Source organism: Mucor mucedo, assembly GCF_025094135.1.
Source record: "Mucor mucedo strain NRRL 3635 chromosome Unknown EV154scaffold_20, whole genome shotgun sequence".
Classification (NCBI taxonomy): Eukaryota; Fungi; Mucoromycota; class Mucoromycetes; order Mucorales; family Mucoraceae; genus Mucor; species Mucor mucedo.
The window spans coordinates 1-259,733 of record NW_026252304.1 but is presented as its reverse complement, the minus strand read 5'-3'; the positions used below and the strand labels follow the sequence as shown (position 1 = coordinate 259,733).

Below are 259,733 nucleotides of genomic sequence, written 5' to 3'. Positions count from 1 at the left end.
TTACATCCATGAGTTCGTCCACTTTTGAATCTTTATAAATGGTTATGCATACTGCCATGCTCGATAAAACGAATCCAGCTTTGGCGATATCGGTTTTGTTTGCCATTATATTTATGATGAATAAGAAAAGAGAAAGAGCCACTCCAGCTGTAATAACTAAAGTGGCGATATAAAGAGGTTGGTAAGGGCCTCTTCTACTATATAAATCTGATTCTATTTGAAGTATCTCTTCTCTGCTCCTTTCTTTGCAATTACGGAGCTCGTTTAAAGCTTCTAGAATATATGTTTTTTCTATATATCTTGTTCCCATAAAATTAGCAATATTTTTTTTAAGCTTTGTCTGGATATGTTTGCCAAATTTCTGCTCTTTCTTTGCATTTTGTAGCATGGCAATAACAGGATCAATAAAGGCGAGTTTTTTGTTACATTCGTCAGATATTGTTCTTCCACTGTACTTTTGAAAAGTATAAGAAGCATATAAAGCTTCTTGACGTAGCCTATGAAAGTTTTGTTGGTGTTTTATATTGACTTGATTCCACATACTATTTCTTTTTCTTTTATATTAATTCTGTACTAACAAGCAAAAAAAAGGGGGTAAATGTTAGTTTTTAGGTAAATGCTTAAAAAGAACAATGAACACATTATAAGCATGTTTTTTGATTGAATGTAAAAACTAATGATTAATGACACATAATCATTCTTTAATAAAGAGACACGTCTTTGTTGTTAATATGCAACTTATCTCTGACTAATTTATTAACTTTTTTTTTAAAATTATTCCTTCAGTCGACATCAATAAACTTCATTGATCAGCAATTAAAAGATCATGTGGGTTATGACGATAGATCAGTTCTCGTACTTCGGATTGCTTTTCCCTCGCAAGATCACGAACTTTTTTAAAACCATCCTTCAGCTCTTCTGTTTTTTCCATCATGTTTTCCGCCATTATTTCAACTCTTATTTCATCGACTGTATTTTCTTCTTCATTTTCGCAAGAGTACCTGATACATTTTTCTACCAATTTGATATAGCCTGCTATGTCACAGGACATTTTATCAAAACTTTTTTTACTTCAATGGAATTTACGCTTAGACTATCCATCTTATCCTTTAACTTTTCTACTACATTCTGAAGTTTGATCAAATCATTTTTTTGGTGATGCGTAATAGCAGCCGCTGCACCTCCCAGTATTAAACCACCGCAAAGCGCTCCAAGCATTATAGCCCCAAATATACCCATAGTAGCTCCAGTGGCTACAATACCAGCAATTGTCATACCTAATATGGCACCACTTGAGCCAGCGCCTTCGATAAGCATAGTATTATTACTTGCATGGTTTTTTATTTGATGGTCGATTTTTCTATCTAAGTCAGAAATTTCGCCAATGCAATCAATAAATTCTTTTGATAAATTTTCTCTAGCAATGTCTTTGGCTTGCATTTCTGTTAATATGTTGAAAATACTTTCTTTAAGCTCGTTTGTGAACGATGCGTCAAAAAATTTCTTTTCTTTTGCAATAATGAATTCTTGAAAAACATTATCCAAAAATGCAATATAATTTTCACAATCTCCAGACACATTTTTCATTAGGCGGTAGTATTTTACATGCTCCTCATGCGCTTTCTCAATCAATAACTGGGATTCTTGCTCAATTTCTTCAGTCTGAACTTTTTCCACATGAATTAAGGAATTGTTATTGCCCATGAAAAATTATATTTGTTTTTTAAAAAAAACCGATTGGAAGTAATGAGGGAACCCCATTGCATTTTATACACTTAATATCGATGTATCAATTACACTGCGTGGGAGAAAGATAGATTATGATTGCTTATCAAGATACATACTCAACTATGTATGATACGTAATTTTTCTATCAAAAATAAACTTTAGACGCGTCTACTCACCATAATTTAGTTAAAATGACAGCAATTTATTAATCGTGTATTGGTTTTTATGCAGGGTAAACATGGGTTTATTGTTCAATCAAACGTGTTAGTGGTTTATGGTTGTCAGAGAGCACTATAAATTGTAGCAATTCTTTCTCTTTACACCTTGCCATGTCTCTAATTTGTATAAATTTCTCGTTTAGTGCTTTTGTAGACCAGATCATATTTTCAGACATTTTTTTGACTCTTATGCGATATGCCATAGATTGAGGATCATTTGGGGTTGAGTATTTGATACATTTGGAAACTGATGCAATATAGTTATTGATTTCCAGAGGCATCTTGTTAATTTCACACTGGAAATATATAAAATCTTTCTGTAAATCAGCCATATGTTTGATTAAAGACTGTGTTGTTTTGCTGAGTTTCTCTAAACCCGTCTTGCCATAATAGTTATTTAAACCAGATACTATTGCAAGAATCAGGCTACACCCCAGGGTGCAGAAAATATGAAATTTTTTTGGACCTAAGTAAGCTGCAATAACTCCCCTTTGAGCAATAGATAAATCACCAATAATGGCACCTAGGGAAGCACCAATGCCTGTGCCATAGTTGACCACATTTTCGCTTACTTGTTTACTATCACTGGTTATCTTCAGTATTTCATTTTCAATTTCTTTATGACCAATTGTAAGCCGTTCAGCAGTGCTTTGACTGCATTCTCGTTTATTTTCTTGAAACTCCAGCATTCCAATCATGGTTTGTTTAAGTTCTATCAGAATTTCGACTTCAAAACTTTCGGTTTCTCTGGCTATTTCAAATTCGACATTGACTCCATCCAAGTAGGCGATAATTTCATCATACTTATCAGCTAATTCTTTAATTGAACTATAGAACAAAAAATAAGCTTCATCGATTTCTTTGCTTAAACGGCGTCCGTTCTGATTGTGCTCCTTATGGAATTGACCCCATAGGTTGATGTTTTCTCCAATCCAATTGAGTAAATTATAAGCTCGTTCTTGCAGGTCCATTTTTTAAGTGAGAAAAACAACTGAAGTAGTATCTCAAGAAAACCATCTATTTATTAACTTATTAACATGGTAACTAAATCAGGTTATGTACAGGTTTTCAAGTATTAATTTACAGTCGTTTCCTTTTATATATTAAAATGTGTTTGGTAAAAATAGAAATGGTGTCAAACTATTTATCGAAAAACTTGCATGCAAGTTTCTTGTTCTTTGACATCTCTGCATTGAAATCTTTAAACCCCTTCTGAATAGCTTGTGCAATTTTAATCATGCTCTCAGCTTGAAGTTGAACATATTGGCCAAAATCAGCAACTTGCCCATCCAAGGTAGTTCTAGGTCTTTGTTGTACTTCTATAAAAAACTCCAAACTTGTAATCAAATCAAAAGCGGCAATATCCAATAAATTACTGAAAGATTTGAACCCATCCTGCAGACAGCTCATTCCATGGGATAGTTCTTTGAGAAGCACATCGTTCGGTACAGGTTTGTCACTTAAATTGACACCTGTCTTTTTGGCTTCAGCGTATAATCGTTCTACCCAATCATCTGCAGTTCTCATGAAGAGAGATAGTCTATCCATTGGCAACTGCTCGCGTTCCTTGGCTTTTACTATCTTTAAATCCTTTTCACATGTATTTATACTATCAAGAAAAATATATCCTTCTGATTCAAAGTATGAATGGAATTGACCGAGCTTTTTGCTAGTCTCCCTTATCTCTAAACCGACAGCGTCGCTGATGTTTCCTCCAGCTTTTGCAATTTTTAGCTCTTCAATGATGTTAGTTATAACCATCGAACTATCTCCACATACTTCAGAAAACTTCATGACGTAGGCATAAAACCGTTCATGCATGTCAAACCCTTTTTCCAAGATATACTTGATGTAATCAGGATGAATATTATGAAGATCCTCCCATGATAGATTTACATTTTTGACTTTCTTCACCATATATTGGGCCGTCGTCTCGATATCACCTGCATAACTTCTTGTGGGCATCTTGTGTTCTCTCATCTCTAGTTTGTTTATAGATATAATATGAGCAGAAAAGAAAAAGAATAACGAATTATATATGTTACAAACGGCTGATTGTCTTGCCCTGACGCAGATTGTATCATTATCATGGATATTACAATGAGTTTGATACGTTTTCATTCAAATTGTTTTATGACAAACCGCCAAGCAGTGATGTCCTCTATTTTCCCTCGGTAATAGTTAATTGATGGGCAACTTGTGTTTGAAAGGTCATTGTTTCACGAACCTCATTTCATGCTCATGAGAAACGGCAGTCACTCTGTACAAAAAAGGGGTGGAGCTCATTTCCAGTAGGGGGAGGTCTTCTTTTTGGGTATCCCTTATTATGTTTCGACGTACTTTCTTTTTGGCAAAGTGTTCACCTACTAAAAGTAAAATCAAATAAGTGACCAAGTTTTTAAGTATAAGAAAAGAAGACCTAATTTTTTTAAGAGTAGACTGCTTACGATTCACGCCATGTCGAAACTATGCAACCAACCTGTTGGCAGAAATCAATATGAAGATGTTTCGAGTCCTTGACGATTCTGCAGCACGTAATCTTGGAAGTCGAACTACCGTAACACATATATTAAGACTTGCACAAGAGCTTCGACAAAGTGGCGAAGCGTTTGATTCAGAGACCTATGAGCATATCATTAGTGCGTATTCTAAAGCAGATCATGATATTTCACTCGAACTTGCGGACCAAATGGAATCACAGGGCATTAAACCAAGTCGAACATTTTATCACAAAGCCTTACAGGTAAACTGACACACGGAGAAGGGTTGGAATACCATGTTAACGAGTTATGTAGCTGGCAGCAAAATCGGGTAATTCAACCACGCAGGCTCATTTGTTACATCGCATGGAGATCCATGGCTACAAACCCACATCAAAGACCTACCACTTAATGTTAGCATGTATGCGAGAAAGCTTAGAACTCGAAAGAGCTTTGGATACCTTTGACCTGATGAAAACACAAAAGATTGTACCTGGATTATTGACCTATCTCAGTATTATTGATATGGCAGTCCAATTGCGACAACCCGAAATCGCTTCTGATTTATTACAAGAGGCAGAAAAACTATCAACCTTTAGAGTAAAAGACAATTTCTTGTATATGCATGTGCTAAGATCTGCTTCGTATGAGGGACAAGTAAGCTTTTTTTTTTTTTTTTTTTTTCAATCCTTTATTATATCGTACTAAACGTATTGGGTAGTATCAAACCACAAAACGAAATTGGGAAAAAGCAGTATCAGAACATGGCTTTAAACCAGACGAAGGTGTTTGCTTACACGTACTTACCCTTGCTGGCAAAAATGGAGATCCAGAACTGGCTGCCGATGTGATTCGACTTTTGGGAGAAGAAGGCTATACATTTCGAGAATGTCACTTTTCCCCTCTCATCGAAGCATTTGCTTCCACCGGTGATATCGCCAGTACCTTTAAGGTGTTTACAGCCATGCGAAAATTAGGTATCGTTCCTACCAAAAAAGCTGCTTTACCCATCGCACGCAAATTGGGGGCCGATGTCAACGCCATCCGAAGAGCCAGAGATGTCTTGGAAGAATTGGCCAAAGCAGAGGATCAAGAAGTCGATATCTCTGCGTTTAATTTAATCATTCATTCTTTTGCTTATAATCGACAGTATGATGAAGCATTCGCTACCTACGCCAGAGCAAAAGAATTTGGTGTAAAGCCGAATACAGAAACATTAGACGCAACATTGGATGCATGTATTCATTGTAGGGACGCTGACCTTGGTACTACAATTTATAGAGAGGAATTATCAAGGGGTGTAAAAGCGAGTTCTACCACACTAAGTAAAATGGTCACCTTGATGTGTACACAGAAGGACTTTGAGGATGCATTTAAATACTTGGAAAAGATGAAGAAATTAAAAATGACACCCATGCGTGGATGTTATTTTAAGCTGGTCAAGGTACTATCTGCTGCCAACGATCCTAGACTTGATTTGGCAATTAAAGATATGGAGGCATTCGGATACAATGTCTCAAATCACATGCAGGAATACATGGATACTAAAGAAGAGGAGCGAAATCAAGAGGAAGAACAATCGACCCCGCTTATCTCACTGTAAAAAAAATGTAAATGTATAGTTTGTGTTGAAAGGGATATCTAGCCATCAACTTTGAAATAATATAGCAATATGCCGTGCTAAACACAGAATAGTCATATTATTCTTTTTCCATCGAAATCACAATCTGTAAACTAGCTCTTGTTTCCCGGCCAAGTTAAATAATAAATCAATCATGTATTTTTTTGTCGGCTAATTTTATGCTATTTGTTGTAATTAGAAGAGGGCATTAAGACCATTCCCGACCCATTGTGATATAGGACGACGTTATTTGACGAGTACGATCATTTACTGAAAGGTGGGAAGTTGACACTTTATAACCAGGGGGTTGCCTCACCATAACTACCCAGAGCAGTTGTTCGATGCAGTCGTAGAAACGTATTAAGAGATGTCCTAAATCAAACCCATAACAAAATATCTAATTTTTGCATTAATAAAATGTAATTCCAATCATGTATACTATTTTATTGGATGTTTAATATGAATGAGAAGGAATAGGGAATGTGTGTTTGAGAGTGCGTGTTTGTGAGTTTGAGTGTGAGTGTGTATTTAATCGGTTTCTTCAGTATGGTAACCACTACGTCTACAAGCGAAAAAAAAAAGTTAATGAAAAGAACATGTACAAAAAAATTGCATAATTTTACCTCATTTCAGCCAAAACACGACGAGCATTTGTTAATTCAGAATCTAATTTTAAAATCTTGACCTGTTGTTCCATTTCTCTGCGCTTAAACTCATGAACGGATAATTTATTGAAATCGATATCAACAGCTTCGATCTTATTTTGTTGAGCAACCAAACCCTTGACTTGCTTAACAAGTTCAGCAGCAGCATCCTTGACACCCTTAGCGGCCATTTCTAAGCGATCTTGGGTACGAGACATGAAACTAGCCTTAACACGAGATGCAGATACCAATTGAACAGTGGCAGCAGACACCTCGTTGGAGGCCACGATCAATTGTTCAAGCGAATGTGTCTTACTGATCACACCATCAGCAGCTTCGACCAAAAGATTGGTGGCAATAGCCACTGCTTTGGCAGCAGAGATTAAACCCTCAGTCCAACGGTTATGTTTCTTATAGAAAGCAGCTTTAGAAGCAGAACCACGACCTTGAGAAACAATTTCTTGTTGAGAAGCCGTAGCACATTTAATCAAGTTAGCAATGGCATTGGTTAAAGCCAAAACAGAGTTCAAGATTAACTGATGGACTTGGATATCCGTAGCAGAGAATGAAGGGTTTGCAGGACGACGCATCAAGTCTTGAATCTTGGCTGAAGCTTCTTCAATGGCACGAGCAGCCTTAGTCATTTCTTGCTCAACAAGATCACCTACTTCACCTTCTGCCATTCTGTTAATATCAGTAGCACCTGTCAATATCAAATCTTCGGTCTTTTGCGATAATTTGGTAAGGGCCTCCTGGACTCTCATATCACCTTGGATGACAACCTCGGGTCTTTGAGATCGTGGTAACATTTTGAGATAGCTAGACATGACACTACTAAAGTATTGAATACATGCTTCAGCAGATCCTTTACCAAGCTTAATCAACTCCTCGCCATCCTCATCACGCATCACAAATTGAGTGATACCCTTAGAATGTTGAAGAACATCGATAATGGTGTCTGAGAATTCAAGTGCACGTGTGATGGTACCTGTATGATCTCCGCTTTGACTTCCATCCAAAAATTTACTGAAAGCAGACATGAATTCAACAGATGTAATACTGGCTCTTTCGATCATTGATAATGCTAATTCAGGTGTGGAATTCTCTTTACCATGAGAACCAGGCTGATCAAGTTCGTAAATGCTGTCATTGATTTTTTGGACGCAGGTGCTCAAAATGCAATCTAATAAAGGTTATTAGCAAAAAAAAAAAAAAAAAAAAAAAAAGTAAAGGGATGATGTAAAATCCAGCCAGTTTTTGACATACCCAAAATCTGGTTAAGTTTATCAGACTGTTCACTTTCCAATCGACTAAGTTCTTCCTCCAAATCTTGTTGTTTATCGTTCTAATCAATGTAGGTGAGCATTTTTGATATTTTTATAAAAAAAAAAAGGAATATTTACGTGTTGCAACTCTGCAAGTTGAGAAAGACATTCATCCATACCGGCTTGTAAAACAGCAATTTCTTCATCTTTTTCTTGACGAATATGGTCTGCTTCACCTTGTTGATCTTCAATTTGCTTGAGGAATTCATCGATCAATGCTTGCTTTTCAATCAAACTAGCTTCGAGATCCGACTTTTCCTTGTTAAATCTTGCTAATAAAGCACTAACTTCGTCACCCTTGGATCTACCCATATTCTGCACTTGGTTACGAGCATCTTCCAATTCACGACGCAAACGTTCCATATCATCACGTTGATTCTATACATAAAAAAGAGTTAAATTGATTTCTTTAACTCGATATATTATTAGACTAACTTACACCTTGAAGACGAGCTAATTCGTTGCGAGCTCTATCACGCTCACGGATTAAATCAGCAAGTTCAATATTCTTGGCACGCATATCAGCCTGAAGACGTTCCATTTTCTCGTTGGCTTCTTGAGCAGAATTGGCCTTGACTTGGAGGGCCTTGTACTTGTTTAATAAATCAATATGCTCCTTTCGCAATTGACTATAGAGTTTAGCTAAAGCCTCGTACTTATTCTTCCACATTTGAATTTCGTCTGTAGTAAAAAAAGAAGGGCGTGTTAAAACATCGTTCAGTTACAACCAATACGACCATTATTACTTTGGAGAGATCGGATCAATTCGTCCTTGGATTGGTCTCTTAATTGAGAGTTTGCGTTCACTGAAGCCAATTCTTGTTCGAGAGCCTTCACTCTTCTGTCATATTGTTCCAACATCATTTGATTACGCTCCAATTGATTACGGCCGTTTAAAACTTGCATTTCCAATTCATTGATTCTACCACTTTGTTGTTGATAAGATTGTTGTCTCATTAATTCTTCTTGTCTTTGACGTTCTAAGTTTGCCATCTGTCTTTGTTGCTCCTCATATTCACGTTGTTGTTGCATTTGCATCTGTCTCAATCTCTCTTGTTCTTCGGCACGTTGTTGAGCTAAACGTTGCTGTTGGTCATCATACTCACGTTGTTGTTGTGCTTGCTTTTCGGACCAGAAATCAATGACAGGTTCAGGAGACGCTTGGGCTGGTGGAGGTGCGGCTTCAATACGAGCAATCTCGGGTCGCTTGGGAGGTTGAGGTGTACTAGCGTCGATTAAAGAAGGTGGGTCGGGAGAAAGCTTGGGTACATTAATGAGACTTGTCAAGTATTTTAAATTGGAACACTCAAAGTAGAACTTTAAGAGTGCATAATGTTGAGTATTGAATTTTTGTCGAAGTGGTGCGAGTGCTTCAGATGCGTCGGTTCCTATCATTATAAATTTTAGCTTCTTATTAACTTTATGTGCGGTATGAGGAAAGGATTCACTTACTTTGATGCATGGCTCTCATCATACTAGTGATAAATTTATAGATACCATAACTTTCTTCTACCAAGGGCACAAGAGATGCAATACGACATTCGTTATTAGAGTGATGACGGAAACTAGCAAATACAGCCTTTTGGAATCGATCAATGTGGTCCTGCAAGGTCATTAAATCGTTGATAGTCTCGAAGCTGCATTCAATGAGTCAGTATAAAAATCGTATGGCCCCTACCATCCCCCTTCCTTTTCCCCTTTCCTTCTTATTTTTCTTACCCTTCATTAGGATCATCGATGTTCTTTAAACTGATATATTCCTCATAATCAAAAGTACCGTTAAACTCGGGATGAGTACGATGATATTGAAGTTTGTGTAAAAGAAAATCGACATAGGAGCGAATGAGGTTACCATAACCACGCATACCATCGCCGTTGACACTACGAGCACACGTCTCCAACCAACCTGTTTCTCGAAGAGCATCTTTAATGACCTACATGTATATATTTAGTCTTTTACCGCGTGGTGGGGAATATTATTTTTTGTCATACGTTGGGATGGCCATCTTTAACAATCTTGTGAACAAGAATAAGCGCTTTGAATGCTTGTATCTCATCTGAAAGTAAAGGTTGGACTTTCAGAATATTCCAGATAATGGCTGAAGTTCTGTGATCCCAAGTGTATACAATACATTCTGTTGTTTATGAGGTCATTAGTATTTCATCCCGGACAAAAAAGAATAATAATAAAAAAAAAACTTACTTCGGACGTGCTTTTGTTTGGGAGCAGTTTCTTCTACACTGCATGCTTTTTTAATACTCTGAGCGAGCTCAGTCTCTGCTTTTTCGGCAGAAAGATAGGACATTTATAAACTAGAAATAAAAAATAAAAAAGAAAAATGACGAAGTTAATCTAAATCAAATTATAATGTTAGCGGGATCATTGGAGCCAATCATCATGCAGCACTTTTATTTTTCAATGACATAAATGTTTCTGATATACTTTTTGGTTAAAAGCTCGTTGAATCTTGCTAGTTGGGTATTTTGAGGTAAAAGATAGTTTATGTGCATAATCTAGAAGGCTGGAGATACTTCACATTCAACAATTGAAGTTGATACGCATAGTTCTTAGAAAAATACAAACTATACTCTACTTCCTGGTCGTGTAGTAAAAGAGCAACATATGGCAGCTATATGTGTATTATAATAACCAGCATGTATAAATAAAACAATCTCAAGATATGTGATTCATATACACTATTTCCCGAAAAAATTTAGGCACATTGAGCACCTCACCCCTCCAATGCAAAATAAAAAATATCATTTTGACCTCCGAGCCCACCAAAATTTGACCCTCATATTTTTTTTTTTACATACGAGCACGGTTAGCAACTTGAACAATCAATCTTTCATCCTCCAGTCTGTAACCATTGAGCTCCAAAACCACAGAAACCACTTAATTGCGGGTGACTTTTGATTTTAGTTTCGCTGCTGTTTCTCTTTAATTAATAATATAAAAATTTAATCATGAATCACATATTACCCCGCTTGTTCTCATCCTACCGTTGAAGTCTGTACACAGGGCAAAAGCAATACAATCAAATAGGCCTGGACTATAGAATATTAATAGATCCCGAGCATAAATATTACTCTTGTCATTTAATGTTTTTATAATTGTTGATCCCTCTGACTAATATATATATACTCAATTTATGGAAGAGCTAAATTTACAGACATGTTCCTGTGAGAGCGAAATTTAATTCCTGATTGGCCGACATTTACTTCTAATTAAGCGATACTAGGTCTTTGTGCAAATATAATAATTGCTCAATAAAAACAAATCAACATCATGAACCCTTTACGCTCCTTTTTTTTTTTTTTTTTTTTTTTTTTTTTTTTTTTTTTTTTTTGCGTTACAATTTCAAGCATGTGTTGAAAAGTATATAAATATCATATTATGATGTAATGACGTTTTTCCGGTTCGCTTTGTATTACACACTCGCCTAATACGCCAAATAAGTGATACAAAAACAAAAACAAAAAAGGGTCCAACGATATATTTATATTATTCTCTATTGTAAAAAAAAAAGTTTATTCTGACGCATTTTCAAAAGTCCACATACGTCTAATTCTAGGTGTCACTTTATAACCGAAAGTCTCCATTTCTTCTAAAACCATATGGAAACGAGGATCCTTTTCATAACCCAACTTCTTGGCCAAGTTAGTATAACACATCTCTGGAGGCACGATATCATAGCTCTTCATTTCTTCGAGATAAGTAAAAGCGTCTTCATAATCACGTTGTGTACATGCAAGAGAGATCATTTTGGCATAGGTTTCGAGGTTAGGGTTGATGCCTGCCTTCTTCATCTCATCCACAACCACAGTACCCATACCCTTCATACGTGTTTGAATACAAGCCTCAAGCACAGCGTTATATGTATCGACATTGGGGGTGACACCCAAACTATCAGCTTCACGGTATGTGGCAATAGTACGCTCAATATCCTTGGCATCGGCACAAGCGCCCACAATCACGTTAAAAGCAGAAATATCTACCGTCTTGTCTTCCTTCTTCATCTCTTCCAACAAGTAATAAGCCTTATCGATGGCATCCACATTTCTATCCAATTGTTTACGGATAGGCAAAGTAGCACGCATGGAAGGGGGGATACCAGATACACGCATAATATCCAACACGTTAAAGGCGCTCTTTAAATCATTTTTGACGGTGAATGCTTCCATTAAGGGAGTGAAATAATGCTCTTTGTAAGGGTATCCGCTAGTACTTAATTGACGAATGACATCAGTAGCCAACTTGGTATCGCCAGTCTTAGCTGCTACACGCAATACGTTTAAACAGGTACCCTCATCAGGACGCAAAGTATGTACACCCACAGCCTTGTCCCAACAATAATTCACAATATCGGCAGCGTCGCCGTTAGCACCGGCACGCATCACATCCATATACACACGAGGTTGACTCTCGACAGCTAAACCTGAAGTTTCGGCATCTTTCAAAAGATCAAAGGCTGTGTTGGCATCGGATAAACGAAGACAGGATCCAATTAAAATAGCATAACAGTGCAAGTTGGGTGCAACACCTGTATCTTTCATCTCGTCTAATGTATCCAAAGCAAATTCAAGTTCGTCCGCTTTGCACATACCGTTTAATAATTGGTAATAAGTTTGGGTTGTCAGGGGGATATTCTTTTCCTTCATTTCGTTCTTGATCTTGGATTGTGATCTGACATCGCCAACAAAGGCGAGCGACTGCCAATTTATACACTGGTTAATATATTTTTAAAAATGACTCGATCTTATATTTTACCTCGAGGATAATGTTGTAACTGTCTAAGTTGGGTTCGACCTTGTTTTCCTCCATGTCTTCCAAAACACGCATCATGGATCGTTGTTCTCTGACACGACTATAAGCGGTGAGTAAAGCATTATAGGTGCCCAAGTCTAAACGCAAGTTTTGTTTTTTAATGTCATCAACAACCCTGAGAATGTTCTCAAGTACACGTCTGGGTGGTCCACGTGCATTTAAGTGATGAGAGAGTGAGTTGTTGAATTTGGCAAGTGGTGCGGTAGGATGCATATATGTCACCATTTTCTTGACAGGCTTTTCAGCTTGTTGTGTCGAACTGTAACGTACTTTTTTAAGAAACAGGGTTTAGTAAGGATTAGAATTCAGGGACAAAAGAGTAATAAGCTTACCAGAAGCCCATTGACTCTTGGTTTGTCTTAAAGGATTGAGGGCCTTTGAAAGTATGAGTCTGTTCATGTCAAAAAAAAAAAAAGATCAAACGAACAAGTAGTAGAAAAAAAAACTAGGGGAGAACAAAATGCTAGGGTGCGACAGAAGGACTTTTAAAAAAATTAGTACTTTAACAAACTCGATTTGACCATTGTATTGATTGCTTTAAACAATATGGTGTACTAAAGTATCTACCAAAGGCTCTCATATTTGACATACTAAAGACAGTAATTAAAGTGTTTTGATTCTAAAATTGTCATTACCTTCCAAGTTCTGATGTGTGCCTTTAGACTATTCAACATCGTCTTTTGCCTGTCAATCAGCATTTATATCTCTGTATGGGTTAAATAATGACAAATGAATAGCCTCAAATAAATCAAGATATGCCATGCCACACGGAAAAGCCCTCCCAAAGGCCGCGCAAAGAATACTGAATTCTTCCAGATCACAAAGACTTTTGTAGAAGACTACCACTAACCGGCCAAACGTTAACAATGATTGTCTCCGCTGGTTAAAAATGAAACTATACCATTCTTTCATTGTTTTAGCCAGAACCATTTGGTGCTCTTTATTGCATGTGAAACGATATCATTTCATTATGATATCAGGTATATTAAAACGTGGCCTTTATTACTTGGATACAGGTAAAATAAAAGTTATGTAGATGACAGGGATATCTACGTATGGGAACATCAAGTTATTAATAAAGCCATGAGTTTATTTCTATGGATACATAAAAAATTGCATTTGTTGATGCTGTTATAAACAATTTCTTTGTCACTATTTTGGTCTATTTTTTTGTTTACAAATAAAAAGAGAGAGAAGAATTTTTTGTATTAGATGGTATTGCCATTGTCTAAATAATATTTTTTTTTTTGGGGTATAAAGCACTAGGCTTGGGTATACTTTATTTTTTTTTTCTATGTCTATATCTAAATGTCTATGTCTATTTCTATGTCTAAAGCACCAGGCTTGAAGGTATTTACAGGGTTACAATTATATACAGTCTTTAGGGGTATTTACAGTCTTGAAGGTATTTACAGTCTTGAAGTTATTTACAGTCTTGAAGTTATTTACAGTCTTGGAGGTATTTACGGTATGAAGGTATTTACAGACACGACATGGTATATTATGTACATTTCGCACCAGGCTTTGAGTATTTGGGGGTATATTTGAAGGTAAAGGGTATGTTTTAAGGGTATACATAGTGTAAATGATATAATATTATGGGTATATAGTGTATTAATGGTACATAATGTAAAGGGTATATTATTATGGGTATATAGTGTAAAGGGCATATAATATAATAAGGGTATATAGAATTAAGGGTATATAGTATATAATAAAGTATTTTCAAATCATAAAAGGTATTATTTTTCTTGTCCACGGGCCACTATTCTTCTTGTTTTCTTCTATTACTATGTCTATAAGATTTAATTGTTCTTGTCTATTTCAAGGGCACTGATCTTGTATTTGCTTTAAGTTTGAAACAGACTTGATAATATTTACAGGGTATATGTACAGTAAACAAAGCTTCTTGATGGCTTCAGGGTATTTTTTAAAAGGGTATAAAGAGGGTATATTCTAGCACCAGGCAATGGGTATATAGGGTATATACTGAGTCTTCAGCACCAGGATGAAAGTAATGCCTTTAATGGGCATTGTCTATCAAAAAAAGTCTATGAGAAGAAAAGAGAAGCATGGTAACCTTGTTGTGTTTGATGATTTAATACATCAGTTGAATTATGTTATACCCAAACAACTGATTTGTACTACTTTGAATTTTGCCATAAAAAAATTAAACCATGAAAATCTCAAGAGGTTCTTTCAAGAACCCCCACATATAATCGATAAGCATTAATGAAGGCATGCTCACATACCAGAAAAAAGGATTTGAAAGCGTTTGTATGTTCTTTAAGTTATGCCGCATTTCCTGTTGACAATAACTTTATTACAAATGATTCTTTTTTTTTTTTTTTTTTTTTTTTTTTGTAAACAAAAAAGTAGACTAAAATAGGGAGTAAAAATAAATTTGATTACAACATCAATAAATGGGATTTTTTTTTTCCATGTCAAAAGAAACACAAGGAGTTATTATGTCACTACCCCTAAAATCCCTACACTTACAAACATATCAATACATTACTCTCATCTGCTGAACTCTTCTTTTACCTGTGTCCAGGTAATGAAATCTGCACTTTCTTTTGGTTAATCGACTTGATGTCCTGGTGAAATGATATTATTTCATATCTATCAAAGAGAACCAATCACCTTCTTGGTTTTTCTTGGATGAAACGATAAACAAATGAAAATGGCATAAGCACTTAAACTTTATTATTTTTAAGAAGTTAACACTTAGACAATTAGTTAGTGGTGTGATGGATAGTAATCCTATATTAAACCCTTTGTGACCTGGAGAAATTTAGTATCTGTGAGGAATTTTTTATAGGGCTTTCCATTGTAGCAAGGTGCATCTGAAAATGAATATGACAGAGCGTCTAAAACTGGAGGATGAATCTGTTATTTTCATAGGCTAAGGAAATTTCATTAAAATAATGAGACCCCAATCCTGACGCTCTAAATGGACAAGCATGCATTTGCAAAGAGAATCAACCAAACCCAAATGACCAGCATCTCTGATAATTTTAGTAACCAATGCGTTATAATCAAATAAATAAACCTCTGATATAACAGCCCGAGTGATTTAACTTTAAATTTAAACGCTGTTTTCACTCAAAACGACAGGATTTGGGCGTATATGAAAAGACTTTCTGTTTCCAATGTATGCTTATGAGCGACACTTGATTTATTACTTTCCGTCACCTCTCAATGTTAAAAAAACAACTAACAGACTATTTAAAATGTCTTTTTGCTTCCCTTGAACCTTTTACTAAATTTTCAGTTTTCTTATTCATGTTTCAAATTATGGCGGTTATCTGTTAAACTACATCAGTTGTTACACGTAATATTACATTTAGACGCATTAAAGAGATGTAGATTGAATCTCCGTGATTCGTATTTGTAATAAATTATCACACTATATTTTATTAAATTGGGCGTTCTTACAAGACAAACAAAAATAGCAAGAGGGGCTTTCATAAAGCTCAGATTTATTCATCTTTTTGATTCATCCTTAATGCTTTCATAATCAAATCAGGTGCATCTCACAACATATCGTAATGTTTAGAAGATACACGACTGATTCACGAGAGATAAAAATAAAATTAAAAGTTATCATGATGAGCTTACATTTAACCGGTGACGGAAAACCTCTGATTTTCCGACGTATTCATCATTTTCATCCTAGATGCAACTCTTCCTTTTATAACAATAAAAAATTAGCTATTGCTTCCTTGTTTTTACTAGTAACTCAATCGATAATCAGTTATCACTTTCAAAACACTCGATTGAAAGGTACTCACGAGAAAGATATTATCAGTGACCAGCTTCAAGATTTTGATGAACAAGCATAGAATTTTGACAGACGTCGCTTATTTGGCGGTCCTACCAAAAAGGGCGGCAAATAAATAAATAACAAATAAACAATAATTCTCGTTTTCATAAAAAACAAATCAATAATACTTGTTTCCGATATTGACACTCGTCATATACGGCACTGTGCCACATGCGAATTACACATTGCTCTATTTAATGACATAAACAATTCTCTCCAGTGTGTTATTCTCAGGAATAAGAATGCATGATTTGTTAAGTAGGCCCCGGATACTAGCATTGATCGCCACCTATTTTTTTTTTTTTTTTTTTTTTTTTTTTTTTTTTGGCGCAAAAGTCAAATAGTATAACTACAAAAGTTTAAGTTATGATATCGATGAAATAGTCATCTCTTTAATCAATTATGCAAGCTTTATGGCAGACATATATAACAAATGGTTTTTTGCAACAAACTACACTTCAGATATGGTTGTGAAATATACAGTAAAATACCGGTTTTTGCCCATTGTCACACTTACGTAGTTCTTAGATAGGCTTAGTAATAAGTCATTTTTCGTTCTTATTTCCATCTAATCTATAGTTCAAGTACCAAGATTGGGAACTTTTTGATTGTGTAAACTCACATGTTGTAATCAAAATCGGGGTAAACATGTTGACTTTTAAGGATAACGATTCCCAATTCCAATAGCAAACAATGATAAAAAATTAAAGATATGACAATGAGAAAAAGAATAAACTACTTTGAGTTGATCCAGATGAATTGTTTTCTTCATTGTTTTAAAGAATAAAAGAAATGAAGCCCCATTATCATGAGGGTTGAACAATAAATTTGGCATTTTCCTACTGATGACAATTTATTGTTCCCAGGCATACATGAGTTGCTGATGACGGCCTTAAAAAAAGAAAAAGAAAAAGAGAGGGAGTGGCCGATTCGACAATGCTTGACAATGGGGGTTGTCGTATATATCAAGTGGGAGGTAGTGCTAACGCGTTTTATACCAGTCAATAGAAGGAGCGGCTTAAGCACTTATAGCTGTAATGGCTGGCTGATACAAACTATTTAAAGGGTGACAAAGGATTTTTTTTTTCCTTCTCTTTCTTTCTCTTTGCAATTTTTTTTTTTTTTTTTCATTTGCAAATATTAAGCGACAATGAAGACAAATCCTCAAGCTAAGCGCAATGCTACCAAACTATATGAAAAGGTCACGAAGAATAACAATGTCGAGACCCATCTCCAAGCATTTCCGTGCACCTCACCGCCCTACAATCAGTTTGACATGATTTGTAATAGTTGCTTAGAAGAACAACCTTGTTCGTTCATAGGATTACGATTATTCGATATCTCAACCATCGATGGAGGTTTAGTCTACGGACCTTACTTTCCTGACACTAAAAAGGACGATATATTGCGCAGCTGCCGAAGCCGTCGCTTTAACCGCAAGCCATATTCACCAGGTGCCAAAAATTACGCCTCGAATCAAATTCGTTCAACACTTCGACGGGTATTGAAACTTTTAATGGATGCTCGCCCTTACTACAACGACGAAATTATTCAACAGTATTACGCTGAAGGTTACAAACATTTGTGTGATACTTGTTCTACCAGTATATTCGACAAACACTATATATGTGCTAGCTGTGGCATGGAGATATGCATCGCTTGCTATGATGATTTGCGAAACAAGATCGAGGGAGCCCATACCCACCCCAAGTCTGCCGATAACAAGCATGCTCGAGCTGAATTTATCTTGTTCTCCAAGTCCGCTAAAAAATCGAACTCTGCTTTAATCGACAGCACAATTTCCGAGGATGGTCGCTCTTTAATGCACAGTGACAAGATGGATAACTATCAAGATGCTTCTCCTATGGTAACTACATCCCTTGATACCAGCTCAATAGGTAAAATAATAATGCTGTCAATATCTTTGGATTTTATTCTAATAACCATTTTTAAATAAACAGGTGATCAATATGACAATAGTTATATAAACGCTGCTACAGGTTCTAATAATCAATTGCCAGGTGACGCCAATTCCCCCATTGGATGTGCCGATAACCTTAATTCGCCATATGTCTATGTTAATGAACCACGCGGTGTTGTTACGCCTACTTACATTAGCTCGCCACACTCGAGCCAAAGTACAGTCACTGATCAGTCACTATACTTTGATTGTGATAATCAATTACCACCTCTTACTGACATTGCACCCGGTGCACGTCAGTCAACTATCTCCAGCTCCAACAGTATTGGCTCGGATAGATCCAATGTCACTAGTTTTTCCCCCACATTCCGGGATATCGAGACATCAAGTTCAATTGACTTGGATTCTTATTCCATCCTTTCTGTCAACGATGGTGTCGGCTCTGCTCTATGGAACCAATTATACAGACCATGTACACGTGCAGATATCCTTGATAATGTACAAACTAACTTATCAACTTACGATAATAATTTGCTCCAACCCGTTATCTCACCAGACGAGGTCTATGAAGAACCCATGTACTATGCCAAGGATGAGCACTACTCATTGTTCGATTACGACTGGACCCCGCCCAGCCAGCAGGTGGACTACATATCTGAACGCATCCAATGGGATTACTCTGACTTCTATGGGGATTACTTCTCACATGGCTATTATAACGCCGATAATTTCGAATTCGGACAGAACCCTATTGGTTTCTACTATCCTAATCCGCAGGCCGAATACTTGGTGAGTCTTTGTAGTCAGCGATACACCTCGGCTGACTTACGTGACGGCTCTGTACTCTACCATGATGCCCTTGATGTTAAGGAGGAGTTATTATAACTTTTATAATAAAAAAAATTGTAAATTTTAGTCTTAAAAATTATATGTTCATAAGGGAGGATTACAACATGAGCAAAGAGTAAAATAGTGAGGAACTTAACAAGTTTTTCTGTTGTGTATGAGTGCACCTTTCTATGGAAAGCTCACAGATATAGGAATTTCGTACGATTCTTTCTTCGAAGAACTCAAAATATAAGCCATCCCAGTCTTTAGCGACACTCTACAATAAGGTCCTGTGAAGCTGAGAATGATTTTTTTTTTTTACTTTTGTTTAAACTATCTTTTCTTTTAATATCGGTCTCCCTTATTACGAATGCAGAAAGATACCTTCGACAAACATAATGATTAAAAGCACTTTTTATTATAAAGATGTTGGGCTAGATAATGTCTTTAATTGGAGCAGGGATAAAGTCGACAATCCAATGGAGGGGTGTGTTGACAGACATCACTACAATATTTAACCATGATCAAAGTGAAAGTAGCAAAATCGCTTTCGGAAGAGGTGGGGGCCTTCAGAAACAAAAAGGATCGACTTTTTTTTCCTCCTCAACATCAAGGGCATCATCACTACTTACAGTCAGCTGAGGTGTATCGCTGACTATAAGGACTCCCCAAGTATTCGGCCAGCGGATTAGGTGATCTACTGGGATAGTAGAAACCATAAGGCTTACAATGTTTTTTTCTATTATAAAAGATATAATAACTCCAGGTTTATCTGAGAGGCCTAGATCTTCAGGAGTTAATGTTGATTTTGGCCTGTCCTTTACTCACCTTTATCCACCGGGTAAAGGTAAGGCAAAGGTCACATTGATAAAGAGCCCTGTTGGTGTGGACTGCCTTGAGATGTACCTTAAAGTTCAGCGAAAACCTCAGGTGCCACTGCCTCTTCTTGAGCATCACGAGTATTGCAGTAAACAGCACAACTCTCATATAGTTTGATGGGTTGATACTGTCTATTTTGTCGAGGCAAACAACTTTTTTAAATTCTTCGCGGCATCTATTCTTCTGACTAATAAACGAAAGTTTGTCGTTATCACCACTTATCGCCAAAGAGTCATACTTTTATTTACCTTGATTTGATTCAAGATGTACTAGTTTTCAGCATTCAGCTTTTTTCAAAACAACAAGGCCATTCTACACTTTGCCTTGTACTTGCTTTTCGGAGATGCCAGGATGTTTCTTATAGAGTTCTAAAACGGTCCATAACTCATGTTTTGACTCTTGCAAGAATTCTTTTATGGTAATGTTAATAAACCAACTTCACAGGCTGAATAGTAGGAAACTTTACCTTTACCTTTAAAAGGTCAAGTAATGTCTGAAGGTCGGTTGGTAGCTTCATTCGGGGAAATGCGCCCTTTCGAACAATGGATAAAGCGTCGCGTATTTAAAAGACGCAAGCACCATTGTTACTTAAAGCATTGAAGTCAGCGAGTCCGGTCATTTACAGTCTGACCACAGCCATTTACAGTAAGGAAGAAATGGCGATAAAAAAACAGATTATATTTTATCAAAGTTTAGGTAAACTTAAGCTTCCGTCATTTTTAAAATCCGGCGTTGCATGAAAAGACTCTAGTATCTTAGCCTGAGTGAACGAACTCTGCTGCCCATCAATGAGTGATTATAACTCTAATGAGACTTGCTTCAAGTAGGTGTGTCTGTACCATGTGGAATAGGAGTACAACTCTTGATTTGGTATTTAGTTTACTATCTCTTAGAGCAGACGCTACTAAAGTACGACCCATAAATATATACGTCTTATATATTTTGCTATGCCATTGCCTGAACGCACCACCGTGATTTAATTATTCGATTCTATTTAGAGTGAGGGATAGAAATTTACTTTATGCTAGTAGATTCATAATATTCAAGAATTGTATCAGCACCTGTAACCTTCTGTTCATGCAAAGCTATAATGACGTTTTGTCGCGTGTACAGCATTACGCAGAGCATTCAGGATTGTGCCTGCGCATCACTAAAAACTGCTTAGCTGATTTAAGTAACGCCATGCTCGCACACACACACAAGCACGCACCTTGATTGTGTGTTGATGATATCATTTATAGACAAAAAAATCTATTGTTCCATGAGAACATACAAGGGCTCACACATGTAACAAATAAAGGTCGTTCATCCTAGTTTCTTATTTGTGTCCTGTTTTATTTGTAAATAAAGCGCCATCTTATCCGGAAACTTGAGTGTGTGGTTTCTATTATAATCCTGCAACAGGGAACTGTTGTTGATTGCGTATGTTATTATTTTGTTCTTCTTAAAGAAATCAATGATAACATCATTCTATAAGTGATCATATTGTGTAAGCTACTTTAGCATCAGCTGCAATACACTTTGAGCTCTTCTGCGCATCCCCAGCACCATGCTAATGTACTTGAAATGCACAAGAAATTCTCTCGTTAGTATTTGTCGACCTTGATGATCACTGGATTCAAGATTCTTGATCAAATTCCACATATTACAGCAATATTATCTCAATGGATGTTCGGATACATTCAAATTGTTTAGGTCTGTCTTTTTGTGAGCATTTAGCTAACCGAAAAATAATGTTATAATTTGACCTTTACAACGGGTGCGGTGGTCTATAAGCAAGCAGTAGTAGTAGTAGTAGTAGTAGTAGTAGTAGTAGTAGTAGTAGTAGTAGTAGCGAGTGGGTAAACCCATTGCCCTTATTTGGCTGAAGTCCGAGCTTGTAGCTGGGTCTCAAAAAGTCCTCATCACTTCCAAAAAAAAAAAAGGGGGGACCCCACTTCAACATGTTAATAAAGACCCTTTATTTGTGCCCCATTGACTTTAAAAGACTTTATTAAAAAAAAAATTAATCAGTGTTAAATATTCACAAGTATATTCTCACCATGCTTCTGCTACAAATGCTGAGGATAAAGGAAAGATTTTATTTTTGCTTGGCATTTGACAGTTACTGAAAAATGGTTATGTAATACAAAAACCCCGTTCTGATCTTTTTTTCTATTGTCGAAGTTTGTTTGTTTTTTTTTAAAGTTTACGTTTCAGAAAACGTTTTCTTTTTTTTTTTTTTATTTGTTTACTTTATTGATAATAATAGGGGATGCTTTTTTGTTTTAATAAACTATACAGATAATGCTTGTGAATATATGTCGATGAATAAAAAAGAAATGTAAAAGAAGGGAAATATAAATATGAAGAATAGTACAGACATATACAGATGAAAGGGTGAGTGGATAATAACATACGAAGGGGGAGAAAAAAAAAAGAAAAATTAAAAAAAAAAAAGATGATTTAGTGAAGTAAAGCATCGCTTGGTGTCATGGTTGGATTTTCAGAGTAAGGATACAGATCAAAAGCTCGAGTAACAGGACTATTGGCTGCGGTGGTCACGGTGCTATTACTGGCTGTGGTGTTACTGGTAGGACCAAACAAAGGCGAAGATGCAGGTGGATATGCATATGGATGATGTAAGTAGTAATAAGACTGAATATCTTGATATCCAATCATCAAGTCCTCTCCCGTATCATAATTGCCCGAAGGTCGAATCGTTGAATATTGATCCCAATCCACTCTTCTTTGCCAATCACTTGCTGATTCGTTATCTTGCCAATATTGGTTAGGCTGAGGAGGTAAGAGTTCTTCCATCATCATGGCTGTATCATTCATTTGTTGTTGCCCACTGGAAAGATCGTAAAATAGTTCGGTATCTTCGACCTTGATGGTAGGGAGTGTTCTTGTATATATAGGTGAAGATTCACAGGAAGAGGCAGTAGAGGCAGTGGATATGGATAACTCGGGCACAATCAATAACTGTGGAGGTTCAGCCTTCATGTATTCAATGTTGTCATTAGGGTCATGAGGTGACCACAAGTCATCTGAATGCTTGTAATTGTTGTTGTTGTTGTTATTGTTGTTATGAGTTAAGCGTTTCCCATTGGATCGATAATTGATAGAGGTCATGTCGACAGCTCTTCGGATGGATGTAACACCTTTACCTGTATTAGTGTTAACAAGTCGTCTCCCAATGCTGGAGGATGTTTTTGAGACTTTACCATTGTATACATAATGTCGCTCATCAGAAGAAGAAGAATCATCTTCATCGTCGTCTTCCTCATCCAGAGTCTTCATCCCACGCAAACGCTGATGTGTTTTTTTGTGTTGAGCCAGGTTATCGGATCTTGAAAAACGCTTACCGCAGAGGTCACACAAGTAAGGACGTTCCATGGTATGTGTTCGCAAGTGGCGCTTCATATGCTCCAAACGTTTAAAGTATTTACCACATGTATTCAAAGGGCAGTAAAAGTAACGTACGTGAGTACTATCATCATCGGTATTGGTGTTGCTAGTATCTGAACTCCAGGCAGTGGTGCTTGTATTTGAGTCAGGAATAATGGTGGTGTTGGTGGTGTTGGTAGTTGACTTTTTAGTACGAATGTATTTCGATTGAGCTTCTTGTTGTGACTTTTGAGTGGATCTGCGTCTACGTTGTTTGTAAGTGGGAGATCCTTCAAAGAGAGAGAATTGACCAAAGATGGCAGAAGAAGCTTTCTGGAGATCACCTTCACGTGATGATGAAACCCTGTGATGATGGAGGTGAGGGGATACTGAACTGTCAGAGACTGAGCAAGACTCTGATGTTACACTGGGTGATGCTGATGATGACGAAGGCTGATTGGAATAAAAGGGTTGCAAGTTCATTTCGGTCAGCATGGATTTGCGGAAATCATCAAACATGGCTTGGGTAGTGTCGAGCGAGATAGACTCTGCAGGGTTAGCAACCGAGACGGAGGTAGGATAAATGCCCAATTTTTCGCGTTTCAGGTCTCTTTCCAAAGCGTCTAAAAATAGTCTATCATGAGGAACCGAATACCAAAAGAAGACCTTTTGCTTCTTTTGGGTGCGAATACAATTGTTCTTGAACAATAAGTCTAAAAAAGCAGACTTGGGTTCTTCTAGAATAGCATCTGTCCCAGGCTTCAAATTACGAAGGTCGCTAAAGATGCCTTCTTCAAACTTCTTGAGATTTTGAACAGGTCTGCCGAATGCATAAAAACGAAATACGAGACATCGAACAATATCTGTACCTGTGATATAAAATGCATCTTTCCATCTGACACAAGTGATGCTTTCACCCGTTGTGCTCAACACATGCTGCTTGATGGCATCTTCTTGCCCATTGGGTGCTGTGGCCAGAAATGACTTTAACGTTTCAATCATGTCTAGTCTCTCGGCAGTATTCTCTTGACTGGGAGTAAGTAAAATCATATTCAAAAATTAATAAATAATACAAAAAGAGAGGGAAATAGGAAAAAAGAGAGAAAGAGAGGGGGTTTTATTTGTTGCATTTTTGAGTTGTTGTTGTGTGTGTCACGGGTCAGAAAATGGGTTTTCCGAGATATATACAACTCCGCACATAAAATATTCGACACTTCCGTTTTGAGCCAAAAAAATAAATAAACCTACTCTTTCTTCGTTCAACGATTCTTTCATATTTTATTACACAATTTATCATGCCACTTACTGACATTACTAACAAAGTCTCTAGAAAAAGCAAGGAACTTTCAGATTTCGATCGTGGAGTCATTTGCGGTTTGGCAGAGCATGCCAAATGGACAGGTACCCAAATCAGCAAAGAATTGGGCGTTCCTAGAACAACCGTTGTTACGATTATAAAAAAGTATCGAACTGAAGGGATCACGACTGTCCAACCTCGTCCAGGAAGACCAGCAAAGCTGACAGCAAGAGCTGAGCATCACCTGACGCTTTTAGTTCGAAGGGACTCCTTTGAACCTTTAAGTGTTCATATGCAAAATCTTGCGAAGGCTACCGATCCAATCAGCCTGACGACATTGAGGAATGCACTTCGCAAAAACGGTTTTTATTCTTGCAGACCTTCCAAAAAACCGTTTTTGAGTCTTAGACATAAAAAAACGCGAAGAGAATGGGTCGACGACAAGATGAATTGGACATTAGATGACTGGAAGAAGGTAATCTGGTCCGATGAGTCGCGATTCGCACTCAGGCACAACGACGGTGGTGTGAGAGTTATTAGAAAGAAGGGTGAAAGGTATATGGATAGATTTGTTTTACCAACATTTAAATTTGGTAAGGGATCAGTGATGGTATGGGGATGTTTTTGGGCAGGCGGTTTGGGCCCTTTGGTGACACTAAAAGGGTCTGTCGATCAAGAAAAATATGTCAATTGTTTAAGTCAAAACTTTCTCCCTTGGCTTGAACAATTGACAGAGAAATATGGTCATGACTTTATTTTCCAAGAAGACGGTGCCCCATGCCATACAGGAGGATATACGAGGTGGTGGAAAGAGAAGGCTGGGATTGCAGGCTTTGAGCGATGGCCCGCTCAAAGTCCCGATTTGAATCCGATTGAGAACCTTTGGCGCCTCCTGGGACAAAGGATTGCTAAAAGAAGAGCCCAGCTTCAAAATCTTAATGAATTGGAGGTTGCACTTCATCAGGAATGGAAGTTGTTGGGGGATGAAGTGTGTCATAAGCTTGTAGAAAGTATGCCCGATAGATGCCGGGCAGTAAAAAAAGCTCGTGGCTCAAATACCACTTATTAACGTAAATAAAAAAGTTTCTTTTTACAAAATATATATATATATTGCTATTTTGTCAAGTTTGGTAGAATTTGAGATACCTTTTATTAACAAGTTTTTGGTTTTAAAAAAATGCATGACTAAAGGAACTCAAATTTTTGTGAAAAGTGTCGAATATTTTCGGTGCGGAGTTGTATTTATCAAACACTTTAGGTTATTTGGTGGTGGTACAGTATCAGGTTCAGAGCCAATTAGAAAATAGCACTAGGAAGCCCTTTTTAAAGAGGGCTTTTTTTCTTTCCAAATAAAAGCCTCTTTTTTTCTTTTTTTAATAAACAAATGCAGTTTTTATTATTTTTTCTATTCTCCGTGCCCATCTTTTATAGTGTGATGGCTGAAAAGTTATTGTATGAACCCAATGCACCCGATTACAAACCAGCTTCTTTGGATTGTTCTACACAGTCCTTATTTGATAAATTAGCGCCTGATGCTTCCTTGTCTACTTTTATGGACGTCCTCACTCAAGTACAAGATGTATTTCACCTTGTCAATAACACAGACGACAAGGACAATAATATGATCACCGTCTTTTGTCCCGTAAACTCTGCCTTTAAAAATGAATTGGACCTATACACTCGTGAGCATTTAGACGACTTTTTACGCAACCATATTGTTAGAGGGTCCAAAATTGACCCAGACGCTCTTAAACGTATTCACTCGCCTCTCAAATCAATGTCAGGTGCTTCCATTCATGTCAAGCATCATTTCTTTTCTCAAAAGACCGTACTCAATGACCATGCAACTGTTGATACTGTGCATTATATCGAAGCTATAAATGGATATGCTTACAAAATCGATCACCTGTTGAGACCTGCAAAGTAGGACCTTTCGGCATACAAAATGACGTCTTTGCATAATATTGCATTTTTTATTTTATTTTTTTCAATAAATAATACATCATTTTAAAAGTCAGATGTGCGCGGGCTGACCGCACCCTGCGGGGGGCATGTCATTGAGTGTCGCCATCCGCAATAGGGCATATCCCTCCTTCTACGTACTAATCTCTAAGAAATGGTATGTAATCCCGTCTCCTACAATCGACAGAAGCATCATCAACGCGCCGAAAATTAGATTACCGAGTATGGAATGGAATTGGATGGATGGATGGATGGATAGCAACTTGGATGTAGCCTGTAGCACCATGCATATACATCCTTTTTTTACATTACACGTGGAACATCATTATTTCTTTTGCGCGTTGATGATGCAATGTCACTTTTCTCTTTTATAGTTTAGTATATTAAACTTCTTTTTCTTCAAACAAAATTGGTGAAATAGTCTAAGGGTACAAGTTCATTCGGTAAGCGTCACACCAAGACTCACACCTTGTGTCGTCGTTGTGGTAATCGTGCCTTCCACAAGCAAAAGAAAACCTGTGCTCAATGTGGTTATCCTGCTGCCAAGATTAGATCTTGTAAGTAAATAACAAAGCGGGAAAGAAAAATCAAAAAACTAAATAAAAGGATATAGTCAACTGGTCTGAAAAGGGTCAACGCAGAAAGACTACCGGTACCGGTCGTATGGCTCACTTGAAGGATGTTCAACGTCGTTTCAAGAATGGTTTCCGTGAAGGTACTCAAGCCAAGAAGGTCGTTGCTGCCTCTGCTTAAACACTTTTTATCTTTTTTTAAAAAAAAACAAAGGTTGATTTTGCATAATTTTTTTTTTTTTCATATATGCGATTATTTATTAAAGTTTTATTAGAGAAAAAAAAAGGAAGGGGATAGGTGGGGGGTTCATTTGAGGATTGAATGTCAAACTCAAAAAAAAAAAAAAAATACAAGTGAAAGAGAGAAAATTATTAGTGGGTTTACATGATACCAGAATCTTGTAAACTCATGTTAAGAATCGTGCGTTCAACTGTGTTGAATACCAGTTGCATCTATTTGTAGGATTAGGGTTAGACAAGTGTTAGACAAGTGGCAATTTGGCACTTACATCGGATGTGTTTGTTGCTTGTGTCACACTAAAACAATAACAATGTTAGAATGAATAATAACAACATGATTGATCTCACTCACTGTGCAAATATCTTGAGGTTTGCCCTGTTTGTTTGATTGAAACGCCAAAGAATATACTTTAAGGATTTGTTGATATCAGAGCCTCCAGTATAGTCCGGAAAGAATTTCTCCAGCGGTATCTTTTTTATCTTTTTTCGAAACAGATCAATCTTGTTTAGAAACAATATCATGATGGTTCTGCTAAACCAACGACTATTAATCACTGATTCAAACAGAACCAGGCTCTCCATCATTCGGTTCTGTCGTGATTCTTCCAGTAAAACTTGGTCGTATTCGGATAATGACACACAAAAGATGATGGATCGTACTGCTTCAAAGCAATGAATCCATTTCTTTCGTTCTGATCGCTGTCCTCCTACATCGAACATGCTATATTGATATCAGTACCTGATCGATAAAATGGCTTTGATGCACTTACTGTACGTTCACTTCGTTCATCAAGAACCGTGTCTCGACAATACCGGTTGTCTTTGACCGTGCACGCAGCACATCTTGCTTTGTTGGGATATAATCTGCTTTGCCAATTCGTTTGATCTCTTCGAAAAAGCTAGATGTGAAAATGAGAGATATGAGAAAGAAAGGAATAAGTAAGAATGGATATGATGTCTTACTATGGTGCAGAGTCCATGAGGTAAAACTCGGCAGCCTTTTCGTCTAACAACTTGGTGACTGCAGGGTCATGCCAAACAGAAATGACAGCGTCAATCACTAACGGGTCAATAATTTCCTGTAGGCGATATTCCGTGATTCTTTGTGCTTCGTATTGGACCTTTTCATCCGAAAGTTGATATTCGAATTCGTTTAAAGCATTCACAACTGCCTGAGCTGAATGAATCAAGTTTCGATAGACCGTCACTCTCCAGTTTAATAGTTCGTCTGTGCTGAATCCATTTTGGTGAAGAATTTTCATTTGTTTAAAGATCTGTGTTCCTTTGTTAGTCCGGCTTTATTTATACTCATTGTATTGTTATTATTACCGTGGATTTCCCACTTTCTCCGCTACCTTTTTATATATATATATATAAATGTTAGTTTATAAAATACAATGAATGCGGATTGTTTGGTTATATAAGGGCTTTTTACCTAGTAATAATATTTTACACTCATTTTTCATCTTTCGACTTTCTTCTTCTATTGTGCGATCAATACTGTAACTGTGTAACTTTTCAGTTCTTTCTTCGTTTGATATGCAAATACCCATTGTTTATGTATAAAAAAAGTAAAAAGAGAGATAAAAAGAAAAAAAAAAGGGGAGGAAAATAATCAAAATATATATTTATAATACCACAAAATAGGGGTAAAAAAATAAAACAATATCTTTCTTGTGAAAGGGGACTATTCTGTATTATTTGAACAAGGAGAAAAAGGCTTATTTCTCCTTTACCTTTTCAGCGTAATCAGCCCAACTACCGATATAATTTTGGAGACTATATATATTAACATGGTGAGTTTTTTATGTACAGATTAATTTGTCCTTTTACTTTACTTGTTATATCCTAAACTATAAAGGTATTCGGCTGCGCGTGAACTACGAACACCACCCAAACAATACAAAATCACTTGGGATTCCTTTTTAGGCTTTGCGAATCCAAATTGCTGTTCAAAATCCTTGTCCGATAATGTCCATGCATTTGCAAATTGGCTCTATTTTTTAAAACATGTGTCAACATTTATTCCACATACCCACATCCATATTTTCTCTTACCAATGGCACGTTCTTGGCTGTGGGAATAGCGCCTTGCACAACTTCCTTTTCTTCGCGCACATCAATTAAATCATATCCCTGTTATTTCAGTTGCATCAGCGCTAATCCGTGACACTGAGTTCTCATTTTTACCTTGCCGTCTCGTTTGATAATGTTTTGAATGTCGTTAAAGTCAACTACTTTAAAGATCTCTGACTCATTGGCTTGGCTGTTGAACTGACGTCTGGTAAAGGTAGGTACGTCCTTAGTCAATATACTAGCACGGAGAACGGGAGCTGCTCTCAAGCTTCTCATGGCAGTGACACGCATGGACTGCACAAGTACATTTTGGAGAATTCTTCTAGATGACATTTTAGATATTAAGAAAAATAAAAAAATCCTTGAGAAAAACAAAATATGAGTTTGGCGGAGACTCAAAGGGTGACGAGTATTGCATCAGATTGCTTTGCAAAGATCTAATTACACGCCAACAGAAGAGTCATATCATGTGCGAGACGGTTTCAATTTGGCCCCCTTACAGCGCGCGCGGGTATCTTTTTATATGGATGCCGCACAAGAATAATAATAAAAAAAGATGCCTTAATTTATACGCATTTTGTTATTGTTGCTCCTATAGCCCCTTTTTTTTCTTTGAGCAGCCAACTTTAATTCATTACAAGCCCCTTACCTCTTGGGAAAATTCCAATGCCCGGCGTTTTCATTATGTGTAACACGTGTCTACCATGGTGATCAGGGAATGCTTTATTATAAAAACTGTTGCTATAGTAACCCTTTTGTTACATAAATAGTCATATTCCCTTTTGACAGATTCCTGGCACTTGTAAAAATGTATGCTGTGTGACATGAGAATTAAAAAAAGTTTATTTTTAAAGTTGAATCATCGTGGGTTGTTGTTGGTATTCTGTATGTCGCTTCAATCCCATGCTGACGGATAGAACCTAAAATTCAAATGAATGTAAGCTACTGGTGTTGCTTACGCATAATAAAACCTTTTTTTTTTTTTTTACCTCGTCTAAGAGACCTCTTAATTGCATATTATCATTCTCTATTTGCTTCAACCTATCTTCGTTTGTCTGGTTCATCTGTCGTGTCTCTTCTAGTAATTCCGTCAATGATTGATTCTTTTCTTCCAAACTTTCCAATGCATCGTCTACATAATTTCGGCGATTTTTGGCTGTCACTCGCGATCTATTGTTCTCCTAACTTTAAAATTACTGCGGAAAAAATAAATAGTCTCCTTTTTTTATATAGGTTACCTCCAATTTTCGGCCAGAATCACAGATGCTGCTACTGAAAACACAAAGGCTTCAGAAAGAAAATTGGCTCCACTCTCAATAGCCCTATCGGATTGTTTAATTAGCACCGTGTTCTGACATGCCTTCTTCCGTATTTTTTACCTGGCATCATTTAAAGGTCGGATTTTCTCAGTTTTATACCCAAGGAACTTCATCTTTAAGGTCATTTCTAAACGATGCGAACGCTAAACCATTCCTCTGTCAGCCCTAAGCTCCTTTCCCTTCCCTTTTTCATACCTGAGCAACACCAATACAAAACGCCTTAAAATTGGGATGGCTCTTGGCTTGTGTCTTGATGGAATTCGCTACTGGCTTTGCTAGTGTTCTTTTTTGGGGTCATATTAAATAAATGTCAGACTCTCTCAAACACATTGAAGAATGAAGTTCCTAATTTCACCTGACTAGCAAATAACCAATCTTTATTGCGCTCATTTGGAATTGTATTCAAGATTAAGAAAGATAAAAAAAGGCTTGAACTCATTGTGCCAGGGTGACCAATTCAATTGGCCCATTTTCGGAGAAACAAAAAAGCGGCGATCTTTTTGTTTGTGGCTAGATACATGGAATTCACTTTTATAAAATCAATTGTCCTCTAATAGGTGTATGCTACCTTATCAAGTGTCAATAGTTGAGCAATAGATAGGCTTAATAGACCCTTTTTTTATATTTTGGTGTGATTGTATTTACTTGAGCAAAAAAAAATTAAAAAAAAAAAAAAAAAAAGTTGGAACAGAGATTAGCTTCTTGTGGTGGATACTAGAAAAGAATAGAACGGAACAGAATAGACGTTTATTTAACGTGTTACATCTTGAATAAACAAATTACAGCAACAACAAAAAATCAAAGCTTCCAAATATAGTTATAATAGACATGTACACTATAAAAACGATGTCAGCCCCTTCTCCCCCCCCCCTTTTCCTTGATTAAAAAGGTGTTCCAGGTGAACATCTAAAACGAGATGTCCCAACAGGGAATTTTCATTTTTCCAACAACTTTTTCATAAAAATGTGTTGCTAATTTAAAAAAAAAAGGGGATATATCTACAAGTGTAAGGAATGTCATGTAAAGACAGCAAGATGATATAAAGTTAAAGTGAAAGTTATGGAGCATTGTTTCGTGACAAACTTTCAAACATTTGTTTCAAATTAATCCCAATCACTTGGCTGTAAACATATAAATTATTTGCACGAAATGAATTCTCATGTTCAGACTGTTATTTGATCTAGCTCACTTGCTATTTTCAATCAAATGCCTTTGAGTGTAGCATTCCTCTAATTTCTCTGAAATCAATAATCCACTGTTATTATTGGACGAACAAGTAGCTAAACATTTAGTTATTGCTTCAATCCTAAGACGTAATTGTCTCCGCGTGATATAATTTAATCCTCCTGGCTCATCTTCTATACAATCTCGTATCATTGTTGGATGCATGTCTGTAAAATAACAGTAATTTCCCATGTGTAATATTTTCTCCCTAGAAGCGTTAAGACATCTTTTGTTTTTGTTGCGATAAATGGCTAATCCTACTCTTCCCATAGAAATTCGACAGTCTTCATAAAATACACTTTCACTTTGATCATAGATATATTGTAGTAGCGAAGAATATATTTGGATCAGTGATGTCTATCAACACACGACTTTATTCCCGTCCTCGTTAAAGACATCATCTAGTCCATCCATGTCTTTAAGATTTTCATTCTTCTTTCCATACATTGGATTTTTTACCACCAACCTCATTATATCAATGATGGTCTTGTATATTTTTTCTCGATGAACATTGGACATTTATAAAATGTTAAACTGGCGAAACTTGTGGGTTGCTATGGCAGTGAGACACCGTTGTTTCCAAAAACATCTGTCATCATCTCAAAATAAATAAATAAACTCCATGGGAAATGATTTCCCAGCCGTATTTATACGTATCTCAATTTAGAAAACGATATCGCCCATATCGAAAACCTGGTTTTACTTTTTAGAGGCATAATCTGAATCAGGAATTTAATTGGCCTATCCGACCTTTAGCACTGGCTGGCTGTGTAGCTCCGACCTATCTAAGAATTGATTGAGTTCGCCCGTAAGCTAACTGTAACCTTTTACCACTTACATTAAACAAATTACAATGGCTTTTTCATCGGCACTTGTCCTGACCGATCTTAACGATTATATTGCTCCTTCACAAGCTTGTGTAAAGCCTGTTGAAGTGTCAAAGTCTGAAACACAAGGACCTGTAAGCAACATGACAGCTTTGTTCTTTATCTTAAAGCGTATATTAATTTTTTTATTTGTTTGATTAAAGACCGAAATCAAAGTTGACGACGAAGGTAGTTATTACGAAATTACACAAGACGGTGGAGAAGAGAAACTTGAAAAGGCCTCTATCTCTTTGGACGATTGTTTAGCATGCAGGTAAAGAAAGATCTTTTTTTTAAAAAAAAACATGTCTTGCTGACAAATATAAAGTGGCTGCGTAACTTCTGCAGAAAGTGTCTTAATTTCAATGCAATCACAAGAAGAACTCTTTAAGATATTACAACAGAATAAAACGGCTCTTGAACAGAATCAGCCCCAGGACCATCGCACCATTGTCATTTCGATCAGTCCACAATCAAGAGCTTCTTTAGCTGCCAAATACCGTCTTACACTTCTCCAAGTTCATCATCGACTTGTCTATTTCTTTAAGCATTATCTTGGAGCGCACCACGTATTCAACACCTCATTCACCCAAGATTTATCTCTTGTCGAGTCGGCTCGTGAATTCAATGATCGTTTCAAGCGTTATATGCAAAACGGAGGCGATGCTTTGGAACAAGCCATGCAAAAGCAAGATCTCGAGAAGGCTGTCGAAGACGGTAAACCTAAAGTTAGAGCCAGAAGAAGAAAGGCCGCTACAACTGATGAGGCACCGGCTGTAAATCAAGATTTACCCATGCTTTCATCTTCTTGTCCCGGCTGGGTTTGTTATGCAGAGAAGACACACGGTGAAATACTGCCTTATGTAACAGCTGCCAAATCACCACAACAAATGATGGGATCTTTGGTGAAAGATTATTTTGCAAAGAAATCTGGATTAGCGTGAGTTGCGGTTTCGTTTTTCTATGAATATGAAATGACTAATTCATTACATGTTACAATCTAGTCCAAACCAAATATACCATGTATCAATTATGCCATGTTACGATAAAAAGCTGGAAGCAAGTCGACCTGATTTCTTTTTGGAGGCCTATGAGACACGTGAGGTTGACTGTGTATTGACCACCAGCGAAATCGATAAAATGTTCCATGAGCAGAACTTGGATTTCGCAACAATGACAGAGAGTCCCATTGATGACATGTTCAACAAGGTCGGGATTGATCCTGCTACTGGTATCGAAACGTCTTATGGTGTAGCAGGATCTTCTTCGGGTGGTGCATTGGAGTATATTTTCGCATCCGCAGCGCGAGATTTGTTTCATATCCAGGACGCAGATCCCACACAGCCTTCCGCTCGCGTAGTCATTAAAACCGGTAAAAATGCAGACGTCAAGGAATATTTCTTAATCGGAGATGATGGCAAGATTTTGTTAAGGTTTGCCACCGCTTATGGATTCAGAAACATTCAAAATGTTGTGCGTAAAATTAAGACGGGTAAATGCAACTATCATTACGTAGAGGTGATGGCATGTCCCGGTGGATGTGCCAATGGTGGTGGTCAATTACCGGCTGACACAGAACAGATTGTAAATGCAAAAGACTGGGTGAGCTATGTTGAAGATTTATATCGATCTTCAAAAGGTGTAAAACCAGAAGATAATGAAATAATTAAAGCTATTTACAAGTAAGTTGACTCGTAAAAAAAAAAGATCTTCTCATTTCTTTCAACTAATTTTCTTTCTTTCTCTAGTGAATGGATTATCGACCCATCTTCTGAAAGAGCACAACAGTTGCTTCGTACACAATACCACGCCGTTACTCAAAACTTGGGAAACCCCCTTGCAACCAAATGGTAGATTCCCCAACAAGTATTAGAGTATAAATAAATAAAAAAAAGGCACTTCTATTTAAAAAAAATATATAAATATGCACGCTGAAAAGCATTATGAGTCAGTAAAGGTTTTGGTTCACTTTTGTTTAAATGAAAGCTTTAAGAGTTCTGGAAATATGTAAAGAGCACGATCTTCTGATTTCCGTTGTGTAAATCAAACTTTCTCTTTCTGTAAATAGCGATTTGTCCTCCCAAATCAATTAAACTGAGATGAGAAGGCGCACAAAATCGTAGATCGGATAAACTCTACCCACAACATCCGTCACTTCACAGCCTATTTTTATTATTATATTTAGCTTGTAACCCGCAATATCATTTGTGATAAATTATTATCCACATGTAAATTAGTAGTGAATACAAAGCTTTATTTAAAAAAAATTCATTGGGCTCTGGGGCCGTAAACGATAAAGAAAGGAGACAGCATGATAATAATATTAAATGGAAAGTGGTATATAGTAAAAGACGATAAAAAATAGAAAGTACAATTAAAAGAAGGGGAGCTTGATCATGGTGTTCTCGGGAGTGAAAAGCATAGCGGCCATGACATACCAAGCTGTTAAGGACAAAGTGAAGGAGATCCAACCGGATGCAAGAGTGAAATTTGTGATCTGAGTTAATCCACCAATACCGCCGGTCAAGAAAGCAAGGAAGACTTGAAGGAGTACAAGACGAATTAAAATGGGTTGGCGGAGAGTGCCGAGTAAGAAGAGGAAAGATGCAATGGCATAACCGACTTGGACAAGCCCCATACAAATGTGCACAGCCTCAAGTCCGCCATTGGCCATAGCAAGTGTAAGAAATCCAGAGCTGGGAATCATCATAATACCAAAAGTCAAGAAAAATCCAGAAAATGTCAACATAGTTGTGGCAGCAAAAATATTACCGATCACCAATTCACAAATACCACAAACAAATTGTCCCATAGCGCCATAACCAAAAGCAACACCAACAGCGACCTGAGGTAAGTCGGTAACGAGTCCGGTGTTATACAAACCAAGCACAAAAGAGCACAGAGCAAAGGCAGCAAAACCAATGGGAGCGGGATTCAATTTGGCAACTTGAGCTTGAATAGGATGTTGTTTGATCGAATTGCTTTTACTCTCGACTGGGTATTCGCTAGAATCAGTGCTAGTAGGGATTTCCACCTCAAGGTGTTGAATATCGTTCTTTTCAATAGAGGACATGGTTTATAGGATTGTAGTTAAAATTATTAAAATAAAAATAAAAAACTTGACAGACAATGGGATGCTCTGTATTTATACGAAACATGCAGCTGGATGTAACTTCAAAATAATCCAGCCAATAGTTCACATGGTCACGTTTTTTCTTTGATCTAGTAACTTACCATAATAGTTCAGAAAGGAAGGTGTTACAATCTCGCTGGCATAACTTTCCCCACCTTTTTTATTTTTGGAAAAATGACAGGCTTATTTATTTTCCCAAGGTACAAGAATTCTAAAACTAAAAAAAAAAAGAGAAAAAACGCTGTATAATTCGTCGTGAAGTATCAACCCTCTATGAAATTTAATTCGTTCTTTCCGAGCAAACGCAACGATAAAAATAACATTGGGTTTATATGTGCAAGATATTCGGCTCCATCCTTGAAATATGTGTTATGGTTACCTTTTTTTTTTTGTTAAACCACACTCTTGTGGAACAGCCTAGACATACCCTTAAAATTCGCTTTAATTACAGTTTAGGGTTTGCTCAATGGCGCTCAGAGTGAAAACGATATGATCTCACGACTCGTGATGCTGATTTTTTAGACATTCCCATCAAAAGAATAAAGTCTTCATTAGGAGAAAATTAGCCCGAAATTCTGTCAAATACGCACAGTTCCTAACTGATAATAAAGCTGTATTTAGACATTTTCATGATTTACAGCTGTACTCAATCAATACGTCACAAGAACGATCATTATCCTTTCCCCACTTAAAAAAAAAAATTCAGATAACGATAGAGGACTGCTGGTTTTTTTATAATTTACACACATTCCTCTAGTTTTAATTCATGTTTGTAAGCGACTATCCCACGGCAGACAGTAACAAAAAGCGCACTGAGAAATTTGCTAACACCTTTTTCCCTTTTTTTTTTTTTTTTTTTTTTTTTTTAAATCGGGCCTGCATTTCCTACACTTCTTTTTTTCTCATGGAACCCATATAAGGATGCAATAGTATTTATTTCCCATTGGAAATTTTCCAGGGCCAATTATCTAAACATAGACAAATTGCCGTGGAATATTGGATTTCATTTGATACCTCAAGCAACCTATCAGGTATAAAAATTCACAAGCCAAGGTACAAAGGTATATCTAGACCAATCTCGTGTGCTGCAGAAAAACATCCTTGCCCAATCACCTAAAACAAAAACAATCGTATGTTAATAAGAACGCATAGAAGCTTCGTTTTTCACTTTGAGAGAAATTTCCACCCATAAGGCTCTATTACACTTTTTTCAAAACAAAAAAATTGTGTTGATTGTATTGTTAAAGTCAAATCCCGAGTTTTATTTTGAATATACTTGAAGGACATATACTCGATTCGCAACTTAAAGAAGGGCTCGCCCATAGAACTCTATCATAAAAGCACATTTAGAGGCAGAGCAAAGATAGTCATGCCTCTTGGCTCATTTCTCATTTATCTTTTTGACACTGCTTTTCTCCCATTTATAATGTTCGAAAAAAGACATATCAGCATCTACGGACGAAAACTTTGTAACCAGCATTGTATTTTCTTTGTCGCTGGCTGTATCTGTAATTTGAAACAGTCTCTCCATCAATTGTTTTATGACAAAGAGCTTTCCCTTTTTTTCTTTTTATGTCGATTATACTTTAAAAGATAATCAAAAAGCTCATTCATTATAAATAGTTTTTTGATCTCCTTTTTACCAGAGGAGAATATTTTTGACGAGGAGGCATTTGAAGCTACCATGGGTGGGTTTACAAAAAAATCTTTGTTTGCAAAGATTAGCACTAATAATTAGAGTTACTACAACATTTAAATCATGCATGTACTTTTGATAAGTCCACATATTTGTAAAGTTCGTGTAGTATTGACGGCAGGCGTACGAAATAGTAGGAGTTGTTACAAAATCACGCATGTGTCGTGCTTCCAAATTGCTTTTGATGAACTCAATAGCTCTTTATCGGATCATAAAAAATATATGTTAATATTTATAAGGATGATAAATAAAGATTACCTACGGGTGCTTATTTTTTAAATTGAGTTTTCCTCCAACGCAGTAGGACAAAACAGACCAAAAGCTACGATAAGCCAAAATGCCACTATCATCAAGGAACTCTTTTTCGGCAGGACCTAGGATTGGAATAGGTGTTTTCCTTAGATGTGCTTCTAAATCATTAAGTCCGGTACAAATATAGTCGAAGTAGAATTTAGGCTTTGAAGAAAAAATAGCGCCAGAAATAATAGATTCACTTAATGAACCTATTGCTTGAGACATTCCATGCATACTTAAGGTGCATTCGTTTTGTAAATCTTTCATGCTTTGTAAAAATATATTGTAATCAAAGTCTTTATGGATTACTCTTTTAAGGCTCCTACTGACTGTACGGTAGTCATCTTCTACTGAATCTGTATTGGCAATAACTATTTCTGTATCATTTTCAGACTCAAAAGAGGGAATAGAGGTGCTGCTGCTGCTTTCTGACGTTGATTCTAACGATTGTTGATTCGTAATTTCAGCAATAAAATTATTTATAAATCCATCGACGGTAAATTTCCCTTGTTGTTTGTAAGAAGCTCTTGGTATGAACCGGAGTGAAACAGCCTCTAGTGCAGATCTTGGTGGTAGTATCAAACATTCAAATGAAAACTTCGAAGACTGAAGGGGAGAAAGGTTCCTGGAGCTACACTCAATTGCTTTGAATGTGTCCTTATCTTTTAACGAGTATTTGATCAGTGTCATCTTTGTTTGGATGATTTGGATAGAATATACATTGGCTAGTTTGACTGTGTTCATGCTTGCATTAGGAAATCTACACATGATACTCTTCAAAGCATTTGTAGCACTTCTAAAATTCTTCATGGAGTCTTCAAGTAAATGATTAATATCAGTTGTTACTTTTAATCTGTGTGAAGAGGGGTTAACTATTTTCTCTACTAACATCATAAGATCATTTATTCCTTACCCTGAGGACTCCATGACCATGCATCGGGATTTTTTGTGGGGGTGACTTTTACTTAGAAAAGTATGCCTGTTTTAGTACCGATCCTATTTAAAAGAGTTGTTGGGCTTTTTACTTGAGTGACGAAAAAAATACTTGAGGCTGACTCTTTGTCCTTTCTTTCGCACCTAAACCCCGATCATTGAAGTTAATTTCAGTAACAGCTTACGTATAATACGTACTTACCAGAGGAAAGACATTAAGGCCGTGATATTACTAAAGTATTTGACTATGGGGACAATATATTCAACAAAGATCGTTCTTTTATCATTTGTAGGTATTGGTGTTATTCTCATCGAGTTGATAGTAAAATTAATTAACGAGTATTTCATTAACTGATTAAATTTGTGATCGCCACAATCCAAAGCTGCAACACGCTGTAAGGCATTTTCATTTCCAATACCCATAAACTTTTCAAACAACCCAAATGAGGACTCTATTGCTAATAGATTTTTGTTTTTCCTATGATCTGTTTGAAGCTTTCTGAACTCTTGGAGCGTTGCTTGAGTTGCATGTCTTGTGTTTTTTCCCAAGCAAATATCAATTCTTGTCGCGATTTTCGAAAAATTATATTCTTCAATGAAAGGTGAACTCAATGGCACGATTGTACTAGGCGATTGGATATTATAATTTTTGATTTGACGTTCACTTCCAATGGTATTCGTTTTTCTTTGTCATTCAAACCTTCAGACTTAGAGAAAACAAGTAAATAAAAAAGTGTGCCTATTAACAATTACTTTGGTTATCATCATACCTTTCGCTTTTAACCTTTCGATCGTAATTCTTCACTTACAAGCTCATTACTTGTAAGTTCAAATTCTTCCAACAAAAGTCAACAATGCCAACAAACGTCAACAATGCCAACAAACGTCAACAATGCCAACAAACGTCAACAATGCCAACATTTGCAAATCCCTTGGGTTGCATTCCTGCAAACGAACCAAGCAAACATGAAGTGACCAATTTAGCTTCCATAAGTTCCGAATTTGATTGCTCAAGAGTATTTGCAGTACCGGTAATCAACGAGTCCCTGATGATGTTCACGTTGAGTTTGTCCCAGGTAGTGTTTCCGTGCTTTCCTGGAATACTCTGGACACTATGGCGGCACTCCTTTATTCGTAATAAGGTCAATCCCACCAGGACAATGTTTATGTATCAAGGTCTTGATAACGCTGCGCCTGTTAACATCTTGCAACTCTCTAATACATTATTCAGACTTATTAAATTATTTAATAAAGCGACAATTTCTTCGTGTTTGGTCATTACCATTATCATTGTTATTGTCATATTAAGATTAAAACCATATTCAATGTTTGCTTCATCCACATTTTTTTAAATATCATCTTTAAACAAAATCTGAGCAAAAATTAAAGCAGAGACGTTCATATCATTCTCTTGATCTTTGACTACAGTATTGATCGCCAGTACTTTCCAAATTAACATTGTTTGAAAGAGGTGGTAATGCAGATTTTTTTTTTTTTACCAATCTCTAAATCATCGTGCCTTTTGTTATCATTGCGCAAAAGTGACTTGTGAACAGAAACCGTTTTTAGGAGGTCATTTTTTATTAATTCCAGTGTGATTTCTGTTTGATAACCATATATTGCAGGTAATACAAAACTAGCACGAACAATGTGAAAAATTGACACTTGAACAATACCATTGCTTAAAAATCCAGAAGATGCTTCAACAATTCCATAACCTGCTACACCCATTGGAGACCACAAGGATAGGTATTGACCTACTGTTGGTGTGCTGATTAATTCTTCGCTAATATTGTTTATAACATCATAAATCTCCAAAGAAGCCCATGCGTCAAGCGCAGCGTAATGAATTTGGCTTGCGGTGAGCTCATGGGAGTACGACCCAGCCACTGATTCTTAAATCTTTAGACAGTCCCCTCCCAAGCACTTCTTTACAAATGGCCGAAAGAGACAGCCTACCAGACTTCACAACCTTCTTCAGCTTGCAGAATCTTCCAAGTTCAAAAGCTCCCTCACATTCAATGCCGAACTAATCCTTTACTTGCTTAAAGTCCCCACCAACTTGACGTCCATGCTTCAAAATGACAGGCAATTTTTAGAAAGTAAACCAAGGAGTATGGCAAAACATTCCAAATAGGATCCGGATGTAAAGCCAGCACAGATGAGGCATAGGCAATCTGAACTACTGAAAGCTTTCCTTTAACATTAGTGGTAAGGCTGTATGGCTCACTCACAATCAAATCCTGTGACCACGGATGTTTGGCAGCTTTCCAAAACATCATTGACTTCCACAAAATGAATGTTTAGACCTCCCGTATTTTTTTCAAACGTATTTTATATATATATATATATATATATATATACCACTTACATCAATTCTTTTTAAGGCCAGCAGGCCAGTATAAGCCCAACCATTTATAGTGCAACACCTGCTATTCACAGTATGTGGGTTCTAAAAACTCCAGAACCCTGCTTAGGAGGTCGCCCTCCTATAGCAAAGACTAGCCGCAGCCGCAATATATCTTTTTCGATTTAGCATCTTTTGAAACAAACAAGATTCATTACTAACTAACCTTTTTTACGTTATCGGGTACTTTCAGACGATAGAAAAAATATATTAAGGGAAAAAAAAAGAGGAAGAATATAAAGTGTGTGAACCAGCTTTATTTATAGTCTGATAAACAAGAGAATTTTTTAATTGTTTGTTTCATCATCCATAATGTTTGGGCCTTTACTTAAAAAAGAAACATATGCAAACCCCCCCCCCCCAAGCAAATCGAAACTTGGTAGTTGTATATCTGCGTTTTAGTAGTAGCTTGTAATGACAGTGAAGCAGATTTTATGGAAATCAGAAATCGATCATCCTATGAAGGTTAGACGATATGGCATGTCAATAATCGACGTGTAGACCATCACGTAATTCTAAGAAAAATACGTTTGAGATAAAAAATCTCACTTTTAGTATGTTTATTGAAGTAGGCAAACAAAAGATCTACCATTATCCGGTACACTTCCCAAGGCTCTCAGTGACACTGTATTTGATTTAAATAAAGCTCCTTTAGATTCTTGAACTGAGTAAAATAAGCACTATAGGTAAAAAAACTCAATATTAAACAAGAATGTGCCCTTCTTGTGTGGATGACCATGGTTGACTTAGCAACAGACAGTCGTAAAAAAAAAAGCATGGAATTTCTTGTATGTCAAGGAAAAGTAGAATTTGTCATGTAAGGTCTAGCTTGGAATCCCTTTATTACAAATATTTAGTGTAACTGCTTTGGAATATATAACCGTAAAGTAAGAGATACTTCCACTTCGCAGATATATTTATTATACATCATGGATCGTTGAAAGAAAAAGAGACATTTTGATTGGCCAGTTTTTTTGTTCTACCCTAAAGGGATTTTAACACGCCTCAATGCGCGTCGGTAAATTTAAACTGTTTTTTCCCCTCCCCCTTATTTTTTTTTTTTTTCTGGACACACACAAACCATGGAAAACACTGACCAACCCATCTCTGACTCGGAAAAAGTATAAATTTCATTGAACCATGTTTGTTACTTTTACATAAAAGACTAAATATAAAGCGGGGTGGACCCATTTTAGATCCGACTCAAGCGTTTAGCTAAACTTCAACAACAAGCCTCCACTTCAAAAGCAGAAGAACCTACCAAATCACCTACTACTACCACCACCACTACACCGAAGCCTGTTCTTCAAACCATGGAAGAATTTGTTCCTGTTAAAAGACCTTCACCTAAAAAGACAAGTACTCCTACAGAGGTAAACATTAGAAAAAAAGGCACAAAAAGGACGCGCACATGACCCTAAAATTACCATTCTTCTAAGCCTGAACAAGTGAAAAAGACAACACCAGTATCATCGCCAATAATTCAGGTTAAGCCTGCAAAGAGTTTTGAAGACTGGCAAGATGATGTGCTCTCGCGTATCCTTCAAGTCACTTTAAACGTATGTATCAAAGGTTGTCCGTACCAAACAACTTTAAATTAACTGGCTTATTTTTTTTTTCTTTCTGTAACTTACGTAGCCAGCCAATATGTACAAACAAGGAAAATGTGTTTATTTATCAGGTTTAGCAAATGAATTGATTGAAGAGAAAGGTACAAAAAAATAAAGGAAAGAAATTGTTCACTTGTGGAGATGCAGACACTAATCAATAGAGGAAATTCACTCACAGAGCCTCACGCTGATAAGCTCTCACAGCAATTTTTGGATCGTATTATTGTAGCAAGATTATCCTTGGATCCTAACGAACCTCATGATGAACTTCCTAAAGATATTGCCCATGGGCTTCATACATTGCATTTCGACTATCTTTTAAATTGTTGGAAGCAAGCTTACGATATTCGCAAAAACACGTTACTTCGAAGCAAGGTAAAAAAAAAAAAAAAAAAAAAAAAAAAAGGGAAAGATAGCACCATTATTTTTTTCTTTATCTAAATAGCATTGTACAGAATTTGGAAAAGTCCGTTTTGGATCAGAGAATAGCCGTATTAGATACAGTAAAGAACTTGCTAGTATCTTACTCTGGCCTTGTACTTCAAATGCCTGACATGTTTCCCCAAGCAGTCAATGGAGTTTTGGGACCTCAACAACTGGTACCCCGCCTTTTACATCAACCTGATTCTAGTGGAGGTTTACCGACCGATTATTTGGATGAATTTATCGCGCGCTTTAATAATGATGGCTTAGATGATATATTGGGTCCTGCCATCGTTTATCTCTCTTCGGAACTTCGTGCACAAAACATTCTGGGTGAGTATAAACAGTGTTTCCAATCAATGACATACTTGTTTGAACACAAACCTATTGCGATGATGGTAACCAATTTGGATGAATTCAACCCTCAACACGCCACTGCTAAAAATATGGAGGAACTTTCAATCTTGGGACCTATGTTACGTCTCAGTGCTTACCCTGACATTGCACCCAAGGTAGCCGAATCCTACTTTCAAAACTCGGAAAACCGTAACGCAGGTGACTTAGCATCCTGTAAAAACGGGCTTCGAGGCAGTGTACAAAATATTCAACGATCCATGTTCGCCATCTGTAATTCGATTGTGCGTGCCAGCCCCATCTCACGAAACCAGCTCTTGGATTATTTTGCGCATACGATTCGATTAAACGAAAAGAGAGCTCAGATGCAAGTGGATACACAAGCTGTCTCTTCGGATGGATTTATGCATAATATTGCTGCTGTCTTGCTCATGTTCTGTGATCCTTTTTTGGATATTCGTGCTTCCAAAATTGATAAAATCGATCCAACTTATTTCCGCACAAGTAAACGTCTGGATGTCTCAGAAGATACAAAGATTAATGCTACCAAGGAGCAATCCGATGCTTATTATGGACAAGTACAAGACTTGAAATCGCATAACTTTATTACCGAATCTTTCTTTATCACTTTATCCTTCATGCATTATGGTCCTATCCGCGCCCTTGTCAACTTTAACGAATTCATGAGAGAATATAACGAAGTCAAGAAACAAAACGAGAAAGCACAACAAGACGCTGCCAATAATGCCAATGTAAGAAACATACCACACATAGTTGTAATAAAAAGTGGAGACTAACCCCCCCCCCACTTACTACTTTAGACTCCTCAAGGTATCATGAGCGATTTTGTTGCCAAGAGAATGAAGGAAAAGTTTGATCAAATGACAACCTACCGCCTAGCCTACGAAACGATGCTTTTGGATCCCATCTTTTTAACAGAGGCACTTCGATTCTATGATCTTGTGATGGCTTGGATGGTACGTATTGTGGATCCCAAACATCAACATCCTTGGGAAAAGGTACAGTTACCTTTACCTGATGCCATTCCTGAAGTATTTTCCATGTTGCCTGAATGGATCATTGAGGATATTGTCGAACTCTTTATCTTTATTGGCAAGTATGGCTATGATACACATGTTATGAGCCAATGTCCTCATGAAGAATTGGTGACATTTATCATCACTTTCTTGCGAAACACAAAATATGTCAAGAATCCCTACTTGAAGGCAAAACTGGTGGAGGTAAAGCAAACAAAGAGAAAAAAAAAAGTGTAGGAAGTGAAATATGTGACTTACACACTAGTGTGGTAGATTCTCTTTTTCTTTACATATCCTATTGCAAAGGGAGTTCCTGGTGAATTGGAGTCTGTGCTGAATTCACATCCTTTATCATTGCAACATCTTGTACCTTCTTTGATGAACTTTTATGTTGGTAAGTTCCTCCACTATTTCCTAGCTTATCTAAGACATAATTGACGTTGACATTCTATGGTTGTTAGAGGTGGAACAAACAGGAGCTAGCTCACAATTCTATGACAAGTTTAATATTCGTTACAACATTAGTCATATCATGAAGACCATTTGGAATCACCCTGCCCATCGTAAAAAATTGCGAGAAGAAAGCACGTAAGTGACTCATTAGAAATTGGTAGGGGAATGTTTCTTTACGATTTCTAAAACAAACCAAACCAAACTATAGGAACTCGGAGATCTTTACTCGTTTTGTCAATATGTTGATGAGTGATGTTACCTATTTGATGGACGAGAGTTTAAGTAAACTGACAGAAATTCATCAAATTCAGTTAGAGATGAACGATAAAGCCAGTTGGGAATCTCAGACACCTCAACACCGACAAGAACGTGAAGGTAGTCTCCCCTCGTTGGAAAGACAAGCTCAATCCTATGTTGCTCTTGGTAAAGAAACCGTACACATGCTAAAATACATGACTGCAGAAGTTATTCAACCTTTCTTGGTCAATGAGATTGTGGATCGTTTAGCCGCCATGTTGGATTACAACCTCGTACAACTTGTCGGTCCTAAATGTACTGACTTGAAAGTGGCTAATCCTGAGAAATACCACTTTGAACCACGTAAACTGTTATCTGAAATCATTGATGTCTATTTGAATTTAAATTCGGATAAATTTGTTGAGGCCGTAGCACGCGATGGTCGATCCTACCGTAAGGAGTATTTTTCGAAAGCAGCCTCCATTTTACAAAAACATGGTTTAAAACAAATGGATGACATTCATGCCTTGGAGAAGTTTGTGAATCGTGTAGAAATCGCTATTCAAAGTGGGGCCGATGAAGAGGAAGAGTTGGGTGAGGTGCCTGATGAATTCTTGGATCCTATCTTTTTCAACTTGATGGAAGATCCCGTCTTGTTGCCTACTTCTGGTGTCATTGTCGATAGAGGCACTATTCGTACTCATTTACTGGGTGATACCCGTGATCCCTTTAATCGTACTCCTTTATCCATGGACATGGTTAAGCCTGGTAAGTCATTTTATTCACTGTTATCTTTCTCGTTTACTCACAACCTATATTCCTTTTTTTTTAAAAAAAAACAGCTACTGAATTGAAAGAAAAAATTGCTGCATGGAAAGCAGAACAAAAGAGCAAGAAAACTACTGCCATGGACATTAGCCCATGAGCCCTTTTTGTATAAATTCATTTTTTTTTTCAAAAAAACCCCTCTCTCTCTCTCTCTCTACGTATATTGTTCTGCGATACGTTTTTATATTGTTCTGCAATACGTTTTTATATTGTTCTGCAATACGTTTTTATATTGTTCTGCAATACGTTTTTATATTGTTCTGCAATACGTTTTTTATTTTTTATTGTTTTGGGTACTATACACAATTTTTGTTGGGAAGAAGGAGGGTAATAAATCTATTGGTGGTAGGGTTGATTTTTTAAGCGGTGGTGGTGGTGTTGGTGTTGGTGGTTTTTTTGAAAGCGACAGGAGTTTTGCGAGAAACATAAGGTCCAAGCTACAAAGAAAAATCACGATTAGTTTTTTTTTTTTTTTTTTTTTTTGTGCCTTGGTTATTGTTATACATACAGCAAAGTTCTCAAGATCAGGAACAACAAAAGTTCTGACCTTGTTCCAGTCAACTAAATATCCACCATTCTTGGTATGTCTACCCATGGCACCAGATCCAGTACCTAATAATAATAAAAAAAAAAAGAAAACTTTGGTCAGTCAAGGAATTCCAGAAAAGCACTCCAGGTTGTTCATGCTGACCTTTATAAAAGTTGTGTCCCTTCTTGGCAGTCAAAGGCATACGGCTTGCGCCTCTGGGGATGGACTTAATTACACCAAACATGATTTTTTTTTTAAAAAGATAAGTTTAAGAAAGTGAGCTTTGAAAGGCCGGGGTTACAGGGTAGACCAAAAAAAAAAAAAAAATGTTGAATGATAGTCACGGGTTAGACCAGTCAAAAAATAAAATATGTACATCTTTCACTTGTCAAATATCCAAATCACTTCCTGAAACTAGAGATCATGACATAACTTGGACTTTGAATATAAATAGACAATTGGATAGATATAGCTGTCATTTTTTACGAGTTTCAAAGCTATGTATTTCGTATTTACGTTGGAATTCCTCATACAACACTAGTTAAGGATCAGAGTTATTAATCAACGTATAAATGCGTTCTAAAATACCGAGAAAGTGTAATAAAACCTCTAATATTAAATGCTGTCTTCTATTGGTACTGTGGTTTTTAGATAGTAGGAATAACTTGGTGTTATTGTAACGTGTATGTTAATATAATTACATGACAAGCTAAATTCGGTTTAATACATACATATTTTTAAATTCTTTACGTCTGTGCAACCCAACCTTAGTTTAGACCATTGATTTTGTTTGTGCTTGAGAGGGGCCTTTAGCATTCGAGGGAAACATCAATTTTAATCATCCAAAACAATCCATTGAAAAAAGCATTGTCACCAATTTCTGATAAATTGCTTCTTTTTGAACCTTTATTATCAACAAAAAAAAAAACGGACAACAATAAAAAAGAGTCCATTAAACATCTTTTTGTGTGCTTGTGAGGGGCCATAGTTTATTTTATAAAAGGAAAATAAAAAGCGTGGTTCTTGAAGCATTTAGATACCACATTGGCTTCAATATGAATTGTTCAAGGTACGCCAACCATGAAGATGGAACTATATTCATTTCTTGGTCAAGCATGGTGATTTCTCGTACACGGTTCTCAAGTATGTCCAACATCACTATGTCCATTTTAAAGTTGCAAACATACTCTTGCACTATCTTTTTGTACCCTTTACAGAACAGCATTTCGTCCGCTTTGCTGGAACGGCTACCTTGTACAAGCATAGAAATGACAATTTCAGAGTCTGTATTACAGGCGGGCAGTTGATTTCAGAGCCTGTATTTACACCTGGCCGATGATTTCAGAGCCTGTATTACAGGCGGGCAGTTGATTTCAGAGCCTGTATTTACACCTGGCCGATGATTTCAGAGCCTGTATTACAGGCGGGCCGATGATCTCAGAGCCCGTTATACATACAGGCGGATAAGGTAAAGCCGTCTCCGGGTTAACACACCCTCCTTTACCAGACCCCACCTCGGTGAAGACCTTGGGCTTCAACCTAATTGCCACCTTGAGTAAGCCATGGAACATCCACACTCTTGAAGTATGGTGCATCTTACATTAGTCTTTTTTAAAAGTAAATACATGTGTTATTCTTTCTTTTATATATAAATATGCTTACCTGTAATGATTAGAAGTGTCTTGTTTATAGTTTATAAGATAAAGAAAAGAAAAAGAAGAGAAAAAGATGAAACCGTTTTATTTTATTCTTTTATATTCATTTTTTAGCTGATAAAAAAAAAGATCGATTATATCCATGATAAAATTTATCAAATTACATCATAATTTGCAAGATATGATCATTTCATTTACAATTGGATTCCCTTTTCATCGTTATTTCGTATACATATTTTAACATAGCGAGTCGTATCTACATCATCCACATTAATAGCACTGATATATCTTCATTCATCCTATTGTACACAATACACTTCAGTGTATATTCATGTAGTATCGACGCCAACTTTACATGGTCTATGCAATGATCCTCCTTTACATCGTATATATCTCTTTGTTCTCGTATACACACACACACACATTCATCTCCTTTTTATTAATTCATGTATCTCACTAGTAAAAAAAGAGTGCCATCATTATGGAACTTGAGTTGAGTAAATGTTTAACATCACTAATACTGCCTTGATAGAGCTTCATCATGTCAGCTTCTTTTGATTTTTTATTAGCACGCTTTGTAAATAGTTCGGCTCTGATATCGCCTTGTTTGCTGAAAGTAGACTGCTCTTCATTCAGAACACTCACTTGAGCATTCAGATTACCGAGTTCACGTTCCTTTTCGAAGAATTCAATCTGTTTTTTGATCCAGTGATAAAAGGCCAACCTCTCCCTTCATTCTCTCGTCTAACTATTTGCGGTCCATTTTAAACTCCGCCCCTGATTCTGATGGTCATTTCTATGCTTGTATGATGTCTTAATCTCTTTCCTAGCCCGAGTTATCTTGTTTTCTGCGTAAAAGAGAATTCAAAATATGCCATCCAAGGTGAATTCCTCAAATTAAAGCCTCTGCCTATGCTGTATCATCTTAAAAAAGATGCGCCTAATATGATTGCAGGTTCCCCTCACTAAAAATTGAGTGGATACTATAACATTCTGAAGTTGCTCTTTGTTAAGTACCATCTTGTTAGCATCAACATCGGCAGCCAAATATTCATACTCTTGCTGTTCCAATTTATCCAATTCATCGACCCACGTAGTGATTTGATCGGCAGTTCCGGTGGATCTTCTTTTTGTGTTTACTTATGCAATGTAAGGTGAATGTCATTGGTGCAACGAACAGATAAAAGATCAAGTATTTCAAAAAAGGATCCCAATAAAGAAAAAGCGTCTGAACTTAAGAACGCTTATAATCAAACATTGCCATTAAAAGGGAGGCACCAAGATGTTGTAAGTTATCTTTCTCTTAGTTGGTGCATACATTGTATACCCAAAACGTACCTGAAGCCAGTAAATGAAATTAACGAGAAAAAACAAAAAAAAAAAACTACCAAGAACATCTCACGTAATTCGAGAAATCACAAAAAATTAATGCCTTCTATCAGAATTGAACTGATGACCTTCTGCTTACTAGGCAGACGCTCTGCCAACTGAGCCAAGAAGGCAAATCACGTGATTTTTAGCCTAAAAATTACGTCTATATACCTAATGTAAAATTTTTTGGCTGCAACCGTTAGCGCTAGCCGTGTCTACAGACAACTATTTACCTTTTTTATTGTATGTTCGCACATAAATAAACTTTTATTAAGATCAGGTAATAAAATGCTATTGTTACTCGCATATTACTGGGTATGATCTTACAAATTATGCTTCACGCGTACTATTTTGTCAGATATGTGGTGATCCACCTACTGTTGTTACTAATCACACCATAAAACAATATTAAAATTAAATCTCACTTCATCACCCCATACATTATTACATCACAACACGAACTATTTTCTTATACATTATATCATATCCAACTACAAGCACTATTTTAGTGCTGTGTAACTTATCCATCAAACTAAATTCATAATCCGATTTCTCTTAACATATATAAATATGCAAACTGATAGTTAGAATAGAACCCTCTCAATCTTTTAATCTACTTTTACTCTTAATAAAAACTTATAAGCAGTCTCAAAGTACTTTATTGTTTTTCTCTTTTAAAATCTATTCTCAACTATCACAAGATACCACCCAAATACTCCAATTATCGTTCAAATTCTTGAATGGATTTAAGCAATTTCTTTCCTAAAAAAGTCCAGACACACGATCATAGGCTTACACATCGATAAATTAAGCCATAGATTATAAGCTATGTTTTATGTCGTTACTGATTTATAATTCAAACCCAGCTGTAATATTCGATATTTGTTCTTTCCTGTGGTATTGTTACCGAGGATTTTGACTTCCCTCATCACCACTCCCAACTTATTATTCAACCTACAGCACTTGCATTGAATTAATTACAAAGCCTCTTCATCGTTGTTCAGTGCTAAAATTGTCTGGATTGAGCTTCCATTCATTTTAGCGCGAATGTTCTCTCTCTCAGCTATTTCGTCAATTGTAGGATTTGAGTCATTCATTTGTACAAGATTAGTGTTTGAACTTTTTGAGCTTGCACCGATCTTGTGCCAGTTCGAACGAAGCTCGAACCGAGTTTTTGTACTCGAGCTTGCGCCACTTTTTTTTGGGTTCGAGCGAGCATCGATCGTGTCGTATTTGACGCCTAATTCCACGAATATAATTACTCTTATCTTGTCACTCAATTATAATACATATAACCTATGTATTATAAGTACCATATTGCGAATACATTCCTATTGGTACGACACAGTACCAGCTACCTCATATGTCAAACTGAGATCAGATTTCATAATCGTTCCTGGATTGGTCGAGTAGCTGCCGAATCTTCAAGTTTCTCATAAATTTATTTTAGTAATCCAATCAAGGACCCTGTCATTGAATGGATAAACTATAATGCTCTAGAAGTGCCGGATATGGGTCAACTAGCTCCTTGTATATAACAATAAGCTATGTTTCATATGTAACTGATTTCTAAATCTAATTCTACCATTTCCCAGTTTGCGGGTAAATAGTCAATTCGATCTGCGCAGGAAAAATCTTGAAGTAATAATTGAATATAAAAAGGACCTCTATTTTTATCATGACAAACTCTCCAACTTATAATAAAGGATTAAAGAGTCTCATTTCTTTACTTGTTTATTTTTATCTTTTATTTTATTACCCTTTTATACTCAAATTATCACAGATCGAAGCTCGCTCGGCTAAATGTCGATAGTAGTCACTCTAAACTTAAGGTCCTTGAAAGACTAGTGATGGCATTTCCCCTTGATTTTAATCTTTTCTTCCCTTTACCATTTTTTATTTTATTTATGCTTTAATAATTGCAACTAAAATGCTTTAGACTTTTATTTAATTGTACAACCAACGAACACATTTAGCATAGGAAATGATACAGTGTTGCACACTAAACCCAACTAAGCCAAATTTTTACAGCAACCATAATAACATGACTTAGCAGAATTAATTTAAACTTCCATGTTCACAAATCCAACTGTATTATATTTATAGATACAGTAATAGTTTCATTTAAGTATCCGAATTTGGTGTTAAGGCTGGTGAAAAAAAATGTTTTTTTTTCTTTTTCCAACTTCTATTTCAATAAATAACAATTTTATTATCATAATTTTCTGTAATTAACATCACTTTGACGTGCGCTTTGTGTAATAAAAAGGGCGGGCGAGTTCGAGCTATCGTATTTGCAACCGAGCCGAGCTTAAGAAACTTTGAGCGAGCTTCGACTGGAACACAATCGAAGCTCGCTCGAGAATTTCGATCTTCATTCCGAACACTAATATTTATTATATTTTCATGTTTATTAAGTCGATGATTCGTATTTGTTGTTTTGGTGATGCTTATATGTTCCGTATTTACATTAAAGTAGTTGTTACTATGGTGAGATAGTCTTGTGATACACCAACCAGGAAATATTTTTTATTTCTAATTTAAACTTTTTTCTTTCATTCATTATGTGGTATTTGACAAAATATTACATAGAAAAGTAATGAGATAAAAGTATATTTTTATTAAGGGTAAAAATAGACTAAAAGAACTCTGCTGCTATGAAATAATTGATCCTTTTTATATTGCACAACTCTCCTGAGTTTTAATGATGAGTCAACCTTTCTGGTTTTGGAATAGATCTATACTTTGTTTCCCGCCTTGGGTTAAATGAATACTACCTTTTAGAACTGTTTCCAGTTAACGTTGTCCCATATCATTGGATCGGGAGCACGAGTATTCTAATAAATTTTTAATCTTATGAGACACCTATTTATCAGATCATGCAACGGTTACTGTAAAAGATGCATACTTGTTTGTCAAGTGTAATTGGCAATAGAACATAATAGTTGATCATTTATTCATTATCTTTGTAATGAATAAATTGCGATCCCAAATATAAAATGTCTTATCGATATTTGTATATTTGGTTGTAGAAGCTAGGTATCCATTAATTCATACACTATTTCTTTATACTCTTTATCAGCAGTATAATTATATCAATATATAAGTAAATAAACCATTTATATTAATAGCTGTTCTATTCTCTCTCTGGGTAGCTAATCCATTGAGAGAACTATTAATATTAAGTTTCTCTTTCTTATAATTCTTGATTGATCTGAGAAGTTTCTCTTCTCGATCGGTGATATCGTAACTCAGTGGTATGGCATTCTGTATCCAACTGTCATTCGTATATCGTATTTAGGCCAATCATGCAATCTTTAATATAGAAGTATGTACTCGAAGTAGGAGAAGTTGTATAGCAGTATACAAGCGTATGCTGATATGCAACATCAAAGGTTGTTTTAATTTTATAGTTTATTTATTTAAACGATTTGCTTAATTATTCTTTAAGTGGATCGTACCCAAATACGACACATTAGATGCATGTAAAAAACGATACCGATATAAAACCCGTCAATTAATCAAACATGGTAGACGTACGTGTATCAATTATACTAGGTAGTCAATATTTTTTACTGGTAAGAACTTCTAAAAAGCTCTTTTTAAGCTCTTCTAACGACATAATAGTAGAGTTTGTTCTATGTTTATTGTCAAATGAAGAGCAAAACTCGCTAAATTAATGTTTGACACAAGCCTATGTGAAATTATATACCCATATCTACGTCATTCCCCCACCAAACAGAATGGTATTGCTGCCTAAGCTCTATTAATAGGTACATCTTGTTTTAAACGCGCCTTGGGTGTGTTAGATAAAGGGTGTTGTAAGCGTATGTACCACTGTGTGTGATTATCTGCATATAATAATAACTTGAACAACCACATTAGATCACATGATATATAATAATCTATCTCTACACAAAATCAAACAACACCATCATATATCATACAACATCATATTGGACTACATAAGACCATGTAGTATAGTAACATAAAATGTCCAATGAGAACATATAATATCACAATCAACTAATCTATACAGAAGGAGTCATCTACAACAATGCTATACATTAACATGATCTAGACACATATTATTATGAGCTATTAATAAAGCTAAATATTATGATACAATTTAGGCATTAGTTAGAATACTTAAGAATACATTATCAATATAAGCGGTAACTAGTTGTTTGCAAATAACTAGTTCCTATTGAAAAATACTACACAGACTTTAGGACTATAGTGCGTGAAGCAGTGGAAAGCCTGACTACGTATTTATTGGGCTTGAAATTTACCAATACCGCTGTTTATGACTTTGTGGTTAATGAGTAAATGATTTATAGACATTGGACCCAAATAAGAAGTTCACCAGAAAGTATCGCCACAGAATCCAAATGGATAAACAATTTCACGCCAACAGAAATATCTTATCGAAGCAATTGTATTTTCCTTCGACGAGTCTGCTTTTCATGTCAATATGAGCCGCAGCATGGCTTGGCCTACAAAAAGGGACTAGAGATATTGTTGTTCAGACTAAGACAAAAGCTAAAACTACAACAATTTTATGAGCAACTTATTTGCAAGGCATTGTCAACATTAAGATGAGAGTGGACGATTAAGAGAACCCCAAGAAAGAAAAGTTACAGGGGAGTCAAAGGCAAAGATAACAGTAAAAACTGTCCTTGGACATTACTTTAATTTCATTTCTGCTACTCCAGATGTGTTGGACCGTCATGAACAAAAACATAACTCACGGTCCAAATAGACACACTATTATGACATGCGGTTGGTATACCTTGATAGTCTACTTGGATATTAATCAGTAAGTACAATTGTGCCTGTTAGATTTTGATGGATGGACGCCGTATATCTGGTGACATTAGCATCCCATTCACAACTATTTTAAACGACTTGGGCAAGGCGAGTTAAAGACTTAAGCAGCGGTACCAACAGCTTTATTAATGAGGCAAATATTGCGTAGATGCCTGCTTTGATTGTGCAACAATTTTGACAGGGTCAACACTGGTTTCAACATCCAAAAATGACTATCCTTTTTTCACAAACCTTTTTATTCTTATTAACTACCAAACTTACTTCCTTGAATCCTTCGAAATTAACCCTTTATTCGTTGGCATTGCCGGTGCCCTGTTCCTTCTAGCTGCCTGCTTATAAAACAAGTGGTTATGATTTTTTTTAACAATGTACACGAATCTTTTATGTTGATGCATACCATAAAGTGGGCAATCTTCTTGTTGAGTTTGTCTATTCTTTGACGATTATATGTGGACCGGGATAAAGTGGAGACACGAGCTTTACTGTCGTTTTGATCTTTGATTGAGGCATCGAAACGCTTTCGGCTTTTAAAGTGGTTACTGTCAGGGTCTTTCAACTTTACATTGAAATTCTTTAGTCGTTCAAAATGTTCGGCGTCACGACTTTTCATCAAATCATTAAAACGCTTTTGTCTTTCGAAATGATAGTTGTAACTAGTGATCCTGAGCTCGACACCTTGTGGGTTTTTTCTCAAGCATTGGTCGCATTTACACAGATGAAAAATCATTTTTTTATAAAAAAAAAGTAATAAATTGATCAATAAGATAAGAGAATTTTAACTTCACGCGACCAAGATTAAAAATCCACAGGGTTTTCGGGTTTTGCATTTGTAGCACAAACAAGAAGATATCTTTCACTAAAGTGATTTATCACAGATATATTTTTTAGGTTTAGAAGAATCACCAAAGCAAATACAGACTGATTTTACAAGTTTGGTATCACTCTCATTCTTGATGCTTTACTTTATCTTCATTTTTAGCCTCGCAATAATCGAAGTGCATAAAAAAAATTGTACTGGGATAACATAGCTGGGCCCGTAAAAATATTCAGAATCCAATAGATATGCGATCCAGAGGCTGTAATTGATTTTATAACCAATTGAATGGCAATCCAGAGGCTGTAACCAAATAATTATAATAATGCTTCAATCAGGACGATAACTATGAGGTTACGATCCAACTGGTGATATGTAATTATACGCAGACGAATATTGTCTGCTGACATAAGCTCGAACAATAAAATGATAAGGATATACTGTACTTATAAAAAAAAAAAAAAAAAAAAAAAAAAATGTAAAGGAGCTTGTACCTTTTTTCCTAGTCAGACAGTTACATATGGTCTGTTTTCATCTTTCGATAATTAATGGATTTACTTTAATACCTTGTTTGTGACCTGTTTAATACAAGAGTTAATTTTAATTAATCAATAATGAAAATGTTGTTAGATTCAATCTTTCTTCCTTACTTTCGCCACTTTATTTCAAGATGAAACGGAAAGCCCAGAAGTGGATGATAAAAGAAGTATGTATATACTGTTTTTTATACACTTGTCAAGTACTGACCATATATTTACTACTATTAACAGATGTAAGCAGCAAACCCAAGACCTTTACTTTTAGAATATAGCCACGGGGAAAGTAGCAGTACTGAAGGTACAAAACATTACTAATTTCGATACAGAAATTTGACTTCTTCCTCCAGTAGACATCAAGATCATTTCCGATTTTGGTATAAGCTTGTCTTGGTTTTTCTCACCTACAACATTATTAGCGAAATTGTTATCAAACGAAAGTTGACCAGCATTAGGGATGATCTTCAGTTGATAAGAAAAGAAATAATTTCGTAATCTACTCTTATTATCGTTGAAGGGAACTTCAAAGTTTGAAACAGCAGTTTCCAGTAGTTCAGATATTCTAGTATTATCACTAGTGCTAGACGTGAACGAAGCTATATTGCTATTTAAGCAATAGAATTCTAAGGGAACATCTCCGTCTGAAGAGCCTATATGTAATAGATATGTAAATACATTGTCGTATGCAAGTGGTATAAAAAGAAATGGTCTTCATACCAAACAAAGCAAAAAAATAAATCCAATATGATCCAAAAAATTTCTGAAAGTCTCTCTAGAAAAAGTCTACCAACAGGCGCTGCAACCGTAATCAAAGCTAAACCCGAACAAAAGATAAAAAGCAATCAGTTTGATACTTTTAAGGAAGCAGATATTCCAGCATCTGGTTTGTGGGTCCAGCAAGAATCAAATCAACTCACAGTTTATAAAAACCTCCGCTTTAATTCCATGCTCATTTGAAGAAAGAATTTACCTCATATCAGTTAATGACTTATTCGCATATTTATACGTAGGAGATCACTAGTAAAACAGATCATCTCTCCATCAGGAAATTCAGTCAATCCCAGCTGCTCTGCTTCCAATTTTTTGAATATTTGAACTTGATTATTGCTTGGATCCTTCTAAAATTTGGAATATTAAACGTTATTAAATTTAACATTTCAATAAAAAAATGCAAAACTTAGAACATTAGTTTTTTTCATACCGTGTTTTTGATAGGAAAACTGCAATTTGTTCCTGGTCAAAACAACCTCAAGCCTACGCTTAAGCTTATAAATGCAGTGCTTATAGGCTGTGTCCTCAGCTTAATACACTATCAATTAGTGAGAGGTGTCACATGTTGACTTTTATTTATAGTGGTGCACGCTTAATCACTTCTTATACCATATATTCCAAAAATAAAAAGCCAAATCAATATTATCCACGTTTAATATGTCAACAAGATAAATGCGTTTTCAGTGAATAAATGATACATGTTTAGTAATAACAATACAAATAGTCATTAGGCAAAAAGAAAAAAAAAAGTCCTAAAAGGACGACACAAGTAGTATCGCATCTTCTCTTCTTCATCTGAAGATTTTCTAAACGTGGCTGAGTGTTAACTGAGTCTTTCTCATGAATAGCTTCCTGGGTCAGGAAAGTTTCCACAGTACTTCCAGTGTTCTACAAAACTAGCCAAGGCTGTATACTATCTCTCATAAATTGGTGGCCAGAAGAGAACGTCTTCTGATATAATTTCAATAAAATGCTAAGCAGCAGTCTTACCAACGATTGCTTCCTGTCCACATTTTTTGAATGTTGTTGTAAATACTCTTCTTATGAAGGAGGCGGTACTTGGAAAAGAATTAGTCAGACGGATAATTATATCTGATGGCTCAGAAGAGACAGCAAGCATGTAAAGATAATGTTTTTAAACCACCCAGGCCTTTATCAAAAGAAAAACAAAGTGATTTATATCTAAAAATCCAACGTCAGCCTAGCATTACACTCCAACCAACTTTTATAAACATTACATAATAGGAGCATTTTCAAGTTATCTCACATAATTTACAAAGTCTCCAGGCACACTTGGATCAGATCGTCAACGACCCCGTATATCTATCATCTGATGTAATCCTCCTCAATGAAACATGGACATTACCAACAGATAATTTTGAAATTCCCGGTTTTAAATTGGTTTCGGCTGTTGATTGTATAGATGATGTACGTAAGCCCATAGGCAGTTGCTGTTATGTCTCTAGCTCGATATTAGGAGATCATACTTTTTCAACAAGGCTTTTTAACAGTAATAACTCCTCCTCCTCCTCCGTAATTGTGTCAACTGTCACATTTAATCCTACTCTCTACTGCAGCATTTATGCGTCTCCAGATCCTTGCCAAAACCCTGACCTACAGCTGGAAGCATTAGAATTTATAATTCAACATCAATACATACTTGTAATTGCTGGTGATTTCAATTTAGACTTCAGCCAAGATTCGCCGAAAAAAAAAAAAAATGCAATTGTTTCATTTTTTAATCACCATGGAATCAAAAGTTCCCTCCCTCCCTCAGTCAAGTCAACTGAATACTTTTATTGATAATATTTTTACGAATCAAGATACATTTGATTCTGGGAGATATATCTCATTTACAAGCTATCACGAACCTTTGTGGTTGTTAACTTATAATAAATATGATATTGCAACTCTTATAAGCTAAGCCCTCGTTTCTGATGTGTCCTCCGGGAACCACGTATCTTTACCGGAGGGCCCGTTCAATACGCCTTTAAAAAATGAGATCAGTGACCCGAAAGGGAGCCCCATTTTTTTTTTTTTTTTTTTTTTATGTGATCGACTTCAAATTTGACACTTGATAAAAATTCAATGGATAACATACAACAATCTCCTTATCACTCACACTGAAATTTTTTTGATAAATCCTCTAGTTTCCGTGTATTTTCACTAGCTGTACGTCTGCTTCGTACTTTTTTTTTTTCGCATGTGGTTGAATGTCCGCACGCATCACCATATGATCTTTTTACTGGGAAGCATACATACTCATCAAACACATTTACTGGCGATGATCCACAAATAAAGTTGCACCATACAGTTGCAGCTTCACTGGATAAAGTAGCCAATTCTTTCTGACTGCTACAAACCCAAAACTATTCTATTTATCAAATGCAATGCGGTATTTTTGCTAGGCGATTAAGCGAATTGATATAGATAGAAGGTTTGATTTAAGGCAATCTAACCCGCATCTAGCATCTTTCGCGTATGCCTCTGAAGTGTAAATATACGGACTCTCACTTTTGTACGGATGTAATGATATAAAACATATAAAAATGTAAATGACAGTAGCTGGTTATAGATATGATTGCTTTTTATTTTGTTTCTTGTTTTATTTGCTTATTTAGGACTAACCTTTTCAAAGATGTCCCAGTGGTCCAACCTAATAAAAAATAATCAGTCAAAACATGTTGTACTTAATACCGAATAAATAACTTACTCTGGGGTCACATATACATATGTTAAAAGGAATTTGAATAAGTTGACGGGAGGCTAAAATTGAAAATTAGAATATTGCGTATAGATTGTTATTAGATTACTTACAGGCACAAGTGGGGGAATAGCCATGGGTTCCTTGAGGCTTAAGTACACTTCCAACACATGCAACATTATCTGTAATATAATAATTAAAAAAACCAAAATCATCATTAAAAAGACACTATATACTTACCTCAGCATCCGAAGGCATACCAGCCGACTTGGGAGTGTAGCGAAAGCCAGCCAACTTGTTGCTTTTGGATAAATCTATATTTTGGGAACCCGATCAGAAAAACATAATCCTTCCTTTACTGCGAACCTTTTAATTCAGCTTACCCAAGATACGGTTTTTAACATAAAGCATACTTTCTTCGTCAGTGTGACCTTGCAACGCCAGAAAATCCACGATTTCTGAAACTGTAAAATCAGCATTGTCCTAAAATATAAATGTTAATATGTCAAACTCTCTCAATCCATGACATTATTCTTACGTTAAACCCAGGGATCACCAAGGAGAGGGCAATGGTAACAGAAGGTGATTTTACCAGACTTTGGTTCTTTTTAGCAAGAATAACATCAAAGTGTTCAATGGCTTTTGCCAAGGGCGAGAATATTTTTTCATACAAGACCTTCAAAAAAAAAGAGTTGATTAAAATGTCTCCAAATGATTTATACAATCACACTTACGAGAAGAAGTCTGTCGTAGAAGAGGCTGGAGCAGCGATCGTTAAATTTAGCCCAATTTTTCTTGAATTCGAGAATCTAAGTATTGTATTGTTAATACATTATTGATCTACTCCAGTATCTATTCATTCTTGTGTTTACCTGTTCGATTCTAAAGTCGGTAACTACTTCTTCTGTTCTGTTCATATACCACATAATGCGCTGTCTATGGGCAGATGGTCGAAGAGGGGGCTTAATGCATGGTACAAACGTTAGCTTGGGTACTGCAATGTTAATTGTACCGTTGTGAGCTACTAAATTGGATAAAGAAGAAAAGACTCTCTGTGGTGAGATCTCGAAAGAAGAGTTGAATCCTGTATTAAAGATGCTGGTAAGGCTTGGCGTACAAGAGGTTGTGAGACCGGGAACAGAAGTACTGGAAGCAGGAATACTGGGGGCGGCTGAAATGGGACTAATGATTTTCTCCCTGATAAATTTTAAGAAATCGGCAAAGATATGGTTTGATTGTTGTCCCTTTGGAGCGGGTGTGGGCGTATTGGGTACAACAGGTTGTTTTCCCAGTAAGAATTCTATACGAAAATGAATATTTTAGTCTTTTTAATAAAGATATGTCTAATCATTCAACGTATATTACCATGTACTACTAAGTGTACTGTTTTAAAAAAGTTTTTCGAGAGAGGTCCTGGTCCTGAGGCAGTAATGTTTAATAAAAAAAAAGTTACTTTCTCAATGTTTCAACTTACTGAAAAAATAAACGCCATAAGGAACCTTAACCTTAGCAAAGTATGGGTTAATTGTTCCTTTGTAAATTGACCAAATATTGTGAATGCATAAAATAGAAAGCAATATTTCTGAATGGGCTTTGATTAGAACCACACTCAGGTAATTCAATTATTCTTACTCTTACCTAAACATTGAATAAACATCGCGTCAAAGATGTATGTGAAAGACCAAATGTTAAAAGAGAAAATAAAATAATTGAGTATCACCATGGCCAGTAATACTGCACCATTAGTTTGCACAATACAAGCGTTATAGGACGTGTAAGGCATAACGAGTTATATATATATAAAAGAAAAAGAAAAAGAAAAATTTCAAAGCGTGTTTATTCTATTTTTTTTTTAAAAAAAAAACGTTTACTGTTCATTTTTGCAGTGTGTGTGTAACGAGTACGTTCTGCATGGTCACACAAGAGTTACTTTGCTAAAATGTGTATCTCATTCTGTAAATATCAATTTTTTTTTATAATTAATCTATTTATAGCTAACAGGGCATACATGGACTTATTTTCTTCAAAAGGCGGAATCTTTAATGTTCCGGTAACTGTCGATACAAGTGTCAGCTGCCTACCTCGAAATTAAGATTCATCAGGCATAATTCACGTTAGTTTAGCAAGAAAACTTATCTTCACCAAGGATTATATCAAATGTAACGTTAGTCCTGCAAAAGTTTGGGAAGCTGCTACCTATCTCCAAACCATGCCTTTGTATGTTGAGTATGATGTCCAGCTTGCATAGGAACAACAATGGACGGTAACAAATGTGACACTTGATGTTTACGATGAAACTCATGATGAACCTGCCAATATGAGCAATGCCAGTACAGACACTGTCGATGAGTATACGGAATAAACCAGGAACAACAGTGATACGGATGTCATTGACAGTAATAACGATGAAACTGACACAATCAATAATACCAGTGATGCAAAGGATTGTGATGAGGCTGACAATGAACCCTTGAATGCTGGAACATCCGAATCAATGTTAATCAGTGATAATTATATTACCATTAGAATCGCTCCCGGTAAAGGTAGAATCCCGATGTCAATTCTTAAAGACAAGGATAGTGATTTCCTGTCATTTCCAAAAGTATATTACGGTCAAAAGCTTGAAGGATAGGAATCTATTTCCTATAGTTCCTTGACCAAATCTGTTACCCCAAGATTTGATAGAAGAGCTGCCATGTGTCCTGACTTGGTCCTGTACATGGATCGAAAAGTCCTGCTCAATGAGTTCTAATATCAATACCATTTTGAGAAAACGAGGCAATGCTGCAAGTGATGGTGTCGCTTTTACAGCTAAGGATGTTTCCAACGAAGATTATGTCACAAGGCTTTTAAACCGGGATCAAGCATTCAAGACATTTTCAGGAGTTCCTTCATCTTTTGAGTATTGGAAAAATCAGAAGAAAAATTTTATGGCTATGATCAGACAGTTTAATGTTCCGACATTGTTTGTAACTGTTTCTGCAGCAGAGACCAAATGGAATGAGCTTCTTTGTCCTTTGAAAAAGTTGTAGATGATGATATTATGACGGAAGAGCAAGCTGAAGAACTAACGTATGAAGAAAAGGCACGGCTATTACAATCTGATCCAATCACGGCTGCGAGATATTTTGACCATCGGTTTAGGGAATTGAAAAGAACATGGCTGGATAAAGAAGGGCCTTTTGCTGGCTTTATGATCAATGAGCACTTTTTCAGGGTCGAGTTTCAACACAAAGGTAAAAATTATTTTGACGATTGGGGGTATTTATTTACAGACTTTCTAAATAGGCTCCCCACATGTACACATGTTAATATGGTTGAAGGATGCACCCGTATACGAAGACTAAGCTTGGAGTAGTGAAGATGAAGTTGTGTCGATTAAAGAAAATATCTGTACGTAATCACAAAAAAATACGTTTTTTTGTTTTTTGACCAAAAGAAACGGAAATGTCTAGACCTCCGTATTTTTTTCAAACATATTTTTTTTATACCACTTACAGGAATTCTGGCCAGAAGACCAGCAGACCAGTATGATTGCACCTATTTACAGTTCAATCCCAGCTATTCACGGTTCGTGAGTTCCAACAATTCAAGAACTCTGCCTAGGAGGTCGCCCTCCTATAGCAAAGGCTAGCTGCAGCCGCAATATCACGGAGTTCTAGAAATTTCCAAAGAAACATGACGCCATAAGTAGACGCGTATAAGCTTTTAGCCAATTTTTTTTTTCTTATTTTCTTCACCACCCCAATCTTATTGATGATCAGGTCGACATGGAAAACTTAGTCAAAAGGCTCGCTACAACTCGTGTGTCGGATAGACTTTGCGATTTCAAGTCACTGTTCGCGTCCGTAACACTTTTGTAGGACCTGCTATACTTTTCACACACACATGTCTTTGAGATTCTTTGAGAACCATTTTCTCACAATGGGTACTCAAATCGTGGATGCAAATCCTCGTTTTGGGGTGTGAAAATGGTGGTAATTGCCAACCACCCTAACCTTACTGATGATCAGGTCGACATGGAAAATTTAGTCAAAAGGCTCGCTACAACTCGTGTGTCGGATAGACTTTGCGATTTCAAGTCACTGTTCGCGTCCGTAACACTTTTGTAGGACCTGCTATACTTTTCACACACACATGTCTTTGAGATTCTTTGGGGAACATTTTCTCACAGTGGGTGCTCAAATCGTGGATGTAAATCCTCGTTTTGGGGTGTGAAAATGGTGGTAATTACCAAACACCCTAACCTAACCTTACTGATGATCAGGTCGACATGGAAAATTTAGTCAAAAGGCTCGCTACAACTCGTGTGTCGGATAGACTTTGCGATTTCAAGTCACTGTTCGCGTCCGTAACACTTTTGTAGGACCTGCTATACTTTTCACACACACATGTCTTTGGGATTCTTTGGGAAGGCTGTTTGCCATTTTCTTACAGTGGGTGCTCAAGTCGTGGGTGCAAATCTTCGTTTTTGAGGCTGAAAATGGTTTATAAGTTTAGAACCCTGTGCTCGCTACTCACGTATATGTGTCTGAAGTAACCACCCCAACCTTACTCACTGATGATCAGGTCGACATGGAAAAATTTAGTCAAAAGGCTCGCTACAACTCGTGTGTCGGATAGACTTTGCGATTTCAAGTCACTGTTCGCGTCCGTAACACTTTTGTAGGACCTGCTATACTTTTCATCCACATGTCTTTAGGATTCTTTGGGTATAGTTTGCTTTATCTGCGCTATACAAACTCAATGCGAGTCACTGTTTTAGTTCGATCTAGCTGTTCTTTGCCATTTTGTTACAGTGGGTGCTCAAATCGTGGGTGCAAATCTTCGTTTTTGAGGTTGAAAATGGTTGGCTACATAGGTGGTAGGAGATTTGGGTCCCCTACGCCGCCAAATCAGGTTTTCGTCCTGTAGGGGATGGATCTAAGAGACTTTCTTTTAGTGAACGAAGAATTTGGCAAACCTTTTATTTGAACTATGGTGATCAATGCTGTATTAAAATTAGCGCACACACATTTATTTATGAACACAATAAAAAATACTATAATAGTATTTAACTTTATTACATGATCGTCTTCCTCACAACTAAAGCCAAAATGTACTCTAATTTACCCTTTCGAAGCGTGAAAAGTTTTCGTGAATTGTATGACTTTTTAAAAACAGCGTTACACAAAGAGTTGTAAGGATTTTTGACTAAATAAATCTTTGCCTTTACCAGACTGTATATCATTAAACAAAAAGAAAATGCCATTTTCATGTATTATTGATTAAAAATAACCTTCAGAAAAAAGAAACAGGCTGATGATTTCAATCAAAGTCTAACCTGCGGCATGGCAATACAACCTGATTCCAAACCAGCTGGAAGAGGATAGCTTATTCAGACGAGTTGCGATTCGCTTTGCATAACAACGATGGGAGTTTTTTGATCAATTAGAAAGAAAAGGGAAAGACTCAGCGAAAAATTCGTCCGTTCTATTAACATTAAATTTGGCAAAAGTTCGATAATGGTTTGGGGATGTTTTTATGCGGGAGGATTGGACCTTTGGTAACAATTCTAGATGATACATCCAATGTTTATCGAACTTCCTTTTTTGACTCAAAAAGCTATTGCAGAATTATAACCATGACTATAATCCAAGAATATTTAGTTATTGAAAGTAGATTTGCTGACACTATGATCACTTGCAGCAAAAAAGTGGGACGGAACAGCTCACCATGATGAGAAATCCAAAAGTTCAGATAGTACGTGGACATGGTCTTATTAAAACAAGACAAACCCACAAACACACCAGCACTTGTAGAAGAAAACGAGGGGGTAACACCATAGTATGTAGATTTAATATTCCATTTCCTCCTATGCGCCAAACAGTAATTATGGAACCTTTGGAAGAGAGTAAGTATACAGTAGATGATCTTAAAAATTTGCGCCTTCTAAACTCTCGTATTTCGGCCTATTTAAACGATAACTCAAAAACGTCATCCGAATCCGAAATGACAATGCAAAATTTTCTAGATGTAGTGAAAGCACCTTCCTACGAAAAATATCTTTTAGCTTTGAGAGTCTATTTGAAAATCAACAAAATCTACATTCGAAGGGTACCAAATGAAATCATGGTCAACAACTATAACAGAAAAATCTTGAGCATGTTTAGATCCAACATGAACATTCAGTTTATTCTCGATCCATATGCTTGTTGTACTTACGTATTGGAGTATATAAATAAGGCAAACCGTGAGATGAGTGAATCAACGGAACAAATATATATCAGAGAAAAGGAAAAGCCAAATGCAACCTCTTTTGATACTCTTGTCGTATTTGACGCCTAATTCCACGAATACAATTACTCTTATCTTGTCACTCAATTATAATACATATAACCTATGTATTATAAGTACCATATTGCGAATACATTTCTATTGGCACGACACAGTACCAGCTCCCTCATATGTCAAACTGAGATCAGATCTCATAATCGTTCCTGGATTGATCGAATAGCTGCCGAATCTTCTAGTTTCTCATAAATTTATTTTAGTAATCCAATCAAGGACCCTGTCATTGAATGGATAAACTATAATGCTCTAGAAGTGCCGGATATGGGTCAACTAGCTCCTTGTATATAACAATAAGCTATGTTTCATATGTAACTGATTTCTAAATCTAATTCTACCATTTCCCAGTTTGCGGGTAAATAGTCAATTCGATCTGCTCAGGAAAAATCTTGAAGTAATAATTGAATATAAAAAGGACCTCTATTTTTATCATGAGAAACTCTCGAAGTTATAATAAAGGATTATAGAGTCTCATTTCTTTACTTGCTTTATTTTCCCAATTACTTTTCCCTTTTTATTTCTCAATTATCACAACTCTAAGACCATTAGCTTCCACGTACTATAAGTCAAGCGAAGTATCTGCTCAAGAAACAGCATACAATTTACTTGGTATAAGAATAGTTGAGGCGAGCACCGTTACTGTCTTCGTTCCCACTTCAAGGCCTGAAAAATGAACGAATATCTTGAAAGGAAAAGACGAATTGATCAAACTTCCCCCTGATTCTACTGATTGTTTTGTACATGGATTGATTGAACACTATGTTCATAGACCAGACTCATTACAATCAATTAATTTGGCTCAATTTTCTGCCTATTTCGATATAAGTCTTAAAGACCCAACCAAAAAACGTCAACGCAATGAAAATAATGATGATGATGGAGAGATGAATACTCCGTCTGTTCTTTTAACAGCACCTACCAAAATTTATCTATGTCCAGCAGATAGTCATATTAGAACACATATTTTTTTTTAAAAAAAAATACTTTGGCAATCATCTTTATCAGAGGTATATAGTTAATGCAACGGAGAGGCAGTAGTAAATCGTATCCCTCCCTTTTTTTTTTCCTGGTGGCCATGTTTATTATTAAAACGATTGGTATTTGACAACACTGAATGTTCTGTCAGTCTTTAATACGAGATTGCTAGCCAGTCGAAATGATGCTGTCTGGGCTCATAATTCCAAGAAAAAATGTCTTTATCCAGCAGCTTAATACATAATTGTATTTTACCACACTTAATAACAATGCATCCACTTAGCTGAATCCCACGCAAATTGATTTCGAGAAAGCGCGATTTGATTTTTGTTGGACTGATGCGAACTGGCCAATTAAATTTGCGCAAATTGATATTTTTTTACAAATATGTAAAATTATTTGAAATCGCGCAAATTGGTACCGTTACGCACTGTATAAACTACAGTTTCTTTCTGAATGGTAACGAACCCAATTTTTTTTTTGTTTTTTGTTTTTTTTTTAAATATAGATGATGTGGCAAATGAGATCATTTTGAAAAAAAAAATGACGAAGCATGTTGTATTGAGGCCACACTCATAATAATTGACATTGGCGTCATTTTTTAACAAAAGTCGAATGTTGCGATCAACCAAAGGGGGGATCCAACCTATTTAAAACCAGCTCATTTTATGATCCGTGTGTGTGTGTGTGCGTGCACGTTCTTTTTTTTTTTTTTGGCTTTGATATAATCGGGACGACACGTGTGAAAAGCCACGTTTTATTTTATTTATTTATAACATTGTCTTTACAAAAGCGGTTGCAATTTTTACGCCATTGGGTACTTGTCTATCTAATTTAGCAAAGGTTTCATTGGAAACCAGTTCAGAGTATTTGTGTAACATGTCCACTTCCTGTCAAAAAAAAAAAAAAAAGGTTAATATCAACGTAAAAAAAGAAAAAAAACTTTTTATTTTTTTCAGTGAGTTACTTACCTTGTGTAATGCATTTCGAAGTGCTTTATTTTCTGTCATGACAACAGCCTGTGCTTCTAAATCTCGCTCACTGGATCTTTGACCGAAATTGGGCGAACCAATCATGGTAAGATAAGGTAAATCATCATTGAATTTAACCCAAAGACCTTTTGCATGATAGGTCCAACCAGGTCTCTTATACTCTTCAATCGAGATATCATGCGACCTTCCTATTTTTTTCACTTGTCTATAAAACTTTCTTTCAATGTAGGTATAGGCAGGAGGCAAGAACCTTGAAACCCCCTTTGAATTAAAGAAACCATTGGCTTCAGGGGATGCTGTCAAGAACTGAAATTTGGCTCTTGTTTTTAAAATAAACGACTTATACTTGTCTGTAAAATTAAAGTAACCCGATGTGAGGTCGATCGTCCAATTCCTCTGTGCATGGGCAATCGTGAGTAATTCGAGTGTGAATTTCTCATCTTGTCGGATACCAAAGGGTCCCATTTGAATCACAGGTAAGACGGCTGTATCATGCTCCTCTTCACATTTTAGACTGGGTTGTGTGCGGATAAACTCTTGCAGGTAGGCATGGACTTGACGTTTGTATCGTTTACTTTCCTTGACTGGATCAGCCATCTCCTTTCGCATAGTCAGGTTATATGTTTCCTTTCCCGATGTCAATTGATAGGAACAATTCGAAATCAGCTTTAGTAGGTTGTGGTAGTAGGAGCTTAGTTCAGGTTGCTTATCAAATAAGATGTATCGATCTTGACGGTTGGTGAAATAATCCGTACTAAGATTAGCGCTAATAGTATACCGTCAATACCTAAACCCGCCTTTTTTTTTTTTCATATATATATATATTTTACCCGCTTAACATGACTTTGTTGTCGAACCCATATACTTTGAGATGCATTAAGCCAATACTTTCATTAAATCGTGCAGGTAGTGTTTTTTTCAGCAGGCCTGTCAAATCAGGTGTATGATACATGGAAACTTTCATTTGATTAGGAAAGTCCTTTATCAAGGGTAAGAGTAAAGTAGCAGAACTCTGTCCCTTGGAAGCTCTTGTACCTCGAAGACAGTCAATCAAGACATGGACTTGTAAAGTGGGTGTTCGTTCCAATGCTGTCCGAATCGTGTCTACTAGGTCCTGTTCACTCTGTCCAATGTAGAGTGCAGCGATAAATACGCGTTCTTTTGCTTGAAGAATATTTGACTTTTATAAAGTGTTAACATGAAAGGGGTGAAAATAGATGTTGCTTTATATACCTTTAATTGTGCATAGAATTGGCATGGTTCGTAAAGAGGGGTGATATTTTCTCCTCGCGTATAAAAGGTGGGTGCATAGGCTTGAAGAGGTTGCAATACCTTGAGAGGTGAACGAGCATCAAAGATGGCTCTTTTAACACAAGATGTAGAAAAAGAACGAGAAGGAGTTTTATAAATTAACTTCCACATTGGTTGTTTAAATAAAAAAAGATGTGCCTGAAGTAGCCCCGCTTTTGGAGCCCTATTGTTGTTGTTATGTGTGTGTGTTTTTTTTATTATTATTTATTTTGATAAAAACCCCGTCACACTGGGATCTTGATTTTGGCGCCCCCCACCCCCCTTTTCTGTAAAAAACTCCTAAATTGTATAAAACCCAACTGGTGTGATGTTCAATTATCAACAATTGAATCTCCGAATAGCATGGTTTTTTAGTCAGTGGATATGTTGTCAAATTATTTATATTTAGGACACGAGGTTTTGTTTCGGCTTGAGAATAATAAAAAGAGAAAAAAAAAAGTGTTCAGGGCAAGAAAAAAAAAAGGTCTCAGAATTAATATAGGCGGGTGTAACAATTTTTAAACTCTTTCTCTCTCTCTCTCTTTCTTTTCTCTTTTTTTTTTATTTTCTCCTTTAAAAAAAAAAATGATTGAATCACCCATTGCTAATGACTCTATTACGAATAAGCAAGCAACTGGAAAAGCCTCTATTTACCACACTTGTCGGTCTGTACTGAACGCTTTAACGTTTGTGGAAGGATTTGAAGTGTTCTTTAGTGATAGCAACCAAGATAATAGTTTGACTTTACCACATAGTAACGATCCACTCACAAAGCTATGGCATATCTGCAGACAGGGGAATAGTCTCTGCTTTCTTTATAACATTTTAAAACCAGAACAACCAATTATGACCGCCAACAAGAATAATAATTCGGCCGCCAATAAATCAAAGGCTTGTGTCTATCATTTCATTATTGCCTGTAGAGATCAGTTACTATTTTCCGAAGATAGCTTATTTACAGTAACAGAATTATATCAAAACGACACTAATGGATTTGTCAAGGTAATTTTTTTTCTATATAGTTACTATCATCCTCATCTATATCTATATCTTACCCCCTCCTCATCTCATATCAAAAAAATTAGGTTGTAAACACAGTAAAGAGGATATTGGATTTGTTGGAAGAAAAAGGCACCATCTCTGTAAAATCCATCAAGGAAAGCGCATTAACCACAGATTCACCCAAAGACATGAGAGACAATGTTGTATTTGAGTTACTATCCACCGAGAGAAAATACGTACAAGACTTGGAAGGACTCCAGGTTAGTTTTTTTAATTATGAATGAAAGTGAGAGAGAGATAAAGAAACTGACAAAGAAAGGAAAAATGACATAGAATTACATGAGAGAAGTTCAGGCACAGGAAATACTTTCACCAGACACAATGCATTATTTATTTGGAAACTTGAATGCTCTCGTGGATTTTCAAAGACGATTTTTAATTCAAATTGAGGACCAAGCATCGTGTGCTAGTAAAGATCAACGATTCGGTAGTTTATTTGTTCAATTTGAAGATGCTTTTTCGGTATACGAACCTTTTTGTGCCAATTTTCAGATTGCTCAAGATCTTGTTGTACAAGAATCCCCAAAGTTACAGAAATTAGCTCATATCATGTCACCCATGTATGAACTCCCCTCCATGTTGATCAAACCTATTCAACGTGTCTGCAAATATCCATTATTGATCGGACAGCTCGTCAAATCCACTCCAGAGGATTGGTACTGGTCGCATGAGAACAAGCAAGGTTTAGAGGCCATTCAAAGAGTCACCAAAAAGGTAAACGAAACCAAACGTCTACAAGAAAACACCTTGGTAGTCCAAGACCTGAAAAAACGTATTGTGGATGATGCAGGACCAATACTGGTAGAGACATTTGGTGATTTATTACTGCATGAAAAGTTTACTTTACAGAGACATGATACGGACCATAGTAGAGAAATGGTTGTCTTTTTGTTTCAAAAAGTCATTTTGGTCTGTAAAGAAATTAAAGACGTCAATAAGAATTCAATTAGCATTAAAAAAAAGAGAAAAGAAGGTTCATTGGTCGTGCGAGGCAAGATCTTTATTACTCGTATTGAGCATGTAAAAGGTTCATCCAGCCAAAACGGTATGTTTTTTTTACGTTATTTTCTCTCTCTCTCTCTCTCTCCTAATGATTCTTCTCTCCCATTATTTAGGTCATTATACGTTACACATATCTTGGACGGAAACGGATACACAGACCGTGTTATTAAAGTGCAGGAATGATGAGCAATTAAGACAATGGCTGAGTGTGATTATTGAAGTGAAAGAATCTGCAACCAAGATAGATTTGATATCTACTCCTCAAACTCCTCGCATGGACAATAATAACCCCTTATTACACTATGATGAAGATGAAGAAGATTGTTTCGACGATCATGAGGAAGAAGGAGATGAATATTCACGCAAGAGTTATCACATGTACAGAGGCAACGAAGTCTCTAGTCGAAAAGCATCCTTATCATCTCAATCATCCTCTTCTACCACTGCACGTCATTTCATGAATGGTGTACCCGGCATGACTTTGCCACCTTTACCAAGATCTCCTACTAGCATACCAGCATTATCCAACGCAAGTGTCTCTACCTTTCATAGCACTGATACCACACTTTATTCCCCATCCTATCCATCCTCACCACCAGGCAGTCATCCATCCTCCCCCACTCGTCCTAATCACGGCATTCAGCCATCAGGAGAACTTTGGCAAAGAAGACAAGGAGAAAAAGAAGAGAAAAAGATTCATCATGTACGAGCAAGATCACAAAGCAGTCCCAATATACAAAGACCTATACCACCCGCTCATGGCACAGCTCCTGATTTACCCACCAATAGCACATATAAACGCAAGAGTAACGGCTACAGATATGAAGTCACTGCACCTCCTACACCTTCACCGTTACCTGGAGAGATCACCAAAGTTAAGGTTCATTACTTTGGTGCCATCTATGTCGTTGTGGTACCTACTGATATTGAATACGATGATTTACAGAGACGCATCGAGAGTAAAATCAAGCTGTGCGGACAAGAGTTTGAGACTTCAATATTAGGGTTAAAGTATGAAGATGAGGATGGTGATTTAATCACTATTAGTTCAAGTGAGGATGTTCAGATGGGCTTTGAAAATAAGGGTCCTAACAACGCTGTCAATCTTTATGTCACCTCATAAAAAAATCCAAAATTATCATCACACACAAAAAGAAGAAATAATTTGTAAATATTAATAAAATCCACCCGCCCCTCATAATCATTCACCCATTTTCTTTCATAAATACATGCACACACACATAAAATGCTCCCCATTCATACTGTATATATGCTGCTTCCCATTCTAAAGTGTTATGATTTTTTTTTTACAAAGAAAAGAGGGCTTCTTTTGCAGCTTACCTGTAATTTATTTTGGTTAAGCCCTCATAGTAACGAAGAATTTCCCTTTTTGGTTCTGAAAAAAAAAAAAACTTTTAAATCTTTAAGTAAAAAAACTGCTTATTCTATACCAGAACAAATAATGGGTGATTTTAATTATGAAATATAAAACTATTAAAACCATCACTGTCTTTCTAAATAGTTAGCTTGTGATTTCAATAAGAAAAAAAGAAATAGGATTAATAATAAACCGTCTCTATGACACACTTAATTTAAGGATCGCTACCATTCTACATGTGTACATCTTCCCGGGAGCTGATTCGGGATAAGATTGGCCTCGGACTGGTTTCATTCATGATTTTTATGTCATAATTTGTTAACTTATAAAAAGGCATTAAATAAATGCCGTTTTGTGGAACCGGGATTACAAGACTCAAACCTCAATTCTATTTTTTTTTTTTTTTTTTTTACTTCTTTTGAATAAAAAAAAACATGGTCTCACTAGAACAGCAGGAAAGAACCGTGTTTTTAAATTCACAATACCACGATAACGCAGAATTAATACAAAGGCTTTGTGAGAGCTTATTACAAGATATCCAGATACTCAATTTATCACCCAAGGACTTGGATGATGCTAAACAATATATTAAAGACAAAGGTAACATGTTTTTTATGTATCTTTTTAAGCAACACCGACTGAAACAGATATATACACACACACATAAAAAAGTTACCATCTTTCGGTTCTTACGAGAATGTCAATTTGATTTCAATAAGGCTCATGAACGTCTACTAAAAACCATTAGTTGGCGTATTGAACAAGGCATTGCAGATCTCACCATGGATTCATGTGTCGAGTTTTTTGAAAAGGGAGCACTTGCATTCTACAAGAACACAGATAAATGCGGTCGACCCTTGATATGTGTTAGACTCAGGTTTTTCCCTCGAGAGTTTCGAGATCCTACCAAGAAACTGGTTTACCATATTCAACGTTATGCTTGTTTCATGATGGAAATAGCTCGAAAGTTAATGTGGGATATGACCTGTGAGCGTCAAAAGCGAGGTGAAGCATGTGTTCTCGTTTCTCAAATGACAGCCGTCGTCAATCTTTTAAAAGCACCTATTATAGCCTTGGTAAGTCCTTCCCTCCCCCCTATTTTTTTTTTTTTTTGCATAAATTTTTCTTAATAGTTACACAAAATATAAAGGACGGTGAGATTGTAAAGACAATGGGAATTATTTTGGATGGAAGGTTTCCGGGTATGGTAGACAAAGTCAATATACTGAATGCTAGTTGGTATCATATGGGTGCATGGACAGCTATCAAACTCTTCTTGAGTGATGAGGCAAAAAATAGCGTCTGCTTTACAAACCCTAACGCATTAAAATCAAAGATTGATCCTGATTATATCCTTCAAGGTAATAATAAAAACTGTGAATTGCATAGTAAGTTTTTCTCATTTTTTTTAAAAAAAAGAATTGGGTGGAAATGATCGGTTTGAATGGTCAATAGACTCTGATCAAATACTCCAGAAATACGGTTTTGGTTTACAACAGCAACAACAACAGCAGCAGGAGGAGGAGAAGGAAAGGGAAGAGGAAGAGGCACAAGAAGAAGAGTTATCCAGATCAAGCTCTGTCTTTTCAGACGATGAATTCTTTGACGCAACAGACTTTATACAAGAGGAACAGCCGATAGCTATAGTACCCAGTTTAATCAGTCATACCTCTTTACCCGGTACTTTACACCATACTTCCAAATCTTACTATGGCAACCTATCTTCCTGGGCAGGATTACGTATGGGTGTTGACTTTTTAACGTCCTTTATTGACACACAAAAGGGAGGTCATCATCAAAGACAAAAGAGAATCTCTGCCAGTATCGATAATCTATACCAAACCTTTCCTCCTCCTCCCACAGAAGAAGAAGCTTCCTCTTCTGTGATTGTTGTGAATAGCACCAAACAACAAGAAACAGAGGAGAAACGGATACGCATGTATTATAAAAAAATCAAGCATCGTCTATTGAAAGTAACGCTTGGAAACCAACGAGGGATGATGTATTGGGTGTTGATATATATCTTTTTAAGAGGACCTGTGGAATGGGTTGTACGAAAATCATTAGGACGTACTTCGTTGAATAGTCAACGAATACCGACTGCCACAATGGGAATTACAGCAGCTATGGCAGCCATTTTAAGCGCATCTTTATCAGATAAAGTTGAGAAATACCGTCGCTTATAGAAATTTCTTTTTTATTATAACAAATTAAAATACACCTGGTAATAAACATGCTCTTATAGGAATCTGTTTAAATGTTTGCTGATACCATGCTCTTGTATTGTAAGCACGGACCGCTAAATAAGCAGCCGATGCTACCTGCAGTAAAAGCACTAAAAAGTGTTGTGTCATAAACACCATGCCTATAAAAGTAATTATTTCTCCAACCTAATTTTTTTAAGGGGTGTGTGTGTGTGTGTGTCAATAAAAGAACAATGAAAATCTTTCAATTAATTAGGTACTTGCATAATGGGGACACCAAACAAATTTAAAAAGTCCGCCTTCTGGGATCTTATAAGTAATGTGTCAATGAAACTGGAAAGGGTGGGCAAATATATATAAATATGTGAAAGAATACCTTATACTTGGTAGATCCATCCGAGCGAAGACGACGCAATAAAGTGTGGTGATATGCATTGATACTTTCTCCCAAGACAAACAAGAGAATACCCATACACTCGTTCCAACCTGTCACATGAGGCACTTTACGAGAAAATAAATTGACAATGACAGCATAGCCAACGTAGGAAGATGATATACAAATACAATCTTTTAGTACTGTTTGACCCGAGTATTTGTGAAGAAACAAGACTTCCTATATAAAAAGGATGAATCATTAAGTGTATGCTGCTTAATTTTATGATCCATTTAAACTTACATAGACACGCTTGAAATAATGCAAGAAACTCATGAGAGAAATCTTGAATAAATGACTTGTAGTTGATTGATAGAGTAGGATATAAATGGATACGAGAAAAGAAGGGACGTAAATGACAAGCATGCCATACAAGGAAGGAATCTATAACAGACATCAAGTCAAAACATGAAAATGATATAACACTGGAGAAACTTACATTGGTACTTGAGTGTTTATTGAATTTAGAGTAGCCCATTCTTGAATCTGGATAGTATTCTTGCAAGACAAGACAGGTAGAGCCAATGACGATGAGTAAAGTAACAAGTACATTGCTTGTATCAGTCCAATCTGGGTAGTAAAACATATTTAAAAGGTGAAAGACAAGCCAACTCAAAAATTACAGAGTTCCACCCGCTCTCTTTTTATACCTTTTTTCCTGCCAACAAGAGAACAAAGAAATTGTCATAGTAAATCTTAATTAGCTCTCCCCCCCCCCCCTCTTTTTTTTTTTTTTTGGTTGTTTGTTGTACCTGAACCTTTTTTTTTTTTTCTGTGTAAGAACTCTTGGAGCGGAGGTACAAACTAAAAATGCAAAATCACATATAAATCTCTACGAGCTACATTTCTTTTTTTTTTTCCAACAATGGATCTTGCACTAGACATCACTTCATCCTGTCGAGTTCGAGTATTATTGGTACCTGTTTCACCCATCAAAAAGTCGACCTTTTGGCATCATGTAGACCTCGTTCGAAAATTCAGTTGTGTTCGTCTCGGCGACGTAACACCTGATTTACATAAAGGCGCTAATGGTAAGGTCCCTCCCCTTTTTCTAGCTAAAAATAACCACCACCATCACCACTCATATATAAATATAAAGCTAAATTCAGTAGTCAAGTATTTCAAGAAGGTCAAATGCATTTTCAATTTGTGACAAAGTATAACCGAGATCATTGTCATCTCGAAGATTTTCAGCCTCATCGTCGAATTTTCGGTGTAAGTAACTCTTTTATCAGGAGAAAAAAAAAAAAAAAAAAAAAAAAAGCTAAAGTTGAAATAGGTGATTGGTATTATGGATTGTCAAGAATGGAAAGATAAGGATTTGAGTGAAGGATACAAGAAATTTGTAGACATGTTGGGTCAGGTAAAGAGTAAAAAAAAAAAAAAAGGGAATTTTGTCTTGGGTCTTAAACGTACTTGATAAAAAAAAAATGATTAGTATCCAACAGCCGTAGCAACACGATGCTTTGCCTTTGATCCCACTGAAAATCAACCTGACGATACCAAAGGATTAATCATGATTCCCAACGTTGGAAACATGTCATTCTATATGAGCACCATGATTTGTGATTTTGCTAGCGAAATTCTGGATCAATTTGCAGCCATTGCTGAACGTATCGAGAAATTAAACGCATTGGAATCTCCTATTCCTGCAGGTTATGTTCATCGTCATTTGGACCTTCAAAAGAAACTACAACCTTCCTCTAGTTCACCTCTAAAACCATCCAATGGACCCGTACCTACTTCATCCATCTCATCCTCGTTCTTGAAAAGAGCTTCAACAACGGCTACTAGACCTCAACCACCCTCACCCAAACCTTCTTTATCTAGATCAACTACCTTTTCAGGCATGTCTGTCTCGGGTGATTCTGGAAGAACAGTTCAAAGAACTCCCGGTCGTATCAAGAAACTTTTGGCTGATTTTTATCTATTAGCTGGTCGATTACCTGATGCCATTCAACAGTAAGTGAAGGGGAAGATATATATATATATTTATATCCTAAATTTTGTGTTAGTTACAATGAATCGATTGAGATGGCCAATCATTCCTATGATTATTTATGGTTAAGTAGTGCAAAGGAAGGTTTGGCTTGTACCATGATTTTAATGGATTTCCTTCAGACAGATATCGGAGTAAGTAATAAAAGCACATCATGTTGCTTCTCTCAAAAAAAAAAAAAAACTTACAATCCCTTTTTCTACATATGTATATAGCACATTGTAGCACGACCTACACTCAACAATGAGGAAGAAGCAGAAGATCCAGTACCTAAAAAAATGCCCACCAAGAAAACAATTGTGACAGAAATTACAGACATGTACGAGGAACTTTTAGAGACCTATGCTAAAGTGGGATCCACCACCAGTATCCCTATTCCAAAACTCGTGTATGTGGAAGCATGTATCAAAATCTCACGTTTCTTAACCACCGTCTTTCTAAACGGTGGTTGGAACGAAACTGTCTTACACAAGATCGTTCAACCTGATTTCAAGACAGAGAATAGAAGGTTTATGAGGACAACAGATCTATTGAAATACAAGGGTAGTGGGATCGCTAGGTTTACTATTGCTAAATGGATCACAAGGCTATGGTCTATCAATATCGAGGATTTACTCATGATTGATCAAATCAATGTCATGACTCAAATGTCAAGTATCCTATCTACCATTGGCTATCATCGAAAATCCGCTTGGTTCATGTACGAAACCTTGAACAGAATGATCCCTTTATTGATCGGAGGTCGTGCTGCTATGGCAGGTTCCTCTACCCAAAAAAGGGAAAAGGACGATGGTATCTTACAGGTCTTGAAACGTATATGTGAAGTCTATGGTATTGGTCAAAGTCATGTGCATGATGGAGGTACGCTTCGTATGATGGCCATGCAACAGGATCAACAAGAGAATCAGGAGATAAAACGAAACCACACCTTTGGTTGGGCAGCCTTACAAATTGATATTTTACGTGAATGTATTGTCATCTCAGAAGCCATCCAGGACCATGCTTCTATGTTGTATTATACCACTGTCTTGCTCAAGAATCTGTATCAACATATTCCCAAAGATGAACAAATTCGTTTAGCTTCCAGTATTCAACGTATTGTGAATATCAGTAAACGAACAGGCCATGTGGATACAAGCGTGAATTACTGGGGTTTTAATATCGTTAAAAGTATTCAACCTATACCACCTATTCCACGTAAAGCCATCTATCAACATCCACTCTTGATTGCAAAAGCATTAGCGGCTTCCAAAGAAGGTCGTTTGAATTCGGGCGATCCTTTTATTTATAACCCGTTTGCCAAAAAGAAGAACGATAAACCTCAAATCAATTTAATCAAGGATGAAGTCTGTGAATTCAAGGTGGTCTTATCCAATCCTTTTGGTTTTGATCTTGAATTAAGCAACGTCGTATTAAGGTATTTATATATATATAGAAAGGGAAGAGGAAAAAAAAAAACTCATGTTAAAATAATAATAGTACATCAGGCATCGAATTTTCATCTATCCCTACATCAGGATCTATACCAGCCAATGAAAGCCTTGTGATTCGATTAATGGGTACACCTTTAGAGACCGGTGCCTTGATTATCCGAGGCTGTATTATCAAAATCACAGGTTTTGCAGAACAAGAATTCTTGAATGAAAAGCAAAAAGTAGAGAAAGTGGTGAATGCCCCCTTGGTAGAGTCGGAACGATATAAATACAGCGGTCTGTCTGCGCTTTACAATACGCCAAGTGAGACGACAGAACAGATACCAACACCACCCCAGATTGTACAAGAGAGTTTAAACGTGATTGAAGATCAACCCTTGTTAAAGATCAGTTCTACCTCTTTATTACATGGTGCTGTCATGTTATTTGAAGGTGAAGTACAGCATATCTCTATCCAAGTAGAAAACATTGGAAACATCCCTGTGGATTTTATTACCTTGTCCTTTACAGATTCTACCACCATTCATCCTAAACCGATTAATCCTGAACTACCCACAGAGGATCAATATGAGATTGAACTGTATACGAAGGGAACACCCGTGTTCTCTTGGGAAGGGTCCAAGGGAAATCAGATTGGTAAGAAAATTCAGTTACCTCCTGGCGCACGTACCGAAATCATTGTAAATATATATGGAAAGCAAGGATGTGTGGGTGGTGCAATTCATGTGGATTATGGCTATTTGGATAGAGTCATCAAAGATCAAGCCATTGTAGTAGAGAGTGATTTAGACGATGAATTACCTACCACCTTGTATACGCGACAACTTTATTTACCCATCATGATCACCGTCTATGAGAATCTGGAACCCTTGAATTGGGACGTACTCTATTTACGCGATAATATGATTGTATCAGATCAAATGGTGAAAGACGCTGTGGATAAAATTAAGCATCTGGATATCAATCAAGCGCAAGATCAACCTGTGGAACAATTATTTGTTATCACTCAGCAATCCGAAGATGACCAAGATAAAAACCCTTATTGTTTACTTACGTTGGATGTCCGAAATACATGGACTGTACCCTTTGATATTGAATTTATAGTGGATAATCGAGAAGCAGAAGAGGAAGGAGATGAACATATACTAAAGTCCACCGTAACAATTCAACCTGCCTTGACAAGGCGAATTGTGTTACCCTTAAAAAAACTCTTCTTATCCACCGAACAACGATTACAACCGATCCCTAGTTTTGAACCCAATAAACAGTTTGTAGTGTCTCAAGCACCCAAGATGGCACCCGAACAAGAGAGAGCACGATTACAAATGTTTTGGTATCGAGAACAGTTATTGACGCGTATCAAAGCTTCCTGGCAATGTAAATCCTCCAACCGTCAAGGTACGATCAATTTGCGACCTTCTTTACGATTGACAGGACTTCAATTGGGTGTATTGAAAAAGCAGGATATTGAATTTATTGTGGACATGGCATCGGAGAACACAGTGGGTCATCGATTGTTTCAATGCAACGTCAATGATTTTGTTACCATGAACGTGACGATTGTCAATCGTCAAATCCGGCCAGTGAAATTAGTGTTACGTGTACAACCTGTACAAAGTTACAATGACGGAGCCAAGGAATATGACTTGACCGAGAAATTATTGATGCAGGGTGTATCACAGCTGGTCTTACCCGAGATTCCATCCAATGGTGAAATCTCGTATGCCTTCCCTCTTTGTTTCTTGTCTCGTGGTAAGTTTGAGTTCTTGTACCATGTAGAAGATGTTCATACAAGAGAAATGTATTATGATCATGACTGGGCCTTTGTTAATGTGTTGGATACTTAAATTTTTTTTTTCTTTTTCAAATAAACAAATTGCATGTGAATGGCACACACCGGAAAAAAAAAAGGATGGGGTAAATTTGAGTTGTGGGGAGGTTTTTTTTTTTTTTCCTTTTTTTTTTAACAATTATCACACAGACTGCATGAATGCAGCTTATTATTTATGAGTGTGCTGCAAAATACCTATTGTTTGTAATATGCCAATGGTTTTCAAGGCTAATAAAATTGGGGTTAACCTTGCGTATAATGTATATGTCACACGACCCGAAATTATTTATACAAACAATCATTTTAAACAGCATGCAGGAACACTTTATGCGCGTTAATAAAAAAAGTAAATCTTTAACACTTTACAACTTGTATCTCACTATGCGATTGCTTGTTTCTATTCAAAAGTCCCCCCGCTGATAACTAGTTTAAAGTTTGCTGGTCATCATTTTATTTCTATAACAAAAAATTAAATACAGAAGTATAGAAAAAGAGAAGCAATGATATGGAGATCTTTTTTTTTTTTTTTTTTTTTAGAAAAAAATTATAAATGTGTGTGTGTGTGGGGTAAAAATTCAGAATATATATATATAAAAAGAGGTTATTTCTTTTCAAGTTTAAGAAGTTCTTCCTCATCGACAGGAGTTTGATCGCCCACAGGGGTTTGTTCGCCATCTGCCTTCATTTCATCCTTTAAAATCCAAGACATGAGACCACGAATCGATGGTCGAACCATGGATTTATCTCGGAAGACAGCGCTCATCAACACCATAAGTGAAGCAGCAAACGTCACATTCTCACCAAATTCGGCCACCATGTATTCCCACCATCTTCCCTTTTGGTGAGGACTCAATAATCGCTCTGTCAAGGAAAACAAGGCACGTGGAACCACATAAAGTGTCATTTCACCACGACGATGTTTACTTTCCACTAAAAGTGAAAGACCACATAACATACTACCCAACAAGGGTCCTAAAGTATTGTCCAATCGGCTTTGATTCACACCCAATACTTGGTGCCCAAATCGTGTGCGTACAAAACAGATACTGTACCAGATAATGGCAATATAGGTACCCAAAAATGTAGAGGACCGGACTGAAGCAAGCAAGATGTGAAGAATAGAGCCACCAGGGTTTTGTAACAAACGAGCAGTACGGAAGAAGAGAGGAGGAGCTAAATGTACAGATAAATAGACCTATATACAACAACATATAAGCACAACAGACAAAGGTATTATGTCCTTATTCAGACTTACGGGAAAGATTTTTTTAAAGCCTCGATAAAAGCGGTTCAGAGCATTGACTTCACAACCCCATGTGTTTCCTTCATGAATGACAAGACAATTGACTCTACCGGAACAAGGATCTGCATATGATCTAGGAATTCCTAATTGGGTACAATAGTCCATTAATGCATTACCTAGCACGGATGGTTTCTAGGTGTCTTTTTGTTAATTAACGAAAAAAAAAAGATGAATAAACAAAGGGGAAAAAAGAAGAAGCTTACATTGTATTGATATTCGCCTGTTCTCATGCCCTTAAGTACGCTTAAAAGTCGAAGATCGATACCTGACATGCTGGTAATCCAGTTTGCGTAAGATCTACATCAAAAAAAGACATCAGATGATGATCATAGTGTTGCCATATAAAAAAAAAGTGATACAAACCTTGGTAACCTTTCGGGTTCATAAAACCAAGAAAAGATGATTTCTGTACTCGCCAGCATAAAAATAGCAATATTGCCATACTCGAGCGACCATTCTGGCACGGCCTGTCTAACCTTTGGGGAGACATAAATTCTGTGAGCAAAGACATCAAGAGCTCGTACGAGTACAAAAAATGTTAAATCCAAAGTCTTGATATTGGGAAATAAACGGCGGATAGACCAGATACTAATGAGAGAGGACCAGAAGATAGCTGATTTCTGCGAGATTTTCTTCTTTTGTTTATTCATAAAGTAGGTCAGAAACTTGGGCCCAGCAAATGCACCCGCTACGAGTAAAGGAAATCCGTTGTCTGTGATGCTCTTCTTTAAGACTTGTGGCAAAGTCAATAAAATCGCTTTTTGAATAGCACCGAGTCGATTTTGCTTGGATAACAACGATTTGACGACAAGTGCTAGTATCGTAGGAACCGTTGTCACGGACCAACCTACGCCATAAGCTCGAATTAAAGTCTTTAACGCCGGCTCTAGTTCCACGGGAAAACTTGACATTGCAAAGAAGGGAATGGGGAAGAAAAAAGAGATGGGGTAATAAGAATAAAAAAAAAAAAAAAAAAAAAATTATAATAAGGAAAAAAGGAGAGGGGGAACGAAAAATAATAATAAAAAAAAGAGTTGATAGGTTACGCAGATTAGCATATGAAAATTAAGAATATGTATTTTTTATTATCGTTTCCAATAATTATAATACTTGTCACCGTTCTTCTTCATATTATCAGACATTTCATCCCACTTTGAATGAGGGAGACCAGTAACAGGATCAACGTTCTTAATATTTCTCAATCTATCTCTATCTTCTCTCAACCACTTGATACAAAGTGTTGTCAAAGGTGAATCAACACGTCCTTCCTGTTTGTGCTGGAGTTTGATTTCTTCAAAAGCGGGGAAATTATCCACCTTATTCATTGACAAACAACGTCCATCAGCAACATGTCCAATGTGTGTTGCCCAATCACCTAAACCGTCAAAAATATGTGTAGCATACACAATAGTACAGCCACGTTCTTCTGTTTCTACCTTTAAAAAGTTAAGAAAGTCAGCTCTTGCAAGCACATCGAGATCAACAGTGACTTCATCCAACAATAATAATTCCCAAGGATGCAACAGACCCATCGCCAACTGAACACGACGACGTTGTCCATCCGAGATTTGATGCATGCGCCACTTGACATCAACATCAAGAACAGTTAAAAGCACCTGTGTACGTTCCGGCCAACGATGACTGCCCATGCTTTTTAACAAATATTCCACTGACAAGTCAGATTTTACCACTGGGTTATTAGCCCATTCAGTACCCAAATAAGTAATACCCTTTTCTCACCAAAAAAATATGTCAATATATGGCACATCTATCCACCCTAAATTAACTTACCACTGGACCATCCAAGAAAGCGTCTTGACCGAGGACTTTGATAGCACCTGGAACCATACGCTTACCAGCCAGAATCTTTAACAAGGTAGTCTTTCCTGCACCATTAGCACCCACAAGAATACAACGGTTACCTGCATCCAATTGTAAGTCCATATGATCAATAATAGGAGGTCCACCGTAACTAAAGAATAAATCTTTTACATCGACAGAGTGTTTATATTTCTTTTCAAATGACATTTTTATTTTTTTATTTGGTAAAAAAAAGGAATAAAGAAATATAAAAAAAAAATTGTCTCTTTGTGAGACATGCGTACTCATATAAATATGCGAGGAATTTTTTGGGCCCATCACCGATGGCGCGATGCACTTTTTTTTAATTGGGTTAAAACGCGCTTATTGAATTAGGCAAGAAATCTCTCATCCTAGCTAGCTAGGGAGAATTCCCAAAATAAGGATTGGAAAAGATCATTGACTACTCTCAAGTCAAATTAAGTACAATGACATACTTTTGATTTAAGTAATCCAGTGTGATTCCTTTTCTATTTGTCTCTTTGAAGGTTAATTAATTTTTATTAGGTTAAATCACACTTAAATCAAATAAAGTAAACAATGATTCCAGTAAAAAAATATGTATACATAATCAGCATGGTTATTTTCTTTTAGAATACCATTTTTTAAAAAGGATACATCAACACTTGCAATTGTGAAAAGCTCTCCTAGTAGTAATGATTCGTTAATAAAAGATTTGGGATCAACCCCAGCCCACCCAGCTGCTGAAAAAAGCGGGACTTTAAAAATATAGAAATGTGCCTGGACGTTTTAACAGAATAAACCAGGATTTTCAAGCAATAACAGTTTTCAGAGTGAAAAAAAAAAAACTCTTATTTAAGAGACACTGCTGGGGGTCATTTTGGGTCAAGACTTTTTAAGACTTACGAGTGTCTAATCCGAATTCTAAAAAAATGGAGTAGGTCCGACTTGGTCAAACGTCCAAATGTCCAATTTAAGCCCTGGGATTCAATAGTTGCCAGTAATATGTACTTGGGACCTCATCCATTTTTTAAATTTCGTCAAGAATGTTTAAAAAAACCACTGTTAAACCACTGAAAAAACACTTCATTTTTTTTTTCTCTTCTTACAGGTGTGCTGTCATTTTTTCTTCATATCTACCCATCATACTCAAATCTCTTTAATATCCCTTCAAAAAATTCCTCTTCATTATAAGAAGTGACATGACTCATTTTTTAAAATCTAATACGTTCTCTTTACACTATCCATACCAGAGGAATCAGTTGCATCCTAGCTAAAACGTCGCAACACAATAGGGGGCGCCAAACATTAAAAGAAAAATTCCCGGGAATTTCTTCCCAGCCAAATTCCCTAAACTTTGCGGGAACGATTTTTTGTGCCCGAGATTTTTTGGGTAAGAAAATCCATGCCCGAGATATCTCAGGCAAGAAAAGTGTAGTCACCCACACATAAAAAAAATCCCGGGATTTTATAAAAGTTTAATGTTTGCCCCCTAATACGATCCAAAAAAAAAAAAAAGATGGTCCAACACGGATTGCCAATGCAGGAAGAATTGTCCATTGTCATGGTTGTTTTCAAGAGTAAATATAAAAGTGGGATTTCACTGTGGTATTCTTATATTGAAGTTTTTGGAAATTGAGCCTTTGAATGACAACCAATCTCGCGCTCCATATATTTTTGACAGAGGCTCACAACATGTGTTTCTCTTTTAATAAATGATCAGAAAAAAAAGTGTCTTTAAGCTTATAACATTCATCAAGAGTATCTTTAATCTTAATACATCCAGAAAAAAAGGATGATTACTTGAGGACTGATAATTTTTTTTTCATTTTTCAATTATGCAAATAGTAAGACAAATCTCGTTTTTCATCTTGGTCCTCCATTTAGATATTCTGTAACTGGAAATCTGTCGTTTTCCGAATATTTGTATCACTGTTTCCTTGTACAAACGGGTCAAAAAAACGTATATGATTATGCGAAGTTTTGACTGGAGAGTATACCCATGCTTGTTTGCGTACATAGTAGTTGTATTTTACTTTGAATTTGCAGTTATATATTCTTCAAGTAGAACAGAGCTGTACTTTCCGAGCGTTTCTATAGGAAAGACTAAATTTATATGGGAAGTTGTCGTTTTCAATGTCACGTTTTATTTTTTTCAATAGCTGAACTTCTGTCCTCCTTTGAAATGTTGTACGAAAGGTTTGAGGGTGTATAAAAGAGGTCATCGTGTCCATCCTTTGTTAATTTTGGCATCAGGGAATAAAAAAAAGTTTTAAAAGGTCAAAAAAGTTTGACAAAAGGGAAGTCTAAACATTTCCTGTATTACGCTTATAAAGGAAACCAGTGCTACCACCAAAGAAAAAAAGATTGATCATGTAAAATCAAAGTGGCCCCTCCCTTTTTTCGGAAATGTCTAGAACTCCGTATTTTTTTCAAACGTATTTTTTCAAACGTATTTTTTCAAACGTGATGGTCTACACGTCGATTGACATGCCATATCATCTAAACTTCATTGGATGATCGTTTTCTGTTTTCCATAAAATCTGCTTTACTGCCATTACAAGCTACTACTGGAATGCAGATAGACAATTACCAAGCTCTGACTTGCTTGGTAGGTTTTTGCAACTGTTTCTATTTTAAGTAAAGGCTCAAATATTATGGATGATAAAATAGACAAATGAAATCATCCTGACATAAGCTTGTTTATCAATAAATAAAGCTGGTTCACACACTTTGTTCTTCTCCTTTTCTTTTTCCTTAACATACTTCTTTTATCGTATGAAAGTAACCGATCACATAAAAAGGTTAGTTTAGTAGTGACTCTTGTTTCTTTGAAAAGAAGCTAAATCGAAAAAGATATATAATTGTGATATTGCGGCTGCGGCTAGTCTTTGCAATAGGAGGGCGACCTCCTAGGCAGAGTTCTTGAGTTTTTGGAACTCACGAACCGTGAATAGCTGGGATTGGACTGTAAATAGGTGCAATCATACTGGTCTGCCAGAATTCCTGTAAGTGGTACAAAAAAAATACGTTTGAAAAAAATACGGAGGTCTAGACATTTCCCCTTTTTTCTTTGCTTTTACAAACATGTGGAAACTTCCTCTAGAAATTTTACCTCTAATATTTAGCCATCTCGGAAACAATGACATTTTACAATGTGCTCTTGTGTGCAGTATTTGGAAGGAAACTGCAATGCCTTTTTATTACGAGAATGTGACACTAGATGGCGAACGTGTTGATCTGGTAAAAAAGCTTTTGGGATTAGATCCCGTTGAACGCGATCGTCACTTTCAATATGGAAAATTTACAAAAAAGTTGACCATTGAAAGAGAAAAAGATGAAATGGATTACATAATGTATATGACAAATTCTTATCCCAGTGGGTATCAAGAACCTGATGTATACTTTGACAAGGAAGAATGGATATTACTTTTAGAATACCTGCCAAATATCGAAGTTTTAGACTTGGACGATAGCGATAACTATGTGTCCTATATCCAGTATATAAATGAAGCTGAATCCAACAAATTCCTACTAAAGATTCAAAGCATTTTGACTCAAAGACAAAAGCAAGTTTTACAAGGCGAAAAATATACTTTTAACGATATTTACTTGGCTATTTGTTACAAATACCGTGCTACTATCACTTGTCTTGATCTGGAATTCGATAACTTGTTCTTCAACTTTGGCTCTATGAATGGTGAAGTCATCACTTTGTTAACGTATTTTAATAGCTTGACACATCTGACATTTAGAAACACTTGCTCTGCTGAACTTACCACATTGGATCTTCAAGATGCTTGCCCTCATCTAGTTTCGTTGACTTATCACAGTGATTATCATATTCCGGATTCTACAATAAAAAATGTTCTGGATAAGACAAAACATTGGAAATTGGATTACAAGAATTTAAAAGAATTTGAAATAGATGTTCCGTCATTTCAAAAGAACTACGCTGATTACATTGCAAAAAATGTCACTCGACATGTGGAAAGATTATCACTAAAAATTAGCAAACTGGATCTATATGATTGGATGGATCGAATTGGTTATTATAATGCTTTAAGTCTTTTTAACAGTTTTGGAAGCGTAGAAGATACTCGTATCTCCTGGAATCCCGACCAGGATTACAAACGACAATATTCGAACAGCAAGTCCGATATGACCATTTTTTACTCGATGCTGAATGCACTTAAAGGGGACAACAGAGTGTATTGTGCTTGCCAGTTTTCAGATTTTCATGGAGGGTATAAATCCATTCAGTACAATACTTCAAAAAATAATTTATACTTTGAATACGGATTGAATCATCTTGATTTTTATCACACCGGCGACACAGATTTATCATCTCGTATGGCTGGAGTCGTATTACCCGATTATTCCATGTCAACTATTGGACCCGAAATAATCAATAGTATGGTTGTAAATATACACGATGCTCATTCAGATTTACTTTTGAAATTCTTACAACATGCACTAACAAATTGTCCAAATCTTGAATACTTTTTATATAAATCGATGAAACATCCCAGATGCGATATTTGTATCTGTACTGATATACACAGCCTTGGCACCAGAAGAAAGGGAGAAAACAAGTTATCAGACACGACTCAAGAAAACATCAAGGTTGTAAAAACTCAAAATATGCTCCCATCAAAAGAAATACTGCAACTTCTAAATAATTATGTTCCTGCTATGAATACTCTTGTTTGTGGACATAATAGTCCATATGATACCCCATTGGCAGATGTGGCCCTAATAGATTTAACGGGATTCAGTAACCTTTCATTAGTGATCATTGATATCCGACTCTTATATGTTGATAGTCCGGGTGTATGTGTCGTTGAAATGGAGTATTCATCTAAAGACCGTGGTTATTACCTATTCGAGATGAATGATGATGGTTTAGCTCTTAAATCTGTTACAATCAAAGATATCGAAGAACAAAAGGACATCATCCGATCGACCCTTATCAAATGCGACATACATGTCAACTTCGAGTTTTATTTTAAATATACACGTGTTGCAAATATTATCAATGGGAACCTTATTCCAAAAAATGAAGTCTTTTGTGATTCCTATGGATTCTTTATGTTTTAATAGCTAACTTTTTATGCAATAAACCACACCTCACTATTTGTATTTTAAAACCCATACAGTATCTACCTGATCATCAGTCATTTTTATAGTTAAAGAACTTTTCGCGCACACTTGTTTGTTCGGTTTTTGACTCGCCCATTCTATGTCATGATGAGAGGCTTGTACTTACTAAGGCTTATTCAAAATCGACAGATCAAAGTAGGGAACTAGGTTGCCCATCCACGACTACGATATAGAACCGCTTGAAAATATATTTTTTCTCTTCGATATGAAAAAAAAAATGATATAACAAACAATAAATAACAATAAAAAAATAATGTTTGCTCTCTAACACCTCTAAAAAGCACGAGCCATTCAATCCTTGGATTGACGGTACTAATGAGAGCTATTAGACAGCAAATATCAGTGTGAAAACAAATTTGAAGAGAAGAAAAAACCGTGGATGGGGTTTTGTTGGAGATCCCGCGCTCTTGTAAACATCAATTACAGTAAATATACGTTGATCCATTAATGGTCTATGTTTCAGTTCTGGGTTGCTTACAGTTGTTCTCATAGTAAACTGATGTATGTCATACGCTAAATAAAATAATGGTATCACAATACTGAGTTTTAAAAAGCAGTGAAGCTTTCTTTCAGTTCAAGTGAAGAAAAAATGTTCTGGAGTTTTTTGGAGTTTTATCGCACAAGTCAACTTCAAAAAATGGCGATTATATTAACGATCACAGAGTTTCTAAGATATGTCTAGGATCAGACAAATAGTGCCGGTGCTTATACCTAGAGCAATTGAGACCCCTATCAAGCCAAAATTGATTATGAACAAGAAGTGTTTTCATTGTAACAATGCAATAAAATGATTTCAATGCGCAGTTAGCTACTGTGGAATATTATTTCAGTTTCGCATGATCCGAGTGAACGATGAGCCACAAAGTGAATGGATCCAAGATCATTGAACACCTCCACTCTTCTTATGCTGAACACCATCTGACTCGGATTTAGTACTCAAAGGTGGACCAGATCATATTGAAAAATCCTGCCGCAACACCTAGCGGAATCAATATGACTATTGATGATATTGTAGAAGATATGGCTGACTTTCTCGGTAATTCTAGAAAAATTATACGCATGACCTCGATTGAAAATCTTGGACAACCATCTTGATCTTGAATGAAACTTTTGCTGATTTTAAAAGACTTTTAAATAATCAGTGAACAGTCTATTTTTCATGAAAGACAGCCAAGCTGCATGTAGTCGCAACGTAAGAAATCGTACCTCATCAAAGAGAAAAAAATCAATTGTGACTGCTTATTGTCAAAACGCGCCCATTTATTTTTTTCCCATGGCAGCTTCTTTTTTTTTTTCTTTTTCTTTGCCAATTCTTGAATAAAAAGCCAAAAATACCCAATGTCGAGAAACGATATAGAAATCCAGCAAACCAATCAGAATGTTTGAAATACTCAAGCGCATGATTTTCAATTAAAACCGGACAGTCCAGAACGGTACCAATAATCAAACAGATATAATCACGTCTCTCGAGGCAATTAATAATATTCAAGCAGAAAAAATTATTTGTCTTGAACAAAAGTTGTCCGCAGTAGAAAACCAGCTGGGCAATATGAACTCCGAAAAGCTCGAGCTAGAACAAGCTGTTGCCGAGCTAACAACTTGCCTTCCTGGTGGCAGTCAAGTCATCATTAACAGGGTTCAGAAACGAACTAAAGAAGTTCAAGCTTCCTTGGCGGCCTGCGAGAAAGACCTTCAGAGCCGAAATGTATGTTTACAATTTAATCTCTCTATTATTATGTAACTCATATTTTTTTTTTTTTTTTTTTTTTTTTACTTTAGCTGTATGTACAAGAATTAGAGGCAAGAAATAAAAATTTGATGGCCGAAATGAATGTCAAGAAAGTGCCGGAGATTGCAGAAGATAACCTCATCCGCTCCTTACAAAATGATAAGGCGAATTTGAAGGCAGAAGTTGAAATTGTTCAAGCCAAGTTGGACAAGCTTGAAGAAGAGTACTTGGCATTGGAAGTGGAAGCCGCTCTTTTCGATAACGAAGAAGAGACCCAGGGGTACAAATATAGACTGGATAAACTTGAACGTGACAATCGTGAATCCACGTCTCGAATTCAGCATCTCGAAGTAGAGCTTATTCGCGCCAACGACGAGAAGGAAACTTGGAAGAAGATGCATGAAATAGCCAAAGAACGTTTGCAAGAAACCAACCGCATTAAATATAACAAGGTTGATCACAATAAGACCAAGCAAGAACTTGCATATACCAAGGAACAACTTGTTAAGTCAGCGGCAGACTATACGTTGTCCCAAAGAAAACTGGACCAGCTGCAAAAAGCCATTCGTGATTTACAATCCGAAAATAATAAAATTCAACAAAATCGTGACGAATTACAATTACGCGTTGATAATTTGACTCGATCCAAGGCCCGTAACCCCGCAGCCATATCCTTCTCCGAACAAGAAAACGCCGATATCAACCCTGCTCTTGTAACCAAGATTAACAGTTTGAAGGCAACCAACCTCATGTACAAAGACGAGAACAATTATTTGAAAGAACACGTTCATAAACCGACGATGTCGTTGAGCAAAAACCAGAATATGGATGACCTCTTGAAGTCAGGTTCATCAGACCATGAAACAGGCAACATGGTAGACTACATGCATGACAAATCACCAAGAGAATCAAAGTCGAAGAGACGCTCTTCTATCTTATCACATCAGCCTACTGATTCTGTTATGATTCCGTCCCGCTCAGTTAAATCAACTTCGTTGTTGAATACAGCTTCCTCGCACCAAACACCTAAACTGTCGGAACCCTCCGTTAATCCTGCTCGTGGACTCAATGTGACTCTTGGTAAACCAGCTGTCGCCACCCAGCAAGGTCTGCATAGATCAGCATCCAGGTTATCTCCCCCCGTGTCAGCACGGCCACCCATCCCAGCTGTTGTGCCTAAGGGTAAGAAGAAGGACAGTCGCCTGAAGAAGTTCGTAAATAGCCGCAATCCGGGTAAATTCATCGATAGCCGACCCATCCTGCTTCCAGTGCACGATCGACCACCCAGTATGGAAGAAAGAGTGGCTAAAAAAACCAGAATGGACATGCGATATGTCTCGATAGTTGAAGAATGGGTTCAAAAAAAGAAACTACCCAATGTCACCGATTCAGCCATTGATAACATCCTCAAGGAGATTAACTCCAACTTTAAGGTGATGAAGTCTATCGACAATCCTGATCCAAAGACCATGTCTAAGTACGGAATCGAAGGATTATATCAAATCGACGTACCCGACAAGTGGGATTCAAGGGAAAAAGCTTATGCCTGGATTCTGTCCTATTACTGCTAAAAAAATGTAAGTATAAATAATATGCATGAAATCCGCCTTTACTAAACTATACTCGTATGATGAAGGCCAAGGCCTTCCACGATATTCTTACAAGACTTAGTGCTGAATTAGTTAAATGTCTGAAGGCTAAACGCCCTGATGTCTCCGGCTCGTAAGTATCTACAGTCAAGGACTGTTAGTGAGTGCACAAGGGACAAAAGGGGATGGTCTATCTAACCTTATATATTTTCTAGTCGTTACCGTCGTTTGTTATGTCTGTTATATAAATCACGTGGTGATGTTGAACGTACCAGAACACTCTGCTTTGATGTCGTTCGTGAATCAACTTGTAACAACAACACATTTGCCTGTTTGTACAACATTGTTTGTGGCTGGCAAGATAGTCTTGTTTCGGGTAAGAAGCCTTCGTTATTGTTGAAAGCTGTACAAAGCAGTATCCAGCATATTTATGATCATTCGGGCATTCCTGACAATGTCAAGGTAATGTACACCGAGATCACCAAACGATGTGATTGGAACGCACTAAACCGAATCCCTCCCACCAGTGAGGTGATTGAGGAAGTGATGGTACAACTCCTGCGTCTTGAAGGTGTACCAGTTACAAGTGAGTGAATTTTTTTTTTTAATAAATTTAATATGTTTTACTATAAATCGAATTTGTCGCCTTTGACTGTTTGAGATTTAAGACTGTGAAGTCCTTTAAGTTGATTTTCCACGTCCTTGGCGACTGGAATAAAATTGTACAATATGTTAAATTATGGTCTTTATTAACAAGGGATGTGATGGATGACGTGGTATTAGAAATCATGAGTAACAGACAGATTTTACTTGGTCTGTCTTTGAGTGCACAGCATCAGAAATTAATTTGTATAGCCGTCTTGGTACTTTTGGTCTCTCAAGATTTCGTATATGAAAAGATTAAAATATCTAGGATGTTATCTGGGGGAATCAGATTTAGAATTTGACATTAATGCATTGGTCCATCAATGCAATAAGAACCTCCAGCAACAACAATGACAAGTTAGGACACACACGGAGTACAAAAAATAAATCATGCAAATCGCTTGAGGAAAAAAGATAAAAACCTTCTTTCTTAACATAGACAATGGCGTGAGATACTCAGCTCAAGTGTCATTTTGAATATATTTCGAAAATGAATGCTCAAAAATTTCCCGAAAACCGCGTTTGTGAAGCGATTCAAATGTGGATAGAGAAAAGGGAGTTGATTGGAAGTCATTTTCCTAGGTGATATGGGTCCTCTCTTATTATTTGGTTTCTTTGTTAATGACACATTGATGAGAAGCTTCAATAATTATGATGTTCTTCTTTTTGAATGACAATGGACACCATGAAAGCAAATGCTAATTATACAAGCAGTTGCCATGGATACGGTTATAATCTTACCGAACGACGATAGTTGGGAACATCAACAACACTCAAGACCTGGGACATTGAGGGAAATTGGGAGCCAAAATCTACACAAAGAATTAATGCTAACAAGCATAAAGTATGGTTTTATTATTATATAACCAAGGTATTCTTGGAAATTTATTTTTCTCAAGTCATCATGATAGCGAGAGAGACGACAAAGACAGCAAGAGATTATTTAAACGCTGAAGAGTCATAGAGTCTAAGACTTTTAAAACAAAAGCAAATTTTTGCAATTCCATTTTTGTTTCTTTAAAAACAAACTGGAAGTGAAAGACAAATCCTCGCCATAGGAAAGGATACTATGATTAGGAAGCGAATTATCCGGATGTAAAAGACTCGTTGTTTATGTCACCATTTTAATTTACATTCGACAAGGTCTGTTAAATGTAGACTATTACAGGGCAATAAGTAGAGAGAGAAAAAACTACATTATTAGTACCACGTAGCAAGAAGTTTTTAAACACTCCCTGTTGTACAATACACTTTCTAAGAAGGATTTTACTTATAAATGAAATGCAGCACAACAGGGTCTAGCCATCATGACGTTTGTGATGGGATGAAAAACGTGAGTTTTTTTAATGATTCTAAAAATAGTGAAGCGAAACGGTTCATTATATACAGGATGTACCCAATCGTTTTGAGAGATTCTTAATTTTAGCAAGTGTGCATGTGCTGATACAAAAAAAAAATTCATTGTTATCTGTCTGTGATTTAATTTTAATGATGATATTACCGAAAGGATGATCTATTAAGTTTACGTGTGATTTGGGAATGATCAGCAAGAGTTGGGGTTAGGAGGACTGCAAACAAGAAAATTATTATCAGATCTTGAAAATATTAATGTAATTTTGGTGTCACTGTTTTTTTTCTTGGAACTGTGAAATTCAATTAAGCTTTTTCTTACACGAGTAATGAAAAAAAACTTACGATGTAATTGACAGGTTTCATAAGGTAACGCAATCGTATAAAACTGGTATGAGATATTGGTGAATCGTTACAGTTTTAATGCTAATAAAGAGATACAGTATATTATGAAAAGTGTACAATACCGACTAATCGTTTGGACACATGGTGTTGCATCTCTAGTAATAGCTTAGCATAATATAGCTAAAATGAAACTACGTCAACTTTCTGATCAACATGTAGTACAGAAGAAATAATTTACGCCACCGCAAAAAAGATGTTACACACATTTATCTTGGAACAGAAGTGACACATTTTTTTTTTGGGGTGATCAGTATACCCTCTTCTCCTCCTCTCCCCCCCCCCCTTTTTTTTTTCTTCTAAAAATAGAATGAGGATGGGAGTCAAGGCAGAAATTAGAACAAAACCGTAAATATATTTTTTTAAAGAGATATTCTCCCAAATTATTATTATTTTAGACTCAAAAATTAATTTCAACGCGACCAAGTGCATTGCACAGCATAACGTCATTTATGTACAGCCAAACTGGAATAAAACTTTCTTCCCCCCTTTATTTTTAAGTTTTTCTTTTTTTCTCATCTTGGATTAACAACAAAAATGGCGAAATCAATACCACCCATTACAAGAACAGCTACAGCACCAGTGATCCCTACCAAAACCTCACCAGAAAGGACGGTCCAACAGCGGTTCAAACTTAATAAACAAAGACCACTTTACTTTAAACCAAGACTGACACAATTCGACTTGTCTAACCCGGATACATCCAATGATACCTTTCGAGGATTTTACACACTCTTTTGGATTGCCATGGGATTCTATGTGATTCAGGCCGTAGTCCGTTGCTATGAACAAGAAGGTATATTACTCTCACTGGGCTTCTTTCGGCTCTTTTCAAAAGACGGCTTGACCTTATTGATATCGGATTTAACCATGGTCTCCATGACCTTGTTCAGTGTATTGTTCTCCAAGTTGTTTGTATGGGGGGTTTTACCTTATGAAACCTTTGGTGTCGTTATACAACATACGTGTCAAGCCTTATTTTTATTTGTCAACATTTATTGGACGTTTTGGAGGTAAAAATGTGTGCTACCATGCAGAGTAAACAAATACCAATTGATATGACTTTTTAGAAACTGGCCTTGGGTCCAATCTGGATTCTTTACAATGCATACAATCGTAATGATGATGAAGATGCATTCATATACAGCATTAAACGGAGATTTATCACTCAAAATGAAGCGATTACGTCAATTGAAGGAACAGTTACCTAAATTAATTTCTGTTAAAAACCCAGAAAATGATGGAGAAATTAGACACATGGAAGAAGAAATTATATTTTTACAAGAGGAAATGGTACACGGCAATACAAGATACCCTGATAATGTAACCGTAGTCAACTTTTTGGATTATTTGCTTGTACCTAGTTTGGTCTATTGGATGGAGTATCCACGTACCGAAAAGTAAGCTTCATAACAAATCAGCTGTCAATGAATGCTAACCAGAGGATTTTAGGATTCGTGTTTGGTATGTGTTTGAGAAGACAACGGCTACACTGGGCTCGTTCCTGATGCTTTACGTTACCACAGAGCGTTACATCCTTCCGAAATTGTATGATCCTGATATGTCTGAACCACGCGTTATTCTGGAGCTCCTGTTCCCCTTCATGCTCAACTATCTGTTTATTTTCTACATCATCTTTGAATGTATCTTGAACGCATTTGCCGAACTTAGCAGGTACATAGTCATAGTCAAGAATTTCTTATATTTTTTTGTTAATTCTCTTTTTTAGGTTTGCGGACCGTAATTTTTATGATGATTGGTGGAATAGCGTGACTTATGACGAATTTGCCCGTAAATGGAACAAGCCAGTGCATCACTGGTTACTTCGTCATGTCTATGCACAATCCATTGAATCTTACAACCTGACAAAGACTAATGCGACCTTTGTCACGTTTTTATTGTCTTCCCTTTTCCATGAACTCGTGCTGGTGATTGTGACACACAAGATACGTTTGTACATGTTTGTGATTCAAATGCTGCAGTTACCCATGATTGTCATTGGTCGCATGTCCCTGTTTCGAAATAGATTTTGGTTGGGTAATGGTTTCTTTTGGCTGTGCATGTTGTTTGGTCCTCCATTCTTGGGGATTTTGTATTGTCGTGAAGCCTTTTGGGCAACTTGGTCACATCCTCGCTTACCCAATCCTAGCATTATTATAGAATAGAAAAAAAATAAAAAGAAAAAGCTTCAAAAAAATAAAATAAAGAAACAGTCTTTTATCAAGTGGGTGAGGAAAGGGTATTATTTGTGATTTAGGTTGTATAAAGAGATTAAAACTACAAGGAGGGTAAGTAAAAACGTCAGGTTGGAAATTGTTTATGTATGAACTTACTCTGATTTGGTAGGACCCTGCCTTTGTCATGTATCTCACCCATTTCACAGATTGATAACCACTCTTTTCAAATACCTTTAAGAATCTTACTAATAAACCTGATGAAGTAAACATGAGTACTTGGAAGTCCATGGAAATGGGAGGTCTTGACCAAACACGCTTGTGTGTCATTGAACTTAATTCTGCCTCACCCGTAAGAGTGAATTCAGCTTGACCTTGGAAACGAGGGATTCTAAGATAAGACGATGAGTATAATAAACGAGAGAGAACAAAAAGAAAAAGGGCTTACTTCCAAATGATGCAGTTTTCTGAAGGAGCATATTTAGCTTTTCCACCAGATCCAACCTTAACTTCTACTTTGGCCGAATTTAATGGTGTAGGAATCTTGAGAACGACATTGTTTGCATAAAGCTTGGGTGAAAAATTAGCCTTTACATTAATTCGGTATTCCACACGTGTATTTCCAATTTCGGTGACAACAGGATGGACCTTGAATGGTAGGTTTACATTCTCGGTTGTACGATATCTGCGCACTATCATTAGTCATTCATTCAAGCTAAACATTATCTTCTTACTTCATTAATTCAAATTCACCATCTGGAGGTACAAAACTAATAGTACGATCATTATCAAATTTACCTAATTTGACACACTGATGGAATTGACAATCATCAATCTCGACAGCATTGGCACGACGAGCACTACATAAAAAAAAAAAAGTATCAGTGTGTATCCAAATGTGTCTATAAAGAAAAATATATTTACGTGGTACGGTTAACAGTATCTTTATCAAGTAATAACTTGTCATTTAAGCCAAACTTACATTCGGGTGTACCAGACAAGTAAGCTCTCATTAAGATTTGACCAGCCACATCTGCTCTCAAGATGGTACCTGTATTACTCATTAACAAATTGACACTTTCAATCACATCAATAAAGGCCTCGTTCTTTCTATATTTGATATCATTTCGTCTCCAAGAGATGGCACCTGTTGCCTGAATTGTAATTCGACTCGAATCCTCTACTGCCTTTTCGGATTTTACGCCTTCTGTTGTAATGTACATCTTTAAGGTATCTGTTTCACTATTTTGAGGATATCCAAAGTCAAGGATTTCTTTAAATTTAGGAGGGTTAGGGACCACGTGTGTATGAATATATACTTCGATATTACCGTCCAATAACTCATAAATCAGAACGAAATTGTTCTTAACCGCTTCTTCATCAAACTTTCCAAAATAACTTCGACCGATATTCACGACACGGTAACAAAATTCGAATATTAAAGCTGCATTGGCGTTCCATTTGGTGACGGCAACAATATAAAGGTTTTCATGACGCACATGAAAAAACGATGTTGAGCCTAGAGTGACAATGGGTGAACGCACATCTGTATTCGAGATGACTTGAATACGAAATATATCGGCTACTGAACGACTAGCATATACTACTATAAGTGATGGTGTCTATATATATATATATATCAAACAAATAGCCCTTACCGCAAGTCATGTCGATACAAACGAGAGATGAGTACTTCTCCCTTTTGGTTATAGATGAAAAAGGCACTAATCATCCCTTCCTTTTATTTTTTGTTATCGAGATGAAAGAGAAGAAAGGTAAATTAAATGGGTAAGTGTGCGGACCTTTTGTTGAGGTTCAACCAACAAATTGCAAAGTCACACACTTTTTTAGCACACATATTTTTTTCTTCCTTCACTCGCGATTGTTGTTTGTTACTCTCTCTTTTTGTTTAAAGATGGAAAAAAGTAAACAAGAACTTCGAACATTAAATAAACTTGCTTGGGAAAGAGGAAAAGGAGGTAAAGAAAGTTAAAATAAATCCCCCATGTCGTTTGTTAAACTCTTTTTATATCTGTAGAAGCACCAAAGAACCTCGACAGTAATATCAAGAAGAATACAGCATTTATAAAGAAATGTAAGACATCGTTAGGAACCGATTTAAAAACTCAACTCTTGAACGACATCAACAAACTCAGTCTAGAGAAATATATCTCGGAAATTGTGGGTAGTGTCTTGGAAGGCATGTTGAAATGTAAAACCAGCATTGATATATCGGCATGTGTCGAAGTCATCTCTGCTCTTCATCAACGTTTCCCAGACACCTTCACCTTACTCTTGTCCTTTCAATTAGCCAAAGCTCTTCAACCACCTACGAAACAACATTTAGCCACCCTCAGTGTCGAACAAAAAGAAAAGGAAGAATCCGCTCGAATCATTCGTCAAAGAACCTATCTACGTATCGTCTGCGAACTTTGGTTAGTGGGTGTATTACGTTCTGTTGGCGATGGTATACCTTCTTTATCCTCTGTTAATGTCGGTGGCGTAGAAACACACCGTGATGCTGTAGCTGGATTAATTAGCGGTGGCACCGCCCCATCCTCCTCCTCATCGTTATCCAAAAAAGCAGCCGTGAAAAAAGAAGAGGGAGGCTTTGTTTACAAGGTCCTTTACGACATGTTGAATCATGATATGGAGCAATACGTGAATTTACCACTTGTCGCTTCCTTTCTCAAGAATTATGGACAGGTCATCCTAAATATCGTGCCTCGAAAGCAACGCGCAGCATTGGAACAACACGATGAACAAGTCACTCCCGTAGTAGACCCCGAATCTGTCGTGACACCCGATATCCACGCCTTATTAACCAACCTATTCCAGACTTATTATAAAAGTGTCGCCAATCATCTCTCCAAGATGCATAAAGTCATCAAGAAAATGGAACGTCATAACAATGAAGTCTTGTTTGCTCGTGGTGAGTTATCCGAAGAAACCAAACAACGTTATGAAAAGGCCACCAAGGCCTATGAAAAGATCCTGAATCATACACAGACTTTATCCGATGCCTTGGATATGGATATGCCCGATCTTCCTGTAGATGACGGTACAGCAAAGCAATCCATTGTTACCAACAGTGGTAATACGTTTAATGACGGTAAAGAGAATTTGGGAAATGGCATCTGGGAAGATGAGGACGCACGCAAGTTTTATGAAGATTTACCAGATCTTCGTATCCTTGTACCCGATGTCTTTTTGGACTCCCAACAATCCAGTACCAAGGAAGAGCAGACCGATAAAAAGGAAGCCGAAGAGAAACAGGAAGAAGTAGAAGATATAGTTGAGGAAGATGATTCTCAACTGAATGAAATGGATCCCTCCGAACTTGTAGATGAAGCAATTGAGTAAGCATGTTTAATCACGCACGCACACACACATACACACACACACAAAACCTGTATTTTAAACATTTATTTAAAAAAAGAAATGTAGGCGAAGATGGCGAAGAAAATAAACCAACGACACAAAATGTTCAATTGGATGGATTATTTGCTCGTTTACCTACATGTGGTAACCGAGACTTGATTGACAGTGTTGCTGTTGATTTTTGTTACATGAATAACAAGAATGCAAGAAAGAGACTCGTCAAGACCTTATTAAATGTTCAAAGACAGCGTGTGGATTTATTACCTTATTACTCTCGATTGATCGCCACCTTAAATGTGTATTTTTCCGATATCGGTGAAATGGTGCTTGCTGCTGTAAAGTAACAAACTCGCATCCTTGAAATAGTGTAGTATGCTGACCATCGATTTACACACCCTTTTTTTTTCATAGTTGATCCATGAATTTAAGGGATTACAACGAAGAAAGACGCAAGATTTATTAGAATCTCGTATCAAGAATATTCGATACTTGTCTGAACTCACCAAATTTAAAGTCACTCCAGCACACACGATTTTCCATTCGTTCAAAGTAGCGCTGGATGATTTCACCAACCATAATATTGATATCGTCTGTAACCTTTTGGAAACATGTGGTCGCTATTTATTAAAATCACCCGAGACAAGTGCTCGTATGAACGGTATGTTGGAAACAGTGATGCGAAAGAAGAATGTACAACATTTGGATAGTCGATATGCCTTGATGGTCGAGAATGCTTATTATCAAGCTAATCCACCCGATAAATCCGCCATTCAAGTTAAGGAACGATCCACCATGGAGCTCTATATTCGCAAACTGATCCATGAAGACTTGTGCAAGAAGACCTTGGATAAGATTTTGAAGCAGTTGCGTAAATTGCATTGGGAGGACCCCTCGATTCGTAATATGTTGGCGAAAATCTTTCAAAAGATTTGGAAAATCAAGTTTGGCAATATTCATTTGATTGCTATTTTGGCCAGTGGGTTAAATCGTTACCATACCGACTTTGGTGTACAGGTGGTGGATGGCGTGGTGGAAGAAATTCGAATCGGGTTAGAACAAAATATCTTTAAACACAATCAGAGAAGAATCGCTGTAGCTAAATACTTGGGTGAATTGTATAATTATCGTATGATTGAATCTCCATTGATCTTTGATACCCTTTATTCCATCGTGACGTTTGGTCATGAATACGGTAGACCTGGTAGAGAAAGATACTGTCAGATTGATGCACCTCATGATTTCTTCCGTATTCGACTTGTATGCACTTTACTTGATACCTGTGGTATGTGCTTTGATAGAGGAAGCTCCAAAAAGAAGTTGGATAACTTTTTGACCTTTTTCCAAGTAAATGAAACTCAAAAAAAGTGTAGATGGTACTTATGACTAACATGAATTTATAGATGTACATTTTAAGCAAGAATAAACCACCCATGGATGTTGATTTTATGATTACAGATACGTTAGAATTACTTCGACCTCAACTTAGTATTATTTCATCCTATGAAGAAGCCAACGAAGCCGTCGATCGTATGCTTCTAGAACAATTACAATCTGTCAAGGGAGCGGATGGTAAATTACAGGAAGATGGGTTTGAAGAAAGTGAAGCTTCTGAATCCTCCAGTGATGAAGAAGAAGAGGTTGTGGTGAAGGATGATATGGACGAAGAAGAAACCAGTGATGGAAATAACGAAACCAATTTTAATGATGAGGATGAAGATGTGGTTGTATTGAAAAACAAGAAGGATGAACTTTCAAGAGAAGATGAGGAGGACTTTGAAAGGGAGTTTAGTAAAATGATGAGCGATAGTATCGAATCCCGTAAATTTGAGAAAAAAGCAGCCATGTTAGATGTTCCTATTCCAATGAATTTAAGAGGTGCTCAAGGTTTGTTTAATTAAGACTTGCATATATTACTTATTGCTAAATTTAAGCTTTTTTTTTTTTTTTTTTTTTAATTAAAAAAAAAAATTAGATAGAAGAACCTTGGCTACTAATAAACCAGAAGCGGGAAAGATGGCATTTACGTTGCTAACAAAGAAAGGAAACCGTCAACAAGTAATTAATGACCAAAAAAAGTTACTTTATGATTGGCACTCACAATATCTTTGTTTTTTAGACTAAAATTATGGAGGTTCCTTCCGATTCCGTGCTTGCTGTCAGTACACGTTCCAAACAAGAAGCTGAACGAGAAGAACAGCAGCAATTAAAACAACTGGTATTAAACTACGAAGAACGAGAAGAGGCGGCTGCAAGACAAGGTAAAAATGCTACACGATAAAAAAGAAATTAAATCCCTGTAGGCGGGTCTAAATACAAAATAGACTAAAATGTATTTTTAGCTGCTATTGAAGAACGTGCCAGATTACGCGGCCAATTCCGTGGTAAAAAAGTTTTGCAAATGGGAGGTGGAGGTGGAGGAAATTACGCTGCTGGAAGTAGTGGTGCTCCTGGCTGGTAAATAAACAAAAGAAAGAGTTTTTTTTTTTTTTTTTTTTTTTTTTTTTTGTTATGCAATTTGATTCATGCAAGTTTACTTTTTTTTTTTAAAAAAAAAAAAAAAGTTTAATTAAATAAAAAACAGGTGATAATAAATTGACAGTTAGTAGAAAAAAAAAAAGAAAAAAAAAGAGAGGTGGTGGTGGTAGTGGTGGGAAGGAAAGATGGGTAACAAAATACACTCAGTTATAAAAAAAAACAAAAAAAAAAAAAATCAGAGCCCTTAACCTAACAAAGACATCAATATAAAAGATAGTAAAATTAAAAAGATTCTACACTTACAAGCACATCCATTTGCATTTTCAGCATTACTGTTATCCAAATCAACGCCTTGTGTGTTTAATCCACCTCGCTTACGAGTGTTGTTGGCTAATTGGTCAAGAGGCATACGTTTTGCAATTTCGGTAAAGAGTTCATTTACATTATGAGCTGTCTTTGCTGAGGTCTCAAAGAATAATAATCCACATTCATCGGCATACTCTTGGGCAGTCTAATCATCTGAATTTTAAATATACAATTCTCTTTCTTTCTTCCAAATACAGATATTTTTATACCTTTGTCTCAATAGCTCTTCTTGCCTCTAAATCAGACTTATTTCCCGCTAAAGCAATAACAATATTAGGATCAGCCTGGCGTTGTAATTCGTTAACCCAAGCCTTTGCTTTTTCCAAAGAAGACTATTAATTTATCATTAGACAGATTATACAGAAGAAGTAGACGAAGAAACTTACGGTCTGAGTGATATCATAAACAACAACTGCACAATTGGCATTACGGTAATACATGGGTGCTAAACTCTTGTAACGTTCCTGACCTGCAGTATCCCTATATATAACAGCATTATTACAAGTTGACAAGTATTCCAGTTCTTATATATACCAAATCTCAAATTTCACAATGGTGTTATCATCTAAAGAAACGGTCTGTGCCAAGAAAGCGGCTAAAGAAAATCATGTGAATTAACGGAATGTTTCCATGCGAGCAAACAAACAAAAGAAACCCTTTTTATTACCTCCAATGGTACTCTCTCGGTATTCATCAAAATGGTCCTTGACAAAACGCATAACCAAACTATGAATTGTTTAGTATTAGCACCAGCTTTATCTATTTTAGTTCTAGTTTTCTAACCTTGATTTTCCTACAGCAGATTCGCCTATATATACAAGTCAATTTACAAGGTGTTCATATAATCTCTTTTTTTGTTTTCATTTTACCCAAAAGAACCAACTTGAATTGATATGTTTTTCCTTGTTGTGGTTGTCTTGCAGCCATGTTTAAATATTTGTATGAAAATGTGAAATAAAAGCCAATAATAAAAAAAAAAAACCACACACATGAAAAAAGTGGAACGTCATCTTTTTAAAATCCCGTTCCAATTTGATTGGTTGTCAAAAAATAGCTTGGCCACTGGTTTTGCTAAAGGGGGTTGCAGGAGAAAAGCAGATGGGATGACAGGAGAAGGAGGGTGGTAAGAGGATCTACAATATAATTTAGTTGGATCGACACCTGTCAGAGAGATGCACATGTCAATTAGGTTAGAGACGACGAAAAGAAAAGCGAAAGAGAGAAACAGAGAGAGAAAGAGTAGACTGAGAGAGTAGAGAGAATTGGCCTGCAAAGCCATAAAGTGAGAGTTTGTGCGAGCACAGACTTTTTTTTTCAAGTGTTGTGGATATACAACAACTTAAACAGTGCTACGGTATAAAAATACATATAAAACGTGAATCGGAACACAAACCCACGTTTTTTAATATCAGTTTTTCTCCTGTTTTCAAAAAAATAAAAAATTGTTGGAATCCAGTCTCCCTTTGAAATCCTGCAGGGTTACATTGTGATACAATGTAATCATAACCACGTTTTTTGTTCTTACTGAGATCAATGCACTCTGTTTTTAGAATACATATTAAAAATCTAGTAGTATAAAAGGGTAGAAAGTATAGTCTGGGTACACAGAAAAAAAAAATTAGATGTATATAAATAACCGGCTTTTTCTTTTTTTTCTTTTCCATTCTACTAATTCACAACTTTCCCTCTCATTATATATCATGTCTACACATTTATCAATTACAAACTCAAAAGGAAGACAAGTTAGCTTGTTAAACGATGAATCAATCGAAGTTGACTTGACTCCAAAGCGCAGATATTATTGTACAGAAACCGGCTGTCAAAAAAGTTTTACCACCAGGTATGTAAAATATACAATAGCTGTAAAATTAGAAAAGCTGACTAATCATCCTTCAATTTTTTTTTAGTGGCCACTTGGCTAGGCATCATCGAATCCATACCGGTGAAAAAAACTTTCATTGTATATATCCCGGTTGCCCTTCTAAATTCTCTCGTCAAGACAACATGATGCAACATTATCGCACACACATGTCATCAAGGTCTCGACACCATCATTACATGCATCACTACCATTTCCATCACCAACAACAACAGCAGCAATTACAGAATGCTTATTATCGTCCTCAATATAATCATGAACAAGATATATACTCTTTACAGCAGCAACAACAGCGTAGAGCCTGGTCCTTTTCTTCTGCTAGTTCGTCTTCTACCTCTTCATCTCAGCATGCATCGCCTCCTTCTTACCATTTAAGTCCTCCTCCTCCTTATAGTCCAAAGTACCTACATCATTTACCAGCACAAGATTGGATGCACTCATCCAACAAATACACGGCATCTTCTTACTATTACAATGCGCCTGTATAAAGCCAATTCCATTTCTCTTTTTTTTTTCTATGATTTATATGCCTATTACCCACACCTTTTTTTTCCCGGTTTCTATGTAGTTTTATTTTACTCTCCCTTTTTTTTTTTTTTTTTTTTTTCTCCTTCTTCCCTCTTCTTGTAAAGCTCCCCCCTCTTATGAATAATAATAATAAATAATATTTCTTGGTACATGTAAACATATTGTGTTTTGGACATTAGAAGTGGTATACTCGTAAAAAGTCAATTCTTCCTGGAAACTAAATATATATTTATAGAGTCTCTCCGCTACAACCTTCCTACCCACCGACTAGCTGGTTGATCTTACTGCTATTTTTTGTTTGTTTGTTTTTGTTTGTTTGTCTGTTTCTTTGTGTGTCTTGGATGGGTAGTAAATTCATATGATTCTATTTCTATTTCCCACTCATAGAATATGGTTAGTACACATGTAATGCGTGGAGTAGGGGGTACATTGTGTTTTACAGTGTGTCAGCTTGGGTAAATGACAGGCCACTTTTTTTCAACAGGCAAAACTTATAAACTCCCCGGTCTTTGAACACCTTGATGTTTGTTAAAGAAGTTAGCAAAAAAAAAAAAAAAAAATAGTATTGTGATCCCTTGTACTCAGTAATAAAAAAGATAGACAATGGGAAGTTCTGGATTTGTCCTAGTAAGTAAAAATGGTGACCACTTATAGGATATGGCTGCGTGTAATGAAAATAGGGCGTATTTATCACACTGACCATAGCATGAGCCCTAAAAGAGAAGATCTATTTCTGGAACTGGAGTGTGGCACAAACATGAGACAAAAAAATGTCCTCGTATCACCTACACGAATTTTTAATTAAAAAAAGCCGGAGTCTTATTGACAGGGTCTTGGGGGAAAACCTTGGTACAAATATTGTATATAAGGAAAGGTTCCAATGTTTATTTTTAAACACTCTATTAAAGATCGGCCTTTTTCTTTCTTGTGAAATTGACAGCCCTACACTGATTTGCTTATTCATTAAAAAGATTTTTCCAGAACAGTTAAAGGCTTTTTTTTTTTTGTCTGCTAATTGTATATCCCCACCCTCGGATTTCTCGTTAATTATCACCAAGCGGGGTCTATCTTTTGGCTAAAACCATAATCATATCTCTTTTCTTTTTCTTCATATGGTTTAAGATTGTGTACGTCATCTACCATATTTTAGTCTTTGATCACAAAGCATTCTCTTTTATCCGTTACCCTAGTAACCGTGTTGTCCCTTGATTACAAAAAAAAAAAGTAACCATAACATCGCTAGTGGCACCCTAAACACAGACAATAAACTTTTTTTTTTAATCTAAAAACCCCTCCCCCAGCAAGGGACACACACACAAAATTAACTTGGGGGGTAGGACAGGTAATATGGACTAACGTTGGAATATCACATTTCCCATTTCCCATTTTTGCTTATGAGCTTCTAAATTAAAAAATGTTGTGATAACCAATCAATCATTTTTTTAATATTAGGCGCCACTCGAATGAAGATTTTGGTCATGAAAAACGTCATAAAAAAGGTTAAAGCTTATTTATTATTCTAATGGGGTGGGGGGATTGTACAAAAAGGATTTAATTAGGTGCTGTGGCAATCGTGGGTATGCCAGACTTGACTTCAACAGTACGAGCACGTTTGGTATTGATTTCAACCTTATTGGCATCAGTAGCTTCACTACCTCTCTTCTTTCCACCATCACGACCACCACCGCCACGACCACCACGACCTCCACGACCGCCACGGCCACCACGACCGCCACGACCACCACCACGCTTGGAAGCATGAGCCTCCTTTTGAATCTTATTAAAATGAGCACGTGCATCGGAGCTGACCAAAAAGAACTTGACACCTTCAATTTGTTGATCTGTCAACTTGGCTAAGAACTCTTCAGGTGAAAGCTTGAATAACTCCAAAACACCTGTACCTTCCTCCTTCAAGGGTTCAAGACGTCCAATATCAGAATGCACTCCCTTGACAAGATCCTTAATTTCCTTATAACGGAATTCTTGACCATTGGAATATTCGACTAAATGTCTGTGTGCAAACTTGGTGAATTCATATTCTTGACCCGCGAACTTTTCAATCTTCTTCATTTCAACATAGTCGTGCTTTAACATGTTCATCAAAGGAATTTCAGGACTGTATTCGGTGGCCTCTACAACCACTCTTTCAGCAATAGCAGGTGTTTCGAATTCAACAAAAATACTTCCCTTGAAGGCTCCATCACGGTTGGATGTACCTTCACGACGAAGACGCATAGAAACAACACGGCCGTATTTACTATAAAACTCCTTCATCTCCTTTTCAGATGGATGGTTCTCTACAGGAAATCCTTTCTAGAAGGAAAGGAGGGTTAGTTGGAAGGACCAATAAATAAAAAAGATAGAAAGATTTACAGCATAGATAGATCTCTTGTTTTGAAGTTCCATATGTGTCAAAATATGATTCACGGGCTTTTCTTCAACTTTCTCGACAGTAGCTTCCACGGCCTTACTGATACAGCGTAAGTGAGTCTTTTCGGCATTCATTTCGAAATCTTTGGGGGCTAAAGTAGTAGCCTTTTCAAACAAGGAAAGATCGCCTTCGAGGATCTCTTTGAATCGCTTGATCATGGACATTTTTTTGACAGCAACCCCTAGGTACATGAAATGAGATTTATTAAATCAATGTACATTGATATAAAACTTACAGCCTTCGGCATCTCTTTCGACTAATTCTCTGAAAAAGTTGTCCTTGGCAAGATTCTCAGGATCGAAAATAGCCTTGAGTTGGGCAAGCACAGCGTGAACGTTGGGTGGTTGTTCAACAACAGGAGTAGTTTCAGTCTCTTCCATAACAATATCGTCGTTCTCAATAGCAGCTAACTCCTCTTGGACAGGAGTGGCTTCTTGGGCTTGTTCTTCAACAACAACGGCCTCAACTTGTTCGACTTTATCTTGGACTACTTCAGACATATTTTCTACAACTGGGTTTAACAATGAAAGAAAAAAAAACTTTTTTTCTGACACTTTTTTTTTCACTCTCTCTCATGTTTTAACACTCCGTCTCGTGATGATTGTTTATTAAAGCACTGTGTATTTATATAAGGAGTCTTTTTTTTTTTCTTTTCTTTTAACTTAAATATTGATCTTATTTAGCGGCGTCTTGACTTGGCAGCTGTTGATGTAGTTGCAGCGGGAGCAGCAGCAGTAACTGGTGTACTTGATTTTGATCTTCCACCTCTATTCTTTGCCTGGGGTTGCTTCTTTTCTTCAGATTCATCGAATTCGGCATTTTCCTTTTGAATTAAACTGATTAATGTGTTACAACGTCTAGCGATTTCTTGAGAAGTTCTTGATTTTAAGAACCAATCGAATCTAAAGAGAGGAGATTGCTTGATTTCACGACGGATATGATCGTAGACATTTTCAGAGCCGTAACCATATTTTTCAAGCATAACAACCAAGAAACGATCTTCCTCCTCTGTATAATTTTTACCTTTGGTGGGTTGAGTATAATGAATCTTTAACTGTTGAAGTGGGATACGATGACGTTGAACCTTTTCTGTCAATTGTCCTTGGATATCTGCTTGTTTCTCTAATTCGCTTTCTCCCTTTTCAATCTTGGAAATATGTCTTTCGTAGTCGGAAATCTCCTTGTATCGAGACCAAAAGACCTTGGAATATTTTTTCACTTCGTCTAAAGTCTTACCTTCCAACTCGGAAGTAATCGATTCTAAGTCTTTTCTTCCGTATTTGGCACAGGCACTGATGAAAATCGCGAAATCTTTTTTACCCCAGTTGGAGAATCCCTTGGTAAATAAGCTCTTACGCTCTTCTTCTTCCTTCTCAGTAAGAGGCTCGGCTGCCTCAATCTTCTTTTGTTCCTCTTCTCTTTCAAGTTCCAATTGTTTCAGGTCTTCGTCGGACATGCCTTCCTCAGGGGTTACTGGTGGAATCTTATAGCCTAATGTCTTTCGCAAATAAAGTGTATCTCGATCATTCAATTCTGCGAGACGAGCAGGGAAGAATTGGAAATCTTCAATGTTGTATTTTTTAGGACGAGGTGCCTTTGTGGAGGGAGTACGAGCACTTGTACGCAAAGCTTCTTTATAATAATCATCAACAGCATAATTGGCCTTTCTTTCTCTTTTAGCAGGTCCTAACCAAGAAAGACCAACACTTTCAGCCTTTCTCTTGTGACTCCAATCTTCACCATCCCACTTGTATGCACTTTCAGAAGAAAAGTTCTTCAAATCGTCAATTTGTAAGTTGGAGTACTTGCTATTTAATTCGGCTGTTCTCTCTTCACCGTGACGTAAAATTTCATCAATATTATCATCAGCACCGGTATCTTCATTATTCTCATCCTTGAAGATATTCTCAGCGCCGTGTTGGATCATCGTAAGTAAATCGTCTTTAGAAGCAAGCTTGGATTTGGCTCCAGCAGACATACGACCTTGTTGAATTACCAATTGATCCAGACGAAGCTTTTGGGCAGCACGCTCCAATACTTTTTCTTCAATTGCGTTCTCAGTCACGAAACGGAACACGTAAACCTGTTTAGTTTGTCCGATACGATGAGCACGATCCATGGCTTGTAAATCAACTTGAGGATTCCAATCACTATCATACAAAATAACAATATCGGCCGAGGTTAAATTGATACCAAGACCACCAGCACGAGTGGTTAACAAAAAGATAAACTTCTCACTATCAGGCTTGTTGTATTCATCAATAGCGTCGATACGATCTTCTTGGCTGGTTTGACCATCAATACGGCAGTATTGGTATTCTTTCCACCAACAGTAATCTTCCAAAATGTCAAGAACACGACTCATTTGACTGAACAAAAGTACACGAGAACCTTGTGCTTTACATTTCTTGAGTAGTTTATCGAGAACAATCATCTTACCAGCATTATCGACAAGATGTTGGTCGGTGGTGAAGGGGGGTCCAGGCTCAGCACCATCGAATAAGTAAGGATGGTTGCAACACTTTCGTAATTGCATGACAATATTTAAAAGACGCGTCTTTCCTTCACGCTTATTGACACCAACACCATTGATAGCATCGATATCCTTTTCCAAAATCTTTTGATACCATTGGCGTTGCATGGGTGACATACGTACATAGACGTTCATCTCCTTCTTGGGAAGCAATGATTTCTCGACATCGGACTTAATACGACGCAACAAGAAGGGTCGCAAGACTTTATGTAACTGTTCAACCACCTTTTTCTGATCTCCACCTTGTTTTTCAAACCATTCATCAAATACGTCGGAAGAGCTGAATACATCGGGGAGCAAGAAATTCAAAAGTGCCCAAAGTTCGTGCAAATTGTTTTGTAATGGTGTACCCGTAATCAAAAGTCGGTTTCTGGAAGGTAAAATACGTACTAATTGAGAAAGCATGGAGTTTTCATTCTTGATACGATGCGCTTCATCAATAATCAAATATTGCCATTTGATCTTTTTGAATTGTGTCTTTTCCATCAAACAGATTTCATAGGAAGTGATACAAATTTCAAATTTACCAGGAAGAATACGTTCCTTGATCAAATTAGCCTATTATATAACAGAATTAGATCATCCTCCAATGAAAAAGCAATATCTCGCCCAGATAAGGTATACATAGCATACATACTCTCTTTTCTTTATCGCCGTGAAATACAAACGCATCGAAATCAGGTACCCACTTGTTGAATTCGTTCAACCAATTGTGCAATGTGGATTTAGGAACAACAACCAAGTGAGGGCCTTTAATGTTACGAATATGCTTCAAGTAACCCAAAAATGAAATCGTTTGCAATGTTTTACCCAAACCCTAATTAACACGGAGATCAATATAAAAATAAAATGAAACTAATGGCCAGCTTATCTTACCATTTCGTCAGCTAAAATACCATTGATGCCATTCTCAAATAATGAAATCATCCAGTTTAATCCTTGAACTTGATATTCTCTGAGTGTACCTCCTGTGACGTCTTTAATATATAACAAAGAAAAAAGTTAGTATAATAAATTCCCTATCTAATCGTACAAGAGACTTTACATGCAGGGGATTCAGTAAACACCGTCATCTCCTCTTCTTCTTCTCCTTGTTCAATATTTAAGATTTCCTCATCTTCTTCCTTTTCTGTCTTTCTTCTACGCCTTGATCTAATTTTTGTGTGCGTGTCAAAAATACATATGCATAAACTGTTCACCAGAAAAAAAAAATTGTATGTGAAATTACCCTTCTTCGTCTTCATTTAATCGTTGCAATTCCTTTTCTTTTAAAACGGCTTGCATGGCATCATCCTTGTCATCCTTTAATTTCAAGAAATGCGCAAACAATTCGGTTTGACCCAAAAGATATCTATAACGTTTGACACGAGTTTCGTACTAGTAGGTAATTAAAAAGAGTTGAGATGCTGAAATGATATATAGAAATAAAACAACAATTGGTGATAAGCTTCTTACAAGGGAAGGTTCTTTAAAGGTACGAAGTGGTGTCGACTCCTTTGAAGAAGCCATACGTGATACTGAATCAACATCCTAATAAAACATGAGTATAAACAGACAGACAAAAAAAAACGCGACAAAAATACGTACAGAGTCAACTTGAGAGGTTGTCTCTTCTGAAACAGGTGAAACCTAAGTTGTCAAAATTAACTCATTAATACTTCTTAATCTAAAAGGAGAGGGAGCTCTCCTGTTCTCTCATTAGTTTACTTGTTTTTGTCCTTGATCTTCTTTTGGATCAATAACCATATCCTATGGATAAAGCAAGCGGTTTAATAATGGCCTCCATGTGAGGAAAAAAAAAGGGTGTTGGAAAAGGAAACATACCTGAGGTTCAGACATGTTACAATGAATTAAAATTCTATGGAAAAAGAAAGGTAATTATATATATATAAAAAAAAAACGTACACCGCTTCGTAAAAAAGGAATTTTTTTGTGACAGCAAAAACGCGAGACTGGTCTTTTGTACTTTTCCAGTGGACGTGTTTTTTTCTACACGCACTATCTTCATCTCCTTTCTATCCTGTGCCAGAGATAACACAACGTTGAAAACACACACAAGTGTTCATATTCGCGTATCAAAAAAATAAAAAAAAAATAAAAATTGCAAATAAATTGGACAATCTAAGGAGCTGTCAATAAACGCATCTTTTCTCGCATGAACTTGTGTGTTAAGTACTGACAGTCGTCAAATCAGCTAGCAGAATAACGTGCAATTATTAGGAACGATAATGCAAAGACATATTCATCGAGTTTCGTACTTCATTAAGCAAAGTAAAAACTCCAAGTATTATATAATTCTATCTAGCGCTATCTTTCTATGACAAATAAGATGAGTTTACATAGCGTATATAAAACAAAGACTTTAGACAGCTTAGTTAAGGTGTTATAAAGCGAATCGTTCCGATTTTCTGACTTGAAAAAAGGAAATTGATATACACTTTTTTAAGACATTTCTTCATGGCGATACCACCAATGCATTTCATATCATCATTGGGATCGAATGGGCTTGAGGTGTCATCGGTCCTCCTGTGACACGGCTTAAAACATAACTGGCAACTGGGATATGACAGGTTTATAAAGTCACTATACATTGAGTAGTATTCCAAGTCCATAACGTTGACTTTTTATACGAACGACAAAAGTTTATTACTATACAAAATCACTTAAAACGTGTACCATCATACTATCTTATTGATAATCCCGAAATGTGATACATAAAAAAAACCTACAAACACGACTAATATTATTGTTACGTGTTTGTTTTCAATTTTTTTTTTTTTTTTTTTTTTTTTTGGGTTAAACTCAAAGTTTTTTTTAAACGATAGTAAACAAACGGATAAACAATGGTGTATCTAGACATCATACTAAGCTATGTGACATGGAACTAAAAGCAGTAAACCACGGTAAACTTAATAATCATGATGCAAACTTTGCTGACGGTGCCATAAATAAGATGAAAAATGAAAGGGCATATTCTTATTATGGTATTTTTTTCTTAATTGGCATCAACGGTTTATTAAATTGTGCGATATCAATTTTAAAAATAGGGGTGTGTAAAAAAAAAGATAAATATATATACAACTGTGTTAGACAGGGTTATAAAGAAAAAAGGGGAAGGTATCATTGTCTAGCTAGTAATTTCAACTATTCTCATGCTGCTACTTGCATTATTATTGTAAGCAGGTGGTCGATCATCACCATAAGCAGGCAAGAATTCGCTATCGTCCTCTGCTTTTGGCTCGGGGCGTAAGAAAGCCGGTTTTGAATGCATGATGGAACGATTATCGACAATGTCGGAATAAGGTTCCAATTGACGGGGTGCTTTGGTACCAGCTGGCAATGTTCCAAATATAACTGGCATTTCAAATAATCTCTTTCTGAAGCTCATCAGCCCATGACGAACTTTGGCAGTTACCACAAGCTTATATTCAACTGTCAAATGCGGTGAGTAGGTCAGCGTAGAAGGCAATTCGTCAGGAGAATTTGGTAAATCTAGATTGATTGATACTGTTCCCGCACTTGTTACCCGAGGATGATCATGCTGTGCAATGACGGTAGTTTCGTTTCTTGAAAAGGTTTTGTAATTGATACTGTAATATCTCTTGATTTGCACACGAAGCTGGGATACCGACACATTATCTTGACTACTACTGACAGACTGAAATTGAACTACCACAGAGATAGATTGATTCTTATCATTAATGTTGTAAGCCAAGCGAGGGACTGTCACAACGGCTGATATATTACTGGATACCTTCGTCTCTTCTGTAAACGCATACAGATTTTTTACAGGGATAGTCTCGATAATTGGCTGAAAGCAAACTGTTGCAGGTTTCGATAAAATTGGTAATGATTCTCCTGCTTTGGTCACTGAAACTATTAATTGAAATGCGGTAGCAATAAGATGATGTTGAAAGGTAGGTGGGAAATTAATTACTGGCATTTGACAAACAAAAGGAAAATTATGTTCTCCCACGTCTAAAACAGGCCATGCGTCTACGGGTATGTTTATTCCTGTTGGTAAACCCCACAAGACAGTTCTTACTGCAAAAAGTCTGTCATCAGAGTTTTTGGTCTTCTCCCACCCCATGGCATCATAGTTGACTCTTTCTAATTAATTACATGAATATCTATAATTATGTATAAAGCACAATGACAACATACCTGATGCTTTAAAAACTAGTTTAATGTGATGCACAGGCATAGGTTCGGTTACTTTTATTTGGACAACGCCTTCAAATACTGAACCAGGATGACAAACTACTTGTCCATCGTCGTTTTGGTATTGCGGATAGAATAAAATATTAAAGCTTATGTTTGGGTGTTTATTCCCCATCAGGCTGTGCATCATGCTTTTATTGTTTCGAGGACTACGTTTATCGTATCCTTCTTCTTTAAATATTAACGATAACAAAATGAATAAACTTGACGGTGGTGGTTTGATGTATGATAGTATACGTACAAATTTAAATAATAGAAGAAAGTTTTTTTAAGAATTACTAATAAAAAAACCAAATGGTGAGAAAAAAGAGATAAAAAGGTTTTATAAGAGAGAGAAAAGCGGCGAAGGATCTTATCTATTACCTGTTATATTTATTATTTCAAGCAAACTAAAGTCGCACGGTACCACATAGTCACTTGAACATCCTAAAAAAGGAAAGAAGGTCACCAATTTAGTAATTCGCCGTTGAAGCTTCAAATTTTTGAAGTGGGGAAAACGTTTACGATGGGCCCAGTATTTTTAGACTCAACACGATAAGACTATTACATGCACTATTAAGATCTAATACTATGCATAGATGAACAATTTTCGAAATAAAATCTTAATATAACAGATCAGAAACACAACACAAAAAATGGCGAGAGCCATCTCCCTTTTTGCGTGGTCCCATGTGCAACATCAGTACGAGCTATCAGCTCTATATTTCTCTCCAAATGGAAAGATTAGATAGACATATTAGAAACATATAGTCAACTGATATATTTTAGGGTATGGCTGTAACTATTTATACCCCCCCCCCACTCAATACGCCTGAAAATCCAATGACGCTTCCCTAAAATATACTACGCCGATTACGTTTCTAAACATCAATTTTTTTTTTAGGATTCGGAATCTCCAGCTTTATACTAGACGCGCAGGACCCAAAAAAAAAATATAAAGAAAAAATGTAGCTGTGTAACTGGTCATACCTCTAAGGTATTAAGAAAGTGTCATAGCCAATCAAAAGCCTTGACAATTACGCATTAAGTTCATGAGCTATTCCCACCTCTAATGCTGTTTAGGCAGGAAATACTACAGCAGTCTTTCTCAAAATTCTATTGATATATTTTAATTTGCATGTTTATTTAGAAATAAAAACACCCTTACGTATAAACAAAACTTTACATGAGCCCCATTTTTTATTTCTCACAGTCATTTTAAAAAAAACCTGTTTGAATAACCGTAAGAAGATGATCTTTTTTTTTGTTTCGGCGAAACAAGTTCTTCCGGCATATGGCTATTATAAATCACATCAACGGTAGTGACTTTAATAGGCTGACACAGAATAAAATTATAAGAGCAATCCCATTGGATGAAGTTTAAATAAATAATATGAATAGCACTGATGGGCTGTTTTAGGCAGCTCGTTTTTTTAGCAAGTGACAATATTCGTGATCGTCTTGCAAGCTTAGCATTTAATCGTGATAAAGTATAAACAAAAGATCAAAGTGATGCAATTCTCGGATAAAATTGCGGTCCATTTGAAATGAAAATTATAAAAAAAAACTACATTTAATATCTGACATCAACGAGAAACCAAGAAATGATTTTCAATGTTAAGGGAAATGTTTTGTGAAGTCAGAGATCTTCAAGCAACGCAACGTCGGGTGTTCGTTTTTTAAAACTTGAAAAGTTTATAATCCGACTTGAGGGGAGAATGGGTGATGACAACCTGAGTTGTCTTGATCTTTGGAGATAAAAACGCTTTTGCCACCGTCTTTTTTTTTTTTGGGAACCTTGATTTTTGCAGAAGATAAGAATTCAGACATGGCATTTGGTGCATTGACATTTTAAATTTTACAGTCCGTATTAAATGCAAGACCTTATGACGCTACTAAGACGTTTTTATAAATCAAGAATTTAAGCTTTTTACTAACTTAGAATCTACATCTAGTCCATATTTGACAATAGTTGCTTATACTTTAGGTGTTCAAAACCTTCTAATAACTGTGTTTGCATGATTTTACTATAAAAAGTATCAGGTGAGGCTGAGTCATGACTGCGCAGCCATAACGTGTCCTCATTTTTTATTTTATTATCAAATGCGACGATAAGGATTTTTTGCTGATTTCCTGAACTTTATTTTGCTTTCCATTGTTTAATGAGTATAGAAAGATCGCCATTTGTAACGCTGTTGTACATATAATGTGCTTCATGAACATATAATTGCGACTTTTATTTTCAATATGTGTTTTCTTTCTCACCTTTTCACACTGTTAATTGGGGTTCTTATTTGATGCCTTTACAACCGTAGTCCATAGCAAATTTTTTTCGTATTTATGAAGTTTTCAATTGGTTTTACCTGCGGCTATAAATTATTTCACAAAATATCTGTGATACTGCCAGGAACAAACAAACGATCAAAAATTAATGCATATTTTACCATCGTTCAGGAGGATGCTTGTTTTTCTATAATATAAATTATGTTCAATTATTCGTACACATACATCAAGACAAAAAAAAAAGCAGAATCATATACTTTTTTTTTTTTTTTTTTTTTGAGGGAGAAGAGCACTAAAAAAATTCGACTTTTTTTTATTTACGACTCATAAGCATAAGAGGATAAGACATAAAGGTATAAATGCAAATATAAATATATAAGCATATGTAAAGGATGGATTGATTGTTTATATCTTCACGAGCTCATTAATTTTTTGACGAACGTATTAAACTCTCGCTCGATTTCTCCCGGATTTCTCTTCATTCACTCCCTTACTTTCTTATAATCAACTAGTTTACCCTCCAATATATCGGGGACTTTTAAACGTCATAGCCTGAGGTCGTTTAACTTTCGGTTGTTTTAAATTCAATACTCTTACATTATTCAAAAATAACTATGGTATGTCTCGGTGAGTTTAGCTGTCAAAGAGATAGGTATTTTTTGTCTGCGTTCACGATGAATATTAAGAGTAATAAGTTTAACGATGACTCTGACTCAAGGGCAATTTTTCTTTGTCAATTGCGCAGTGCTTCAACAACGTAGCATGAACGTGGTTTATAAAACATTGATTTAGGCCTTATTCTGCTGTTGACGTACTTGGTGTGAGGATATCAATAATATACTGAAATAGAGACTACGCTGCCAATTGCTATAGCCTATGAACAAGGCCTCATGTTGACCAATTTAGAAGCTATAATAATATTGATGCTAACAACAATGTGGTTTAGGTTGGAAGACTTGTATCATTTTCATAAAGACCGTATGTCGTATTTCAAGATTTTAATTGTGAAGAAACTGCCATCGAAAGACTACTCAGGCCTAGAACAAGCATCTTATTTTTGTTATCTATTCACTGTTTCTGAGTTTTTACCCGGTCATAGTGGAGTTCTGGGATGAACTGGTGGCCTACTTATGACGAATTGTATACGAAAAATTTCTAACACAAGATCGTTGGTTTTTAAAAAGAGTACACCGAACAAATCAAGTTTATAGAGTACTTTGTCAAGAATTGCTGTATCGAAAACAAGTTGAGCGCTATATGAAAAAATAATGGGTTATGTAATCAGTTGATGCCCGCCCTTTTGTCAAACTTTTTTGACCTTTTAAAACTTTTTTTATTCCCTGATGCCAAAATTAACAAAGGATGGACACGATGACCTCTTTTATACACCCTCAAACCTTTCGTACAACATTTCAAAGGAGGACAGAAGTTCAGTTATTGAAAAAATAAAACGTGATATTGAAAACGACAACTTCCCATATAAATTTAGTCATTCCTATAGAAACGCTCGGAAAGTACAGCTCTGTTCTACTTGTAGAATATATAACTGCAAATTCAAAGTAAAATACAACTACTATGTACGCAAACAAGCATGGGTATACTCTTCAGTCAAAACTTCGCATAATCATATACGTTTTTTTGACCCGTTTGTACAAGGAAAAAGTGATATAAATATTCGGACAACGACAGATTTCCAGTTACAGAATATCAAAATGGAGGACCAAGATGAAAAACGAGATTTGTCTTACTATTTGCATAATTGAAAAATGAAAAAATTATCAGTCCCCAAGTAATCATCCTTTTTTTCTGGATGTATTAAGATTAAAGATACTCTTGATGAATGTTATAAGCTTAAAGACACTTTTTTTTCTGATCATTTATTAAAAGAGAAACACATGTTGTGAGCCTCTGTCAAAAATATATGGAGCGCGAGACTGGTTGTCATTCAAAGGCTCAATTTCCAAAAACTTCAATATAAGGATACCACAGTGAAATCCCACTTTTATGTTTACTCTTGAAAACAACCGTGACAATGGACAATTCTTCCTGCATTGGCAATCCGTGTTGGACCATCCTTTTTTTTTTGGATCGTATTAGGGGGTCCCAAACATTAAACTTTTTCAAAATTCCGGGATTTTTTTTATGTGTGGGTGACTACACTTTTCTTGCCTGAGATATCTCGGGCATGGATTTTCTTACCCAAAAAATCTCGGGCACAAAAAATCGTTCCCGCAAAGTTTAGGGAATTTGGCTGGGAAGAAATTCCCGGGAATTTTTCTTTTAATGTTTGGCGCCCCCTATTGTGTTGCGACGTTTTAGCTAGGATGCAACTGATTCCTCTGTTATGGATAGTGTAAAGAGAACGTATTAGATTTTAAAAAATGAGTCATGTCACTTCTTATAATGAAGAGGAATTTTTTGAAGGGATATTAAAGAGATTTGGGTATGATGGGTAGATATGAAGAAACAATGACAGCACACCTGTAAGAAGAGAAAAAAAAATTAAGTGTTTTTTCAGTGGTTTTTTTAAACATTCTTGACGAAATTTAAAAAATGGATGAGGTCCCAAGTACATATTACTGGCAACTATTGAATCCCAGGGCTTAAATTGGACATTTGGACGTTTGACCAAGTCGGACCTACTCCAGTTTTTTAGAATTCGGATTAGACACCCGTAAGTCTTAAAAAGTCTTGACCCAAAATGACCCCCAGCAGTGTCTCTTAAATAAGAGTTTTTTTTTTCACTCTGAAAACTGTTATTGCTTGAAAATCCTGGTTTATTCTGTTAAAACGTCCAGGCACATTTCTATATTTTTAAAGTCCCGCTTTTTTTAGCAGCTGGGGTTGGCCATTACTACTAGGAGAGCTTTTCACAATTGCAAGTGTTGATGTATCCTTTTTTAAAAAATGATATTCTAAAAGAAAATGACCATGTTGATCATGTATACAATTTTTTACAGAACTCATTCTATATCTAATTTGATTTAAGTGTGATTTGCCCCAATAAAAATTAATTTCTAACCTTCGAAACTCAAGCACTGGAAGACGTTAACTGTAAAAGGAGGGACTACAGACTGAACCACTAGGAACTATTGGGTAGATATGTTAATAACGGAAACGACTAGTTGAATACAGCCAATAATAATATATACATTTATAGCACTTGTGGTGAGTACGATAAATTTCAATCACGTTCGCGATTACGATTTAAAGTTGATCACAATCGCGGCCACTATTATTTAAATTGGCAGCACTCGCGGCCCATACTATTTGATCAAAAATTGACCGCTGCCAAATTTTTGCACGACACTTAGATATCGAAGTGAAAGATTTTTTTTAAAGTCAGGAACAGCGGATCCTATCTTGAGCAATCATGCTAGTCCGAAATGACAAGGATATACTTGATAAATGAGTTTCACGAGCTACAGCGGATTGCTAAGAAGTATTAGAAAGCTTTTATATATAAGTTCATTTTAATGGTTATTATTATCAAAAGTGACGCAATTTGCTTTTTTAACAACGTCGATCAAAACCCAGTAGAACAAGAAGAGCTATTCTTCCTTTTTAAGAGGTTGAATTAGCAAGGATATGTATATATGCAAGATTTTTTGTACTGTAATTTGGGTTATTGCCTTCTTTAAGATACGTATTGGTGCTCGATTTATTAAATAAAATAAAAAGACCTGGAGTACATCAGATGATGAGCTACAAGTATATTAAATGTGTGGTTTTTAGACTGATAATAGGATGTCACCATAAAAAAAAAGACGTCGAAAAAGTTTTTAAATTAATATGAAATTAAAAAGATATTTTCATCCCAATTGAAAATAATCATCAAAGTTTCAGCTATTAGCGCGAGTTTGATCAAATCTGGAAAACAAATTGTTTTTACTGAAGCGAGGTGAAGGTGAAAGTTTCCACAGTTAGCTGCCCGCGAATTCATAAGTAAGACAACAACTTTTCTTTATTTTACCACTCAAATATTAAAGATTGTCAATATCATCCGAAAATGTTGATAAGACATCTCAACTATAATGCTGATTTACTTCCTGATTTGGATTTTTTTTTTCAAAACCCGAGAGTGAGGTTTGCTCTTCCAAGACTTTTACGAGTATTCCGAAAAACAGCCGAAAAACGTGGGGATTTTTGATAACATGCTACACTGCTTTTATAATAGACACAGCACTCGCTTATTGAAACTATCGCTTACACTCTTTCTAACTGTGGCGGTAAAACGTTTCTGCTCAATAGTTACTGATAACAACACTTCAAATATTTTTCTGATTTCCATACAGATTACAAGGAACTATGTTTTTCTAAATTATAAAGAAACTAATGAGGCTTTTGGGCTTATAAGAATGATACTTAGATAAATCAAGATAAAGTAATGCGTCAAAAACTGTTTATCGATTGAAGAATGAAAGAAAGTCTCAGGTATGCTATGTTACGATCACAGCTCTTAATCGGTTTACTACCCTTTTGATTTTTCGCATAGTCAAAGGATGCTTCAGATATTAGAACTTTCTCTAAAAATTAGTTTTATTACAACCATTTATTCAATAAACGAAAATAATCCCGCGTCAACAGGTGTTACTGTATACTATATTATTGTCTAGAAAGTTTATACACAAATCCAAGGTATGCCACAATGATTGTGTCTATTAAAAAGTGTGTAAATTCTGTCCCCAATTTCGACCAGATGAAAAGATACTTAAAATAGTTTTATAGGTTCAACCAATAAAATTCGCATGATACCGAAAGATGTCTGGATCTTCAGCCTTAAACAAACTTTTGATAATCCCCAAACTCTTGTAATGTGTCTATATTGCTACTCTTTAGAGACTTTTGATAAGCATCAATAGCAAATACTTGATAAATTGAAACTTAACATTTTTTTTTTTTTTTTTTTTTTTTTTTTTTTTTTTTTTTTTTTTTTTTTTTTTTTTTTTTTTTTCAAAATTAAGAAATTGTTTTCACGGATCTGGATCTGACAATTTTAAAATCCGGTTCCAAGACTTTCATAACAATAATCAGGGAGGGAAGAAGAAAGCCAAGATTCGATGCACGACTAATGTAACACAATTAGGACCTTAATCGTATATATACTGAGCCATTATAAGCTTTATAGTTTCTTTAGTCTCATACATATATTCTATTTACAAATAATTACCATGGATACAGAAACCGCTTCGACTTTAAGATTTTTCCATTATATTCCAAGTAAACCTCTTGGTATCGTTGGTCTAATCGTGTTCATAGTGATTGCGCTGTTCCTGTTCGTTCGTATTTTCCGATCCAAAAGTCGTCTGTTCTTGTATATCTTACCTTGTACCGCTGTTGCAGAATGTATTGGTTATCTCATTCGAGCCCTTTGTTCATCTGGTGAAACAACTATGGGCAAATACATCATCATGACCATGTTTTTATTATTGTCCCCAAATGCGTTAGCCTTAGTCAACTACAAAGCTTTAGGAGAAGTCATTAAACTATCAAACATCGAAAATGCGCCTTTTTACTTGCGACCCAAGTTTGTTACATGGTTTTTCTTTTCTAGTGACATATTTTCTTTCCTGTTGCAAGGATCGGGAGGTGGAATGCAAACAACTGCTGCTAATGCCGATTTAGGTAAACAAATTACTCTCGTAGGTCTTGCTATCCAGTTAGTCTTTTTCGCAGCTTTTATCCTCATTACCGTACATGTCCACCGTAGTCCCAAATACGACTATAGCATCGAAGGTCAACCCAACGCAAAAAGAAATATGATGAGATGTCTCTATATCACCCTTATTCTGTTATATGTCCGTTCTATTTACCGTATCGCTGAATATGCTACTGGCTATGATGGCGTCATTGCAAGAGCTGAATGGGCTTTCTATGTGTTTGATGGACTTGCAATTGCAATCAGTTTTGTTTTCTACAGTGTATTATTTATGGGCAACTATCTCCCCAAACGCAATGAAGTTAATGGCGGTGGACTTGTTAAAAGACTTTCTTCTGAATCCACAAGCGTAGATAACTTGACACATGTCGACAATGGATTTGAAATGCGCCAGACTAGAGACAAGTACTCTTCCAATAATGTGTAGATTTGACACCGTAAATACCATGTCAATTATATTTTGCTAGACTTTATCTATATAAATGCCTACTCCCTTATCTAACATATACTATATAAATACTTAAAAACCATTACAATAAATTCACAGAAATTTTTTTTTTAAAAAAACCCTGCTTGAAACTTACAAAGCTCACCATCTTTTTTTTTTATAGATGTAACACGCAGATATCAAAGTGGTTATCACAATCAATGTATAATCAAAGTAGGAAACCAAAATTAGTTTATACTTGCAGATACAGCACATTTCATATATCTTCGGGTTAAGTTTTTTACATCTTATTGAGTTTTAGAGGCTTCAATACAGCATTGCGAAAGCTGGCTAGTTACCTTATGGGAGAGAAGATTTTCTACGCTACACTAGTTTTTTTAATGGTATGAAAGCGGAATCTTATTTTTTTTTTGGGTCCATTATGAAAGTCGTTAACTTGTGCATTATAATGTTATAAATCTTGAACTATTGATAAAGAAGATAAACAGTTAAAAAATAATGAACTTTGGAAAGAGCAAGCCAAAATAAACACACGTAAGCGATCCTCATGATTTAAAAATAGATTCAATAAAGAGCTGCAGTACTTACAGCAACTTCGATGCATTAAAATGGTTGCGTCAATAATCATTTGGTATACTTCTTTATGGATTTACAGCAACTAGCTTATTGTTGACATATGTCTGGCTGTCAATAAGCTGAATTTAGCAACCAGTGCAACCATATGACGATTTAAGGTTCTTCGAAAAAAAAAAAAAAAAATAGGCGATTGGTCGTGACTTGCTTAAGATTAAAAAACTTTTAGTATTTTACTTAAACGAGTTCATTTTCGTCTCTCTTTCTCTTTTACGAGTAAATAAAAAAAAACCAAATAGAATGAGTAAGTTGTAGGTAAAAAGACAAAAAGCATTAGAAAATAACCAAAGCTTTGTCTTAGCCAACAAAAGACAAAACAGCGACGTTGAAATGGCAGATGCATCACCTTTGTCACCACCAATGAAGCGTGGACAAGCGCAAGAAGTTGCTCAAGTTAAAAGAGTTAAACATACAGCATTAAACAACATTGTGAAAGCACCTACCACGGTTGGTAAAGTTTTCGTTTTTGGAACCGGTGACACTGGTCAACTTGGTTTAGGTGATGTATTTTTGGAACGTAAGAAACCCATGCCTCTTAAGGCACTTGATGACGAGGATATCGTTGATGTTGTTTGTGGTGGTATGCATTCTATCGCCCTTACTAAGGAAGGAAAGGTAAAGGAACTTAGGATTTTAGAAAAAAAAAAAAATGAGCTAAAATATCAGACCATTTTTTTAGCTTTGGTCTTGGGGTTGTAACGATCAACGTGCTTTAGGAAGATCTGGAGACGAATATGTTCCTGGAAAGGTCGAGAATATGGACGATGTTAAGGTAGTAAAGGTGGCCTGTTGTGATTCCGTTACAATGGCACTTTCAGACGAGGGAAAGCTCTATTGTTGGGGTACTTATCGTTGTGCAGAAGGACCTCTTGGTTTCTCTCGCGATAAAGCTGTTCAAGATGTCCCCGCTTTGTTCGAGCCTTTTGCAAAGAAAGTCATTGTTGATATTGCTGCCGGTACTGATCATTGTTTGGCTTTAACAAAAGATGGACGTGTTTTTGTTTGGGGTAACGGTCAACAATTTCAATTGGGCCGTCGTATTATGGAACGTCATTTAATTAATGGTCTTCGTCCTGAAACTTTGAATTTAAAGAATATCAAGCTCATTGGAACTGGTTCTTATCATTCCTTAGCTGTTAATGCTGACGATTCAGTTCTTGTTTGGGGACTCAACAATTACCAACAATGTGGACTTGCAGATGAAAACAATGAACCTGCACCTCATGCCATTACGAAACCAACAGTCATTAAATCTCTTCAAGGAAAAGGAGCCATTAAATCAGTCGTAGCTGGTGAACATCACACTATTGTTTTAATGGAAAACGGAACTTTATATACTTTTGGTCGTGCTGATTCAAATCAGTTGGGTTTACCAACTGAACTCGTTAAGCAGTTGGAAACCCGTGAAGAAAATGGAGAAGCATCTTCCTTCAAGACCTGTGTGGGTATCCCTACTTTGGTACCCAATCTTACTGATGTCACAGAAATTGCCACTGGTACCAACCATGTCATTGCTACAACTGCATCCGGAAAGGCTTACACTTGGGGTTTTGGTGAATGCTATGCATTAGGTAATGGCTCCGGTAATGACGAAGCCACTCCTACCGAATTGACAGGACAAAAATTGGAAGGACACAAGGTTATCCGTGTTTCCGCTGGTGCTCAACATTCCATGATTCTTGCTACCCTCTAAACACCCCCCTCCCCCGTTTTTTCTTCTTCTCATCTACTATACATACAGCATCCTAATCCAATAGTCTCCAATCATTTATGTAAAATAAATAAAATTTCACGCTGTTTATATTAAATACTATTTTATTACTGTTGTTGGGTATTTCTTTTCCTTGAAAATTCAAAGACTTCGGTCACAGCTTCCTTAAAGCATTGGAAATTATAATCAATTAAACCATGCTTTTCAAAATTGTCTTGGCGCAAAAGACATATCAGTACCAAAAGTCTATTGTTATGTTAGTCTAACATTAGTGAAGTAATAAACCACATCCATTTACCTATTCACTTCTCTCATGTAAAGAACATCTCCATTATCTAACTTAATTAGACTTGATGCTTCAACGTCAGATGAGGAAGTGTGTTGCTGGTCTTGTTCTTGATGTTCCAATAATCGACGGTCAAGACTATCGGTATCAGGATTTAGCTGGCTGTCGTCGTCAAGAGAAACAGGTGTCTGCTGGCCATCTAAAGCGTCCCCAATATGATCAGGCGTTTGAACTAGTGACAAGTCGTTGGGACTATTACCCTGGGCACTTTTTTTTCATATATTAATACCACGTAAAGCGTTTTTGCATATATATCCTTACCCATATATGCATTCAACATCTATACACACATCAATCATATCAGAGCATAATTCGTATGATTGCATATCAACGGGAGAACTATCTGTTGCAATGTATATCTTGGTTAAAGTGTCAAACAAATAAGCTTTATCAATGCCCGAATTCTAGTTAATGTATGTCAGTATGCTAATTTCTAAAACCTGTAGCTCCTTACCGAACACAAAACATTAAGCAGATTTTCCAAAGTGGGTAATTCTCGAATTAACTTTTGAATAATCTTACTGAATGCTTCATAAATAGAATTATCATAAATGCTTGTAAGATAGTAAGTCAAATGAATATATTCCATTTGAGCATCAGCTAAAGCATCTCCCATTCTTTGTTGCACATCTCTTTGAGTATCTACAGATTATAAATCAATATTCTGAATGTTAGACATCTTCGTTTTGCATACCAATCTTGTAATCGTCAGATAAACCGTCTACTTTATGGATCAATACTTCAAAGGTGATACTAGGATTTACTGCATATGCACTAGTGACAGTTGTATATAATCTGTGCAAAGCTTCGTTATAATCATCTTGTGCGTCAATAACAAAAATCAATGCTCCTACAGTCCCAAAAATATCTTGAGGATCATATGCCATTTCGTCAAAGAAGTCGACTTGACCAGGGAAATCCCAAATTTGAAAATCAATGAAGGATCGACTACCAAAAGAAAAAAAAAAAATACGAGTTCAAAGGAATGTACTAAATGAACTGAGCTGTACTTTACGTAATATCTTCTTTTTGAATTTTTGTTGTACTTTCTAAGTATAATGTATCGTTTGGAGGCATCTTCCCAAACACAACACGTTGAATACTTGATTTTCCACTCCTGTAAATTATAATGATGAGTTAGTCAACTAGGGCGAGTGCTTTTTAACATTTTCTCACTCACCTTTGAAGTCCCATTAACAAAATACGAGGTTTGTCTGATAAGACTTGGTCATCAATGGTGTCACTATTAGGAACGTTAGCTTCTTTTTACAAAATCAGTACGAGATTATTGAGCTATTTACGTTGCAAAGTCAGAATCGTTGTTTGCACTTAGGTAATAGTCCTATTTTTACATGTTATTGAAACACGAATTCAAATGTGTCAGGCAAACTTACGTCCATGGTTGTTAATTTAAAAAAGAGACGGGAAACTTTAGACGTTTATTCATACACATTATTTAAAATTTGAACCAATGAAATCTAACGACTACCATCATTGGCTGAGACTTTTATCATCAATTTCATGCTTATTGTATTGTACAGTCTACAACGCTTCAAGGATTGCAGGAAGATTGTACAAGTATATATGCTAATAAGTGTCTGTTCTTGAACAATTAACATAGATGTTCTATATGCAAGATTTAGAGAGGTTGCCCAGTTACTTATATGACATAAACATGCCGGTGATTCTTTGTATTTATTGCAGATATTTGGCATATTGCAATATACATCTGGCAATGCTTATCTACCTTTTTTTAAATTATAATTACATATTTAACCGTTGCCTCTTTCTTGTTTTAGTTTTATAAAGTTCTTTATGAGGTCCTCTCAAGCTGATAAAAAAAAATTAACTTGTCCCAATATGTGCTTCTCTATTCTTAGATACAAAAGCTTATTACATTGTTAATCTAATTCATAATGCTACAACCAAAATGATTTGTTTATATAAGCTTTTAAGCCAATACATATTTTCAGGCCGATTCAAGTTTCCAGGTCGATACAAGTTTTGTCTGTGTGTAAAACAAGTGCAAACATGTTTATGTCAGGTAGACTGAATAGATTAGGAGCTTTTATCTTCTTATTAACAAGTAAAAAGTCATTATCTTATCATTATATTGGGCGTGCAATTTTAACAACTATGAAAAGAGAAAAATGCCATTATTTGGGATTAAATGCTATTTTATATTCAGATGTTACATAACATTCCTCTCTGCAAATCTTTTTTTCTCAATGTTCCTAAATAAACAGTTTGAATGCTAACAAGACAAATCTTGTTTATTTTTATTGTCTTAATACCAAATATGGCCTTGATTGTTTCTGGAGGAGATTTTATTGATATATCACAGTAATGAACTACTTTTTTGAATAAAGGATTGCACTCTTTCACAATCACAGGTATCATGAGCCAGTAACAGTTCTCTCAAACTAATGACTTCATTCTTTAGATTATTTACAATTATGTGTAGCGATTCATTTTGCAAACTTAAAATATCTGCTTGATCCACCATTTGTTGTTGTTCTTGCTTTTTTCTCTCTCTACATCGATAGGCTTTTTTGTTGTTGTTGTATGTTTTAGTAAAAAGCGGAATATTTAATGATGATAATAAATTTAGTACCAGCTAATCTATTCTTTTCTAAACTCTGTTTTCGCTTTTGTTTCTCTTCCGAGTAATAAACGTCTTTTTGCTCTTGGTGATTTAAATTTACGGGCTGTTCTTGCTGGTATGGATGGTACATAATTTTATGTGTGGAGGGCAAATAATGAGAAAAAACAATACGGAAAAAAAAGAGCAGAGAACCTCGGAGTAGTGAGTTTTTTCTAATCATTACATCATAGTTGTGTCTGTTTAGTACATGAAACAAATATTGGTTTTCCCTTTCTCCGTTAGTGGATGCACGGCCGCGTGTGGGTGGCCGTCACTGGCTGATAAAGGAGTCCGATATTAATATTAAAAAGCCGAGATTGTTTTTTTTGAAGGGCAATGGAGCACGTTGTAAGTGTCGATCCAAACTAAAAATATAGTTGTGCGACATGTTTAATTTGAAAGAAATTCTTTCTTTCTTCTCATCTCCTTTTTTTTCTTTTTCTTTCGTCATTACCTTCATTACCAAACACAATAAAAATGTTCCTGAGACCAAAGAGTTCAGTGCTAGGCGCACTGGGGTCTCTATTGACAGTATGCTTAATGTACCACATTTTGAATTTAAGTATCACCGAACAGTATACCCGGTATTTAGATTCAACAGAGATCACAAATTACACATTATTAGAAAATTTATTAAGGCCAACAGGTTCGTTTCTTTTTCTTCACTCATTAAAAGTTGCAATATACTAACTTGACAATCTAGACACTCTCGTTGCTCCGACTTCAATGTCAGATATTCACCTTTCATTACAACAACTAAAGCGATTAACAATCTTATCTAAACAACAAACAACAGCGATCGTTATCAAATACCAATCAACAGAAATATTACAACTACAATTAGACGCTATTTCGAAGCAGCAAAACTTCTTGACCCCTCAAAATATTCATATAGTTTGTGAGAGTGAAAAGGAAAAAGAAGAAATAGATGGATATAGTGTTACGGTGAATGGAAACAAGAACTGGTTCAATCATATCAAACCAGACGTGAAGTCTGATTTTTATATCGTTATTGACAACGGTGTGATCCCGGGCCACGGGTATTTCAACTTTGTTCTCGGCCTTTTAAATACACCATTATTTCATCATTCTCTTCTTGGCACAGAGCAAGAATTCACAAATATTTGCCAACAGGACCAAGCATACAGTGTTACATCGATTTCTGATATTTGGGTGTTAAGACGTGAATGGTTCAACACACTGGTCTCACAAGAATCAGACAACATCAGTGATGTGCTATCTTTACCTTCGATACTTTTACCGACAAGTGATAGTGATTATCAATTAAAGGGTAACACAGAAAACGCATGTATTAATGTCGACGGCGGTATATTGTTTTACAAAGATAAACAATCGGATGCATTGGATGAAATGATCTGTAACTTTGCAGCAAAGAATCTAGTCCATTTGGTGTCAACTAATGGTATCTCGTGTCATCATGATGCGGTAATTATTCATCATGATACCCAGGATTCGGATAGATTAGTGAGCAAGATATCACCACGCGTTGTCATTTATGAAGAGGCACATGATATGCCTACTTTTGAAAATACAACTGTCATTGCATTGCCCACAAAGGACATCCCGTTTGTATCTCCTTGGATCACTGATTTATCGGTTGCTACATTAGAACGTGAGTAAAAATGAGACTGGGATAATGATATGCGATCCTAACCTTTGTATCATAGAATGGCACACACCGCAAATCAACTTGATTGTGGAAGTAGGAGGTAAAAGATCAGACAAGGCAAAGAAACTCTTTAGTGGGCTGAAAAAAGCACATTATATGGGAGATAGAGTGGATTTATCTATTGTGATGGACGAAAAGAGCGACGAAAAGACCATCAAGACCGTTAATGGGTTCGAATGGAAGAAGGGAGTCAAGAATATTCGACACCGTATTTCTGGAGTACATCCGATGCAAATATTTGCAGAGGCCTGGTACCCTTCGAATGACCATGAGTATGCAGTCATGTTAGATGACCGTATTGAATTATCCAATTCCTTCTATATCTGGCTTAAATACAATGTATTGAAATACCGATACCAACAACAAACATCATCATCATTGTTATTTGGTATCAGTCTGTATTCACCACGTATTATAGATACCGATCCATCCGGACGCCAATTATTAATACCCGCAAAAGAACATTCCCCTTATTTAATGCAAGCTCCATGCAGTTTTGGTGGAGCGTTGTATTTCCCAGAACACTGGAGAGAATTTCATGATTATATTTCAGCAAGATTAACTGATCAAGCCACAGTGAAAAGAGGATCTGGTAAACTACATTTATTCAAGGATTCATTATTGACTGTAGCGAAATCCAACAAGTGGTTAAGCTCATGGCGCAAATATTTTGACGAAATGATTTATATGCGTGGATATGTCATGTTATATCCATCATTTGGGTCAAGTTATTCAACTGTTACATCCATCACCCGAAACAAGAAAAAGCAAGGGCTTTATGAATTAGCAGAAAAACTATACAATGTGCCTTCCACTGACATTGTGCGGGAACTACCTGATTTGGAGTTTTTACCAGTATTAGATTTACATGGAAAACAAGTGGATAAAACAGTATTAACTCAACGTGGTCATCAATTACAGCAAAAGTTTAGTGCTTGCGCACCAAATAAGAACAATAAACATGATCCATCGGATATGTTATGTCCTTTTAATCAATTGGTTCAAGTGCCAATTGATCAAACCTCAGTTCCAACAACCACAATTTATGTTGGCTGAGTTAATCCCCCGCCGACCCCCCGCCCCTCCCCTCATTATTACAGCTACCATCATCATCATTTATATATAAAATAAAAATCCTGCATATTAAAATTTCTCTTCTTCCTTTCTTTCTTCCTTTTTTTTTTTTTTTTTTTTTTTTTTTTTTTTTATATATACCGTCATGAAGGGATCGGACGAAGATCATCAAGAAAAGAATAAGCGACCCATCTTTTCAAAGTATGCAATAATACCACATACGACTCCTGTTGATAAAAACTTGATTGTAGAAAAAGCCAAATTTGAATCATCATCGGGATCCAATCTGCAACAATTACCAACTACAAGTATATCCACACCCACTGTTGTGCCTAACCATGAGCAAAAGGAAGAATCAACTACTAAATCTCCTCCTTTGACAACTTCCGTTACTTTACCCATGGTAGCTACAATTCAATCGTTAAGTGGTGCCTCTACTCCGGCTGCTTCCATGATTAGTGCCATGCCAAGTCAAAGTACACCTTTAATGCCAAAGCCAAAGCCAAAAGTTGAAGTAAGCAGTGAATTGATATAAATATGTTAATTTGTATTAACAGCGATACAGGATCGTCGTACTATCAAAAGAAAGAAAATGCCTCCCATGAGTGGCACTGCTACTCCTTCAGAGGTTTTTCATCGAAACTTGGTAGACGCTGTGTCTAATGTTGAAGGTTTGATACAGATTATATATAAAACAATGAAAAGGGGTATAAATAGATTACTAATTCTTTTTTTTCCAGACTCGGATGAAAATGAGCAATATGTTTATCCTTACAGTGGTAATAATACAGATACAACTTACCATGTGAATTCAACAGATACCATTCATCGCACAACATCTTCCCTTTATCGACCACAATCCACTCGCTCATTTATTAATATCCAGCAGGACTTATTATTGCCTGCAAAAAAGACTGGTTTTTTAGGTGAATTTTTAAGACCAATTCTGTTTAAAAACAAATCTGATTCCAGGGCTATTTTACAACAACAAAGAACAAGCAGTAGTGGTGATGAGCAACTGAACAACAGGCCTAAATTAAGAAACTATGTGATGGACCATCCTTTCAACAGCCAATCTAAACTAAACAGTAGTGGTGAATGGCTAGATAGTGGCAGCCCTCCTCATCATAGCAGAAGAAATACCAAAAAACTATATTCAAATTATCTTGTGGGTGATGGTGGCTATACCACTGATGATGAGGAAGCTCAACATTTACTATCACCTAGGAGATCACCAGAACGACATCGTAAATCATATAGTACATGGTATGTATTAAACAAATCAAGACTTTCATTATGGAAATACTTACTTATAAGCACTTTTCTTTGTTTACTAGCTCTCGTCTAATACGAAATTTTCTGATAACTGTTTTGGCTATTGTTGTTCTTTTAATGATCTGTATAGCTTATCTTGCAAAACCTCTTGTGGATTTGAATGTGGAGATGGGAAGGGTCTTGTCTTCTGATAAAGAGCTTATATTTGATCTTCATATCAACGCACTAAACTCAAATTTCTGGACCGTGCATGTGGCTGATGCTGATATCAGTGTATTCGCGTTTAGTCAGGTTGTACCTATGTTAAAGAGTGACGATCCAGATATTCGTGGTGTGGACCCTGCAGAGTATTTGGGTGGATTCTATCATTTCGATGAGCCTCTATCTTTTAGTACGTCATTCTATTCCAAAGAGCCTGTTACAGCCATTAGTCAAATCCGAATTAAATCCCCTGGTGCGGACAAGAGCGGAAATGAAAGATGGTAAGCCAACAAAAAAAGTGTTTTGCGCTTATATCTTGTTTCTAATAGCTTTAATAGGTCACGTATTATTCGTTACCCTTATGGCTTAGTTGTAAGAGGAGTCTTGAAGTATAAGCCTCTACCTTTTTTAAGCCCTCAAAGTGTTGCCATTTGTGATGTTGTACGTGTGGATCCGACCACTGGAAAGGTCTCTGAGGATCCAGACCAAGGTTTTTGCCTCAGCTATAATAGTTACCAAACTACACTCACCACCCCAATAATAACACTTGTAAATGATACCATTGATGCTCTTTCTCTTTAGCTTTTTCATCACTTAAACCCCACCCCTATTTTTTCCCCCCTTACCCTTTAATCAACTCCCCCCCCCCCCTTTTTGTAGTATAGAATAATAAATTTTTTTGCTTGTTTTTTATTTATTTATTCGTTTAAACATTTAAGCAGTTTTGGCAAATGCAATAGCACTGTACTCATTCTCATCGGGATCCCTGCCAACGGCTTGTGTCATAATAGCTACGGCATCCTAAATACATTTTGGTTTTTTTTTTAGGTAATGAATCTCGATTGATCAACAATATATATATATATATATCTTACCTTTACAAAGTTTGTGGATTTTCCGTGATTAATTGGGAAAACCCTGGAACCATCCAGTTCATACAAGTGATCATCGACATTTACAAAACAAACAAAATGATGGATAATACTGTCTTGTGAGGGAATCTTTGATTGTCCCTGACGAGCTGCAGAATCATGAATCTTAGCCAGCTCTTGACAAGTTTCCAAATACTCTCCTCTTTCTTCCGGTGACATATTACTTGTATCCTCGATAATTTTGGAGAATGGTCCAGGTCCAACTAAATGGGCGTTGTTGGCTAAAGAATGAAGCAATGCCATCATACCACAGGCATGGGTGATGGTTTGTTTAAAGTACATCAAATTGGGACTGATACTTTGCTCATGAATCTTCAAGTGTGCATCCTCTCGATCCCGGAATTGCAGATAGTTTTCTGTATCAGCGAATAAGAAAATAATAGCAGCAACTTGATTTGGGAGTTCGGCAATGGACTCCTCGTCAAATCCTATACGTCATGTTTTAATAATAAATCAACAACGGTCTCTTTCATATTTATCCATTTTACCCAGTATATCAATAAAACTCCATGTAGGATCAACGCCGTTCTCATGAATAATCTACTTGTTTTCTCAATATACATTATACATGTTTCTATTGTTAAAAGTTACCTTGTTCAGAACCTTGAAACAGCAGGACAGTTAGTACATTATTTGTAAGGGATAGTCGTCATAAAACCTATATAAAGCTTACATCAGGATTTGACTCTATAGGAATCCATATGGGTTTTGATTCTTTCAGCTGTTGAGACGGCTGGATGTCTTCGTTTAATAAGGTATCTTCTTTTGTCATTTTTTTTTTGAAGTAATTAGCGGGAAAAAGGAGAAAGGCAGGATTGATTTTTACTGATTTTATACGTAACCTTTATGACGTATTTCGGTCGGCCCATTTTTTATGGATCACGATCACAAAACATAAAACAGAATTACATTTTCTGTACAACAATTGTTTATCAAAACGTGAGAAAAGGCTCACTAGTCTAACTAGTGATATATAAGATGCAATATTTCTTTTATTGAGAGAAATGTATGTAATTTTGATTAAGAGGGGGGAAAATATATTTACAATGAAAAAAAAACAGGTTGTATTAATCTAATTATGGAAAGCATCTCTCCAAGACTTCATGTTGGAAGGAATACGTTTCCAGGTGGATGGTTTGAACATACTCACACCTTCTAAAGGATCATTCTTTTTTGTGTCTTCTAAATCCTGAAGGCTAAAACAAAAAAGGTAAAAAAGAAAGTCAGTACTTATCTGATAACCAAATCTATTCATTACTTACTCAAACTCTTCACGACCTGTAACCAAATCAACTTCGATCAAGGGAATAAGCTTCGTCTTCTTAACAATTTTATAGCCTGCGAAAATTACGAGCACCACGGGAATACCAATGTAACAAGCAACAAGATCTGCTGCCACAATAGGAGTAGAAGACCATGCGTCATACCCTTGACCAACCAATACAAAGCAACAGATACCGAATGCAAATGCGGGACCGAGAGGGAAAAGTCTAGCTTTGAATGGAAGATCTTCTACCTTGTATCCTTGTAACACATAGGCTCTACGGAAACGGTAATGAGAGGCTGCAATACCTAACCAAGCAATGAAACCAGCAACACCAGAAATATTTAAAAGCCAATTATATACAACACCATTACCAAAGAGCGATGTTAAAAAGGCAAGCATACCAATAACGGCAGTAACAAGTACACAATAGATGGGGATACCGTTCTTTGTGATTCTACGGAAGATTTTAGGTGCTTTGCCTTCATTAGCAAGATCCAAAAGAGTACGACTAGAAGCGTATAATCCAGAGTTACCGGCTGATAAGACGGTTGTCAAGATAACAGCGTTCATAATATGAGCAGCAGGAGCAATACCAGCCTTAATGAAGACCAAGGTGAAAGGAGATACAGAAATATCACTGACGTCACCCTTCAAAAGTAATGGATCATCATAAGGTACAATCAAACCAATGATAAAGATAGAAATAATGTAGAACAGGATAATACGCCAGAATACTTGCTTGATGGCTTTGGGCACATTCTTACGAGGATTTTCACTTTCTCCGGCTGCAACACCGATTAATTCTGTCCCTTGGAAAGAAAAACCTGCAGTCAAAAATGTGCTAAGAACACCAAGGCCTTGAATGCCACCATAGTTAAAAGTTTCGACACCATAATAATGTCCTCCTAAAACTGCTGTGTCAACTAGGATACCGAGCAAGATAAAGACAATAATTGTGAGGACCTTGATTAAAGCAAACCAATATTCGGCTTCACCTATAGAATATACATTTTTTTTAGTACTCCAGTCATGTTTTAGACAATAAAAGATGATTAGTTACCATAACCCTTGACGGAAAACAAGTTTAATCCTAAAATAATGACCAAGAAAATAACTGACCAGACGACACCTGGAATATTAGGCAACCAATAAGCCATCACCATAGATCCTGCAGTCTGCATAAAATGTTAATATGGACATGTAAAGGGAAGAGGTATTTATAACATACTAATTCAACAGCAACAGTAACAGCCCAATTGTACCAATAATTCCAGCCCAAGGCAAAACCCAAAGCAGGATCAACAAACCGACCAGCATAATTGTTGAAACTGCCTGAAATAGGAAGATAAGTAGCCTAAAATATAAAAAAAAAATTAGTTTAGTTTTTTTTTTAGTTTAATTTCATCTTTTTCTTTCTTACCATTTCACCTAAACATTCCATCATAAAAAACACCATGAGACCAACCAGGGCGTAAGCAATTAGTGCACCACCTGGACCGGCACTGGCCACCGAAGCACCAGAGGCCAAAAACAGACCTGTACCGATTGTACCACCCAACGAGATCATTGTTAACTAAAGGTAATACATGTCAGAAAACAAAAACAAAAACAAAAAAAAAGGAGTTGACACAAGGAATACATACATGTCTTGCTTTTAATCCTCTATGTAACTTTGGTGTATCATCAATCACATCGCCTATCGATCCGGATTGTCCACTTCTGCTGTAAACTCTACCAGCATCTTCAAAGAATTCACCGTTGGCGTTTTTATCATCTGTGGGTGTGTGACGAGATCTGACGTTATCAAGTTTAATGTCGTTCATATCGATCTCTTCCTCGTTTCTACTCGTCGAACCTTCTTTTTTCGATCTCTTTCCTTTAAACATGGTATATGAAAAATAAATAAAAAAAGGGAAAAAAAGAAAACGGAAATAAATCTGAACTTAATCTGGGGGAAAATCTCTTTTTGGTTAAATTGTGTAGATTATCAAATTCATTCCCGAAAGCAAAAAAAAAAAAAAAAAAAAAAAAAAAAAAAAAAGAAAAACTTACCCATAGAAACCATTTTAGGTTTCATCCCTTCTTCTTCTTGAATAACCTAGAATAATCCATTTTCTCTTTTCATTTCGATTACCTGTGGTCACTTTTTACCGTGTATTTTCATATATATCAGGCCAGAATCGATGCATCTTTAGTGCACTCTTGCAGCATCGACAATTCAAACCCCATTCGATTTTGAAATTCAGAAAAGCCGGGTGAGTGTAAGGTGCGCGATATTCGACTGCCGTGTCATTATCTTTTTTAGAATACATGGATACGATGCGATGGTATAAATGATGAACGAGAACGATACATAAAACATGTAATTGTCCCATAAAACTCGCAATATTATTACTGTATTGTTTTCTCTGCGGCTGACTAGTCAAAAGCATGCATGGAGAAATAAATACATGTAAATAAATCATTTAGCCCGGCCCAAGAATAACATCTGTGTCACATGCTGTCAAAATATCACCCACGTTAAATACGATATAGCTCAGTTTTACCTTTAAGGTATCTTTAGGGGTATATAGGCTTATTCAATTCCATTGAAAGGCTGTATACCGCGTGTTTATGCATGAATTTCTTTCCAAGTCTAACAACCAAGTTGGAATTAATGCGCCTATTACGGAAAGATTATACTCTTTGAGCAAAATTTCGTGTAAGTTTGTTATGCACATATTCATGATCTAGGATGCTTGGGAGAATTGCTGTGATACCGCATCAAATTAAAGTCATTCATACAAGCTAACCTTATTTTAGCCGTGTAATATACTGCAATTTGGTCATACCCCACTTTGGTTCAGTACTACAGCCAGTGATACCTTTGGCAATTCGTTACACGGGTTATAACAGTTCCCCTGAAAAATATTCAATTGTTGGCCATACTTATTAAAACAGTCTTGAAACACCGTCCTATTATAAATTGCTAGTTAGGCTCCATACCACTCCCACGTCACCAAAAGCATCCGGAAGAATCTTAGAAACATCTTTGCTACTCCTATTTAGGTGCCAAACTTAGATGAAGAATATGGATGGTATACAGGTACGTAGCCTCTTTACGTTTTAGTATCACTATTACAACTATTCGGTGAGGCGGGAGGCGGGGGGTTCGGTCTGTGTCATGGGTGTAATATTTAGGATAGAATGAATGATTCCAAACAGCGAGTATGAGTATACGATTACCATCGTTTGATCAAGATAATAGAATAATTTGTCATCACTCAAGTCAAGATGTAAAAGTAATTCCTATAGTGAACAAGTCATAGCCCAAACCTTATTCTGCCTATCTTTGTACAGCTGTCGAGGAAATATAGTTAGTTTTTCAGCAGTGTGGCTCCCCACGATATAATGGATGTCCAATTTATTATTTATCTTTATTGCACTGGTAAAGGCTTCAGCGGATAGGTGTATTATGGTATCATGATCATTATTTTACCATATTGAATTTAGCCTATTGTTAAAGGCAGTAAATAAACAAACTCTCATGTCATTGCTGTGTGTCAAAATAATCTGGTTCAGCATAGTACTAGGAAATACATGGATTGACCTCGTTTTATTTTTATCCATATTAAAATGATAATTAGTTTATTTTTAACCCTTTTGTCAATTTTCTTTTGTATCCACTGATAACACATAGTTTAACTATATCACTCGTTTTTGTCTATTGTTAGTCCTGTTAACCAAATAGGTGTTCTGTTTGAGAGTGCTAGGGGGCAAAATAGAAACCTTCGGGCAGAAAATATTTAAGCCGGGTATAGTGTGCACAGACATTGTTAGCTAGTTACCTCAAAAAAAAAAAATGATTGGTTACATTTTTATTTTTATTTTAAACAAATAAAACCGCTCATATTTTCACCTTTTGAAAAAGGTTGTAATAATAAATGTCGTTCTCACTTTCCTTTTAAGCAATTACTCTGTCGAGACATCAATCCTTTTTGGAATTCTAGGAAGGTGTCGTTACAGTTATTTGGCAGGAAAGTTGAAAACCCGGATTTGCTGTTCCTTATATTTTTTTGATTTTCTGGCTATGAGACCGACTATGGTGTTGCGTTTTTCAACAATATCCACCGGATAAAACACTTCGAAAGTAATATCGTGCACAAGCACTTTTTTTAAAATAAGCAATTAGTAATTTATAAGGGGCTTTACGGAAAGAGCGGCCATTTGGCCGTTGTTGAGTCGTAATAATGGAGTATGATTGGTCAAATCCTTGTTTACAAATCGTTTTTTTTTCATCTGAGTATAAAAATCTTTTATAACATGGTAGAGAAGGTTTGAGCTTTCTTGTTTGTTCCTTGTTTTATTTGAATTATCATACAAACCCTCCACTCTCATACATTACACTATGGTTAATACAGTAGAACAAACTAGAAGAATCATTCGTATCGGTACTCGCAAATCTCAACTTGCTCTTGTTCAGACCGAGATTGTCAGAAACTGTCTTCAAACAACTTTTCCTCATTTTGACTTTCAAGTAGTGTCCATGTCGACCACTGGTGATCGCATTTTAAACATTGCTTTAAGCAAAATTGGAGAAAAGTCTTTATTCACAAAGGAACTTGAGGTTGCTTTAGAGGATGGTAGAGTCGATTTGGTAGTACATAGTTTAAAGGATTTGCCTACAGTCTTACCCGATGGTATGTATTTGGGTGCTGTTATGGAACGTGAGGATCCAAACGATGCTTTGGTTCTCTCACCAAAATACAAAGGTCACACCCTTGCTTCTTTACCTGCTGGTTCTGTGGTCGGAACTAGCGCTCTTCGTAGAGTGGCTCAATTAACTCGCAAATATCCCCATTTGGTTTACAAGGATGTTGTAAGTAAATCATTGTTACGCAAACATTATTACTAAGTTACTCACAAAAAAAAAAAAAAAAAAACTATATCATTTCTAGCGTGGAAATCTGTAAGTGGACATATATTCGTCTTGATAGGAAATTGTTGCTGACTATTTTACTAGTAACACTCGTTTAGCAAAATTAGATGATCCTGAGGGTGAATATGCTGCCATTATCTTGGCTGTTGCAGGTTTAGTGCGATTAAACATGGCTGATAGAATTTCAAATGTGATTCCTTCAAATGATTCATTACACGCTGTGTCACAAGGAGCTTTAGGTATTGAATGCCGTGGCAACGACACTCAAACTAGAGATCTATTAGATGTTCTTAACCATCATCCCACTCGTATAATGTGCTTGGCTGAGAGATCTCTCATGCGCAAATTAGAAGGTGGTTGTAGTGTACCGATCGGTGTGAACTCAAGTCTGGAAAACAAGAAGTTGACTTTACATGGCCTGGTTGCTAGTTTAGATGGACAACAAATGGTTGATTTCGAAGATTCAATCTCTTTAGAAGAATCCCAATCTAACGAACAAGACTTAGCATTAGCCGCTGAATTAGGCATTAAGGTAGCCGATGAACTTGTCAAAAGAGGAGCCGATGTCATTTTAGAAGCATTGGCCCATTAATCTCATTACTGTAACTACACCCCTGAAACCACATTTTTTTTTTCGCAATTCCCGCTTTAGTGGAACCTAAAATTTAATAGCTTGTTTTGCAAGCCATCTACTTATATTCCTTTTTTCTTTCCCTTACTCTATCCTTTTGTATTTTTAAAAATAGGTAAAAAATAAACATAATCATTCATACAAATCAAGTCATTATTTGAAGCCATGTAAAAAAATCAAAGGAGTATGGATATATGATGAGGATAACAATGATATGTAACTGATCTCTTTTCGTTGTTCCTGCTGTTGGTATATCACTGCTAACCTAAATCTTAGTTTACATCTTGACAGAAAAAGGAACATTATGTTCATGTTTCTTTTTCTTTACACAAGATAGATCAAGGACTTGATCTGATTTATTTGTGTTTTTTATGGCACTTACTTCAGAAATATATATATATATAAAAAAAAATTAAACGCTCTTACGAATGGCATAAGACATAAAATCTACAGGGGAGATTGCCTTTTTCTTCGGTCGTTGGGTATTTTTTAATATAGTGATATCATTCATAATGTAAGATGCGTACGATTTTCATGTAGTACTTCTGATCAATAGTAAATGAGCACCCAAACCTAGAAATAAATATTGGGTTCTCTTAAGCATTGATTCATAAATGCAAGTGATAATTTATACCCATGATAGTTGAACAACTACTTTCCAAATGTCACATTAGATTTCTTGACATATTTATTGTTCGTTTGTAAGGGAGTTGCTAGTATGACGCACGTTGTTCTCTTTCAGAAATAAGCAATGAAATTTTGAAACGCTGTAGGATTAATTGATCCATTGTTAGGGATACATATATGATAAAAGAAGGCGACTTTGAAGAAAGAAACTATGAGGTAAATCACATAAAAATTTACAGACATAGGTTTACTATGTAAACGATTCAATGCGATTGGGTTCATTGGATATGAACAAGCCCCTAAGGAGTGTACGCTTATGTGTCTTTTTAATCGCTACTTTTATTTATTAAATATTGTTATGAATGAAAGTCCAAGAGACTGAAATGATATTGTTTGTGTTATTTATATTATTGGTTGATTCTAAAATGGAAAAGCATCATTTTTTTTTATTTTTTAATAATGACAGCGGAGATTACAATAAAAGCAATTGTAAAAAGAACCAATTTGAGATTGTTTTTGTTAATTCTTCATCCTTCTTTTTATTTTTAAGAAACAAATTATAATAATGAGATCAGATACTCCTTCCTCGCCATCCTCTGTAGCCCCTCCTTCTGATTTTCGCACAGCAATAATCCAAACACATTGGGTAAGTATGAAACTTTGGATTGTATACGGTTATTAACCTTATATTTGATAGAACGACCCTCCCAAAAAGGTATGTTGAGTTGATTATATATCCTGTAAAAAATTACTTAAATTAGTGTGACCCCCTGTAGATTTTCCATAAGTCGAAAGATGAGGTAGATGATGCCCTGAATGTTCAAGACATTTCAAATGTCTTTTCAAGCAAATTAGAATGTTGCAAATCAACCTTTACTGTAAGTTGAAGTATTGCTAATAGAATGGCTATATAACGGTTTATCGCAATTGTAGAGTGGTCCCCAAAAGAGGGTTGTTGATGATACCGCACGAAGAATTGATGGGTTAGTGAAAGATTTGGAAGGTGATAAGTTATCAAAGGAGGTAGTTCGTTCGCTTCATGCTCTGTCAGAAGGTTAGTAGTTTACGTAAGCAGAAAGGGACAACAGGGTGTGTCTAATTATGTGCATATTATAGCCTTGGAATCGAAAGAGTATGCCAAGGCCTTAAATGTTCAAACTCAACTGATGACTACAGATTATGAAAAGCATGGTAATTGGATTACAGGATTAAAGAGACTTATAGACCTTGTAGAAAAGGCTTCTACACAATAAATTAATAAATCATGAAAGCATCAGCATACATTTTACTTTTCTGGTTTTAACTTGTGCTTTGTGACTTGTTTTGCGTTAAGAAAAATGCATTTGAAGTTTTTTTTTTTTTTTTTTTTTTTTTCTTGGTAATCAAACGATTTTATTAACAATGTCAGAGAAACCTGTTTGTGCCTCTATTGAGTGTAAGAATGAAGCTCATTTGCAATGTCCTACTTGTGTAAAGTTGGGAAAGAATGAAAACTCCTTTTTCTGTTCTCAAGACTGTTTCAAGAAAAGTTGGGTAATAATTAAACAATTTGAAATCGGCTGAACAAGATCTAACTCAACCGCATTCGTCTTTGCTAAATAGGGCTCTCATAAGGCCATCCACGGAAACACTAAGTGTAAGCAAAAACAAGTTTCCAGTTCCCTCGTTTTTCTTTTTTTTTTTTTAGGTTTACTGACTTTAATTGTGTAGCTCCCTATGAACCTTTCAAAACTTTCAAGTATGCAGGTCCTCTTAGAGCTGTTTACCCTCTTTCCCCTCGCCGTGCTGTTCCTGAAGATATTCCTAGACCCGATTATGCCGAAACTGGTAAGCTAAATTCAGCTGATGCTCGTGAATTATAAGCTTAATCATATCTTTTTTAAATGAAGGTATCCCCAAGTCCGAATTCATGGCTAGAAGTTCTGAAATCAAGGTTTTGAACTCCAAGGAAGTTGAAGGTGTTAGAGAAGCTTGTAGAGTAAGTCATTGATATAAATTCTAATATAAAGCAACTATTAATTATGGAATTTATGCATAGATTACCCGTGAAGTTCTTGAGATCACTGCTAAGGCCATCCGTGTTGGTATCACCACTGATGAACTTGGTAATGATTAATACTATGCGAATGATTTATCAATTTTTATTAATATGCCATATATAGACCGTATTGCCCACGAAGCTACTATTGAACGTAAATCTTATCCTTCTCCTTTGAACTACAACTACTTCCCCAAGTCTATTTGCACGTAAGTAAATCGCATAATAATAATTTGGGGTCATTATTAACCTTTCACTTGGAATATTTTGAAAATAGATCATTAAATGAAGGTAATCATCGAATTAAACTCCCGACGTAATGCGCTCAAGCTTAACAGAAAGTTCTCTTTTACAGTTATCTGTCACGGTATTCCCGACCAACGTGCTTTAGTTGATGGTGATATTATTAACATTGATGTCAGTTGTTTCTATAATGGCTTCCATGGCGATGCTAATGCTACCTTCTGTGTTGGTAACGTTGATGAAGCTGGTAAGAAATTGATTAATGTCACTCGTGAATGTTTAGATAAAGCTATTGCCGCTGGTAAGTACAATTTATATGTGTTGTTTAAACAGCTTGCTAATATTTAAAATAATAATAGTCAAGCCTGGAATCAGATATCGTGATTTCGGTAAGATCATTGAAGAACATGCTACCAAGAACGGTTTCTCTGTTGTCCGTACCTTCTGTGGTCACGGTATCAACCAATTGTTCCATTGCGCACCTAATGTTCCTCATTATGCCAGTAAGTGAGATTATTTATATGCACACAATAAGGCGCCAATTCTTACTCGTTGATATAGATAACAAAGCTATTGGTGTTGTTAAGCCAGGCCATATCTTCACAATCGAGCCCATGATCTGTGAAGGTGTTCACCAAGAACTTATGTGGTAAGTCTATAATTGACACGCTCATGCACAAGTAAACTAAAGTTTTTTTTTTTCAGGCCTGATGGTTGGACTGCCACAACTAAGGATGGTAAACGTTCTGCCCAATTCGAACACACCCTCCTTGTTACTGCAACTGGTGTTGAGATTTTAACTTAAAAAAAACATTTCATAATTTTTTTTTCCGCATTAGAAAATATATAAAAATTTAGATTTTGTAATTTTATATCATGTCCCAAACGCAATATGCTATCATACACCGTGTGAAGCAAAGAAAAAAAACACAGAACTGGGCGCGTTGTTATTTGACGAATCGGAGTCTTTGTTCATTAAATGCCAAGACGCTTTTTATTTATAAATTGGTTGTACTGATTCCATACATTAAATAGGCGATAAAACACTATATGCATACTCAAGGTTGCATGCGGCCTTTTTTTTTTTTTGTTCTCGAACAGGTTTTTGTTTTTACGGCTAATCTTACAATGCTCTTACTTGTTTAAACTGTGATTGTACTATGTCCATTGTCAAAATATATGGGTCTTAGGGACGTCATGACATTTAATATTCCATTTAGGTTTTGTGAGGTCCGTTTTTTTAGTGTACATAATGTCGATGTTAGATTTATAACAATTGTAACACGAACATCATCATGCTAAGCGTTTCGAAAGACCAAAAACGCGCAATCCTTATCTCAAAACGCATATTTTTGTTTAATTTATTAATCTAATCAAACGTAGCTTCTCATTATTTCATTTTGTCTAGGCAACCAAACATATTGTGAGGGAGTAAGGTGAAATCATTGTCTTAGAAAAAAATTAGACTTTCTGAACGCCATTTTCTGTATTATATATTGGCAGATGAAATCATTTTGTAATACCTTCCAATTTTATATAAAATAAATCATTTAAAGTAAGGTCTATTTTTATTTTAAGTTGCGATGGAGCTGTCTTTAACATTATTATTAAAAAAAAAACTCTATCGAAGGGGAAATAGTTTAATTCAGTGCATTAGTGTTTGCCGGTGTAACTAAGAGGCTGACGGAGCAATATCAAATCTACAAGATATTGTCTTATCCACGTAGATGAGTCCGGATCATCAGTGAAAAAAGGAAATCTTACTTAAACTGCCTTCGAATTAGAAAATGGATAAAAGGGTCAATAATTTTCTTGAGTTCTTCTTTTTTTAGTTATCATCTGATATCTTTACCTTTTAACCATGACTCATCACGAAGAAGCCTATAATACCATCGTTAACACTGAGGTCGTTACTGAAGAACACAAGCAAAACTGGACCCACGGATTACTCGCTTCTGCTGCTGGATTTGCTGCCTTAAGAGCCTACAACAAGAAGCAAGAAGAGGAAGGTAACGAAGTTGACCATGCTTTGGCTAAGGAGTTGCTCGCTGGTTTATCTGCCGGTGCTGTTGATAACTTGGTTGAGACTAAGGGTATGGACTGGTTTGACAAGCACAAGGCTAAGAAGCAAGCCGAAGAGGAGGCCCAAAAGCTCTACTCCAGAGAGACTGGTTATAACTTTGATTAAATTCATGTCGCCATAATACCTTATCTATACATATAAACAGCCTCGATATAATTCTACATATAACATGATGGAATATTTCTTTTAAATAAATGTCCAAATTACAATTGTAACAACTAAATTTTTGTTTATATATATGTCGTTGAGTAGCAGTGCTGCAATAACAGACAAAGGATTGTTTTGATTAATTAAATCCCATTTTACTTTACTCTTTATTCCTCTCATAGAAATCACTCTCGAACAATTATGATTCAGTAATAGGTAGTCCGAGTTACGACCCAATTTTGTAAACTACTTCAACTGACGATGTTATATTTTCAGTGAAGCAATAAAAAACCTGATGATTATCATAAAAATATTCTTGCAGTTTTCCGCTAATTTGAACTTCAAATTAAAAATATACGGAGGAGAGTTAATAGCGTAGATGAGTTACTAAAATGCCTCCAGTAAGTTGTTTCGCATTCACACGTGTTCAAATTTGTCTGTTTGCAAGACATGTACTATTGGATAAACAACAACTATTTTTACAACCTTTAGGCAATTTACTTATACAGTAAGTATGAGTATCAATGGTCCAAAAGTTATAGTTACTGCCCTTCGAAGTGGTATAAAATCATGACAATTATAATTTAATAGGTCAGTTTTCCGTTGATTTGTGTGCTGTCCACAAGAGATTTCGTAAGTTTCATTTATACATATACCGCATGGGCATCACAAATATAATTAGTTGAAAGATGCCTATGATACTGATTTTTATTATAGGAATAAATAGTGGAATAGTAATCAAAAGCTATTGTACGCATGTGATTCAGTCTTTCAAGAATCTCTCGAAGGATTCTCTGGTACATTCACCTCCCTTTCTAGGATCAAAGTAGTACTTGTAACAAGTACCATCAGCACATATAGCTAAATCAATTTAATATGAATATATGGTATACTTTAAGAACTATCGAACTAACCTATGATTGAGTTTTTTTGCTCTCCAAAGGCAACCAAACATCTACTTTCCGTAGGAATTTTGGCGTTTGCAAAACTCCATTCTGAGCTAAAATATTTTGGCAAAAGGTCCTTCATAAAACTAAGAGCACTTCCACGATTGCCTGTAGTGGTTAGGCCGTAGTTTGTTGGTGACTGCGTTGGATAAGATACAACCTCACCATACGTAGGACCACGAGGCTTATGATCCATGTGTGTGACTACAGACGGATCTAAATTAAATATATGAATGGTGCCTTTATCTGAGGAGACACAAAGTCTGGTAGATTCTTGGTTAAATGCAATTGCATAAATTTCTGCTCTATCAACACCTCGTCTTAATTCGTGTAATAGTGAGCCTGTAGCCGTATTATATACTCGGATTAAAGTTCCTTTATCGCTAGTTGTTGCACATCTTGATCCTTCTTGATTAAGCGATAGACAGCTGAGTTTGCCGGTATGAGCAGGGATAATACTGACATTGATAGATCTGCGCGTGCTACTACCGTTGGCACTACCGTTACTGTTGTTATGAGTCAATGAATTTGCAGAATTTGACGAGTCAGAAGTTAGTAAAGGTGGTAACTGTGGGGATCCAATATAATTATTGGTGTGGTCTGATTCGCCGACGGATATATAATAACCAAGTGAGTTTAAATCAATGATTTGTAATTGCCCCTTTTGCCTTCCAGGAATAATTAATATTGCATGATTCGCTGATGTTGATACTGCAGCAAGGCCTAATGGAGTACCATCAGTATATTTAGCATGTACAACAGATGCTCTATTTTAATCACCTTTTTCGTTGTCACATGTCTCAAATGTATGCAATAATTGTGGTGGTAAACTAAAGTGATAAACAAAGACTTTATTCTGAAGAACAACCGTCAATCTATGATTTTCTGAGTTAAATACATGGGATTACTGATATAGCTTGTCATTTACCTGTCCTTCCGAAGCTTTACATTCTTGACTTCACTTTTATATTCTAACTCAAGTACAGGTTTTGCTTTAATGCTATCATAAATAATGACTTTGTTCGGCGGGTATCTAGGGTTTCTCCCACCACCTACAAGTGCAAGATAATTTGTGCGATATAGCATTTCGACAAGCCCAATTCCTCCATCCTCGGATTCTACAAATGTCCAAATCGGTGTTATTAATGGAAATTAAGCGGTACGATTAGCTTTTACCATTTTTTGCTTGATTAATTAGTGGGTGACAATTATAAACTCGGAATCCAGTATCGAGTCCAATGGCAAAACAGCCATAATCTTGATTGAATCCAGCATATAATAGTCCTGGTGCGTCATTCATACCGGGTGAAGTTCTTGATAAATTCATATGTTTTATAATATTTACAACATTAAAAGAGGACACAAATGGAGGCAACTCTTACCTACTTTGCGTGCTCTAGTTTCAATTTACGCTCCAATCAAATTTCTTGATTTTCGGTGAAGTAGTTTATTTGCCGGTACATAAGATGTAATGCTTGAGAGTCTACAATATATCCCAAAGCAAATAGACTTTAATTTGTAAACATTAGCATGTTTTATCAAGACAACTACAATTTTTTTTTAAAGTCCTTTGTTTTGTTTTTCTGTAGAACATCTCATCATTTCTAGGAAAATCTAAGCAAATTGTAGCACCATCTGTATCCTTGTCCATGATAAACAACATGCTATTTTTGTTTTCCCTAATCATAAATTTCATAGAGCCCGGTATTTAGTACCGCTACGTATTCTTTAAAAGTTGTATAGATGGCTGCGAGCACCACTCAGTAGATTGTGATCCGGGTTGTACGTAATTTAAGCTTGGTTCAGAAGATCAAGTATACTGTCCTATTAAAATATAATAGGAAAAGCTATGAAGAGAGTGAGAAAACTGGACTTGATACTTTCTGTACTCTATCTACCTGTTGGAAAATATGATGGTGAGTAATATAATATCTTGAGCGAAGTGGATGCGAAAAACTCAACAATAATATTCTTAGAGCGCTTAGAGTATAAATGAGACTGAAAGCAGAAAACAAAGTGTATGACTAGCCTTGCGCAATTTTAGGATCATAACCAATTTATACCGGCTTATTTTACACGTTTAAACCATCTGATTTCTTCTTTTTAAGTGAGAGGAGAGATATTCTCAAATTTAAAAGTACAGCGTCAATATCCAATTTGCAAAGAGAGGCAATACCCATATTTTGGAATGTTATGCATAAATAAGAAAGTTTATAATTACTTTCATCTGTCTTAAAACAAGAATGATAAAAAACAGCCCTCACAATTTAAAGGAGCTTATTTAATCAGAAACTATTAGATACGGAGTCTTTGCAGACCTCATTGATAAAATAAATATATGATAGTTTAGTCTTCATGCCAAACATAGAAGGACAGCATCTTTAGTTCAAAAGAGTCGGCTAATACCACATACATTTGTTGTAAAAGTAATGTTTTACGACTGTTGATCATTACAAAAGTCTTTGAGTGATTTTCTACTTACGTTTGTTCAAGATAATAAGAGATTTTTGTTTCAGTATGAAAATCTTTTCAACTAGTTAAATTTAGAGACCAAGCTATCTCCCAAGTATAAAAGAAAAGAAAATGCTGCAGCTAATCCTAAGGCTGCGTTTGTTCCCAATTCGCGTTTACTTTATAAATTTATTGGCTGCTGATAGATATGAAACTTTAGTTGATATATGACCGACAGGTTAATGACTTGTTTCTTGACAAATTGCTTTGTGCGTTCTTCAGTAGTAAAGCTATCAAATTATCAAGGGAATAGAAAGAATGAAGTATACGTACAATTTTGTTAATCACAGCCAACAGAACAAATAGTTTATCAAAACCTACCATTCAGAACAAACTTTCACACTTTTTTCCATTCTGCTTTGAATATAGTAGTACTAAGGTGGCACTGTCTTAAATCGGTAATGTTTCATTTAAAGAAACAAACATGCTCTCTGCCTATTGTCACGTACAAATTACTTAATTAAGATATGGGTATCATTTTAAGCTTAAAACGTTAAATTTTAAGCACAAAAAACAGGAAAAAAAAATGTTAAGTTTATTATATATGTTTTCGATTGTCGAGATGATTATTACAAAAATAGAATCCGAAAAAATTGAAATATTTTAAGGTCTTGGTTATTATATTACCAGTGACACACTTCTCGATTCATACATTTAAAACCAGGCTTGGTTTTCAGCAAGGTTTACAAGTGGATAACCTGCAGAAGGGTCTCCAAAGAAAGAGAAAACATTATATAATGACGTTAAGTATGTTTACTAATAGAAAAGTGTTTATTTGTAGTGCCAGGTACACGTTCCTGGTATGTCCAAGCTATTTTTTTATTTTCAGGTACGTGTAATTTTTCAAATCCCTTTCCTTGTCAAACAAAGCACACAATTATAAGTTTTCATTTTTGGATCTCACACTTTACATAGACTCGTCCATTTGTTCCGTCTTTTCTACCAGTTCCTCATCCAAACTTTTACTGGCTTCGTAATACTGATTAGGATGTTCGATAGGATCCCGCATTGTCTTGTCCTGAGGATGTGCCACTTCAAAGTGCTTCGTACAGGCTAATTGGTAATGTCGGTCACGCGAAAGCTGTAAGATTTGGTCCACATGTGTACGACCGATATTATCCCGGAGTAATCTTGCTTCCAAGTTTGAAGGTGAGAAATGTATAAATGGGCACCCATGATTCTGGGTGGCAGAAGGTGGGTTATCAATAATTTTGGAGCAACTAAACGGGGTGTCAGTAACATGATAGATACACACATTGACAGTTTCTTTACCTATACGGACTATAATTGGTACGCTTTCCTTCCAGACCATAATTGTATCGAATATTATATGCATAATCCTTTTGGAATTTATCAGGTGTAATATTCGAAAAGGCGTTTTTCCAATACATCAAAGCTTCATCCACAGATAAACCCATTCCCTTGATGAATAAACCATATTGCAATCTTCCATCATGTTTTAAATGATGATCGAGTTTTAAACTGTCACACAAACTACGCATACATAAGGGAGCATAACGCTGCACCAGGCTGTCGACCTGAGAAGCTGTGACGGTGCCTGCTGCTGCTGAGGGATCGTTGTAACTGAGACCAACATACTGTTTCTCAACATTTTGCAAGATGGGGCGAAGACGATCATCTTCTTCCAGGCGAGGCAATATTTTGCTGATAGATTCTAAGCCGCGTTTCAGGTACGACTTGTATTCCAGCATGACGATATTCACCTGTTCAGACATGGGCACATAGGCTTTACCTTTTTTGATGTAGACACCACGACGACCTACCATTTGTGGTACCTTATCGAAATCCACTTCAAAAAATGTCTCATTAGTGATATAATCGTGTATCCCAATCGACAAATTTTTTGGCCGCGAGCAAAGCTCTAGTTCTCGTCGCATCGATTCCTTTTCCTCGGTTGTTAACTATGATTGGATGTTTAGTTGTCATAAAGATGCAAGAAAAGCAAAAAGCTCTTTACCATTTTCCAATTCAGATTCAGGTCTTCTAAAAACTTTTTCTTTTCGGAAATTGGCTCTTGGTCAAATCGATACTTGAATAATTCACATTCTTGCTTGATAAACCATTCTTGCAATTCGTCGCTACACTAAAGTATTAGAAAAGACAGGTACAAGTTTAATTTCTTTTTTCCTCTTCTATACCTTCTGCAATAGGCCATGCGCAACACGTAATGACTAATATGATCTTTACGTCTTTCTTCGTACAATGAGTCTGATTTCGAAAGGTTGGACTTGAGGGGTAAAAAAGTATCGATCGCTTTCTGGGCTTCTTGTGCAATATCTCTGTTACGTAATGAAGCTGTATCGATGGCTCTTAAAACTTGGGTAATTTTAGCATGAATTTAAACTCTTTTGTTGTATGCTGTTCCCTTTTTTTTTTTTACCTTGGAGTCTGTCAAGGGCAAAGACTTCGAATTCTTCGAGCGTGATTTCCATGAGAGGCGGTTTCAAATAAAAGTTGAGACGAAATGGATAATCTTTTTTTAAATTGTAGTCTTTGCCAGTGTCACTGTAGACACGACCTTTACTTGCTTCTGCTGCTGCTGCAAAACGGTTGACGACTTTACTCTTCTTTCTTTGCATTATGTTTTTGAATATATAAAAAAAGGAACACGTTCAAAAAAAAAAAAACGCGGGTTCTTTTTTTTATTTTTTTGGAAATAAAAAATTAAGTTCTCCAATAAAATGTCTTCATTTCTGTCAAAATGTTATTGAAATTACTAGAGAACCTGCTGGAACTTTCCAGTATTATCAACTGGTCAGTTATAAATACTGGGCATTTAAAGTTTGATTTACAATCAAAAACTTAAATCACCTTCATTTCATTCTTCTGTTATAAAAGTATTTATTATGAATCCTTTGTATTCTAAGCCCATCTACCCTAAGCGCCGTGTTATTAGAAATCCCGAGGAAGAAGGATATGAAGTTGTATTCGAGCATGCCGAAGAAACTTTAAGTGAAGTTCAGGTACAAAAAAAAAAAATTAGAATTCATGCATAACTTAAATATTAAATATACATTTTTTAGCCTGCACCTAAAAAACCTCGTAGAGGTCGTCCACCAAAAAACACTATGTCCGTTGAATCCCCAACTGCCGAGAGTTCTGGACCAACTTACGATCCTCCTGCTCTCCCCATTTCAAGCGCTCTCGTTTTATCCCAAAGTAGACCCTTGGGATACACATGTGAGTTTGAACTTGCAATTAAGGCCTTGCCGATAAAAGTGCGTGCTAGTACTGCAGCAATTTATAGAATGCCTTTAGAAAATTGGAAGGTATGTTGTAACTGAAGGTTTTTTTATGCATCATGTAAGTTAAATTTATTGTTTTTGACCCTTTCCAAATTGAAGGACTTTTGTGAAAAGAACCGACATAGATATCCCGTTGATCCTATGTATCCATATACTGTTGGGCCTACCGAATTTGTTGTTGCTTTCTTCAAGGAGTTTGTTTTTAAGCGTACTTATAAGAAGAGTGTTTCGATTGAAAATGATGTTAGAACACAGATCGGCTTACGAACTGAAGATAATGTAGATAACCAACCATCATTGCGACAAAGTAAGCTATTAAAAAGTACTCTAGCTGTATGCAGTCATTGACCTCTCTCTTTTTTTTTAGTGGCAAATAATGCACCATCTAATAAAAATGGTAGTAAAAAAGTAATTGAAGTACCATTGGGAATTGAATCTATCAACCAGTACAAAAAGGTTTTGATGTTTTTGCATGAATTTCAGTCCACAGCCGCGCACGGTTTTGTGAAAATACACACTCAGCTGATATTTTACACATACAACTCCGCACCGAAAATATTCGGCCTTATGCTTGTGGGAGGGGACTGGAGAGCCAATAAAAACTTAATTTTTTTAAAAACTAGCCTATAGAATTGCTTCAAATAGTGTAAGCGGTTATCCAAATGCTTTAAGGAGCCAATAATTTTGTTTGAAATAGCGTAAGCGGCCTTCAAATAGCGTAAGCGGCTTCCAAGTATAGAGGATTAGCCCTGCAGTAATCATATATCTGTCAAATACACATTGTGCAATAAGCGTCTGAATTGATAAACCACATACGCTACTTCAAGTAAGCTTAAATGTCTGATGTGGTTTATAATTTAAGTATATATTTGAACTGTTTCTTGTTCATATGAAAGAAGGAAAGGACCCACGACAACGGCCATTTGGGTGTCACAATGATATGGGTTCAAATGCAATGAGAATCAGATAAGTTATGAGCTGGAACTGAACACAATAATATTCTTTTTTATTGTTTACCATACATTATAATTGAATATGTCAAATAATAGTAATAATTCTCAAAACATTACTGGAATTGCCACTAATATTAAAAGGGGGCGCCCAAATGGACAAATAAATAAAAATGGACACAATGCTGGTCGTAAACGTAAACAGATCGATAACCAATCCACCTTGTCAAATTTTTTTGCTAAGTCTTCAGACGAAGTCGTACAACCTGAATCATCTACAAGCACCGAACAGGTATGAATCATACAGATATTATGCTCTCAAATATATTGTTAACATACTCAATTTTAAGCCCCAGTTTGATACAACTGGTATTAAAGACAATGCTATTCCCGTAAACACGGAGGAAGCCGAAGAAGAATTTGAAGAAGATTCTGATGGTGAAACATTCGAAGAATTAGATGAGGGAACATTCAACGAAATTGACGAATTTGCGTCTTCACTGCCCTCTGATAGTGAAGTCTCCAAATTTCACGATAATCTTCAACAAAGATTGGGAGAGAATAACAAAAACAAAAGTCACCTTCCTGATGAGTATAAAAGAGGAACTTTTTGGACACAAACACGAAGCCCCTCATTTGCTTTGGCAAACAGTGTAGATCCATCAGAGTTGTATCACCCCAGAACATTTATTTGGTTACCCGATCACTTGCATGACAATCTGGTGTGTCCCTCCTGTGGATCTCACCACGGGAAAATCCAAGTGTTTATAGGTGTGATTCGAGTGATCATTTTAACACTTATTTAAACACCTAAAGAAAGTGTTTTGCGCCAATTTTTTGAGTGATTTCCCCCGCTTAAAGAATGGTTAAAATCACTTCAATATCACTTTAATATAACTTAAAGCCACCTATTTTACACACCCTAATATCACTTTTATACAACTTATTGTCACCTATACAGCCCACACCTTAATATCACCTTAGATTCACCTTAAAATCACTTTAGATTCACCTTAAAATCACTTTAGATCCACTTTAATATCACTTTAGATCCACCTTAATATCACTTTAGATCCACCTTAATATCACTTTAGATCCACCTTTATATCACTTTAGATCCACCTTTATATCACTTTAGATCCACCTTTATATCACTTTAGATTTCACTTTAAAACTACCTAAATATCACTTTAAAATGAACATTTTTACAGTTATAAAAAACTTTATTTGAAGAAAAAAACATTATTTGGAACTTGTGGGAAAGTACTGTTGTCGATACAGCTATGCAACAGCAAGAATCGTTCACTATCATTGGAAAATATGACATGTTAATAATACTATCAAAATGGTTATATAGTAAGCCTTACATTACATTATTGGTTAGAAGCCGAGTGCCGTCTCTTACGGTTTTTGTTCATTTTTGAGGGAGCCTTGTTTGACCAGCAGCTCTGTAACATGAAGTAAATGGCCCAGTTATCTTTACAACAATTGACAATGTCTGCAATGTTTAAAAGATGAGCTTCCCTGGAGGCTCTTGATATTAACTCCTTCTTGATAACACCAGATAGCGTTTTCCAAGGTACATATTCATCCATGCTTGACCTCAGGACAGAATTGCAAATGGAGTTAATATCCTTGCTTAGCAGACGATACATACCTTCTGCTGTTTCGGGCTGGCCAAAAGAATTCAACAGAAAAATTCCGCTATCGCTATTCTTTAGTATGTTAATGATATCAATAACATGAACAGTTTCTGGCTTTTTGATCAAGTCAATCTCTTCATAATCGACTTGCATTTGATCTTGACCGCTATTTGGAAAAACGTTTTGGGGACTTGTAGTAGCTATTTTACCCAAAATGGTTTCTAATCGATCCAATCTTTCATTAAGACTTTTTATAGCTGAATTTTGCTCTGCGATGATAGATCCTTCCAGCTTCTCTATTCTTTCAAGCACAATATTTACCCATGTAGGTTGTCTAGACATATTAATGGAAATTTTTAGTTGGTATTTTATTTAAAGTAGAAGAAAGAAAAAAAAAACCCTCACGTCTATTTTGGAATTTCATTGTTATTGTTATTGTTATTCTTTTGGATGGCTTATGTTTGCTCTATTTAGAAAAATATGTTACGTGAAATCATGATTTATGATGGGAAACCCTATTTTAAACCGCGAGTGCCGCAATATTTGGAATCCCTCTTCTTTCACATTTAATTATCTATTAACGAAAAATATGCGTTGCGATACTTGCCCAAACAGACCATACGTTCGTACTCGCGATATAGAATCTCATAAAAGAAAGCACAAAAATATGGATTTGGAAATCGAAATGAAGGTTAATATCATTAGACGACGACTAAATATAACAAATGACAGCACTGCTGAGTCATGCGTCAATGGTTTGCCCGTAGAAGAACCTGCCAATATTCCTGATCTTGAATATGGTATGACTGACGATGACAGTTTTGATCCCGTTCCCGCTTCTGGTATTGCTTATATGGATATCAACGCTGCAACTGAATTAGAAAATTTATATGAAAGTGATAGTGGAAGCGACTCCGACATCATTCTCGAACGTAGTGCTATTTTAGATCCAGAATACAGTAGATACATGACCGATAGTGAAAGTGATATTGAAAGTGATGCTGATATTCAAGACTCAAATTATGCCAAGAATCAGTTAATAAAGTACTCTGAAATGGCAGTCAAAGGTGATCCTGAGGAGCTATCTGCAATTCGTGATTGCAATTTGGAAACATTGGATGATAAAAAAAGTTTTGAATTTCATGCATTGATGGAAAAGTTGAATCTGAAAAGATTTCAGAAAGAAGAGATCATCAGATGGATCAATGAAAACTACAATGATACTCATCATAATCAGAGTAAGCCTTTTTATGCGTATTCACTACATCATTACATGATAACTAATTCTTCTGTAAATTAGACGTGGCAGAAAAATTAAAGTCCACTTATTTAAATAAAAAACAAATGAGTGAAACGGTACAGCTGAAAGAAGAAGTTCACGACATGTGTGTGAATGGGTGCCAAATGTTCATCGCCGAGGATCAAGAAATGTGTTATCACTGTGAGGAACCCAGGTTTCAACTAAACGACAACGGCGTGTTAGAAGCTCGTCAAAAACAAAAGCTTCTGGACATTGACGATTTCATTGCTTCATACTTTGTCTCTGATAAAAGCATGAGATCATTGTTGCACAGATCAGAGAAGGTCCAAACAAGCGACGATGTTGTAATGGAAGACTTTTTTGACGGCAAAAAGTACCAAGAGCTTTTAAGAAAAAATTGCTTTCAAAACCAGTATGACATCGCCCTGGCGTTGTATATAGATGGATTTGTTCGTGGCCAAAGAGGAAAACAGAGCCTCACCATTGTCAAAGCTGTGAACATGAACTTAAGTCTCGATGAAAGGTATTTTAAAGATTAAAATAATTCCATCAAAAATACTAATTGTCATTGTCTATTACAGAGCAAAAAAAGAAAATCAATTTGTTGTCTGCATCATCAAAGGACCCAAAAAACCAAAAGATATCTATAGCTTCTTATATCCTTTATTAATGAAGTTAATTAAAATGGAGTCTGCTGGTGTGATTGTCAAGGCTCACGACAACCAAAAACATCACATCAAGGTGTATACTTGTCTGTTTCTCGGCGATATTCCTGCCATGGCGGATACTTTGTTTCACACTGGCCATACAAGCAAATATGGTTGTAGAATATGTGATATCATGGGCAGTAGTAATGATGGTAAAGGGATGTACTTCAGTCATAAAAATTTGGACAATGCAGTAATCAGAAGCAATGAAAGTTTTAAATCAGTAGACGAGCGGGTATCTGGGGTAAATGCGACGACAATACTAGTATTCGGCCACTATGACTAATACTCAATTTTATTTGATAACATCAGTTTGAAAACAAAGGGCTCACGAAGGTTACTCCTTTGACCGGATTTACCTCGTTTTCGGCAACATTCGCTGGCCTTGACGAGCTTCATTTGATTGGGCATAACGTATCTAAGCAAATTTGAAAATTTATTTCTGATGACGATAGAAAATATGGTAACAATAACCCATTTCTTTTGGCAAAATGTCATAGAAAAACGCTTGGAATAGCCATGGAAAATTTAGGTACAACTTGCAGAACGAACATTTTTGAAGGGGCATTTTTAAGTATGTAATTGAATTACGCCAGTAAAACAAAAATCGCTAAAAGGAATATTGGTCACATAGATTTGAACACTCGTGGTGGGTATGGACGTGCAGTTGACTGGCAAATGTTTATCTTGTTTCTGGTTCCTACCATTGTTTGTGATATGATAAATATGCAGGCTAATGATAATAAGAGGTATCTGAATACTCCTGGTAGTAGCTTGCGCAGAACTCAATCGTTGATTGGTGACAGTTATGAGCAACATAATTTGGAGATTGAAAATCGATGCAGAGATACTGTTAGTGCTCTTAAAAATTTGTCCAGTGCTTGTGCAATTGCTTTGCAATATAAAATCAGTCAAACAGATATCAGCGAACTCAAAAGGTTAGTTACAATTAGATAAAGGTTTAAAAATACTTAAACCCAATTTTTTTAATATTTGACGGTATTCAGTAAGCTGCAGATATGGATGGATTTTGTCGGAAACACAGACAATATGACACCAAACGCAGTAACAATTAGCCAGCATTATCTATCACATATACCATATGTGATTGAGGAGCTTGGTCCTATGCGCTCGTTCAGTTGTCGACCTTTGGAACGCATGATTGGTATAGTTAAGCAGAAGATAGGGTCATTCTCCAAACCAGCGGAGAATGCATACCAAATCATTCGTACTTTGGCAGAGCAATCTTTTTTGTCCAGAAAAACACCAGCTTGCTCCAAAACATCGCTTACTGGAATCGTTATAGGCAAAGCTAACTCGGAGCATCAGCGTATTGCTGAATTCAGGCACCTTGGTGCCAACTTCCTTGAACAAGTTGAACTACAAGTTCAATGCGAGGAAATTCGAGTTGTTCAAAGTATCACAATGACGGGAAGAGGGTGCAAGCAGTTTTGTGCATCAACAGTAAAAAAAAATTCCAGCATGTTCCTCGCACGCTTACCCATTAGTAATTTCGGTGGAACTGAGAAGAAGTACTATGTCGTTCAGCTGGAGTTCATGTTTGTAGCAAAGCCGTTACCAGCTGCGAACATGTTGAACAATGATGTTTTTGCTTGGGCTAGAATATGTTCCAATATTGAGTCAACTGTTGACGGGAATACTGTTTTATTTTATACTACTAGTTCCAACAGCATGCCACTTGCTGCAGAAAGGGATCATATGAGAGTTCTGATTAACACCAATAATATCATCAGTCCCATAACAACAATACCTTCACCAATAGAAGAAAATAAGCACTACCTTGTTTGGCCATCTATGTCATTTAAAAAAGATGTGTGTATAAGCAATACGCCGTTTTGGTTTTAAAAACAAAACGTAACACTCATATATCAGACTTACTAAATAATAATAAAAAAATATTGCAAATGTTAACACTTGTTGGAACACCCCTGAACACCTCAAACGCAAGTGATGAAAAAAAGCTCTTATTTTAACACTCATTTGTCACTTTATACAAAAGTGACCGAATTCACCACCTATTTAATTACCTTTTAACACCTTTCTCTCAAGTGATAACAATTAACACTTATTTTAACACTTATTAGTCACCTTTACCAAAAGTGACGAAATTTAACACTTATTTTAACACCTTTTAACACCTTCATTCTGAGTGGTAGAAAGTAACACTTATTTTAACACTTATTTGTCACCTTTATTTAAAGTGATGGCGAAAAACACCCAAATAAACACTCAAAGTCACTCAAAGTCACTTATTTATTAATTTCACCACTTATTTTTTCCCGTGGTGTCTGATATTGAATCTAAAGGATTTGATAAAAAAACTAAAGCAAGAAGAATAATTGATTTAAAAGAGTATGTAATTATATGCCTTGTTGTCTTTGTTCAACGGCCAAAGATTATTAGATATTTATGCGTAACTTTGGAGAACTAATGCACTTTTTATAGCTGCTTCTACATTATGACACGACGTTACAGGTGTAAAAATTCGATCAAGCAGCATCATTTCAATGGGTTTGATTCCGGAATAATCAGACAGCTCCCGTTCCGAATTCAATCTGACTTTCCAGCTCTTTTAACACACAAATCTGGAATTTCAAAAGATTTGGTTAAACTAATGCGTCCATTATTCCAAAACTCTGTAGGTCCCGTGCGACTTTCAAAGATTTTGAGAGAAATGCATGCGGAACACCATGCTGGTCTCGAGTTACAGTATTACGACGCAGCCTGTAATATGAAAAAAAACCCTGGCATAGATTCACTCTTGACGAGGGGTAACGCTGAAAAAATCAAGTTTCCAGAGTTCTCTGAATTCTCTGACAAAAGATTGTATAATGGCTATGTTCCTTCTCCAGGCTATTTGAGCTATATATACACGTCGATAATCGAGAAAATACGGCCGCAATTGGATTGGCATATGATGTCCTTAAATGGTAGCATCCTTAAAGGCGACCATTCATTCAAAGTCACAGGCCATATGGGGAAACTAAAAGGAGAACCAACCTTCACAGCTTTGTATACTTGTTTAAACGAATACGAAGAAATAAGAATGCAGGTTTTGGCTCCTTCTAAGGCACTTTCTCATCTTGCTTCGCCTTTTAATGCCCTTGTAAAATCTTACACTCTTAACGGCTATCAATTACCTTCGCTTTTTTACACGGACAATGTAAACAGTGACCGAGCTTTTTTGGAAGGTGTACTACCAAGCCTGTTAGATAATGTTCGTAAGACCAGTATTCAAAAGCCAGCAAACAATGAAGAAACCTCAACTCCAGAACACAACTCAGACTTACCCGTTTTGACACTTCCGGATACCCTGAATATATCCATATTCTCCGTTCCAGAAGACATTGATAACGCATGTCAAAACATTTTGGATGGCCTAGAAACAAATAATTGTTTATACGTTGGTTTTGACTGTGAATGGATAGCACGAAACCATGGAGATTTTAATTCCAGATCAAGAGGAGCCCAAGCCTCTTTAAATGAAGTATCTCTAATCCAAATTTGCTACAAGGAACAAATTTATCTTTTTCGTACGTTTGAATTCACGGTGGATGACTTTCCTAAAAAATTACAACATCTTTTGGAGTGTGGTGATGTGAAAAAGATTGGAAAAAATGTTTCTGGGGACTTCATACGTTTAAGGAAAGGATATCAGATAAACCCTGAAGGTATGATTGAGCTGGGTACATTTTGCAAGGAAAAAGGAGTCATAGAAAAAAGGTCTTTCTCTTTGGCCAAAATTTGTGCTGTAGTTTTAAAGGCATCATTGCCTAAACCAACTGATATCAGGTGTGGAAACTGGAATGCTGATCAACTTACACAAGATCAAATCAAGTATGCCGCATTGGATGCCTATGTAAGCATGGCTATTTTTGAGAGCTTAATTGATTTTCCTATAGTGCATAAAAAGGTCAGCCCATCAACAGCAAAAAACACGCTTGTTTCGCTGTATACAAATTCATGCAAGGTCTTTCCATGTGCGTTTGGATATTTAGAGGATTTGCCACATGATTTAAGAGTACTTCATCCTGCAACAAAGACATATCTTGAAAAGAATAGAACTGTTGTAGATGAGAGTCTACAAGCTCTGGTCAAAATTGTGCAAGTCAAGATACCGGGTACAATAGTTCCAAATTACGAACTGAATCAACAAAGTATGTCTACGTCTCACCAAGCTATGCCAGTATGTTTGCAAGATTTTGGGTCAACCCCATTTCATGTTTTTGTGGATTGGAATTTGTTACGAACTGCTTCGAAGCTCCAGTTATCAACCTCCAAAAATGCAGCAACTCACTTGATATCCCTGCCCACTCCAGTCAATGAAACTTCTGCAGGCCAATCGTCAGTACCGTCTCGGGTTTTGAAAGATGCATTCCACTTGATGGATATGCTGCCATTATCTCAAAAGCATGGTATGTATAGAGAGTTTTACCAACGTTTTAGAGATGCTTTATTTGTTTACGATCCAGTAGACAAAAAAAATGTCGAAAGGTATTTGGAAACTATCAACACTGATTTTAATGCATACATGGCAAGTCATCCAGAATTTATTCTAAAGCGAGTCAAAAGAAGCATTCCTCCACCAAATCAACTACTACCTGTTGTTAAACTTCTCTTTGATCAGTATGGGCCTTTACCATGTGCCAAGACAGGATTCCCGCTCTTCGATAAGGAATCTATGAGAATATCCAAAAATATTTTAAGATCCATTGAGTTGGGTCATGTTTCTGATCTCATTGATGGCCCGCCATTGTACAGAGAAATTGGTAAAGATAATAATGGCTTAATGAAATATTCATGCTTCAGAGGTACTAGTTCCGTAGAAGGATACCATCAAAACATCATACGGAAATTCTCGTCCATCAACTCTGGTCCTCGTCTTGCCGATTCAGTTCTTGCAGACTTTCGACTATATCATAACATCGAGGTACTTTAATTGATAGATGTAAACCAATTTTTTTAATTTATTTGTGTTTAGGCTGGTGCGAGAAATCGAGAAGGTGTGATTCATAAAAGTCATTATAGTCCATGGATTACCCAATGCATAAATATGATGAGATTGGATGTTGGCCACCGTCCCGTTAAGAATTACTCGTTACATCATATCGAAAAACTGCCCGCCGATTTTGTAGGACAATACGTGGAAACTTTTGGCATAATAGCACTTGAACATCCGTTTATTGATGCTTACAACATGCAGTCAGGTGAGAGGGATGAGTTATCTCAGCAACGAAGTTCTACCAATGCGATAAAAACCAAGATGCTCGAGATGAGTTTTTTGTCAATCATAAATTTTGGAAAAGAAGGTTATTCGGCTCGCAACTTTTTGTACCGCTACTTAGCAGAAAGACAACATACACTATATGCAGTAGTACCAATTCATACCAAAGAAGAAGTATTATTGTATAAAAAGTTACTGATTGACAAAAAGAAGGAGCTTTTTTTTAATAGAGATAGTGCTACTCCAGACTTCGAGATGTTTGCAAAAATTTGGTCTGCATTTGCTGATGGTAAGGAGATTTACTATAAGACGCCAGAGCACATCAAAATTTACTTCAACAAACGAACTGAGGCCAGTGTTTTTAATGACTCAATTGCGCTCAATCAAAACATCTGCCAAAGTATTAGAAGCGTTTTGGGACGACCAGAAAGAATGCCTGAATCTGTAGCTATGTTGAGGCAACCCAGGCCAGTTAACCATTACGGAAACTTGCAAGTCGTTGTATCCGGAAGACTAACTAACCAACTGGTAAAACAGAAAAATCAGGTGCTAGGACCAGCTCCATTGGCTCCTAAATGTTTGCTCGTTTCAGCACCGAGTTTATCTCCTCTGCTCTTGCCTCTTGTACCCCCGCCATCCATCAGCCCAACAACCGCAAATCCTGTCACTAAAAAACTAAAAAGATCAAACAGGATTTGCTTTGTTTGTAAAGACTCATCTTCTTGCAGTGGTCGATCAAGATCCAAGTACTGCGTCAATAGATGTGGCATATGCCTAAAAGACAACTGTTCTGGGAGATACAAAATATCAGTTTGTCAGTTTCAATGAAACAATAAATTTAATGCGAAACCCATCATCAAACATTAAGACCTTTGCTTTAAATAATTTTATTGTAATGACTTCTAAAGAGTACAATTCGAACAAATACAGATTTTTTTTTGGGTGCCACAAGGCACCCAAAAAAAAAAGAATTAAATCATTTTTAAAAAATAGTCCCCACCTATGGGTATAAGGCCAAATATTCGACACTTTTCACAAAAATTTGAGTTCCTTTAGTCATGCATTTTTTTAAAACCAAAAACTTGTTAATAAAAGGTATCTCAAATTCTACTAAACTTGACAAAATAGCAATATATATATATATTTTGTAAAAAGAAACTTTTTTATTTACGTTAATAAGTGGTATTTGAGCCACGAGCTTTTTTTACTGCCCGGCATCTATCGGGCATACTTTCTACAAGCTTATGACACACTTCATCCCCCAACAACTTCCATTCCTGATGAAGTGCAACCTCCAATTCATTAAGATTTTGAAGCTGGGCTCTTCTTTTAGCAATCCTTTGTCCCAGGAGGCGCCAAAGGTTCTCAATCGGATTCAAATCGGGACTTTGAGCGGGCCATCGCTCAAAGCCTGCAATCCCAGCCTTCTCTTTCCACCACCTCGTATATCCTCCTGTATGGCATGGGGCACCGTCTTCTTGGAAAATAAAGTCATGACCATATTTCTCTGTCAATTGTTCAAGCCAAGGGAGAAAGTTTTGACTTAAACAATTGACATATTTTTCTTGATCGACAGACCCTTTTAGTGTCACCAAAGGGCCCAAACCGCCTGCCCAAAAACATCCCCATACCATCACTGATCCCTTACCAAATTTAAATGTTGGTAAAACAAATCTATCCATATACCTTTCACCCTTCTTTCTAATAACTCTCACACCACTGTCGTTGTGCCTGAGTGCGAATCGCGACTCATCGGACCAGATTACCTTCTTCCAGTCATCTAATGTCCAATTCATCTTGTCGTCGACCCATTCTCTTCGCGTTTTTTTATGTCTAAGACTCAAAAACGGTTTTTTGGAAGGTCTGCAAGAATAAAAACCGTTTTTGCGAAGTGCATTCCTCAATGTCGTCAGGCTGATTGGATCGGTAGCCTTCGCAAGATTTTGCATATGAACACTTAAAGGTTCAAAAGAGTCCCTTCGAACTAAAAGCGTCAGGTGATGCTCAGCTCTTGCTGTCAGCTTTGCTGGTCTTCCTGGACGAGGTTGGACAGTCGTGATCCCTTCAGTTCGATACTTTTTTATAATCGTAACAACGGTTGTTCTAGGAACGCCCAATTCTTTGCTGATTTGGGTACCTGTCCATTTGGCATGCTCTGCCAAACCGCAAATGACTCCACGATCGAAATCTGAAAGTTCCTTGCTTTTTCTAGAGACTTTGTTAGTAATGTCAGTAAGTGGCATGATAAATTGTGTAATAAAATATGAAAGAATCGTTGAACGAAGAAAGAGTAGGTTTATTTATTTTTTTGGCTCAAAACGGAAGTGTCGAATATTTTATGTGCGGAGTGTACAATTGTCTTTTTAATGCCTCGAATTCAGACTCTCGTTCAGCAAACGAAAGCTTCATATTAATCAAAAGAGACTCTGTTTCTTCCAACTGATCTGCCAACATGATATTTTGCTGTTTCAGCTTACGATTTTCAGCCAGCACTTGGTTCATTTGTTTATCATAGGCCAACGCCATGTTGCGCTGATACTGATCAAATTCCGCCTTGACCTGATTTAATTCGTGGCGCAAATGCTCTTTTTCATCTTCTGTACGAGCCATATCCATCTTGCTGCTAATAATTTGCTGTGTAATATCCTTGTTTTCTATCTGTAATACACTCAGCGAACTTTCGACGGATCGTATATGTTCTGATAGTTGACCGTTCACCCTTCGCAAGTTGTCTTCTTGTGACATACTTTTGGATTCACGGGCTTCTTCACCGGTATATTGTTGCGCAAGACGGGCCATAAACCTTGCAGGTAAATCGACTCTGTAAGTATCTTGTACAAAACCATCGCCATCCTCCTACAGCCAAGAAGAGTTGTTAGTATCTACCACACCACACTCGATTAAACATGATATTTACGGCAAACACGGTGAATATGCCGTTGCATAAGAACTCCACCAAGGATTCGAATCGCAGCTTTCTTGGTTACGAATAATCAATGCTAGCGCAATTTGCACTAGAATCTGTGTGCCTTCCACTAACAACAGATCAATGACTCGGAACGAGAGCTCGATAGGACATCGGTAGGAGAACAAGGTGATGAACCATTGTGAGACGTACATGGAGGGAGTGACACCTTCATTTTCCATATGACGATGGATGACCGGTAGCTTTTGTTGAAAGACGTTATCAAATTGATACATATGTTGATGTAGTACTTCCATGCGTGGTGTGAAATGCCCACGAAGACCGTATTTACCCATCAATTTAATCAAGACACAAAACGCATCACCTTCGGACATGTGCAGTAACAAACAACCAATGATAAAAGCTAAGCCCTGACAGTAGCCCACTTCCTGATCAAAGATACTATAGGCTTTCGCCACATTGAATAAGGATTGTCTGCCTGACTCCTGCATAAAATAAGGGTGATTGGGAAAGGTACGAGTAAGATCACGCTGTATTTGCTTCTCGAAAGGGCTGGCAGAAGTTCTTAGTATTTTGTATTCGGTATCCATATCAAAGCTGTCGCGTGATTTGGAAATGATTTGCCACATTAAGCCACGAATGGGCGAAGGGATACCACCCGCAATTAAGTGTTGTCGCATATCATCCATTTGAGTCTCGATGACACGGCCAAAGTTCTGAATTACCAGCACCCAAAAGTCTGGTTTTTTTTGTATCTGTTTTTAGCTCATGAATAAACCTGTAATGATGATATTTATCTTACCCCAGTCAATCTTATAATATACTACAATTCATACCTTTTTGCAACACGGAATTTAGACCCCGCTGAAAAATTTATTTCCGAGGGGGGTCTGGGGGGAGGGGCTTGACCCACCCCCAGGAACAAAGACCGGTAGATTGGCATTGAGTGTTAAAATGTTGATTGGCATTGAGTGTAAAAATGTGGGTTGGCATTGAGTGTAAAATTTTTGATTTGCATTGCGTATAAAAAATATTTATTAGATATGTATACTACAGCAACATAAGCAAACGGAATATCCGTATTATTTTCAGATAAAAGAACACTACTGAAAATGTTATTTATCCTGAATTACTCATCCACACCTAACTCCCATTAAATTTTATATCTTATCCAAAATCATCATTTTTTATCCCACCTTATATATTACAAATGAAGGCTATATTTATTAACTTTGAGTGCGTTTCAGACGCTGGCTCCGCTCACGAAGTGAGCGAGATGCCAGCTAGTACTATTGTACTCAAATCCACCTTTTTCCCGGTAGATTTGTAATTCAGCCAAGGCTTCATGTTTCAGTAACAGGTGCTTTTCCGAGTCATACTGATGGTCGTTATGAGAGAAGCGTCTGAACTTGGACACAAGTTTATCAAAGTTGCGATGATTACTTGCGGGAGAGCGAGGAGTACCTGTATGATTTGGTATCTCGGAGAACCTTTTACTCTGTCTTTGCTGAAACGACTGAGATGGGCGAGAGACCACTGTCACCGGAGATCCAATCGATGAGGTGACAGATGCAGGTCGAGTGGATTTAAAGGGATTAAAAATACTATGTCTCCTTTCGTTAGAAGAGCGACTGGTGGTGGTAACAGACCGCTGTCGCTCGGGTTTAGGGGAAGATGGGGATTTTAATATGGGTACGTTTGTTGTCAAGGAAAAGTTCTGTTTATGGTGGTCGTCATGAGGAGTTGCCAGGTTAGTATCGATGGAGTCATCGTCACTGGTGGTCTTTTGCTTTTCGTCAAAGTCGGAATCATCATCTGAAGAAGATTCATCGTCAGTACGCACCTGAATCTTAAAGCCAAAAGGTCGAGGTATTCCGACCGGTTGGGATTCAAGAGGGCATCATCCACAACATCCAGGTCGTATTCATTTAGCTCAAAGTTGTCATCTGAGCTGTCGCTATCGCTGTTGTATGGCTGGTCATAGAGTGTGGTCATTGTGTTATTCTTATAAAGGAGAGAAAAGAAAAGTTTTGTACCGCCCAGGATGGAAAATCAACTCACGTGGACCAACAATAAAGAAAAAAAAAAGGCTTTTTTAAAATTCCGTTTCTTTTTTTTTTTTTTTTTTTTTTTTTTTTTTGTTTGCTGCCCTGGGACCTATATTTTTTCCTTCCTCCATTCTTAAAGTCATCTTCATCATGTCTTCCTTACTTACGTTTCAGCTTCGTCAACAACAACAACAAAAGAATGGAGAAAACCAAAGTGGACTTCCTTCGCCACCCAACTCTTTCTGTGGGGATGAGACTTCTCAACCTTGTATTATAGTGGAACGTAGAAATTCGCTCCAGACAGTGTTTAATGATATGTCTATTAAAGACTATTCGACGTCTTTGCCAGAGAATTATACGATTGATCATTCTACTATCAAGAGAAGTTTGCATGCACCTATAGCTATAGCAACAGCTACAGCGGCTGCTACAGGCGGGCTTACGATTCGTAACCGTAGACAGAGTGAAGCAAATATAGGAGGTAGAAGAAAGAGTCGTGGTCTTTCCGAATCTTTTAATGGTCAGTATCGGTGTAACGATTGCGGAAAATCCTACAAACATCCAAATTGTTTACAAAAACACCGATGGGAACACTCTGAAGAGTGGGAAGTTACAAAGAAACTATCTTTAACTAAACACCAGCAAGTACAAATGCTTGAAGCTGCTGCTATTCTCATTGGTATGGATCGTAGATTAGAAGATAATTCCTTAAAAAATGAGCTACTTGGAGACGATATTGATGATGATGATGATGATGATGACGACGACGATATGGAAATTAAAATTGAAGAAAGAGATGAAGAAGACGAATCAATTGTTATAGATGATGATGACTTAGACTCTTTATCTGTTGTTTCTGATGCTTCTAGTATTTTTATGGAAGATCTTTGATACAAAATATATCAATATAATATACACATTATGTAAAACTGCTAAACAAATCTTCTCTCTTTTTTTTTTTTTTTTTTTTTTTTTTTATTATATCTTATTTTCCCTGTACATAATTAAACTCTTATAAAATTTACTCATTTTTTTTTATTATAATTATAATACGGATATTTAACAGCTCGTATTATAATCTACCCCTCTTTATTTGCCCCCTTGATGATGAACACAAACTGCAACCATATTGGTCATCTAGCTTAAAACAAGTTCATGCAGTGTGACTTTTTTTAATTTTAACTCAACGGATGACGTTGCAATTCTCAGTTTATATTTTGTGAGTTGGGAGTGTCTTCGACATTTTTATTTTCTTACAAATGACACTGGAGAGTTCCTCTTCGAAAATGACGACTGACAAAAAACCAGACTCTTCCACGTCATTAAATCTGTCAGACTTTTTATGGCAATCGCCTCTTATATACAACTGTCACTTTGATGAGTCTGCAAAGCAAGCCATCTTGTCACGATGCTATGAAACTTTATGGATGAACAACGAGTCGATAATGCATCAATATTTCTTCACTTCCAGACAAGACTTGCAAGAATCTCTCATTCATCAATCTCATTGTCATGATGGAAAAGAGCAAGGCATTGTCACAGATCCAACCTTATGGCACACTAACGCCATCTTACCAAATCAAGATCTATCCAGTCAAAAAGGTAGACAATGTGGCCATGTTTTTCGAAAAGGTGAGCCTGTGTATCGCTGCAGGTAAGCTACACTTATTTACTATTAATAATAAGCGACTAACTTTATCATTATTGACAGAAATTGTGGATTGGATGATACTTGCGTATTTTGTTCCAAGTGCTTTCATGCAACAAACCACGATGGTCATGATATCCTATTCTCTGTTAGTCCAGGATCCGGTGGATGCTGTGACTGTGGGGATCCAGAGGCATGGAAAGTGCCATTGCAATGTAAAATACATACCAGTGATAAATCAAACACTTATAATGATGAACCGGGTTCTGAAAGATCACCACTTAATCCCGAGTTAGTTACGGCTATTCGATCTACTATTGCATCCGTTCTCAACTTTTTATTGGATACATTTGCTTTAGCCCCCGATGAAGTAGCTTTAAACTCATCCACAGAGGATTTAGTGAGAGAAAATCAAGAACAACGAAACATCCTAAGTAGACTAGGTATTCCGTCCCAATTACCCAACGAAGAAGGAGATACGAATATGGAAAATATCATAGATTCTACTGCCGTTGAAGAAGATGTAGATATGGATAAAGAAAACTCCAGCAATAGAATCAGTCCAGTAAACACCTCAAAGGAAGATGATGGTGAATTATATGCATGTATTGCTTGGAACGATGAGGCTCATGCATTTTCTCATGTGCTGGAGTCAATCATGACCGCAACAGGCTGGGATTGGGAAAAGGCGAAGCAAATTGTCGATGTGATTCATGTTCATGGCAGAGAGATCATTGCTGTATCAAAAGATATCGCCGAACTTCGAAAGATCGCTGCACCACTATCTGCCATCAATCTTGGCGTCACAATCAGACCAGCTAAAGAGACTTTTAGAGAACAAGTATGTGGTTTATTAGTAGATTGGTTGAATGAATTAGTCAATGGTCGGAAACGATTTTTTGAAAATATCCATAATGGCGATGCTGTGATACGTAATATTTTATCCGAAGAGTTATGCGCTGAATGGGAGCTTCGATTACCCCTTGCTCTTTTAACCACAGGATTAAGAACAAATAACAATGCAAACGATGACGGGGACGACGAGGATGAAGATGATATGAAGGATGATATGGCAATGGCCACTTCAGATATCGCTGAAGATGTTGAAATGTTTGAACCAGATGCAGATGCAGATATCAATATCAATAGTAAACCAGAAAGTCCGGAATCTTTTGCTTCAAGTCCAATCATATACCGTAACCAATGTGATATTGCTAGCATTGATTGGGATCCCGCTGCGATGGTAAGAGAATATCAACAATTGAGAAATGCTGAAGTTGCATTCGGCGAGTCTTTAACGACCAGCGGATCCTACAAAAGTGCTTCTTCCGAAGGCAAAAAACCGGCTGTTTTAAACAAAGAAACTGCTTATTCTGCCATGGGCATGCAAAAAGAATTCGAAGAGAAGTTACGCTTAGATTACTTCATGTTATACGATCTCAAGTTATGGAAGGAAGTTCGCATTTCTTTACGGGAGTTATACATTTCCACTCTTGCTTCTAGTCCCCACTTCAAAAAGATCTTGGGTAAGCGTTTGGCAAGGAACTATGCCCGCTTAGCTGAATCCTTTTTACTACGTGATCGTGAGCCCGAAAATTCAATCATTTTATTTTCTGTTCAATTATTAACCGTACCTACTGTTTCTGATTTGCTTGTACACAACTACTATTTCTTCGGTCTCATTTGTTCTACACTAACTGCATTCTTCTTGACGGATCGATTATATCTTTTGTTACCTTCTGATCGTGCTAAATATCCATCTCGTATAAACTGTGAATCCCGTGCTTTCCGAACGCGTCGTTACTTTAATGCATTTCATGATTTGCGATATATCATGAATGTAGACATGATTAAACAAGTTCTTGCTCAAGATCCTTTGTACCTTCGTCAATACTTGGATCTTATCAGTCTTTTCCAGGGTATGAATGCCCAGGTGTGCCAAAAGGATACGCATGTCGAATACGAATCTGAAATCTGGGTAAACGCGTTTAACGTCACACTCCAAATCGCCAAATGCTGTCGACAATTCTCTGACTGTTTCTCCACCTTACCAAACACCACCAAACAAGACAAAATTGATACAGCCACTACAGTTGTTCGAGCTGTTTCACGTGTTTTGAAAAAGATTATGGATTGGGGAAAATTGGATCCCGAAGAAGAAGCCGCCGATAGGGCAAAACGTGCTGCTGCTCCTGCCGGTACGGCACCCCCTCAAAAAATTTATGGTGCCACGGCTCAAGTTTTCCATACTGTTACATTGCGCTACACAGAACCCTTTGAGGTCATTAAATATAACGTAGCTACACAACCTGTTTCTTTTCATCACCCTTTACACTGGCTTTTATCAGGTCTATTGGAATATGCTCACTTGCTGAATGACGATGTATTAAACGAAGCTGGCTGGGAAGGTGGTTTTAAGAAGATGATTACCATGTTCAGTGAGACAAATACTGCCTCCCCTGTTATTTTGTTGCCTATTCTGGATTACCCTGTTCGCACAATTGTCTTTTCTTCTCAGATTAGAGCCGGTGTTTGGGTCCGTAATGGTTATGGAATCAGAAATCAGGTAATACGATAAGTTTAAGTCAACCGGATTCATATTAACTATTTATTTATGTAGGCTCATCATTATCGCGATATTTCGCTTCGTGAAAACACTTATGATGCTGATGTGTTCTTACTACAATTAGGATTCGTCACTATCCAGCCCAACCGATTTTTGGCTACGCTATTAGATAGATTTGATCTTGTTTCATGGTTCCTGGGCAAGAACACCCACGACTATTACGATGCCTCACAAACAGTATTCATGGTGGAAGAAATCCTGAACTTATTGATTGTGATTGCATGCGAAAGAGCCAATGTTTCGGGCATGTCTATCTTGGACAAGATTCGTCGTGAAATTGTACATAATTTGTGTCTCGGGTCATCCGCCTATTCCGAATTGACCAAGCGTATCCCTGAACGTATTACAGAGCATCCTGAATTCGACCGTATTCTTGGTGAAGTTGCTAAATTTAAGGCACCTGATGGTGTGAATGACCATGGTTTGTACGAGCTTTTGGATCCTTACTTTAGTACTGTCGATACCTACTTTTGGCATTTCAGTCGCAACAATCGCGAGGAAGCCGAAACGATTCTTAAAGCAAGATGGAAGAAGGAAAACCCCGCTAGAAAGGAAGAAGAGTTCTTTATCTTGCCCAAACATAACCAAATTGCACCCGGACCTTTCCAATATCTCGGCGACTTTTTACAATCCACTGTGTTTGCTCAGTTGTTGTTCTACGCCATGTGGAATGTGCGTATGGGTGACAATCATAAGAGTGATACAATCTTGGATCAGACCCTTTATTTGTTGTTATTGGCTTTGACCGATGAAAACAATAGCATTGTGAATCAGGATGGTAGCGGTGGATTTATGCAACATGTGTGTGATAAACGATTCATGGTCGAATTGGCCTCAGCGCCCGGAGAAGAGGATGCACCTAAACAAACTCAAGAATTAACCCTATTCGATCTCATGGTTCTTCTTCAGAGCGAAGAACAGTATGATGAAGTTACTAGTCGTTTCATTTGGATCTTTGGACAATTGGAGTCCAAGGGACCTACCAAAACTCGCGAATTGGTTCAAGACTGGAAGGTAAAGAATGCCGTTCAAATGCGCGAAGATGCCATTAAACATGAAAATAATGGTGGTATTGTTGAGTTATCTGAAGTGGAAAAGAAAAAGTTGGCAGCTAAAGAACGACAAAAGAAAATCATGGCTCAGTTCGTACAAGCTCAGTCTCAATTCATGGAAAATAACGAAGACCTATATGATGACGACGATGATGATTTTGCTGATGCATCAGAAACTTTTGGTGCAGATAGTGAAGATGGCAGCAATCCTGAAAATTTACACCAGTTCTGCTCCTATCCTACTGGTACTTGTATCGTTTGTCAAGAGGATGTCAATGACCGCTCTTTACCTTACGGTCTTTTGGGCCTTATTCAAACATCCAATATTATGCGTGAGACCCCAATGGATGATAATTCACTTTTCAATGAAATTTACGCCATGGGTTCCAATCTTGACGTAGATTGGCAAGACCGACAATGTTTAGTAGATGATTCGGATAGCATTTCTGGTTTCCCAGCTCAGTTACACAAGACGGGTCTTTATGCCTCATCATGTGGTCATTTAATGCATATCAAATGCTTCGAAGTCTACTGTACATCCATCGACTCCAGGCACTCTGCACAACTTACACGTAATCATCCCGAAAATCGATCTAGAAGGGAATTTATGTGCCCTCTTTGTAAATCTTTGGGTAACATCTTATTGCCTGTTTTTTGGAAGGGTAAAAAAGAAAGTTTCCCAGGTGTGATTGCCAAAGCACATGATTCAGATTTCTCAGACTTTTATAAAACGGATGTCAATCAAATTGTTGGCAAGTTAAAGCATACTATTATAGCTGCCTCGCGCGCCGCACAAAGTAAAAAGCGAAGTTCAACAGCCACTGCTAGCCGTATGAAAGATGTTGTGGCACAACTTTTGCCTAGTTTACCAATAGGAGGTACTACATTCAACACTGGAGCCGCAATGACAACTGCCACACCTGCTGTACGTGACTGGGCTCCTATCACTTTACCTACTCGCCATCATGTCCCTACCACATTAGAGAACATGAATAATGATGGGATCGATGCACTACCTACATTGCAAGATACAACACCCAATATCACAGAACGGTTAAACAATGTAGAAGAAGATCCTGAAAACGATGAACATGATAGGTTATTACAAAATGCAATTAATTCAGGATCAGAGCCTCCTCCCGATGGTAAAATGGGCCCGTTTGAAAACGAGACCTTACACAGTTCGGCTGCATTAAGTGCTCCCTTTATCAAGAAATCATACACCCGTCTTCTGGATGTTCTTGGTATCATTTACCAGGAGATTTGTACAGACGAAAATGAGCGTGAAATGTCAACTGCTGCTAAAAATGTGGATATGCTTTGGGGTATTATGGGATATACTATTGCCGGTGTTGAAATTGCAGCCCGTGGTGCATCAAAAACGGTCGCTAAAGAACATATTATTACCAATACACTTTTCGACCAGATACCCCCTCAAACACAGATGCTGCTTCGTATCTTGAGTGATACTGTAATGGCTTATACCACCATGATGTGTCCTTCTGAATCGAAATCAACAGTTCCAAGTATTACTATGGCGCGGGTTAGTATGTTTTCTTTGGGTCGTATCCGACAAATGTTTGAGATCAGCATTGACGACGTCGCTAGTCTCTCTGCTGGCGGAACAGAAAAACTTGTGCTTTACGATAATGCTCCCATCTTGGAAGATGATCCATTTATGATCCTGACAGAATTGTCACTTCATATGGTACCATTGACCCAAGCTGATATATTCCCCTTCGTACGCACATTGCTTTTGGCTGAATTTGCAAAGACAGCAGTAGGTTTGTTGCAAGATAGATTAACCCGTGATTCCACCTCTCAACATCAAACTGCTGCCAGTGAACCATCGCAAGATATCGCTGCTGCCAAATCATTTGCTTATTCTCTTATGAACAAGTTAGGATTCACCAATGAACAAGCTCATGATTCATTTGAAAAGTTTGGCAGTGATGCATCCTTCTGTGCTTTACTCAAATTCTTTGTCTTGCCTTTCTTGCGTCGTACCTTAATCTTGATGATTGTTAGATTTGGCTTGATTATTCCCCCTATCACCGAAGCCGAAAATACTGAATCTGAACTCGATTGTTTATTGCGAGTTTTACATTTACCCAGTTTTTCAGACTTCTTACAACCAACACATATGACAGAGTCCTTGTTACATCATTGGTGCTCGCAGCATGTGCGTGAGTCGGAACGTCGCATTCAACTACAAGAAGGACGTGTCACAACATTTAATACACAGCAATTAATCAGTATATCTTTGGATTTGCCTACGCCTATTTATTTGGTGGCATTACCAAAGAGACTAGATCGTCTGTTTGATGAAAGCATGCGTCGTGTCTGTCAAAAATGTGGTACCGTGCCTAGCGATCCTGCATTATGTTTATTTTGCGGTACATTTGTTTGCGCCCAAAGTTTCTGTTGTGCTGAAGATGAGGAAGGTGAATGTAATTTACATACATTGGAGTAAGTAATGGTGTGTCTTTTTATATTAGCTGTTATTGACTTTTTCTTTTCAGATGTGGTGGAGAGATTGGTATATTTTTATCCGTTAAGCGATGCGTGTTAATATTATTGCATAACGGTAACGGTTGGTTCATCAATGCACCATATTTAGATCCTCATGGAGAGGTAGATCAAGGGCTCAGGTAAATTTTGAAAGAAAGGATGGCTTAAGAAACAATTAATTAACTATTACTATAGACACGGTAGACCTCAATATTTAAATGTTAAAAGATATGCTGAGATTAGAAAATTATGGTTACAGCACAATATCCCTATCTATGTAGCACGACAAATCGAAGCAAATTACGATATCGGTGGTTGGACTACCTTGTAAAATGATATATCATCCCCCCCACACACACACACACACTTTCTGTTATTTTAAGAAATATATTACTTGTTCTGAATTTTCAAACAGTAAGAAAAAATAAATTTATTTACATGATAACTACAATAAAGAAACAGACGAAATTACATGGCTTCACCAGCAACTTTAGCCATTAAGGGAGTAGCACAGGTATTAGAAGCCAAATGAAGCGAGGCGGAAGATAATCTACGAGAAGATTCAGATGTGAAAGGAGAAAGAGCTTCTCTAGCGTGAAGAATTCGTTTCGACAATCTGGAAACAGATTTATCTGTAGCCACAACTTCCCAAGCGAACTCAACATTGTAGGCAAGCTTTATACAATGCACTAAATGTCTGGATTCCATTTCACCCATACCAACGTATTCTTCATCCGCCGTAACAGGCATGACCTCGGTGTTATTATCCAATATATCTTGAACAAACTTCAATACTGTCTTTTGTGTAGTCTCCATATTGATAACGGAAGGAGCAACAGGAGCCTTAACTTCGAATGGTACGGAGTGGGCCATAACGTTATGCTTATTGTCGTGATGATATCTGAATTCATAAGTACCGGCCTTCCAAGGTAACTTGGATCCACTGAATACAACGCAGCCTTCGGTAAGAAGAGGAGTTTCGGGTGGGAAAACAATATCATCGGATTCTGTGCTTTTGGCGGCGTTAACCCAATGCCATAAGCCACGAGAACTGATATTGGTAATATGTTTACTCTTGTTTGCTTTTAATTCAAAAATGCCGATCCAATCTTCAGCTCCATGATAATCAGGAGCTTTCCATTCAACTTTGATTTCTTTGCCCATTTCAAACACATTGTCATTGATTTTGAGTGAATAACGAGATAAATCAAACATTTCAATATCAGTCGCAACCAAAGGAATAACTCTTGATCGAGAAGCTTCTAATAATTGTTTTGTTTCGGAAAGTACCTCTTGTAAACGAGGACGAGCTGAGCAATAAATAATAATAAAAATTAGATGCATATAAAAACAAATAAACTTTTTTTTTTTTTGTTACCTGCATCCATCATGCTATCTATGGTTCCTTTTGTATCTTCAACAGCCTTTTCGACCTTCTCAACAGCATCCTTTACAATACGTTCGACACTCTTAGTACTATCATTATTTTCACGGATTAATTTCGCAATTTCTTGTTGAAGTTTTTCGGGAATAGTCTTGGGAAGTGCAATAGCAGCAGATTTTAAAGTCTTTGTTAAACCAGCCTCTTTACGAATTTGGTCGCCGTACAACTTGCGCATATGAGGGCTTTTGAAACACGTTAAAAGTTAGATGTGCTGTATTATACTTATTTTATGTGCGATTGGTTACCTTTCAACATAATGGAGGAACAAAACGTTAAGTATTTGAGAGAAGATGGCCAAAGCAAAAATTGTACCGTTATTGGCAATTAATGTCATACCCCAGAAAGCAGCATGACCCATGATTTTTTCAGGGTTATTCAAGAATCTGGAATACAAGTGTAAGTTTTTAAGAAAGGTGGGTGATGTAAAGTATTATGATGTTTTTGCTTACCTGTAAATACCAGTGTACAATAATTCAGATGGATGCTCATCCATAAAGAAATCACCATAGAACCTATTGAAAACCAATTAATTTAAAAAATTCCCTCAAACAATGCAAAGATTATCTCCTTACCATCCAAAGTCACCAATAACTTCATAAATAGAAACAGAGGTCCAGATATGCAGCGAGATAAATGTCAAACCGAGAACGTGGCGAAGTAAAGTAGTGCCGTAAGTCCAGTTATCAGGCAAGGTATAAGTTTTCCAGCAGGCGATGAAGAAGGTGACATATGTCATACAAAGAGTGAGATTGTAAGCACTACATAATTATGTTAAGGGTTAAATCACTAGAATAAACAAACTTTTTTTTTCTTTCCAAAAAAAAAAAAAAAGGTACCTTTTCCAATTTTGAAATGCCTCTTGTACACCACCACCCCATTTGATGAAATGACGGGTAAAGAACTTATTGTTGGATTGAGATTGAAGAATAGCACCTGTGCCCAATGAATGAATGGCACGCCAGAAAAATGCCTGGGCAATAGCAATAAGGATACCAGTTTTACCAGGAACCAAAAGTGGTGTGATAATGGCATAAATCATAATCATGGCAGCGACAAGGTCAGTTGATCTAAACAGATCAAAGTTCTTGAACACAATCAAATCACGACGGAAATAACTAGAGTAAAACTCAGCACCGGCCTTTTGGTCAAGTGGGTTGTTTGTGGAAACAGCAGTTTGACGCTTGATGGTTGCGGGAGGATTATAAATCTTATCAATGTCTATTTTTGGGAGGGTGAGTACTTTTTTAATGCAAAAGTGGGGGTACTAAAAACTTACGAGGAGTTTCAACCAAAATAAGAAATGCGAATTGAAGAGCATGAGCAGCGATACTACCAAACAAAACGGTATAACTCGCACACATGAGCGAAATACCATAATAACCAAAGTATCCGATGGAATACATGGGATGAGGTGCCATTTCGAATACGCCATCAAAGGTCAAGGATTGCTCGATTAAAAAGAAGAAATCACCCCAATCTAGACATATATATATATAAACGTTATTATAAATTACAAAGTTACACTAATGATTGACTTACACCAAGCGAAATCTTTTACGACTCTTTGTGCGTCAATCTTAACCCAAATATTAAACGCAATCAAAAACAAACCACCACACCATCTCAAAGTATCGCCCAAAAAGATTGAAGATTGAGGAGACGTGTTGAACCAAGAAAGCGCAAAGCACAGATAGGTAGTGAAATCATTCATCAGAATGAGATCTACTAATTGTCTGTACAACATCCAGGTATTATATTCAATCGGAGCAGTCTAACATAAATAAATAGTTAGTTTATAAACAAGGTATATTTATAAAAAAATTCTCACAGCAAAATCATAGTCATCGCCCATTTTAATGCTCAATTGACGTTGAAGCCAGTGATAAGCAGTAGGGTTAGCCTCGCGATCAAAGATTTGATATTTCTTTGCTAGGCGAACCAGACCACGACTGTCACTTTGGTACTTGAGTAAATAACCAAGGCCGACATTATAAGCCAGACGCCAGAAAAAGAAAACAAACAAGAACAAAATTCGTTTAGCCCAGACGGGTAATACAAAGAACAGACCAATTTCGATAGCCATAGTGCCCAATGTAATCCAGTCAAAGATGCCCTTCTTTGTCTTGGGATTCAGCAAATGTGCTACCATTTCGCGGGTAAGGGGTACTCGAAAGACTTGTTTGTTTATGGCGTTAGTTTGGGAGTTAAATCCGAGAATCATCATTTAGAAAAATTACCTTTTCCGTCAGGTGTCTTTCCGTAAGAGTATCGCATATCCTTTTTAATGTCGCCATGGTAATCATCATTTAAAGAGGACATTGACATCGTATCACTGCTTGTATCATCCTCGACCGTAGTCTTCAAATCTCGATGACGCAACTCTGATTCCATTTTTAAGGAGGAGTTTTTTTTCTTTTTTGTTGAAAAAAAAAAAATATAGAGTAAGGAAGAAAAAAGAACTGGTTTATTTCTTTCAGGAACATATAATTTACTACCGCACGTGAAATTAGCAGTCAACTGGAGCGGGTGGGGCAAAAGATTAAAAAAAGACCTCACGCATTACATACTTCCCGTCACACCATACAACCAATCAACCCTAAACAAGTTTTTTAGGTTTTTTTATTGTACTGTGAAAATATGCGGACCGCCAAACATGGTGCTAGATGAACCGAATATATGAATTGGTATTTGACAATCAAAATTACTTGCTTGGATTTGATCATGACTTTCACTTTGGTTATGATTTCTATCTTGCACAAGTCCAAATGAAGCCTGCTCAGTAACAATAAATTCCACTTTAAGGTAATACTGCAATTTCACTGTTAAATCAGATGTAAGATTACTTAAATAAACAAACAATAAACATTGAAATTTCTTTTAGCTTACTTCCAGTCGTTTGAAATTCGGGCGATTCTGAAGCTGGCACTGCCAGCGAAAAGGTTGTGCGCGTATCGTTTCTACAAAAAGCGTAATGACCTGCGTGTCGCTTTCGCGAGACTTTCGTGATGTAATTCGCTGGTCGTTGGGCTATACTTGTGTCGACAATCTCATGACTCTCTAATAAAACAGACATCTATTTAACATAAGTATCATGTGATTTTTTTTTTTTTTTTACAGCAGTGGCATAGACATAAAGATTTGGAGTTACCTGAAATGTTGGTAGAACAGCACCCTCGAAATCGATAATGCCATGTACTGGTTCTCCCAGTCGATAGAGCGTTTTTAAAAGATGAAGCTGGGCCACACGTTGGTTATTCTTACAGATATCAAACGTTGCTAAATATTTTTTTTTAGAAGTGCCTGACTTTCACTTTATATAATATGTTTTATACCTTTTGTATTGATGTTTGTAATCCGGGAAATAGTTTGACGGCATGATGTTTTATCTTCCCTGGTTTCTTGTTCATATAAATCATTTTCCCGTTGCATGATTTTATAAACTGGTTTATGAGATGCTGTCTTTTCAATCAACCCATCAATATAATTCATAAACCCCTGGCGAGCATCCACTATCACGGGGGGAAATATCAGTTGCCACGCGGGTTTAAAAAAAAAGGGAAACCAATCAACTTACTTTGGTTCGGTATGGAGCCGTCGAGCTTATTTTTCGTAGCATTATTACCAAAGCGGGACGGAGCTTTTAGGTCAATTTTTGTTACAATTGCCTGGTCTGTGTAATAAATCTCGGGACTCATCAAGTCATAAATCGGCCTATTTCCGTCCTCTGTAGTATAAAATATAAATATATATCATACACTGTTTTATTGATTCTGCTTACCTGATACGTGATTGAATACACGGAAAGGAATTTGTACCACTTGACCCTGTGCACCAACCGTTTTTAAGCAAGAAGACCTTTGTGAGCCGATCACAAGATAGTAATTAAATCTCATGGCTTTCCCTCTGTATGTAGGCGGTAAATTTTTTGGTAGCTTAAGTTGGTACGAATCTAATGTATAGGCTGTAGAGTCAGTACCCAATTAGCCGTTGTAAAATAACGGTCTTACATTTGACGGTTTCCCCAGGCGATAAATTTAGATCTACGAATAAAATACTCGGTGGTGTAGAGAACACTGGCGTTGTTCGTGCCTCTAAATACGATTATTGCTTACGCCATTAATACAAATTACCTTATACTTATCTTTCTACAAACCTTTCTTTAACGATGATGTTGTTAATGTACCCCCTCCAGATGATGCACCGAAAGGGTGGTACATGGCTTTTGATTTTAATGGTGTAAACGCATTAGTATCTACTAGTGTTGGATCCGAAACAAATTGTCCAATCACTTGTGCCGATCCCCATAACAAGTGTTCGTTGCGATAGGCAGTAAACGATTTTGCTCGGGTAGAGGATAATCGATGTAGACGTGGATGACGCGGAACACTGGATATGGTAGAATCTATTGAGCTCCTTCTACTTGTTGTGTATCTTGTATCTATACTTGATCTTGGTGTTTCCTCATGTTCTAATTCAATAGTCGTATCTGAAGGTAAATTATCAAGTACGGATTCTATTAAATTTTGGCTCAATTATTTTTTCATGGATCGTAGGTTTAGCATTATTAATTTAATTTTGTACCTGTTAAATCCTTCCATTCTCTTGTATCAGCTATGGATTCGGGATCTTTCGTAGACCCAGTTAAATACGAAAATGTGGACGAGGCGAGTGAAGACAGAGACATTTTACGCGAGGACGAACTAGTCATAGGCATACTCTCAACCTCTAACGTAGGCAGCCGATTAGGAACGGCATTAGGTTGTGTCCTGTTTAAATCGAAGGAAGGAAGCGATTGTGCTCTTTGGTGATTTGTCTTTGTAGTTTCTCTGACGGAATGTGTGAATGATATTGTACAGGACACTGTTTCGCCAGCGTAAAAGATAGCGTCCTGAGAAAAAGAGGTGGTAACTAGTAATGATGAGCATATATTTAAAAAGAATTAAAAAGCATCGTGATTCTTACACACCAATAACACTCATACGACCGGAATACAGAATTAGGAAGGAAGAAAGGGCTTTAGTATAAATATAAACAAGAAAAGGGACGCTTGTAAGCGCGCGTCATCCTGTAGGACAAGAAATAACACTTTATTATGTACATTGAGAGAATATATAATTCTATATTAAGAAGAAGCAGGTTTTCTACCGTACACCCATCTAATATTTAAAAATGTCTGATATTCGACACATTCATCAAACGCACTGTCTAATAATGCATCGTAAGCTTCTTCATTGAACTCATCCCCTAAATCTAAATAGCCGAAAATACTGGGGCCCAGATGTTTGAAGAATACAAGCAAATCCTATTAATTATCTTTAGCTAATTGGGTGGGAATGACTTTTATCTTTCTTAACAAACCTCGTACACTAACTTTCCGACGTAGCCACCCCAGCAGACAGGCGCAGAGCCATAGTCTGTAGTAACGTCTAGTAATCCATTTTGATCCATTTTTCTCGCAATAGAACTTCCTGTAAGCAGACGACCCAGTCTATCCGTCATAAGCGCCCTGACTAAATATATTAAATTAAATTTGGTTGCAACATCATTCAGAAGAAAAAGAAAACCTACGTGCAACAAAAACTTTAGCAAAGATCGGACCAGCACGTTTTGGAGCAGAGTCAAGTTCCACCAGCTCGATCCAACCGTTATCCTTTGTCAAACGTAACATTTCGGCAAACATCCACGATACTTTATCACCGGGATAAACTATCTGCATCATTCTTTGATGAACAAAATCAAAAGATTTATCTGGGAAGGAAAACCCATCAAATACATCCAATTTCACTAATTGACAATTGGCGGGTATATGTCCTATCGAATCTGTGTCTGTTTCAAGCGTAAATGGTTGGATAATGTCGATGCCTGTAAATTTACAATTTGGGAAATCATTGGCCATGTCTAAATCCCATATGTAAGTTAGTGCCCGGGTTCTGAACTAGAATATTCTGTGTTTTTACCTAAAAGCCAAGAGGCATGAACACCACAACCAATATCAAGCACTTTGGAATCTTCTTTTGTTAATATCTCGTTCACTGGTGCAAAGTGACTTGTTTGAAAAACGTGTTTTAATAAATAATGCTCGCCCTGTTGTCGGCCTGCTTCTGACGTTGTGTGTGGAAAGACTTCTTGTGCATATTTGGAAACGCAAGATGACAATGCTGACCCATTGTTGAAACTGTCTGAGGTATATTTCGTTGAAGTACTTGCACTTTTACTGTCAACACATTTCTTCCTTTTCGAAAGTTGATTTCCCATTTAAACAATGACAAATATATATGAAAAAAAAAAAAGGCCAAAAAGAAAAAAAAGAACGGGAACTACCCATTTTTAATCTTTTTGTTTTCGTTGTTACACTTATTTTTTTAAGCCAGCTACTTTCATTTTTCACCACCGCAGATTTTTTCAGTGCCATGGAGGATGGAAAATCGCCTTACAAGGAATGACAGTGTAACAGCTTATTTTTAAAAAACCTATTTTTGAAATACAAAAACTGGGATTACAATAATGGCAGGCAATCAGGTGTTCCTACAGGCCTTCTATCATGTCGATTGTCAAGTCTGCGGGGACCACCCCATTTAGATTTTCATCCATGAACTCAATTAGGCCTTTTGAAATTTAAAAGCTAGGTGGATTATCAGGATTTTAATTAGGAGGGTTGATTGATGGCTATAAAACATGCTGTTACTTGACACGGGCGATGATCAAGTATTGAGATGAACATCATAATCGCAATTATACCCATATGTTGCGAACCAATTCATCTATCAAGATCGTCGTCGACAGAAAATAAAATGAAGAATACGTAATCACTTTATGGTCTTATCTCTAATTAATAAGAATGGTTAATAATGATGTCAAAGCTTTTTCAAAAAAAAATTGATGGATCTTGTGTAAGTGCCAAAGGAAGAGATCTATGAACGGCTCAAATTTCCCGTAGATTCGGCGATGATAATTATGCCTGGATCAAGAATTTTTCCGAAAAAGTTTCTAAATTGTGTGTTTTGTAAGCGGTAGTAATACCATCAATAATATCGACAAGAAAGCCTGTAGTCACTAACAGGACAGGTTTTTATTTTGTTATTGTTGCATTAAACAAATGAGTCAACTGAAATCGATACTACTGAGTTCAACCCTTCTAATGAAGCGCTTAATAAGTTAAATAAGGATAGAGTAATAGAATTGTAAACACATACACTTATAAAATTATTTCATGCTTTTCCCAAATGACGGTCTCTTAAATTAACTTATGAAAAGCATCTTTGGACATTGTGTTTTCGTGTAACGCATTCGCGTGTTTTATGAATGTCTCGGTTGCACATTCACATTTTATTGTATTTTTTCTTTTTCATTAACCAATTACAGACATTTTGTAGAACACCGGGACGTTATTAGCCGCTGGCCGAATTCATTATTATAAAGTAACTTTGTGTTAGTTGGAATAATGCATACAGTTCATTTGTTATCCTTGTTGATACTATGCACATCTCTGACTCTACAAACAAGAAACAGACAATGATTTATAGTCTGAAGGTTTGTTTCTGTTTTTATTCAATAACCTACCAAATCCTATAAAGTATCTTGATGTCTTACTGACAGGGCCTAAGGCGTCTTTCCTACTTTATAGCTTAACTAATAAATAGTTTAATTTTATTGAATCGTATTTTTATAAAACCTGAATATGGTGAAAACTCAGGTATCGGTTACAGTTTGCTCTTCCACGTCAAAATAAAGAGTGTCGACAGCAATAAGAACCTATTGTATTGAACAATATGTAACCCACACATGTGGACATATTATAAATATTTAGATGCGATAAGACGGTCGATGCAAAAAAATAAAAACCATTGAAGATCTTACTGAATAAGGGTAAATCAAGAAGTGAATTATTCCAGTCAGAATTTACAATTTTGAAATACCCATTAGGCATCAAGTCTTTTTTTAAAAAAGCATTGCCCTGAATATCTGTCTCTATTCATCAATATTGTGCAAGACTTTTCATGCAAAAATGGTTTTGAGTTGATCTTTCATTATCAATATTTTAAAAGTAGATGATGGTTTCATATACTACTCTAACCGTCTGCTTTTCAAATTAAAATATAATTATATATATATATATATATATATATATCTTTGTATATGCTTCCCGTAGTTAAAAAAACGAGTTCTACAAAAGAGACCCTTATTATTCTCATACAGTGCCTTAGGGGTTGTAACAAATACACACCGTTAGAAATGGCGAAGCTAGGGGTTAACATTTGCATGCATTGCAGAATTTTTCTGTCATCTTATTTCATCACCTCCAAAAGTAGGTGGTATTCGTTTGTATCAACAATAATAATTTAGACATCACTCATTATCCAATACTTGACATCACAATAATAAAAAAACGGTCATCATCAATCAAGCGGACAACTTAAAAACGAATTATTTTCTTTGTATTAAGATAAGTGTTTCTTACGGATACTAACTTTAAAAAGGCAATTGTTTTTTTATAAATACGCTCTTTTAATCAGACCAACCATGCATATTCATAACTTAACGCGCATTCGTTAAAAGTAGTGATTTCCATTGAAATCTGAATATGTATGGGCTATCAAGATCACTAATGTAACCATTCATCAAAGAATTGTTGCTGTTTAAAAAAAGATCAATACCTATAATAAGGTCATGCGTAGACGAATGATGGTATCATCCCTTTAAATAGATAATAGCAGAGAGGCGCATTCCTACCCGGGTGCTAAATTGTGTTGTGATTTACATAAGGGGTTTGCCTAAAAATCCCTTCCAAAGAAGCGGATGATATTATTTAAGCAAATAACAGAAAATCTCTCTGGAACAAATTGTTTAGTAATAAACCATTTTATTTGCTACATCCGTTAAATATTGTTTCCCAAAGTGCTGGGGTCGAAGGAGAGCAGTTAATATGTAGGTTAAATACAGATACTATTTTACATTTTATTGTACAATCAACATGTCTGTTGTTAGGAATCGTACTGCTTCAATGGCCCTTAAATGACAAAAGGCGTTTTTTTTGGGGGTGCTTTTTGAAGTATACTGAAATATTCCAAGAAATAAACGGTTAAATTATTTGAGACTAAACTAGATATCTTTTTATTAAATGGAAAAGGGGATCCTTTTTATAAGGAAGGATTGAAATAGATTGTTATCCGGGAAGATCAGATGGGAGCGTGGATTGGAAGGAGACATTAATATCTTGATCAGTTAATGGTTTATGTTTCAGTGCTGGGTTGCTATTAAATGTCAAGTAGATTATAGGCTGGATATATAGTGTGTATATATCATTACCTCCCCCCAAATTGGAGCAGCATTTTTTGATTGTAAAGGATATGAGAGAAAAATGGTGAGAACCGATTTTGTAATCCTGAAATGCAGAAGGGTTGTACTCGATAGATATGATTGTAGCCGGGATAACATGAAGTGAAGAGAAGGGGAAAAAGTTCCGTTTAAATCAAGAAACAAATCTTGAAAAAAATAGAAAAAGAAAAAAAAATTGTGGTAAAGTGTAAAAAAGAAATGGGGAAGGGGCAAAGTATACGATGTATCAGAAAAACCTTAAAAACCTCCAAGAGGGAAAAAAATAAAAAAGGGAAAAAGATACATCACTTTGAGTGTCTAACTATTGTTGGCTGCACGTCGTTGATGACGGCGAGATTTGTGTAAATTGTACCTTTCTTGGCGAGAAGTTGTGTGATTGATTGGAATGACTTGTGTTGAAGTGCTATGGTCAACATTGGTAGTGTGATGTGTATTATTGCGAGCTCGCTTATGATCGTAGCGTTCTTGACGATTAGGAATATGTCGCATATTTACAGTCTGAGGCAATCGAATATTTCCTGAAGAGGTAATGGCCTGACGACGTGCCCAGTAGCGTTCGATGTGTAATTTGTCAGGAAAATGGTGTGCAGGTTCCCATGTATCTTCCTCGTCGGATTGATCTTTCCATCGTACAAGGTACATATAATTAGTAGGATTGGTTCCTTTGTGGTTGATAATACTTTGAACTTCTTGGAAGTCGGTATCATCCTCTTCGAAATCCGTTGTGGTACTATTGACTTTAAGAAGTTTAATATGGGATGTAGGGACGTCACGAGAGAGGAGATTATTGGCTTGATCGACTAGGACGTAGGAACCATTGGTGGTGTAGTTACGGATAGTGAAAGGACCGATGAAATTAGGATCGGTTTTGCCTGTTTTCATGACATTTCGTATCATGACCTGTCGACCAATAGGAAATTTCTTGTGAATGATATGATGATGTTTGAGGAATCGTGCATTGTCTTTTTCCTGTGTCAATTGTATACGTTTTGATAAAGCAGGAATAAGGAATTCGTTAACTTTGTGATATTGAGCAGAAACAAGTTCAGGAGTAATGACTGAATTATCCCAGTTAGGGTCAACGTTAGTGTAATTTTCGAAATCATTAGCTCGTCGATTGAACATAACCGCAAAGGGTGTAGAGTGGTGTAAACGAGAGACCTTGAGATTCATCTCTAACTGTGTGGCGTCAAGGAGAGTGTCCCATTGCTGTTTCGCGCCTTGTAGCTTTTTGATTAAAGTACGTTTAGTGATATGTACGAAACTTTCATTGGTACCGTTGGAGTTAGGTGTGTATGCTAAACTAAGACGATGGTCAATGCCCAATTGTTGAGTCATTTGAGCTACTAATTGGTTGGTAAACTCGAGGCCGCGATCTGTCTGGAGAACTTTGACCACACCAAATAAGGCAAAGATGCTTTTGAGTTCGTTAGCGATGGTAGATGCTTCCTTGTCAGGCAAGGCACGGAGGATCGTGAAACGTGTGAACAGATCGACATAGACCATGATGAAGTTATTGCCGGCGTCGGATGTGATATTAAGTGTACCTAAATCACAGACCGCATGATGGCCTGGCGCAGTGGGTAAGATCTGTTTAGGAGGATGGTATCCGGTTTTCGACCAATTGAAGGCAAGGCAAGTTAGGCATTCACCTACAACTTCGATGATGTCTTTTCGTAAGTTCACCCAGTTAATATGTTCGTCGCGTATGGCGGATTCGATAGCATTGATGCCAAAATGTCCCTTGAGATGGTGACGTTCGATGATAGCACGACGTTGATCAGGTGGAGGCACCATGGGGTCGGCTAGTTCCGATGCGCGTTGTACAAGAATGCGACTGGATTCGTTGTCGTCGTGTGACGTAGAAGAAAATTGGGTGGATTTCTCTACCGCCCCCCTCTGTTTTGTGTGTTGTTGTTTGTTAAATAACTTAGCTTGTTTAGCTTCAGCGTGATTGTCCATCTGACGTTCAACTTCTGGGGAAGCGAATAGACGACTGAGCATGTCAGCAAGATAATTTTCGGAACCTCGAATGTAGACGATTTCAAAATTCTTAGAGTAGATGGTGGTGTACCAGTTCTGAAGTAGAGGTGAACAGTATCGTTGAGAATGAAGGAACGTGAGGCTGTAATGGTCCGTGAAGAGGAGAAAGGGAGTTAAATGTAGCCATGAGTGATAGCGTTGAAACATGTAGGCGATGGCGAGGCATTCAGATTTATTGACGCTGTAGTTACGTTCACTAGCTGTTTTGGACCGTGAAGCGAAACCGAGGAAGCGAACAATATTCTGTCGATCAAGCTGCCATACGAAGCCACCAATAGCATAGTTACTAGCATCCGTGTTGACACGCAGGGGTAAGGATGTATCCATGACTGAAATGACCGGAGCATGTGTGATAGCATATTTTAAAGCGGTGTAGGCTGAGTCGTGAGTGGAGTTCCATGTCTGTGCAAAGATCCGTTTGTCACTAATGCTACGAAGCTTATCCAATGGAGCGGATATGGAAGCGTAATTAGGAATGTGTCGTCGAAAAAAGTTAAACAATCCAAGTACTCGCATAAGAGCTTTGTTGTTGGTAATCGGTGGAAGTTGATCCAGGTTACAAATTTTACTGCTGTCGATCTGGAGACCTTTGGAACTGAGACGGAAGCCCAGCAAGGTTAAAGATGTGAGGAGAAAATGGCATTTTTTGGATTGTAGAATTAGACCTGCTTGATTCAGTCGAGTAATGACCTCTTTGACGAGAGTGGCGTGTGCGACTAGATCAGTTGTGTGGGTACCGATTGTGATATCGTCAATGTAGGCAAAGACTGTAGGCAAATCACGAAAGAGATTGGAAATAATGCGCTGAACAAATGATGGTACTGTCTTTATGCCGAAACAACATTTTCGAAAGACGTATTGTCCCGTGTGTGTGGTGAAGGCTGTGAATGGCTGGGATTCTTTAGCAATGGCAAAACGAGTAAAGCAGCTTTTTAAATCAAGAACTGTAAAAATGGAGCAATGTGATAATTGTTCATGGATCTCATCTATGCGAGGTAAGCTGAACGCATCAGATTTAGAAGCGATGAGATGTTGATTGAGGAATCGCATGTCGGCACAGATTCTGACTTCAGAGCCGTAATTACCTGCAATGTCTCGCTTCTTTGCGAAAAGAATGGGATTATTATGAGGTGTGTTAGCGTCGGCTAAAGTAATAGTTTCTTCCTCGAGCCAAGCCTCAATTTGTTCGTTTAGTTTAGACTTATAGGCTAAGGGTAATGGATATTGTTTACGGAAGATGACTGTGTTCTCAGGGAAATGGAGTGTAACTTCCGAGTTAGGTACTGTACAAACCGATTTAGGATCGATGGAAGCATTAGAATGTAATACGATCTCCAGTGATTGTAAGAATGTGGATCGTTCTGTGATAGAACCGTAATATTCGTATGTAGGTGTGTTGGGTAATGGGTCAATAGGGTCCTCGATTGTAGGTAAACTATTTTCGTCCCATGTAGTAGTGAGCCCAGTGATGTTAATGTTCATTTTAGACATAAGGTCGGTACCAATGCAAACATCAGCTTCACTATTCAGATTAAAAACTTCGAAGGTATGATGGATGTTAAGATTATTATAGAATAGATGAACATTGTCAATAAAACCAATACGCTCGATGGAGCTATTAGCATCGCCCAAAGAAATAGTATGACTTTTAGATTGTGACAAAGATGTCGTATGTGGTATAATAAGTTTTGGTAAGGAGGGTGTCATGCCCAATTTGGAAGCTAAAGAAGGCTTTAGAGAGGAGAAATTGGAGCCAGAGTCGACGTAGGCCCAACATTTATAGCCCTGAATAGTGACAGGAATAATGATAGAATTTGTAGAATCGTTGAGAGGAGCAGGCTCATCATTAATGGTAATGTTAGACTTATTGTGGACTAATTGGGGAGATGAAACGTCCTCGTCTTGGACGAAAGGAGACGTAAGAGTGTGAGCTTCGTCAATGTGGCTCCTGGGAGGCGAACGTTGAGAGGAAGGATGTTGATGAACATCAAATTGATTATTTTTTATGTGCATGGCACGTTGTGTAAGTTCCTGCATGTGAGGAGCAGTGATAGCTGATTCAGGAGCACCAGAATCGTACCAGCAATACAAAGCGCTTTGGGAATCATTAGCACCAATTGCTGTAGACATACAGTCTTTCATCTCCGTATCGCCTTGGTCAGATATGTCTTGAAGCCTTCCGGTGGCAGGGTTTATCAGAGAAGTAGCAGGAGCAAGAGCAGGGGTACAATAGGTAGTGGAAACAGTAGGGTCGGTTGTAGACATAAAAAAAAAAATTAATAAAAAGATAACTTATAAGAATTCAAATAAAAAAATGAAATATTCCAAGAAATAAACGGTTAAATTATTTGAGACTAAACTAGATATCTTTTTATTAAATGGAAAAGGGGATCCTTTTTATAAGGAAGGATTGAAATAGATTGTTATCCGGGAAGATCAGATGGGAGCGTGGATTGGAAGGAGACATTAATATCTTGATCAGTTAATGGTTTATGTTTCAGTGCTGGGTTGCTATTAAATGTCAAGTAGATTATAGGCTGGATATATAGTGTGTATATATCATATACATTCAACGAGATGTATGATACTACAAAGTTTTCCATGCTTAATAATTCGAGCAGTAGCTGTATAGTACGAATTGTAAATATATATTAGAAGGGTATTGAAAAAGAGATGAATATAGGTCGTTATATTGCAGTGCTTTTTTATTCTGTTTGTACCGAAATTACTCCAGATGAATTGCATATTTTTCTGTACAGCAAAATTTAAATAGAATAACAATTTTTCTTATTAAAGATGTCAATGTGATGTTTTATTGAGACTTCAAGGAGAATGTGGGGGATATAAATCTAATCACAAATCAGGTAACAGCACGTAGATGTTAACCAGAAAAAAAAAACTAAACAGTAACAGAAGATTCAGGTACCGTATTGACAATAAAGTGCGGCAGAGCATAAAATGACGTGTCAATCCCCAGAGGGAGGCAATTTAAATCTTTTTTATTTTTCTTGCTTTTAATTATTTTAACCGTTTGTTTTTTTAACCATCTTGTTAAAACGTAAAAGATGTTTGCAGAATTACGTAGAATGAATGTGCGACAGGTAAAATACACAAGTCGAAAGAAAAATACAAAATAAACACCATTTAAAAAAATGCATTGACTTGTAAACATGACTAATAAAGAAAAATAACGCGCGCGCACACCCAGGTCGCCTTACAATTTTTGAACATCTTGACGATTGCCGCATCTGCTCTCATGATTTGGAAAGGCATTGCTGTTGTCACTAACACGGAAAGTCCTATTGTTGTTGTCCTCAGGTAAAAAAAAAAAAAAAAAAATTAAAACAAAGAAAAGGGGGCATATAGTGTAATAACTCATACATTATTAAATCAGTGGAAGTATGGAGCCAGCTTTTCAACGTGGCGACTTGTTATTTTTAACTTTACCTAAAAATGATCCTGTGGAAATTAATGATATTTGTGTATTCAAGTTACCGGGAAGACCTATTCCCATTGTCCATAGAGTTGTCAAGATTCACGAAGAGTAAGCTAACATAAACACACACTCACACTCACACAAAAATGGTTACTCAAATTGAAAGAATTCATTTAGCGCCAATACAAAGAAGGAGTACATTTTAACAAAGGGTGACAATAATTCCAGAGACGATCGCGTGTTATATGATAAGAGACAGATGTGGATCCATCGAGAGAATGTAGTTGGCAAAGTTAAAGGGTAAAACTTATAATTCAAAAGTGATTTTCCTTGTACAATTGCATGTGTTGATAAACATTTTCATAGATTTATGCCTTATGTTGGCATGGTTACCATTTTAATGAATGATTATCCTTGGATGAAATTTGCATTATTAGGCGTCCTTGGATTATTCGTACTTATTCATAGAGAATAAAGAAAATAATATATAATATATACATTTATATATAAATATAGTTTATTATTAAATGATGATGATGAAAAAAAAATCATGTAAAAGTAGATACGTCAGGAGCCCATGAATTTCGGTACCAATTCGTATTATTACACAACGGTCTCTTTGTATCCTCATTGATATCCATCTTTTTCAAGAACTTTTGGACGTCTGCTAAACACACATTTTCATCGGTGGCAGCTATTTGATCTCGCTGTTGTTGATGATGTTTGATATTCTTCAGGTTTTCCAGTGGGGAAGAAAATGAATTGTAAATGAGGGGGGGAGTATGGGTTGTTAATTCTTCAGCCGTGTGATTTCTTACTAACTGAACTTGATGCTTTCGTGTGGATGTATGATATTTTAATGATTGGTGGTTATATTTTTTAGATGTTTCTTCTGTACAGACAGTATTCACATCCTGGAAAAAATTCATATTGAAGTTATTGCTGTGTACGGATTGAATGGCATCGTCATCGACAAATACTTCATAGGCAGACTGATAATCCACTGAATCATTGGAAGCTAATTCAGCGAGAGACTTGATCCATTCTTCGATCCACAAGACTTTCTCATTCGATAAAGAAGTAGCGGTAGGCATATTATTTAATTGTTGTTGGTTGAGCAGCTGATCTTCTTTATTGAGCCCCGACAACGTTGGTGTAGCATTGTGATATTGTTGTTGTTGTTGTTGTTGTTGTTGATTTAGTGAATATGATCTAGTGGGAGAGACAGGCTGGTATAATTGTCGAGCAGCCTGAGATACCTTCCACATCTTTGCCAAGACGAAGATCCACCTTTCAAGATCATCTTGTTTATGAGCCTTCATGATATAACAGCCACCATCATAAGTTCTTATCGAAAATGATTTGGGTCGACTTGGTGCTGTGAATGAAAATGTTTTTCTATTATTGTCTTTGGGTTTTAATATTGATATGGTGGAGATCTGAACCATGTCAATGGTCCATTTAGGCAATTGGTAATAGCTGGCGATGGCTGGTGTATCATTTATTGAAAGGCTGACGCTTCTATTTTTAGTGGTTGCAAGTAAAGGCGATGTGAGTGAATTGGTGGTAGCAGAGCTTGTCAAGAAACTCATGGGTCTATTATCAATAACTAGAGGTGGATCTAATAATGTGTGTGGTGGCAATTTATTCTTTTTAGATGATAAGCATGTTAAAGAAGATCCATCGAACCGAAATAACCTCCATATCCATTTATCATTTTCTCTTAGGTATAAATGGCCTTCGAATATGTGTGCTGTAATTGGGACTTCTTGTGTATTATTGGGAATAGAGCTGTGATTATATTGATTTTGCATTTTATAGGTGTGTGAAAAATGAAAAATAAAAAGAGAGAAAAAAAGAAAGGGCAAAGGGGGGAACGTAAAAAAAAAAAAAAAAAAAAAAAAAAAAAAAAACCTTTTTTAACCTGTTATTTGTCGTCATCAGATATCCTTTAACCAAGCTAAAAGCGGCAATTTGTCATTTACACTACATGCATTCTTTTTGGTCTCTGAAGCTCAGCCTTTTTTTATTTATTGTGTTAGCCCTCACATATCGCGTTTTTTTCTCAGCATCGTTATATAAAGAAATCCAAAAATAACTTGCATTCTTTTTCTGATAAGTCATGTCAAGCGAAAATGCACATTTATTTTAAGGTTTCAACTAGCAAAACTATCTTAAACTCCTCCCCCCTTCCCCAATTAAACGAATACTCTACTTTTACTTACTTCCCCAGGTGTAATCCATTATTCTGAGAAAAGAAGAAGCATATATGCCATTTGTTTAAAAAAAAAATTACAAAATAACCATCATCCGTTAAATTATAAATTTCTATAATTTCATCACCATGACAAGTGTGTTTTCTTGTACAACTCGTAGCGGCCCTAAACAAAAATCTGCGAGAACCCAACTTTATGAAAATAAATAGTGTACTACAAATAAACTTGGGCGCAGTCTTTCCCTCATTCCCTTTCTTCCTTCTTCTTTTTTTCTTGCGAACAAAATGCTCGAAGCAAACGATGGAACATATGTCGTGTCTGCATTAGGTGGTGTAGGTACCGGAAAATCCAGTTTATTGAACGCCATTACAGGTGAATACACTTTTGAAACCGGCGATGGCACAGACGTAAGGGACCCCTCCCCTTCCCCTTATATTCTCCCTTGACATGAAAGGACTAAACTTTTTATAATAAATAGGCTAAAACCTTGACGGTGGACGGTAAAATCAAGGAGTGGAGATTTGCACCTTCACAACAATTCTGCCATTTGATTGATACGCCCGGATTAGTCGACTCGAATATTCAAGACCGTCATAGTATTCAAGAAATGACACGTTACTTTAAATCATTAGAAAATGGTGTCAGTGCTTTTTTCTTGGTGTTCAATATCAATGATATCAGGTAATAAGAGAGTCTGGATAAAATGTGAAAAGGACCCAACTTACCCGTTGTCCATATATAGATTGGATGCATATACACAAAATATGCTGATTTTGTTCCACCAATTGCTCGGTAAAGATTTCTGGAATTTTGTTGTCATTGTCTTTACGCATGTGGATGAGGATTTTAGAGACGATTTGGAAGATAACATGGATGCTGTTACAGCGAGCAACGGTAAGATATATAAAAACTTGTTTGTATCGGTACTGATGCAGTAAAGGATGTTAGATGGGTTTGTTGCTGAAATCCGAAGAATTTACAAACTCCCAAGATCCTTCCAGCCTTCTGTGATTTTCACTTCTACACAGAATGTAAGATCGAGCAGTTATACGCAAAGACATATGCGAGAGTTATATATGGCTGTGAGCTTGTATGAGACTAGAAATAATGGCAAACGTTTTACCTGTAATTGGTTGAGACAGATTTTAACCATTCCTACCGAAGAACAAAAGTCTACCTTCATCAAGGACAGTATCAAGGATGCTTGGTCTTCCGTATCTAATGCCTGTCAAATGCAATAAATAAATGTTTCATTATAAGAAACCCGAGGTTTTACATGTGTTTGTTATTGGGGCTATTCACAAAGACCTCTTTTTTGTTTTGTTTCAATTTTCTTTTTTTTTTCCTTCAATACTCTTTTTTTTTTTTTTTACTTGTATGAAATTTGCGCAATCTATTGTACTTAATGCAGTGCCAGAATGGCTGGATGAATATGTTGAGTAACGTAAAAAAATATATAATAAAATCATGCGTTTATTCATGTAAAAAAAAAACATTCTAGTTATGATCGGTTAAAGAAAATTGTATACCAAACCGAACAAAACCAAGTGAACCAAATTAATGCCGAATCACGTCAGCAAGAGGAAGAAGGCAGTATTCGCTATGAGAAAAAACCCATCAAAAGTGGTGCCACCAGTACCATCATTAGCGTCAACAAAGAGAACGAACAGTTCTTGAATGAACTTGACCTCCAACTAAATAAAGTCGCAAAATTCTTCACATCCAAATTTCAAGAATTCGTTGCCGATGCAAGGGAATTGGATACCGAATTCGCCACGTTCAATATACCGCTTTCTGATGACTATTTATCAGAAAATGCACTGGAGCGTTTGGATTCCCGGCTTTCAAGGAAGTTCTCGAGGGATTCTTATACTACCACTTCTTCTGTACCCTTCTCAGATGCTTCTATCCCGTTTAACGCTGGCCAGAATTTAATATCCAATCACTCTTCTGAAGAGGAACTCGAACAAAATCTACCATTACCCTCTCCGCCTCCTCCTGCTGCTCATCCTCATCCTAATCCGCCTCCTCCACCACCTGCTATAAACACATCGCTAAATTTTCGTCGTCGTAGTTCTGCAATAGGGGGAGAAACCAGTTCAGTTAGCCCTTTAACTCGTGCTAATACAATTAGTGGGTACGATAACCGTGGTGTTCATATCGAACGAAGTCTTCGCCAACACGCGCATGCACAGCCTCCTGCTCGTATCATGCAAACCATAGGCTTTCAATTCGGCCGTCGAAGAGGCTCTCACATATCTCTTCATCAACCAGATAGTGTAGCCGAATTCAACCTCTATTATAACTTTCGTGTGCGCTGTGCGGCTACCTATATTGCGTTTAAAGAACTCAAATCCTATATTATGATCAACAAGACCGCCTTTGATAAGATCTTAAAGAAATGGGATAAAGTCACGGGTTCCCATTTACGTCAGAGCTATTTTGAGAAGATCGTGAAAGATGTGGAAGCCTTTAGTCCAGAAAATTTAGCTACGATTGACAATACCTTGGAGCATGTTTTGGATATGTACGCTGCGGTGTTTACGATGGGAAATAAACATTATGCGCTGGTAGAGCTTAAGATGCATTTACATGATCATGTGGTATTTGACCGGTCAACAGTGTGGAAGGATCTAGTAGGCAAAGAACGACAAAGAACGGATGCACATGTCTCTATGCCTTCTCAAGGATTCACCATTGGACGTTTCTTTATCAGTCGTAAAACATTAATCAATATCTTTGGTTTCTTGGTCAGTTTGATCTTGTACATTATTCTCATGTGTTTTGATACCATGGGCCAGAAAGAAGCAAGCAAATGTCTGGCTCTCCTTATTTTTTCAGCCCTCATGTGGGCCTTTGAGGTAAACGAACTAAAAACGTATATGACATATGCTTGTAAACTCACAAACAGCGATATATATGTGTAAAAGTGTATTCCCTTATTTGCAACCGCTTTCTTGGTCCCTTTATTAGCTATACCAATGCATGTATGTCGAGACGAAAACGGTCAGGTGCTTGCAGCTTCTGTAGCCGCTAAATTAGTTTTTCAAGCCATGTTTAATGACACGATCATGGTTCTATTAGGCGGATTTGCTATTGCTGCTGCTTTAAGTAAACACGGGGTTGCCAAAGCATTTGCTTCCACCATCCTTAGTAAAGCAGGCTCAAGACCTCGTTATGTAATTCTTGTCAATATGTATCTTGCCACTTTTCTATGCATGTGGATAAGTAATGTTGCTACACCCGTCTTATGTTTTTCACTCGTCCAGGTAAAGTCATCATCATCATCCCATTTTTGTTTAAACAGAAACAATGCACTCATCTCTCCTTGAAGCCTATCTTAAGAACCCTGCGTCCAAAGTCTACAGTCGCACCTTGTTTAATCATGGGAATCGCCTTGGCCAGTTGTATAGGAGGACTTTCCTCCCCCATTTCCTCACCTCAAAATATCATTGCGATTAACCTGATGAGTCCTAGTCCTGGTTGGGGTATTTGGTTTTCAGCCGCCATTCCATGCGGTGTCATTAATGTCGCTACCACATGGCTTTTACTGCTCTTGTATTTTCGTCCTGACCGAGATACACCTCATCTAAACGTCATTAAATCACAAGGGTTTTCACGTCCTACCTATCAACAAACTTGGGTCTGTATCGTATGCTTAGGTACCATTGCACTTTGGTGTGCTGAATCCGCTTTAAATTCATTTTGGGGTAATAATGGTGTGATTGCTGCAATCCCCTTTGTTCTCTTGTTTGCCACCAACATGTTAAATAAGACGGACTTAAATAATTTTTTATGGTCGGTGGTGACATTAGCACAAGGTGGCATGGCTTTGGGGTACGCTGTAGAATCATCGGGTCTACTGGATATCATTGGACATCGTATTGCCTCCGGTGTCAATGAATTAGGAGATCTTGCCATCATCTTTGTGTTTGGAATGCTTGTCTTGGTGTTTGCCACCTTTGTAAGTCATACAGTGGCCGCATTGATTATTTTACCGATTGTCAAGGAAGTGGGGGAGAAATTACCGATTCCTCATCCTAACCTATTGGTCATGGTGACTGGATTAGTATGTTCTGTGGCAATGGGACTTCCTGTATCAGGGTAAGTTGATACGAGCACAACACGAAGATTAAAAGAGACTAATCATGGGATACAAAGGTTTCCCAATATGAATGCCATTATGCTGGAAGATCCGACTGGTATACCGTATTTGAAAATTAAGGATTTTTTACTCTGTGGCATACCCGCTTCTCTATTAGCAGCTGTGCTTACCATTTGTTTAGGGTATGGAATTGTAAGCCAAGTTGGATACTAATCACAATTTAAAAATAAACAATTTGAACACATTTACATGATTTACTTTTAATAATTATTTCATTTTATTCATAAGTAAAAAGTGGACTCCTAACAGTTTGACTTGCTAAAGGCCAAAAGACTGTTACGGTAGCGATTTGTATACAGAACCAAGTATAAAAGAGCTACGGTTATTTTATGTAAACTTACCTTACACTTCCAACATGAAAAATTCAAAATGTTTATTTGTTGCAGGGAAAGCCAAGGTAACAAATTTTATACTTCTTCACACTTGGCTTACCAAATCAGATTTTACGTCACATCAAGATGTAAACAATCTTAAACACTTTGAAAGTGTGAGAATCCATTACATACAACTCTTTTTTTTTTCTTTTTATAGGTCTCTGACTTTCATATGCAGCCAATAATTTGTGATTATTGTCCAGTGTTTACTTCACAATCTGACGCCTTTATTATTGGTCTCAACAAGGGACAATACTAATGGGATTGATGATGTATACTTGTACCAGTATAACTATACCAAGCTAATTGTGGTTAATTTATCAGTTAGTTGATGACCTCAAAATGATTTTTTTTTTTATGGTATAATTTTCTTTGATATTTGCATTGTTTTATTTTAGGATTAAAGAAAAAATTGAGAGGATAATGTTAATGATGAATGGGGAATAATCGGCTAATAAATTGTGTGTGTATGATGAGATTGCTTCTGAACTTTTTTTAAAAAGTTATCTTGATGGGTGTATATTTTAAATTCACGTATCTGTCCCACTCTTCATCATCATCAGTAATCCATGGAATGCCGCCGTCTGGTAAAGGCTCGAATTTTTTTGAGTTGGGTAGTGTTGGAGTGATATTCAGTATGGCGTAACCTAATCCCGTAAAGCATCCACCTCTTTTAAAGACACCCAAATCCAATATATCTCCAAAGAAGCGTAACCGTATTTCCATCTCATACTTTAATGATAGTAAGGGTAAAAAAGGTAAATTATGTAATTCAACGTGTATAAGCTGATCTTTATCTGTTAAAGATAAAAATCCTTTAACAAAAGTACCATCTGACAGTATGATACCTTCATTCAGAATAGTGTTACGTCCATGGCTTCCCATCGTCCATACTGTCTCTAAATAAGAACGATCGAGGTATCTTCGAAACGTTTGTAAACGACCGCGATACTCGGCACCTTCTTCTTTGCCCGCATTAAAACTTTGGAGTGCATTGAGAAGTAACTGTGGTTCTTTGATATGTGTAATTTCAATAAGAACAGAGTTTTTCTCCACACCTATTAAAAGAGGTCGTACCAGTTCAACAGGCGATGGTTTTCCTGTTTTATTTGGTGCTGAAGGAACAGTTTCAGTAGTAAGACAGATAGAGTTAAATGAAAACGGTTTTTCTTCCACTTTACTCCAAAAATTGTAATACGAATTTTCTTGTTCTTTGGAAAGCTTTGTTTGGTTTTTAGATGAGAAAGACATAGTTTTGTGGAACTTTAGGCACACAGCAAAAACAGGCGTTTTTTATTATATCTGTTTTTTTTTGAAAGCCCGAGAGTTGTCAATTGATAATCAATGGTCACAGTGTATTACGCCCCCAATCCCATTCTCGCAGCACACACACATTATTTTTTTATCTCTGTCTACTTAAAATGAGTACTTCGTCAGCATCAACAGCAGCCACAGCCGTTGCAGCAGCAGCACCAACAGAAACAGGAGCAGCAGTAGCAACAATAGCAACAACAAAACCAAACACTGTAGCACCTAAAAAGAAAAGAATTATACGACGCAAGAAATTACTTACACCTAAACAAAAGCTCATCAAGGAGAGTGCAGAACAACGTTTCAAGATTGAGAAATTAGTGTTTGTATGGCAAGAGAAACTTTTCACACAAGCAAAGACACCTGCTGCTACCGTACAACGTGCGGCATTATACTTACAACCAAAGACGTTTGAGGAAGTGGTGGAAGAGCGTGCGGTCCAGTCATGGTGTGGTTATCCCCTTTGTGGTAATGAGCCCAAGGCTCAGGATTTGCAAAAGTACAAGATTTCATTAAAGCAGCGTAAAGTCTATGATCAGTCCGCATTGGCTAATTACTGTTCAGAAGCTTGTTACCATAAAGCGAAATACTATATCATGCAATTGTCAGAAGAACCCGTCTGGTTTCGTGACTTGAACGCATTACCTACGGCTCATATCATTCTATTGGAAGAGGATTTCAAGTAAGTGTCTATCGATAGTATAACCTACCCATCGTTGTCTCATTTTTTTTTGACATTATAAAAAAGAACGGCTATCAAGCAAGAAAGAAAACGAACACTGTTACTGAAATCCAGTGACGAAATTCGAAGTGAATATGTTCAACATCTATTAGCCAACGTACCCAAAGATACAAAGGATAAATTCGAAATCATTGAGAAATCTACCGTAGCACCACCTTCTTTACCTACCAAGGGAGATACCGTATTTGATTCGATTGAAGGCTATCGTATCGAGATCAAAAAGAATGACGGAAAGTCACCTACCACCATGGTCCTGAAAAAGAAATCAGAGGCAGAAATTCAATCGGAAAAGGCCAAAAAGAAGGCAGAAGAAGACGAGATCAAGTTGGTTCAACAGCAACAGGCATTGGAGGCGGCGGATGACCCCGATGCTATGTTTGAAACTATGATGATGTTGAAGGATATGCACATGGATCGAGATGAGACTCCTGTACAGAAGCCGGCGTCTGCACCTCAACAACAACAGCCGGCGGAACCTGTGCCTGCGGTAGCCACGTCTAAACCAAAGCCTGTGACTACGCCCTTCGAAAAGAAGAATACGGTAGAAAACAAGACATCACCTGAGGAGCCTACTTCTTCGAAAAAGCTCACGTCGAAAAAGACGGTGACGGAAAACATAAGCAAGGAAGAAGAGAACAAGGTTATTCAAGTGAAAACAAAGACGAAAAAAGCAGCTGTCAAAAAGAAGGCTACGGTACCTGAGCTCTCCCTGTTTGGCACGATTTGGACCATTCTGGATCATATGACGACCAAGGCCACTCGCGTCTATCTCCATGAATTGCATACCAATCATCGACGTGTGGACATTGCCACTTTATTACAGGAAAATGATCTCACCGATGATTCAGCCTATCTCCGAGGACACATCTTTAGTGAACGCATCCTTGACACGTAAAGTATTCTATTAGGGAGTAAACTATTTGCTGCCAGAAAAAAAAAAGATTGAAACTAAATTCTTTGATTATTTTTTTTTGTTATTTGTAGATATGGTATTGTACGTACACAGTTGAATATTCGAGAGAATATGGAGGACGATATTGTGAATGTGATCAAGACATTTCGATTATCCGACGCATCGATGGTCGCGTTAAACCCGGCTCAATGTTACATGATGACACTGGTGTTGATTAAATCGTTGGCGGATATATTATTAGATGGCTCGGATTGGAAAAAACAATTTGAAATGTGTTGTAAAACCGTGGATCAATCTATTGATACAGTCGATGCTTGTGTCCGCGTACTAAAAATCGCTAGTGTATAGATTTCTTTTTTAATAAAAAAGTTTACCGAGCAATTTTTTTTTTTTTTATTTTTTTTTACTCATAACAAGGAATCACATGGATAAATTATGCCATTGGAGTCAGATGAAAAAGTAATTCTATTATTTAAAATCGCACTACTCTTGATAAGATCTTTTTTTAAATATACTATATTTAATTTTACATTCAAATGGGCGTAACAAGCACAATTAAAAAAAAATGTATGCATGTGTGTGTGTAGGGTGATGAATGGGTGATCATCTGTATGACATGAGAACGTAAAAAAAAAAAAAAAAAAAAAAATCTCTTGCAAAAAAAAGAGAGTTTAAAATTACGACCGATCTGGCGAAATATGCAACGTTAGATGGTGGCACTTTTCACCCGACAGTTTTATGCAATGATTATATGCATTCATGATTTTTTGGATTTATATGAAACTTGATCTCTTTTCTTTTTTTTTCCCAGGGTCTGCCTTTTATTGTGTTAATCCCCAGATTCCCTTTGTTAAGATCAGTTACATATTCATCTAACCTTTTAGCGCGCGCACCCCCTTCCCCAAAAAAAGCTTAAAAAGAAGTGGCTCCTTAATAATAGTAACCTTCTTTTTTTTTAATCAAAGGGTTGAAATTGCGCAATCAGATCTACGTATCGCGTCTTTTTCTGCATAGATAGTAACAGATCATTTTCTATTTCAACAATGGGGTAAAGTATTCTCTTTCTGTCACTTTTTTTTTTTTTTTGAGATCGGGCCGTAAAAAGGTTGGAGTACCTACTAACTCTAACACTAAACAAAAAAAAAATCAAGGTCCCGTTTAGATACCCGAGAAGTAAGCGTCACTGGTCTTGTAAGGTAGATCTTTCTTATAAGAAACATAACCTCCTTTATAACTATTGAACTAAATAAAAAAAAAAGAGCTCATCATCGGTATGCATTACTTTACTAAGGAGAAGTATATTGACACTTTTTTTTTTAAAAAAAATTTACTTTTCTCTCTTCTCTCTTCTTTTTCTGTTTATACATAATATTTAATTTTATTTATCTTTTTAATTTGAATGACGGTACTTGATCATGAATCTTTGCCGAGCAATGAATTCTACCAAGACTATTTCCCCACCATTATACTTTGTTTATGCACAGTCTACATCCTATCTTATTTCATACGCTATGGTTTACATCAATTTCGACGTTATCGCGATAGAAAAAAGCAACAAGAAAAGAAACACTTGATCCAGCATTGGCAACGTCGTCATCTACAGCAGCACACTACAGCAGTGGCATTTCCTCCTTTTACGTATACCACTACTTCCTCATGCACGTTGAATTCCAGCACGCTGCCGACGAGTGGTCACCATAGCAAGTTGCCACAGCAACAAAAAGCGTGGTCAAAACCGAAAAATAAATATCAGTGGATCAGTAAGGATCAAAGGCTAAACTTGTTGTGGCATTGGAGTGTCTCTATGGGTCATGTGGAATACGATCATGCAAAGGGGTTAAACGCGTTGGTTCAACAATTGTCTATTGTTCGGTTGACGAAGACTTCTTCTTTTGCTGTGGGTGGTGCTGGTCATACACCTTTGGAAAAAGTTATTGTAGAAGCTTAGATCTAGGTTGTATTATCTTGCATAATGAGTTGTAGAGATAATGACTGTATTTGTATATATTAAAATGAAGAAAACAGCTGAAGGATGAGGGGGGGAAGCCGTCCCCTCTACACTTGTTTTTTTTTCCTCCCCGCCGAGATACTTTTTTTTTTTGTTATTGTTTTTTGAAATGGCGTGTCGATTTCATCATATTAAAAAAAGAAAAAGTAAAATTACCCATTATGTACACTGATTAAAACTTTGTTTTTTTTCAAATTAAAAATGAAATAAGAGAAAGAGACAGAAAGAGAAACTAGAATGATGATAATAAAAAAAATTTTCACGAAAAAAAAAGGATTTAAGCCATTTTCAGGATTGACGCTAATTAAGTGTCGATGGCTAGCAATTTTGTAACTTATGACGAAATTTTCGCGGGGGGGGGACATCTATCCATTGCGGGCAATGGGGATGGTGCGTGAGTGATTGGGCGTATAAAAATTCATGTTAGTATATTTTTGGTTAAAAAGAAAGTATGTAATCATGTCGTTTAAATGTTTTTTTTTTTCCGTAAAAAAAAAAAAAAAAAAAAAAAAGAAAAAATTATAAACAAAAAAGAAACTTGTACAAATGAGCCCCCGAGGGACCATAGAACAAAATAGACGTATTTATGGATGATTCGTTTGTTCTATTCAGTGATTGATCTACAAACCCCATTTATACTATGAAATAATCTCGATTAAAAAGAAATCAAGTTTAACTAGATCAATAAAGTAAGAAGAAAAACGTAATAGGTTATAGCCATTGTAAATTCATGCGTGTCTCCCATTCATAACAATCTATCTAGCCCAAATGTGTTTCATCAGTAGATCTATGTGATATCATGACGCGTTGATTAAATCACGGAGACTTTATCTTACCAAGTAATCTTTTTTTTTTTTTTTTTTTATCCTGAATAAAAAATCTTACCTACCCCGCCTACTCTCTCTCTCTCTATGCAATGTAACAAAAATGCAATGTATCTCGGATTCAACTATGGATTTGATGTAAAGTAACCCTGCATTGTTATTAGAAGGGCACCTTTTTTTTTGTGTGTGTGTATGTATGTGTGTGTGTGTATGTAGAATCACCTGCCAAAGCTAACCATACTTTTTTTTTTCAATTTCCGATTTAAGTGTGTGTTCACGTTTCCGTTTTTTTTTTTTATTAATTGACAAAAGGAAAGTGTGTTTACAAAAAGCTACAGAAAAGTTGAAGAGCCGTTTTAATAAATGCATTGACCATTTACAAAAAACAAAAAAACGTAGCATAAAATAGTGTCATAAAGTATACTAAATTGTAAGAGTCTTACTAACAAAGATTTAGCTGAAATGGAATTTAAAAAAAAAAAAAAAAAGGTTTACGGTGGCGTCATAGCCAAAAATATTTTAGAGTGACAGGAAAAATGTGATGTGCGATCTTCCAATTTCCGTCATATGAATAAAAATTACACACCGTCGGGATAGAGATCCATTATGGGTTTGGGCCTCTTTTTTATTATTATTATTATGATTGTGTACCTAGTAAGACAAGAAAAAAGTCTAGACAAGTATTGCGGGTGTGGCGGGGCGATTTATTCTTCTGTGTAGCCCCAAAATTATAATCATTTTCTTTTGTGTAGCGCGCTATCTATTTTAGCGTTTGTCAGATCGTTAACGGTGCCTGTTCCGAGAACTATCTAAATTTACATTCTAAAATAACTTGCCATAATAATTATTCATGGTTACATCCATCTCTTTAGATCTTTAGTAGGAGTTTATATGAACAAAAAATAAGTGAAATATTTTTATTTTTATTTTTTTTTTTTTTTTTGTAGGGCAAAGAACAATATGTAAAAAGAGAGAAAGATATGTATAGAAGAGGTGCAAACTAAAAGAAAGAAGGAGGAAATGTACAGATGATAAAAAGGGGGAGGTGGGGGTATTTTTTTTTTTTTTGAAGCGAGTTATTTAATAAGGTTGGTAATGCTTAGGTGGCGTAGCAGGTGCTTGTTGCTGGGCAGAAAGCATGGCACGTAACACCTCGTTCTCCTGCTTCACTTTAGATAATTCTCTTTGCAATGTAGAGTTACTAGTCATCAATTGCGACACTTTGGTTGTCATGGTTTTCATGCTCGCTTGCTATTTTTTTTTTTAGGTTAATATCATGCAAACATCTAATAAGATTTTTTTCTTTTTATTTTTTTTACCTTTTTAGCGCGGTATTTAGCAGAGGCAAGTTTGTTTCGGTATCGACGCTCCTCAACAGACATGGGCAATTGAAAACTGTTTCTACGCTCGTCATTATAAGTCGCGTAATCCATACGAGGTGACAAGGAGGGAGATCGGCTCTTGTAGGAATCCGGTGGTGATAAAGGCACATCTTGATGAGATGGGGTGTCTACAATAGCATAGATAGACATGCATTTTCTAGAATTATCCATGGTAGTAAAAGACATTATTTTTTAAATTTGTGTGTGTGTGTTTATTTGTTAAAAAAAAAAGATAAAGAATAAAAAAAAGAAAGAAAAAGAAACAAGGCCTCATTTATATAAGCTTTTTTTTGCAAACCAGCAGCCTGGGAAGGGAAATTAGAGTCATACACGCATTGATGACACTGACATCATTTCATTCCCTTTTTTATACAAGTGGGGTTTTTTATTATTTTAGTATTTTTTTATTTATTTTTTTTACACTTAATTGGGGGGTGGGGGTGATATATAAGGGATTTTTCATGCCTTGTGCTTTCTGCGGTAACGGGAACAAGCATCAACCCCAGGCATTTCCTCCATCATTTCAATAACCAATGGATGAGCAAATCCATAGTATTCTGGGCCAGAAATAGCATTAGAAGACTCTTTCTGTCTAACCTCATTTGCTCTTTTGATGACAGAAGCCCAAACCCCTGTTGCTGTCTTAGCTGATAATTCAATTTGAGGAGCATCCGCAGCGCAAAGCGTAAACTAAAATGATGATATGATGAGTAAATCATTATGAGGGGAGACTAATCTTTTTTTAGCGCTTTTACCAGTGGCCCATCTTGTCCATCTTCTACTTTACACGTGTACGTCGTTTGATTATTGGGATCAACCATACTCATATAGGTTCTCTCCACTGTGTAGCCAATAGGGAATATGTACCTATCATTATGATAACCAGGTCTCTCGCTATCAATCGTGCCCAAATCAATCACATTTAAAGACGCTATCTGAAAAGGTAAGATGATGGCGCCATCTTCATCCCTTGGTATAAGCACACGTTTTCTCTTTGAAAGGCGTTGTTTTTTCGGTGTAGGAACTAATAATGTGTTAGTTTTATAAACTCTATCAATGATAATAATGATAAAAAAAAAAGGCGCTGCCTACTTATTTCATCATCTTCATCCAATTGATCTTCCTCTTCGTCTTCTTCTTCATCCAGCATTCCACCTTCAATATCTTCCATCTCATCCTCTACAGTACTTGTGTCCATATCATCTGTCTTTTTTATTGATGTACGCTTTTGTTGTAGCTGTTGACTATCATGAAAATACAGTTAGCCATAATAATAAACATGTTAATAAAAAAAACACGTTACCGACTCTTTTTTTCTAATCCTTGTATTTTACGGTGAGCTTTATCCAACGCGGCTTGATATTCTTTTTTTTTCTACAGGAGACGCGTCAAAAAAAAAAAAAAAGTTGCGGACATGACGTGTAAAAAAAAAAAAAAAAAAAAAAAGTGAAACTTACAGCAATCATTTCAACTAATTTACGCTTCATTTTACGATACTTTATAAAGTGTTGTTCACTCCATGTTTTTGTTTGACATGCTCTTTCATTATTACGTCCAAGTTTTCCCTCGTCCTCTTCAACCAAGACGTCGTTTACTTTAAGTTCTTTAGCTGTTGTCGACATTAAGGGTATGGGCCAACAAGGGGAAAAAGATTTAAAAAAAAAAAAAAATTCGCGCCCGCCCCCTTCTCCCCCCTTTAGCTCATAGTTTAAGCCAATCAAAAAGTGAAACCTTATTTTTAAAAAAAAAATAGGTTACTGACTATTTTTTTTTTTCTTTTTAAACATTACACAATTTAGTGAATCCACAGTTTTGATGGATAGAATATTTAACACAGTTAGAGTAGAGAATGATAATCTAGAGTATGATGGTAAATGGAAAAGCCCAAGAAACAAGAAATATAAAAAAAAAAATAAAAAATAAAAAAAAAGAAGCAAACGCTAACTATAAAAAAGTAGAAAATGATGATTCACCATCTAATTCTGATGGGTCACTTCAAAGTTGGATTAGTTGGTTCTGCTCACTTTCAGGCCATGAGTTCTACTTGGAAATTCCAGAGGAATTTATTGAAGATGAATTTAATTTAACAGGCTTATCTGCACTTGTCCCGTTTTATAACGAAGCCTTAGAGATGATTCTGGATATTGAACCAGAAGAAGTATCAGACGATGATCAAGCTGCCACTGCTACGGCTGATGATGATGAGAATGGAGATGAGGATATACAAGAAGAAGAGGAGGAGGAGGACGATGGGTTTTGGAAAGAGACACCACGTCAACCACGTCAAATGGGCTATGTGGATCCTAATGTGGTTGAACCTTATGCAGCCATGTTATATGGATTGATCCATCAACGTTATTTAGTGACTCGTAATGGCTTAAGAGTGATGGCTGAACGTTACTCAAGTGAACAATTTGGCGTTTGTCCTCGTGTTTACTGCTACAAATGTCCTGTGATTCCTTGCGGTCGATACGATGAAGCTGCCAAAGAAAGTGTCAGACTTTACTGTCCTTCCTGCATGGATCTCTATTGTCCACCCAATCCCATGTTTCAAAACATTGATGGTAAATCTATATACAACCCTTTATATATATATATCCCGAAGATTAAATTCATTCCAACTATTTAGGCTCACATTTTGGCACAACTTATGCCCATTTGATGTTTGAGACCTATGCCGAATTGGTGCCAAAACCCAAACCTCATATATACCAACCTCGCATTTTCGGTTTTCGAGTGAATGAAAGTTCTCGTGTTGGCCCTAAAATGCAATGGCTAAGAGCCAAACATGATCAAGAAGAAGAATTTGTCAAGGTAAATCAATGGCAACATGCATAAAATATGAAAAAAAAAAGTGAGAGATGTTTTATTATGCACTCTCTCGTTCTTTTGTTACACATATTTTTTTTTTATTTTTTATTTTTTTTTTTTTTACTTTTTTAATACTTGTCTACTCATGTCAAAAAAAAAAAAAATATATATATATATAAAATTTTTTATTTAGCCGGCGATTCCATTGCAGGCGGTGGATCAAATAGTGGAAACGCAAGCCGAAGGTTGGAGATTGAAGGATGCAAGCTTTCATAACTTGTTTAAACGCTTCTTCTGACGCCTCTTTTTTTTTATTTTTATTAATTGAAGCTCCTCTTTTTTATTTTTTTATTTTTCATATGTGTGCTGTGTGTGTATATCTAAAAAAGAAACATGACATCATTTTGGCAGATCAAAAAAAAAAAAAAAAAAGTTTTTGTGCATGGGCATTTTAGTTAAAGTTCCCATTACGAAGCTTAATTAAAAAATCCTCTTTGGGGTAAAGCCTCATCTTATTGAGACTCGCCTGATACAAGAAAGGGATGAATAGCGTCCCTGCCACATTCCTCTGTCTCTCTCTCTCTCCCGAAGGAATTCCCTCTTAAGAAAAGACAAACAAAGAAGCGGGGATTCCGAGAATTCGAGTTTTTTTTTGTTTTGTTTCGAGTAAAATAAGCTACACAAGGCTCTAACGTCATTTGGGAGTTTCTGTACTCCCCCAGTGTAAGGTTACTCCAAAAAAATAAAAATGGTGATCGACATTTTTTTTGCTTATCCAATCATAATAATCCATTGTCAGTAACAGCTGCATCCCAGTTGGGTGATGATGGTGAATTATATGAAATACCACGTTTTTCTTTTATTGTAAATACATGCATTTTAAGAATTCATTTCACGCTCTTTCCATACAAGAATCTCGCGTTTATTTTAAACAGTGACATCCTTTGGGAACAAAGAATGCTCAATTACTACAATTCCCGTTATTCAAACAATGACATCTTTTTTTTTGTGGGAGTGTGTGATGCTGGATACTCCCCTCTTTCACTTCAGACTTATTGACCATCCCGCGTTTTAAACAAACCTTCTTTTTTTTTATTTCTATGAAAATACCCTATTTGACAATAATCCGAAAAAAAAAAGTTTAATTATAGAATGCTTATCGGATTTACCCCTCTTTTTCCTCTCCCCCCAATCTCGCGTTTTTTTTAAACAGTGACATGGTTTTTGGAAGGAAATTATTGCTTCCAAAAAAGTACATCATGGATATTATCGTTAGCTTACAATTACCGCATTTCAACAATGACATGTTTGTCAAAATTACCCCTTTTAAAATACCCCATTCGAAATAGATGCAATCATAGAATATTACCGAAATCTTGTATTTTAACAATGACATGTTTTTCCCCCTTATTCAGACTATCACGCGTTTTTCTAACAATATCGTATTTACTTAAATGTAAAAATGCACTATCACTCTAACTTGAAACAGTTTAATTAACTGGGTCTACTCTCTTGTATTGTGTTCATGGCACGTTTTATTTTATGCGGAAAATACCTCTCCGCCTCCTTTACACTTAATAGTCTACGTACTTTGAAAGATATTTACATATCTACATTTATATATGTCCTCAAGGCTAAACAATTACCTGAAGATGGCATGTTTCAATTACCGTATGCATCATTCTAATAATATTAAAATACAATTATGTTGAACTTTAATGTAAGTGAGTCTATGCATCTAAAACAGCATGCATATTATGTAGCTGTTGTGTATAATTTATTGGGTAAACACAACATGGAGTCATTAAGTAACACCCATTATATTATTGATGTGGTCAAAGGCCTTTAGTAAAAGTCTATCGGGGTCTTTAGACGCCTTACAAATTTTTATTTGTTTTGGATTCCATAGATGTTCTATTTCGTACCCAACTTTTTTTTTTTGGTTTTACAATCTCCCCCCGTTGTGAAAAAAAAAAAAAAAAGCCGCGTTGAGTGAAAATACCCATAAGTTTGTTTTTTTTTACGCGGACAATACCCGTTATCAGTACGCCCCAAAATAGGCTTTTATAAAATACCGTATTTTAACAATGACATATTTTTACTTTCTTGTGAAAATACACAATCGTTTTAAGAGTGCGATCACGTCGTGATCAGTCATTCTGCCATACCACACATATTTTCTAACTCGGCCCCACCCATAATCCCCCGCATTTCTTTCTTTTTTTTTTTTTTTTTGAAAAAAACATATAATTCTACATCAACATCAACCTAGAAGACATAGTGGGTTTACTTCACCTTCACGCGTCTTTATTATGTCACCAACTATATGCAATTAGTGATTTAAAGTGCAAAAAAAAAAAAAAAAAAAAAAAAAAACCTTTAATTTACAAGGGAGAAAGCAATACGGTATGAGTATATAGGCCGTATTGATGAAAGACCTTATCAGCAGCAAGTACCTTCTAAAATATTGATATAGATTCAATGTGAGAAGAGCTGCAATAGTATGCCATCACAATAGATAATACGAGTAAAGTGTCATGATGTAGTTCAAGCAGACAGTAAACTTTATTAAATTATGCCCAGATTAAGAAGGACACAGGCGAGAGTGTTGACTTTGATCCTGAATAACGTAAAGCACTAACACATTTGTAAATTGACACAATTCCCACTAATGATTTCAGTCACTTGAGATTTCCAATCCAGTTTGGTTTTTAATTATTTATTGTCGATAAAAGATTTCAACTCAAGTCTTTGTGATTAGTTACTTTGTGAAGCTCTCGTTTGAAGAAGATATCTTGAGTATCCCAATAATTTAGAGAACATCATACTGGTCCTTTAAAAGCTCAAAAACGTATCATTGTAAATCTAAAATAGCACTGGAAGTATTCTTTTAGACTAGAGAATCTGAAATGTCTGCCCCATTTATTAACAAGTGCAATTCCAGCTTAGATTACTGTGAATTTAAGGTTTTCATTAACAGCTAGATGATAGGCCAAATTAAGTGAAATAAGATACTTTGATTCAAGCAATCAAAAGTCTTTAAATCCCTCCTTTTTTACAGTTGACGTCTTTCAGTGCCTAAGCTTTGAAGGTTAAATTAATCTTATTGGCCAAAACACTAATCTTAAAATCAAATTTATTATAGAATGAGCATATAAAAATTTGTATACACAATCAGCGTGGTCATTTTCTTCTAGAATACCTTTTTTTTTAAAGAAGACTACGTCAACACATATATCAACTTGTAATGTAAAGAGTCTTCCTAGTAGTAATGACCCGTTGATAAAAGATTTGGGATCAACCCCAGCTGCTGAAAAAGGCGGGACTTTAAAAATATAGAAATGTGCCTGGACGTTTTAACAGAATAAACAAGGATTTTCAAGTAATAACAGTTTTCAGAGTGAAAAAAAAAAACTCTTATATAAGAGACACTGCTGGGGGTCATTTTTGGTCAAGACTTTTTAAGACTTACGGGTGTCTAATCCGAATTCTTAAAAACTGGAGTAGGTCCGACTTGGTCAAACGTCCAAATGTCCAATTTAAGCCCTGGGATTCAATAGTTGCCAGTAATATGTACTTGGGACCTCATCCATTTTTTAAATTTCGTCAAGAATGTTTAAAAAAAACCACTGTTAAACCACTGAAAAAACACTTAATTTTTTTTTTCTCTTCTTACAGGCGTGCTTTCACTTTTTTTTTTTTTTTTTTATAGTTACCACCGCCATCATACCCAAATCTCTTTTATATCCCTTCAAAAAATTCCTCTTCATTATAAGTAGTGACAAGACTCATTTTTTTAAAACCTAATACGTTCTCTTTACACTATCCATAACGGAGGAATCAGTTGCATCCTAGCTAAAACGTCGCAGTACTATACGATTAAAAAAGTGCATTTCTTATAGACAGCCAATTTTGCCTTAGGGACAGCCAAGGTGCACGTAGTCACAACGTAAGTTCTGTGATCTGGCGGAACAAGGACATACAATCAAAGACAATATAACAATTACAAATAAATGTATAGTAAACGACTTATACTTATTTTCACAAATCCATCATCCCTATTTCGCCTTTGAGCTCTTTGATCTTAATCTTACGCAGATATACTAAGTTAAAGGCCAAATGAGAAGCTGAAAGTATGCTATAACACACACATACTGGTTTATCATATGCTGGTTGCAATAACTTGTATCTATTTCAAGACGATGATTTATATTGATTTCTTGGTGTCTATTAAAGTATCATAATCCGATATTACGACTACGCACACCTTGACTGTCCTTAAGAAACCCGTTTATTTTTATTATCTACCTAGTTTTTTGAGACTATAGATACGCCTGCTTTCTAGTATGTGAAGGCTCAAACATATGGGTGATTACATATGCAATTAAATTATCCTGACGTAAGCCAGCTCTTGTTTATCAGTTTATTAAAAAAAAAACTCGCTCACACGATCTTCTGATTAAATAATAAACAATTAAATCATCCTGACATAAGCCCAGCTCTTGTTTATCAATCTAAAAATAAAAACCGCCCAAAAAATTTTTTTCCTTCCCTTCTTCCCTTCTTCTCTTCATCTTTTTTTCTTTTTATGCTGTAAAACATCTTCATCTTCTTAAAGAGAAGTAATAAATACGCACCACGTAAGAAAAAGAATGGATCACGCGACTCTAAAAAACCGTAGGTGTGTCTCGGCCTGTCGAAAACTGGTACGTGTCTAAAGGCTTGTTCTTTTTTGCCTTTACATATCAAGAAGGTACTCCGGGATCGAATTTCGTTTTTCGGTAAACTTGAAAAGAATCATGACGTCTTCTCCTTATTCGAAGGCCATCCCGCGCGTGAAAGCATACGATGAGGTAGAGTAAAAAAAAAAGAAAAAAAAAAAAAAGAAAAACACTTTTTCATAACACTTTTCCTTTTTCCCCAGAGCGTGTGCTATTTCGAGAAAACTCCTCTTGGCAATTGGAGTCTCTCCAACGCTGTTAACTTAACTTCAAGCAAAAAAAGTTTGAAGTTATATCAGCAGCTTTTTGATCCGATTCGACAAAATTTAAGTCGAATCGACAAAATTTAAGCCGGTTTGACAAAATTTAAGCCGAATCGATAATGAAACAGCAACAAACTGGAGGCAAAACTGGAGGGTCGCCGAAAAATGCTTTGTGATTAGAAACAAAAGCTAATGAAGTTGTTAGAAAATGATTCAACCCTTCTGAATCCTTTTCTGACCAATCGACGTAAGTATATCACCATCACTTCTTCTGCAAACCGAAACTAATTTTATGCGTTTTATGCAATATTCCCTACTTTTAGGTGTGAAGCTTGAAATAGTTAATACTTCAAGCTTCATTAATTCAAGTCATACGGTATTTATTTGTTCACTTTATAAAAAATAGGCAACATTTTGACTCACTCTAAAAAAAAAAAACATCTCGTTTGTATAGATTAAAAGGTAATATACCCTCCATCCTGTATTCTTGATTATTGAAACTAACCATCAATAAATTTATAGACAACTAAGTGATGATGTTGAAAGTTCAAATAATAAAAAACAAAAGCAATCGGAAACAAGGTAATTTTTCCAACGTCCTATTATAAACTCAAATAACTTAAAAGTATTTATAAAAAAATATCTATTTAGTAGCCTGTCATCCGAAGAGCAGCCAATCTCTTCGCAAGAATCCCAAGGTTCACTGTACACAACAGACTCTGACCATACTATTGTAAATTTCGAAAGGATGAAGCCCTATGTAAGCTGATTGACACGCAAGATAATATTCATAATTATTTATACCATCCACTGTAGTTTTTTTTTTTTCAATGGCAATAATATTAGTAGAATGTGCTTCGATTTTAGAAACCAATGCTTGCAAGAAGAACTCATGCTCAAGTCTTTACCTGATATTAAAAAAATGGCTATAAACCATGTTTACTTTCTGGACAGAGACATAACCTCGGCCATCCATGTAGACCGTGATTTTTTCACACAATATGAGGGGGATGAATCGTATACTGCTCTACCAGAAGAGGATGAAGAGGCTATCCTTCGTATAAGCCAAGTACGTGTGAATAAAAAAATTACGGCATTGTTTACTTAATTAATTTGTTATATTTAATAGCATCGAATCACAGCCATTTACAGTGTAGTCACAGCCATTTATAGTCTGAGTACGGTGTAATCTTTGAAATCCCGCCTTAAATTACGAAAATCTGCATTTAAGCAAATGCATACACGGCGAGTATATTTACTTAGAAAAGTATGCCTGTAAGTGATTGTGGCGACCTGTAAATATAAAGCAATGGATGTAGCATTGGGGCACATGACCAAGGATAGTAAATATCCAGTTGCAAAAATCATGTACAACCTGTAAGTAGTCAACTTTTTCCGATTTCCGTCCAATAATATAAATATCAATCTCTTCCTCGTAGGCTCGATAATTATGATAATGCCGAGAGTATATACACTAAACATGCCCATGTAAAAATAAACATGATTCGTGAAGCAAGTACGGTGGTGATTCTTGCTCGTAGTCCAATGATCCTCGATGGTGATTCCTGGTTGTGATCCAATGCTCGGAGATGGTGATTCTTGGTGGTGAATCAATGCTCGGAGGTGGTCATTCTTGGTGGTGAATCGATGCTCGGAGGTGGTGATTTGTGAATCACTCTTTATATCAAGGGCTTTAGATCCATTCTTGAATGTTGTATTTTCTACTGGTGGTATTATGAGTAGAGATGGGTAAGTACTGCAGTTTTCTTTGAACATGTATATGCAAACTCATAACCTCACTGCATTATGTAGTCATTTCACGCCTTTGATCGGAAACAATGACTTGAAGCCTGATGTGAAGTACAGCGCTCGAATTGGATCTAATACGTATGATTTCTTAATAATTGAAGTCAAGTGTCCAAGCTCTACCAAAGATGATTTATTTTAAGATGTCTGTGGAGTTGCAGCTTATGATCAATCGTACAGTAGCCACTCGATTTAAGGGTGATCAAAAAATTTCCAAAATCTCACCCTTAAATAGAAAATACCTTTAAATCGAAAAGCAAGACTATTGTAAACAGATGTCCACCAAAGCCAGTATTACGTGAAATATGATCATTACTACCAAAACGCTTCTTTTGCTCGGACATTCAACACATTTGGTCAGTGATGTACCGTCTCGATTTAAGGGTATGGTGAATTGGGATCTCACCCTTAAGTAGAATGGTGGTTTAGTGGCGTTAATGCTAGGGACGGATGCTGTTTTTTAAAAATCCACTCTTAAATCGAGCACCCTTAAAAGCGGCTACTGTATGATAGACAACAATGTATATAAGCCTGTCGTTTATGGAGTTGTAGGAAAAGGTAGAGTTAGATATGAGCAAAGCATTGTCAAGAGCAACTGGTTAACTCTTTAGGAATATGTTTCGATTATGATGTTTATAGGATGGAATTGGTTGCTCCATTTCTTTGTTTACTGATCAAGATACGCTCATTTTATGTCTCTCGAAGCACGTATGACTTTCTGGTTCCCGTCACAACTATACCTACTTTGCTACAACTTAAAAAACTCACCAGTCTCTCTTTTCGACTTAACGGTATTTTCTATTTAAGGGTGAGATTTTGGATATTTTTTGATCACCCTTAAATCGAGTGGCTACTGTACGATTGATCATAAGCTGCAACTCCACAGACATCTTAAAATAAATCATCTTTGGCAGAGTTTGGACACTTGACTTCAATTATTAAGAAATCATACGTATTAGATCCAATTCGAGCGCTGTACTTCACATCAGGCTTCAAGTGGACAAAGCAAGAAAAAGTACCATGTCGGCTGAAAGTTAGCCAAGTCAACAACTTGATTGGATAAGATACCCTCGTATCACTCTGAAGCCAGACTTTTAAAAAAATTAGTTTATGTTGAATAAAAAGGAGTTTACAGAAAATATGCTTTTAAGTGTAGTGGGGTTTGTTTTGGCATTTTTCGTTTACAAATGTCCATTTAGTACCTCCAAAGGTATAGTCAATTTCAGTGTATTGCCTATTTAGCTCTTAAATCTAGTGTCCTTATGATTCGTTTCTTTTCAAACAAACAAAAGTGGGGTAAGGAACGATCTTTTGTTAGCCATTGATATTAAACCTACCCAATAAAAATAGTAAAAAAAGGAAGAAGTAAAGAATTACTGATCAATAGTGATACAATAGTTGATAGACTTATCCCAACCCTGCGAGCTATTTACTATAGTATCCATGTCTACTAAAACGGCTTATTTAAAGTTTGGCTTTTAAACTAAATAGTGGTAAACAAATAAAAAGACTGGCTAGAGTTCTTCACTTGCATCTATATCGTTTTGTCATGTTTCAAACCTCAAGATGATCATTCGTCCGTCCAAAAACAGATATTTTATTTTTTTAAAAAAAAGATGTCTTATTGAGGTGATAAACGAGGATGTTTATTTAATGAGAATATTCACGAAATTCCACATATTTATAACGTAAAAACCTATAGTTTATTAACATTGAGATTTAGCTTACAGGGGAGTTTGTTCAAAGTTTTAAAGTTTGGAATATGATGAAGATCTTTCCTGCATCGGGGATCTACTTTTACAGCTCAACCAATAAGCAGACATGTCCTTGTATTTTTTTTTTTTTTTCTACAGCTGTTCAACTAAAGAAAATTCTTGTTATATCACGTACAACAAGCTATAATGTACGAGATGTGATTTACAGAGAGGCATAAACAACGAATGTGTGAAGACAATGGCAACGAAAATAACTCATCAAAGCTTTTTCTTAATTTTTTACTATCCTTAAAATGGGAAAAGGTATTTGATTGGGTCCGCGTTTTGAGTTTAATTTTTTCAAGACCTACACCTTTTATACACGTCGTCCCTCCCCCCACTTGTAGAAATTAGATACTAAATAAGAGTTATAGCAGAAGCAAAGTGCAGCAAAAGTGACTGAAAAACCGATGATTGTAATGAAATGACAATGCAGCTATTAAAAGACACGTTTTATCTTGAATTGCAAATCTAAAAAAAGATCTAGACAAACTATCTAATAGAATAATGCCAATATTCTATTTTCACAAAAAAAAAAAAAAATATGCCGCCCATCCACAATAATTAAATAGAAGTCAAGTATTTTGTACATGTACGGTAGAATGTGAACTTTATTGGTACCATCCACATCTGCATGACTCCCTCTATCTCTTTTTTTTTTTTTTTTGCAGGACGTAAATGTAGCCAATAATTAGAAATCATTCCCTCACTGTAACAAAGGTGAAAAAAAGGTATAAAAGAAGCCTTCATTCGGTAGTGAACTTTTCGATATCAATAACTCAATTGATTTTTACAAAAAAAAAAAAACTTATCAAACAATGAAATACTCTTTAACTCTTTTGACGCTTGCATGCTTGCTCCTACAATTTGTGTTTGTCACTGCTGCTGCCTTTAACCGTAGACAAGATGAACCTGACGATGCTAACAAGCAAGGTATGGGCGGAGGTATGGGTGGAGGTAACGGTGGAGGCAATGGTGGCGGTAATGGCGGCGGTGGAGGTGGTAACAATGGTGGTAACAATGGCGGTGGAGGCTGTGGTAATGGTCGTAGATATGGTGACCGCTGGTATAATGGCTGTAACACGTGCTGGTGTGACTATGGCGGTGTCCATTGCACTAATTACAACTGTCGTTATGAAGACAGTTAAGCAAGACCAAAAAAAAAAAAGCCCCCCACTTGTATATTGATAAATGGTTCCTCAATCTTGTAAATACTTTTTTTCTACATTTATTCATGTACATAATCCTTCTATTCTTTTGTGCCAATTTCTATCTTTTCTAAAAATAATTTAAATAACAATAATAAAAAAAGTTTAAAAATCTTACAAATTCATTGGTAAAAATGTCACAAATTCATTGGGAAAAACCTTCCGCTATTACTCTTTATCATCTTTTGTGCGCTAAAAATCCAGATACAATGCAGTGGTTCGTGTAACATTATATGCTCTCACACCGCCCAAACTAAATATTTTGGTCGCGACGCTAAACACAAAGGGCTTATCAGCTACACCATTAGATTTTGTTGTTTTTTAATATGTATTTTTATTTATTTATTGGAAACAAAAGAGAAAGATTTTTTAAGAGTATGTACAATATAAATGAGTTTTTTTTTTTGGGGGGGGGAGGAAATATAAATCTTTAGCTATTCATGATGGTACACTTGTTATGATTTGTTGTTTTGGGGTTTTTACTTGGTAGAAGCGTGCTTCTTTTCTAATTCTGCAAGGTTCTTCTTGAGAGAGGCAGTATCCTTTTCTTGCTTACCAATAGCATCACGGAGAAGTTGAAGCTTTTCAGCATCCTACAAAGAAGAACGACATCAGTACTCTTTTATTCTCACGTTTCTTTCTACCCAAAACTCTTTTTAACTTACGTGAGCACGAGCCCATTGGTTTTCAATAGCCTTTTCCTTTTGACCGAAAGAACCAGTTGAAGCAGTAGCACCTTCACTGCCAGAAGAGAAACGCTTGGTCATGCGGACGGAAGAAGAGAGACGTTGAACAGACTTGGAGAACATATTGATTATAGATGATTTTAAAAAATTAATTTAGAAAAAAGAAGAAAATAAACACAAACAGGAAAAATACGCTCCTTTTATTAGAAAAAAAAAAAAAAAAGTGGACTGACTGGCGTCATCCTATGACTAAAGAAAAAAAGATTTGTTACACAATAAATTCAAATGGCATTTGCATATGAGATTTCACAATACGTTATTTTTTTTTCCCTTTCATCTTATCTTTCCGCGTATGGCGTGTTTTTTGTCACCCTCTTTTTGTCACTTTTTCTAGCTGTAGATCCGAACATGACAGTAAAGTGTCAATTCATGTTTGAAACCCACAATAAACCTGTAGCTCCGTATGATGTCATGTTTTCGTGCGCTTTTTCATTTTGACTCATTCCCCAAAATACGTTTGCGTGTTTCCCATCAGCCGCGTTTTTTCTTTCTTTTTGATATAAAAAATAAATTGCTTTAAAAATAAACTGATACTCTGTTTATCGGAAATAAAAATACAAATACAAGTATACAAACACAAGGAAAAAGTTTCGTCTATACACTTTTGCTACTACTCCTCGGCATCATTAAAAATCCGTGCCTTGTGCTACCAAATTACGTATGGGTCGGCCTGAGCTTAAAAATAATCTGCCCATAAAACTTTTATAACAATGCATCGTTTCTCACCCAATATCTATCATTTTTTTCTAGAACAATCCCCCATGTATCACTTATAATAAAATCAGCTTATATTTTTGACAGTGGGGCTGAAATAGACGATGTTGAAAATATATCGATCGAGACAACATTTTGTACAATTTATCCTTTGTCTCTATCAACTCGTGCATACCAGCATAGTCTTTTTAATTTCTTTAAATAAATGCATTAATAGGTTATTCGTGGCTATACGTTAATAATGGAGCATGTGTCATGTTAATATCACTACTTTCCCAAACGCATGTTATCACTAGTACACAGGATAGATGAGATGCAAACAGTAATAAAACCTGTTTTTTACTTTGAACAGAACAATAATTTATTTATCGTAAAATTGAGGAGGCATGGTAATGCCAAGTTGCTTACGAAACTCATCCAGAGGTGTATGAAAATGCTCTTCAAAATAAACGTTCATGAGTGGTTGACAAGAAGCACCACATTGTAAAGCCCAAGGTACATAACCTGTATACAGACGCTTACGTTCTGGCCAAGAGAGTTGCAAAGGACCAAAAAGGGAAGCCAACATAGTCATGGGCAATCCCGTTTGAGCCCATTCGAACCACTTGAGAGCAATCTCTTCTTCCACTGTGACACCTAATCCTGTCAATGTATGAAAGAAATCATGAATTTCACGGTATCTCTTAATCACATAAGCCAACTCTTCATCATCCACAAATTTGACATCACAGCGCGTATCGGGTGTCACACCTTGTGCTTCAAGCCAACTAATGTAAACTTGGCCAAATGTACCTGGAGCACACGTTCTTTTTAACTTGTCAAAATCTAAAGCGCGTGTATTAATCACGGGTCTTTCTCGCAATATACGACGTCCCACACTGGATTCTAACATTTGATCTCGCATACTTGCTAAGAATTTACGACCTGTGGCTTCTCCGAGGGTAGCAATCATATCTTGATATATATGTTAGTTTTTTTTTTTTTTTTTTTTTTTTTTTTCATTTTGTATAGCAAATAAAAAGTATATATATCTATATTTTACCTCCGCGATAAGGGTCGTTCAATGCAGTGACAGCAGAAGCCACTGTCAAGACTGTTCTTTCAATATTAGATATGGGAACATGGGTTTCGTAAAGTTTTTTGCCATTGCTTCTGTGTTCTGAGAGAGGGAGGGGTCAGTGTTTGTGTGTATACAAAAAGATGCAAAAAAAAAAAAAGTCATTACCTTGATCAGTGACTGATGTCCCGGTAAATGAACGACTAAAGACTCGCAGGTTAGACTTTTGTAATAAGTGTCTACTTAATGTGGTCAATGGACGTGATCGTTGCATAATTATGTTTAATCAGTTGGAAAAAAAAAATAACAAAAATTATTTTATTGACATATTTTTTAAATGGAAATGAAACTCCCCCTGTGTAGTATGTTATCAGAAAAAAAAAAGAGTGACCTTGTGCTTATAATTGACATGTATATGTACACGTTTAAAAATAATACGAGCTTTCATTTACTTGAACACCCAAAATCATTTATTATGGGCTGGAAAATGCAGTCTAGTAACTGCTTGACGTATTTGAATGTGGTTTAAAACAGGACTTTTTTTTTTTTTTTTTGATGACATACAATCACAATATAAATGAGTCAACTTTAAGTAAAACGATACTTGTCGATGAATAAGAAAGAAGAATATTATCATAATTTAAAAAAATTTATTTTATTTATTAACATTTGTAATCGCACACCAGAGTTCCAATAAACCTATAATAAAAAGAGTGGGAACCCCTTTGGGCGGCCAAGTGCAAAGTTTCTAAAAAAATACCCTCAGAGGAACAAATAACGCATGTAGACCTTCATCATATTGGTATGAATAGAATAATGACTTGCCTAAGGTCATTAGCTAAATGATCGGGGACCCAAGAATCATTTGCTGTATATATATGTATATATTAAAAAAAGGGAGGAACTGCAACAAAATCTCTTTATATGTTTACAGGAACTTGCTTAAGGTTCACTGAAAGACAAAAGACTTGCCCAAGGTCATTTGCCTTTGATACCCTCTTAACCCTACCCAACAAGCGCAAAAAATAAAAGTGTGCCACCAAGAAACACCTTTTGTATATATAAAAAAAAAGAGGTGTGGCTGTTCACCTCCTAACAGTTTGACTTGCTAAAGGCCAAAAGACTGTTATGATAGAGATTTGTATACAGAACCAAGTATAAAAGAGCTACGGTTATTTTATGTAAACTTGCCTAAGGTTTTTCTTTCTCGCAGTCGGCTGGACCAGGACCTACTGCCTCTATTTTATAAGTACGGATGTTAATAAGAAGCTAAAAAAGTATATCTTCAAAGCATGTACTTTACCTTACACTTCCATGAAAATTCAAGATGTTTATTTGTTAAAGGAAAAAAAAAGAGAAAAACCTTTTTTTTTGCCAAGGTAACAAATCTTATACTTTTTCCCACTTAGCTGACCAAATCAGATTTACGTCACATCAAGATGTAAACAATCTTAAACACTTGTAAGTGTGAGAATCCATTACATAAAACTCTTTCTTTCCTTTTTATAGGCCGCTCACTTTTACAATTAGCCAATCACCTATGACGCTTATTAATTTTTTGTTTTTGTTGGAGGCAAAGTTTTTGAGCTTCAAGATTTCAAATTCAAGGTATAGTATTCGCACTTCAAATTCAGACAAATGATTATTTTTTTTTCAGACCAATAAAAATTCGTTTTCAGACAAATCAAAAAAGGGAATTCGGACTAATTTGTTTTCTTTTCAGACACTTGTATTTTTTTTTTTCAGATTATAATATGAACAAACATTGTAGAATAGCAAATGAAATTGTAATGAGTGACAACCGAGTCGAAGAGATTGTTAAAGAAATGGACATTGATGAGGATCCTGCTTTTACGTATGGCAAACTACTGCTTTTAGCTGATGATACTTTTTATTAAAAACTAAAAAGTGAATAAATTTATTTACAAAATGAGGGGAATAATTGTAGAATACATGTGTAATACAGGAAAGTAAAACTTTAATGGCGAGGACGGTAAAATGAATTTTCGCGGTTCCTGTCTACTGATTTCTCCATAATTGCCTTGATTACCTTAGGATCTAAGGCGGGTTTAAATGATTCATCGACTTGGAATGCATTGCTAGTATAACCTAATTTATGGATGACGTCTACAACATGGTACAATCTGTCAAGATAGGGTACAAGTTGAGGTAATTCATCCAAGGAAAGGGGAAAACGAATGCAATCTAATTCTGCAACCATTAAAATATCTTCCCTAGCCTCGCTGATGTTGAATTGTATGTTTGTACCAACGGCCATAATTTGAAACATATGCTTTCTGTTGTAATTTTTGGTGCCAGCCTTTGAAAATGTGCATAGCCTGTGAAGATCCATATTTATTTTTCTATGGTTTTTGGAATCCTTGATCGGTTTTACTTCGAAATATCCAATTGCCATCGAGTCATTCTCAACGATTCCATCCGGTCGGTTCTTATTTGGATCGGCGTCTGTATCAGAAAAGCAATTTGTGTTCAGCCATTTGAATATGACTTGATTGTGATCGCAGTCGAACAGCTTTTGGAAGCAGGGTTGGAGGTATCTCGTGCAAAGTTCGAACTCTTTGCATTCTTTTTTTTGATTTGAAAGAGGAAGCAACTCGACCAATGACTTAAAACACTGCAGCAATCTAATTATAGTTTGATCTGTGTTGTTGATGATCATATTTAAGATCTTGCCCTCCGCTTGAATCCTTGACATTGTACCACGGTTTAAGTCGTTGGCAATTATCATTAAAGTCATAATGGTATCGACTGGAAATTTCTGATTCAGTTGGCTGAAACCAAAGTTATTATACATGTCTTGACGTATAGTCTCTATAGGCTCGTCGAAATAGCTTTGCAATCCAGGATAAAATGAATTTTTCTCAAGGTAGATTATATCAGAGAATGCAAGTAGTTGTTGCAAGTGAGTCTCATAGGTAAGAGGAGCCTCCATTGATTCATATACGTCTCTCTTGAATCGTGACAAAGAATTTGAATACATATTTGAGCTATGCTCCGTTTTCACATCTTGGGCTATTATTGCTTTGGCATCCTCAAAACTAATTGTTTCGACACTATCTACTGTGGCGGTGGTGGTTGTAGTTGCTGAAGCACTGGCTGTGGTTACAGAAGAACTAGCATGGTCACTTTCTTGGGGTCGAGGGGGAGAGTTTCCATCGTTCAATTGGTTGATTTCCAAATTTCTTTGCTTCCAGAAGTCTTTAGCAGCTTTTGTCTTGCGCCACACGTTGTAATTGTCTTTTAGCTTTTTTTTCAGATTCTCATCCTCCACATAATCGGTTATTGCTAAGAAGCGTATTTGTACTCTTCTTGTATCGTACGTTTTGAAAAAATTAAAAAAGTCGATGTGTGTTATGTTGTTGTTGCTGTTCTTACGCAGCCAATTGATTTCACTAGGAAGTCTTTTTGTGGTTTTTTTCTTCACCATGGCACTGAAAAGAAATGAGGAAAAGATAAAATAATACTCCCAAAACGCCTTCACAAATATTTTGTTACTGGTAGGTTGTGTGGTACAGACTCTACATGACACATTTTAGGATGCCAATGATATTGTAATAAAGCAGGTATCCAAGTGATCATCACTTACAAATAACGATGAAAAGTTAACATTTTGCCTTCTACGTTAGCAATATAGCTAATATATATAGCTAATATATATAGCTAATATATATAGCTAATATGTATTATATATATATATATACAGTAAGTGAAAATGACGACTGCGGCAACTTTGATTTTGCAAAAATATACGTTTTTAGGATCGAGCAGCAGCATTGAAAGTGTGAAATTAAATCGCCATTCTAATTGGGAGCAGAAGTTATTGTGTCATTCAAGATAGTGTAATATTATTGGATGAAAAGATTTCTGTGAGATTTTTTTTTTTTTTCACGGTATATGGATGATTTTTTTTCATCCCCCAATTTTCTTCTCACAGCTAAACTCTTCGTCTGAATGTAAATCGTTAATTACTTTGCAGTAACAGTTCCAAACGTGAAGGTAAAGAGAGCAAATATGTTGTCAAAGATGTATATATTCATTCTGTTTTGTTTTTAGAACTCTAAGATGTTTATTTGGCCACATCAACTTTCGACATCAACGTAATTACATGGGGAGACTATTTTTTTTGTCGCCTCTTCTTTCTTCTTTAATTGTGCAATTCAAGTCAAAACAAAAGATAAGTTTACTTACTCAGTCTTACTCAGTCAAACGGTCAATAGTACGCGTGCCAACGTCGTAGGCGAACGGACACGCTGGCCCTCGCGTCAGTCTAAGCCTTGTAGCTATACGGCCACCACATTGTTGAGTATGCCAACGTCGTAGGCGAACGGACACGCTGGCCCTCGCGTCAGCCTAAGCCTTGTAGCTATACTTCCACCAGACTTCCATTGAGACCCGACTTGGACACACTGGCCCTCGCGTCAGTCTAAGCCTTGTTGCCTCTTGGTGGCTATTGACTCTATTGACTCTAGAAATAGGCGGTTTACTGACTTTTTTTTTTTCATCTAGATTCACATCGAATACACCCATGGCTCTCTATTAGAGAGCTTTGGGGAGCCAAATTTCAATTCAATGTTTTCTCAAAAAAGGAAAAACCTTGGTCTTCAGCTCCGATGTAGCACAAAGCAATGGATGGGAAACAGGGAGGAAATAAATCCAACGCCTTTTTGTGTTATTTCGTTTCAGCGAATTATATTGGTTTATTTTAGTGATTTTTACGAAATTTCGTCATGATGATTTCCAATAAAGCTATTGCATTCTCTTATTTTTAAACGCTATCTTTTGTCTACTTTCAAAAATAATAAACCTATTTCATATATTTCAAATGACTAAAAACAACGACACCTCAAAAAACTCCCCACCTAAAAAACACTACCGAGAATGGACAGACCGAAGAGTTATTGCTCTTGTCGATGCCATGATTGCATATCATCCATATGATAGAAAGAAGCTTGAAGTGTCAGAGGCAAAAAAAGCCGTTATGAGAAACGTTAACGAAATAGATAGAGATGCAGCAACAATTTATAGTTGGAATACCTTTCAATTGAAGATCAGCAATTTGATCAAAGAAGTTACCAAAAAGCAGTTGTATGACACTACGTATGGCACTGGAAGTAACGATTCTGAGACTTACCTAGAGCACAGGGTAATGGAATTGAAACTGAAAGTAAGCAACCAATTTAAATTATATAACATCATATGTTAATATGTTACTTAGATGGAAGAGAGTAAGCAGTTGACAAGTAAGACGAAGGAGGCCGAAACCAATGCTCTTTTAAAGAAAAAAAGAGACCAAGAAGCTTTGGTAGCAGCTTCAAAGAAGGGCAAACATGCTGTCGGTCAGCAAACCAACACGAAGCAGCTGGACTTTTCATCTCTTGAAAAAAATGAATGTGATGAGGAAGCCATTAAGGATAAACAAGCAGCTTGTGTAAATCCCGTTCCTGGATTGAACAGAGGCATTAAACGCTCAATTGAGAACCTGGAACAGGACAGGTTACAAGAAAAAGATGCCATAAAAAAAATGGGTCTTAAAATCGATATAATTGAAGACATGATGAAGACTGTTATCAAAAAGCAGGATGACAATGAGAAACTATTACACCAAGCCCTCAAAGGTCCCGTCCCTCAACATCCCTATCTTCCTCATTCAATTGCACCTGTCCAACTTCCAAAGCAAGACAATATAAAAAGCAACAATAAAAACTGGTTTATTATGGCCTTATTTCATCAATATATTCCTCTAATGTTGGCGGTTCTATTCCAAAATATTTACTCGTTTGATTACCTCCATTGACACAGATGTGAACATTTTTAATGAGCGTTGCAACTTCATAAAAAAGACCACATCTGCTATGGAGTATCTTCTGTTTTGGCTTGTATCTAACAAAAGAAAACAACTTTGCAACATGGTTAAACTCCCATTCTACTGCGATTCTTACTGCTTTCATTGAATCATTTACATCATTTTCTGCAGCAGTCATTTGGGTGCCTAATATTTGCAGTTACTTATGATACGTAATTGTATTTTGAAACCGACAGTAAACTATTACCTGTTCTGAATGGCTTTACCAATCATCTATCTTCTCTATATGCAGGATCTCCGTATATTGCGTATATCCTTTCTTCAATGTGAGAAAAATCAAGGCATTGATGAAGATCAACGATTACTTCACTTGTGTCAAACATGTTTTGGTCATGAATAGCTCCAGCAAAGGGGCCTGCTAGACTGGCCGTAATACCATCAGGCGTGACAATACTTTGGTATTTTAAACCATGACAGCGCTATACGTAAGAGAACATAATTTTGGAAATTAGAACAAGAAACACATATCGATCATGGATCATTAACCGTGTGCCCATTAAAAGTAGATCTTTGGCCACGGATGGGTCTAGCAACCGCGACCAAAGTGCCATCTATGAAACCCACAATATTATCATATAGAGATCCTATGTAAGTGATAGGTACAATTCAGCGCATTATTAATAACTATATAATATATTTAGCATCATGTTTACCTTTTGCTTGTATGACAGCTGAAAACATTTGAAGATTGAAAGGATTCAAATGTTTCTTATTAAATCTGATACCTTCGTGAAAGTTGTCATGGACCATTTCAGTCATACCATTGAAAACAACATCGATAGTTGTTTGATTAATTCCAAACAACATCTCAAGATCGGGAAGGCGATTCGGATACGCTTGTCTTCGTAGCATTATTCCTAGACACAAGACTCGGCCAAACGAGAATCGATGGCTTATATCATTCGTTCTGAAATAGATACGTTCAGGGAAGCACATTGTTCTTGCTATGTATTTAAGTTGAACATGCGAAAACCTAAAAAGATCTATGCACATCTTGTCATTTAACATCTCGAATTCCAAACGTTGACCATTATTAAAGAAGCCTCGTACATCTGGACGTTGAAGTATATCGTCTTCTAACATATCTTCTCCGTCATTTTCAGCAATAATAGAGTTGTTTCCGTTATCAAGAATTTCTTCAGTAATGTATTGATCAGACATAATGATAAAAAAGTTTAAGTAAAAAAAGAGAAACTAAAGTATTTCGTTATGTCATTGAAAGACGTAATGTTATTGTATTTTTTTTTGGCACTTAAATTTTGATGTGAGATTGATTCGAAATATGTGTAACAAGAAAATTTAAACGCAGAACTGAATTGAGACAAAAATCCCCCAAAGCTCTCTAATATTAAAGAACTAAAGTAATTAATTATGTTATGCATGATGGGCCTTACATCACATTTATTATTCTTCAATATCATTGGACGAAATATGAAACTTGATTGAACTTTAATTTTCTTGATGCTATTTTTGCGTCAAGAATGAAGAAAAAACATCGAACTTGAAATTTGGAAATCACTTGAGCCCCCAATCATATTTTTTTTTAATTATTTGACCAAGTTTTTTCATTTTCATTAATATTAAAAAACCGCGTTAAAGGTAAAAAACCAAAGCCCGCCTACGCAAGGCGATGATTTTATTTTAAAGAAAAAGAAAAAAAAATGAGGAAAAATCCTGCTCTTTTTTTTTTTTCTCTCAATGAACCTAGCAAATGAAATTGGAATGAGTGACAGCCGAGTCGAAGAGATCGTTGAAGAAATGGACATTGATGAGGTTTCTGCTTTTACGTATGGCAAACTACTGCTTTTAGCTGATGATACTTTTTATTAAAAACTAAAAAGTGAATAAATTTATTTACAATATGAGGGGAATAATCATAGAATACATGTGTAATACAGGAAGGTAAACCTTTAATGGCGAGGACGTTAAAATGGATTTTCGCGGTTCCTGTCTACTGATTTCTCCATAATTGCCTTGATTACCTTAGCATCTAAGGCGGGTTTAAATGATTCTTCGACACGCAATGCATTGCTAGTATAACATAATTTATAAATGACGTCTACAACATGATACAACTTGTCAAGATAGGGTATAAGTTGAGGTAATTCATCCAGGGAAAGGGGAAAACGAATGCAATCTAATTCTGCAACCATTGAAATATCTTCCATAGCCTCGCTGATGTTGAATTGAATGTTTGTACCAACGGCCATAATTTGAAACATATGCTTTCTGTTGTAATTAATGGTGCCAGCCTTTAAAAATGTGCATAGCCTGTGAAGATCCATATTTTTTTTTCTATGGTTTTTGGAATGCTTGACCGGTTTTACTTCGAAATATCCAATTGCCATCGAGTCATTCTCAACGATTCCATCCGGTCGGTTATTATTTGAATCGGCGTCTGTATCAGAAAAGCAATTTGTGTTCAGCCATTTGAATATGACTTGATTGTGATCGCAGTCGAACAGCTTTTGGAAGCAGGGTTGGAGGTATCTCGTGCAAAGTTCGAACTCTTTGCATTCTTTTTTTTTATTTGAAAGAGGAAGCAACTCGACCATTGACTTAAAACACTGCAGCAATCTAATTATAGTTTGATCTGTGTTGTTGATGATCATATTTAAGATCTTGCCCTCCGCTTGTACCCTCGACAAAGTACCACGGTTTATGTCGTTGGCAATATTAATTAAAGTCATAATGGTATCGACTGGAAATTTCTGATAATTGTGATAGGAAAGATGAAGCCCAACCTTACATCTCAGCAATCACACCATATCATATACCCAAAGTTATATCAAACTTGGTAAAAAGAACAAAACTTGCAGCACCCCATATTCAGTTGGCTGAAACCAAAGTTATTATACATGTCTTGACATATAGTCTCTATAGGCTCCTCAAAATACGATTTGTTCGAAAATACGGCAATTGAATACCCTTATTATTGCCATCGAAAAAAAACTACAGTGACTGGTATAAATAATTACGGAAAATTATCTTGCGTGTCAATCTGCTTACATAGGGCTTCATCCTTTCGAAATTTACAACAGTATGTTCAGAGTCTGTTGTGTACAGTGAAACTTGGGATTCTTGCGAAGAGATTGGCTGCTCTTCGGATGACAAGCTACTAAATAGATATTGTTTTATTAATACTTTTAAGTTATTTGAGTTTATAATAGGACGTTGGAAAAATTACCTTGTTTCCGATTGCTTTTGTTTTTTATTATTTGAACTTTCAACATCATCACTTAGTTGTCTATAAATTTATTGATGGTTAGTTTCAATAATCAAGAATATAGGATGGAGGGTATGTTACCTTTTATCCTATACAAACGAGACGTTTTTTTTTTTTTTTTTTTTTTTTTTTTTTTTTAGAGTGAGTCAAAATGTTGCCTATTTTTTATAAAGTGAACAAATAAATACCTTATTAGTAACATGGGCATCTCCATGGAAGGTGTTGACAAAGGTTGATGTGTTAATTGTTTCAAAGTTTATACTTAAAAGTAGAGAATGTTGCATAAATCGCGTAAAATTAGTTTCGGTTTGCAGAAGAAGTGATGGTGATATGCTTACGTCGATTGGTCAGAAAAGGATTCAGAAGGGTTGAATCATTTTCTAACAACTTCATTAGCTTTTGTTTCTAATCACAAAGCATTTTTCAGCGACCCTCCAGTTTTGCCTCCAGTTTGTTGCTGTTTCATTATCGATTCGGCTTAAATTTTGTGGAATCGGCTTAAATTTTGTCGAACCGGCTTAAATTTTGTCGAATCGAATCAAAAAGCTGCTGATATAACTTCAAACTTTTTTTTGCTTGAAGTTAAGTTAACAGCGTTGGAGAGACTCCAATCGCCAAGAGGAGTTTTCTCGAAATAGCACATGTTCTGGGGAAAAAGTAAAAGTGTTATAAAAAAGCGTTTTTTTTTTTTTTTTTCTTCTTTTTTTTTACTCTACCTCATCGTATGCTTTCACGCGCGGGATGGCCTTCGAATAAGGATAAGACGTCATGATTCTTTTCAAGTTTGCCAAAAACGAAATTCGATCCCGGAGTACCTTCTTGATATGTAAAGGCAAAAAAGAACAAGCCTTTACACACGTACCAGTTTTCGACAGGCCGAGACACACCTACGGTTTTTTAGAGTCGCGTGATCCATTTTTTTCTTACGTGGCGCGTATTTATTACTTCTCTTTAAGATGAAGATGTTATACAGCATAAGAAAATAAAAGAAGATGAAGAGAAGAAGGGAAGGAAAAAAAATGTTTGAATGGTTTTATTTTTAGATGATAAACAAGAGCTGGCTTATGTCAGGATGATTTAATTGTTTGTTATTTAATCAGAAAATCATGTGAACGAGTTTATTTACGCTTTTCTTAAGAACAACCAATTTTTCCTTATGGGCAGCCAAAGTGCACGTAGTCACAACGTAAAATCTGTGATTTGACTGTCCTTTAGACCTGGAAACAGCAATATATAAGCAAAAACAATATAATAATTACGAATAAATGCATACTGAACGATTTATACTTTTTTCGACAATTCTATCATCACTCTTTCGGCTTTGAGCTCGTTTGATCTTAATCTTACACAGAAATAGTAAAGTAAAGTCCAAATGAAAAGCTGAAAGTAAGCTATAACACACACACATACTGGTGTAACATTTTTTTTATGATAAGTTTGTTTCAAGCTCAAGATGATAAGTTATGTCGACCTCTTGGTGTCTACTAAAGTATCATAAGCCGACATTACGACTACGCGCACCCTGTATGTACCTAAGAAAAATGGCTCTCCCTAAGAAAATTTGGCTTTCGTTTTTTCGTGTCTTTTATTCTGACTTCAGAGACGAATTTCTTTCGAAGAAAAAGTGGGAACCTAGTCTTTTATCCTTAGTGGTATAAATTTAAGAAGCCAAACAGACTTGTTTAACTACCTAGATTGAAATAAAAGACGTTCAGGTACAAAACATATTATTTTATTATAGTACAACGGCTATTCTATAAATAAGTCAACATGACTGTGTGTCAGACAAATGTATTTAACTTTGCTAAATTCGCAATTGCGTCCAACTGTTATACCACTCTAAAAAACAGTGCCAGAAAATCCTGAGATTATACTTGAAGGCATAGTTTAACACAAAACTAAATCTTTTTTAACATATTATTTTTATTATTTGGAAATCTCTGAATCAATGAAATTATTCGCTGCAGCACATTATCCGTTTATTTTGGTGGACATGCCATTTTTGTACACACTATTCCATGGCTAGAACAACTACACGTATTACAATCCATCTTAAAACTACCAGCCCCATGGTTTTTTCGGCATCTCGCAAGCGAATATTCCTGCGCAGAAGCAGAACCAGTTTGAAGTAAGACACAAGCCAAGAGCGCAATCAAAAAGATACTTTTCATAATTTATAATAATGCCACATTAGCTCGATGTCTGATAATAAGAGCCCTTTTATAACAAATTTAAACGTTTGTTCTCCTTATTATGTATCTTATCCCTTATAATAAAAACTGTCCGTTTGCTTATATAGTAAGAGAACGATTATTCAAAAAAAAAAAAAAAAAAAGCAGGAATAGAGTGTACGAAACACTCATAAATTTCAGAGTGGGATCCTAAATATGAGAACCACGTTAAATCATACTGATACATATAATTCAACCTGTTCTATATGTAATTTGAATATAAGCCTGACTTATTTCTACAAAGACGTTAATCGTAGCTAAATTATCAGGAGAAAACATTTTGAAAGATTTGCAGTAGGGTTTACTCCTTGCATTAAATTATGCATTTCCAATCTGTTGGTATCCAATTGGGGATAGAGCCTCGTAACTACGAGTCAAAGACGGTAATTACCATATACATCCAGATACAACTCAGAAATATTTTGAAAAAAAAATTACGACAGTTTAGACATAGTTGTAAGGATTTCTCGAATTTTATTCTTTATATTATAGTGTATCTGGAGTTTATGGAGCTTAGCTACGTTCATTAGAACGACTGCACTTATTTTGGTAATAAAGACGATGCATAAAATACCGTTATTTTTAGGTGTCTTTATCCAGTCTGAGTTCAAATACATCTACTGTATAAAGGAGAGCGATATTCTAGGTAAAGGTGCCCTTAAACCGAAAATAAATATTTGTCAAATTCTGTGGCTGACCTTTATTAAAAAAAATACTCTCAGCAGCAGATATCATTATTTTGCGGAAGTAATGAAGCCGAGGAATTCGAATTAACTTGATAATAAAAGCTATCTCAATTAAAACCATACACACTTGGATGCAACCTATACCTCTATATTGTGCAACTGCTATACCTCTAAAGTATTGGCATAAGTACCATATAGATATTTGTAGAAATAACTGGGCTGTTACATACAGCTCTATTGTGTTTGATTGAGGCAATACAAGAAAAAAAATAGCCGAAAAAAAAAACTAATTCTAAGACGCATAGCTAAAAAAAATAAAACTCTAAAGACAACGCTTTTTTTTTATTATTTGTCAATTTTATCATATTGCTTTTTAGTTATCAATGAAGAAATTTCACTTGATCATTTTTTATTTTGGTCAACACAGATTGTCTGTGCATACTATTCCACGGTTAGAGCATCTACATGTATTACAATTAATTATGAAAGCCTCAACGCCACGGTCTTGTCGGCATTTTGCAAGTGAATATCGCTCTGCTGAAATGGAACTGGATTGAAACAAGACACAGGATAGGAAAATTACAAATAAGGTGGGTTTCATTTTTACTATGATAATAAAAGGATGGTTCAAATAAATCCTTTATATACTTGACCGAAAAGCATTGGCTGATTCATGATGCACATCATATGGTATAATGAATTGCTTGCTTACCCATATCTATTAGACACCCCTTAAAAACACAATGTTACGTATAAATAAAAGGCAGAGTAAAAAGATCCAAACACTACTAATGATGACTATATTTTATGTAAAACTGTTGTTGTTATCTCAAATAATGCAAATGAAACGTGAAAAGATAGCATTATCTATTTGCGACGAAGAGCTAAACATAACTGGATTCCCTTAGCCTTATTTATAGGATTTTATACACTGTAGCTGATGCATTATCCAGAGTGTCAATATTCATTCGGTACATATGTTATACATTATTGTGATTTCGACATTACATAATAAATCTGAAAGTCTTTATAAATATGTGTTATAGTTAGTGTCGGTTATAACAGCGTTTTCTAATAAATACTATTCATGCTTGTAAACAATCAAATTTGAGTAGGTGCATAGTTAAGATCAAATTTGTCTAATTTGATATAATTGGTGCATCCAAATTCATTGTCATTGTGCTTATTACATGACCGTCTTCATTATAACCAATGCTCTTTCGAGCCATTATAGGCTTTCGTAAATGGTGTAATTTTTATTAATTATCTCTTACTTGGCATTTAAATGTTTTCTCCTGATTTTTTGTATCCAATGCCTGGTCATACGAACCCTTGCCAACACAGAAAGTATATATATCATAAAGAGATTAACCAAGATTTTTTTTATTTACAATAGATTAAACATAAATAAATAATTAACACAATTAAGTAAAAGTGATGAGCGGGGGTATATAAAGGTGATTTTACAGGTCAGTCTCATCCCTCAGCATGTCTATAAAGAAGAGTTAGCACTGTGTATATGAGTTGCTCATATAAAGGGACCTTACCAGACCAGATACTATGGTTCATAGACTCCATCAAACCATCAGATATATCTATTGGCATTTCTCCATTTCCATCAATCAATAACCAGTTTTGCCTAGAAGCAGGGCTTAAATTAGGAAAAGGTGAATAGGGCGATAATCCATTGCCCAAGCGTCCAGAGGCTTCAAAGTCTGTCATTGGTGATGAAGGTATACTCGACGTTCCCGGGGCTACTGCTAGTGAATATCCCCCACCAGAGTATGTCGGGTCGTATTGGTTATCCATGGATGAGGTCGACATGGGGGAAACAGGGATACTTGCCGTTCCAGTGGTCATTGGTGATGATTGGGGTGTCACACCCGAGACATTATCAATCACAATACGGGGAACATTGGCTGATGATTTCTTTTGCCGTTCTTTGGGTTTATTCAAAAAGTTGATGGGGCTGTCCATTTGAGAAGAGGGCGAACCAAATTCAAAATGACTAGAGTTCGTTACGCCCAATTTCTTAACTTCATCTTCGTCTCGCTTCTTCCATAACTGTTTGATAAAACGTCTTTTCTTAATTTGTGAAATAAAGAAACCAGCAGCTTTTTCTAAATGATATTCTTGAGTAAGCTGTTCGATTTTTTCTAAGCGTGCAATAAGTGGATCAAGTCTGGCAGGGAAAAAGTGAGTATTTAAACCATATGTAATTTTTTTTTATTTAGACTAACCTTAGGGATGTTGAGATGTTGATAAATCGATATGACATGATTGTCAGTACGCTTGCAAAAGGGATTCCTCTTGACGTTTCTGTTCTCAAAATTTCCTAAATCACAAGATAAATTTAATATCACCGTTTAAACAACGTAAATTTGAAGTTACCTTGTAATAGAGGTTATATTCCAGCCTCTTTTTCCTAGTCGCTTCGACATCTAATTTACTAAGACACTTGTTCATTGCTTTAATGTCAACATCCAAAACTGCGTTGCTGTATCCACTACTGTAACCACTTTTGACGCCAGGAGATCTTGGACTAGCGGAAGCAGAGATGGATTTCTCACCAGTCTTGGATCTTCTACCGAGATTAGTAAGATTTTCTATACTGAACGAATCGTCATAAATTTTAAATGTAAACCGGCCCGTCATTTTTCGAAGTAGTTTTGCTACATCTTCTTTTTGGATGTATCCTGTTCCTTGTGTATCAATATCTGCCCATGCATGTTTGAACCTAAACATGAAATAATGAGACACTTTAAACCTGTCGACAGTTTGAATCAACTTACATTCGGAGATCAGCTTTTGTGATATTAGTGAACCGAGTTCTTGTCTCATAGGCGTATTCAAAGTTGCTGATGATAACCTACAAAGAATGTCAGCAACAGCTCGCATACTAACCTAAAGTTTCACTTACCGCTGTAAACAAGTTCATAAAGATATGTGTACAAACAATGTAAAACACATTAAACAAAAAGTATGCCCAAAATGGTGATCCACAATCATCTTCAAGATAATTTGAAGACGCAATACAGTTGGGATACGTGACGGTATAATCCACAATTATAGCATTCCAAGCTTCTCCTGTTGTCGCACGAACAAGTAATAACAATGCATTGCCATAGTCCCGAAAGTTTGTATGCGCGGTACCGTAGATACCATATTTTGTTAGGCCGAAAAATTCCATAAATAACATCGCAAACAAACACATGGAAACCATAAACACCGCCGACACTTGGATGATGGAAGGCATCGATTTACTATAAATAAATGAGTATCACTCTCCGTAAATTCTAAAGATAAAACTTACGCAATAGTATGATAGAGGGTTTGAAGGGAATCAATGCCTTCGCCGAGACGAAAAGCAGCCAGAACTAAACAGTATCTTTCCACCCGTAATGTCCACAAATCAGGCAACGCGAAACGAAGAATCAAGAGAAATAGGGCACTAGTGGCAATTAAACAATCAAACCAGTTCCATTTGCTGCGAATCCACTAAAAATAAAAAAATAAATCAGCACGTTGCTCCATAAGTCGAAGCATACATATAGCCTACCTTTTTCCATCCTAGACCGAGAAGTTTGATGATGCACTCCACCACATAAACAATTGTGAACACCAAATACAAATAGTCTACCAACGTAAGTTAAAAAAAACATATATAAGTGACTGATTGTCCATATCTACCTTGAGTTTCCTGAAGCCAAGTAGGCTCATTTTTAAATTCACTAGCGATAGCAATAATATTCAAGCAAATAATGGTCATCATAAACCGGTTAAATTTTCCATGCTTCTCAATCACCAAATCATGACAAAACCGTCCAATTTTTGTCTTGGGTTTTAACACCTTGATAGTCGGTTTTACATTTGCTAATAAACGTTGGAGATCACAATACTGTCTTTGAGCGGTTGTTAGCGTTGTAATGCCACTTCTTTCTTTGAATTTTTCAATGATTACGCCGACAAACAATTGAATGGTTCCTTGCGAAATAATCATGAAGACGATATAGAAAATACTATGATATACTGCCTTAGGGCCCCAATTAAACTGTGGCTGATAATCCGGGTCATCTGGTGTACTCATAGCACTAAACAAAGAGTCGACCCATCCTTCTGTGGATGTCAATGAGAATAAATGCTGTAAAGCCGAAGGAAAGTTGTCATAGGAGTAAAATCCGTTTTCCGGGTTCTGCCATACACGCGGAATCCACATGTTGACCTCGATGTCGTCGTCGCTACTGATATTGTTGTAATATTCACCAATACATTCTCCTCGCGTTAATACCGAATCGTCATTACATAACCACATTAGACCACCAAAAATGTTAACACCATAAATTGAAAATGGGATCAACACTAAAAACGTGAATATCAATGCATCCAACATGAGAGGGAAAGCATAAAATAAGGATACAAAAATGTCACGGACACCATTAAAGTAACGGATCAATCGTAAAATACGAAGACTACGAAATGTGCTCAAACCTCGTGGTGCTTCTTCAGAACCCATAAAAATAGTGATGATATTCAACACGATAACGCAGATATCTAACTGATTCCAATGATTTCGCAAATAAGCATTCGGTGTTAATAAAAATCCATCTGCAATAATACGGATAGCCAGTTCTAGCAAAAATACCACACTGAGAGCGATTTCTATAGTGTTGTACGTCTCCTGTTTTAAAGTATCTTTTCGAATCAGTCTTGTTGAAGGTTCGTCTAGAATTACCATGAGAATGCTGACAAACACACAAGCCATTACAATCCAATTGAAAAGATTTTGTTTTTCCGCTTGTCCATTATCGCTAGAGCCTACTAGTTGCTTACACCAATATCTGACTCGACTTCGGGTTGAAAAGAGAAATAACGAGCTAACAACAGGCGTACTTTCCCTTACGGCTTCACGATTTTCCTCAGCAGCAATTATATCGTAATCCTCGGGTGCCTCTTCTGCATCCTGCATAAACGGATTTATAGGAGCTGCTTTTATACTCGTCTTTTTTTGAAGAAATGGGATACGCTGTCTAAGTTTGGAATATAAGACTGTAATTTTCCTTTCAATCCATGTTGGCGTTTTCAGTTCTTCTCGATTAGGTTTGGTTTTTGGTAAATCAGTCAATAATTCGGTCAAATCGGCTTGTGTCAAGGGAGCTGTTAAATTGGCTGGTAATTTTGGTATCTGAACAGTCTTGTTTTCATTATGATAATAGAAGGGTCGAAACAATTTTAACAGAATTGTTTCGGTTCTGTCTGTGTCTTTAAATCTATGTCTATGAATGAAATCCTTGATTTGGTAATGACGTATATAATCATCGCTTAATTCAAAATTCTCTAGAACGACCGCAATGTAAAGACCAGACATGATGTATCTACCAAATGCAAAATAAAATGATAAAGCGATGGCAGCATAGATGGATCCTTGCCCGGTTTGACTGGCCATAGCATTATATAGTACAGCTGTCCATGTTTCACTAGTATAGACTACAATTAAGGAAACGAACGATTCCCAAAATGTATCAAAACGATTACCGGATTCCGAGATATCTAAGACATCGCCGTAATCACCACCAAACATCTGCATAAATACCGTAGCACATAACGCGGTTGCCAATACCAGAAAGACCATGACGTAGAGTACACTTTCACCCGTTCCTAAAGCAGCAGACTGATGAAAAATGGTTTTAGTTACTTCGGTTTAAATCAAAATGTATGTGTGTGGGTGTGTGTGGGTGTGTGTGTGTATTTTGAATGATAATATCTTACTAGGAGACTCCTCACACGAGGTATACAAATGAATAGCCGATACATTCTCAGTATCTGAAAAATTGTTAGGTACTTGTACACCCAAGAATCTTGAATCATCGGCAATTGTATCACGCATGTGCTGATGACCAAGAACAAGTCAAATAAATTACGTTTTGTCGACCAAAAATTCATCCAGCTTGCGGCGCCCACTGTTCTTAATATAATCTCGACGGCAAAAACAAACGTGAAACTTGTTTCCGCATTATCAATCAACTCCAGTAAATGCTCGCTGGCATAAAATGACCGGAGGCACATGAAGACCATATCAAACAATACCAAGAATCCTCCAAAGTAAAAAAATGTCCTACTCTTCACTAGCCTCACAATCCACCACCTCAGTTTTACTCGAGTCATACCGCGTCCCAGCTCCTCTGGTGGGTTATCAAACATCCACATGGCTTCGTCATCAAGTCCCTCAGCATCTCGTAAAACTGGGTAGCCTTTCTTCTTTGCAGTAAATGCACTCACAGAGCTGACGGCACGAACACGTGCAAACGCCGAAGTGATAACAGCTAAAAATAAATTACATGTTAGTCATTCACATCAATGACCTGATACTCTCGTCACCTTACCAAATAGTAAAAACGTTAATACAAACGCGAGAATATAGACACCCAGACAATAATATAAGGCAGCAACAGTTGAATCTGCATCTTGTGTTTGATACATGAGATCGGTCCACAATTCCAATGACACAAAGGTATAGACACTGAGTAATGAAAAGAAAATGTTGTCGTAATTAACAAATCCGCTTTGCGGGTTATTGACTGGGTCTTCCATACAAATTTGGCCTGCATTACATATAAATCCATGGTACCCCGGATAACTTGTTTCACCCGTTTCCAGATTGTAAGCACCTGTAATTGTGGATCCATTCATGTATCCTGAGCAAAACCGAGCGGGTTCTACTAGTTGCACTATTAAATTAATTAGAGACAAAGGGACCAGAAAGAATTTTAATCTGTTAACACTTACAAGCATTATCAGCACCAGTATAATAACACCGTCTAGAGAAAATGCCCTGAAAAGAGATGAGACCAAAAAGGGCAAACAAGAGCAAAAAGAAAAAGATCAATCCAGAAACAGCCAATAAAATATCCCAACTTGTTTCTAATGATTTTAAAATGACTGCAGTACCGGGTAAGATGGATAGTAAATGAATAGGTCTTAGAGCACCTAATGATTTAAACAATGAGATATAATGATATCCATATATCATGAACACAAAATCTACCCAATATGAAAGCACTGAAATTGCATCCAACACGTTTCCAAAACTGTTTAAATAAGCCCGATGGTGTCTGATGAATTCAAGTTTGGATGCAGTTTCATTTTCATTTGGGTTGCTGTCTTGCTGTACAGGCAAAAGCTTGCTTCTCAAGTATGTCCATAAGGAAGGTGGGGTGGATGTAGGCGGCAGCACAAGTCCATATGAAATAATTTTTCCGATGACTTCAATTGTGTAAATGGACTGGATGAAAAAGATTGGATAATGTGTCCATTGGGCACCAAACACCGTCTTTTGCTCATTTGATGTGATGGGAGCACAGGCTAGAAGGAACCAATGAAGTATCATTAAAAAGAAAATACATGTTTCTACATATCTTGAAACTTTTTGTTTAACTTTTAGGGGTAACAAAAAAAAAAACGTGAGGCATCAAAAAGTATTATTTACCTATTACGGATGGTCTTCCAAACAAAGGTGCGAAATTTATTGTTTGGTGTGAAAATATACAATGAGTTTCCCTGAAGAGGGTTTGGCATAAGTGGTTCCCATGACGAAGAACTTGGTTTTGGTGGTGGTATAATTAAAGGGGCTTCGTGTAAAGACAACTTTTTTTCTATGGTGGATTCGTAATCGATTGATTTTCCATCTATGCTTGTATTGACGGACAGCCAGGAGAATCGATTGCTATTTCTGTTACTATGATTTATTAGGTTAGGTGATGCAGAAAGTTGCTGTGTTTTTTCATTGGATAGAGAGAATTTGGGCGAGTCTGGTTTCAAAATATTGACGTGCTCCTCCTGCTGACTGAAGTCAAAATTCTCTTGTTTAGATACATTTTTTGCTTCTGGTGCGCGAGAATGCACGACTCTAATCACAGCATGGTATAAAAGGTCCAATAAATAATATTTACTCTTGTTGTCAGATTTAAGTAAATGTTGATCTGGTCTTTCGTAATTCGGGCTTGGTTTCTCGGATTGTTTATCCATATAGCGATGATTAGCACTATAGGCTCGCATTGAAACACTATTGCGATTCGATGAACCGCTGATGGATGTAGCAGCATTTTTGTTATTCTTTCCTTTGGAGGATCCTGATGTACTTGATTTAAATGCATCCAGATCGTAACTCCATTCGCTGTGATGCTGAGATTTTTCGGGTTCACTTCGGTTTGAATGGGAAATTCGGGATGAATTGATACGGCGTGATCGTAGGCCTGATAAGCGATCATTTGGTGTGGATATCCCTAAACCTGCTGTTACTGCACTACTTGGCGAGAAATAATCCTGTTGTTGGCTGTTCTTTTCTTTCTGTATCAATAACCGATCCAGTTTGTTTTTACGCTGTAGTAAGTCCTTGGTTAGAGGCAAAGCCGCTGTGGTCTGACGTAGTGAAACATTCGTTGGTTCGATAAGGGAGCTGGAAGTGGGTTCTGTCAACACAATTTGCGGAATGGGACTCATTGACGCATCTGCTTGTCGTTTATTTCCATTAATATCTGGCTGCCCACCAGAATCAGGCATGTCTTGTTAAAAAAATGGTTTTTTTTTTCTAATGAATGTGAAAGAGGAATGAAATAACAAGAATAAATAACGAGGAAAAAGAGAGACGTTGTGACTCTTAATTAACGTTTGTGTGACACTATATTTGTCTTTGATCCATCATCTAATCTCCCAAAATAAACAAGCTGCAAAAATGGATTATATAACCACTTGCTTGCAGCTGCTCATTAAACTCTGGATGATACCAATGCTGACCGATTAGCTAAAATGCATATCTGCCGAGTGAATAACTCTCTAGCTTGGACCTACCAATTTAGAGTTTTCGTTGCCTTCCGATCAGAACTTCTAGCCGAGTCATATGCTAATGTTTACATAGTTTTAGTATGTGATGATGTTTCATCGATGGTCCTCCCAATTATTGTAATAAAAAAGTAGTGACAGCTATGTTATGAAATACTATCCAAGACAGTCCATATATTTAAATACTTTACGGATACATTTATCAAATTAACGGTTAAAAGGAATTCGGTTTTATCTATAAATACCAAAATAAGCTCCCTGTATAAAGATATTTTCGCAGCTCGGGTACCACTTTTTTTTTTAACATAGAAGCTTCGTAATTTGGGCTTTTGTTATTTGCTGAATTCAATAAAAGGCGTCCTGCCAATATCTTGTTATGCGTATTTGTTTGTTGATTGGGATTATACGTAGCAACAGGCCATAAAACTCACAAAAACATTCGTCTTGTAGTTCGTTCATGCAGCAAGATAAATTACATGGTCTATTCGTGGAATTGGGTTTATATAAAATAAACAGAAATCGATTTGAAATTAATCAAAATGCAAATGATGTTGAGGTGGCACTAATCCAAAAAAATATAAGTCAATCAAATGTGGACAAGAGTTACCCCAATAAAACACCGCCATCAGGCAGCAGCATATACAAATTCGCTGCTTTAATTATATAAAAAATGCTTTCTTTTCGTACAAAAGCTTTAAATATCGATTAAAATGAGACTGGCCATATATGGCTGTGTATCCTCTATACTGGCTATAGGTGTGGTACTATCAGCAATGCATCAACGTTCTAACTTTTATGCTGCATGTATTTATCTTTCGAAATCAAGCGCCTGTATGATGGTAAAAGTCTATCCATATAATAAGTGTTGAGAATGTCCTATTAAATAGTCAATTAGATTCTTTTAAATATGGGCTTAATTGTCTCTCTCTTGTTTGGTAAAGGCCTACAAACTATTTTCTTTGGAAGATTAAGAGCAATTGAAGTTGAGGTAAAAACAAGTTTTTCGTTTTTTATTCTCGAATGTTGCTAATGATAAGAATAATAAACAGCATTTATATGAAAGGTCGTGGTACGCAGTAACAGAAACATGTCTTGCCATGACCATCTTTCGAGAAGAATTCGATTTGCAATTCATTGTTGTGTTCACTACTTTATTATTCTTAAAAATATTTCATTGGTTATGCCAAGATCGCGTTGAATATGTAAGTTTCTGTTTCATAGCCTCATTCTCTTCTTTTGGACTTAAATATCCCATTAGATGGAACAATCGCCAACGAATCGTGTTACATTCCATCTTCGTATTGTGAATCTCCTGGCAATACTTTTGATAATTGATTCCGTGTTGGCTAACCATGCTATCAATGTGACACTTACAAAAGGTCCTAATATGATGATTATGTTTGGGTTTGAAGTAAAAGCTTACTAACAGTATGACGAATGACGTGGCACTGACTCTATCTTTTTTTTTCTCTCTAAAGTACACTGTACTTATCTGCACAATACTATCAATTATTGGAAAATATGTGTTGAATGTGATTGATTTACGAAGCGAACAAACTTGGGAAGGAAAATCAATGTTTGTGTTTTACTTGGATCTTGTTACGGATTTTTTCAAGCTTGTCACCTATTTAGTTTTCTTTTTATACATTTGCTTCAATTATCAACTCCCCCTCCATATAGTCAGAGATGTATACGTGACTTTCCGATCATTCGTACAAAAGTGCAGAGATCTTTATCGTTATAGACGTGCTACACGCAATATGAACGAACTTTACCCCAATGCAACAGCTGAAGACTTGACTCGCTCTAGTGATAGTACGTGTATTATTTGTAGAGAGGAAATGCAGATTGTTGATACCACATTGGATGAGGATAACCCAGAGGCTGCAGCGTACAGAGGTGATACGGATCAAAATTTGGATCAGCCCAAAAAACTTCCTTGTGGACATATCTTTCATTTTCATTGCCTGCGTAGCTGGCTGGAGAGACAACAAACCTGCCCTACGTGTCGCCGATCTGTATTGGTAGAGAGTGAGTATACGTTTTATTTTTCTTTCTTTTTTTGTGGTATTTATTTAAATGCATGATAGACAATACTCCCACACCAGCACCGGTAGTAAATGAACCACAACCCTTTGGGCAACAACCACAACCCTTTGGGCAACAACCACAACCTTTTGGACAGCAGCCACAACCTTTTGGACAGCAACCACAACCTTTTGGACAACAACCAAATCCTCAGCATCAACAACAGGGACAAGAGCATGCCCAATACCAGCACACACCCCATTTCCAACAACATCCTCAATACCAGCAACAACCACAGCCACATCAAGCACATCCACATCTTTTTGAGCAGCATCCTGTATTTAATCAACAGCAGCAAGGAGGAGGATTTACAAATCATTTAGGTTCATCATTTAATGTACTCACACCCTCTACGCAACCGAGCCCCATACCTGGCCTTATTCCATTAGTACCTATGGGTGCATTTCATCAAGATGGGGACTTACCTATTCCATTACCTGCTAATTTATCAGACGCAGAATTGAGCACATTATCTACTGTTACGAGAGAGGCCATGGAACAACGATTGAAAGTGCTGGAGACAGTGCAGAACCAAATTTTACAGTCAATGCAAACGCTTACACAAGTTCTGAGTGTGATTCCTGTGCCACAGACTGATGGTGTGCCACAGGCTGAGACGCCAGCCGAAACACAAGCTAAAGCACAAGGTGAATCATCTTCTCTTACGCCGAAAACTACAACTTCTACCGCAGCATCATTAATTGAATTAAGCGATCCTGAAGAAGAAATGAGTAGTAGACGTAGGGAGAAGATGCCATCTTCAGACAACGCAACAAATATTTAGTGTATTTAATCCACCCATTCCCCCCCCCACACACACACACACACATATTTTGCACTTTTTATTAATAAATTGGACATTGTGTTAACTGTACAGGCTTTTTATTGAAATGGAATAATGTTGATACATGCAAGTAAGTGGTATTATAATTAATTTTTTGCTTCCTTTTTTTTTTTTTTTTTTTTTTTTTTTTTTTTAGACAGGATCAATAAAGACACATTCGTAAAGCTCTACCAAGTGCACGAGCCCATTATCAAGGACAAATGTACTTGGCAAAACAATATCCATTGCATCTCCTGTATCCGAGGTAAAAATGATTTGTTTTGTTGATCCATCTAAATCCACCATGGATGAGATTTTTCCGTGAGTTGAAAACAGGTTCATGATACGATCACAATAGCAATGGAGAACATCCGTTTTGGGTAATCCAATGAGTACGCATGCCTTTGAAGTGCCGTGTGGCTTCCAACGCTTCATGGGTTTATATAATGGTCTATTACCATCTATGCCACATAATGAGTCGTATTTCACAATTTCCGCTATTTTCTTGTACAGAATCTCGAAACATATACCACTATGTAACACAGTGAAGGCCCCTCTCAACACATCTCGAAATCTTTCGCCATCTGCCCCAGCTCTAACATTAAATAAAAAAGATGAGATTTAGCTTTTCCCAAACCCTCACTCGAGATATATTCATGAATAGTTGTATGTAACCATGTACTCACGCTATGTTAGATTTCACCATAAAAGGGTCCTCAATGGCTATATCATTTTGCTTCCAAACCGACTTTATAGCGGTCTTGCCGCCAAATTTGAGAGAGACAGCGTATTTTTCATAGTCAAATTCATAACCGTAATAATAAAAAAAGTCGATAAGCAACTCTCCCACACTTGATTCGTTTTTTGAATGCCAATATAACTTGCCCGTATCCGGATTTTGTTGAACAAAGTAAGGTGTTTGTGGTTGTGTATTATCGTAGGAAACGCAATTATGGTATCTAGCTGCAATCCCCACTCTTTCTGATCCATAAATCACTGTATCCCAAAAAGGTTTATTGGAAGCACAATCGGGTATATAACACTCGTCATCATTTCTGTTGTGATTGATATGCTGTAAATTGGGAATAACAGGTGTATCCAACTGTGAAAGATATGCTAATGCCATAATGACATAGCCGTAGTATCGCACACCATTTGAAATTTGAGCTATATTTATATCGTTCTTTTTAAACATCCATGTATACTAAAGCCTCATCTAACTTACATGCAAATATGTTTCGACCGCGACCAAACACTTTGATGGCGTACAGAAGAGGTTGTACACGAGGATCGAGTGTCAAATAATGGCCAATCAAGTTTGTACTTTCAGTGAATATTCCATTGTTGAAATTATACTCGATGGTTGCTTTATCAAGCTTCGTGCGCACCGAGCCAATGTCTTCACTAAAATGAAACTTATCTCCACCGTGGCGATAAAATATATCGATGGCCACATCGATGCAGTAAGGTTCATCATTGTTTCCACGGTAGGGATCTTTCGAAGTAACTAGTCGGCTTAAGTCAGGTTCGTCCATCTCAATACATATATTGAGTGGTGAATTTAAAAATGACACACCATATATATGGGAACTACATAATTATTAGCCATGTGATAGTTTTATCGTAGACTTGAATTACTAACCCAAATGGAATGAACTTCATGTAATGGCAAGGCCAATGTTTTCGGAATATCGATCGCACGTATTCGACAATTTTATCTCTTGCTTCGTCAGCCAATGGACTAGGCTAAAGTAAACAGTTAGATCGCTGTTTTATTGACATGTTTCACTGCCTTACTTTTTCCAATAGACTTAATTCGGCAGTAAGGCTGCATTTGTTGTAACTTCTGGGGAAAAATACGTACAGTAATGGATTACCGTCAAGCTGAACAAGATCAGCAAAAAGCTTCTTTATATAACGCGAATCGGTTATATATTGTTTATAGTCGAACTTTTCGATAGCGAGATTTGCACCCAGTTCGGGAAAAGCTTTGAGCTGTTTGACGAGATCGAACAAATCGTGTTGATTCCAATGATGTTGATGTATGACATATGGCTGCCAAGGTAAACGACGAACAGTCAAGTTTTTGTCGTGCAACAACCTCCGAAAATTTCCATAGTCTTCGAGAAGAGTACGTCGAAACATCTTTTCATCCTTCGACCTTGGATGCTTTAAATTCATTGTTGCTATTTTATTTTATTTTTTGGCGTGAAGAAAGACAGATAAATCTATTTCGAGATGCGCAGTCCATTTAAATAAATGTCCCGGGCACGCGTTTGTGCATAATCGTGAATTTTAAATTAGTGTTTTCGTTCCTATTGGCGACCAAAATTTTTATCGAATGGCAACCCTATAGCAATGACGATCCGTATCCCGAAATATCACCCATGTCTCGGGAAAGGCAGAACACAAGTTGGTATGTGTAAATAAATAAATTCTATTATGACTAACCTGTTCATGAGATAATGTTTCTGTAAAAAAAAAAAAAAAAAATAGGCAAGGTTACCTGTTTATACCAAGATACAGTATAATAAAATTGCTAGTATTACACAACGAGTATGCCTGTAGTTTATATATTAACTTTGTTCTTGAGATAATGAAATAATGAAATGAAAAGATAACAAAAATCATCCCCGGTGAAAAAAAAAACATAATCAATGCTGTCGTTACTCCATTTTCTTTCTCCCTGACACTTCTATTGTTCTTGTTAACAATATAATCAATATGTAAATCACAAAAATTCATCTAATATATTTGAAGACAATGTTTGCATCTACTTTTCTCTTTCACTGTTTCCCAACAAGTAAAAGTCAAGATAATATTTAGCTGGGGGTTACTCAGACCTTTGCGTATAACATTTAGACAATATGCATGTGAATCGTGAAGTATGAGGGCTTTGATGTTAATAAGGTCTTTTGTAAACTTCTTAGCATGTTTCTTTTACTAATTATTTTTGAATTTACTTATGGTTTAACAATTTAATTAAAGCAAACTTGACAAGAACAACCCGATATAATTTAAAGACAAAGCAACAACAAGCTATCTGTATAATATCTTGATTATAAGCTATCCAACAAAGAGATACTCCATTATTGTCTTGTTCAATGCAAGTAACAATGTTATCCCTGTATTATAAATAGACATATTTGATGTGCTATCTTTTTTAGACAAAAATTCGTGTTTTGACCATGCTTATCAAGAATACTATAGAGCAATAGACGAGCAAGAATTAAATTGACAAGAAGATTTGAAAAACGTGCTTATCAATCAGTTATTGTTAAGCACTGTCAAAATCGATTTAAGCATGGTGATCAAACCTTCTGGAATAGGTACATTGACACAGAATTAGACTAAAAGCACTTATTTTAATTTAATTCTGATCGCCATTCAGAAGCTATTTATTACAGATAAAAAAAAAAGAAATGATTACATGTATATCTAAATCACAATACGACGAGCATATTTAGGAAATGCGGGCTTGGTAGATTGAGGTGGTACAGGTGGAGGTGGTATATGGTCTGTGTTTGGGCTTGTATTAGGTAACGTTGTATGTTGTTGACGTGGTGTAGATACTAAGGAATCAGTCGATTCAAATGGGTTCTTATTTTCTTCCTCCAGAAACTTTGGCTTAAACTCCTTTGTCAATAAAAGCGAGCTACCAGTACTCATAATTTTTTCTAGGCTATCTTGGTTTAATGAAGCACGTCCGCTGTGACGTGTGCGTGATGAATCCGCTGGAGGACCCAGCATATTGGCAGAAGGGACAGATTTAGATCTAGAATGACCTGGGTATATTGCTTTTGTAGGTGGTAATTGTGTAGATTGAGTCACTTGTGCAGGTTGGGCCACTCTCTTATTAGGTAAAGAAATCATCCAACTGGGCATATCTGCTGTTTGTGACGTTGAATTGATTAAAGCATCAATTGCTTGGTTTTGGAATCTTGGCAAAGGTGCTACAGAAAAGGAAAAATTGGTAATAGACGTCAGTGGTCACTCATTGATTTTATGATACCGTTACATTGACTTTACCTGCTAGAAAAACGTTTTCCTTGCTTACTTTTCTGCCAAGTTGTGCATGAGCAACGAGCCGTAACATTGCAAAAAACTGTTGACGATTTAAACCATCCTTCTCATCTTGAAATAGTGCAAGAATGCCCTCCAAGATATGGTCAGGCAGACTGGAACCTGATACGAAATTGAAAATAGCCTTGTTATCAGCTTTCCCTATGCCAAAAGGATCCAAATCTCTCCACCAACCAAGATATGTATCATGCTCAATGCTTGATAAATCTTGCAAACTCACTTGCGGTGTTTCCAGATGATCTCTCTGTGTTGACAATCTCTTCATAAATACTTGCGACCGTCTTTCATTATCTTTATGGCGTAACGAGAACGTAGACTTTAGTTTGTTCATCGATGAAGAAGAAAAAAGAGAATATTTATGCGCTTTTTTTTTTTTGACTTGTGAGACCTTATTTAAACCCATTTCAGACGAATCAAAATTCACTATCAGAAATAAAGATTACGTTTTTTTTTTATATATTTATTTTTTTCAGTTTGTAAAGAATATGTCCTTGCCCAATAATGTTACCCAAGATGTACAAGTAATGTCACCTGATTCGGCCTCGTCGTCGTCTTTATCTGCGTTCTTGGATAGTGCAAGTAATGTGGATAAGCCTTTGCCACCAAACCCCTCAAGATCTTTATCGGCCACGACATTAACGATGAGATCGCCTCCTAGTGGCGGTGGTAGTCAAACGAAACGACATAGTATTCGCTCACAACATCCCTCTTCCTCCAGTTTGGATCGCTCCCTATCTCAACCTCCACAAAGACCTAGTTCACCCATCACTTCACCCTCCATTCACAAGTCCTTAACAGCGCTGGACGCCAAATCAATAACAAGAGACATGGAGAAATCCGCCTTTCAACTAAGAAGTGATGATGTTATTTCACCCAGTTCACCTAGTTCCAGCACGTTAAATCCAAACAATTTTTACTTTTCGAGTAATCCTGGAAATATGTCGTTCCAGTCGATGGCAGCACCTTCTAATAATGCACCTTCCTTGAACCACTTTCAATATCATCGACAGAATAGTATGAGTAGTGTTACTTTACCCTCTGTTAACCACAACATAAACCCCGTACCAGCTATACCTAATACAATCCAAGGCGATGCATGGCAAACACTATGTGTTCGAGTCTTGCCTTTATTCAACGGAGAAGGCGTGCAAGGTGCTATTGAGGACCTGAATGAATTATTAAGGCGATGTCTATCTGATTCCATCACACCGAAATTTTATCGCGATATAGAAGCTCTTTTGAGAGACGGGATGTTTACATTGAATGCCAAAATGTTTGGCGTAACAGACGAGAAATTACTAGATAGATTAGTCGAACAATGGTCCTTTTTTTTCACTTATGCCTTGCCTTATTTTGAAGCGGTTTTCCTTCCCCTTCGAACAGATGTACGCTATAGATCACCCGACGAAGCAGAAATGTGGAACGTCAGAAATATGGCATTAAGAAGTTTTAGGGATAATGTGATTTTACTACAAACAAAAAGATTAGAAGGTAGGCTTTCTCTATGATGCCATATATATATATATATATAACTAACGAGTTGATTTAGATGTATTTAACAAACTGTTTACGGATTTTGGGTCCTCACAAAACCCTGCTGCAACAGCTGCAAAAATGCTTCAGATGACTTCGTTATTAGCATCTTCGCCAGATCACAATGAGGAAATCGAGCGTGTTTTATCCAACTTGAAAGCCAATTGGAAGATAATGATGACCAAAGGTGACCGCAGAGGATTTGCTGGCGTTAGAAAAGTGAGGCCATTGAATGGTGAGAATCCAACCATGTTTGGCACGCTTCAACAATAACCTGGGGCACTGTTTATACCGAGAATCCGGGTAATATTTCAGATTGGCTTGTAGGGTCAATGCATTGCTCTACTATAACTGCCCCTCTATTATACCTGTCATTTTTTTTTTCACATATCAATTAAAATAGGAGTCTCTTTTTTAAGGCGTTTCATGCAGAAAAAAAAAAGAGAGACAGACAGGTTTTTATTTTTTTTTGTCATTTATTTGATGCATGTGTGTTCACTTTGTATCTGCCTATGTCACTCTGTTTTAATCACTTGTTTGTTATTATTTGGTGTACCCGTCGATCTTGCAGGTGGATAATACACACCAGAAAGTTGGATAAGCAAATGATTGATGGTTGCTTGGTAATGATACCAAAAGTCGTGTTGAGGATGGTGACGTACGGGGGTAACACCTTGTATCACTTGAGCTTTACAGAAATGTGATACGATTCATCTCTTTCTATAAAATATACGTCAGAGGTGAAGCATTGAAAGGTCTCTGTGCGAGGAGGGGGAGGGGGCATGAGAGGGTTAGGGTTAGGGGAAGTGGACGCGAGTCAAGAAGTGAGCCATTTAGTTACAGAAAAGCAACGGATGGGATATTCAAAAAGCGACCAGTTTTTTTTTTCCCAGTAAAAAGTGACCAATGGACGGTAGAAGCACTGTGTTATGGCTTGAGGATATTCAAGACAAATACAAATAAATAAAATAGACCACATGATCACACAAAAAAAGTTCCCTCATTTTGTCATGTCACGTTCCTTTCCCTCCTTTATTTTTCCTCTTTTTTCTTTTTTTCCCTTTTTTTTTTTCTTTTTTTATCTTCTTTATATTAGCAAAAGATGAATGGATTAAAAGGGATAGGTATGTTGAATTGAAATATAAGATGGTGTGAGTTTAGTAACATTTAATCAGAACCGCATAAAGTCACCAAAGTATCTGCAAAAGACGGAAAAACAGGCCAAGAAATTCAGCTTCACTATACCAAATATAAAATTGCTGGAAATGGATCATTTGGTGTTGTTTATCAAGCAAAGTTGTTACAAACAGGTGAGGATGTTGCCATAAAGAAAGTCCTGCAAGATAAGCGATTCAAGGTAACATTCGAGAGAGAGAGAGAAAGAGAGAAAGAGAGGGGCTCAGATTATCATCCAGCCTAACTCAACCATCCTATTTTTCCGTAGAACCGTGAGTTACAAATCATGAAGAGTGTGACCCATCAAAATGTAGTGGCCTTAAAAGCCTTTTTTTATTCCCAGGGCGACTCAAAGGTAAATTACAAGAAATAACTCTTTATATAAACTTCTTCTAAAATAAAGGGGACATCTTTAGAAGGATGAGGTCTATTTGAATCTGGTTTTGGAATACGTACCTGAAACATTGTATCGTGCAACAAGACACTATGCAAAGTCCAAACAGTCTATGCCATCTCTCTATGTTAAATTATACACGTACCAAATATTGCGTTCATTGGCCTATATACATTCTGTTGGCATATGTCATCGTGATATCAAGCCTCAAAATTTGCTTTTAGATCCAGCCACAGGTGTAGTTAAGCTCTGTGATTTCGGAAGGTATTCAATCTTATTTTTACGCCCGCTCATAAATCGCTCATATCTCTTTTTTTTTTTCTGTATTAGCGCAAAAATACTATTACCCGATGAGCCCAATGTATCATACATTTGCTCTCGTTATTATCGCGCTCCCGAGTTAATATTTGGAGCCACAAATTACACCGTGACAATTGATGTTTGGTCTACTGGATGTGTGATGGCTGAATTGATGTTGTCTCAACCTCTATTTCCAGGCGAGAGTGGTATCGATCAATTAGTCGAGATTATCAAAGTATTAGGTACACCTACTAAAGAGCAACTACTGTCTATGAATCCCAACTATACAGAGCATCGCTTCCCACAAATAAAGCCTCACCCATTTGCCAAGGTATTCAAGCCAAAAACTTCACCTGAAGGCATTGATTTTGTAGCCTTATTATTACAATACTCTCCTCTCAAGAGACTATCTGCCATCGAAGCTTTAGCCCATCCTTATTTTGATGAATTACGTGATCCTACTACCAAAATGTTAAATGGCAAGGATCTACCTAAACTATTCAACTTTACAAAACACGGTAAGATATAATATTTTTTTATCAGTGCCATTTATTAATATCTTTCTTTTCCTTGTAGAGCTTACCATAAGACCCGATCTTACCTCCATATTAGTACCACAGGCATAAATCATAGATTTAAACCCTTCCCCTCTGCTATCCATACCCTTCCTCAAACACACTATTTTTTTTTTAATGTAATATATATCTTTTTCTTTTTTTTTTTTTATTATTCCCTTTTACAATTTTTTAGCTTTTCTTTCTGTCTCAAAGATGAGAGCTCGCCAGAACTTCATAACAAATACCAAAGCATCTTCATCCAAAGCCTACGTATACATATAAAAGTGTGAGTAAAAAATCAACATAAAAAAAAAGAGAAAAACTTACGCCTTCTAATTCCGTAACAAGTTCATCAGGACCCTTTCTCTTCTTGATAAAATCAAGTACGAAATTGACCAAGTCATCTTCTTCCATGCCCAACAATTCAACAATCTTTTTGGATACAAAGGGGTGCAATTTTGTATCAATCAAGTCTTGATCCAGTTCATCCCATTTAACAGGATAAGCCCATAAATCCGTTTGAGAACTAGGTATAGATGTGATTAACTCCTTCACTTTTTTTGCTCTTTCTTCGGCCGATAAATCTTCTTCTTCTTCTTCGTCATAGTTTGTCTTGACATTATCAATGTCGCCATAATCCAAGGGCACAAGCACACGACGTTTCTTTTTGGCTTCCTCTTCATCATCTTCATCTCCTCCACCCAATGTGTTACGTTTGATGGGCAAATTAAAGTTCAACTTTCGTGGCTTCAATGCAATCTTTCCATCATCTGCTTCTCTGTTCAAGAACTTACTCTCCTTCTTTTGACGCTCTTCTTCTTCCAAACGAATCTTTTCCTCTTCAATCTCGTGAATTTCACGACGTTTATCTTCCTCGTCGCGTTCTCCTTCACGTCTACGTACACTTTCTCTCATCTTTCTCCAGCGCGACCTATATGTATACATTTCAGTAAGACTGGTATTCATTTATATATATATATAAATATAAATATATATATACCTGTCAGTGTAATAAATTTCTTCGCCCTTTTCTGCTTCAACAAGATCGTCCCAATGAGCCAAACGTTCCAACCAATACTCCTTGTCCTTCATCTCTCGTTCTTCTTCATCGCGTTCACGTTTTAAGTCTCGCTCATAATCACGCAATTTACCAATTTCTCTATGCTCGAATCGTTTCTCCCGTTGACGGTAAGCATTCTCTACATCGCGTTCATGTTTCTCTTTTCGCTTTCGCTCTAATTCCTCATCTGTAATCAAATCTTGTTGCGATTGGTATTCTGTAGGTCCCTTTTGAAAGTCTCTGCGACGATAATCAGGTCTTGCATTCGTCACAGCAGGTCTCTGTTGTTGTTGCTGTTGCTGCTGCTGCTGTTGTTGTTGTTGTTGCTGCTGTTGCTGGTCTTTCTGTACAGCTCGTTCTTTAAAAAATGCTAATTCTTTATTAATGGCGTCGGCATCATTAGGCTCTTGACCTGTGGCGATGGCGTGTACATATTTTTCGACAGTTGCATATTTTTCTTGATCCTGTGTGGCAGTACTCACTTGTTGTTTAGAATGGGTGTATGATTCCAGGTAGTTACGCACGGTATCGTCTGCTTTTACAATCAGTTTCTTTTCTACTCCACTGCCGTCCATGGCTTTTAATGTCACACCCTCTGTGCTCTCACCACCCAAGACACGTAAAGCGCATAAAACACTGTCGGGATCGGCGTACGTGGCGAATCCAAAGCCCTTGGGGTTGCCTGAGGCATCCTTTGTACGTTTCCAATGCATGAGCTTACCACAAGTCTAAATAAATAAAAAAACATTGTTATAAAAGGAAGTGTCATCTCATGTTTAGGTCAAGTTACCTCGAGTAATTTGACAATCCAGTCGTCACTGACACCAGCAGCAATAGCACCCACAAATAAGGTGGTTAATTTCCCGTTGCCTGTATCTGCTGAAGCTGAAGAGGTAGGAGGTGCAGCAGCATTGTTGACAGGAGGTCGAGGCATAAATTGTGGTTGTCCAAATGGAGGGGGTCTCATACCTTGAGCAGGTGGAGGGAAACGGTTTTGTTGCTGTTGTGGTGGTGGTTGTCCATAAGCTTGTTGTGGTGGTCTAAAACCTAATGTTTTTTATTATAAAGTCAGTCATTCTATATTTATTCATGGGCAATAATGAACATACCATATTGATTAGGTCTATATGGGTCCATTGTACAAAAAGAAAGAGAAAAGGCTCTAAACTCATTTCTATCTTTTTGCGTGTTTGCTTTTACCCCGCTCGCCCTGTCCTAAGCCACACTTCAACACTTGCCCTTACACACACAGAAAAAAAAAATATTGTTTCTTTTTCTTTTTTTAAAACACATATATCAAAAAAAAAATGACCTTTCAAATTGAAAACTTTCCTAGTGTCATCCTTGAAGAATTAGCCTTTATCTTGGAACCCCAAGATTTACTTGAACTTTCTAAATGTTCAAAGTCGCTTTATCAAATATTTATGAGCAATGGTATCTGGAAAAGGTACTTATAGGCGGTTGATATTTATGACTTGTTACTAACTTTAGGACGACTGTAGTAAAACAACACTTGACTTTGGAGATCTGTTTCAAATTTATACCATCATCACCACTGCCACTGGGTTCTCACTCGATCCTGCATTAGCCGAGAAATTCAGCCAAGAGCCAACTGATTGGCGTCGATACTACATTCAAAAGAACAAGACCATTTCAGAAGACGATACAGCTTTAATGGATCAAGCCGATACTGAATATGCCAACGCACAAGCTCATTTAGAAACTTTTCAACAAGAAGGCAATGTTCAAATCCTGGTTCAAGTGGCCTCGAAAATGTTGTGGATTTTGGATGTCTTTCCCGGTCATGCCGGATGTTATTATATCTTGGGTTTTATCTTGTTTGTACTTAATAAGTTGGAAGAAGCTACAATTTTATTGCAAATGGGGCGTGCTGTGGATCCTAGCTTTGAACCTATTGATGGTAAACTGAAAAAAAAAGTAGAGTGTAAAGATGGGGTATGGAAATACTAAATGATCTCGATAATTAGCTTTGGAAGAAGAAATTGAGCGTATTGCTGATGGATATAAAGGCGAAGAAGAACTTTTAGTGGACAACCAAATATCACCTGCATTACACCAAGTCCTCGTGGAAGTCTTTAACAGATTTGATGTGGATAGAGACGGAGCGTTAAATAACAAGGAATTAGATCAGTTTATCTTTACTACAAATGGTGTACATCCACCACCCGCCTTTTTACGTCAAATGGGTTTACGATTTGGAGCTAATAAGAAGGGATGGTTATCACAAGAAGGTTTCTTGGCTTTTTATTTAGAACAAACATTAGATGATCCCTCAGAGACTAGAAATGATTTAGGTGTTCATGGATATGATCCTCAAACCCTCAGACAGAAGATGGAAGAATAAAAAAAAAATTATTATTATTATAATAATAGTGGCATATTGAGTAAATCGTGTACGGTCACTCTACGTTGACAATCAGGATTGAGCATGGCATATATCATATTACGGGCATTCACATTGAGTTTATCAAAGGGTCCATACTGCCGTAACCCACGTTTGCGCAAGTAGATGGGGTAATTCGTATCCGTGCCTACAGCTGCTCCAAACGGAACTCCGTCAAATTGCATACAAAAATAAATAATGCCCGCTGCCCATACATCCACAGGCGCACCCCAATAACCTCCGTCTAAAAATATCTCGGGTGCCATGTACGGTGTAGTACCGCATAATCCATCAGAGAGCCTACTGTGTTCTTGCCACGCTACACGGAATACATCAGCAGAGCCAAAATCAGCTATTTTTAATGTGCCTTGACTAATCAAGAGATTTTCAGGTTTCAAGTCACGATGAGCTACACCCAATGCATGCAAGTAATCGAGTCCGAGTAACAATTGTTTAAAATACATGGCAATATCATCTTGCCCCATTGTGCCTTGCTTGATCAATGCATACATATCTCCTTCTGGGCACTAATGAAAGAGAAATTGTCATTAAAGAAGGGATGCAGCAATATAAACAAAAAAAGAGCACTTACGTATTCCATGACAATACAGTATCTGGTATGATCTTCATCCATCCTAACGAAATCTAGTGTCTTTATAACGTTGGGATGATTTAATGCTGAAGAGATACAAAACTCACTTGCCAGTGCCTTCATATAACTAGAAGAATGCTCTCTTCGCTTCTTTTTGCGAAAGATTTTGACTGCCAATGTTTCCTGACCTCGTTGTAATATCTGTACTGTAGCAGACACGCCTTCACCGATACGTTTATTCTGAAGCATACCATAGGTACTAAGACAACCGTGGGATGGACCGGTTGTATGGAATTTATTAAAGATATTTCGGACCATGGACCACTTGGGTGTGTCATCTTCAGAGTCGTCTTCTTCGTAATTAATGCAGATCTTTTTGCCTGGAGTGGGTTCAATGAAAAGTTTCGCTAGTTCTTGTGGTACAAATGAAAATGTTTCCTTCATCGTCGTACAAAGAATTTGGACAAAAAAATTAAATGTTTAAACACCAAAAAAAAAAAAGTAGGATTTTATAACATATCTATTTTTACCGTCGGGAACAACTATTTTTTTTTTTTTCTTGTTTGTTTCTACCAAACAAATTTTGTGATTAAAGATGGAGGCACCCATTAAACATTATAACCGTGCCGAATACATTGAAACCGTACATTATCTCAACCTTGTCTTAACTGCTTTAAAAAAACTAACTTTTTTTTTAATCTTAAAGGACACTGGAAACAAAGTCAGCAGAAAGTCTGTCATTTGTGGAAGTCAAAATATAATTCTAGGTGGAAAAGTAACTGACCCTTTTGACTACCAGTCTGATAATAATAATAAGAAAAAGAGGCTCATTCTTTAATCGTTTAGACCATTATTCAAACAGACTGTGTTATTCGTGGCGATTTAAGAAGAACAGGTGGAGGTCATGCCGTTGTAATTGCAATCGGTAGATACTGTTTGCTCTCACAAAGTTCAATCATTCGACCTCCTTACAAGACCTACAAAGGGTATTTACAATACGCGCAGGGCACACAAATTCATATCTAATCCAGAACTCCAACAATCATTATATAGCATTTTCAGTTACTATCCAATGAAAATTGGAGATCATGTTACCATTGGCGAGGGAAGTATTGTGGAAGCAGCTACAATTGGATCCCACGTCAATATTGGCAAGAATTGTATCATTGTAAGATATACATCAGTGGAAAAAAAAGAGTTGATTTCCTAAAACATATCTTATCACGCAGGGACGATTTGCCATTATAAAGGACTGTTGTTGTATCACGGATAATACCATCATCCCACCAAATACCGTGGTACCTTCATTCAGTGTCTATTCTGGTTCACCAGGTAAAAAAAAATTATGCTTGATTGAAAAAAAAAAAGAGAGAAATGAATGGCTTTTAACATTTCGAAAAATAAAAATACACAGGAAAATATCAAGATGAATTACCAGAATGCACTCAAGAGCTTTATGAAAACAAGACTAAAGATTATTATGCAAAATTCACACCTAAAGATTAATACCCCCCCCCCCCCCAGCACCTTCAAAATCTCAGTTTATTATTATACACTAATAAATTTGTATAGAGAAATAGATTTAATACGTATGCTTTGCTTTTGAACATAAACATAAAACAAAGCTGCACTTGATGTATGCTACAGTGTAGAACATTCGTGGCTGGTAATTTTAAATTCGTCCAACAATGATCCAGCCACGGGCGTAAGGCAGGCGCGTTTTTTTTTAAAAAAAAAAAAAGCAAACAAATAAAATTTAAGTTACCAAATAGCTTCTACCTAGGGTAATTTTGTCATCTACATGTATATATTCTAAATAAATTCAAGGATTCTTTCGTTTTTTTTTTTTCTTCTTGTTTTTTTTATTTATTTATTATCTGTCATTATCATGAAGTTGATCATAATTGTCAATTTCTTGCTCTTATGTCGACTCGTGCAGTCCTTGGAAAATACCTTTGTCATTGAATTTGATCGACCTGTATCTTCTGTTGCCTCAAAACGAAATGCACTTTTCAAACGATCCATCTTTTATGAACAATTGAATGTGTATAACATTAGCTATCAGATCAGACACGAATATGATGTGATCAATGCGGTTTCTATCCAATTCAAAACTCCTGGCGATTCTTCTGTATTCTTTGAAAAGGCTCTTGGTGTCAAACGTGCATGGCCAGTGGTAAATTAAGCAAATAAAAATTCATATTATACCCATAACTAAAAAAAAAAGAAAAACAATCACTCGAATTATATTAGAATACTGTTTCGAAGCCTGCTGTATTTTTGACAGACAACAAGGATAATGATAGTGTTTCTTCCTTGTTTGGACTTTACAATGCCACTGGTATCACTCGTGTAAGAGATGAATTAGGGTAATCCAGACAAAGACTCAATAATCTATACACATATCTTACCTTTATAAATGCATATATAGAATCACTGGTAAGGGCATCAAAGTAGGAATCATTGATACAGGTGTGGATTATATGCATCCAGCTTTAGGAGGCTGCTTTGGTCCAAACTGCCGTGTCGCCTACGGTTATGATTTTGTTGGAGACGCATACACTGGTGAAAATATGCCTATACCCGACGATGATCCTCGTGACACATGTAATGGACATGGCACCCACGTTACTGGAATTATCGGTGCCAAAGACGATGCATCAAAATTCACAGGAATCGCTCCCCAAGTGACGTTTGGAGCATATAGAATATTTGGTTGCGAAGGCAGTAGTACCGATGATGTGATTATGAAGGCCATGGAAAAAGCGTATATGGATGGCATGGATATTATAAATTTATCTCTAGGTGATGTCGGATGGCCTGAGTCGCCTGCTTCTCTTTTGGCAGATGCTTTGGCGTTAAAAGGAATGATTGTTTGTGCAGCGGCAGGGAACGAAGGGGAGAAGGGGATTTTTGAAGTCGGTTCGCCCTCTCTAGGAAGACATGCTTTATCAATTGCAAGTGTGGATAATACGCATGTACTTTCTCATACTTTTAAAATTGGCGATTTGACAGTTGGTAACTATATCACATTTGAAACCAGTCCCTATTTCCATCAACTTACTCATATTTTGTTTTTTTAGGATATACGACTGCTTCTGGTGCTATATTTAATTTGACTTCTGCGAGTATTGTTTCTGCATCTACCGGGTTTTTAAATGACCGAGATGGTTGTGATCCTTTAACAGTAGATGTTACTGGAAAAGTAGTGCTTATGAATCGAGGTGGATGTATGTTTACACAAAAGATTTTGAATGCGCAAGATGCTGGTGCTATCGGTGTAATTATTTATAACAATCATCCTGGTCCTGTTACACCTGCAGTTCCTGGTAATTCTGTCAGCATTGATTTCGGTGGCATTTCTAAAGAGGATGGTTACAACCTATTCCATTATTTAATGACACAAGGAGAAAAACAAGTCCAGGCCGAATTTTTAGAACAAGACTTGAGCTTTCCTATTCCTACAGCAGGGTCAATTAGCTCGTTCAGTTCATGGGGGTTGGGTCCAGATTTAAGCCTAAAGCCTGATATAAGTGCTCCTGGCGGGCAGATTTATTCTACGTAAGTCTTCCTTTATTTTTGTATTTGTAATTGGACAGCAGACTGAATGTATATTGTTTTAGTTACCCCGTCGATCTCGGTAGATATGCTACTTTAAGCG

At 36.5% G+C, this 259,733-nt stretch overlaps 87 protein-coding genes and 1 non-coding gene across 88 annotated transcripts in view; 39 read left to right on the top strand and 49 right to left on the bottom strand.

Moving 5' to 3' along the window:
- EV154DRAFT_478820 (uncharacterized protein) overlaps positions 1 to 541 on the bottom strand; it is a gene marked incomplete at both ends in the record, with an annotated part of 861 nt that extends 320 nt beyond the window's left edge. Inside the window, one exon of the mRNA XM_051598208.1 lies at positions 1 to 541. This exon is cut by the window's left edge and continues 320 nt beyond it. Coding sequence (XP_051460443.1) covers positions 1 to 541 — 541 coding nt within the window.
- Positions 542 to 802: 261 nt separating this feature from the next.
- EV154DRAFT_560794 (uncharacterized protein) lies at positions 803 to 2,917 on the bottom strand (the record flags this gene model as incomplete). Its single annotated transcript, XM_051605628.1, has 4 exons — positions 803 to 1,035; positions 1,095 to 1,667; positions 2,050 to 2,355; positions 2,413 to 2,917. 4 exons carry the CDS (start codon positions 2,915 to 2,917, stop codon positions 803 to 805), a joined length of 1,617 nt encoding a protein of 538 aa, XP_051460442.1.
- Positions 2,918 to 3,086: 169 nt separating this feature from the next.
- On the bottom strand, positions 3,087 to 3,926 carry EV154DRAFT_580936 (uncharacterized protein; the record flags this gene model as incomplete). Its single annotated transcript, XM_051606626.1, has 1 exon — positions 3,087 to 3,926. One exon carries the CDS (start codon positions 3,924 to 3,926, stop codon positions 3,087 to 3,089), a length of 840 nt encoding a protein of 279 aa, XP_051460441.1.
- A 523-nt stretch (positions 3,927 to 4,449) lies between these two features.
- EV154DRAFT_415801 (uncharacterized protein) lies at positions 4,450 to 6,029 on the top strand (the record flags this gene model as incomplete). The annotated part of the gene is made up of 3 exons (XM_051595699.1): positions 4,450 to 4,689; positions 4,742 to 5,083; positions 5,148 to 6,029. The coding sequence occupies 3 exons, from the start codon at positions 4,450 to 4,452 to the stop codon at positions 6,027 to 6,029; spliced, it is 1,464 nt and encodes a 487-aa protein (XP_051460440.1).
- A 417-nt stretch (positions 6,030 to 6,446) lies between these two features.
- EV154DRAFT_460166 (ANTH domain-containing protein) lies at positions 6,447 to 10,325 on the bottom strand (the record flags this gene model as incomplete). The annotated part of the gene is made up of 10 exons (XM_051597509.1): positions 6,447 to 6,609; positions 6,671 to 7,874; positions 7,958 to 8,036; positions 8,095 to 8,394; positions 8,456 to 8,697; positions 8,763 to 9,404; positions 9,469 to 9,653; positions 9,736 to 9,950; positions 10,009 to 10,151; positions 10,220 to 10,325. 10 exons carry the CDS (start codon positions 10,320 to 10,322, stop codon positions 6,576 to 6,578), a joined length of 3,147 nt encoding a protein of 1,048 aa, XP_051460439.1. The 3' UTR covers positions 6,447 to 6,575.
- A 1,190-nt stretch (positions 10,326 to 11,515) lies between these two features.
- Positions 11,516 to 13,259, bottom strand: EV154DRAFT_499937 (uncharacterized protein). The gene is made up of 3 exons (XM_051600537.1): positions 13,177 to 13,259; positions 12,788 to 13,113; positions 11,516 to 12,729 (listed from the first exon to the last, which is right to left on the bottom strand). The coding sequence occupies exons 1-3, from the start codon at positions 13,241 to 13,243 to the stop codon at positions 11,548 to 11,550; spliced, it is 1,575 nt and encodes a 524-aa protein (XP_051460438.1). The 5' UTR covers positions 13,244 to 13,259; the 3' UTR covers positions 11,516 to 11,547.
- Positions 13,260 to 17,784: 4,525 nt separating this feature from the next.
- On the top strand, positions 17,785 to 19,476 carry EV154DRAFT_580930 (uncharacterized protein; the record flags this gene model as incomplete). The annotated part of the gene is made up of 2 exons (XM_051606625.1): positions 17,785 to 18,568; positions 18,632 to 19,476. Exons 1-2 carry the CDS (start codon positions 17,821 to 17,823, stop codon positions 19,474 to 19,476), a joined length of 1,593 nt encoding a protein of 530 aa, XP_051460437.1. The 5' UTR covers positions 17,785 to 17,820.
- A 2,988-nt stretch (positions 19,477 to 22,464) lies between these two features.
- On the bottom strand, positions 22,465 to 24,738 carry EV154DRAFT_499929 (STE like transcription factor-domain-containing protein). Its single transcript, XM_051600536.1, has one exon. It carries the CDS (start codon positions 24,715 to 24,717, stop codon positions 22,744 to 22,746), a length of 1,974 nt encoding a protein of 657 aa, XP_051460436.1. The 5' UTR covers positions 24,718 to 24,738; the 3' UTR covers positions 22,465 to 22,743.
- Positions 24,739 to 26,399: 1,661 nt separating this feature from the next.
- EV154DRAFT_536806 (FAS1 domain-containing protein) lies at positions 26,400 to 26,891 on the top strand (the record flags this gene model as incomplete). The annotated part of the gene is made up of 1 exon (XM_051604165.1): positions 26,400 to 26,891. One exon carries the CDS (start codon positions 26,400 to 26,402, stop codon positions 26,889 to 26,891), a length of 492 nt encoding a protein of 163 aa, XP_051460435.1.
- Positions 26,892 to 27,019: 128 nt separating this feature from the next.
- EV154DRAFT_120200 (60S ribosomal protein L37) lies at positions 27,020 to 28,040 on the top strand. The gene is made up of 3 exons (XM_051593948.1): positions 27,020 to 27,083; positions 27,348 to 27,483; positions 27,540 to 28,040. The coding sequence occupies exons 1-3, from the start codon at positions 27,081 to 27,083 to the stop codon at positions 27,677 to 27,679; spliced, it is 279 nt and encodes a 92-aa protein (XP_051460434.1). The 5' UTR covers positions 27,020 to 27,080; the 3' UTR covers positions 27,680 to 28,040.
- EV154DRAFT_499922 (G-protein alpha subunit) lies at positions 27,788 to 29,307 on the bottom strand. Its single transcript, XM_051600535.1, has 7 exons — positions 29,174 to 29,307; positions 29,068 to 29,093; positions 28,702 to 29,012; positions 28,509 to 28,637; positions 28,091 to 28,459; positions 28,008 to 28,035; positions 27,788 to 27,951 (listed from the first exon to the last, which is right to left on the bottom strand). Exons 1-7 carry the CDS (start codon positions 29,289 to 29,291, stop codon positions 27,880 to 27,882), a joined length of 1,053 nt encoding a protein of 350 aa, XP_051460433.1. The 5' UTR covers positions 29,292 to 29,307; the 3' UTR covers positions 27,788 to 27,879.
- Positions 29,308 to 29,375: 68 nt separating this feature from the next.
- EV154DRAFT_120163 (Rhodanese-like domain-containing protein) lies at positions 29,376 to 30,536 on the bottom strand. Its single transcript, XM_051593947.1, has 4 exons — positions 29,928 to 30,536; positions 29,796 to 29,873; positions 29,577 to 29,734; positions 29,376 to 29,517 (listed from the first exon to the last, which is right to left on the bottom strand). Exons 1-4 carry the CDS (start codon positions 30,144 to 30,146, stop codon positions 29,460 to 29,462), a joined length of 513 nt encoding a protein of 170 aa, XP_051460432.1. The 5' UTR covers positions 30,147 to 30,536; the 3' UTR covers positions 29,376 to 29,459.
- Positions 30,537 to 30,661: 125 nt separating this feature from the next.
- Positions 30,662 to 31,257, bottom strand: EV154DRAFT_415952 (uncharacterized protein; the record flags this gene model as incomplete). The annotated part of the gene is made up of 5 exons (XM_051595708.1): positions 30,662 to 30,733; positions 30,785 to 30,807; positions 30,931 to 30,983; positions 31,052 to 31,135; positions 31,193 to 31,257. 5 exons carry the CDS (start codon positions 31,255 to 31,257, stop codon positions 30,662 to 30,664), a joined length of 297 nt encoding a protein of 98 aa, XP_051460431.1.
- A 1,894-nt stretch (positions 31,258 to 33,151) lies between these two features.
- On the top strand, positions 33,152 to 35,185 carry EV154DRAFT_460142 (iron hydrogenase). Its single transcript, XM_051597508.1, has 5 exons — positions 33,152 to 33,317; positions 33,387 to 33,496; positions 33,551 to 34,162; positions 34,227 to 34,904; positions 34,971 to 35,185. The coding sequence occupies exons 1-5, from the start codon at positions 33,210 to 33,212 to the stop codon at positions 35,074 to 35,076; spliced, it is 1,614 nt and encodes a 537-aa protein (XP_051460430.1). The 5' UTR covers positions 33,152 to 33,209; the 3' UTR covers positions 35,077 to 35,185.
- Positions 35,186 to 35,455: 270 nt separating this feature from the next.
- Positions 35,456 to 36,331, bottom strand: EV154DRAFT_499914 (GPR1/FUN34/yaaH family-domain-containing protein). The gene has a single exon (XM_051600534.1). The coding sequence runs from the start codon at positions 36,293 to 36,295 to the stop codon at positions 35,597 to 35,599; it is 699 nt and encodes a 232-aa protein (XP_051460429.1). The 5' UTR covers positions 36,296 to 36,331; the 3' UTR covers positions 35,456 to 35,596.
- Positions 36,332 to 38,972: 2,641 nt separating this feature from the next.
- EV154DRAFT_580926 (uncharacterized protein) lies at positions 38,973 to 39,709 on the bottom strand (the record flags this gene model as incomplete). The annotated part of the gene is made up of 3 exons (XM_051606624.1): positions 39,481 to 39,709; positions 39,337 to 39,422; positions 38,973 to 39,253 (listed from the first exon to the last, which is right to left on the bottom strand). Coding segments are annotated over exons 1-3 (588 nt in total), but the record flags the coding sequence as incomplete, so codon positions are not given.
- Positions 39,710 to 42,881: 3,172 nt separating this feature from the next.
- EV154DRAFT_415888 (uncharacterized protein) lies at positions 42,882 to 43,286 on the top strand (the record flags this gene model as incomplete). Its single annotated transcript, XM_051595705.1, has 2 exons — positions 42,882 to 43,058; positions 43,125 to 43,286. Coding segments are annotated over 2 exons (339 nt in total), but the record flags the coding sequence as incomplete, so codon positions are not given.
- A 554-nt stretch (positions 43,287 to 43,840) lies between these two features.
- Positions 43,841 to 46,724, top strand: EV154DRAFT_536802 (ubiquitin elongating factor core-domain-containing protein; the record flags this gene model as incomplete). Its single annotated transcript, XM_051604164.1, has 6 exons — positions 43,841 to 44,824; positions 44,894 to 45,313; positions 45,383 to 45,503; positions 45,571 to 45,697; positions 45,771 to 46,567; positions 46,642 to 46,724. The coding sequence occupies 6 exons, from the start codon at positions 43,841 to 43,843 to the stop codon at positions 46,722 to 46,724; spliced, it is 2,532 nt and encodes an 843-aa protein (XP_051460426.1).
- A 146-nt stretch (positions 46,725 to 46,870) lies between these two features.
- EV154DRAFT_600388 (mitochondrial ribosomal protein L27-domain-containing protein) lies at positions 46,871 to 47,450 on the bottom strand. Its single transcript, XM_051607165.1, has 3 exons — positions 47,319 to 47,450; positions 47,136 to 47,239; positions 46,871 to 47,064 (listed from the first exon to the last, which is right to left on the bottom strand). Exons 1-3 carry the CDS (start codon positions 47,398 to 47,400, stop codon positions 46,987 to 46,989), a joined length of 264 nt encoding a protein of 87 aa, XP_051460425.1. The 5' UTR covers positions 47,401 to 47,450; the 3' UTR covers positions 46,871 to 46,986.
- Positions 47,451 to 48,150: 700 nt separating this feature from the next.
- Positions 48,151 to 48,751, bottom strand: EV154DRAFT_478801 (uncharacterized protein; the record flags this gene model as incomplete). Its single annotated transcript, XM_051598207.1, has 2 exons — positions 48,151 to 48,440; positions 48,547 to 48,751. The coding sequence occupies 2 exons, from the start codon at positions 48,749 to 48,751 to the stop codon at positions 48,151 to 48,153; spliced, it is 495 nt and encodes a 164-aa protein (XP_051460424.1).
- Positions 48,752 to 50,240: 1,489 nt separating this feature from the next.
- On the bottom strand, positions 50,241 to 50,313 carry EV154DRAFT_t34. The gene has a single exon. It is a non-coding gene; the product is annotated as a tRNA-Thr (tRNA).
- Positions 50,314 to 56,626: 6,313 nt separating this feature from the next.
- Positions 56,627 to 58,146, bottom strand: EV154DRAFT_478800 (uncharacterized protein; the record flags this gene model as incomplete). The annotated part of the gene is made up of 4 exons (XM_051598206.1): positions 56,627 to 57,012; positions 57,369 to 57,480; position 57,671; positions 58,124 to 58,146. 4 exons carry the CDS (start codon positions 58,144 to 58,146, stop codon positions 56,627 to 56,629), a joined length of 522 nt encoding a protein of 173 aa, XP_051460423.1.
- A 9,713-nt stretch (positions 58,147 to 67,859) lies between these two features.
- On the bottom strand, positions 67,860 to 69,665 carry EV154DRAFT_499890 (uncharacterized protein). The gene is made up of 4 exons (XM_051600533.1): positions 69,368 to 69,665; positions 68,965 to 69,314; positions 68,114 to 68,900; positions 67,860 to 68,032 (listed from the first exon to the last, which is right to left on the bottom strand). The coding sequence occupies exons 1-4, from the start codon at positions 69,554 to 69,556 to the stop codon at positions 67,913 to 67,915; spliced, it is 1,446 nt and encodes a 481-aa protein (XP_051460422.1). The 5' UTR covers positions 69,557 to 69,665; the 3' UTR covers positions 67,860 to 67,912.
- Positions 69,666 to 69,858: 193 nt separating this feature from the next.
- On the top strand, positions 69,859 to 72,765 carry EV154DRAFT_499888 (uncharacterized protein). The gene is made up of 4 exons (XM_051600532.1): positions 69,859 to 70,426; positions 70,510 to 70,686; positions 70,760 to 71,531; positions 71,602 to 72,765. Exons 1-4 carry the CDS (start codon positions 70,010 to 70,012, stop codon positions 72,609 to 72,611), a joined length of 2,376 nt encoding a protein of 791 aa, XP_051460421.1. The 5' UTR covers positions 69,859 to 70,009; the 3' UTR covers positions 72,612 to 72,765.
- Positions 72,766 to 73,237: 472 nt separating this feature from the next.
- Positions 73,238 to 75,236, top strand: EV154DRAFT_119999 (CRAL-TRIO domain-containing protein). Its single transcript, XM_051593945.1, has 3 exons — positions 73,238 to 73,942; positions 74,017 to 74,227; positions 74,286 to 75,236. Exons 1-3 carry the CDS (start codon positions 73,301 to 73,303, stop codon positions 75,050 to 75,052), a joined length of 1,620 nt encoding a protein of 539 aa, XP_051460420.1. The 5' UTR covers positions 73,238 to 73,300; the 3' UTR covers positions 75,053 to 75,236.
- EV154DRAFT_120010 (3-oxo-5-alpha-steroid 4-dehydrogenase-domain-containing protein) lies at positions 75,065 to 76,210 on the bottom strand. The gene is made up of 5 exons (XM_051593946.1): positions 75,943 to 76,210; positions 75,747 to 75,887; positions 75,447 to 75,683; positions 75,335 to 75,379; positions 75,065 to 75,256 (listed from the first exon to the last, which is right to left on the bottom strand). Exons 1-5 carry the CDS (start codon positions 76,087 to 76,089, stop codon positions 75,077 to 75,079), a joined length of 750 nt encoding a protein of 249 aa, XP_051460419.1. The 5' UTR covers positions 76,090 to 76,210; the 3' UTR covers positions 75,065 to 75,076.
- Positions 76,211 to 76,244: 34 nt separating this feature from the next.
- On the top strand, positions 76,245 to 80,900 carry EV154DRAFT_499884 (TRAPP II complex). The gene is made up of 7 exons (XM_051600531.1): positions 76,245 to 76,534; positions 76,603 to 76,718; positions 76,783 to 76,866; positions 76,942 to 77,465; positions 77,519 to 77,636; positions 77,718 to 78,919; positions 78,982 to 80,900. The coding sequence occupies exons 1-7, from the start codon at positions 76,369 to 76,371 to the stop codon at positions 80,780 to 80,782; spliced, it is 4,011 nt and encodes a 1,336-aa protein (XP_051460418.1). The 5' UTR covers positions 76,245 to 76,368; the 3' UTR covers positions 80,783 to 80,900.
- Positions 80,901 to 81,367: 467 nt separating this feature from the next.
- EV154DRAFT_415785 (uncharacterized protein) lies at positions 81,368 to 82,341 on the bottom strand (the record flags this gene model as incomplete). The annotated part of the gene is made up of 3 exons (XM_051595697.1): positions 81,368 to 81,961; positions 82,022 to 82,201; positions 82,273 to 82,341. 3 exons carry the CDS (start codon positions 82,339 to 82,341, stop codon positions 81,368 to 81,370), a joined length of 843 nt encoding a protein of 280 aa, XP_051460417.1.
- On the bottom strand, positions 82,286 to 83,075 carry EV154DRAFT_119922 (uncharacterized protein). Its single transcript, XM_051593944.1, has one exon. The coding sequence runs from the start codon at positions 82,978 to 82,980 to the stop codon at positions 82,396 to 82,398; it is 585 nt and encodes a 194-aa protein (XP_051460416.1). The 5' UTR covers positions 82,981 to 83,075; the 3' UTR covers positions 82,286 to 82,395.
- Positions 83,076 to 83,120: 45 nt separating this feature from the next.
- EV154DRAFT_499876 (P-loop containing nucleoside triphosphate hydrolase protein) lies at positions 83,121 to 84,174 on the bottom strand. Its single transcript, XM_051600530.1, has 2 exons — positions 83,861 to 84,174; positions 83,121 to 83,799 (listed from the first exon to the last, which is right to left on the bottom strand). Exons 1-2 carry the CDS (start codon positions 84,095 to 84,097, stop codon positions 83,155 to 83,157), a joined length of 882 nt encoding a protein of 293 aa, XP_051460415.1. The 5' UTR covers positions 84,098 to 84,174; the 3' UTR covers positions 83,121 to 83,154.
- Positions 84,175 to 86,887: 2,713 nt separating this feature from the next.
- EV154DRAFT_499873 (uncharacterized protein) lies at positions 86,888 to 89,292 on the top strand. The gene has a single exon (XM_051600529.1). It carries the CDS (start codon positions 86,978 to 86,980, stop codon positions 88,988 to 88,990), a length of 2,013 nt encoding a protein of 670 aa, XP_051460414.1. The 5' UTR covers positions 86,888 to 86,977; the 3' UTR covers positions 88,991 to 89,292.
- A 350-nt stretch (positions 89,293 to 89,642) lies between these two features.
- Positions 89,643 to 92,965, top strand: EV154DRAFT_549452 (uncharacterized protein; the record flags this gene model as incomplete). Its single annotated transcript, XM_051604867.1, has 5 exons — positions 89,643 to 89,676; positions 90,478 to 90,758; positions 90,833 to 92,290; positions 92,419 to 92,504; positions 92,587 to 92,965. The coding sequence occupies 5 exons, from the start codon at positions 89,643 to 89,645 to the stop codon at positions 92,963 to 92,965; spliced, it is 2,238 nt and encodes a 745-aa protein (XP_051460413.1).
- Positions 92,966 to 95,140: 2,175 nt separating this feature from the next.
- Positions 95,141 to 96,975, top strand: EV154DRAFT_460111 (MBOAT, membrane-bound O-acyltransferase family-domain-containing protein). The gene is made up of 4 exons (XM_051597507.1): positions 95,141 to 95,781; positions 95,839 to 96,168; positions 96,221 to 96,442; positions 96,498 to 96,975. Exons 1-4 carry the CDS (start codon positions 95,306 to 95,308, stop codon positions 96,931 to 96,933), a joined length of 1,464 nt encoding a protein of 487 aa, XP_051460412.1. The 5' UTR covers positions 95,141 to 95,305; the 3' UTR covers positions 96,934 to 96,975.
- A 1-nt stretch (position 96,976) lies between these two features.
- On the bottom strand, positions 96,977 to 98,798 carry EV154DRAFT_499865 (Mu homology domain-containing protein). The gene is made up of 7 exons (XM_051600528.1): positions 98,601 to 98,798; positions 98,273 to 98,535; positions 97,867 to 98,215; positions 97,677 to 97,802; positions 97,391 to 97,627; positions 97,102 to 97,333; positions 96,977 to 97,045 (listed from the first exon to the last, which is right to left on the bottom strand). The coding sequence occupies exons 1-7, from the start codon at positions 98,672 to 98,674 to the stop codon at positions 97,040 to 97,042; spliced, it is 1,287 nt and encodes a 428-aa protein (XP_051460411.1). The 5' UTR covers positions 98,675 to 98,798; the 3' UTR covers positions 96,977 to 97,039.
- On the top strand, positions 98,794 to 102,845 carry EV154DRAFT_499859 (armadillo-type protein). The gene is made up of 8 exons (XM_051600527.1): positions 98,794 to 98,921; positions 98,981 to 100,301; positions 100,382 to 100,658; positions 100,735 to 101,667; positions 101,724 to 102,207; positions 102,296 to 102,378; positions 102,440 to 102,581; positions 102,663 to 102,845. The coding sequence occupies exons 1-8, from the start codon at positions 98,858 to 98,860 to the stop codon at positions 102,779 to 102,781; spliced, it is 3,423 nt and encodes a 1,140-aa protein (XP_051460410.1). The 5' UTR covers positions 98,794 to 98,857; the 3' UTR covers positions 102,782 to 102,845.
- An 89-nt stretch (positions 102,846 to 102,934) lies between these two features.
- Positions 102,935 to 104,145, bottom strand: EV154DRAFT_499853 (ras family-domain-containing protein). The gene is made up of 8 exons (XM_051600526.1): positions 104,034 to 104,145; positions 103,948 to 103,972; positions 103,832 to 103,890; positions 103,699 to 103,759; positions 103,551 to 103,644; positions 103,374 to 103,496; positions 103,102 to 103,309; positions 102,935 to 103,047 (listed from the first exon to the last, which is right to left on the bottom strand). Exons 1-8 carry the CDS (start codon positions 104,089 to 104,091, stop codon positions 103,043 to 103,045), a joined length of 633 nt encoding a protein of 210 aa, XP_051460409.1. The 5' UTR covers positions 104,092 to 104,145; the 3' UTR covers positions 102,935 to 103,042.
- A 645-nt stretch (positions 104,146 to 104,790) lies between these two features.
- On the top strand, positions 104,791 to 105,726 carry EV154DRAFT_119707 (uncharacterized protein). The gene is made up of 2 exons (XM_051593943.1): positions 104,791 to 105,004; positions 105,072 to 105,726. Exons 1-2 carry the CDS (start codon positions 104,865 to 104,867, stop codon positions 105,529 to 105,531), a joined length of 600 nt encoding a protein of 199 aa, XP_051460408.1. The 5' UTR covers positions 104,791 to 104,864; the 3' UTR covers positions 105,532 to 105,726.
- Positions 105,727 to 107,046: 1,320 nt separating this feature from the next.
- On the bottom strand, positions 107,047 to 112,409 carry EV154DRAFT_438940 (SNF2 family N-terminal domain-containing protein). Its single transcript, XM_051596891.1, has 12 exons — positions 112,360 to 112,409; positions 112,243 to 112,284; positions 112,123 to 112,164; positions 111,991 to 112,065; positions 111,764 to 111,912; positions 111,581 to 111,687; positions 111,412 to 111,512; positions 111,173 to 111,352; positions 108,768 to 111,093; positions 108,238 to 108,375; positions 107,945 to 108,183; positions 107,047 to 107,884 (listed from the first exon to the last, which is right to left on the bottom strand). Exons 1-12 carry the CDS (start codon positions 112,372 to 112,374, stop codon positions 107,123 to 107,125), a joined length of 4,176 nt encoding a protein of 1,391 aa, XP_051460407.1. The 5' UTR covers positions 112,375 to 112,409; the 3' UTR covers positions 107,047 to 107,122.
- Positions 112,410 to 113,532: 1,123 nt separating this feature from the next.
- EV154DRAFT_460096 (uncharacterized protein) lies at positions 113,533 to 115,089 on the bottom strand. The gene is made up of 2 exons (XM_051597506.1): positions 114,700 to 115,089; positions 113,533 to 114,645 (listed from the first exon to the last, which is right to left on the bottom strand). The coding sequence occupies exons 1-2, from the start codon at positions 114,884 to 114,886 to the stop codon at positions 113,663 to 113,665; spliced, it is 1,170 nt and encodes a 389-aa protein (XP_051460406.1). The 5' UTR covers positions 114,887 to 115,089; the 3' UTR covers positions 113,533 to 113,662.
- Positions 115,090 to 122,160: 7,071 nt separating this feature from the next.
- Positions 122,161 to 123,244, top strand: EV154DRAFT_499842 (RTA1 like protein-domain-containing protein). Its single transcript, XM_051600525.1, has one exon. It carries the CDS (start codon positions 122,190 to 122,192, stop codon positions 123,102 to 123,104), a length of 915 nt encoding a protein of 304 aa, XP_051460405.1. The 5' UTR covers positions 122,161 to 122,189; the 3' UTR covers positions 123,105 to 123,244.
- A 730-nt stretch (positions 123,245 to 123,974) lies between these two features.
- Positions 123,975 to 125,637, top strand: EV154DRAFT_119629 (regulator of chromosome condensation 1/beta-lactamase-inhibitor protein II). Its single transcript, XM_051593942.1, has 2 exons — positions 123,975 to 124,373; positions 124,438 to 125,637. Exons 1-2 carry the CDS (start codon positions 124,089 to 124,091, stop codon positions 125,449 to 125,451), a joined length of 1,299 nt encoding a protein of 432 aa, XP_051460404.1. The 5' UTR covers positions 123,975 to 124,088; the 3' UTR covers positions 125,452 to 125,637.
- On the bottom strand, positions 125,552 to 127,234 carry EV154DRAFT_499838 (Gtr1/RagA G protein conserved region-domain-containing protein). Its single transcript, XM_051600524.1, has 9 exons — positions 127,210 to 127,234; positions 127,117 to 127,157; positions 126,996 to 127,058; positions 126,831 to 126,932; positions 126,510 to 126,763; positions 126,270 to 126,457; positions 126,077 to 126,219; positions 125,768 to 126,022; positions 125,552 to 125,715 (listed from the first exon to the last, which is right to left on the bottom strand). The coding sequence occupies exons 1-9, from the start codon at positions 127,213 to 127,215 to the stop codon at positions 125,577 to 125,579; spliced, it is 1,191 nt and encodes a 396-aa protein (XP_051460403.1). The 5' UTR covers positions 127,216 to 127,234; the 3' UTR covers positions 125,552 to 125,576.
- Positions 127,235 to 128,044: 810 nt separating this feature from the next.
- Positions 128,045 to 128,743, bottom strand: EV154DRAFT_119597 (uncharacterized protein). Its single transcript, XM_051593941.1, has 2 exons — positions 128,430 to 128,743; positions 128,045 to 128,362 (listed from the first exon to the last, which is right to left on the bottom strand). Exons 1-2 carry the CDS (start codon positions 128,638 to 128,640, stop codon positions 128,154 to 128,156), a joined length of 420 nt encoding a protein of 139 aa, XP_051460402.1. The 5' UTR covers positions 128,641 to 128,743; the 3' UTR covers positions 128,045 to 128,153.
- Positions 128,744 to 128,936: 193 nt separating this feature from the next.
- On the top strand, positions 128,937 to 131,205 carry EV154DRAFT_478777 (uncharacterized protein; the record flags this gene model as incomplete). The annotated part of the gene is made up of 3 exons (XM_051598205.1): positions 128,937 to 129,105; positions 129,163 to 130,092; positions 130,148 to 131,205. The coding sequence occupies 3 exons, from the start codon at positions 128,937 to 128,939 to the stop codon at positions 131,203 to 131,205; spliced, it is 2,157 nt and encodes a 718-aa protein (XP_051460401.1).
- Positions 131,206 to 131,311: 106 nt separating this feature from the next.
- On the top strand, positions 131,312 to 133,343 carry EV154DRAFT_499832 (uncharacterized protein). Its single transcript, XM_051600523.1, has 5 exons — positions 131,312 to 131,737; positions 131,789 to 131,894; positions 131,964 to 132,489; positions 132,561 to 132,980; positions 133,038 to 133,343. The coding sequence occupies exons 1-5, from the start codon at positions 131,369 to 131,371 to the stop codon at positions 133,279 to 133,281; spliced, it is 1,665 nt and encodes a 554-aa protein (XP_051460400.1). The 5' UTR covers positions 131,312 to 131,368; the 3' UTR covers positions 133,282 to 133,343.
- On the bottom strand, positions 133,343 to 134,535 carry EV154DRAFT_499826 (uncharacterized protein). The gene is made up of 5 exons (XM_051600522.1): positions 134,305 to 134,535; positions 134,223 to 134,234; positions 134,120 to 134,171; positions 133,575 to 134,059; positions 133,343 to 133,500 (listed from the first exon to the last, which is right to left on the bottom strand). Exons 1-5 carry the CDS (start codon positions 134,401 to 134,403, stop codon positions 133,414 to 133,416), a joined length of 735 nt encoding a protein of 244 aa, XP_051460399.1. The 5' UTR covers positions 134,404 to 134,535; the 3' UTR covers positions 133,343 to 133,413.
- A 354-nt stretch (positions 134,536 to 134,889) lies between these two features.
- EV154DRAFT_415847 (amino acid permease/ SLC12A domain-containing protein) lies at positions 134,890 to 136,784 on the bottom strand (the record flags this gene model as incomplete). Its single annotated transcript, XM_051595700.1, has 5 exons — positions 134,890 to 135,893; positions 135,959 to 136,073; positions 136,127 to 136,252; positions 136,319 to 136,471; positions 136,542 to 136,784. The coding sequence occupies 5 exons, from the start codon at positions 136,782 to 136,784 to the stop codon at positions 134,890 to 134,892; spliced, it is 1,641 nt and encodes a 546-aa protein (XP_051460398.1).
- A 2,423-nt stretch (positions 136,785 to 139,207) lies between these two features.
- On the top strand, positions 139,208 to 140,596 carry EV154DRAFT_499821 (porphobilinogen deaminase). Its single transcript, XM_051600521.1, has 3 exons — positions 139,208 to 139,756; positions 139,836 to 139,846; positions 139,901 to 140,596. The coding sequence occupies exons 1-3, from the start codon at positions 139,286 to 139,288 to the stop codon at positions 140,406 to 140,408; spliced, it is 990 nt and encodes a 329-aa protein (XP_051460397.1). The 5' UTR covers positions 139,208 to 139,285; the 3' UTR covers positions 140,409 to 140,596.
- A 1,009-nt stretch (positions 140,597 to 141,605) lies between these two features.
- Positions 141,606 to 142,365, top strand: EV154DRAFT_499818 (uncharacterized protein). The gene is made up of 5 exons (XM_051600520.1): positions 141,606 to 141,720; positions 141,772 to 141,789; positions 141,851 to 141,952; positions 142,008 to 142,128; positions 142,191 to 142,365. Exons 1-5 carry the CDS (start codon positions 141,640 to 141,642, stop codon positions 142,325 to 142,327), a joined length of 459 nt encoding a protein of 152 aa, XP_051460396.1. The 5' UTR covers positions 141,606 to 141,639; the 3' UTR covers positions 142,328 to 142,365.
- Positions 142,366 to 142,459: 94 nt separating this feature from the next.
- On the top strand, positions 142,460 to 144,284 carry EV154DRAFT_499817 (peptidase M24, structural domain-containing protein). Its single transcript, XM_051600519.1, has 10 exons — positions 142,460 to 142,607; positions 142,677 to 142,710; positions 142,785 to 142,901; positions 142,964 to 143,052; positions 143,113 to 143,179; positions 143,237 to 143,321; positions 143,451 to 143,656; positions 143,715 to 143,858; positions 143,917 to 144,004; positions 144,061 to 144,284. The coding sequence occupies exons 1-10, from the start codon at positions 142,476 to 142,478 to the stop codon at positions 144,158 to 144,160; spliced, it is 1,062 nt and encodes a 353-aa protein (XP_051460395.1). The 5' UTR covers positions 142,460 to 142,475; the 3' UTR covers positions 144,161 to 144,284.
- Positions 144,285 to 145,184: 900 nt separating this feature from the next.
- On the top strand, positions 145,185 to 145,949 carry EV154DRAFT_542579 (uncharacterized protein). The gene has a single exon (XM_051604528.1). The coding sequence runs from the start codon at positions 145,217 to 145,219 to the stop codon at positions 145,541 to 145,543; it is 327 nt and encodes a 108-aa protein (XP_051460394.1). The 5' UTR covers positions 145,185 to 145,216; the 3' UTR covers positions 145,544 to 145,949.
- A 274-nt stretch (positions 145,950 to 146,223) lies between these two features.
- EV154DRAFT_499814 (WD40-repeat-containing domain protein) lies at positions 146,224 to 147,881 on the bottom strand. Its single transcript, XM_051600518.1, has 5 exons — positions 147,709 to 147,881; positions 147,461 to 147,650; positions 147,313 to 147,407; positions 146,500 to 147,255; positions 146,224 to 146,446 (listed from the first exon to the last, which is right to left on the bottom strand). The coding sequence occupies exons 1-5, from the start codon at positions 147,857 to 147,859 to the stop codon at positions 146,349 to 146,351; spliced, it is 1,290 nt and encodes a 429-aa protein (XP_051460393.1). The 5' UTR covers positions 147,860 to 147,881; the 3' UTR covers positions 146,224 to 146,348.
- Positions 147,882 to 149,950: 2,069 nt separating this feature from the next.
- Positions 149,951 to 151,691, bottom strand: EV154DRAFT_460060 (DNA primase large subunit Spp2; the record flags this gene model as incomplete). The annotated part of the gene is made up of 5 exons (XM_051597505.1): positions 151,445 to 151,691; positions 151,203 to 151,380; positions 151,022 to 151,142; positions 150,316 to 150,965; positions 149,951 to 150,263 (listed from the first exon to the last, which is right to left on the bottom strand). Exons 1-5 carry the CDS (start codon positions 151,641 to 151,643, stop codon positions 149,951 to 149,953), a joined length of 1,461 nt encoding a protein of 486 aa, XP_051460392.1. The 5' UTR covers positions 151,644 to 151,691.
- A 10,679-nt stretch (positions 151,692 to 162,370) lies between these two features.
- On the top strand, positions 162,371 to 162,893 carry EV154DRAFT_478767 (uncharacterized protein; the record flags this gene model as incomplete). The annotated part of the gene is made up of 2 exons (XM_051598204.1): positions 162,371 to 162,643; positions 162,828 to 162,893. The coding sequence occupies 2 exons, from the start codon at positions 162,371 to 162,373 to the stop codon at positions 162,891 to 162,893; spliced, it is 339 nt and encodes a 112-aa protein (XP_051460391.1).
- A 1,535-nt stretch (positions 162,894 to 164,428) lies between these two features.
- EV154DRAFT_499787 (rab-GTPase-TBC domain-containing protein) lies at positions 164,429 to 167,174 on the bottom strand (the record flags this gene model as incomplete). Its single annotated transcript, XM_051600517.1, has 5 exons — positions 166,950 to 167,174; positions 166,332 to 166,890; positions 165,131 to 165,780; positions 165,033 to 165,089; positions 164,429 to 164,971 (listed from the first exon to the last, which is right to left on the bottom strand). Exons 1-5 carry the CDS (start codon positions 167,034 to 167,036, stop codon positions 164,429 to 164,431), a joined length of 1,896 nt encoding a protein of 631 aa, XP_051460390.1. The 5' UTR covers positions 167,037 to 167,174.
- EV154DRAFT_499774 (uncharacterized protein) lies at positions 167,159 to 168,032 on the top strand. Its single transcript, XM_051600516.1, has one exon. The coding sequence runs from the start codon at positions 167,240 to 167,242 to the stop codon at positions 167,978 to 167,980; it is 741 nt and encodes a 246-aa protein (XP_051460389.1). The 5' UTR covers positions 167,159 to 167,239; the 3' UTR covers positions 167,981 to 168,032.
- A 295-nt stretch (positions 168,033 to 168,327) lies between these two features.
- EV154DRAFT_119270 (uncharacterized protein) lies at positions 168,328 to 175,326 on the top strand. Its single transcript, XM_051593938.1, has 5 exons — positions 168,328 to 168,743; positions 168,801 to 171,303; positions 171,358 to 174,884; positions 174,938 to 175,066; positions 175,122 to 175,326. The coding sequence occupies exons 1-5, from the start codon at positions 168,349 to 168,351 to the stop codon at positions 175,255 to 175,257; spliced, it is 6,690 nt and encodes a 2,229-aa protein (XP_051460388.1). The 5' UTR covers positions 168,328 to 168,348; the 3' UTR covers positions 175,258 to 175,326.
- Positions 175,326 to 178,805, bottom strand: EV154DRAFT_499770 (phospholipid methyltransferase-domain-containing protein). The gene is made up of 10 exons (XM_051600515.1): positions 178,608 to 178,805; positions 178,199 to 178,545; positions 177,910 to 178,141; positions 177,647 to 177,847; positions 177,207 to 177,588; positions 176,943 to 177,128; positions 176,820 to 176,882; positions 176,616 to 176,753; positions 176,305 to 176,552; positions 175,326 to 176,236 (listed from the first exon to the last, which is right to left on the bottom strand). The coding sequence occupies exons 1-10, from the start codon at positions 178,759 to 178,761 to the stop codon at positions 175,395 to 175,397; spliced, it is 2,793 nt and encodes a 930-aa protein (XP_051460387.1). The 5' UTR covers positions 178,762 to 178,805; the 3' UTR covers positions 175,326 to 175,394.
- Positions 178,806 to 178,812: 7 nt separating this feature from the next.
- On the bottom strand, positions 178,813 to 181,401 carry EV154DRAFT_119172 (Rgp1-domain-containing protein). The gene is made up of 10 exons (XM_051593937.1): positions 181,337 to 181,401; positions 180,952 to 181,278; positions 180,524 to 180,883; positions 180,378 to 180,461; positions 180,149 to 180,319; positions 179,945 to 180,094; positions 179,703 to 179,879; positions 179,519 to 179,646; positions 179,257 to 179,443; positions 178,813 to 179,189 (listed from the first exon to the last, which is right to left on the bottom strand). The coding sequence occupies exons 1-10, from the start codon at positions 181,347 to 181,349 to the stop codon at positions 178,990 to 178,992; spliced, it is 1,797 nt and encodes a 598-aa protein (XP_051460386.1). The 5' UTR covers positions 181,350 to 181,401; the 3' UTR covers positions 178,813 to 178,989.
- Positions 181,402 to 181,410: 9 nt separating this feature from the next.
- On the bottom strand, positions 181,411 to 182,660 carry EV154DRAFT_499763 (S-adenosyl-L-methionine-dependent methyltransferase). Its single transcript, XM_051600514.1, has 4 exons — positions 182,328 to 182,660; positions 181,939 to 182,268; positions 181,729 to 181,880; positions 181,411 to 181,672 (listed from the first exon to the last, which is right to left on the bottom strand). The coding sequence occupies exons 1-4, from the start codon at positions 182,623 to 182,625 to the stop codon at positions 181,493 to 181,495; spliced, it is 960 nt and encodes a 319-aa protein (XP_051460385.1). The 5' UTR covers positions 182,626 to 182,660; the 3' UTR covers positions 181,411 to 181,492.
- A 7,906-nt stretch (positions 182,661 to 190,566) lies between these two features.
- EV154DRAFT_499746 (signal peptidase I) lies at positions 190,567 to 191,713 on the top strand. Its single transcript, XM_051600513.1, has 5 exons — positions 190,567 to 190,850; positions 190,958 to 191,067; positions 191,144 to 191,293; positions 191,363 to 191,485; positions 191,552 to 191,713. The coding sequence occupies exons 1-5, from the start codon at positions 190,815 to 190,817 to the stop codon at positions 191,658 to 191,660; spliced, it is 528 nt and encodes a 175-aa protein (XP_051460384.1). The 5' UTR covers positions 190,567 to 190,814; the 3' UTR covers positions 191,661 to 191,713.
- On the bottom strand, positions 191,714 to 193,056 carry EV154DRAFT_499745 (uncharacterized protein). The gene has a single exon (XM_051600512.1). It carries the CDS (start codon positions 192,997 to 192,999, stop codon positions 191,734 to 191,736), a length of 1,266 nt encoding a protein of 421 aa, XP_051460383.1. The 5' UTR covers positions 193,000 to 193,056; the 3' UTR covers positions 191,714 to 191,733.
- Positions 193,057 to 193,614: 558 nt separating this feature from the next.
- EV154DRAFT_499743 (P-loop containing nucleoside triphosphate hydrolase protein) lies at positions 193,615 to 194,730 on the top strand. Its single transcript, XM_051600511.1, has 4 exons — positions 193,615 to 193,808; positions 193,880 to 194,082; positions 194,144 to 194,295; positions 194,350 to 194,730. The coding sequence occupies exons 1-4, from the start codon at positions 193,686 to 193,688 to the stop codon at positions 194,640 to 194,642; spliced, it is 771 nt and encodes a 256-aa protein (XP_051460382.1). The 5' UTR covers positions 193,615 to 193,685; the 3' UTR covers positions 194,643 to 194,730.
- A 48-nt stretch (positions 194,731 to 194,778) lies between these two features.
- EV154DRAFT_580834 (SPX domain-containing protein) lies at positions 194,779 to 197,719 on the top strand (the record flags this gene model as incomplete). The annotated part of the gene is made up of 7 exons (XM_051606623.1): positions 194,779 to 194,840; positions 194,903 to 194,994; positions 195,061 to 195,178; positions 195,476 to 196,262; positions 196,332 to 196,670; positions 196,736 to 197,505; positions 197,563 to 197,719. The coding sequence occupies 7 exons, from the start codon at positions 194,779 to 194,781 to the stop codon at positions 197,717 to 197,719; spliced, it is 2,325 nt and encodes a 774-aa protein (XP_051460381.1).
- Positions 197,720 to 198,354: 635 nt separating this feature from the next.
- On the bottom strand, positions 198,355 to 199,198 carry EV154DRAFT_499742 (uncharacterized protein). The gene has a single exon (XM_051600510.1). The coding sequence runs from the start codon at positions 199,189 to 199,191 to the stop codon at positions 198,436 to 198,438; it is 756 nt and encodes a 251-aa protein (XP_051460380.1). The 5' UTR covers positions 199,192 to 199,198; the 3' UTR covers positions 198,355 to 198,435.
- A 130-nt stretch (positions 199,199 to 199,328) lies between these two features.
- EV154DRAFT_499741 (Rtr1/RPAP2 family-domain-containing protein) lies at positions 199,329 to 201,287 on the top strand. Its single transcript, XM_051600509.1, has 3 exons — positions 199,329 to 199,933; positions 200,000 to 200,884; positions 200,978 to 201,287. Exons 1-3 carry the CDS (start codon positions 199,362 to 199,364, stop codon positions 201,252 to 201,254), a joined length of 1,734 nt encoding a protein of 577 aa, XP_051460379.1. The 5' UTR covers positions 199,329 to 199,361; the 3' UTR covers positions 201,255 to 201,287.
- A 1,018-nt stretch (positions 201,288 to 202,305) lies between these two features.
- Positions 202,306 to 202,854, top strand: EV154DRAFT_560727 (uncharacterized protein; the record flags this gene model as incomplete). The annotated part of the gene is made up of 1 exon (XM_051605627.1): positions 202,306 to 202,854. One exon carries the CDS (start codon positions 202,306 to 202,308, stop codon positions 202,852 to 202,854), a length of 549 nt encoding a protein of 182 aa, XP_051460378.1.
- Positions 202,855 to 204,818: 1,964 nt separating this feature from the next.
- On the bottom strand, positions 204,819 to 205,120 carry EV154DRAFT_415850 (uncharacterized protein; the record flags this gene model as incomplete). The annotated part of the gene is made up of 2 exons (XM_051595701.1): positions 204,819 to 204,989; positions 205,058 to 205,120. The coding sequence occupies 2 exons, from the start codon at positions 205,118 to 205,120 to the stop codon at positions 204,819 to 204,821; spliced, it is 234 nt and encodes a 77-aa protein (XP_051460377.1).
- A 376-nt stretch (positions 205,121 to 205,496) lies between these two features.
- On the bottom strand, positions 205,497 to 206,770 carry EV154DRAFT_460036 (F/Y-rich N-terminus-domain-containing protein). Its single transcript, XM_051597504.1, has 5 exons — positions 206,578 to 206,770; positions 206,424 to 206,494; positions 206,213 to 206,364; positions 205,876 to 206,144; positions 205,497 to 205,810 (listed from the first exon to the last, which is right to left on the bottom strand). The coding sequence occupies exons 1-5, from the start codon at positions 206,740 to 206,742 to the stop codon at positions 205,580 to 205,582; spliced, it is 888 nt and encodes a 295-aa protein (XP_051460376.1). The 5' UTR covers positions 206,743 to 206,770; the 3' UTR covers positions 205,497 to 205,579.
- A 165-nt stretch (positions 206,771 to 206,935) lies between these two features.
- On the top strand, positions 206,936 to 207,958 carry EV154DRAFT_536775 (casein kinase II regulatory subunit-domain-containing protein; the record flags this gene model as incomplete). The annotated part of the gene is made up of 3 exons (XM_051604163.1): positions 206,936 to 206,990; positions 207,079 to 207,684; positions 207,750 to 207,958. 3 exons carry the CDS (start codon positions 206,936 to 206,938, stop codon positions 207,956 to 207,958), a joined length of 870 nt encoding a protein of 289 aa, XP_051460375.1.
- Positions 207,959 to 214,224: 6,266 nt separating this feature from the next.
- Positions 214,225 to 214,863, top strand: EV154DRAFT_560722 (uncharacterized protein; the record flags this gene model as incomplete). Its single annotated transcript, XM_051605626.1, has 4 exons — positions 214,225 to 214,292; positions 214,355 to 214,483; positions 214,605 to 214,664; positions 214,728 to 214,863. The coding sequence occupies 4 exons, from the start codon at positions 214,225 to 214,227 to the stop codon at positions 214,861 to 214,863; spliced, it is 393 nt and encodes a 130-aa protein (XP_051460374.1).
- A 3,129-nt stretch (positions 214,864 to 217,992) lies between these two features.
- On the bottom strand, positions 217,993 to 218,519 carry EV154DRAFT_499730 (uncharacterized protein). The gene is made up of 2 exons (XM_051600508.1): positions 218,349 to 218,519; positions 217,993 to 218,276 (listed from the first exon to the last, which is right to left on the bottom strand). Exons 1-2 carry the CDS (start codon positions 218,490 to 218,492, stop codon positions 218,163 to 218,165), a joined length of 258 nt encoding a protein of 85 aa, XP_051460373.1. The 5' UTR covers positions 218,493 to 218,519; the 3' UTR covers positions 217,993 to 218,162.
- Positions 218,520 to 219,484: 965 nt separating this feature from the next.
- Positions 219,485 to 220,504, bottom strand: EV154DRAFT_600338 (ubiquinone biosynthesis protein Coq4). Its single transcript, XM_051607164.1, has 3 exons — positions 220,369 to 220,504; positions 220,186 to 220,302; positions 219,485 to 220,097 (listed from the first exon to the last, which is right to left on the bottom strand). The coding sequence occupies exons 1-3, from the start codon at positions 220,472 to 220,474 to the stop codon at positions 219,505 to 219,507; spliced, it is 816 nt and encodes a 271-aa protein (XP_051460372.1). The 5' UTR covers positions 220,475 to 220,504; the 3' UTR covers positions 219,485 to 219,504.
- A 1,674-nt stretch (positions 220,505 to 222,178) lies between these two features.
- On the bottom strand, positions 222,179 to 222,880 carry EV154DRAFT_415960 (uncharacterized protein; the record flags this gene model as incomplete). Its single annotated transcript, XM_051595709.1, has 1 exon — positions 222,179 to 222,880. One exon carries the CDS (start codon positions 222,878 to 222,880, stop codon positions 222,179 to 222,181), a length of 702 nt encoding a protein of 233 aa, XP_051460371.1.
- A 192-nt stretch (positions 222,881 to 223,072) lies between these two features.
- EV154DRAFT_391437 (uncharacterized protein) lies at positions 223,073 to 223,648 on the bottom strand (the record flags this gene model as incomplete). The annotated part of the gene is made up of 1 exon (XM_051595115.1): positions 223,073 to 223,648. A coding segment is annotated over one exon (576 nt), but the record flags the coding sequence as incomplete, so codon positions are not given.
- A 4,361-nt stretch (positions 223,649 to 228,009) lies between these two features.
- Positions 228,010 to 228,639, bottom strand: EV154DRAFT_415881 (uncharacterized protein; the record flags this gene model as incomplete). Its single annotated transcript, XM_051595704.1, has 1 exon — positions 228,010 to 228,639. One exon carries the CDS (start codon positions 228,637 to 228,639, stop codon positions 228,010 to 228,012), a length of 630 nt encoding a protein of 209 aa, XP_051460369.1.
- Positions 228,640 to 233,703: 5,064 nt separating this feature from the next.
- On the bottom strand, positions 233,704 to 239,611 carry EV154DRAFT_415780 (Ion transport protein-domain-containing protein; the record flags this gene model as incomplete). Its single annotated transcript, XM_051595696.1, has 10 exons — positions 233,704 to 234,409; positions 234,468 to 234,562; positions 234,619 to 234,964; positions 235,020 to 235,096; positions 235,148 to 235,490; positions 235,541 to 235,615; positions 236,004 to 237,895; positions 237,994 to 238,547; positions 238,608 to 238,952; positions 239,011 to 239,611. The coding sequence occupies 10 exons, from the start codon at positions 239,609 to 239,611 to the stop codon at positions 233,704 to 233,706; spliced, it is 5,034 nt and encodes a 1,677-aa protein (XP_051460368.1).
- EV154DRAFT_118891 (uncharacterized protein) lies at positions 239,604 to 240,983 on the bottom strand. The gene has a single exon (XM_051593936.1). The coding sequence runs from the start codon at positions 240,781 to 240,783 to the stop codon at positions 239,707 to 239,709; it is 1,077 nt and encodes a 358-aa protein (XP_051460367.1). The 5' UTR covers positions 240,784 to 240,983; the 3' UTR covers positions 239,604 to 239,706.
- Positions 240,984 to 241,744: 761 nt separating this feature from the next.
- On the top strand, positions 241,745 to 244,023 carry EV154DRAFT_438868 (uncharacterized protein). The gene is made up of 6 exons (XM_051596890.1): positions 241,745 to 241,901; positions 241,958 to 242,050; positions 242,112 to 242,264; positions 242,321 to 242,473; positions 242,541 to 243,093; positions 243,153 to 244,023. Exons 1-6 carry the CDS (start codon positions 241,773 to 241,775, stop codon positions 243,932 to 243,934), a joined length of 1,863 nt encoding a protein of 620 aa, XP_051460366.1. The 5' UTR covers positions 241,745 to 241,772; the 3' UTR covers positions 243,935 to 244,023.
- Positions 244,024 to 244,103: 80 nt separating this feature from the next.
- On the bottom strand, positions 244,104 to 246,184 carry EV154DRAFT_118820 (uncharacterized protein). The gene is made up of 5 exons (XM_051593935.1): positions 245,771 to 246,184; positions 245,616 to 245,719; positions 245,199 to 245,563; positions 244,660 to 245,140; positions 244,104 to 244,568 (listed from the first exon to the last, which is right to left on the bottom strand). Exons 1-5 carry the CDS (start codon positions 246,152 to 246,154, stop codon positions 244,127 to 244,129), a joined length of 1,776 nt encoding a protein of 591 aa, XP_051460365.1. The 5' UTR covers positions 246,155 to 246,184; the 3' UTR covers positions 244,104 to 244,126.
- Positions 246,185 to 247,291: 1,107 nt separating this feature from the next.
- Positions 247,292 to 248,486, bottom strand: EV154DRAFT_499708 (uncharacterized protein). The gene is made up of 2 exons (XM_051600507.1): positions 248,003 to 248,486; positions 247,292 to 247,926 (listed from the first exon to the last, which is right to left on the bottom strand). Exons 1-2 carry the CDS (start codon positions 248,457 to 248,459, stop codon positions 247,412 to 247,414), a joined length of 972 nt encoding a protein of 323 aa, XP_051460364.1. The 5' UTR covers positions 248,460 to 248,486; the 3' UTR covers positions 247,292 to 247,411.
- Positions 248,487 to 248,528: 42 nt separating this feature from the next.
- Positions 248,529 to 250,072, top strand: EV154DRAFT_438864 (HbrB-like-domain-containing protein). Its single transcript, XM_051596889.1, has 2 exons — positions 248,529 to 249,547; positions 249,606 to 250,072. The coding sequence occupies exons 1-2, from the start codon at positions 248,542 to 248,544 to the stop codon at positions 249,860 to 249,862; spliced, it is 1,263 nt and encodes a 420-aa protein (XP_051460363.1). The 5' UTR covers positions 248,529 to 248,541; the 3' UTR covers positions 249,863 to 250,072.
- Positions 250,073 to 250,630: 558 nt separating this feature from the next.
- On the top strand, positions 250,631 to 252,277 carry EV154DRAFT_499702 (kinase-like domain-containing protein). The gene is made up of 6 exons (XM_051600506.1): positions 250,631 to 250,713; positions 250,765 to 250,946; positions 251,034 to 251,120; positions 251,182 to 251,423; positions 251,490 to 251,977; positions 252,036 to 252,277. Exons 1-6 carry the CDS (start codon positions 250,692 to 250,694, stop codon positions 252,083 to 252,085), a joined length of 1,071 nt encoding a protein of 356 aa, XP_051460362.1. The 5' UTR covers positions 250,631 to 250,691; the 3' UTR covers positions 252,086 to 252,277.
- EV154DRAFT_600330 (uncharacterized protein) lies at positions 251,955 to 254,213 on the bottom strand (the record flags this gene model as incomplete). Its single annotated transcript, XM_051607163.1, has 5 exons — positions 251,955 to 252,282; positions 252,344 to 252,947; positions 253,017 to 253,804; positions 253,867 to 254,123; positions 254,186 to 254,213. The coding sequence occupies 5 exons, from the start codon at positions 254,211 to 254,213 to the stop codon at positions 252,196 to 252,198; spliced, it is 1,764 nt and encodes a 587-aa protein (XP_051460361.1). The 3' UTR covers positions 251,955 to 252,195.
- An 81-nt stretch (positions 254,214 to 254,294) lies between these two features.
- On the top strand, positions 254,295 to 255,477 carry EV154DRAFT_499696 (uncharacterized protein). Its single transcript, XM_051600505.1, has 3 exons — positions 254,295 to 254,523; positions 254,579 to 254,997; positions 255,065 to 255,477. The coding sequence occupies exons 1-3, from the start codon at positions 254,384 to 254,386 to the stop codon at positions 255,439 to 255,441; spliced, it is 936 nt and encodes a 311-aa protein (XP_051460360.1). The 5' UTR covers positions 254,295 to 254,383; the 3' UTR covers positions 255,442 to 255,477.
- Positions 255,459 to 256,390, bottom strand: EV154DRAFT_415993 (kinase-like domain-containing protein; the record flags this gene model as incomplete). Its single annotated transcript, XM_051595710.1, has 2 exons — positions 255,459 to 256,007; positions 256,073 to 256,390. The coding sequence occupies 2 exons, from the start codon at positions 256,388 to 256,390 to the stop codon at positions 255,459 to 255,461; spliced, it is 867 nt and encodes a 288-aa protein (XP_051460359.1).
- A 195-nt stretch (positions 256,391 to 256,585) lies between these two features.
- Positions 256,586 to 257,755, top strand: EV154DRAFT_499693 (trimeric LpxA-like protein). The gene is made up of 6 exons (XM_051600504.1): positions 256,586 to 256,715; positions 256,779 to 256,847; positions 256,919 to 257,058; positions 257,126 to 257,240; positions 257,302 to 257,404; positions 257,487 to 257,755. Exons 1-6 carry the CDS (start codon positions 256,668 to 256,670, stop codon positions 257,576 to 257,578), a joined length of 567 nt encoding a protein of 188 aa, XP_051460358.1. The 5' UTR covers positions 256,586 to 256,667; the 3' UTR covers positions 257,579 to 257,755.
- A 205-nt stretch (positions 257,756 to 257,960) lies between these two features.
- EV154DRAFT_415761 (peptidase S8/S53 domain-containing protein) lies at positions 257,961 to 259,733 on the top strand (the record flags this gene model as incomplete). The annotated part of the gene is made up of 5 exons (XM_051595693.1): positions 257,961 to 258,248; positions 258,326 to 258,441; positions 258,504 to 259,090; positions 259,156 to 259,633; positions 259,696 to 259,733. Coding segments are annotated over 5 exons (1,507 nt in total), but the record flags the coding sequence as incomplete, so codon positions are not given.

Coding starts and splice junctions, on each gene's coding strand:
- EV154DRAFT_499937 (XM_051600537.1), bottom strand. CDS start 13,243: ATGAACAGACTCATACTTTCAAAGGCCCTCAATCCTTTAAGACAAACC. Junction 13,114..13,176: donor CAAGAGTCAATGGGCTTCTG/GTAAGCTTATTA, acceptor TTCTTAAAAAAG/TACGTTACAGTTCGACACAA. Junction 12,730..12,787: donor GTTACAACATTATCCTCGAG/GTAAAATATAAG, acceptor ATAAATTGGCAG/TCGCTCGCCTTTGTTGGCGA.
- EV154DRAFT_499929 (XM_051600536.1), bottom strand. CDS start 24,717: ATGATTTTACTTACTCCCAGTCAAGAGAATACTGCCGAGAGACTAGAC.
- EV154DRAFT_120200 (XM_051593948.1), top strand. Junction 27,484..27,539: donor TGCTGCCAAGATTAGATCTT/GTAAGTAAATAA, acceptor AAAAGGATATAG/TCAACTGGTCTGAAAAGGGT.
- EV154DRAFT_499922 (XM_051600535.1), bottom strand. CDS start 29,291: ATGGGTATTTGCATATCAAACGAAGAAAGAACTGAAAAGTTACACAGT. Junction 28,460..28,508: donor ATGAACGAAGTGAACGTACA/GTAAGTGCATCA, acceptor ATATCAATATAG/CATGTTCGATGTAGGAGGAC. Junction 28,036..28,090: donor AACCTCAAGATATTTGCACA/GTGAGTGAGATC, acceptor TTATTGTTTTAG/TGTGACACAAGCAACAAACA.
- EV154DRAFT_120163 (XM_051593947.1), bottom strand. CDS start 30,146: ATGTCATCTAGAAGAATTCTCCAAAATGTACTTGTGCAGTCCATGCGT. Junction 29,874..29,927: donor TTATCAAACGAGACGGCAAG/GTAAAAATGAGA, acceptor CTGAAATAACAG/GGATATGATTTAATTGATGT. Junction 29,735..29,795: donor CAGCCAAGAACGTGCCATTG/GTAAGAGAAAAT, acceptor TTTAAAAAATAG/AGCCAATTTGCAAATGCATG.
- EV154DRAFT_460142 (XM_051597508.1), top strand. CDS start 33,210: ATGGCTTTTTCATCGGCACTTGTCCTGACCGATCTTAACGATTATATT. Junction 33,497..33,550: donor GACGATTGTTTAGCATGCAG/GTAAAGAAAGAT, acceptor ACAAATATAAAG/TGGCTGCGTAACTTCTGCAG. Junction 34,163..34,226: donor GCAAAGAAATCTGGATTAGC/GTGAGTTGCGGT, acceptor GTTACAATCTAG/TCCAAACCAAATATACCATG.
- EV154DRAFT_499914 (XM_051600534.1), bottom strand. CDS start 36,295: ATGTCCTCTATTGAAAAGAACGATATTCAACACCTTGAGGTGGAAATC.
- EV154DRAFT_600388 (XM_051607165.1), bottom strand. CDS start 47,400: ATGTTTGGTGTAATTAAGTCCATCCCCAGAGGCGCAAGCCGTATGCCT. Junction 47,240..47,318: donor GGGACACAACTTTTATAAAG/GTCAGCATGAAC, acceptor TATTATTATTAG/GTACTGGATCTGGTGCCATG. Junction 47,065..47,135: donor CTGATCTTGAGAACTTTGCT/GTATGTATAACA, acceptor TTTTCTTTGTAG/CTTGGACCTTATGTTTCTCG.
- EV154DRAFT_499890 (XM_051600533.1), bottom strand. CDS start 69,556: ATGTGGAAGTTAATTTATAAAACTCCTTCTCGTTCTTTTTCTACATCT. Junction 69,315..69,367: donor AATTCTATGCACAATTAAAG/GTATATAAAGCA, acceptor ACTTTATAAAAG/TCAAATATTCTTCAAGCAAA. Junction 68,901..68,964: donor AACAAAGTCATGTTAAGCGG/GTAAAATATATA, acceptor GTATACTATTAG/CGCTAATCTTAGTACGGATT.
- EV154DRAFT_499888 (XM_051600532.1), top strand. CDS start 70,010: ATGATTGAATCACCCATTGCTAATGACTCTATTACGAATAAGCAAGCA. Junction 70,427..70,509: donor ACACTAATGGATTTGTCAAG/GTAATTTTTTTT, acceptor CAAAAAAATTAG/GTTGTAAACACAGTAAAGAG. Junction 70,687..70,759: donor AAGACTTGGAAGGACTCCAG/GTTAGTTTTTTT, acceptor AAAATGACATAG/AATTACATGAGAGAAGTTCA.
- EV154DRAFT_119999 (XM_051593945.1), top strand. CDS start 73,301: ATGGTCTCACTAGAACAGCAGGAAAGAACCGTGTTTTTAAATTCACAA. Junction 73,943..74,016: donor AAGCACCTATTATAGCCTTG/GTAAGTCCTTCC, acceptor CAAAATATAAAG/GACGGTGAGATTGTAAAGAC. Junction 74,228..74,285: donor TCCTGATTATATCCTTCAAG/GTAATAATAAAA, acceptor TTTAAAAAAAAG/AATTGGGTGGAAATGATCGG.
- EV154DRAFT_120010 (XM_051593946.1), bottom strand. CDS start 76,089: ATGTTTTACTACCCAGATTGGACTGATACAAGCAATGTACTTGTTACT. Junction 75,684..75,746: donor ATTATTTCAAGCGTGTCTAT/GTAAGTTTAAAT, acceptor CTTTTTATATAG/GAAGTCTTGTTTCTTCACAA. Junction 75,257..75,334: donor TTGTTTGGTGTCCCCATTAT/GCAAGTACCTAA, acceptor TAAAAAAATTAG/GTTGGAGAAATAATTACTTT.
- EV154DRAFT_499884 (XM_051600531.1), top strand. CDS start 76,369: ATGGATCTTGCACTAGACATCACTTCATCCTGTCGAGTTCGAGTATTA. Junction 76,535..76,602: donor TTTACATAAAGGCGCTAATG/GTAAGGTCCCTC, acceptor ATAAATATAAAG/CTAAATTCAGTAGTCAAGTA. Junction 76,719..76,782: donor CTCATCGTCGAATTTTCGGT/GTAAGTAACTCT, acceptor AAGTTGAAATAG/GTGATTGGTATTATGGATTG.
- EV154DRAFT_119922 (XM_051593944.1), bottom strand. CDS start 82,980: ATGTCAAGTTTTCCCGTGGAACTAGAGCCGGCGTTAAAGACTTTAATT.
- EV154DRAFT_499876 (XM_051600530.1), bottom strand. CDS start 84,097: ATGTCATTTGAAAAGAAATATAAACACTCTGTCGATGTAAAAGATTTA. Junction 83,800..83,860: donor CTTTCTTGGATGGTCCAGTG/GTAAGTTAATTT, acceptor TGGTGAGAAAAG/GGTATTACTTATTTGGGTAC.
- EV154DRAFT_499873 (XM_051600529.1), top strand. CDS start 86,978: ATGTGGAAACTTCCTCTAGAAATTTTACCTCTAATATTTAGCCATCTC.
- EV154DRAFT_460111 (XM_051597507.1), top strand. CDS start 95,306: ATGGCGAAATCAATACCACCCATTACAAGAACAGCTACAGCACCAGTG. Junction 96,169..96,220: donor GAGTATCCACGTACCGAAAA/GTAAGCTTCATA, acceptor AGAGGATTTTAG/GATTCGTGTTTGGTATGTGT. Junction 96,443..96,497: donor GCATTTGCCGAACTTAGCAG/GTACATAGTCAT, acceptor TCTCTTTTTTAG/GTTTGCGGACCGTAATTTTT.
- EV154DRAFT_499865 (XM_051600528.1), bottom strand. CDS start 98,674: ATGATTAGTGCCTTTTTCATCTATAACCAAAAGGGAGAAGTACTCATC. Junction 97,803..97,866: donor GATACTGTTAACCGTACCAC/GTAAATATATTT, acceptor TTTTTTATGTAG/TGCTCGTCGTGCCAATGCTG. Junction 97,334..97,390: donor GAAAACTGCATCATTTGGAA/GTAAGCCCTTTT, acceptor GTCTTATCTTAG/AATCCCTCGTTTCCAAGGTC.
- EV154DRAFT_499859 (XM_051600527.1), top strand. CDS start 98,858: ATGGAAAAAAGTAAACAAGAACTTCGAACATTAAATAAACTTGCTTGG. Junction 100,302..100,381: donor CTTGTAGATGAAGCAATTGA/GTAAGCATGTTT, acceptor ATTTAAAAAAAG/AAATGTAGGCGAAGATGGCG. Junction 102,208..102,295: donor GAATTTAAGAGGTGCTCAAG/GTTTGTTTAATT, acceptor AAAAAAAATTAG/ATAGAAGAACCTTGGCTACT.
- EV154DRAFT_499853 (XM_051600526.1), bottom strand. CDS start 104,091: ATGGCTGCAAGACAACCACAACAAGGAAAAACATATCAATTCAAGTTG. Junction 103,891..103,947: donor TCTGCTGTAGGAAAATCAAG/GTTAGAAAACTA, acceptor AACAATTCATAG/TTTGGTTATGCGTTTTGTCA. Junction 103,497..103,550: donor TTTATGATATCACTCAGACC/GTAAGTTTCTTC, acceptor ATAAATTAATAG/TCTTCTTTGGAAAAAGCAAA.
- EV154DRAFT_119707 (XM_051593943.1), top strand. CDS start 104,865: ATGTCTACACATTTATCAATTACAAACTCAAAAGGAAGACAAGTTAGC. Junction 105,005..105,071: donor CAAAAAAGTTTTACCACCAG/GTATGTAAAATA, acceptor ATTTTTTTTTAG/TGGCCACTTGGCTAGGCATC.
- EV154DRAFT_438940 (XM_051596891.1), bottom strand. Junction 111,913..111,990: donor CCTTTAAAGAACCTTCCCTT/GTAAGAAGCTTA, acceptor ATTACCTACTAG/TACGAAACTCGTGTCAAACG. Junction 108,184..108,237: donor CGAAAGAGATGCCGAAGGCT/GTAAGTTTTATA, acceptor TCATGTACCTAG/GGGTTGCTGTCAAAAAAATG.
- EV154DRAFT_460096 (XM_051597506.1), bottom strand. CDS start 114,886: ATGATGCACAGCCTGATGGGGAATAAACACCCAAACATAAGCTTTAAT. Junction 114,646..114,699: donor ACTAGTTTTTAAAGCATCAG/GTATGTTGTCAT, acceptor GTAATTAATTAG/AAAGAGTCAACTATGATGCC.
- EV154DRAFT_499842 (XM_051600525.1), top strand. CDS start 122,190: ATGGATACAGAAACCGCTTCGACTTTAAGATTTTTCCATTATATTCCA.
- EV154DRAFT_119629 (XM_051593942.1), top strand. CDS start 124,089: ATGGCAGATGCATCACCTTTGTCACCACCAATGAAGCGTGGACAAGCG. Junction 124,374..124,437: donor CCCTTACTAAGGAAGGAAAG/GTAAAGGAACTT, acceptor CCATTTTTTTAG/CTTTGGTCTTGGGGTTGTAA.
- EV154DRAFT_499838 (XM_051600524.1), bottom strand. Junction 127,059..127,116: donor AACGATTCTGACTTTGCAAC/GTAAATAGCTCA, acceptor CGTTCCTAATAG/TGACACCATTGATGACCAAG. Junction 126,458..126,509: donor ATCTGACGATTACAAGATTG/GTATGCAAAACG, acceptor TATAATCTGTAG/ATACTCAAAGAGATGTGCAA.
- EV154DRAFT_119597 (XM_051593941.1), bottom strand. CDS start 128,640: ATGATTAGAAAAAACTCACTACTCCGAGGTTCTCTGCTCTTTTTTTTC. Junction 128,363..128,429: donor AGAAAAGAATAGATTAGCTG/GTACTAAATTTA, acceptor ACAACAAAAAAG/CCTATCGATGTAGAGAGAGA.
- EV154DRAFT_499832 (XM_051600523.1), top strand. CDS start 131,369: ATGAAGGGATCGGACGAAGATCATCAAGAAAAGAATAAGCGACCCATC. Junction 131,738..131,788: donor AGCCAAAGCCAAAAGTTGAA/GTAAGCAGTGAA, acceptor ACAGCGATACAG/GATCGTCGTACTATCAAAAG. Junction 132,490..132,560: donor CGTAAATCATATAGTACATG/GTATGTATTAAA, acceptor TTTGTTTACTAG/CTCTCGTCTAATACGAAATT.
- EV154DRAFT_499826 (XM_051600522.1), bottom strand. CDS start 134,403: ATGACAAAAGAAGATACCTTATTAAACGAAGACATCCAGCCGTCTCAA. Junction 134,060..134,119: donor GAGTTTTATTGATATACTGG/GTAAAATGGATA, acceptor CATGACGTATAG/GATTTGACGAGGAGTCCATT. Junction 133,501..133,574: donor AATCCACAAACTTTGTAAAG/GTAAGATATATA, acceptor AAATGTATTTAG/GATGCCGTAGCTATTATGAC.
- EV154DRAFT_499821 (XM_051600521.1), top strand. CDS start 139,286: ATGGTTAATACAGTAGAACAAACTAGAAGAATCATTCGTATCGGTACT.
- EV154DRAFT_499818 (XM_051600520.1), top strand. CDS start 141,640: ATGAGATCAGATACTCCTTCCTCGCCATCCTCTGTAGCCCCTCCTTCT. Junction 141,953..142,007: donor GTTGCAAATCAACCTTTACT/GTAAGTTGAAGT, acceptor TCGCAATTGTAG/AGTGGTCCCCAAAAGAGGGT. Junction 142,129..142,190: donor GCTTCATGCTCTGTCAGAAG/GTTAGTAGTTTA, acceptor TGCATATTATAG/CCTTGGAATCGAAAGAGTAT.
- EV154DRAFT_499817 (XM_051600519.1), top strand. CDS start 142,476: ATGTCAGAGAAACCTGTTTGTGCCTCTATTGAGTGTAAGAATGAAGCT. Junction 143,859..143,916: donor TAATGTTCCTCATTATGCCA/GTAAGTGAGATT, acceptor TCGTTGATATAG/ATAACAAAGCTATTGGTGTT. Junction 144,005..144,060: donor GTTCACCAAGAACTTATGTG/GTAAGTCTATAA, acceptor TTTTTTTTTCAG/GCCTGATGGTTGGACTGCCA.
- EV154DRAFT_542579 (XM_051604528.1), top strand. CDS start 145,217: ATGACTCATCACGAAGAAGCCTATAATACCATCGTTAACACTGAGGTC.
- EV154DRAFT_499814 (XM_051600518.1), bottom strand. CDS start 147,859: ATGAATTTATCAAGAACTTCACCCGGTATGAATGACGCACCAGGACTA. Junction 147,408..147,460: donor GTAAAGCTTCGGAAGGACAG/GTAAATGACAAG, acceptor AGAAAATCATAG/ATTGACGGTTGTTCTTCAGA. Junction 147,256..147,312: donor GACATGTGACAACGAAAAAG/GTGATTAAAATA, acceptor GTACTCCATTAG/GCCTTGCTGCAGTATCAACA.
- EV154DRAFT_499774 (XM_051600516.1), top strand. CDS start 167,240: ATGTCTTCCTTACTTACGTTTCAGCTTCGTCAACAACAACAACAAAAG.
- EV154DRAFT_119270 (XM_051593938.1), top strand. CDS start 168,349: ATGACACTGGAGAGTTCCTCTTCGAAAATGACGACTGACAAAAAACCA. Junction 171,304..171,357: donor GTTATGGAATCAGAAATCAG/GTAATACGATAA, acceptor TTATTTATGTAG/GCTCATCATTATCGCGATAT. Junction 175,067..175,121: donor GAGGTAGATCAAGGGCTCAG/GTAAATTTTGAA, acceptor CTATTACTATAG/ACACGGTAGACCTCAATATT.
- EV154DRAFT_499770 (XM_051600515.1), bottom strand. CDS start 178,761: ATGGAATCAGAGTTGCGTCATCGAGATTTGAAGACTACGGTCGAGGAT. Junction 178,142..178,198: donor GCGATGACTATGATTTTGCT/GTGAGAATTTTT, acceptor TATTTATGTTAG/ACTGCTCCGATTGAATATAA. Junction 177,589..177,646: donor TATTTTGGTTGAAACTCCTC/GTAAGTTTTTAG, acceptor TCCCAAAAATAG/ACATTGATAAGATTTATAAT.
- EV154DRAFT_119172 (XM_051593937.1), bottom strand. Junction 180,462..180,523: donor AACATCATCGTTAAAGAAAG/GTTTGTAGAAAG, acceptor AATCGTATTTAG/AGGCACGAACAACGCCAGTG. Junction 180,320..180,377: donor GCCTGGGGAAACCGTCAAAT/GTAAGACCGTTA, acceptor CCTATACATTAG/ATTCGTACCAACTTAAGCTA.
- EV154DRAFT_499763 (XM_051600514.1), bottom strand. CDS start 182,625: ATGGGAAATCAACTTTCGAAAAGGAAGAAATGTGTTGACAGTAAAAGT. Junction 181,881..181,938: donor TGCTAAAGTTTTTGTTGCAC/GTAGGTTTTCTT, acceptor TAATATATTTAG/TCAGGGCGCTTATGACGGAT. Junction 181,673..181,728: donor TCGGAAAGTTAGTGTACGAG/GTTTGTTAAGAA, acceptor GATAATTAATAG/GATTTGCTTGTATTCTTCAA.
- EV154DRAFT_499746 (XM_051600513.1), top strand. CDS start 190,815: ATGTTTGCAGAATTACGTAGAATGAATGTGCGACAG. Junction 191,294..191,362: donor GTTGTCAAGATTCACGAAGA/GTAAGCTAACAT, acceptor GAATTCATTTAG/CGCCAATACAAAGAAGGAGT. Junction 191,486..191,551: donor GTAGTTGGCAAAGTTAAAGG/GTAAAACTTATA, acceptor ACATTTTCATAG/ATTTATGCCTTATGTTGGCA.
- EV154DRAFT_499745 (XM_051600512.1), bottom strand. CDS start 192,999: ATGCAAAATCAATATAATCACAGCTCTATTCCCAATAATACACAAGAA.
- EV154DRAFT_499743 (XM_051600511.1), top strand. CDS start 193,686: ATGCTCGAAGCAAACGATGGAACATATGTCGTGTCTGCATTAGGTGGT. Junction 193,809..193,879: donor AAACCGGCGATGGCACAGAC/GTAAGGGACCCC, acceptor TATAATAAATAG/GCTAAAACCTTGACGGTGGA. Junction 194,296..194,349: donor TGCTGTTACAGCGAGCAACG/GTAAGATATATA, acceptor AAAGGATGTTAG/ATGGGTTTGTTGCTGAAATC.
- EV154DRAFT_499742 (XM_051600510.1), bottom strand. CDS start 199,191: ATGTCTTTCTCATCTAAAAACCAAACAAAGCTTTCCAAAGAACAAGAA.
- EV154DRAFT_499741 (XM_051600509.1), top strand. CDS start 199,362: ATGAGTACTTCGTCAGCATCAACAGCAGCCACAGCCGTTGCAGCAGCA. Junction 199,934..199,999: donor CTATTGGAAGAGGATTTCAA/GTAAGTGTCTAT, acceptor ATTATAAAAAAG/AACGGCTATCAAGCAAGAAA. Junction 200,885..200,977: donor AGTGAACGCATCCTTGACAC/GTAAAGTATTCT, acceptor TGTTATTTGTAG/ATATGGTATTGTACGTACAC.
- EV154DRAFT_460036 (XM_051597504.1), bottom strand. CDS start 206,742: ATGTCGACAACAGCTAAAGAACTTAAAGTAAACGACGTCTTGGTTGAA. Junction 206,145..206,212: donor GGATGAAGATGATGAAATAA/GTAGGCAGCGCC, acceptor ACACATTATTAG/TTCCTACACCGAAAAAACAA. Junction 205,811..205,875: donor ATGGACAAGATGGGCCACTG/GTAAAAGCGCTA, acceptor TCATCATTTTAG/TTTACGCTTTGCGCTGCGGA.
- EV154DRAFT_499730 (XM_051600508.1), bottom strand. CDS start 218,492: ATGTTCTCCAAGTCTGTTCAACGTCTCTCTTCTTCCGTCCGCATGACC. Junction 218,277..218,348: donor ACCAATGGGCTCGTGCTCAC/GTAAGTTAAAAA, acceptor TCTTCTTTGTAG/GATGCTGAAAAGCTTCAACT.
- EV154DRAFT_600338 (XM_051607164.1), bottom strand. CDS start 220,474: ATGCAACGATCACGTCCATTGACCACATTAAGTAGACACTTATTACAA. Junction 220,303..220,368: donor GACATCAGTCACTGATCAAG/GTAATGACTTTT, acceptor TCCCTCTCTCAG/AACACAGAAGCAATGGCAAA. Junction 220,098..220,185: donor GAACGACCCTTATCGCGGAG/GTAAAATATAGA, acceptor ATATATATCAAG/ATATGATTGCTACCCTCGGA.
- EV154DRAFT_118891 (XM_051593936.1), bottom strand. CDS start 240,783: ATGCCTGATTCTGGTGGGCAGCCAGATATTAATGGAAATAAACGACAA.
- EV154DRAFT_438868 (XM_051596890.1), top strand. CDS start 241,773: ATGAGACTGGCCATATATGGCTGTGTATCCTCTATACTGGCTATAGGT. Junction 241,902..241,957: donor AATCAAGCGCCTGTATGATG/GTAAAAGTCTAT, acceptor ATAGTCAATTAG/ATTCTTTTAAATATGGGCTT. Junction 243,094..243,152: donor CCGATCTGTATTGGTAGAGA/GTGAGTATACGT, acceptor AATGCATGATAG/ACAATACTCCCACACCAGCA.
- EV154DRAFT_118820 (XM_051593935.1), bottom strand. CDS start 246,154: ATGAATTTAAAGCATCCAAGGTCGAAGGATGAAAAGATGTTTCGACGT. Junction 245,564..245,615: donor ATGAAGTTCATTCCATTTGG/GTTAGTAATTCA, acceptor ATAATTATGTAG/TTCCCATATATATGGTGTGT. Junction 244,569..244,659: donor ATGGTGAAATCTAACATAGC/GTGAGTACATGG, acceptor ATTTAATGTTAG/AGCTGGGGCAGATGGCGAAA.
- EV154DRAFT_499708 (XM_051600507.1), bottom strand. CDS start 248,459: ATGGGTTTAAATAAGGTCTCACAAGTCAAAAAAAAAAAAGCGCATAAA. Junction 247,927..248,002: donor GGAAAACGTTTTTCTAGCAG/GTAAAGTCAATG, acceptor CCTTTTCTGTAG/CACCTTTGCCAAGATTCCAA.
- EV154DRAFT_438864 (XM_051596889.1), top strand. CDS start 248,542: ATGTCCTTGCCCAATAATGTTACCCAAGATGTACAAGTAATGTCACCT. Junction 249,548..249,605: donor ACAAACAAAAAGATTAGAAG/GTAGGCTTTCTC, acceptor GAGTTGATTTAG/ATGTATTTAACAAACTGTTT.
- EV154DRAFT_499702 (XM_051600506.1), top strand. CDS start 250,692: ATGAATGGATTAAAAGGGATAG. Junction 251,121..251,181: donor ATTCCCAGGGCGACTCAAAG/GTAAATTACAAG, acceptor GGACATCTTTAG/AAGGATGAGGTCTATTTGAA. Junction 251,424..251,489: donor AAGCTCTGTGATTTCGGAAG/GTATTCAATCTT, acceptor TTTCTGTATTAG/CGCAAAAATACTATTACCCG.
- EV154DRAFT_499696 (XM_051600505.1), top strand. CDS start 254,384: ATGACCTTTCAAATTGAAAACTTTCCTAGTGTCATCCTTGAAGAATTA. Junction 254,524..254,578: donor AGCAATGGTATCTGGAAAAG/GTACTTATAGGC, acceptor GGACGACTGTAG/TAAAACAACACTTGACTTTG. Junction 254,998..255,064: donor TAGCTTTGAACCTATTGATG/GTAAACTGAAAA, acceptor CTCGATAATTAG/CTTTGGAAGAAGAAATTGAG.
- EV154DRAFT_499693 (XM_051600504.1), top strand. CDS start 256,668: ATGGAGGCACCCATTAAACATTATAACCGTGCCGAATACATTGAAACC. Junction 256,848..256,918: donor ATATAATTCTAGGTGGAAAA/GTAACTGACCCT, acceptor TTAATCGTTTAG/ACCATTATTCAAACAGACTG. Junction 257,059..257,125: donor CCTTACAAGACCTACAAAGG/GTATTTACAATA, acceptor ATCATTATATAG/CATTTTCAGTTACTATCCAA.